Source organism: Anabas testudineus, chromosome 18, assembly GCF_900324465.2.
Source record: "Anabas testudineus chromosome 18, fAnaTes1.2, whole genome shotgun sequence".
NCBI lineage: Eukaryota > Metazoa > Chordata > Actinopteri > Anabantiformes > Anabantidae > Anabas > Anabas testudineus.
The window spans coordinates 17,867,249-18,123,311 of NC_046627.1; the positions used below are offsets into that span (position 1 = coordinate 17,867,249).

The 256,063-nt window shown below is 41.7% G+C and overlaps 16 protein-coding genes and 1 pseudogene across 24 annotated transcripts; 10 read left to right on the plus strand and 7 right to left on the minus strand.

Moving 5' to 3' along the window:
* The first annotated feature begins 204 nt into the window (after nucleotides 1-204).
* LOC113157904 (cornifelin-like) lies at nucleotides 205-2,142 on the plus strand. Its single transcript, XM_026353562.1, has 4 exons — nucleotides 205-264; nucleotides 671-772; nucleotides 1,459-1,604; nucleotides 1,989-2,142. The coding sequence occupies exons 2-4, from the start codon at nucleotides 673-675 to the stop codon at nucleotides 2,124-2,126; spliced, it is 384 nt and encodes a 127-aa protein (XP_026209347.1). The 5' UTR covers nucleotides 205-264; nucleotides 671-672; the 3' UTR covers nucleotides 2,127-2,142.
* Nucleotides 2,143-2,178: 36 nt separating this feature from the next.
* On the plus strand, nucleotides 2,179-5,086 carry LOC113157903 (cornifelin-like). Of its 2 annotated transcripts, XM_026353560.1 has the most exons (4): nucleotides 2,179-3,076; nucleotides 4,064-4,165; nucleotides 4,258-4,403; nucleotides 4,635-5,086. In XM_026353560.1, the coding sequence occupies exons 2-4, from the start codon at nucleotides 4,066-4,068 to the stop codon at nucleotides 4,770-4,772; spliced, it is 384 nt and encodes a 127-aa protein (XP_026209345.1). In that variant the 5' UTR covers nucleotides 2,179-3,076; nucleotides 4,064-4,065; the 3' UTR covers nucleotides 4,773-5,086. The 2 variants fall into 2 exon arrangements, with proteins under 2 accessions (XP_026209345.1, XP_026209344.1); XM_026353559.1 differs by lacking the exon at nucleotides 2,179-3,076 and having other exon boundaries at nucleotides 3,088-4,165.
* A 3,125-nt stretch (nucleotides 5,087-8,211) lies between these two features.
* On the plus strand, nucleotides 8,212-19,659 carry si:dkey-33c9.6 (active breakpoint cluster region-related protein). Of its 2 annotated transcripts, none has more exons than XM_026353366.1 (22): nucleotides 8,212-8,411; nucleotides 8,748-8,854; nucleotides 10,385-10,489; nucleotides 11,775-12,008; nucleotides 13,644-13,751; nucleotides 13,857-13,911; nucleotides 14,006-14,058; nucleotides 14,402-14,539; nucleotides 14,714-14,835; nucleotides 15,097-15,256; nucleotides 15,349-15,468; nucleotides 15,560-15,635; nucleotides 15,732-15,827; nucleotides 15,936-16,010; nucleotides 16,097-16,194; nucleotides 16,501-16,602; nucleotides 16,737-16,900; nucleotides 17,138-17,277; nucleotides 18,179-18,313; nucleotides 18,559-18,664; nucleotides 18,763-18,904; nucleotides 19,475-19,659. In XM_026353366.1, exons 1-22 carry the CDS (start codon nucleotides 8,360-8,362, stop codon nucleotides 19,574-19,576), a joined length of 2,490 nt encoding a protein of 829 aa, XP_026209151.1. In that variant the 5' UTR covers nucleotides 8,212-8,359; the 3' UTR covers nucleotides 19,577-19,659. The 2 variants fall into 2 exon arrangements, with proteins under 2 accessions (XP_026209151.1, XP_026209150.1); XM_026353365.1 differs by having other exon boundaries at nucleotides 8,213-8,411; nucleotides 8,742-8,854.
* A 4,477-nt stretch (nucleotides 19,660-24,136) lies between these two features.
* On the minus strand, nucleotides 24,137-38,297 carry ntn5 (netrin 5). The gene is made up of 7 exons (XM_026352307.1): nucleotides 38,051-38,297; nucleotides 31,173-32,638; nucleotides 30,826-31,014; nucleotides 28,630-28,779; nucleotides 25,967-26,017; nucleotides 25,075-25,155; nucleotides 24,137-24,940 (listed from the first exon to the last, which is right to left on the minus strand). The coding sequence occupies exons 2-7, from the start codon at nucleotides 32,626-32,628 to the stop codon at nucleotides 24,360-24,362; spliced, it is 2,508 nt and encodes an 835-aa protein (XP_026208092.1). The 5' UTR covers nucleotides 32,629-32,638; nucleotides 38,051-38,297; the 3' UTR covers nucleotides 24,137-24,359.
* A 4,363-nt stretch (nucleotides 38,298-42,660) lies between these two features.
* LOC113157758 lies at nucleotides 42,661-44,151 on the minus strand (annotated as a pseudogene).
* Nucleotides 44,152-44,480: 329 nt separating this feature from the next.
* Nucleotides 44,481-46,718, minus strand: cnpy4 (canopy FGF signaling regulator 4). The gene is made up of 6 exons (XM_026353120.1): nucleotides 46,535-46,718; nucleotides 46,236-46,362; nucleotides 46,026-46,122; nucleotides 45,696-45,818; nucleotides 45,401-45,518; nucleotides 44,481-45,099 (listed from the first exon to the last, which is right to left on the minus strand). The coding sequence occupies exons 1-6, from the start codon at nucleotides 46,617-46,619 to the stop codon at nucleotides 44,948-44,950; spliced, it is 702 nt and encodes a 233-aa protein (XP_026208905.1). The 5' UTR covers nucleotides 46,620-46,718; the 3' UTR covers nucleotides 44,481-44,947.
* Nucleotides 46,719-47,700: 982 nt separating this feature from the next.
* LOC113157139 (calpain-5-like) lies at nucleotides 47,701-56,788 on the plus strand. Of its 2 annotated transcripts, none has more exons than XM_026352430.1 (14): nucleotides 47,701-47,860; nucleotides 48,478-48,591; nucleotides 50,254-50,439; nucleotides 53,083-53,214; nucleotides 53,318-53,529; nucleotides 53,656-53,848; nucleotides 53,934-54,127; nucleotides 54,481-54,558; nucleotides 54,664-55,078; nucleotides 55,163-55,285; nucleotides 55,363-55,559; nucleotides 55,849-55,967; nucleotides 56,121-56,257; nucleotides 56,362-56,788. In XM_026352430.1, exons 3-14 carry the CDS (start codon nucleotides 50,275-50,277, stop codon nucleotides 56,536-56,538), a joined length of 2,142 nt encoding a protein of 713 aa, XP_026208215.1. In that variant the 5' UTR covers nucleotides 47,701-47,860; nucleotides 48,478-48,591; nucleotides 50,254-50,274; the 3' UTR covers nucleotides 56,539-56,788. The 2 variants fall into 2 exon arrangements, with proteins under 2 accessions (XP_026208215.1, XP_026208217.1); XM_026352432.1 differs by having other exon boundaries at nucleotides 48,478-48,580.
* A 573-nt stretch (nucleotides 56,789-57,361) lies between these two features.
* Nucleotides 57,362-60,470, plus strand: LOC117153103 (transmembrane protein 272-like). The gene is made up of 5 exons (XM_033326717.1): nucleotides 57,362-57,470; nucleotides 58,382-58,466; nucleotides 58,582-58,632; nucleotides 58,715-58,927; nucleotides 59,568-60,470. The coding sequence occupies exons 2-5, from the start codon at nucleotides 58,406-58,408 to the stop codon at nucleotides 59,774-59,776; spliced, it is 534 nt and encodes a 177-aa protein (XP_033182608.1). The 5' UTR covers nucleotides 57,362-57,470; nucleotides 58,382-58,405; the 3' UTR covers nucleotides 59,777-60,470.
* Nucleotides 60,471-60,568: 98 nt separating this feature from the next.
* Nucleotides 60,569-64,603, plus strand: lrfn4b (leucine rich repeat and fibronectin type III domain containing 4b). The gene is given in 5 exon segments (XM_033326716.1): nucleotides 60,569-62,216; nucleotides 62,299-62,349; nucleotides 62,524-63,834; nucleotides 63,837-64,404; nucleotides 64,406-64,603. Coding segments are annotated over 3 exon segments (1,806 nt in total). The 5' UTR covers nucleotides 60,569-62,216; nucleotides 62,299-62,349; nucleotides 62,524-62,765; the 3' UTR covers nucleotides 64,575-64,603.
* Nucleotides 64,604-66,104: 1,501 nt separating this feature from the next.
* LOC113157439 (transmembrane protein 272-like) lies at nucleotides 66,105-69,265 on the plus strand. Its single transcript, XM_026352912.1, has 6 exons — nucleotides 66,105-66,188; nucleotides 66,417-66,572; nucleotides 67,399-67,483; nucleotides 67,595-67,645; nucleotides 67,728-67,913; nucleotides 68,486-69,265. Exons 2-6 carry the CDS (start codon nucleotides 66,423-66,425, stop codon nucleotides 68,686-68,688), a joined length of 675 nt encoding a protein of 224 aa, XP_026208697.1. The 5' UTR covers nucleotides 66,105-66,188; nucleotides 66,417-66,422; the 3' UTR covers nucleotides 68,689-69,265.
* A 2,717-nt stretch (nucleotides 69,266-71,982) lies between these two features.
* On the plus strand, nucleotides 71,983-74,926 carry LOC113157762. The gene is made up of 5 exons (XM_026353387.1): nucleotides 71,983-72,378; nucleotides 73,201-73,285; nucleotides 73,403-73,453; nucleotides 73,536-73,748; nucleotides 74,297-74,926. The coding sequence occupies exons 1-5, from the start codon at nucleotides 71,983-71,985 to the stop codon at nucleotides 74,503-74,505; spliced, it is 954 nt and encodes a 317-aa protein (XP_026209172.1). The 3' UTR covers nucleotides 74,506-74,926.
* A 521-nt stretch (nucleotides 74,927-75,447) lies between these two features.
* On the plus strand, nucleotides 75,448-77,644 carry LOC117152989 (transmembrane protein 272-like). Its single transcript, XM_033326505.1, has 5 exons — nucleotides 75,448-76,538; nucleotides 76,778-76,854; nucleotides 76,933-76,983; nucleotides 77,150-77,305; nucleotides 77,413-77,644. The coding sequence occupies exons 2-5, from the start codon at nucleotides 76,800-76,802 to the stop codon at nucleotides 77,616-77,618; spliced, it is 468 nt and encodes a 155-aa protein (XP_033182396.1). The 5' UTR covers nucleotides 75,448-76,538; nucleotides 76,778-76,799; the 3' UTR covers nucleotides 77,619-77,644.
* A 70-nt stretch (nucleotides 77,645-77,714) lies between these two features.
* pcolceb (procollagen C-endopeptidase enhancer b) lies at nucleotides 77,715-83,432 on the minus strand. The gene is made up of 9 exons (XM_026353574.1): nucleotides 83,308-83,432; nucleotides 81,971-82,079; nucleotides 81,033-81,291; nucleotides 80,740-80,864; nucleotides 80,111-80,247; nucleotides 79,383-79,972; nucleotides 79,204-79,284; nucleotides 78,898-79,068; nucleotides 77,715-78,084 (listed from the first exon to the last, which is right to left on the minus strand). The coding sequence occupies exons 1-9, from the start codon at nucleotides 83,391-83,393 to the stop codon at nucleotides 77,954-77,956; spliced, it is 1,689 nt and encodes a 562-aa protein (XP_026209359.1). The 5' UTR covers nucleotides 83,394-83,432; the 3' UTR covers nucleotides 77,715-77,953.
* A 1,783-nt stretch (nucleotides 83,433-85,215) lies between these two features.
* Nucleotides 85,216-102,821, minus strand: per1b (period circadian clock 1b). Of its 5 annotated transcripts, none has more exons than XM_026353481.2 (20): nucleotides 102,649-102,821; nucleotides 95,371-95,925; nucleotides 94,496-94,749; nucleotides 94,212-94,333; nucleotides 93,356-93,557; nucleotides 92,962-93,156; nucleotides 92,664-92,742; nucleotides 92,258-92,364; nucleotides 91,918-92,071; nucleotides 91,537-91,810; nucleotides 91,134-91,242; nucleotides 90,576-90,735; nucleotides 90,369-90,484; nucleotides 89,857-90,003; nucleotides 89,069-89,458; nucleotides 87,960-88,744; nucleotides 87,673-87,859; nucleotides 87,136-87,349; nucleotides 86,738-86,888; nucleotides 85,216-86,656 (listed from the first exon to the last, which is right to left on the minus strand). In XM_026353481.2, exons 2-20 carry the CDS (start codon nucleotides 95,781-95,783, stop codon nucleotides 86,354-86,356), a joined length of 4,362 nt encoding a protein of 1,453 aa, XP_026209266.1. In that variant the 5' UTR covers nucleotides 95,784-95,925; nucleotides 102,649-102,821; the 3' UTR covers nucleotides 85,216-86,353. The 5 variants fall into 5 exon arrangements, with proteins under 5 accessions (XP_026209266.1, XP_026209263.1, XP_026209265.1 ...); XM_026353478.2 differs by having other exon boundaries at nucleotides 95,371-96,267; XM_026353480.2 differs by having other exon boundaries at nucleotides 95,371-99,305.
* A 4,767-nt stretch (nucleotides 102,822-107,588) lies between these two features.
* On the plus strand, nucleotides 107,589-132,489 carry rell1 (RELT like 1). 2 transcript variants are annotated; one of them, XM_026353060.1, is made up of 8 exons: nucleotides 107,589-107,746; nucleotides 115,758-115,961; nucleotides 119,107-119,178; nucleotides 122,702-122,756; nucleotides 125,821-126,072; nucleotides 128,077-128,209; nucleotides 129,535-129,578; nucleotides 129,667-132,489. In XM_026353060.1, exons 1-7 carry the CDS (start codon nucleotides 107,722-107,724, stop codon nucleotides 129,568-129,570), a joined length of 777 nt encoding a protein of 258 aa, XP_026208845.1. In that variant the 5' UTR covers nucleotides 107,589-107,721; the 3' UTR covers nucleotides 129,571-129,578; nucleotides 129,667-132,489. The 2 variants fall into 2 exon arrangements, with proteins under 2 accessions (XP_026208845.1, XP_026208844.1); XM_026353059.1 differs by having other exon boundaries at nucleotides 107,590-107,746; nucleotides 115,755-115,961.
* Nucleotides 132,490-137,421: 4,932 nt separating this feature from the next.
* zgc:194930 (uncharacterized protein LOC557813 homolog) lies at nucleotides 137,422-155,684 on the minus strand. Its single transcript, XM_026352758.1, has 3 exons — nucleotides 155,420-155,684; nucleotides 144,179-144,231; nucleotides 137,422-138,485 (listed from the first exon to the last, which is right to left on the minus strand). The coding sequence occupies exons 2-3, from the start codon at nucleotides 144,208-144,210 to the stop codon at nucleotides 137,726-137,728; spliced, it is 792 nt and encodes a 263-aa protein (XP_026208543.1). The 5' UTR covers nucleotides 144,211-144,231; nucleotides 155,420-155,684; the 3' UTR covers nucleotides 137,422-137,725.
* A 3,894-nt stretch (nucleotides 155,685-159,578) lies between these two features.
* Nucleotides 159,579-198,619, minus strand: LOC113157911 (NACHT and WD repeat domain-containing protein 2). Its single transcript, XM_026353569.1, has 8 exons — nucleotides 198,463-198,619; nucleotides 197,291-197,462; nucleotides 189,819-189,907; nucleotides 181,748-181,864; nucleotides 172,394-172,597; nucleotides 171,836-171,986; nucleotides 169,644-170,233; nucleotides 159,579-166,795 (listed from the first exon to the last, which is right to left on the minus strand). The coding sequence occupies exons 1-8, from the start codon at nucleotides 198,475-198,477 to the stop codon at nucleotides 162,911-162,913; spliced, it is 5,223 nt and encodes a 1,740-aa protein (XP_026209354.1). The 5' UTR covers nucleotides 198,478-198,619; the 3' UTR covers nucleotides 159,579-162,910.
* Nucleotides 198,620-256,063: the final 57,444 nt, after the last annotated feature.

The window sequence follows — 256,063 nt, forward strand, 5'->3', positions numbered from 1 at the left end:
TGTGTCCCCTGGACTCTTCTTGCATAACCACAACATTTGCCATGAAAAATTTGAGAAATTAATCATTTTCCTGTAACTTTCATGTAGAATTAGCAGCAGAATTCATGTTAGCTTCAGAGACATGTTGGTATGTGGGTTAACCAAAGGGCTGGGTTTCCAGTGTGGCGTTATAAATTCACGTATTGGTGCCACAGTACCTGCTCACACCTTTCTGCACTTCTGCTGTGTTGAAGGAACGCGACTGCATTTTATCGTGAGTAAGAGGTAAGAAAAATGTGTTTGTTTGCTTAAATGGCAGATGATTAGTTTCAGTCGTTGGCAGATGTTGAGCTGAAAGTGATCTTATAATAAGGTCATATTTGGTATTTATTACTTCAGCCAGCAATACAGATTAATTAACTAACCATGCCCTACCCCCTGCTAATTACATAAATCAGGTGTGTTCAGACAATCAGAGATGTGAAGATGATTGATTAGAGATGTTAATAATTGATTATAATAAACACTAAGGTAAAACTTCAAAACTTGTTCACTAGACAACAGCACTTTACTGTGTTACATTAGCAGGCAGAGAGGTCAAAGAAACCGACAGCCGCTGCAATAAAGGATTTTTTCAACATTAGTATTAATAACTCACAGCTAATTTCATTTGTGTCTTAATGTCTTTCAGACATGGCCGTCCATCATCAGCCAGCCCAGGTGGTGACAGTGAGCATTGCCAACAGAGACTGGAGCACTGGTCTCTTCGATTGCTGCTCTGATATGGAGACCTGTAAGTCAACAACCCCCTACCATCAAATACTCAAAATACAAACAGGACAACAACAACAAAAAAACACCTGTAAAGTTCTTCAGCAAGTTGTTTCCTCCAACACGACAAACTTTGTTTTCTAATGTTTCCCCACTAATTAAAAAACCTTTTGACATTTGACTATTTAATATTTGATGGCTTCCTTTTTCTGCCACATCCAGTACGTACAGTACCTCTGTCTCGACATGCGCTTGAGTTGACAGTGCAGTCGGCACTAAAAGATGCATTTTGTGTTGAAATTGGAGAAACCACTTGATGTGTCCATTACAGACACATGAAAGCCAATAGATTTAATTTGTGTAGAGGGCTGGTTATGAACCTCTGCATGACTGTTGGACAAGGTTTTGTCCTTTAGTTTAATAATGTCCTTCTATAAAGTTGACGAACTTACAGGGGACAGATGTTAAAACCTAAGCAACAAAGTCAGGGATTTTATAGCTTCAAGTCTTGATGGGTTCTTTCCTCCAAGTTGAAAAATGAGGATAATTTTTTTATTTCCTGTTGTGGTTGTTTTTATGAACCTTTCTGCTCGTGCTCTAAAACAAACAAGTGTGAGACATACTGTATTTTTCTTTCCTTCTTTCTAAACTAGTAATGTCCTTTCCAGTTCATCTGTTCTTTTTGCTCTTCTCTTCTTACCCGGAAAGTTTGCTGTGGATTTTGGTGTTTCCCCTGCATGCAGTGTGAGACAGCCCATACGTTTGGCTGGTGCTGCTGCGTCCCAATGGCGGATGAATGCTGTGTGGTGTCCTACTTACTCCGCACCTCTATTAGAGAGCGCTACAACATTCCTGTAAGGCTGGCTTTACTATACTGAAGCCGTTTGATGGCAATTTTGGTGCAATAAAATGGCAGCAAAACTATTTATTAATGTATATTATATTAAAGAGTTGTTGGGGAGCATAGATTACTGGAGAAAAATGCACCTGTGGTCATTTATGGTGACAAAACCACAGAGAAGTACTAATCAGCTCTGCAGAGCAGTTTAGCACTATGGTAATATGGTTCTGTTCATACTGCATTAACTCAAGTACAGCCAGACTAGATGTCACTGAATTTAATTTATATTTACTACCTGAATTTCAGAAGGGTACTGAACAATATTAATGAGTCTCTGAACGCCGTAGTTCAGTGCATTAGTTTATTTGAACCCTTCTCTCTGTTCTTCCCCCTGCAGGGCTCGTGTTGTGGCGACTACTGTACAGTCATTTGGTGCAATGAGTGTGCTTGGTGCCAGATGCGTCGTGAACTGAGAATCAGGGCCAACCAGACGACCACCATGCAAGTGGTCACCTCACAGTTACTCAATACATAGGCAGCTACAGTTTTTGTACAGTAGTTGGCTACGAACAGTTAGGGGGTTACTGCTTTTATCGCCTTGATTTAGCTTGACAACCACCTGTCTTTCTACCTGACTTACAGCCCTTTACCTGGTTTGCTTCTCTTCATGATGCACTTTGGCACTTATAGGATCTATGATGAGACAGGATTTTCCCCACTGTGTACTTGTCTTTTATATATATCTTATACTAAAAAGTTTCTGATGTTGAAATGAGAACAAGACACCCAGACATAAGCACAGCAGTGAAGGAGACATAGATTTGTACACTGGAAAAGCAAAACAACCACTTCTACAAATACTTGGCACAACACAGACGAACCGGCTCAACAGGCAGTAGATATACGTAGGGTCACTCCTTCGTTTCAGACTGTTCTGTTGGGGCTACTAAACAGTGGTAATCATCTAAAATAATAGGATATATAAATTACTTATGGCAATAAATACAATGCTTATTAACTCTTAAACTGTGTGTACCAAAGCCTTAACTCCTGTCCTTTTTGTGCACAGTAATATTTCAGACTACTTGTCTCGACTAGCTTATATATTTCAATATATGCACTGAATCGTGTTCACAGCTGCACTTTCTCAAATCATATGTAGCTGCTGCTTGTTCATTGGCATTAATAGTCAGGATGTGGTATTTCACCACAACATTTACCATTAAAATCAAGACTTTCACATCTCCCTCAGGACTTTTGTGTTTCTGTAACTTTCATCTAGAATTAGCAGCAGAATTTATGTTATTCTCAGAGACATGTTGGTGTGTGGGTAAACCAGAGGGCTGGCTTTCCAATTGTGGCGTTATAAATTCGGCATGTTGGTGCCATAGTACCTGCTCACATCTTTACGCAGTTCTGCTGTGTTAAAGGAACGCAACCGCATTTTATCTTGAGTTTTCCAGAACTCACAGAACCAACAAAGAGGTAAGAAAAAATGTGTTTATTTGTTTAAATTGCAAATGATCAGTTATCAGTCGTTGGCAGATGTTGAGCTGGACATGATCTTATAATAACGTCATATTAGGAATTTACTACTTCAACCAGCAACACAGATTAATTTTATTGCAAATTAATTTGAGGTGATTAAACAGAAAAGTAGACCAGAGTCAAATCCTGGTCTTCAAACTATGCCTCCCCTACCTCCTGCTAAATACCTCAATCAGGTGTGTCCAGCCAATCAGAAGCTGTAGGTGCACTTACATATATGAATTAGAGATGTTATTAATGAATCAAATTTGCTTTATTTGACTACTTTTAGCTTTGCATTTCACCTGTTCTCCTTTATTTCCACCAATACAGTAAGTTACATTTGGATACATAGGAATAAATCTCAATAATGAAAGTGAATATGTGAACAGCTCACTAGCTAATAAATAATTTTAGCCTAGTAAGCTGTGCAGAGTGGAGGATGATTTTTGTAACATCATTTAGCTCACTGCATTTTATGTGAAAGTCCTTAATTATAGAAAGGTAACTAAACGTGATGACAGAGGATTTTCTGACAATATTAATATAATCTCTGCACCATAAAATAAAATAAAAAATAAATAAAATAAATGCTTTTCTGGATTCAGATAATGAATTACACACAAAATGTAGAGTTTAAAAGTTCATATTCAAAAACCTGTGAGCAAAGCAACTGCTGCACTTGTTTTTTTTATGTACAGCATATGAATATGCAAAGTACAACATCCTGTGTGTGTGTGTGTGTGTGTGTGTGAGAGAGAGAGAGATGTAAGATGTATGGTATAAGGTGAAAGCATACACAATACAATGGTAGCAAAACTTGTTTACTAGACAATGGTACTGAAGTTTAGCTGAGAGACAGAAAGTTAAATGCTTAAATGCTTAAAAAGAAGGAGGTGTGAGAGGATTTTCTAATTTCTTCATGTTTGTGTTTTGGTCTTCCAGAGATGGCCATCCAACAACAGCCACTCCAGATCCTGTCAGTGAGCAGGGGCCACGGGGAATGGAGCACTGGTCTCCTCGATTGCTGCTCCGATGTGGACACCTGTAAGTCAATGGGGGCAGGTAATGAAGCTCTGCGTGACTGTTGGACATTACAGTTCATCTGCTCTTCTTCCTCTTCTCTTCTGCCCCGAAAGGTTGTCGTGCTTGTTGGTTTTTCCCCTGCATGCAGTGTGAGACAGCTGATAAGTTTGGCTGGTGCTGCTGCGTCCCGATGCTGGATGAATGCTGTGTGGTGTCCTACTTACTTCGCACCTCCATTAGACAGCGCTACAACATTCCTGTAAGGCTGACACACACTTATTGCTGGTCAATGCTAACATGTTTCTGTATCTGTGAAAGCAGTAATAATATGAGTTCATACTGCATTAACTCAAGTACAGCCAGGATATTTACTACCTGAATTTCAGAAGGATACTAAACAATCTTAATGAGTCTCTGAACACTTCAGTGCATGAGTTTAGTTCAGTGCATGAGTTTAATTGAACCTTTCTCTCTCTTCTGCCTCCTGCAGGGCTCGTGTTGTGGCGACTACTGTACAGTCATTTGGTGCTATCAGTGTGCCTGGTGCCAGATGCATCGTGAGGTCAAAATCAGGACCAGTGAGCCGACCACCATACAGGTGGTTGCCTCACAGTTACGCAATGCATAGGCCGTCATTGTTTAGATTGAGGGGTCAGAGAATATGAAATGTTTAAATACACAACCAATTCAAAAAGGGTTGTTTGGTTTTGGATTGTATTGCACATTACATGTACACCAAGTGTTCACAGTTAACACTGAGCATACGTACTATACTGCTTTACTGCTTTTAATAACTTAATGTAGCTGTCGTGTAGAATTAATCCTTAGTTTCATCGTTAAAGTGAATGTTTTAAATTTGAATGATACAGTGAAATGACAAATCAGTCACTTCTCTGATGTGTTTGATGCACACTTGCCAATAAAATAATGCTGATGCCTCAATCTAGGATTAACCTGTGCAGAAATAAAAAAAAAAAAAAAAAACACACACTGTGCACACAAGTGATAAGTAATCTTAATGGACAAATGACTAAATCAGTCATAGAGTCAGTCATTGATTTTCTGTCAGGATGAAGGGACAGGGACAAACTGGAGAAGGACAAACTCCCTACCTGACTTACAGTACCTCCACATGACTGAATCCTGTACAGTGACGATCCTAGACTCTCTGCCATGTGGTAGCTAGAAGGAGAGTGTTGATGTGTCTTCATGCAAGGTTTAAGGGTGTTTATAGTTGTTATTGCGGCAATATACCAAAATGTTTGCAATGGTCCTTGGTACCATGGTACTTGGTAAGAGCTATGGCTGTATAAAAAATGGATTTAGCCCACTCCATACTTCCCTGTCTTTGTATATACAGTATGTTACACCAAAGCGTTTCTGATTTTCAAAGGAGCAGAAGACACCCAGATATAAGCAGAACACTGTAGTATAAGAATAAATAGATGTGGACACTGGAGAAACAAAACAGTCACTTCACAAATACTTGGCACAACGCAGAAGAACCGGCTCAACAGGCAGGAGATATACGTAGACAAGAGTCACTCCTTTGACGACTGCGCTCTTCACATTCTGGACAGAGAAGATTGCATCAAACTGGAAAGGCCCTCTCTCAACAGAGGAGGTCGTCTACTGTACAGTACGTTTCACCTACTTACAGTAGAGGGATTCCATCGCTACAAAGGCAGGTTTCACCATAGTTCACACTCTGGCTCAGTTGTAACGACCCACACAAAGAGAAACAGTAGTCCAGAGGTGACCAAAACTGCTACTCCACCAAGTTAGACATTAGTAAAACTGTCACCACAACCAACACAGTAAAGGGAGAAGTGCGAAACATGGTGAAAGACCACATCCTGATCAGAAACAGAAAACGGCTACAGGTGCATGTAGATTACAGGAAGTGGCACTGTGGACATGTGTCACTGCATGCGAGTGTTGAAGCTGAAATCCTCAGCTTCAGACACAGAAAAGATCAAACGACTGTAAAAAGAGGGCAACTACCTCCACCACCAGACCTCCCTTTAACACACTGAATCTGATGGTGAGTGTATAAATGCACATATGAACAGTCTGGTTTGTCATTTGTGTGCACCTAAGCTATGATGTGTTCATGTCCTGGGCTTCCCCTGTGGGCATCTGTGCATTCGTTTAGCCTTTGAGTCTTGTGGTGCCTTGTCCAGGTTGGCATGTATGTATGTATGTATGTATTAAAGTATGTAGCAAAGTGGAGAGATAAGAATCTCAATACAGCAGAAAAAACCCATTTGGCATTTGTAACCTGGGTTCTCTGAGTGAATAGACTCTCTGCAGCTCAGAGAGTGTTTCCAATCAAATTATCACTCATCACACACCTCTAGAGATGATTTCCCATTGTTGGGTATATTAGTCATTTTGCTCTGACACATTAGTGACAGTACTTGTACGTATTGTACGTACCACATTTTGATAAAAACTGTATCCTATAGATCCTGCGTGTCAAACACTTCCTCGTTACTGCAGCGTAAAATGCCATACATAAAGTCATTATTGTATTTATATTATATTATATTGCCATGTATTGGCCACAAGTGTCATAAATAGTTTACTATTCACTAGAGAAATTAATATTAAGTTAACAATAGATCACACGACTATTACACATGCAGTGATGAACCCACAGACAGAGTCTTTGTACTGCTTTGTTTTTATTTTTGGCATTCTTTAAAATTCACTCAAATTGTTTTTTAGGCCACGTGCTTAGTAGCAAACCACAGACAACCCCACAGCCGAATACCAGCTGAAGATGGTAGCAGTGCTAAATCTCACATGAATGAATTACAGTGCTGCTCTGTAAAATACATCCTATCAGCCTGAATTCAATACGTCAAATTTAGCTGCAGTATGAAAAAAAATGTATGAAAAGTTGATCCTCAATTCACCAATGCATCAAAGATAAACTAAAGGCTAGTCGTACCAAACCTGTCTGAACACCAGACAGCTGAATCTTGCTGTATTGCGGCTCCTCAGGTCTGATTACATGAGCAATGTAAAAATGTGTAAGTTTAAATATATAGATATATAAATTGTGTACTGGTGCTTTATAGAACGCTATACAAACACTTCCTATTGTCTTAAAATGTGTGACAGTACATGAAGATGGCCCCGATAACCACAAATATATGTACCATTGTTTAGAAGCTGCTGATGACGTATCTGAAAACCTCAGTGGTGCGGTTGTTGTTACATTTGGCATGTTAGCAGAGCCAGAGTGCGAAACAAGAGCTGAGAGTGAACTGTGTCAACAGAGACAAATGCAAAACGGTCGACAAGAAGAATTAATGAAGCTGTGCTAGGAGCTGTTTTCCTGCAGAGGGCAGAGTTGGACTGAGAAATATAGTCCCTCATTAATTTAGCACAAAGCTTTTTTTTGTCCAAATTAAAAGTTATTGTCTTGTTATATTTTGAGCATTAAGAAAATATTGCTTAGGCGTTGTCTCTTTCAGCAAAACTCTCCGTCGCTGTTTGAAAATGCAGATAAAGTCCATATATCTGCATAAGTGCTTGCTGTTATATATTTAGGAGAATACAAGAAGTACACCACAGTGAGACCTTATCTGCTGATGCAACAGACTAATGCAGCAACCTTTTATATTGATTATTATCATCATCTAATAAATGTGATTCATGGCAATGAAAATAAAAACTCACTTCACTTGGAACACGTCTAATTTATTAAAGAAATCAGAAATTTAATTCATTTGGGGTTTTCTGGCCTCCACACAGGATTAAAATGTGTCCTCCGACACCATCTGGTGGTGTTATTATTCCGACTAAGAGATGTATACATTTATTTTAATGACATTTACACTGATTAAGGTTTGCAAAAATCAACAAGCTAATCATAATCTAGGTTTGTGTAGAAGCAGAGCAGCCTGTTAAAGTTTCACAAAGCTCTTATATTTTCAGTAACCGATGAATGATTTTGATTATAAAAGCCAGTTGCTGCCAGCATATTGAAGCTGACACATATCCAGGAAGTGAAGCGCAACTACTTGAATGGACTAAACGTCAGATGCGGGCTCTCATCTGTATTAGCGGGTTTCACACAGACAGGAAGCTGAGTTTTCCTCTTTTGTGCATCCTTACTAGTAAGAGGAAGTTTTCTGTCAACAGCTGAGTGCGTTCACATGCTGAGCTCAGGCTGCACTGTGAGGACAGCACCTCCGAGCTCCGATGGACGTTTACCAGGAGGCTGTGCACTATCTGGAGTCACAGCACATACCAGGTGATTACATACTTACTTTGTGTGACATAAAAAGATACAAAACTATGTATTCTTATTACACAGGACACAATACAGTCTGAACAGTACAGTTGTTTATTCATTTTGTTGGTTGAAAATACACTATGATGTTTGTTGTGCTTCTTGTGCAATTAACACATTTCTGAAGAACTAAAGGAACTTAATTTAAAGAACAGCTACATATTTATTTTCTTTTATATTGTTATATTTGCTACCAACACTGATGTTAACACCTTTAATGGGGAAGCAAATAAGGGAACTTCTTTTTTTATTACCACCTACATACCAATGCACTATCATTTTGTGTGTCAGTTGTAGTAGAAACAGAGCCTGAGGTCTTGGAGGAGGATGTGTTCCCGGAGGAGGTGGTGACCAGTTTTCTCTCTCCTCTCCAAGCGGAGAGTATAGACTTTCCTGACACCCCTGTGAGTTTCATGCACATCATTAACGTTCGGCGTCACGCAGCAGGCTCTGTGCAGTTCCTCTTCTTTGCATGTGGTCAAATCAACCTTTCAGCATTTTTTATAATCATGATGCCAGTGCCAGTGGTAAAATGAATGTTGCTTCAGATACAAGAAATGAAATAAGATGTGCACAATTACCAAATTAGTGTTTGTACAGAGTAAGAAATACAAATAAGCCAGTATTATTTGTTCTGATGTGTCGTGGTATAAGATTGGGTAGGGAGGTGAGAGATTGCAGTCAAATATTAACGTTTACAAAACAACTGTGATATGTGTATTGATATTATGATGTTATGTATTATTATTTATAGGGAGGCATCAGGGGTGGTAAGTCAGACTTTAGGGATGGGTAGGGGGGTGCCACCTAATGTGCTAAGAGCCCGTTTAATGTTTATTTATATATTGTTACCATGAGTTAAGCTTGTTATCATGATAACGTTCAGGAATTCACTCAAATGCAAATCACATATTTTTGAGTGAGTAGAATTGAAATTATATTAAACTTACCATCGTATTGGCTAAAGGGTTCTATATCATGAAGTATCACTAGCCGTTGCTATTTAAAGAACCATGTCACCAGTTTGTATAAGGACGAGAAGTAGTACTGATATTAGCTTCACTTCCTTGTTGCAGTACTGCAGACTCGTGTCAGTTTTATTTATATAGCACCAATTACAAATTAAAGTGATCTCATTGGATTTTACATAGTAAGGTCAAAGAAAACACACAAAACCTCATTTAAGTAAGCCAGATGAGAGTGGAGAGGAAAAAATGTTAACTATTTCTGTTAATGGAAAGAAACCTCCTACAGAACCAGGTTTGGGGTAGGGGGGTCATCTGCCTTGGCTGGTGGCATGAGTGGAAAGTAGAGAAAGGAAAGAAAAGAAGAGCAACAACGAGCTGCAGGCAAAATACCGACCAAATTGTCAGCACACTGGAGGTGGAGGTCAATATAACCAACTAGGCTTTATGAAAGAAGAAAGTTTTTAAGACTATGGTCTGCCTCCTGATCCTGAACTAGGAGCTGGTTCCACAGCTTGATAGCTAAAGGCTCTGCCTCCCAACCTACATTTGGAAACTATAGGAACCACAAGTGAAACTGCAGCCTGAGAACGGAGAGTTCTGCTGGGAAGATATGGGAGCCAATGAGAGAAACTAACGTTGGAGAAATATGATCTCTCGTGCTAATTCCAGTCAATCACTTACTTTTTCTTGCCCATTTAGTTGGTTGAAATGCCTGAGTGAGTAAAAAAAGGTGCATGGCCCGTCAGATCTAAGACGGACATATTGACTGACAGTAAAACATGTTTGGGCTGATTGGTCTGCACCTCTTTGGGATTTAAGATGAGTTATTATATTTAACCATGACTTGTAAACATATTTGCAATCTTCAAGCACGACACTGATTACAACAATGTCAAGCATGTTAAACATGACGCTGACTGTAAACTATGTTGTATTTTGACATTTTGTTGAATGTCTGTGATCCAGACATTGTGCAGCACGGAGGAAATGTTGGAGAGGAGACTTGTGGTCCTGAAAGGCATCCTGGAGAGCGAGGAGGTCTACCTCCGAGAGCTGGAGACCCTACTAATGGTATCATTGATGTGAACACATAAAAAAAAAACTGTATGCGGAGCAACATAACTTTTCAATTCTCAGTTCTTGTTTGCTATAAATGAGCACAAACCTTGCTACAGCCACTTAGTATCGAAACATTAAATTGTCCTTAATTGCTACTGTCTGGGCTACCCTTAGTGCAAAACTAGAAAAACCCTGCTGATATGATTATGATATGATACTATTTAACTTCTTCTTTTCTCTTCCACTCTCCCCACACTTCTCATAAAAGTGAGGCACACTTGTATTATGTAGCGTAAAAGAAGAAGGAGAGGCAACAAGTGGGCCTAATTTTAGCCATTTTGTTCTGTATTTGTTTGGTTTTTGTGTACCTGTGTTTGAAAAGCGCTTCCGTCATGTGTGTGTTTACCTGAGCGGTTAGTATTGTGCATTACAGCGTTTTATTGTTCAGCTTTCTTGTTTAACCACAAATTGATTGTTCTCTATTCAAGTCAAGGTTTCCCCTTTTTTTTTTTTTTTTTTTTTTTTTTTTCTCGTCAAAGCACTGAAATCACGCTCATGCCTGCGGGACAGTTAGCAGGTAGCTTAGCATGACACACGTTGAAAAGGCTTGGCTATAGCATGCAATTTCCAGCTAACGCTTACCTCAGCAAAACCACACCCTGACATTTATTTGTTCTTTTATTGATCCAAAGATTATAAGCTTTAGAGGTGCTTGTTTCCTTTGGTTCCACAACAAATAAACCAATAACTGCAAAGTAAAGCTTCTTAGCCAGTGGACACATCAGTCCGCTCACTTAAGTCTCTGCAGGTCGGCATCGCTCCCAATAATTCTGATTGTCTTTACACGTTGTCCAGTTTGACTCGTAATCACACCAGCAGTACAGTTTATGGAGAGGAAGCGCGAGAACGAGTGATTGGGTGGTTTCTTGCTCAATTTCTTCTTTCCCTTTTCTGTGCTATTAACAGCAACAGGAACCACCCTGTTTCATTCTTAAACAATATGACTCAACGCAGACCAGAGAAATGAATCATAAAATTGATGTTGTGTCTGGTAATGCTCTATGTTGCCTGCAGCTTTTTGAGTATGCACGAGCCAGTGTGTGAAGGGTTGTATTCTTCATTAAAACATTTATTATAGCAGTGGGTTTTCAGTTCAGTTCGCACAGTTTGTTCGCACTTTTTTCTTTCTTCACTCCATTTAGTTTCTCACTCATCGCTTGATCTTCTCACCTACTTCTCAAGCTTCTGCCCGCTCAGTTAATTTAGCCTTTTAATTTCTCTCTCTCTCTCTTTTTAGCCCATGAAGGCTTTGCGGGCCTCAGCTGGGACTTCTCAGCCAGTTCTGTCCAGTCAACAGGTCCAGACTGTTTTCTACCAGGTGCCCGAGCTCAGAGACATGCACCAAAGCTTCTACTCGGGTCTGAAGGCCCGGCTGAGTGTGCACAGCCAGACGGATCCCAGCCCAGGTGAAAACAGAGAGATGGGCGACGCCAGCTTTGAACTGACAGTGGGAGACCTGTTTCTGAAAATGGTAATTCCCCTCATGTTTTGGTATTTAAAAGCCGACTTTGTTGTTCTCTTCAGCTGCACTACATGTTTTAGCATTTTTATGTTTTACCAGATGCAAACATGGCAGCTATTCAGTCCAATGAAAGTTCCTCAGTGGCGCATACAGTTCCTCATTTTTCTAAATTCCACTTATAAAAATGACCCAGATGATCCTCCATAGACTGTGTGCACTGACTCCCTACACACATCAACAGGGGATAAATTCAAATAATCCTGCTGCTCTTCTAGACTAGATCAGATAGTCACAGTACTTTGACACTAATACTGTGGTTTGGTTACTACACATAAATTATTCAGTTACCCAGAGCTGTTCCTACAACATTTGTCTTGATGGTCCGTCTTACTGCACCAGTCAGGACAAAATGGAAAAGTGATTATTGGACAAAACGCAACTCCAGATTAATGCTCTCAACTTTAATGACAAAAATGTATAAATGGTGCTGCTGTAAAATCCACTTTTCCTCTTTAATTTCACTTAAGTTACTCAAAGGTTGGACTATTGATTTGTCAGTATCACATGCACTCTGTTAGATATCTAAACAGCTGTGTGTTTACAGATATTCCCTCACATAGAAATGTTAGTTTTTTTTCTATTTTATGCATTAAGCAACTTTTCATGTTTGAGTTTTATATAGAGAATATAACATTTTCTACCCTAGGTTTCAGTTTCTGTTTTGAATGAAACAAAACCACTTTTTCCTCATCTGACCAGTATTTCTTAGCAGGGGAACCCCAGCTGTAACATATTACATTAGTATTAATGATTGCTCCAAAGTGAAGTCATCCCTAAGAGTCAGCCTGCACATTACTGTATCATTAGTTATTTAGTCCACCTGTGTTTTTCCTGCTTTGACAAAGTCAACCCACAGCCCTGATTGCTGCGCGAGTGCTCGTCAGGCCAACAGTTGTTAACTTCTCTTATCTCCTGTGTGATCAGTATGAGCTTGTGTCAAAACTTTTAAGTAAACAAATACCATAATATTAATTCAACAGTTTTCTTAACCAGGTCTTTCTCTACTGTTGTGTTGGTCTAAAAGTCACATTTAGAGATTGAATTGTCAATAAACAAAAACCCACCACCTGCGTGTATCTTTAAAGTATGAAATTCACTAACTACTACACAAACGCAAGTGAAATCATCTTATATTTAAATTTAAAATCCAGACTTTGAATATTGATTGGAGTACTCTTTAGTTGTGTCTGTGCAATGCTAATTTAATTCAAAGACTAAAGCTACAGTATGCTCTAAACATTTAAGACAAATATTTTATTTTTGCCATTTACAGCCATATATTCTCAGCTTCAAAACGTTTCAATTAGATTCTGAAACTTTAGAATTTTAATTTTTTTCACTTGACTAAAGGGGTTCTTGTTAGGATAAAATTTTAAATTAAAATCAGAAATAAGCACCGGTGGGACTAAAACCATTTACCAAGGTGCAGAGTCATTTCAGTCTACTATCTTACTCCACATTTCAATGTGCTTCCAAGGCCACTTGTCTTTTGGGAACTAGTCATATTCATTGATGGCATTATGAGTGTAAATTATTGTTTAAGCTTTGATATGACATATATTCTCCCTTCTTTTGTTCACACAGGTGAATCAGATTGGTTTGTATGGCGGTTTTATTGAAAACTACAAAGCTGCTGTTCAAGTTGTTCGCAAGTGCACACAGTCAGACCCTCGCTTCCGAACTCTGGCCGAGGTAATAAACACTGAAATTTGTACGGATACATAATTACGCGTCTAGTGCAACAAGTTGTGCACACGCTCTGCCTTACCAGCCTGACTTGGTCTCTTGCTTTTTCAGAGCATGATGTCAAACAATGGCGCAGATAGAGCTCGGACCAAATACACATTTGAAGGTGGATGTTCAGAATTAGATTAGATTTTTATAGATATAATATGTAAAATAACTTGTTGACTTTGATTGTCTGACTGCTGCATGTCTCTTCACAGCTCTACTTTACAAGCCTTTGGACAGAGTAACCAAAACCACACTAGTGCTGCGTGTGAGAAAACAGTAGTTAATCTATTTTCTTTTCCTGGCATCTATTCTATTTCAGTCTCCTACCTTTTCAGTGTGCATCATCACTTTCCGCTTTCCATTTTGACAGCCCCAGTTTTCAGTGAGCCAGATATAAATGGATTAAATATAAATATAAATACTATTCTTGTTATATGATAAAAAAAAAAAAAACACAAAATCTGGACAATTCTCAACATTTAACTTAATTCTTTCCTTTACATCCTTTAAATACTTTCAATAATATAACAGTCTAATTGTATAGTACCAGATCTTGTTGAGGTTCTGCACAAGTAAATGTTATTTTGCACCTGTCTATCATATTGTAGGACCTCCTGAAAACCACTCCGACAGAGCACAGGGATTACCCAGTTCTACAGGAAGCTCTGAGATTATCTCGCAGTTTCCTATCTGGTGTCAATGAGAGTTCACAGTGCAAACGGGAGGTCACGCTCAGTCACGGCATGGTGAGTCTTTTGAAAATGTGTTTACAGTATTGTGCCCTTTGACGCATCCTCACGCACACTCCCACCACCTACAGTATACAGTAACTGGAAGCATCAAAATGCACCTGAGAACATAGTGCACCTGTGTGTGTGTGTGTGTGTGTGTGTGTGTGTGTGTGTGTGTGTTTACTCCAGAGACGTCAGCTGATGCGTGACGGCTTTGTGGTTGATGTGAGCGAAGGGGAAGGAAGCCTGCGTCACCTTTTTCTTTATACCGACCTGCTGCTGTGCACCAGATTTAAACATGCAACCAGGGGGTGAGTGTTAGAGACAAGAATACCAGTGTTTGTGGGAAATATGCTTTAAATGAATGCATCTCACTTGTGCTTAAAGTAGCCTAAGTGTTTACAGCACACGCTTAAATTGAACATTATGAGTGATAAGTTCACATGAAATGGAAAAAGACCATTCTTTCACTGACTACTATGAATATGATGATGTTAAAATTATATTTGCAGCAGGTCCTCGATTATAAAAGTTATGCTCTACTAGCATGAGATGTTTGCATTTTTTCCCAGGAAGCAGGACCAGTACAGGTTCTGCTGGTATCTGCCTCTTGCTGGTCTCAGACTACGGTGGGTTGCAGTTGAGGAACGATCGTCGGACACACACCTCCGCACGTTACACTCCATAAGAACCAAGATGTATCTCCTCCGACAGCAGCTAAAGCAACAAGCAGTATGTGAAGCGGACACAAGTACAAAAAAAGAAAACTGGGACTGGTAATCTTTTTGCAGATAAGTGAAATATAAGTGTGTTTGTGTGTGAAGAAGGGAACCAGAGGCACAGTCTTGGCTGCTCGTAGCAGGAAGAAGCTGGAGCAGATGGAGCTGATGCTGTTCACGCATTCCCCTGTGTACAGACTGGAACTGCACAGCCCCAATGGAAAGGTACACACACACTCAAACACACACCCTAACTTACTATATTTGTAGTAATAGACATCGACAATTGGAAATTATAACTGTTCTCTCGCTACAGAGTCACTCGTTCCTCCTCTCGTCTTTGTATGAACTCGAAGAATGGAGAGAAGCCATTTTTAAACTCACCACAGAAAGTAAGTTGTAGACGTAATAACTTTAAATTAGGTAGGCACAGTTTTTAAATATTGTGCTCTAATTGGTGCCTGTGTTTTCCTCGTGTTGCTTGTCAGGCGTAGAAACTGTCCCCCCAGACCTGCTCACCCTCAGTAGTGCATGTGTGAAACTGAGAATGACCCAGCAGCCGCCGCTTCACAGCACCAACACTGGTACCAGCAGCAACTATCACAAGAGTCTGAAGTAAAGTCTTAACCTCCACTTTAGTTCAGGACGCTCAGATCCACTGAACTTCTGGATATTTTTGTCTGTACCAACAGTAGAGAACGAGAAGTCGTTGTGTGGGACGCTGAGTGTGGCCATTCATTCGGCTCATGGCCTGCAGCAACCGGCCAGTACGTTTTTAAAATGTAGTATTGATCAAAAAGAGGCATGTTTTGGATGAGCAGGTCTTCATTTGTTGCTCTCCTTTGTCTTTCAGGTGTTTATGTTTGTGTGGAAGTAGACGGCTATGAGTTTTACGACAAACAGGCCCAGACGCACTCTTCAGTCCTCAGCCTCAGCCCACACTGGGACCAGGTACATTTAAAGAATGTGTTTTTGAATAAATTATAAAGCAAATGACTGATATTTAAACGTATCTATCTTATGGTCCTATAGAGTTGACACAGTATGCTTCCTGGTTCAGGGTAGTAAACGAGTTCTGCATGTCTAGACATCATCCGACATGGTGATCAGTTTTTGCTCCAACTTGGAGGATTTAAAAAGTCTGCAGCTCTAAAAATGATCATTGGTAGTAAAAAGTGCTCGAGTGCTCTCTTCTGTTTTTGTTTATATGTTTCTGTGTCAGCCTCAGTGTTAATGGCATCTTCCTCCTTCAAACAGGAACTGTCTTTCCAGGTGGACGGGGCTCAGAACATGAGGCTGCTCTGCGTGAGTCAGTCTGACGGACAGGATGACACCGTCCTGGGGAAAGCATCTTTATGGGTAGCGAGATACTTTAAATACATCAAAATCACATGTAAAATTTAGAAATCTGATCCATTTTTATATCAACAATGGAACAAATGACTATCTTGAAGGATTTTGTGTTGACGTTTACATATTTTTGGGTTTACAAGTTGGAATCTAAGTCCCTGAGTAAGCGATGGAAGAGACAGACTCTACATCTTGGCCAGGTGGAGTTGACCCTGTCCCTCAAGTACAGTGCCCACCCACCCGACCCGCCCAGCTCCACAGCTCAACAGCAGCCTGTCTTCTGTGTCCCTATTGAAACAGTGGCTCAGTAAGTCCGTGCCAGTCTTTTGAAAGTCTTCTTTGGCTCTGAAATACTTCACTTTAGAGTTGTGTTTCTCTTCCGTGCTATCGTGCTCCGCTACTTTCAGGAAGGGAGGTGGTGCGCTTTGAGGGAGCGTGGGCTGAAGAGAAGCAGAAGTGTGGCAAGAGTGTAGACTCAAATGAAACGAAACAAGCCGGTGTATTGGACGCAGGTTTGATCTGATTACTTTCAATTCTCTGACAGACAGGAGGGAGTGCTGGTTCCCCATGTGGTGCGCTGCTGTGCGGAGGAGGTGGAGAGGAGAGGGATGGACGAGGTGGGAATCTACAGGATTTCAGGAACCACCAGTGACATCAGCACGCTCAAGGCCGCGTTCAACAGCAGTAAGGAAACATCAGTTTTCTGTCGGCGTCTTGTTTTTTCCAGGAATGTTAACTCTCTCATATGAGAGTCTGCCTGTAACAGCAGGTGTTAGAAATCTGTGTCCTGACACGAAACACTTGTTTTTACTTCATGTACGAATTTGTGGCAGGTGTGAAGCTTTATCCAAATGTTTTGCACTGGGTCTCCACAATCTGGATTGTCTAGACTATTTTCCTTTAGTTTCACATTATTCCATCTTCGTAAATAGCTGAAAACAGTCTTCACCTTAAAGAGACATGGGGCATCACCTGGTCCAAAATCATATTAAAGCACACGTGGAAAAAACAATTTTACATTTAGACATTGCACCGATATCAGACACAAAAGATCCAATTCCACTTTGGTCCCAAATAAAATAAACCAAACTAATATAGGTTTTATTTGTCTCATGTTTTGGCTTTTGAGCAGATACCTGCATCATTCCCTCACCCCACGCTGTACCATGTTTTTAGTGCCAATGAGCAAAATTAGCATGCAAACAATCAAAATTAACATTAAAGTGCGAAAAGTCGGCTTGGAAGTGAAGTCACTATGAGGATGTTAGCATGCTGCTGTCAGCATTTAGCCCAAAGAACCCCTGTACAAACTCAGATGGCTGCAGAGTCTTGTTCAGTGTTTTTGGTCGGTCAAGAAGAACCAAACCTCAAAGATTTCATCACTTGTTTTTTATTTTCAAGTTTAGACAGTAGCAGCTGTGTTTGTACACATGCAAACCAGTTGTTATATAAACCCTGTAGAAAGAACACCCATGACTCATAACCTGTATAGGTAACAAGGAAATGTTTGAAAGGAAGGAAGTATCAAAATTAAAACAATATACAGTCACACTACTTATAATCGTCCACTCTTTGCCCTACTCAGATCTGCGTGAAGCGGTAACCAGACTGAGGTGTGCAGAGGTGAACGCCGTCTCAGGTGTCCTGAAGCTGTACTTCAGAGAGCTGCCGGAGCCTCTCATTCCCCCTGAGCTGTTTCAGAGTCTGGCCAGGACCCTGGGTAACGTGGACACATCACCTGCACACGACAACATGTGTTTATAGAAGGAAAAAACGAAGAATTACACTGGTGTTAACTCAGTTGTAAACGTTAAAGTCAAGTATGTAGGTCACATTGTACATGAGAAATACATACACACACATGTTTTTTAATTTAGGGTGTTTTCATCGTGGCGAGCAGCTTGTTTCACACATCATTTCACAAACTGATCCCCTAGTTATTTACTCAGCATGTTTCCCCTTCAGACATCCAGGACTTCAACACTCGGCTGGTCTCCATGCTGTCCCTGCTGCAGTCCTGTCCTGACGCCAACCGACACACCTTCCTCTACCTCATGCACCACCTCCAACGGTCTGAATACGACAACACAGCCCGAATCTCATTCAGCATAAACACACCGAAAAAAGAAAACAGAGTTGACCCCATTTATTCCTATTTATTTTCTCCAGAGTCTCTGAGAAACAGGACACGAATAAGATGTCTCCACTCAACCTGGCCACAGTGTTTGGTCCAAGCCTCTTACGCCCTCCTAAGGCCACGCTGGGCCAAGACGGCCCCGCTATCGATATCTCCCAGGAGGTGGTGGTGCAGGTGAGGCTGAAGATAGAAAATGTATATTTGGTTTCACAACAGATCAGTCATCCTGGTGATTAGTGTCCACTTCAGCTGATCATCTGAATGAAACTGAAAAACTCTGTATCTGTTATTTTCCATGTGAAGATGATTTGTCTGTACAGCCAAATGGGTTTGGGTGTGTAGAGGGTTGTTGTCTCATTAGCCACTTCAAGTACAGTAAGCAGATAATGTTTATTTATTTTATTATTACTGAGGCTGTGTTCACAATATGGAATAGATTTCAAGTATAAAGCAAAAAAGAGCAATATTATTAGAGCTGAGACTAATATCCTCAGTTACATCTGTTTTCTAATATATGTTTAAAAAGAAAAGATAATAAAGTAATTGTGTATTTACTTGTATTGTATTATTTCTATTTAATTGTCCTTAAATTTAATAGTCAGCATATTGAATATTAAAAATACTGGTTATGTATGTAAATAAGTAAATAGAGCAGCTACTTTCCACAGATTATTCTATTATAGATACTTTTTTGTAGTGTAAAGGTTCAGCGACACTTTACACTGTGCACATGTTGTGTTTTAGGTCCAAGTGGTTTTCTGCTACCTGCAGTGCAACAACCTCCCTGAGGCCCAGATCGCTCTGCCACATGACACAGATGCTGAGGATGAGACCACCCACATGTGAGACCACCATCAGTGTCCCCACTGGCACGACTTTAAAATAGTGTATGTATGTGATAAAATATCCGCGCTGACAAGACAATAAAGGTATTTATTGATTTAAAATATGGACTTTAAGCGTGTCTTTGCTGCTTCCACAGTTTTTTTATTTCTTACGTCATATAAACATGTGAAGCATTAAAATAGTTGGTGCTGTAGCATGACACAGAAGAGGCCTTTACAAAACAAAAACAAAAAAAACACATAGGCAACCCCTCCGCCTACTGTTTCTGCTTCTTCTCCTCCTCGTACCATAGAAGAAGCTCAGTACCATAGTAGATTAATTCTCAAAAACCTGCAGACATAATATTGTTACCACTACATCATGATTAACATTGTAGTTGTCAAGGAAAGACAAAAATGATGTAGCCTTGCGTTTTTTGTACTTTTTTTGTAAAAAATTCTTAGCTATTTAATCACAAAATAAAATAACAATAAATCAATCTCCACAGAGTGAGTTCATCTCACAAAATACTTATTAAAAAACTGAGCTAAGCATTAAACAATATCCTTGTTATTAGTTATTACAAATGTAAAGTTGAAATGTGATCGAGGGAAAAATCAGGGGCACAGATGCTGTGAAAAGGTCAAAGTTCACGTGCTCGAGCCTGAAATCCAATCGGTTATGGTTCAAATCCAACTAGACAGAGTTCACCATGAAGTGTACGCCACATGTACAGCACACACACACACACACACACAGTCCCTTGCTCGACCCATCCACTGCACAGATGGAAGTCTCTTTTTCAACCACACCACCTGGGAGGATCGGGTGTGTGTTGCCTCCAACCTTTCACCCCCCTCCAACCCTTCTCAGTCTTTTGATTGCTAATCCTGGACCCCCAGTCCAGCTCTCCCAGCACTAGCACAGTGGAGACTTCTTCAGGACGCTATAACAAAATCCAGAACAAGTCTCAAAGAGTTAAAAAAAAAAAAAGTTGGGATCACCCTGCTGCCCTGTGCCTCATAAATCTCCCACCCCCTCTAACACGGTGGCTGCCAAAATAAGGTTCCACTTGACGACTACAAAGACAGAATGAGGTTCAGACTACAGACTACAAAGCTGAGGAAGGTCTGAGACATCCCAGACGCTTGTGACCAAACGCTGGATCAGACGACTGGTCGACACCTGGGGCTGGTGGGAAAGTTTTTACAGGAGTAGTCACTTCCTGGATGTGTGACAGCACCTGCTCCACAGTCTCTGATCCACTGAGTTCTTACCGTCGCGTCTGCGAACCTCATTTGTCAGGTGTTTTCCTTTTATTGCTCGGCCTTGTTTTCAGCAGCATGTTTGAGTTTCTGAAGTTCCAAGTTTATGAAGCTGAGGAGACGAAGAAGCCTTCAACCAAACAGACAACACACACAGAAAGTTATCAGAGTAGTTTGGCTCTATTGTGGTCTTCATATGGACTAATAATGCAGAATTTGCATCAGTGTTCAACATCAATATGTTCCATTTTCTGCTCATTATCTATATCAGCAACAATTTGGCAGCCGGTTCATCGAGATAGTTCAGGCATCCCTCTTCCCAGCCATGTTCTCCAGTTCCTCCTGGGCAATCCTGAGGCCCTTTCCGGACCAGATGAGCTATCAAACTTCCAATGTGCAATCTACAGCCATGTATTCAATCATGTCTTTCATCATCTTATCATAGCTGCACTTCATCCTCATCATTTCTGTCATTATATCATAATTGTTCATCGCAGACCCCCAGTTCTTTGACTCTTGTATACACAAATGTTTATAGTGGCGATATAGAGAAGATTCCTGGTTGTGGCCGTGTGTGTTGAAATGTGTAAATTAGCAGGTTTTTGAGAAATGATGACCACATATTGCTGCAAGCACCTACTCACAGCAGTGACTTTACTCTTTTTCTCCATAACTGTGGGGAATAGCAGAACACCAAAGACTGACTTGTGCACGCACGTTTATACTACAGTACGTCTGTGTTGTAGCTGTGTGTGTGTGTGTGTGTGTGAGATGGGTTTTCTGCCCGGAGCTGTGCCATGCTTGATTAGTCCTAATCTAGCTGGGAGTCGGGTTTCTGTGTCGGCGGCGTGTCTGTATGGAAGGCATGCAGGCTGGCGGATCACAGGGATTGACCCTCTGCCTCTCAGGTTAACAGAAGCCTGTGTTTGTGTGTGTGTCCTGAAAACAGTGTGATGGTGAAACTGGCGGATTGTTTTTATATTTTGTGAACTTGAGTTTAAAACAAGAAGTGGTTGAAGCGTGTGAGGATGATGTGTACAAGCTAAGAGAACTGTGTACAGTGAATTTTGAAGTGTGTGTGTGTGTGTGTGTGTGTGTGGGAGTGAAAGAGAGTGAGAAAGGAAATGAGAGGATAAAAATAAGAGTGAATGTGTGTTTGCAAGAGGTCTAGTTGAACTTTGGCTCTGGCTACGGTGCAGGAGGAGTCTCCTCTCGTAAAACGTGCCCTCAGCAGGTTGTAAACATAATACCACACACACACACACACACACACACACACACACACACACACACACACACACACACACACACTGCTGCTCCCATGCCAGAGCAGAAGAAGCTGTTCCACATTTTCCATATGGCACCAAAACAGTAGGCCCGCAGCACCTCAGCACCTCAGCACCTCAGTGTGTGTGTTGTCGGGTTTAACGTGAACAAAGCCGCAGACAACGTGCTCCCCCTGCGGCAGGGGGCGAGCCGCAGGCTTAAGTTGTCTGTTAGTGTCTGTGTAAGTGTGTGTGTTCGGGGAGTTTTAGGATCAAACCCTCATGTCGACAGAGGCTGCACCGAGGAGACAACTGCTGACAGGTGCTTCCTGCAGCAACGCAGCAGGTGCTTCGCATTCTCGCACGCACACGAGCAGATACTCGGCCTCCATAACACCACTGTAACACCACGGACACACTATTTGCCCCCCCCCCCATTCCCCTCTGACACACAACTTTGCCTTGTGGATGTACAGATGTCAGTTTTAACTTCACTTCAGTGGTTCAGTCCTCGGCCTTGGCTCCAGCTCTGAGTCTGACCGGGTTTTCTGTGGCAAAAAATTATGATGGGTGAGAAATCCTGCTTTAAATTCACATTTTTGTCCAGTTAATCAGTGTTTTGATGATTAAATGAATCAATCCTGACCTTTGTCCTCACAATATTATATTCAGTTTGCTCATTATCAGTTTGTCTCCTGCAGAATCTCTTTGGTTATTTGTTATTTTCTATATGTAGGATTTTGAAAATGGTTTCACAAAAGTGTTATAAAAATAGAAAAAACAATATATTACACGTGTAGATTTAAATATTATAATTACAACTCAACACAAAGAACACAAACAAACTTTTTCCTGTTGGTTGAATAATAAATTGTCTTACATGTTGTACTGATGATTGTATTGTCCTAATTATTTTCATTGCACAGAAAAGGCCATAAAGGGATTAAGAAGAAAATTAAACATACTGATAAACAGCAGTCTTTTCACAAGAACCTCCTTTTTGTCCTCCTGTGTTTTGTGAACTCTATGAAATAACAGGACAAGCTAAATCTCCTGCGTATGATGCTCGGCCCCCTGGAAGCTCTCAGCTCTATATTCTTCTGAGGCCGTGTGGACCTCATTAGAGTAGAAAAACGAGCTGGCCCCCCACTTCCTTGTCCTCTTTGTGCACCGAGCTGTCGTCAGTCAGCAAGTCTATTTTTCTCTTTTTATTTTGAATCACAGGCTACAAACCCAGCGCCGCGGCCAATCACTGACGCAGCCGGTGCCAAAACAACATGGCTGCTCAACAAATAGGAGCTCCTCCATCTGTCTTAAGAACCCCCACCTTAGCCAACACCATCTCCCCTGGGCTATGACGCCACATCTGCCAAATGGAAACATAAGTCATGACGACAAGTTGGACCGATGCTTTTTAGATCCATATCGAGGCCCCCGACTGTCGATGTGAGGATTCCTGCACGGTTAGAAAATGAGGCCGAGGTTAGTTTGGTCTCTGTGTCAGCTGTTCAATGACGGAGCTGATTGTAGATAAGCTTAATTTCCCCAAATATTGTACAGTGTGAATGCAAGGGGTGTGTGTGTGTGTGTGTGTGTGTGTGTGTGTGTGTGTGTGTGTGTGTGTCCTTCTATAAGTGAAACAACTGATTCTGCAAGTGAAAAGGGCAAAAACAGAAAAAGAGAGTAAATGTAAATACAGAAATAAATAGAAAAAAGCCACAAATTATATGATTTAAGACAAAACAACAACCACAGAGCAGTATAATGTCAAAAAACTCAAATTAAACAGTAATTTGCTAAACTTTTAGTAGTAGGTAAAAAATAATAATATAATATGGCCACTCTCATTTTTATTTAACAAAAAAAGAAATATCACATTTTTGAATAGGCTTTGGTTACATTTGAGTGTAGGAAAGTGAGGTAGAATATTTACTGTAAATAATTGTGTTAAATCTATAGATTTTATGTCACTTTTGCTTGTGTGTGTGTGTATTTTTGACATTAAGTAGTCAAACAATAAATACAATTCAAACATTAATACAATCTGTCAGTCAGAGTTTACTTAGACTTTAATTTTCAAAGGTTTCTTTAGTAGAAAATTGTTAAATTCTCATAGCTGATATTTCACATGAGAAAACTTCAGATCAGTATTTGAAAACGTGTGTGTGTGTGTGTTGAGGAGTTTCTCGTCTCTGAGTCTTTGTGAAGGCCACAAACACGGAGGCTGAAAGTCAAATCTCAGTCTTCCTGTAATTTTGCTCCTTGTTGTTTGATTCAGTCGCGACCTTGAGTAGAACACACCAGAGCAGGTGTCGTGGACGTCTGCGTCGTCTCTGTGGATTTGACCTCACCGTCTGTGAGTGAGAGTGTGTGCGGCACCGCTGACGTTGGACGTTCATCCTCTTGCGCAGCGCGTGCGTCAGTGTCTTTCTCAGTCAGCAGGTGAGGGGGGATGTACCCAGACTGGGGCTTCGTGTGCTCCCTGTGGTGCTGGTCGTTGTGGTTGCTGGGGGATTTTGGAGGGCAGCGGCCCTTTTTGTCCTGACCCCGGAAGCCCCTGAGTTTGGGGCTCCAGTGTTCCCGCCACTGGAGGGCCAGAGTGGAGCGATCCGCCACCAGGCGACTCTCCTCCGGGGCCCAGCCCCGCTCCCCTTCCTCTGCACCAATCAGGAGGAAAGTCCGACCCACATGGAGGGCAGGGCAGCCGCAGCTGAGGTCACGGTCAGGAACCCAGAGAGATAGGGGGCCCCTGCGGACACGGGAGGTGGACCTGGCACGGAAGACAGTTTGGACTGAGATGGAGAACTGCCACCAGGGACCCGAACGCTCCATCCCTCTCACCTGCACCTTCAGCACTGAGATAAACACAGAAACTAAATATAACTACACAGTTTGTCTGCTGTTATTTTTTTATTCTAAACCGTGTTTTTTATTTCATGTTATTGTATTAACATTAAAGCAGGTCAATAAAGAAAAAACTGACACCAACCGTAGTCCTTGAGACAATAGATCTCCAAGTTCATCCTGACTTTAACCTGAGACGGCTGGCAGTATGAAACACACTCCTCCGCTAGGAGAGGGAGGGAGAGCGCATCAAATGAGAGGGTATTATTTCATAGCAAGCATATCAGCACATATCTTTTCCCCTAATTACAATACGGCTGCTTGTATTTGTCATCACTGTATCCTGTGACTAACATATGACCCTCGGCTGCAACAGCAGGTGGGACGTTCCTCGAGCCGCCACTAGGAGGGAGTGGTTAGCTACTGGATCACCATGAAGAATAAAAGCTCAGTTCAAGGAGCCCTCTGCTCAAAAACGTGTGCAGTGGCAAGACTTCAGAGGCATGACATGACTTTCATCCATGAAGTGACATCAGCAGGATTAAAAGGATAACAACAAATGATATTACATTGGAGCAGAAAGAGAAATTCACAGTGAAATACACTGTAGGTGTGATACACTCGATGTAACGTGGGCCTTATCTTCCAAGTGTCTCACTGTGGACTTCCAGAGCCTTAGAAACAGCTTTGTAGCCTTCCTCACACTGATCAGGGGATTAAATCCTGTTCCCCACATGCCTAGTTGGTATTACACCACTTTATTTGCCTCGTTTAAAAATTGTACTGTGCATTTTCTCAGGTCTCTGCTTTTGTTTTCATTTACTTTTAAGCTGAGGGCAATGCCTGTAATGCCTTCCTCCAACTCCTCTACAGCAGTATAATACAGAAGAAAGATGCTCATGAGAACAAGGTTATTTTGAGATGAGTTTTTAACAGGCTGGTGGTGACCATGATCTCATGATCAGAGGTCACAGGATTTAAAGATTGAAATATATAAAAATATTAAAACAGTATGACTCCTGACTTCCTGTACTCACCTATGCTGTACTGAGGTTGGTACACTGGGGTTGGAGCAACCTCCTGAATACCTGCAAACATAAACAGTGAGGTGACAGCACCAGACACACGGACACGCTGCTGTGCAGAACCTGCACAACCTGCTGGAGTAATGTGTGTTATGCATGTTATGCTTGAACGTCTGTCAGACGATAAGCAAGTGGACTGTGTGTGTGTGTGTGTGTGTGTGTCTACGTGGTCCTTATATGGGCTAAAAACACACGCTCTGACGCCCACTTGAACACACACAGACACAAACTTTACATTTGGTAATTTAATAAGGTCAAACCATCACTTGTTGTATGGTTCTGTCTCAAACATTAAACAGAGTCCAGTGGAGTTCACTCTCTGAATGTGTGTGTGTGTGTGTGTGTGTGTGTGTGTGTGTGTGCAGGAAGTTGTGGATGGAAAATGAACAACCTGCTCGTCTATACAAACGTTATCCAGGCCTCTTGTAAAAGTGTGTGTGACAGTGCTGTAATATATTACCAAGCTCACACTCAGCCCCCCCTCTAGCCCATGTCCTGTCCTCTCTGACACAACTGGGACAGTGACACCTTACACCCCCACCCAGCTGACTGCCCCCCACCTTTAAAAGACCTGACGGTGGTGGTGTATGATTGTGGATGTGTGTACAGTTCAGTGTCTGTGAAAGGTCAAAATGAGGCAGATGAGGACACCTGCATGAACAGAGCAGGGTGTTGGTGTTTCACGGTCCCTGCACCAACTCGAGGCCAATGGTTTAAACACTGACACCAAAACTACACTTTTGGCATCAAACGTCAATGTTTTTATATAATAAAAAGGCCAAAATGCAAAAAAATTAGCACGTACACAAAAAGATGAATTAAATCAATATAGAATATCAGTGAAAACTATTATTTAAACAAGAAAAATGTCTGAAGAATATGCAAAAAACGCAACTTAAATACAAATAGGAACCACTACAAATAATTATTATAGTATATATGCTGTTATGAAATATATTATTATATTCTCTGTTGTTGTTGTTGTTGTTACAAGCCTCTGTGTCTCTGTATGAAATTACATAATATTTTTTTATTTGAAAGTCAAAGACAGCTGTTAAAAGAGGCAAAATGACCACAGACTAATGCAAAAAGATCCCAAAGACACAAAAATGATCCTAAAATGACCAAAAAGACACACAGAGCGTCCTCAAAATTAAAACACTAAATGAAAAATGCAGACCTATAAATGCAAACAACAAGACAGTCACTTTTAGTCTCCGTCAGTGTAACCTTTAGGCATCATAGTAGACTCTGCTACACCCAGTCCTCTCCTCTCTCCCTGCTCTGCTACGCTAAGACCTTCGGGTGTGAGTCATTTGAATAGTTGGAAACTGTACTGTAGCGTTTTATTCACTCTTCTGATTTAATCTGGCTACTGCTTCATTTTACTGTGTAAAGACTGAGTGACTTCTTAGATATTAGCTAGTTTTCTTTTCTAATAAGTGGTCGATTTAGTTCTGGCTGGTCATATCTCCATGTGAGACTTAGTTCTGTGAACTTACTGAGCTGCTCCAAGTGAGTATTAAAGCTTCAGAGGGGCCTAACTTTAAGTTTACCCCAAATGCTGCATGCATTTAAGTGTGATGAGGTGCAGTGGGAGGTGGTGGTGGGGGTAAGAGATGCTATACATAGCCTGAGATGATCTGGCAGTAAAAACAAACAAGGTTTTCTTTCACTCAGTCCTTTCACTGAGAGAGTTATGACTGCGATCCCTGAGACGGGGGCATTTTGAGCCACGCAACAGGTGTGAAGCTCACCGCTGCGGGCTCCCTATGTCACCTGATTGGAGCTTACGCGGTGTCAGTGCCTGTGTAGTTGTCGGCACTTGTGCGATTAGATGGGGAAGCACATGTGGATTAGCGCTCATGGCCGAGGGTCTGTGCTGAGATACGAGTAGTAACAATCCAGTGGATCTGACGCTGATCGGCTGGAGATGAGGTTTCCCTGTAGTGGTCAGCTCATGTTAACACTGCTATGGAAACTGTCCACAGTTGATGAAAAGGGGACACACTTGGAAATTGGGCCAAATTAGTCCGAACATCAGCGGCCCCTTTTATACTGAGCTGCCATTTAATAAAGGATTACAGCTCTTGATAGGAGGTTTAATCCATTCAGGCCACAAGCAAATGAGGTTGAAGGAGAAACTAAAGAGGTCACTTTGTCGAGACCGTCTACAAACTATTAAAAGATTTAAACGAGAAGGGCAACGTGCATCCAAAGCATTTCTTAATTAAGTTAAGACTCGTAATCTATGTTGAAAAATAGCCCCTAACATAAATAACAACACAGCTTTCACTGATTTCCAAAACAAACCAAATGGCCTTTAAGTTCTGATCTCATACCTGGATCACTTTGTGCCTTCTAAGCCCCTTTTATGGAAAAGGTTTAGTTCTATTTAGAAAACTCAAATTACTTGGATAGATTATTGAGCGTTTTTCAACACACAAGCATTAAAGTTCTTCTGCCCTTATTTTTGCAAACTCAAATCCTGATCAGCGTCAGTTCGTTTGCCAGTCTGGATGTTTCTGATAGTATGGCAGGTGGATATGTTTTCCAGTTTTTTCCCCTCAGTTTTTCAGATTCTGAATTAACATTAGTCCTGCTGGTAAACTTACGTATGCAAGGCCGCAGAGGAGACTTGCCCTGTTTGTATCCCGGGGCACAGCGGTTACACCTGAGGCCCGTCACTCCTTCTCGACACAGACACTGACCTGACGTCTGGTTACACCAGCGACCCACTGCTCCCACGGGATGGCACTGACATGCTAAGAACAAAAACATAATAAAAATGTGAGACGTGTCGCATGTCTTGTGCACACATAGCTTAGAGTCTGAAGCAGGAATAGAAGCAACAAAAGATAAAGATAAAACACCATAAATCACAAAAATAGAGCTACATTATAAAGAGATATAAACTGTTGACAGGACAAACTGCACACACACATTATTATTATGAACTTCTACTTCAGCTGATCTCCTGACTGTCTTGATTGGGCACCGTAATTGAATCTGACTTCAATAATAAATCCAGCAAACACAGGTCAACATTAGCATCTGTGTTTCTGGTCTCCTGCTGGTTAGCATTGGACAGGTGTGTGTGTGTGTGCGTGTGTGTGTCTGTGTGTGTGTGTGTGCGTGTGTGCAGGGGGTTTTTGCTGAAAAACATCTGCTGTCTGCTGCTGAGGCAGAACCAATGAACCTGAAGCGTGAAAAACAAAAACAATGAAAGATGCTGAAACGCTTCACAGCTGAAGTGATGACGTCTGATCATCCTACACATGCTGAATTACTGAATCTTAAACGACCGTACAGTTTCTCATATCCTCCCATGCAACGTGTAAGGAGAAGATGCGAGAGGAGGGAAATCGAGCAAACGCGCAAAATGTCCTTCCCTCTGACCTCCATCCAGCTGAAAAAACTGCATCAGCTGTCCGTCTGCAGGTGTTAATATCTTTGTGTGCTGTGGAGTTTGTGTTGGCACCGACAACACGAATCACTGCTCAAACAATAATACTGGCAGCGCACCAGCATAGTGCACGCTGCCAAGATGACAAAAATTAATATGAAAAATCTCTGCATGTTTCCCGTTCCATAAACAGTTTGACACGCATCTGCACATTTATTAAAAATCCTCTGAACAGATCCATCAAACCATAGTTTCTAACAGACAGAGCCCTATAAATCAACTGGGCTTTGTTTATTTTTCAATTATGTGCATATGGATTCATTTATGATGTGTTTGTAGATTCATTATGTTATAAATTATCCAGGTTCTGATGAGTATACCTCCTAATTTGTACAAATGATTCTGTGACTGGAATAAATTTAGCTAACGAGCTAACTCTGATTCAATCAGCACCAAACGTTAAATCAGAGGACAAACAAAATCAAAACTGAAAATTTGAATTAAATCTGTGATATCAGATCAGTCTGTTGAATTATGCAAGGATAGTTTGGTCTTTTGAGCACAATTCAAAATATTTACTACATATCTTGAGTTACAAACATAAACTCTTTATTTCTATTGTGGTCCTGGTAAGTGAGACATTTCTTTATCCCTCCGAACTGGCTGTTGTGATGCTGTATAATGATCGCTACCTGGATTTGTACGGTTTACACTGCAAAGCTTTTTATTTACCACTTTATCACAGGCTAAGACCCAATGAAAGAAGACAGATAGAGAGAGGAAGCCACACTTCTGCAGCTCTGTTCACAGTCTAGTAGTGTTTATACAAGTCCTTACAGTGAGTCCAAACAAGCCGACTGGAGAAAATGACTGATTATATCACCACCGGCCTCTGAATGGTGAAATACTACATCAATAAATTGGAGATGAGACGTTAGACTGTGCGGTGGAGGATTCAGTTAGAAGGTGGTCGCTGGTTAATGTGTAAAAAGGGATTCATAATATCTTCAGTGAGCCTATGGAAACGGAGAACGCTCCTCATTCTCTTGTTTCGTATCATTGTGAACTTGATGTTGACATCATCTGCATGTTTCTGGGACTCCAGCTACTAATAATATTAAGATGTTTAACCTCCCTGGACGTTACTGTAAGAGGAAAATTGAGTCCAGACCGTGGGGATCAATGGTTTCCCCAGTGGGACAGTGATCTAACTTACACAACTAAAGGTGGAGTTGAAATGAAAACTGATTTGAAGTGGTCTGCAGTGAGACCTGATCCTCATCCAACGTGTCAGTTAGCGTTCAAACACATTCAGCTTCAAACAATGCACTACTTTCTTTTTTAAACCTGGTTTCAAATGCACATAAACACACACGCACACACACACACACATCTAGTGACTGACGTTGGCAGGCCTTGCGGTGGTTCAGCGCTTTGCTGTGGTTGCGGGTGTATCCGTTCTGACAGTACTGGCAGTGACGCCCGGCCGTGTGGTGCCGACACTTCTGACAAACACCTCCGCTGATTCGGCCAGAGTTCAGAAACACCTCCATGCTGAAGCGGCACTTGTTCGAGTGGCCGTTACAGTTACAGGCTGGACAAAGGAAATAAAAAGGAAGTGTCAGGTGATGTTTCACAGGTTCAGTTTATCAGTCAGCACAGCCTCTCTCTGATCTATATTTTATTTGTTAGTATCATCACACCTGTGCATCTAAATGGTTTTTCTAAACACACTGGAGCTTCAGGACTCACCGACACAGGGGTTTGGGTGTGTGGGCGTAGCTCGATGCCACGGCCTGTCGAAGTAGAAATCCTCACACACATCACAGTCTGGCCCTGCCGTGTGATGCTCACACACACATGTCGCTCGGCCTGTGTCGTCACGCCGACACTTGGAGGCGTGTCCATTACATTTACACCTGCCTCCCACCTGCAGGTCAGAGAGGGCCAGAGGAGATCGAACAGGAGCAGGGGGAGCGACCTGCAGATTCCTGGCGCTTTGTCTCGTGTTAAGATTATTGTTCCTCCTCTTCCTCAGCTCCCTCCCCTTGTTGCTCCTACTGCGCCCCTCGACTGTCCAATTACAGCCTCCGTTTGGGCAAGGCAGCCACTGATTCTCCTTTTTGCGGCCGCGCCCTCTGCCCTTCCCTCCTTTCTTCGAAGAACTAAGCGTGTCAGTGCGAACTCCATCCCCCCCTTCCTTGCTGGTCACGTTGTGTCCATCTTCGTCCTGATCTGACCCTTTATAATGAGCCCTCCTGCCAGGTTTGTCCATTTTATCCCCTTTGTTCCTCACTCTGAGCTCTGAGGTTTTTGTTTCCCTATCAAAAAATGCCAGTGTATTATCTGTGTTTATTTTGTCCATCTGAGCTCCTGTGCGGCCTTTGTAGCCTGATCTCCACCTTGGTAGAGCAGTTCTTCTGTCGTCATCTGCCGCTTCTCGCCTTTGTGCGTCCTCCTTGATATCAGAGTTTCCCACTTTAATGTTTTTGGACACCTGGTTGAAGACCACGCGGATGTCTGTAGCCGTCACCCAGTCTTGGAGGGTGGGGCTATAATCAAAATCGGGAGACGACGGTCTTCCATCCAGGGTCGAGAAGGCCAGCACCATTCCACCCCTCTGCTTTTGCAAGGGGCGGGGGTCCGAGCAGAGGGGCTCGGTTTCTTGGTGCCTGGTCTGAGCCACAGTCAGTGAGGGCAGCCCAAAGTTTCCAAGGCAGTCACTGGAGTAGTGCTGCATTGGCCTCCAGGTGCGCCCGTAGTCCATCGACTTGAAGATGGAGATGGCGATGGGTTCCGATGGCTCCCCCTGGTGGCAGAACTGCAAACTTATGTAGGTGATTTCAAAGCGACGACCCAGAGGCAGAGTGAGAGACCATTCCCCACTGTCAGGACCTCTGTGAGCCATCCAGCAGGTGAGGTTATGAGGATTGTGGAGGTCTGTCAAGCTTGTGATGTTGGTGTCATAGTCAGGTCCTTGGACTGAGTGGCTAGCATTGACCGGGACCCCATAGGCAGCATTAATGAACTCTGACATGCAGTGTCGAGGGCGTCCATCAAGGTGGTAGCAGGGGTCATGAGGGGAAGTCCAGCTCAATGGAGTGTGGGAAAAGGAAGACGAGACGCGGGACGGAGGGAGGAATAGGAGTAATAAGGCAACGGGGAAGAGAGAGGTGGAGGGGGGAGGGGAAAAGGGTAGGAACATCATGTCATCGAGCCTGTAGAAGAAAAAAAGAAGATTTTTAAGACAAATCGCTTGAAGCTCAATCATAAAAAAAACATAAACTGATTGATTTATACGATGCATTTGAAGCCAAAGAGGGAAATTTAAGATCGACCACCTGTGTCTTTAATAAAAACACGTGATACCAGCTCAATGCATCACATCAACTGCACCTTTCTGTAGATGCCAGTAAAGATCTCATCCTGTAAAAATGTAATTTTCATTCTTGACAGTACCGTCGGCCTCTAGTTTGAACCCATGACCTTGACAGCCTTTAAGAACATATTTGTCTTAAAACTCGACTGGATGAGTGCGGGTAAAGAAGGGCGCGCACCTAGCGGGTTCTGTCTGAGATGACAAAAAACATGCCCGACAGCTGGGGCTAAACCCTGAGCTGGACGACATCCATCACGTTTATGGCTCGTCTTTTCAAATCACTTTATTGTTGGTCAGCGCTGCAGGCGAGTGAGGGGGCTGAGCATGAGCGGCATGAAGTGTTGCTGAGCAGAAAAGAGGCTCTGAGAAACTGGACAGAAAGAAAAGAAGGGAGGGAAGGAGAGGATTTGGAGATTAGCGTTTGGGATGGTAGCAAATGATTTATAGAGTGAAATGTGTGTTCGACTTGAGCCCTTACGCGAACACTTCCGTGGCAAAGACAAACACGGACTTGTGTACGTCCACAGTGTGAACAAATCCCTTCACAGCTCTTACAACTGGTGATGAGAGTTATTTATTTCTCTGTCAAGATTTGCAGCATTCATTTTGGCAAATACACAATGAATCTACTTTGTCAAGAACCTGTGATTTATTGTTTTTACCACTCACATGAAGCCCAGAAGCACATTCTCTCAAAGCACTTACACTTAGAAAGAACGTTCAACAATTTCCTCTTTCGCTTTTGGGTCATTCTTGAGGCGAACTTTCATTTTTCCATCTATAACTACCTTCCTTGCATGTTTTCCGACAACTTTCCCTCGGCTCTTGAGTCCGCCTGTCCATTTATCACCTGCCCCCTTCATTCTGTTCTGGGAATATTCTTAACTGCTGCAAGATTGATGGCGTCCTAACAAGCGTTTGACACTGACAGCAAAGTCAGCAGGGCTGCATAAACCAAACCCATAGGAGAAGACGGGGCCGAGAGCCTCTTCAGCCTCGTCATCCCACTCAATTAGCCAACGACCGAAATATGAGGCTCCCCTCGGGGACCACACAGCTCCGAGGGGCCTGCGAGGAGGCCGTGGCACTCCCTCAGCTGCGTCGGACACGCTGCCCCTCTACTGACTTTCAAAAGAGAACACGTGTGAAAGAGTGGGTCAGCTCAACGTGGTTGGGGACAAAAACGGAGAATCAGGCATTTGGGATGTGGGGCGACTCTGTTTTTTTGTGGCAGTGCTACAGCGATGAGCGCTTCGACTGTGACCCTCCTGCCACAGAGCCACATTCCTGGGGTACAGAATTCCTCGGCTGTCCATTCCTGACGTGTCGAGACATGCCCCACGGGAACCTGAACGCACTGACAAAAAGCAAGACTTATAAGATAATCGAGTGATTAATTAGGTCTCTGCTTTCATTCGGCGTCTGTGTCTTGGCTGTGTGAGAAGAGAGGACGGTGTCAGAGGGGATTGTGAGCAGGGTAAAGGTTACTGGAGGATTCAGGAAACTAGTCGTTGACGCTGAACTACAGAATTCACTCTGGATGGGGAATGACGAGTGAGCGTAGGCAGGCAAGGGGGACAGGGTTGGGACGGGTGAGGCTAGAAGAGAAAGGGGGGAGGTTGTTTAACATTCCCATGACATGCACTTGCTCTTGTCTTTGTCACATTACATGACTAATTAAACACGGGCCCATTACAGCCTCTTATGATAAATGGATTCTCATCTGAGAGAGGCCCCTGAGGTTTCTACTGTGGCCCAGACGCTGTCTTCTTCCAAAACCAGATCATTTGTCTGGCACCTCCACCGTAACCCACTGGATAGACTTTCGCGTTTCTCTGCAGCTTTCCATGAATTCACACAGTCGGGGTATCGGAAGAACACGTTGGAGATGAGCAGCAGTCCTTGTAATGTGCTCAGTGAGTGAGAACATACAAAAACTGCACATTAGGAGTATTCAGTACATGTTCGAAGGACGTAATCATCCACTTTCTGGTTCTCCACAGGAAAACTAAATGACAAAACCACCCTATATATATATAAATGTGCCTATATATTATATTCTTTAAACATTACGTTTGAGAAAAGGAGTTTCGAAATAACTTGGCAGCAATGTGTGTATTTGAAAAAGCTTATACAGCCAAATAGTGGGATGATGAGATCAACAACATATCCGGCGGGTGATCTTTAGAAGCAGCTATGCTTGGCTGGCAAGGGGCTGGAAAAATACTTGCTGACAACCTGGGGGCATGTTTACAGCACAGTCGAAACAGAAGAGAGCAAGAAGACCGCCGCTCGTGTACGTGCTCAAAGACGGGGCAACGAGCGAGTATAGTGCTCCTTTATTCACTTTTCATTTTGCTGAAGTGCAATTAAAGTATAAGTAAAGGAGAAAGGAGCTCGTTTGTGGTTTGGTATAAAAACATAAAAGCTGTTGTTAGAAGATTTTCTACATTTTCCTCTTGCATCCTTTAGTATTTTACTATTAATACTAATATTTTTCGAGTTTTGAGGGATTCACAGAGGTGGATTTGTTGGGATATATATGTAAAATTGAAATAAGAGCCTGTTTAAAGAAGATGCAAATGAAAAGGGGAGATTCTATGTATATTTATAGCTTTGTTGCTCCTATTTAACCGTTTCTTATGTTTGTAATAGGTTGTGTTTACTTCTACATGTCTTCTGTTGCATTTTAATGCCACTTGCAAAGCAACAAACCTAACAAAGTGAGAGTAACAGAGCCAACACCAGCAAAGTGCTCTGAGCCATAAATTGACATTGAAAACTCATTTCTTGTGACACAGCAGGAAATGAGAACTGCAGCGGTTTATTGCAATAAAGTGGAGAGACCTCCGGAGGTTTTTTTTTTTTGTGTGTGTGGGAGGTTATGTCACTCTCGCTACCTGTTAACTTTCTTTATCCTGTTCACATTTTCGAGCCGTGGGCCTGCCTGGGTGTGAAGCTGGGTCCGGATCTGGTGAGCAGATGAGCTGGATTTGGCCTGTCTCGCACATTTTAACAAGTCTCGTCATGGACAGCAGCTCTGTGCAGCCACGAGCGGAGCGAGATAGGATTTCTTTGCTACTTTCTGATAAGTTTCAAAAGCTCAAACTGTGGTTTGTACTAATAAACACAAGGCTGTGCAGTTTACAGAGTTTTATATCAGGATGATAGTCGCTGGGAAGATTTCCCAGGGTTCTACTTTGCAGTCCTGCTCCAAGACACGGCGCCTTTAAATAAATATGATCAATTATATAAGCCCTCTCTTATAGCCTGCATGTTTGAAGCTGAACCAAGGCACCTGTTGGCGCATGTTACCCCACTGACACCTTTGTTAATTTGCAATTGTCCTCAGCCAGTCAGAAATACAACACGGGGCTCTGGGTGAGAAGAGGGGCTACGTATGCGCTCTGTATTCCCAAACTGCATTCCTGCCTGCACAGTCGAAGCCCATGTGTGTGTGTGTGTGTGTGTGTGTGTGTGTGTGTGTGTTATTCCACGCGGAGCAGATTCCAGAAGTTCTGTTTTAGGTTGTAATAATCTAATTTTAGTGGGGCACAGCACAAAATGGATTATCACTGCTTGTATCTTTAGCTAAAGGCCTCTGTCCTTCACTTTTGCACCTCCAACAAAGCCAGTCTGGTGCATGTGCAGGGCCTCCAGGGGCTATCTCTACCTCCACAAGAAGGGTGCCTCTGCCTCTGCATTGACCCAGGAGCTCCACTTACTTCATTTTTTTTTTTTTGAATAAGAAAACACATGGCACCCACTTGATATTTCAGTTTCCTGTCAAGTTCTCCCCCTTCACAGCCTCATACAAGTTGGCAAGAGGCTCCGCAGCTTCACATGTTGATATTGAAAAACAGATGGAAATGAAATCACTGTGATTCTGGGTCGCAGTGAGGCCAAAGACAACCTCAGACGTGATGGAAATAAAAGAAAATCCTCTGTTGTAATTGCTTGTCAGTGAAACCCGCACGGTGTCATACAGCAGGTTAATAATGAACCAAACGAAGACACTCAGGGGCCCATGAGTGCACATACACACACAAATAGAGGCACGCATCGTTTTTGTCAGCTCATTATTATAATAAACGGTTATGAGATTAGAAAAATAAATACACAACAACCCATCAACGACATTAAAGGCCTCGGCTGGGACTGCACACACATTTACGCCCTTGCATCCTATAAAATAAAAAGGAGCAACCTGATCCGTCCATTAACAGAAACATTTTCTATTTCCTCTCGGATGCAAGTGCAACAAGGGATTTTAGAAAAACTAATTAACCACAGACGGACCTTAAAGGACAAACAGCCTGCGGTCACACGCAGGTTGCAGGCGCTGCTTATTTTTTTAATGCAGCTGTAATGAATGATTCCCACGCCACGGTTCATTAAAGCTTTATGTTTATCATGGTTAGTTTGATTACTTTGGCAAAAGCCAACGACGAATCCCGGAGCCTGATTACAAGAAATCTGCAGCGCTAATTGCACTAGTTAAGCAGAAATAGGCTGCAGTCAATTAACTTTATCTTCCAGAGAGAAACAATAATATTTACTACTGAATTAGTACTTAATTCAGGATTTGAAAAAATATCGATGGGCTTATTACTCGCAGGTGTTTTGCAATAAAGTCCAGTTCTTCCAATTAAAATTCCGTGTTTTTATAAACATATGCTCTTTATGACTTTTATCACAACATGTGTGACATGTGTGACGACTTTTTCACAATCCACCTGTGACACAAGTTATTAAATTCAACAGCATTAAAGGGGATCTTTTTCTTTTTTAATACATATGTGAAGTTTGGGTTAATCCATCACTGTAAATAAATAATAGGGAAACTGTTAATAAAACAACAACGGTGACTACTTGCCTGCTAAATCCTAATTTAATGCAATTGAAGTAAATTTAAATATGCAAGAATATATTTGTAAATAAGATTTAACAAGTGTGACGCCGAATTTCCCAGAATAGGCTGTGGAGCAGTAACACACAAAGTGTCAGGGTCCAGCTGATTGATATTTAAAAAGAAAAACTTTTCCTTGGACTAGAAAACGTAACACATGGCAAAAACACTCCTCTAATTCACTTCAATGTCCATTTTAAACGGGGATTTCTGCCCAGTAAAAATGGCTCCTCTCTTTACGCGCGACTTGAGCAGGGGAGAAACTTCCCAAACGCCCCATCACGCAGCCCCCCCAAAAAAGCATTTTTTTTAAAAAAGCAATGAAGAATCGCAGGAGCTCACCATGTGCGTCCCAGTGAGCGTCCTTCTCCTTCCTGATCATGAGAGAGAAGCGCAGCAAGTGTCCGGACATCCAGCTCCAGCTCGTCTGCAGATGAGCGGAGCAGAAGACGAACCAACAGCAGAGAGGGGGCAACGCGGCGGGTGCCAGAGGAGGAGGAGGAGGAGGAGGAGGTGAGGAGGTGGTGGTGAGGCAAATTAATGTGATCAGCTGGGAGGTGTCTCTCCTTATAGTAACTGTGTGAACTGAGCCAAGAGCTCCCCGCTTGAGGGGAGTCACATCCTGCTTGACGCACGGCTGCGCCGCTGCCAAACTGTCTCACATGGCTCCAACTCAAGCGAGGACGTTGTTCAGTCCTCAGCCGAGTCCGATGGTAAATGTTTTATTTAATTCACATTGTAAATATTTCTAACGATTTGTTGTCCAGTGCGCCGTGTTACGCGAGCCTCATTTAATCTATTTCAGCATTTGTCCATCAGTGAGAAAATAATAGGTTACATGTGCCAGTGAGTCTTTTAACTGAATGTCTGAATGAGAGATGAAGGAATTTATTTGACGGTTTAGACATAAAGATTAAAAGTTAGTTGCATCATCATCAATTACATAAAACCTTGAGGTTTTTCTTTTTTCTTTTTTTTTTTTTTTTATTGTGGTTTAGATTTTGACTGAGCAGAAAAGAACAAGTGGTTCCTAACGTGACATGAAATTAATGCAGTTAATTACACTGTTTTTAGTTTAGCTGCTCTTCATTTGAGTAGATGCTTGTACTCAAGTTTGAGAGGTCAGCGTTACACCTGTTAATCCAGACATTTTATGACAGCTACTGTCACTTAAAATGAACCAAAAGAGTGCTCTTGTAAAACTTCTTCTACACTGTGGACTTTTAAAACTCAGTTAATACATAGTTCATGTGTAATTCTTTAATTATTACATTTCCACCCAGGTTGTAGGAGCTGGAACATTTACTATTTATATTTAATGTAATATTTACTTTGTGGTAATTTCATTTTTTACTGAAGTTTTCTTAAAATCTGATTTTGTCCACACAGTCATGTGTTAAACTACACAGCAGGATCAAACTAACTCTGTGTTGATCAGCTGCAGCTTTCATATTAATTGTCCCCTAAAAATAATAAGCACCTGTTAAGGTACTTTTAAATGTTAATACTTAAACACAGTCTGTTGATAATACTACACGGTATTTACAGTTACTTAAAGTGTCTGGCTAAAATAGCCAAATAATTTTCATTTAATAAAAACAAATAAAATAAAAAGACTTTAAGTTGCATTTATAAATAAGGATAGTGCTCTTAATTTTATACAAAATAATATGTTCATGTCCTGTCACTAATCAAAGAAGACAAGAGGAAAAAAAAGGTTTTCAGGCCTTTAAGCACAGTGAAAAGATTTTTCCATCACACACTGAGTGTAATTTGTCTAAAAAGAGATAGTTTTACTGTATTTGTTGTTTGTTGTTAAGAGAAAAAATACTAAATCTATAAATTTCCTTAAAACAGGTTGATTTGCATAAATGACAAGTGCTTTGTTTGTATTCTATTTTATTGTTTATTAGTTTTATTTCATAACTTAATGGGACTTTTATTTAATTTTTTATTTTCTACACTGTACAGTTTCTCCACCTATAGGTTTATTATCAATGGCGGGAAAATTGAGAATGGGGAGGAAAGAAGCCAGTTGCAGTAGTCTTATCTCGTATCAGCCGGGCAAAGCTCTCACCCTCCACTTTGCTCCAATTATCCCTCAGTGGAATAGGAAAAATGGTTGAAGTTAATTGGCTGCGGTCGATTGTTCTCAGATGTGAAGCAAAACCGATGCAGATGGAAATACAAGAAAGAATCGAGGTGGAGGGTAGAGGGAGGGAAGACGCTTGATTGGAGAGGAGGAAACTTTCCCAGAGAAAGCCATAAAACTGATTGATGACTTCCCTCGAGGAATGTTTCCCCAGGTGTGCTGTGCTGAGTGTATGTGTGTGTTTCAGTACGTGTGTGTGCTTCAAGTAGTTACAATGCACTTAAGAAATGCTATCCTTGGACGCAGGACAAACACAATAAAGAAAATTGAGGGGTGAAACAGCACGTTTGTGCTTCAGTGTTGCACTTTGGCATGCATAAACACAAAGACGCTAGAGGTTTTAGCCAGTTGAGACAGAGGTGGAGGTAAAATGGTACAATTTAACGAATGATTTGAAGAACACAAATACGAACTGATAACAGAAATCATCCCTAAAACGAGGCAAGAAAATGCTTAATAAAACACTTTAGGTGTTCCATGACAGGTGCTTTGCTCTGCCAAGTGTTGCACCCTGCAGCTAAAAGTCTGCTAAGAGACTAAAATCATATAAACAAAACATCACAGAGGTATAATTATAAAATTAAACTTTAAGCCACTGTGACAGAATAGGGGGTGATTTCACAATACATAAGTGTCTCATTTGATGGACTAGACTTTTCTTAACAGTTGAAATACTACAATAGGACACTGTTCTTTTGGTTATAGCAAAAAACGCCAACACATTTCCTTTTAATTGCTTGTTTTGGTGCCAAAAATGTGATAAAGTGCTATCTTAGGACATTTTTAACACATTTGCAAGTACAATTAAGTCTTTAAGATAAAGCTTTAGTGCAAAGGTCCAGAAAATGTCCAAGACTAAATGTAATGAGCACCTGTTTAATGAAAATATATGGAAAATGATGAAGAACTGAGATTGTGAGTTGAAAAAAGTTACCTTGTGTTAACCTTGTTTTTAAATGTTAAGAGCACATTTATCTAGATGTATATTAATGCCTTTTTAAAGAGAGGAGCGGCTGGTTAGTGTAGTAACATCACCGCCTCCCATTAGACAGAGTTACTGTTTATATGGTTTATTACAGCAGTGCGAGCGTATGCAGACGACACTGTTGTGTACATTAGATTAGATTCAGCTTTATCGCAATTGAGTGTGTGAGTTTAGAGTTAGATAAGCAGCTTGCAAATCTTATGTGTTTAAATGTGTTTTAAAAATAACAGCTGTAAAGCAAAAGCCAAGACCAAAGCCCAAATAATTATCTCATCACAATTCTTAAAAATTGTATCTTCTCCGGTAATTACAACAACCTGTTTTTTGTTTTCATGTAACAAGAAAAATGTCTTTTAAAATAAATTAATAATATTCACTAAGTGCTTTGGCTCTAAAACATTGTTGGCACAAATAGCAGCAGAAAATTATCCTGGTTGCCATGAATCCAAATGCAATGTTTTTGTTTTTCCACGTTTCCCTCACGCTGTCTCTGGCGTGAGTGTTGACAGGTTCTGGATGAAGATAGGGAGCAGACGAAAACTCAACAATAAATCACAACTTAACCTTCTGTGTTCAGGGATCAATTATCAAGAGAAGAGATCAGAATACAATTGTTTTAACAATGATTTGTCCTCAAAGGAGAGAAACTGCTAGAAATCCAGAAATTCCATGTGGGCTGAGATGCTCTGGGACCTTTGTAGCATGTGAACCTTTCGCTGCTTTATCTCTAATCTTGTTCTAAGTTGTATATTGAATATAGATCAAAAAAAACAAAGCACTTAGCCACAATCTAACATGTTTTTTTTTGTGACACAATACATGCAAATTCAATTCTAGTTTTAGAATGAGGATCAACCTTCTGTTTGTTTATGTTCATAATCCACCTTTACAAATGAATTAAAAGCTCAAATAATCAAAGCAGGATTTTAATGAGTCCTGAGACTAACGGTAACAGTGGCATCAAGCAAACAACAAAGATGAAGTCTCTGACTGAGGTGAACATCTGCAGAGAGACCTGAAGATGGAACCATGGATATCACTGTTTAAAATCCAGAAGTCCAAAAAATACATTAACTACTGCGTTGAGGAAACGGCGGGTGGCTGAGTTTTGTGTTTGGAGATATATATCCGGTACAAAATATTTCAAATAGTGGAGTTTCATAAAATAAAATGTAGAAAGAACATCTGCAGGTTCAAAAGCTCCAGCAACATGTAAACATCAGTACACAAGCACTCATTTAGACTTATTTCTCTTCACTGTAAGAAATCCTGAAAAAAACAGACACAAAAAAGTGAATTTAAACAACGTTTCACACTCTTGGACCTTACTTGCTTTAACTTTAAAAGTCTAATTTTGTTTGCCTCTCCAGCACCTTGATATGTTTAAATTGTGGTTACAAAGTATGTAAAACACAAATTTTTTTATTTATTATAAAGAGTAGAACCGTGTCAGGTCTCTGTACATAAAACAAGTGATGCAAAGTGGTTTCCCTGTGCAGCTCTGCAGGAGCAGAAAGGTAAAATCGATTTAATCAGAACACAAGTTTCAGTTGACTTTCATTCAGATTCATTCAACAATGCACATAAAGCAGGTGTGTTGGAGTAAATACAGTTTGGTCTGAGCTTTGTTTTGCTCCTCTGCGCTCTCTTGTGGCTCGACTTTGCAGTGCTGCAGTGCTTTGTTCCTTCAGCTCCGTCCCAAGCTTCACAGACACAGTCATCATCATCATTTAAATATATTAGTGGTGATATATTAATACCCCATGAGTTCTGGAGAATAAATAAAGGGAAAAGACATGAGCAATAAAACACGAGTTATGAGAAGCCAAACCTCCCACTCCTGGAAGAACAGGCCTTTTTCTCTGGGTCCCTGTTTGAAACTGGTTCTTCCAGCTAATATGTTATATAGATCTACATGAGACAGTACAGCATGATATGTAGACCAGTGTTTGCTAATCTTCACAAAATGTAGTTAAAAGGACAAGAAATGTGCAGCTTCAGTGCTGAAAGTGTGTCTGCGGTCCTGGTGGAACAGAAAAGGTGCGAGTTGGATGTGGAGGAGGCGAGAGCGTGAGCTGTTCAGCTTAGAGTCTGTAAAACATCTGCAAAGCACAGAGTTAACTTCTGTCCTCAGAATTATTATTACATCAGTAATGTGGGCACCTTTTATAATCATCGGACACAGGAACTGATATATTTCCGGCCAAAGTGAGTTCAAAGGAAGTAGTTTTGCTTTGGAAAATTAATTGGGGGAACTGCTGCAGACATTAAAGACACAGGACTCACCCCTGGTGGTCTATGAAAGGGTGTCTGGGGTAAGGGGCTACGTCAGAGCTCAGAGTAGCCACACAGCTGTCGACATACAGACGAAGAGGCAGATGATGATGATGATGATGACCTACAAAGGCTTCAATGTTGACCATTTCACCCAGGAAGTAAACAGATGACCTTCTCTCACTGCTCCAGTCATCTGAAAAGAATCTTTACTAATGTTTGTGAGCAATTATATGGGAAAATAACCAAAAGACTTGATTGTATTATTGTTTTAGTGGCGATAAGACAAATCTATTGTTCTTAAAGTCAAAGAAACAACTTAAACATTAAACCAGCTCACGCAAGTCGGTGAAAGTCAAGGTTGAGGGGACTGGACGGAGATCACAGGACTCCAGGTTGGCTTCAGAGCTCTGCTGCGCACTGTGTTTCTCCTGCAGAATAAAAAAATAATGAAATGAAACACGGCCCTGCTGGCTATGATTATCTGAGAATAATAAAAGCAGCCAGACTGTGTCTGCAGAGGTTACCGTCAGTACAGTCAGTATTCCAAATTCTAAACTTCGAAATGATCCATCACTATACAAAGTTTAGACCCTTGTTTATTCTTAACGTCTAAAAAAAACAGTCCTCCACCCTCTGATTACCTCACACCTCCACTATTTAAATGTCCAGCCCGCCTGTCTCTACACATCTTCTGCTGGAGCTGAACTGTACAGTGTCGCTCTTAACAAAAAGCCTAATCTTGCATCAGTTTCACTTTTTTCTCCACTAGCTCACTTTCACTTCTATGACTCGCTCTCAAATTTTGCTCTCGATTTGCAGGATGTCAATTCGTCTCTCTATAAGTGTTGTTTTTGAATACATCAGTGTGTGTAAGCTACAGCAAACATAAAAGCAAAGCACTAACAGAAAGACACACTAGATGGCAGCATGTAGTAACTGTGGTTTTCTGGCTCTCCAAACTCATTTTTTAAAAATCAACATTCGCTTGTTCTGCTCTTGACACTCGTCATCGAGAGGCTCATCAACCATCACTTGACTCCCACAGTCACTCAGAGATGCTGTGATGACGTACTCCCCGTTTGTAGACTCGATGCTGTACTCGTGGTATCTCACCACAAAGGTTTTGACTTCTCGACCGCCGGCTGCAGTTATTGTTCATTTGTAGCAATTAACTGTGACTAATTCTAACAGAATATACAAAGACAGAATAACATCTGCAGCAGACATTGTGGTGTTGCATTTAAAACTGCTCTAAGGCCACACCTGAGAGGAATCCTCCTTAATTAGAAATCTACAACATCCCTGCTCTCTACCAGTTTAAAAATAAATTATAACATTTACTACTCACAATAACAATATTGTTATAAAAAGTATTTTATTCAACATGAAAAAACTTACATATTGCAGTTTGGGATACAACAAACATTCACTTGTACCACATAATGTAAAAAAAGTAGATTTGTAACAGCGTACACACACAAAGTAACACTGGAAAAGTCTTATTCAGAGTGAAGGTATCAAACCTTGATCCAAACAGATGAGTGTTTAAAAAGGTGCAACAGTTTTTAAAAGGGTGAAACCATGTAAATAAATGTGCAACAGGATTCTAACTAAACTGTATAAAGTATCATCTTGCACCTTCTCAGGGCTTAATGCAAGTTATAGCGAAATTTGGCACCACAAGTCATGTTAACAGAAAAATGCTTTCTGCCACAAAAAAGACTGTAAACGTGTTTTTAAAATATTCTTTCTTCTGTCCACCACCACAATCTAAAAGTGAGGTTTTGTGTTGTCTTCTGCATTTCCCAGTTTGAAAACCTTATTTTCAAAGCTCTCCAGCATCGTGTGTCGTTGGCTCTTCCTCCTTCTTCTCACTGTCATTTGCTCCCTCTTGCTCTGCACCGTCGTTCCTCGCCGACTCCTCCTTATCTCCTCCTTTAGTCCCCGTGTCTCCTTTCCACACCTCCTTGAGACATTCTGAGGAAGGGAGATGGAAAAACAACATGAGGAGAGGCAGGTTTCAGCAGCACAGTTTGTTTACTGCTGAAGGACTAGAATTTACATAAAAAGGTATATTTACATTGTCTGTGGGTCACAGAGTTCATGCTATATTTGAAACACCTTTAATAACAATTACTTCAACTATAAATAATGCTTCTCACAATAACGATACTAGCGATTGATGTTAAAGCCAATCAGGACGAAACATTTCAGTCAAGCTAAGAAAGTTGTTCCAGTAAACTATGTGACATTTGAATCTAGCTACAGTGTGGGTTACCTCGATCTGAAGTCTGGAGGACGTGGTTTTCACAGAGGAAGTTCTCCAGCCGCTGGTCCTGATGATGGAAGTACCAGTCCTCCACCACGTCCTCATACTGCTCTAGCATCGTCTCACACTGAGGAAAACAAACGTTGTAGGTACATTACCACATATTTGTTTAATCCTATGTAACACAAGATTTTTACTGGATTCTAGTAGTTCTAATTAAAACACATTAAATGTTTAATATATCATTATAAATTAAAAACACAGGAAAAAATATGATTGTGTTAAAACCTTTACACAACCCTACCTGTCTTTTCATGTCAGACACCTCCACCGAGGGTTCGTCCCACAGCTCATACGGCATTCCCAGATCCACCTTAACGCCTTTGTGGACCAGGTTTTTCAGAGTGGTTAGGGTCTGACTGGCACCCTGCAGTGCGCACAGAACAATATGCTGTCAGGCCACTGCACAAATTTAAGTTATTGTTTACAAATCATTAGAAAAAGTTTCACAATTCACAGATGTTTATGTGTTTCTGGGTCAATCTCTGCTTTTAGTCTTAAGAACTTGATCAAATCTGGTCACTATTATTGTTCACACATGATCAAATAACCGGTAGTGGCAGACTAGCTGTACCTTGGCGTATCGGAGGCTGCCTGGTCTCTCTGCATGAACATTATACTGCAGGATGCGCTCACATATGTCCTCTATGGCCTCAGTCAGCCGGGTTTCCCTGAAATAAATCAAACCACAGGTTTAAAAGCACAGTCTCACAGAAACACACACACGAATGAGACACCTCAGCTGATTTTAAAGAGATATCCCGCTGGGACAGAGCTCACTTACGAGGTGTTGTACTTGATTTTCCTTCTCCTCTTCCCTGTGTCCAGCACCTCTCCGAGCTCCAGGACTTCTTTGGAGCGACTACTTTTCTCCAGAGCCTCCTGCAGCTCCATAGTCAGGAACTTACACACTGACAGACAAGGAAAACAAAACCTGTCAGAAGTATTTTCTCTTTTTTATTTATCTTTCTGCATGTCAAATATTATGACTCTAAACAAACACCATAACTTTTCTGCTCCTGTAAACTTGTCACTAGTATATTAGCATCTTCTGTAACAGCTAGCATCACTTTCTCCGCCTACCTTCGCATTTATTTGGCAGTCTATCGTCTTCGTCTGCTATCACTAAACTGCAAGCACCCAAAAAAGCCAAAATAAAAACGTTCATGGTCAAAGTTTGCTCTTGTAAACCTACAGTCGCCCTAAAGTTTGAAGTTTAATTTCACAGGAGCCACATCGACATATTTGACGGTGACGCGCGAGTACGCATGCGTGGTTTATCCCCTAGACTCGACCAGTCGATGCCCGATCTTTTCGTTTCACGAAAGATGTGTCGATAGCAGAAAACACAAACTCACTATTTCTAAAAACAGAAAGTGTTTCACTTCCATCTTTAGTTTTTTTATTAAAAGTCATCACTTTTAAAGCTGCCACTTGTTTGAAACCATGTTCATAATTCATCTTTTTTATCTCCATTTCTTTGTTGTCTTGTTTTCTTTGTATATTTTGTATAATGTATCTGATTTTTGTTAATACATAAGCATTTGTACATGTATATGCTGACAGGTATCAGAAATACTTGTTTTTAAGTATACAGTACAATACAGAGCCATATATACACTATAGAAAATGCCCATTTAATGTTTATATTTTTAGATTTGATGTTCATTCTTTAAAACACTTGTGAAACTATTGCTACGTTATATATTACTATTCATTTATATGGTATAAAAGTATCAGTTACAGCTATAATCAAGTATTCAGTTTTTAAGTATTCAAGTATTCATATTCAGTTTTAGTTTTGTGGGTAAATTTACTGTCACAAATCACAAATTGCTAATCATTGTTTATCAGGGGGAATGAAATAAAAAGCATACAAAAGTGTTCTTTTACATGAACATCTTAATTTGATTTTAAAAAAAAAATTATTGCATTATCAGATACATGTGTAGCAACTCGTAGGAGCAGAAGAAAAAAGTCCAGCAACATGAAAATATGGCCATTGTTGCTACTGACACATACTTTATATTTTACATATATATGATGGTCACATTGCTTTTTACTTTCATTACATGTCAACATATTTTACGTGTTGCATCTTTCCCTCTATATGAGTTCCTGACTTCATATTTGGCAGTGAAGTAGTTAAAATAGAAGGTGCTGGCCTCTTGGTTTCTCAGGTGTCAGGGGAGACACATTCAACAGCAACAGATACTCCAGGAGTCTGTGAGGGAGAAGATAGAGAGGAGAAGAGGAGAAGACACAGAAAACACAAGACAGAGAAAAGGTGACGAGAGGGAGTCGTAGGCCATGCTAAAATGAGGAGAGAAGACAAAAGTGTTGAGGTACGAGGAAGAGGAAGAGAAGACAGAATGCACACAGTCACTAAACAGATGAGCAGAAGCACCAGTAAGTGATATGTACAGATATACACACACACTTCTAGAAAACACATATTTTCATGTTCTCCAGCAACAGTTTACTGCACAGAAGATGATCTTAAGTGTCTGAAGCGCAGCAATAAATGCAGTAAATGTAATATTTAACTGTTGTGAGGATGTTCAGAGCTATAACTGTGTTATGTCATTTGGTGCGAGTGTCTGTCTATTGTCTATATGGAGGGAGATAGAGTTACACAGGCACTCAGCTCTATTAGTGTCACCCTTCCCCATGTCACAGCTCTATGGACACACACAACAACTCTAGAGGCTACTACACACACACACACACAGACACATAAGGGATGTTGTCGGGAAGCTTGAGGCTCTCACAGCCAGAGCTGCCAGAATAGCTCTTATTGTCATTATTATAGGCTTACGTTTTTATTTTTGCGTTTTATTTGTTACAGTGTCATTAGTTTTCTCTTCTAACTCTATCAAAACTAATGTTAGATGAGTATGTGATAGAAAATGGAAAAGTGCTGAGCCATTTGAATTTTAGCAGCAGACTCAGAGCCCAAGAAGAGACGGAAAAACCAGCGGTCACAGGCCACTTAACTGTCGTGATGGTTATCTCTAACAAATTAGGATTCCCTAAAGGATTTTCTAAATGACCAAAGGAGGGCATGATCCTCGATCCACTGTCTGGACTCAAGGAATCATCTGAAAAAGCCTCTGGCCTGTCTGAAAGGTAAAATACAGGTAAAAGACTTTATCTTCTCCTTTGATTTATCACTAACGTTTATCTACGACTGACGTCTTTTGCACTCATGCGGCTCAAAATAATTGAACGATGAACTGCTTTATCAAAAAATGTAAACACATGGCTCAACTTAGCCCCAGCGCTGAAAACACAACAGGCAATAAACAGAGGCACAGACTCATGACAGGCTTTTAAATACACTGGACAACAAAACCTTTCGCCTGCTGTCAAAAGGTTTTAGATCTAAAATGCTTATTAAAAGGATGATTTGAATGTGTTGCACTCACTGCTGCTGTAAACTGAGCAGGTGGAGTTGTACAAACCTGATACATACGAGCGCTGGTGACATTATGTAACCTAAATATGTTTGCTGAAATGGAACCAAACTAAACCTACTTCTCCACAAACATCAATGATAAAAAAGCAAAAACATCCGTCATCATTTTCAGGTTGAAGAGTTTAAAATACTTAAAGCAACTTTAGCAAACATTAGAGTAATGTTTATTTTGTATTAATACTGATCCACTGGAATTCAGAAGATAGTAAATGTGAATATGTGCATTAACTTAAACACTGTACTTAGAACTGCACAGTTTTGAGGTACTTTCCTAAAGCTACAATACCTGCTGCACAAAGACGTTATCGTATTTGATATGTAGTTTTGCAAAGTTAAGTACATTTAGTTTTTTTTTTTTACTTGGGAGTATTTGTACGCTGTATTTATTATTAATATATCAATACTTATTCCGTCACTGTACAATATGTTATTATTCATTAATTGGTTTTGCAGATTTAGGTTACTTATACAAAATATTGAACTAGGACAGAGGAAGAGCCTTTTTTTATTTTCCAGTTAAAATAATTAAGACCCACAGACCCAAAATGAGTGATTTTGTGTGTATATTGACTTTTGGTACTTTAAATTTGCACGTGATTCACATTTTAAATGCAGGACTTTAACTTGTAACAGAGTATTTCTATACTGAAGTATTATTTCACAGCTTTTTGTGAGTGTCTCTGCATAAAGCTGATTAGAAAAAACAAATCATAATTTGATAATTAATAATTTTGACTTGTTCGGTATCTGCAGTCTTAAACACCTCAAGGTTTCATCTCTGTGTTTCCCCTGTGCACAGCAAGGCTCTGAGACTTGACCCTGTTATAGACCCACACACACACACACACACACACACAGAGCCTTGCGTACTATCAATGACACAGAATTCGCTTCACACACCAATGCACACCAGTTCATATCACTAATGACTAAAACGGTATCATTACCTTAGCGGCCCTGACCCTTACAGCTCTGCAGGATCTGCAGCTTCTGCTGCTGTTTAAAAAATGCACAACCCAGAAGTTAACACTATATGCTCTCTATGTCTGTGTTTTTCATCTCCACCGCTTATTGCTTGATCAATATTTCCCACTGAATTTCAATAATATATTGTAAATTGTAGATGTGCTCTGAATTGAAAGTACCTTTACTTTGTACTTGAGTAATTACACATTATATTGCACCATTAACCAACTAAACTAATGAAATCATAAGAAACACAGATGTTCAGTGTTGAGGAGAGGCTGTTTTGATATTTGACTTCAACTACACTGTACATCCTCCATTTTTGATTACAAGTCATCCCTCTGTTTTCCTTCCACAGACGTCCCCTGTCAAAAGTAAAATGCTGGAGAGAGTCAGTGACTTCCAGGGTCAGAGCTTTCACAAGCTGAGGCGGTACTGCCTGCGCAGAGGCACGCTCTTCAAGGATCCCCTGTTCCCCCCATCTGCCCAGTCCCTGTTCTACAAGAGGGAGCCTCCTCCAGGACTGACCTGGAAGAGGCCGAGGGTGAGTGGATGTGGGGTGAGCGGTGCCTCAAGTGTTGATCTGAATGTGTCATGGGCAGAAAAGTCCCTGTACTGGATGAGTAGATTGTTCCTTTACACATTTATGCTCATTTAAACAGTTCAAACAACTTCTAGGACTTATTTTATAAATATATCTCCACTCCTACTACATGTAAATCGAGCTCAGTGTGCCTCACTTCCATCAGATTGGGGGGATTAAAGCACTTTCTATTATAGGAGAGTAGTCAGGGAGTGAAAAGTCCACAGGGAGCAGTCTATCGGGCCGGGCTACCGATAGACTGCTATATTAGTGTGTGTGAGTGTTTACAGCACAGTTGAGTTTAGAAAAAGCAGCAGCCAATTTAAATAGCACAAGTGTTTTTAGCTCAGTGTTGATGGCTGTAGCTGTGTGTAAGTATAGGTGTTTATGGCCTCTAATGGTGGAGTAATACACTAAAATAAAAGCAGTGAAATGAGAGGTTGAAGTCAAGATCAAATTATATAATGGACAGCAAATGTTTATAGGCAAGGACTTGTAATAGAATAGATTATCCAAACAAAGTATTATTATAACGTCAAGAATAGAAGTTTTATTTTAGAACAAATTCATGATAGATCACAAAAGAAATCAAGCTCAAGCATTTTGTTATTATTATTTATTATTTTTTTTACATATTAGTTTACGGATTGCTGTGGATTAGACCTGCACAATGTCCAGGACCATTCTTCAAAGAAATGCTTCAGCTCATGTATTTAGGAAGTCTGGTTTTAATTACTCTTACTGTCATTGGATTAAGGTCTGGGCTCTGACTCGGGTTGATGAAACTAAAGTTGAATTGTTTGCAGCACTGTGTATGTTGTAAAAAAAGAACCGTGTACACACATGAAAACATCATCCCCAAAACTCATCGTGATTTGTAGCTGCTTCGCTGCCTCTGGAGCTTATCGAGGTATCTCACAGTACAATGGCAGGGTGGCTGTCCACAAGCTGAAGCTGAGAAGAAGCTGGGCGATGCAGCATGACCCTAAACCTCAACGTGAATCTACTACAGAACCACCAGTCAGAGCTCAGGCCTCAATCCAATGGACATGCTGTTCACACTGGATGTGCTGAGAATATGTCTGAGCTGAAGCATGGTCAAAAATTCCTCCTGGACGTTGTGCAGGTCGGTTATCAAAACAGTGTTTCACTTACTTTTTCCACCATCACTCTGCATGTTTAATGTGTGTTTTTTATAAAGAGAGGAAATGTCCTGTCTGACTTTAGGAAAGATCAGATCCTGGAAAACCAGGAAGTTGAATAATAATAAAATAATTAACTTACTTTATTTAGCAACTGAAGACAAACAATACAAACAAAAACCCAATGTTCAAGTCTGTAAATTTCAAAATACTCCAGATCTTCACATCGACTGTGCAGCAGCTCTAGTCTTGTGTCCAGCGATAATGGCCAAATATTTCACTCATAAAACTGCTAAGTATCCTAATTTTTAATGCTGTTTTCCATATTTTCATTCCAAATTCATAAATATCTTTGTAGCGCGGTCATTAGTTCATGGGGGTCATTTAGCATGTGGGCCAATGTGAAACTCCATGCTGCCGTTCAACCTGCTGAGTCAGTGTGAAGAGAAAGGGTTAATGGTATTGTGTTCCTAATGCTTCATTCAGGTATTTAAAGCATGTATCACGCAGGAGTTGGATGATAGGGTGACATCTGTCACCTCACTCTGCTGACACACAACAACACCAAACTCACTTCCCATTTGCTGACATAACTGTGCCGTTCACAATCTAGTCGACCTCATCTGCTCATCTGTTATAAACATAATATCATCTTTAGACGCTTGTGTCTTTTCTAGAGTTACATCCGAAGAGGTTGTGACCACTGAATGCGTAACCGTACTGCATGTGTGTGTGTGTGTCCAGCAGCACTTCTACAGTTACCTGACTTTGTCCAAACTGAGATCAGCAGGTCCGCACGGACACGATCTGTCTCCTCAGCAGAGCCCTGACTCTCAGAACCAGCTCACAGGCCTCATAAAAACACCGTGACATCGCCAGCCACTGCAGTAATTAATCACATAGTTCATCCCACATTACTGGAATGAAAAGCTGCCATAATAATTAATAATTTAAACAAATAACAGGTCAAATTACTGTGGGAAAGTTGCTGCTAGTGATGAACCTGCTGATATTTATCAACCATCTGTGCTGCTCCCTTCAGCTCTACAGAACACTGTGTGATTTTTCAGACCCACAGCTCCCATCAGTACTGTGTAAAGGTGCAGCAGGCAGCTGTCTAGTAGCTCACTGTGCACTACCTGCTCAACACAGCTGGTTTAACTTTTAACACTCCATTCAGTGGTCATTATTTGATATCCAGGAGCAGGGCCAGGGGCAGCCAGGGGTGGCACAGCCCCCTCATGGTGCCCACCTTGCTAGACTGAGAATGTGGTAAGTACTTGGCTCACGATTATAAATGATTGTAGACCCTTCACCACAAAGATAACTGACTGAACTTGAAGGTGAAATCAATCTTACTCATTATTAGTAAGCTTGCTGTTTGTTAAAAATGAGTTCAGCTGAGGTTTGATGTGTGTTGTTATGACAAACTCAATCTCTCTTTCTCATTATTGGCCTCCAGGAGATATGTAAAGACCCTCGTTTGTTTGTTGATGGCATCAGCACTCGTGACTTACACCAAGGCAGTCTGGGCAACTGCTGGATGGTGGCCGCCATTTCCTGTTTGGCATCTGAGCCATCTCTGTGGAAGAAGGTTGTGTATTTGTGTCTGTTCCTCCTTTACTTTTTTTCCACTTTCCTACTTTCTTACCATCCTCCTTTCCTTTCGTCACGTTATCCTCTTCTCCTTCTTCCAGGTGATACCCGACCATATGGCTCAAGAGTGGAACCCAAAGCGCCCGGACCTGTACGCAGGCATCTTCCATTTCCGATTCTGGCGCCTTGGCAGATGGATGGATGTAGTTGTTGACGATCGCCTGCCTGTGAACAGGGACGGAGTGCTGCTGTTTTGTCGTTCAGCCACTCCTAGAGAGTTTTGGAGTGCCCTGTTGGAGAAGGCCTACGCCAAGTGAGTGACAAGGCAAAAACCTGGGTGATATCTGATCAAGCCTGGAAAATCGGTGCCCGATTGTCATTCATAAACTATTAAAACACATGAGTGAGCCACACTGCTGCATGTCTACCATTCTTTTAGGCTAAATGGCTGCTATGAGGCCCTGGAAGGAGGAAACACAGCAGAAGCTCTGATTGACTTCACTGGTGGGGTTTCAGAGCCTCTCACTCTGGATCGTGAGGCCCTCAGTCTGTACAGTGACCAGAGGAGGACTTTTTATCAGACTTTAGCCAAGGCCCATGAACGTAAAGCCCTCATCACCTGCTCTATACGGGTAGGACCTAGTATCTCTGTAACTTAAAGAACTATCCAAGAAATAGGGCAACTGAGATATGATACACGTCATTTGTGTTTCTCAGCCAGCGGAGGGGGAGACGGTAGAGTCGGTGCTGGACTGTGGACTGGTGCGAGGCCACGCTTATGGAATCACAGCAGTGAGGAAGATGAGGGTGGGGGAGAAGTTTCTGAAGACCGGTGGGATGCCCAGACTCTTCATGGTACGCATGAGGAACCCATGGGGGACCACAGACTGGACGGGTGCCTGGAGCCAGAGGTGAGGCCCCTTTGAGCCCTTTGTAGTGACGTCATCTGCCACATGTCTGACTGCTCAGTGCATCACGTGTTTTGCAGGTACTGTGGGAATGTGGGAAAGTCTCTGCTGACATTTAACAGTGTCTGTGTGTTTTACAACATTTTACAACTCCACTGGAACCTGGTGGGACAATATCTGACATTTTCACTAAATTACATCTGCTGTTTATATTAAGAAAAATGGCCAAAATAGACCAATAAACTTTTCCTGAAGTTTTAACACCACTTGCATTTCTCACGTCATTTCCAGTGTGTTGGAACTCACAGCTCTGCACTGCACTTTTACATCCTTACGTCCTTTTACGCCCTCTGCAGGTCACAGCAGTGGCAACAGATGACTCGCACAGATAGAGAGAAGATGGGCCTCATTGTTCGAGACGTCGGGGAGTTCTGGTAAATTGGCTGTTGTTATTTGGATTATAAAAATAGGTAACAGTTGCCCGTTGTCTGCTCTTTTTAATGCACATAACAATTTCCTGCTCATTCTTTCTTCCTCAGGATGGATTTCGAAGATTTCTGTCGCTACTTCACAGATGTGGTGGTGTGCCGCCTGGTGGAGAGAGCTCTGCTGTGGCCAGTATCTCACTGGAGAGAAGTGCGCTGCAATGGGGAGTGGGCTCCAGCTCCCAGCACTCCTGCATCTCCCTCTTCTACCCTCAAGAGTGACCATACGCTGAGCCTCGGTAAAACCAATATCAAACCTGGAGGGACCAACCAGCAAGGGAAGTGGAAGGAGGCCCAACTTGGAGAGAGTCAGCAGAAGGGACAGAGAGAAGAAACGTGTCGGAAAGACAAGACGAGAAATAAATTGACAAAGGAAGAGGAAAGTGGAAGTTGGGAGGCCCAGGAGGACAAGAGGAGTCGATGTGGAGGATGTATCAACCACAGGGACACTTTCCTGCACAATCCGCAGGTAAACCTGATGTGGACGTCTTTGGATGAGAGCAATGATTATAAACATAAGCTTGTTTTTTCTTCCTGTCTGTGTGTCGTTTAGTTTATGTTTGAGGTAAAAGGCAAACAGCAAGAGGTGCTGATCTGTCTGCAGCAGGAGGACAGAAGGATACAGAGGAAGGAAGGAGGAGGAGAGAACCTGCCTATCGGCTTTGAGGTGCTAAAGGTGAGTAGTGACGTGGAAACAAGTGGCACACGATTATGATTTTAGCAACGTAAAACATCCATTCTCATCATCCACAGGTGGAGGTGAATCGCTGCAGCCGGGTGCAGCGTGTAGTGGAGCAAGCGGCCAGCTCCGTCTACATGGACTCCCGCAGTGTTACACTGAGAGGGACTCTGGATCCAGGCCGCTACGTTATACTTCCCACCACCTTTCTGCCAGGAGCCACAGGACGCTTTTTGTTAAGACTCTTCTCTCATTCCCATGTCCAACTCAGGTGTGTGACAGGTGTTCCTGTCAAATTATATATATAAATATATATATATATATATATATATATATATATATATATATATATATATAAATAAATGTACATATATGAATAAATAAAAGTGATAATACACATATCTACAAGCAGAATCTCCAAAAACTTAGTGATTGTTCATTCGTATTAGTTCATTGACACAGATTTGTTTACTTATGTTCTTAAGGCTGAAATACAAATTACTGGTTCAGTCCTTTGTTCTCTGAAATGACTTTTCATTGTTTTATTTCTTGTCATGAAGGGAACTGAGGGAGGATTTGCCACCTCCTTCTGTCTTCCAGTGTTTTCTACCTCAACCCTCCGTAGTGACCACAATCCATCTCCGTGGGGCTTCAGCACTCTGCCCTCCTAAAGAAACAGGTAACCCAGCATACCATATCACACCCTGCATCATGAGAAGAACAGTCAAAGCACCCAACAAAACTGGATTGTGTGCATTTAGATCGGTGAGAAGCTGGAGCTTGGTTGCATCTTTCTTGAGACCATCATCTTGTGTGTTCTTCTGATCCACAGCTTCAGATGTTTACGCCACAGTGCGATGTGAGAACCACACCATAAGGACCCGTGTGTTCAAGCAGGAGAGAAACCCTGAGTTCAACCTCAGAGCCATCTTCTACAGGAGGTACCCCAACGCACACATCTCTGTTGAGGTTTGTAACAATCACTTTCCCTCACCCACCCACACACACACACACATACACACATACACAATAAAGACACCCTATCAATCCTAGTTTATGTCTGTCCTGTGCAGCTATGGAGCAGAGGTCTGCTCAGGGACACGGTGCTCGGTGGGGCCCAATTCCAGACGAGACAGTCCGAGAAGACTCGGATCCATGTGTTGACCCTACGAGGTGGCAAATCACATTCAAGATACCAAGGGTACATCTACGTTGAGACATCCTCCAGCGTCTGCCTTACAGATTTGTGACAGCATCATCTGGTTGGACGCTTCTTAAAAACATAAGGGGCTGTAGTGGCATTGAGAAGGTCTGTGTTTATACAGTATGTGTACTGACAATTATAAACAAATATATGTATATAATTTCAATTTTTGCTCGTGTTGTGTGGTGACCTGCTTGTTTCTTATACAGGTGAGCGTTATTTCTTCATTAATGTATATTACTTGTAGCACATTCTTGCTGTTGTTGATGCTGATGCTTGAAAATAAATCTACAGAACTATGTTGGCATTTTAATTAGATTAAATAATTCATTGTTTAAGTCCATTTACTAAATACGTTATTTATTTTTTATTGCTGGTTCACAAATTACCACCACACAATACCTAGATTGCAGAGCAGCTACAACTGTATATGAGCAGAGCTGAGTCTGCACTGTTTCAATGCAAACGATGCAAATTTTGAGATAAAAGTTCTTTAATCTTGTTCAACAATTTGTTTATCAGCTTCCTGAGCCTGTTGTATGTGAGTGCTGCTTATGACAGAGGAGGATCACAAACCACTAAACCGAGTGTTCATATTTTATCGTGTCCTCTATTTTATTCTAGTCTGCATATTGTGCCACTTAGATAGTTTTCAAATGTGTTTTAGCTTCTTGAAAATTAAGTTTAGTTTTCATGCTACTTCCTTGAACCATCATGTGAGCGCACGGATTTATTTTCCTTCCCCTTTTTCATATTTTTATTACGACTCTACATATCCAAGATTGGAGTGATGATCAATCGCATTTTGAAGTGGACTAAACAAACAAGTCGTTCCAGCCTTTACAATCCTGCCTCAGCGTGAACGCGTCCCTCCCTGCGTGCGCGCTCCCGGGAGGTGGAGGCTCGGTACCAGTCGAGGCGCAGCTGTCAGAGACTCTGAGTCGAGATACAGGCGAGGTAGCTCGGATTTACATAAAGGTAAGTGTCGGAGGGTTCAACTTTACGCACGGCGAATTCGCGCTTTGGCACAAAATTTGCGCACACGAGTGGCGCGGACGCTCGGTGCGTCTGTGTTTAGATAGAAACCCTTTCTCCGACGGCTGAAGAGGAGTTTGTGAAACCGGGGCGGGGCGCAGGACCTGTAGCAAACTTGAGAAATACAAAGCGAGGCCGGGGTTTGTTCTGGTCAACATCTATTTTGTGACTCAGTATTTGTTAAAGTGAAACAAACCTGAGCGTTATTTGCTTTACTCTTAGAGTGGAAAGGTTATTTATCCATTCGTTATTCACCACAGAGTCAGCAATAGATCAAAAATGTCGCTGACTATGTGACGAAATAATTAAAAATGGGACAAAAGCAGTCCGTGTTTTAGTTTTCCACAACTTCTCCTATTGTTTTCCTCTTGGTCCTGTGATGCTGTCAAACTGGCTTTGCTGGGAATGTGGTCAAACCTCTTGTGAAGAAATCATAAAGGAACTTCTCCACATTCATTTGAAAGTAAAATGTAGACCCACTGTACTGTGTGTCTTAAATGAGATGAGCCCTGTTGTATTGCATTAGTTAGAAAGGCTCCATTTTGTTTGGACTCTCATAGTTAATAATAGCATGAAGTTTGAATTCAGGGATAAAGTGTGACAGCATTAACAGCCAGGATTAAATTACTGTAATGAGCAGCCATGTGCACATATCCATCAGTCTTAAACCTTTGAGAACTTTCTATGTTTCCAACTTATTTAACACAATTGTAGCTTCATGTCTTTGATTGTTATTTCGAGGTGCTGGTTTTAAAACCTTGTTGGAGTATATTCAAATTGTATAGTGCTGATGATTTTATCTATCATTATTCTCTCTGTACATTGTATAACACTCTATACATGTGCCTCTGCAGGTTGCACTCATCGTTCCTGACATCATGTCAAACACTAGTCTTATACGACGGATCCGCAGCACTCAACCATCCACCCCGACACTAGGTGAGGCCCCACAGCCCGAGTCATGTGCATTTCTGTCATACCTTGTTCAAGTTACGTACAAAGGAGAAGCTGCGGGTGTCTGTGCTTCCAGTTAAACACATTTTCTTTCTTTCAGTGTTGTCAAAGTTGATTTGCTGCGCCCTGCCCATTGCTCAGGTTGCGATTGGTGAGTCTAAACTATTTCGACACTTGAATAAGTTGCTTCCTCAGCCTGACTAACATCCCGCCGTCACCGCTTCGTCCCACAGGATCGGTGTATCTCCACGACTGTCCACGGCAATACTTAATCCCCATCTATCTGATAGTGGGGGGGGTGTTTGGCCTTGTGTTGTCGGTGCTCTCCTGCCTCCCCTGCACTCAGGAGACCAACAATGACTCCACTAACTCCAGCCCCCTCAGTAGAATCAGCGTTATCTGGAATTCATTGACTTCCTTCTTCCTCTTCTGCTGGTTCATCGCTGGTGAGTTGTCAACTGGCTTTTTTCTTTTTTAATATAATAATCCACCACAATGTCCCCTTGAATACAGAGGAATCAGCTGAGGTAGAGCTACTCTCTGCCTCCACCTTGTTATCATTTCCCTAAAGCAGACATTATCTCTGATGTAACACCCTCCCATGTGGAGATTCTCAAGGCTCCAATTTGCCTCCCTTGGTCCATTAAGATTCACCAGTTGTAGAATTAACACATCAGCTTTGTCCACAATAGATAAATAAAAACAGGATCCAGTTGGCGGTGTGTTAAAACCTCTGTAGCTTTGCTTAATTGAAAAGCAATAATAATTCCTCTCTGACCACTTTACCAGAGGAGATACCATAAAAACAAAAGGCACATGCCAAAAAACAATTAAGAGCTTCCTCCATCTTTAAAGTAGCTTTTTACACATAGCAAACTTCTGTGTCTGTGGCTGCAGGAGCTCTGTCACTATGTGTAGAAACATTTTCTTAATGCAGCTGTTCACATGAATCACTGAAATGTTTCTACTAAAATCACATGGATATTTGAATGTTTTGCTTCACTCATTGTTTATGCAGCAAATTTGTAAATGTGTCTTTAATGTGTCCTTTCCTTTCCTCTCCTTTCCTTATCCTTCTTTTTCTAGGTAACGTGTGGATCTACTCTATTTATGAGCCCAACTATAACAAGAACACAACAAATGTGGACCCCTACTGCAACAAGACGCTCTACCTGTTTGCCTTCTGGAGCACCACCCTTGTCTACATCCTCTTGGGTCTCTTCTTTTTATGCGGCTTCTGCGTCCTCTTCTGCTTCTACCTGTGTGGCCGAGCCGATCCCGACGATGACGTGTAGTTACTCCGACAGAAAAGGAGGGGGGACGCACACAAGTTTTCTGCTGAGGCTGTCAGCTGTCACTGCATGAACAGCACTTTTCTTTTGTATATCAAACAATGAGTAATATGCACTATTTATACGTGCAGCACCTTTCTCTTTCAAACATGAGAGCATGGAAAGAGAAGACAGAGAGCACTTTTTTTTTGTCATTTACCTTCAAACTCACATTATTAAAAGAAATGAGAAGTATAGAGTTAAATAAACTTGTCATAGGTGAAATGTCCAGTTAATAGTTCATACTCAACAACACAAGCTGAATATGTTTCATTTAAACGCCTCTCTTGTGTTGCAGTAGCATCCTCCTAAGGTGCCAGCAGGTACAAGTATAGGACTGGATATTTCTAATGCTGATTATAAAGAATGTCTGTAAGTGTATTCTCACCGCTCAGACTTTTCTACCTCTGCAGAAGCTGTGGTGTGTTATGTGTGTAGGAATTTTTCTCTAACTGCTTTTCCTAACGATATATGAGATATAGTGTTTACATGTTGGGCCAGGACTTTGTACAGAGTAGAGGATGCAATAATAACATGTCTTGGACTGCTTGGTAGTTATACCTGGATGCTTGAAAAGTAAATTGATAAATTTCCTGTGATATATAACATATATAACAATTTCTTTCATCATTATTCTATATAAAAAAACTTTGACATATGGTGCAGTGGTTTACGTCTACAAACAAAGAAGCTGGAACTTTCATTTATCTACAAAGCTCACTGTCACTGCATTTTATGTATAAGTCTGAACACGTGGAGCTCGACTCCTGACAAACCGTAGCAGTGCAGGAGTTCATTCATCAGTCATTCATAATGAAACACCAGCAATAGCATGTACAAGCCACTAGATGTCCTCCTTATGCCTCTACACATTCAACTTTGTGACAAACAGGTTTGCGTTTTAGTTACCTGACTAGTTATCGGCCTGATTTTTAGGCCTGAAAAGTGCATTGATTTCTGTTTTGGAGAATAATAAGCCTGCGTTGAATTAATGTTCACGATCATTAGATACAGAGCAGCATTGATGTCGAGCGACAACCATGCTTCCTACATTTTATCTGCACCGGCTGATTGAGAATGTGAATCTGTTATTTTGATTAGTTTGTCACTTCACAAACCTCCAACCAGCTCGTATTTGTAGATGCTGTCATTTACCACCTGATCCCCACATGCACCTGTACACCTGCCCCTCATTCTCTCATTAGTCACCCAGTATATGCACCAATCTCTTATCTCCTCTCACTCTTTGCGATGTTTGTGCAGCAGCCCAGCTCCCGTTTGTGGTACCTGTCTGCTGATGACACCTCCCTTCTTGTTGTTTTTGTCTCTCTGATGTTTTGTTTGCTTTTGCTGATTTCTTGATGGTTTAATGAAGCCATGACTAAGAATTTACTTAAGAAGAAAAAAAACTTGAGTCTTGGGAAGATAAAATGGGAACTGTAAAGACCAACCAGCTGTTATATCACATGACAGAGAAAATCCCATTTATAGGTGAAAGATGGGAGAATCTGAATTGATCTACAACCCATAAAATAACTCCTCTAACTCTGTGTACACCTAATTATGGAGAATTCATCTTTACTGGAGCAGTGGTGGAAAGTGAACACTTGCCCCTTTCTTATTAGACCTACTGTGGTTTCCTCAAGCAAGACCTTTAAACCCACCTTCTCCAGTGGAGCTGCTCTGTAGCCAGCAGGTCAGAGACACTACCTAGAGTAAATAAAGATAACAAAATGTTGAATGTACATTTTTATTACCGGCTCTGAAACTACAATGGTGAGTCAAAACTGAAAGTGCTGCTGGTACATGAAGTGAAAGCTGCTTTGGCTTTTTTTTTTTTTCTCAGTGAGTCATTAAGCAAAGCCTGGTACGATATTTTAGAAATATGTTGTTGTTGCAAAACAGAAGCAGAGGTCATAGATCAACAAACCACTACTGTCTCTGCTTTTCTTTTTTATGACAGAGCACAGCCCCCAGCTGGTTAGCTTAGCTTAGCTTAGCTTAGCTGGAACCACTAGTTGTCACTGCTCAATAGTTAAAAACGTCTAGAGATGGAGGCGCTTAAGCAGTTTATAAACAAACATGAGACAATTAAAAAGCTAAATCACAAGCTGTAGTGTTACAATCACAGATAAATCCAGAAATCTGGACGTCTCTATTCCTCATTTCCTTCAGAAAGACCTCAAAACAAGAAGTTAACACACACACCACAAGAGGAGGCCAAATATCTGAGAGGTACTGTAACGCCTGCAGGAGATTTTAAAGGTGACTCAGCTTTAGTTCAATGTACCCAACAAATAATATCAACAGCTGTCTGTTTCTGCATCTATATGTAGTGAAGGTTTATGATGCTAACAATGCCAAAGATCCCGACTCACTAATTTACTTCCAACACTAATTATAGGTAAGTGAGAAGCAAAATCATAGTTATATTGAGCTGAAGACATCTACAGCTGACTTACGGTGTCACTTGTGTCATCCCTCAGCATTCAGTGTGGTGATTGTCTTCTTCATAATCGCTGCTCAGGTGATTGTTGGTAAGTGGCAAATGTAGTTGCCTTCAAGTAGATGTGTTCAGGTTGTATTCTTATGGATTTATTTTCTGTGCCAAAAACACACCAGACAACCAGAATTGTGAAATCTAATCAGTATGTAAAATAATTTCTTTTCAGGTGAAGTGATCCTCTTTATCTTTGTCCTCATACCCACAGGAATCACCTTTGAGAATGACTGGCAATTCCCGCGCCGGAAGGACAGCGGCTGTTTCCGCTGTGGTGAACTGGGACATTTTGCTTGTGATTAAGAAAGCTAAGGCCGGGTCACCGCAGGGAAACGGCAGCGGAGTGAGGGGACTCACACTCCATTCAGACACACCCCTCTCCGGGAACTTTCACACAGTGGGCTGTGGGTTTATTAAAGGACTGTATGTGGACTGCGTTATAGAGAACCAGCAATGTTGGGCCCTAGTGGATACGGGGTCCACCATCTGCTTGCTGCGACGGGGGTTTCTCCCGGGGACAACCGGTCCACTCTCGGAGGGGTGGACCCCCACTGCAACAGAATTAATGACTGTTACTGGGGAAAAAACTGTGAAGCCAAGGAAACGACGCTGCAGGTCACTGTGGGGGAGCAAGAGGTGAGCCATGAGTTTTGGCTTCAGGACATCCGCGACAACTGCATCATCGGCCTGGACCTGCTCACCCGCTGGGGTGCGCTTGTTGACGTGTCGGGGCTCGTGCCACTTCAGTCGGGCCAGGGAGAGAGCATCAAACCCCGGGGACGCCGGGCTCGTCGGCGCGCTGAGACCAACGCACTCAAGCCTTCACCTCCCTCAGCCAGCATCCCGACAACGGAGACCGCCGACGCTGTGAGGGAGCTGGATCAGCGGAGCGGCGCACATCTGGGAGAACAGCAGAGAGAGCAGCTACAGCAGTTGTTAGCGGAGTTTGTGGACATTTTTGCTGCAAGTGATGAAGATTGCACCAGAACAGGGCTGGTGCAACACCGCATCAACACAGGTGAGGCCCAGCCCATCCGCCTGCGACCCCACCGCCTGCCTCTCTCCAGGCGCCAAGCGGCAGCGGAGCTGATCACCGCCATGACCGCGAACGGCATCATCGAGCCGTCGGACAGCCCCTGGGCGGCCCCGGTGGTGATGGTGAGGAAGAAAGGGGGTGGCTGGCGGCTCTGTGTGGACGACAGAGGCCTTAACGCTGTCACTCTAAAAGACTCTTATCCACTACCCCGCATCGATGACGCTCTGGATTACGTGGCGGGGTCGTGTTGGTTCAGCTCCCTGGACCTGAGGAGCGGCTACTGGCAAGTGGAGCTGGCGCCAGAGGCTCGAGCCAAAACGGCTTTCACCATCGGCCAGGGACTGTGGCAGTTCTGGATGAAGCCCTTTGGACTGTATAACGCCCCCACCACCTTTGAGCGCCTCATGGAGCGGGTGCTGAAAGACATTCCCCAGAGCCGCTGTGTGGTGTATCTGGATGATCTACTAGTGCACGCCAGAGACTTTGAGAGTTGCGGGAGGTTTTCACTGTCACCCGTCAGGCTGGGCTTCGGCTGAACCCGGCAAAGTGCAATCTGCTGGCCAGAGAAACGGCGTTCCTGGTGCACGTGGTCAGCACACACGGGGTGTCCACAGATCCGGCCAAGGTATCTGCAGTCCGGGACTGGCCGACGGCCACCACCGCCAGCGAGCTGAGGAGTTTCCTGGGGCTAGCCTCCTATTACCGGAGGTTTGTCCGGGGCTTCGCCACTATCGCCAGCCCACTGCATCGGCTGACAGAGAAGGGCAAGCGGTTCGAGTGGTCCATCGCCTGCACTACTGCCTTCCAGCAGCTGAAGGCAGCCTTGGTCGACGCTCCGGTCCTGGCCCTCCCCGATCAGCAGCCCTTCATCCTCGACACCGATGCCAGCAATGTGGGGGTCGGAGCCGTCCTCTCCCAGGGGGGTGAGGCAGGTGAGAGAGCGGTGGCTTTCTACAGCTGCAGTCTGAACCGAGCAGAGCGCAATTACTGCGTGACCAGGCGGGAGTTGCTGGCCGTGGTACTGGCTATGCGGCACTACAGACCCTACCTGCTTGGCAAAGGTTCACTCTGCCACTGACCATGCGTCTCTCACTTGGCTGCTCAACTTCCGGCAGCCTGAGGGTCAGGTGGCGAGGAAGCAGCTGTTCACTGGGGAACAGTTACGCCATCACCAGGGAGCCGATCCTGTGCCGATCCTGTGCAAACCTTATTTGCTTTACTCTTAGAGTGGAAAGGTTATTTATCCATTTCGTTATTCACCACAGAGTCAGCAATAGATCAAAATGTCGCTGACGTTGTGACGAAATAATTAAAAATGGGACTAAACCAGTCCGTGTTTTAGTTTTCCACAACTTCTCTTCTTGTTTTCCTCTTTATCGTGTGATGCTGCAGGTCTCTTCTTGTCGTTGCTACTGTTAAACTGGCTTCGCTGGAAATGTGGTCAAACCTCTTGTGAAGAAATCATAAAGGAACTTCTCTATTGGTTTGGACTCTCATAGTTAAAAATAGCATGACATTGAATTCAGGGATAAAGTGTGACAGCATTAACAGCCAGGATTAAATTACTGTAATGAGCAGCCATGTGCACATATCCATCAGTCTTAAACCTTTGAGAACTTTCTATGTTTCCAACTTATTTAACACAATTGTAGCTTCATGTCTTTGATTGTTATTTCGAGGTGCTGGTTTTAAAACCTTGTTGGAGTATATTCAAATTGTCGTCACTGCCAGCGTCGGGAGGAGCGGGAGCGGGGACCGGAGGCATCCACCGCCCGCCTAGGAGTCGACAGTGCAGAGGCAGAGCAGCTGTTCACTGGGGAACAGTTACGCCATCACCAGGGGGCCGATCCTGTGCTGTAAATGATGAGAGGCTGGATGGAAGCTCAGCAGCGTCCAGACTGGCCAGCAGTGTCTGCAGAGGAGCCTGAGGTGAAGGTCCTCCACTGCCAGTGGGGCAACTTGGAGCTTCACGACGGCATGTTGTACTGACGTTGGCCAGCGCCAGACCAGGGGTCAGACAGGCTGCAGCTTCTGGTTCCTCGCGCCCTGCAGCCCGAGGCCCTCCAACTGGTCCATGGAACAGCGGGGGGCTGGTGGATGGACCTTTAGCAGAGATGTACTATTACAGGCGCCTGAGAGAGAGAGACTCAGACTAGTGCATGATTTGACCCGAAGCGCACAGAAGGACGCTGGGGTCAAACAGAGCGTATGATGCTCGCTGCCAGGGGCGGAGACAAAGTGTGGGTGTACTGGCGGGTGAGAAAGAGAGGGATCTCACCGAAGCTCTGCAACCATTGGCAGCGGCGGGGGGAGGTGGTGGAACGGCTCTCGGAGGTGGTCTTTCGGGTTCAGATGTGTGGTCGGGGTCGGAGTCGGAGGGTGGTGCTGCACCGGGACCGGCTTCCACCCTACCACCCGCTTGCCCCGACCGGGGATGATGAAGAAGGCGAGGACAACCCTTCACCTGTCATCACCGGTGACAGTGACAGAGACACTACAGGACTTGGGACATTTTCAGACACTGGAGGTGGGGAGCAGGAGAGCCCGGCGCGTCAACGGCGCCGGCCTGATCATTTAAGGGACTTTGTTGCATGGACTGAGGTTAGTGGGGACACTTAAACCTTTTAGCGGGGGGCTGTGTAGCGAACCAGAGGTGGGGCACATTGTTCTTGTGGTGTTTGATGCTGCTGTTCCAGTTGTTGCTGTTATGTGTTATGTGGTTCTTTTGATTGGTGCTTTTATATTGTTGTGTACATAGTTGAGTGACGTTAGGTGTACTTCCGGGGGGAGGGGGATGAGGGGACCCGGGATAAAGAGGCGCGAGATTCAGTGATTCCGGGGTGAGTGAAAACTGCAATAAGACCTGCTGACACTGTCTGTTCAATTATTATAAAAATAAAAGATGTTCACTCTGAGGCTCGTCACAATATGTTTTCCCATGCTGCCCTTCTTCTGGAACAAGTGCAGTAAAACCGGTCAAATCCTGAGTCTAAGCTTCTACTTTATCTGGTTCCTTGTCGGATAGCACCAAAAGCCACCCAGATTTTTTTTTTTTTTTTTTTTTTCAGATGTAGATGTTTGAGCCTTTACAATCCTGCCTCAGCGTGAACACCTCCCTCCCTGCGTGGGCGCTCCCGGGAGGTGGAGGCTCGGTACCAGTCGAGGCGCAACTGTATGAGAGTCTGAGTCGAGAGACAGGCGAGGTAGCTCGGATTTACATAAAGGTAAGTGTCGGAGGGTTAAACTTTACGCACGGCGAATTCGCGCTTTGGCACAAATTTGCGCACACGAGTGCGCGGACGCTCGGTGCGTCTGTGTTTAGATAGAAACCCTTTCTCAGACGGCTGAAGAGGAGTTTGTGTCGGTGGAGCTTTAGCAAACTTCAGAAATACAAAGCGAGGCCGGGGTTTGTTCTGGTCAACATCTATTTTGTGACTCAGTATTTGTTAAAGTGAAACAAACCTTATTTGCTTTACTCTTAGAGGGGAAAGGTTATTTATCCATTTCGTTATTCACCACAGAGTCAGCAATAGATCAAAAATGTCGCTGACTATGTGACGAAATAATTAAAAATGGGACTAAACCAGTCCGTGTTTTAGTTTTCCACAACTTCTCTTCTTGTTTTCCTCTTGATCGTGTGATGCTGCAGGTCTCTTCTTGTCGTTGCTGCTGTTAAACTGGCTTCGCTGGAAATGTGGTCAAACCTCTTGTGAACAAATCATGAAGGAACTTCTCTATTGGTTTGGACTCTCGTAGTTAAAATAGCATGAAGTTTGAATTCAGGGATAAAGTGTGACAGCATTAACAGCCAGGATTAAATTACTGTAATGAGCAGCCATGTGCACATATCCATCAGTCTTAAACCTTTGAGAACTTTCTATGTTTCCAACTTATTAAACACAATTGTAGCTTCATGTCTTTGATTGTTATTTCGAGGTGCTGGTTTTAAAACCTTGTTGGAGTATATTCAAATTGTATAGTGGCTGATGATTTTATCTATCACTGTTCTCTCTGTACATTGTATAACACTCTATACATGTGCCTCTGAAGGTTGCACTCATCGTTCCTGACATCATGTCAAACACTAGTCTTATTCAACGTATCTGCAGCACTCAACTATCCACCCCGGCACAAGGTGAGGCCCCACAGTCCGATAGTCATGTGTATTTGTGTCATACTTTGTTCAGATTACGTACGAAGGAGAAGCTGCGGGTGTCTGTGCTTAAACACATTTTCTTTCTTTCAGTTTTGTCAAAGTTGCTTGGCTGCGCCCTCCCCATTGCTCAGGTTGCGATTGGTGAGTCTAAACTATTTAGACACTTGAATAAGTTGCTTCCTCAGCCTGACTAACATCCCGCTGTCAACGCTTCGTCCCACAGGATCGGTGTATCTCCACGACTGTCCACGGCAATACTTAATCCCCATCTATCTGATAGTGGGGGGGGTGTTTGGCTTTGTGTTGTCGATGCTCCCCTGCACTCAGGATGACTCCACCAACTCCAGCAGAATCTGCATTATCTGGAATTCATTGACTTCCTTCTTCCTCTTGGGCTGGTTCATCGCTGGTGAGTTGTCGACTGGCTTTTTCTTTTTTAATATAATAATCCACCACAATGTCCCCTTGAATACAGAGGAATCAGCTGAGGTAGAGCTACTCTCTGCCTCCACCTTGTTATCATTTCCCTAAAGCAGACATTATCTCTGATGTAACACCCTCCCATGTGGAGATTCTCAAGGCTCCAATTTGCCTCCCTTGGTCCATTAAGATTCACCAGTTGTAGAATTAACACATCAGCTTTGTCCACGATAGATAAATAAAAACATAATCCAGTTGGCGGTGTGTTAAAACCTCTGTAGCTTTGCTTAATTGAAAAGCAATAATAATTCCTCTCTGACCACTTTACCAGAGGAGATACCATAAAAACAAAAGGCACATGCCATCCAAAAAACAATTAAGAGCTTCCTCCATCTTTAAAGTAGCTTTTTACACATAGCAAACTTCTGTGTCTGTGGCTGCAGGAGCTCTGTCACTATGTGTAGAAACGTTTCCTTAATGCAGCTGTTTATGCAGCAAATTTGTAAATGTGTCTTTAATGTGTCCTTCTTTCCTTTCCTTTCCTTATCCTTCTTTTTCTAGGTAACGTGTGGATCTACTCTATTTATGAGCCCAACTACAACAAGAACACCACAAATGTGGACTCCTACTGCAACAAGACGCTCTACCTGTTTGCCTTCTGGAGCACCACGCTTGTCTACATCCTCTTGGGTGTCTCTTTTCTATGCGGCTGCCTGTACTGCTTCTACCTGTGTGGCCGAGCCGAGCCCGATGATGACGTGTAGCTACTCCCACAGAAAAGGAGATAGGATGCACACAAGTTTTCTGCTGAGGCTGTCAGCTGTCACTGCATGAGCAGCACTTTTCTTTTGTACTTCAACCAATGAGTAATATGCACTATTTATACGTGCAGCACCTTTCTCTTTCAAACATGAGAGCATGGAAAGAGAAGACGGAGAGCACTTTTTTTTTGTCATTTAACTTCAAACTCATAATATTAAAAGAAAATAGAAGCATAGAGTTAAATAAACTTGTCATAGGTGAAATGTCCAGGTAATAGTTCATACTCAACAACACAAGCTGAATATGTTTCATTTAAACGCCTCTAGTAGCATCTTCCTCAGTCCCTGCAGGTGTAAGTAAAGGACTGTGGAGATTTCTAACGCTGATTATAAAGAATGTCTGCAAGTGTTTTCTCACCGCTCAACTGCTTTTCCTAACAATATATGAGATATAGTGTTTACATGTTGGGCTGGGGCTTTGTACAGAATAGAAGATGCAATAATAACATGTCTTGGACTGCTTGGTAGTTATACCTGGATGCTTGAAAAGTAAATTTCCTGAGATGTGCGTTTATAACAATTTCTTTTTCATCATTATTCTGTATAAAAATGTTTATGACATATGGTGCCGTGGTTAACGTCTACAAACAAAGAAGCTGAAACTTTCATTTATCTACAAAGCTCACTGTCACTGCATGTTATGTATAAGTCTGAACACGTGGAGCTCGACTCCTGACAAACCGTAGCAGTGCAGGAGTTCATTCATCTGTCATTCACATGTTCAAGCCACTAGATGTCCTCCTAATGCCTCTACACATTCAACTTTGTGACACACAGGTTTGCGTTTTAGTTACCAGACTAGTTATCGGCCTGATTTATAGGCCTGAAAAATCATCCTCATAAAAATGCATTAATTCCTGTTTTGGAGAATAATAAGCCTGCGTTGAATTAATGTTCACGATCATTAGATACAGAGCAGCATTGATGTCGAGCGACAACCATGCTTCCTACATTTGATCTGCACCGGCTGATTGAGAATGTGAATCTTTTATTTTGATTAGTTGTTCACTTCACAAACCTCCAACCAGCTCATATTTGTAGATGCTGTTATTTACCACCTGATCCCCACATGCACCTGTACACCTGCCCCTCATTCTCTCATTAGTCACCCAGTATATGCACCAATCTCTTATCTCCTCTCACTCTTTGCGATGTTTGTGCAGCAGCCCAGCTCCCGTTTGTCTTACCTGTCTGCTGATGACACCTACCTTCTTGTTGTTTTTGTCTCTCTGATGTTTTGTTTGCTTTTGCTGATTTCTTGATGGTTTAATGAAGCCATGACTAAGAATTTACTTAAGAAGAAAAAAACAAGCAAACATGAGTCGTGGGAAGTTAAAAGGGGAACTGTGAAGACCAACCAGCTGTTATATCACATGACAGAGAAAATCCCATTTATAGTTGAAAGATAGGAGAATCTGAATTGATCTACAACCGGTAAAAAATAACTCATCTTACTCTGTGTACACCTAATTATGGAGAATTCATCTTTACTGGAGCAGTGGTGGAAAGTGAACACTTGCCCCTTTCTTATTAGACCTACTGTGGTTTCCTCAAGCAAGACCTTTAAACCCACCTTCTCCAGTGGAGCTGCTCTGTAGCCAGCAGGTCAGAGACACTACCTAGAGTAAATAAAGATAACAAAATGTTGAATGTACATTTTTATTACCGGCTCTGAAACTACAATGTTGAGTCAAAACTGAAAGTGCTGCTGGTACATGAAGTGAAAGCTGCTAGGGGCTTTTGTTTTTTTTCTCAGTGAGTCATCGAAGGCAAAGCCTGGTACGATATTTTAGAAATATGTTGTTTGGGGCAAAACAGGAGCAGAGGTCATAGATCAACAAACCACTACTGTCTCTGCTTTTCTTTTTTATGACAAACAGAGCACAGCCCCCAGCTGCTTAGCTTAGCTTAGCTTAGCTTAGCTGGAACCACTAGTTGTCACTGCTCAATAGTTAAAAACATCTAGAGATGGAGGCGCTTAAGCAGTTTATAGCATTAACGTTATTATTCACATTTCCTGCATAAAAATGAGACAATTAAAAAGCTAAATCACAAGCTGAAGTGTTACAATCACAGATAAATGCAGAAATCTGGATGTCTCTATTCCTCATTTCCTGCAGAAAGACCTCAAAACAAGAAGTTAAAGGTCCTGGAGAGACTGGTTCTGACTCATTTGAGACCTCACGTCGAGACATCACTAGACCCACTGCAGTTCGCCTCTGGGTTGGAGTAGATGATGCTATTGTCTACCTGCTCCAGCGAGCTCTCTCACACCTGGAGGTGGTGGAGAGGTACAAGTACCTGGGAGTTCACCTGGACAACAGACTGGACTGGAAGATCAACACAGAGGCTGTATACAGGAAGGGACAGAGTAGACTCTACTTCCTGAGGAAGCTCAGGTCCTTTAATGTGTGCAACAAGATGCTGCAGATCTTTTACCAGTCTGTTGTAGCCAGTGCAATATTCTTTGCTGTCGTCTGCTGGGGCAGCAGCATCAGAGCCAGCGACACTAAGAAACTGAATAAACTGATCAGGAAAGCTGGCTCAGTGCTGGGGGCTCCTCTGGAACCTTTAGAGCAGGTGGTGAAGAGGAGGATGCTGCACAAACTGCTGAGCATCATGGAGAACAGCTCACATCCTCCCCACAGCCTGCTTGTCAAACAGCGGAGCAGTTTTAGTCAGAGGCTTCTCCAGCTCCGCTGTGACAAGGAAAGGTTCAGGAAGTCATTTGTGCCAACAGCCATCAGCCTGTACAATGATACACTGACAGAGAGTCAGTGTCCACGCTGATGGTTCAACAATGTGTAACTAAGTCACTTTACATTCTAGGTCTACAGTGTGTTTTGTTGTTATTACTGTCTATAGTGTGTGTTATTCTTGTATTGTGTATTGTTGTGTAGATTATGTTACTCAATGTTCAAATGTTTTTGTGTGTAAAGCCTGCTGCGACACCAAAATTTCCCCTTGGGGATCAATAAAGTATCTATCTATCTATCTATCTATCTATCTATCTATCTATCTATCTATCTATCTAACACACACGCAGGAGTACAATAAACCACACGGTCCTGTGCAAAAGCCTCTTTCATTCACTGTGAGCAGGAGAGGAGGCCAAATATCTGAGAGGTACTGTAACACCTGCAGGAGCTTTTAAAGAGTTTTTCTTCATTACTGCACTTTATTGTTATTATTGGTACTATCTCTGATACTAACATCGATCAATCAATAGAGTAAGCAATGCCCAGATGTCTGTGTGTTGTGTGGATCACCTTCAGTGAGTTGTTTCCCTGGCAGGTGACTCAGCCGACAGGAATCACCTTTGAGAATGACTGTCCGAGGCAGCCTTTCATCCCCACCTATCTTATTGGATTTATGTGTTTTCCCATGCTGCCCTTCTTCTGGAACAAGTGCAGTGAAACTGGTCAAATCCTGAGTATCAGCTTTATCTGGTTCCTTGTCGGTAAGCACCGAAAGCCACCCACATTTTCTTTCTCAGATGTAGATGTTTCAGCTTTTACAATCCTGCCTCAGCGTGAACGCCTCCCGGGAGGTGGAGGCTCGGTACCAGTAGAGGCGCAGCTGTCAGCGACTCTGAGTCGAGATACAGGCGAGGTAGCTCGGATTTACATAAAGGTAAGTGTCGGAGGGTTAAACTTTACGCACGGCGAATTCGCGCTCTGGCACAAATTTGCGCACACGAGTGCGCGGATGCTCGGTGCGTCTGTGTTTAGATAGAAACCCTTTCTCAGACGGCTGAAGAGGAGTTTGTGTCGGTGGAGCTTTAGCAAACTTGAGAAATACAAAGCGAGGCCGGGGTTTGTTCTGGTCAACATCTATTTTGTGACTCAGTATTTGTTAAAGTGAAACAAACCTTATTTGCTTTACTCTTAGAGGGGAAAGGTTATTTATCCATTCGTTATTCATCACAGAGTCAGCAATAGATCAAAAATGTCGCTGACTTTGAAGAACTAAAATGGAACTAAACCAGTCCGTGTTTTAGTTTTCCACAACTTCTCTTATTATGTTCCTCTTGGTCGTGTGATGCTGCAGGTCTCTTCTCTGCTGCTGCTGCTGCTGTTAAACTGGCTTCGCTGGGAATGTGGTCAAACCTCTTGTGAACAAATCATAAAGGAACTTCTCTATTGGTTTGGACTCTCATAGTTAAAATAGCATGAAGTTTGAATTCAGGGATAAAATGTGACAGCATTAACAGCCAGGATTAAATTACTGTAATGAGCAGCCATGTGCACATATCCATCAGTCTTAAACCTTTGAGAACTTTCTATGTTTCCAACTTATTAAACACAATTGTAGCTTCATGTCTTTGATTGTTATTTCGAGGTGCTGGTTTTAAAACCTTGTTGGAGTATATTCAAATTGTATAGTGGCTGATGATTTTATCTATCACTGTTCTCTCTGTACATTGTATAACACTCTATACATGTGCCTCTGCAGGTTGCACTTATCGTTACTGACATCATGTCAAACACTAGTCTTATTCGACGTGTCCGCAGCACTCAACCATCCACCCCGACAGTAGGTGAGGCCCCACAGTCCGATAGTCATGTGTATTTGTGTCATACTTTGTTCAGGTTACGTACAAAGGAGAAGCTGCGGGTGTCTGTGCTTCCAGTTAAACACATTTTCTTTCTTTCAGTTTTATCAAAGTTGCTTGGCTGCGCCCTCCCCATTGCTCAGGTTGCGATTGGTGAGTCTAAACTATTTCGACACTTGAATAAGTTGCTTCCTCAGTCTGACTAACATCCCGCCGTCACCCCTTCGTCCCACAGGATCGGTGTATCTCCACGACTGTCCACGGCAATACTTAATCCCCATCTTTCTGATAGTGGCGGGGGTGGTTGGCTTTGTGTTGTCGGTGCTCTCCTGCCTCCCCTGCACTCAGGAGACCAACAATGACTCCACTAACTCCAGCCCCCTCAGCAGAATCTGCATTATCTGGAATTCATTGACTTCCCTTTTCCTTTCCTGCTGGTTCATCGCTGGTGAGTTGTCGACTGGCTTTATCTTTTTTAATATAATAATCCACCACAATGTCCCCTTGAATACAGAGGAATCAGCTGAGGTAGAGCTACTTTCTGCCTCCACCTTGTTATCATTTCCCTAAAGCAGACATTATCTCTGATGTAACACCCTCCCATGTGGAGATTCTCAAGGCTCCAATTTGCCTCCCTTGGTCCATTAAGATGTACCAGTTGTAGAATTAACACATCAGCTTTGTCCATGATAGATAAATAAAAACAGGATCCAGTTGGCGGTGTGTTAAAACCTCTGTAGCTTTGCTTAATTGAAAAGCAATAATAATTCCTCTCTGACCACTTTACCAGAGGAGATACCGTAAAAACAAAAGGCACATGCCATCCAAAAAACAATTAAGAGCTTCCTCCATCTTTAAAGTAGCTTTTTACACATAGCAAACTTCTGTGTCTGTGGCTGCAGGAGCTCTGTCATTATGTGTAGAAACATTTTCTTAATGCAGCTGTTTATGCAGCAAATTTGTAAATGTGTCTTTAATGCGGTTCTTCTCTTCTAGGTAGCGTGTGGATCTACTCTATTTACGAGCCCAACTACAACAAGAACACCACAAATGTGGACCCCTACTGCAACAAGACGCTCTACCTGTTTGCCTTCTGGATCACCACCCTTGTCTACATCCTCTTGGGTCTCTCTTTGCTATGCGGTTGCTGCGGCCTGTTCTGCCTCTGCCTGTTTGGCCGAGCCGAGCCCGATGATGACGTGTAGTTACTCCGACAAAAAAAGGAGGCGGGATGCACACAAGTTTTCTGCTGAGGCTGTCAGCTGTCACTGCATGAACAGCACTTTTCTTTTGTACTTCAAACAATGAGTGATATTCACTGTTCATACTCTCTTGTGTTGCAGTAGGCCCAGCAGGTAGAAGTAAAGGACTGTGGAGATTTCTAACGCTGATTATAAAGAATGTCTGCGAGTGTTTTCTCACCGCTTTTCCTAACAATATATGAGATATAGTGTTTACATGTTGGGCCAGGACTTTGTACAGAATAGAAGATGCAATAATAACATGTCTTGGACTGCTTGGTAGTTATACCTGAATGCTTGAAAAGTAAATTGATAAATTTCCTGTGATTTGCGTTTATAACAATTTCTTTTTCATCATTATTCTGTATAAAAATACTTTATGACATATGGTGCAGTGGTTTACTTCTACAAACAAAGAAGCTGAAACTTTCATTTATCTACAAAGCTCACTGTCACTGCATGTTATGTATAAGTCTGAACACGTGGAGCTCGACTCCTGACAAACCGTAGCAGTGCAGGAGTTCATTCATCTGTCATTCACATGTTCAAGCCACTAGATGTCCTCCTAATGCCTCTACACATTCAACTTTGTGACACACAGGTTTGCGTTTTAGTTACCAGACTAGTTATCGGCCTGATTTATAGGCCTGAAAAGTCTACCTCATAAAAATGCATTAATTCCTGTTTTGGAGAATAATAAGCCTGCGTTGAATTAATGTTCACGATCATTAGATACAGAGCAGCATTGATGTCGAGTGACAACCATGCTTCCTACATTTTATCTGCACCGGCTGATTGAGAATGTGAATCTTTTATTTTGATTAGTTGTTCACTTCACAAACCTCCAACCAGCTCATATTTGTAGATGCTGTTATTTACCACCTGATCCCCACATGCACCCCCTCATTCTCTCATTAGTCACCCAGTATATGCACCAATCTCTTATCTCCTCTCACTCTTTGCGATGTTTGTGCAGCAGCCCAGCTCCCGTTTGTGTTACCTGTCTGCTGATGACACCTACCTTCTTGTCGTTTTTGTCTCGCTGATGTTTTGTTTGCTTTTGCTGATTTCTTGATGGTTTAATGAAGCCATGACGGAAAAACAAGCAAACATGAGTCGTGGGAAGTTAAAAGGAGAACTGTAAAGACCAACCAGCTGTTATATCACATGACAGAGAAAATCCCATTTATAGTTGAAAGATAGGAGAATCTGAATTGATCTACAACCGGTAAAATAACTCATCTTACTCTGTGTACACCTAATTATGGAGAATTCATCTTTACTGGAGCAGTGGTGGAAAGTGAACACTTGCCCCTTTCTTATTAGACCTACTGTGGTTTCCTCAAGCAAGACCTTTAAACCCACCTTCTCCAGTGGAGCTGCTCTGTAGCCAGCAGGTCAGAGAAACTACCCAGAGTAAATAAAGATAACAAAATGTTGAATGTACATTTTTATTACCAGCTCTGAAACTACAATGTTGAGTCAAAACTGAAAGTGCTGCTGGTACATGAAGTGAAAGCTGCTTTGGCTTTTTTTTTTTTTCTCAGTGAGTCATCGAAGGCAAAGCCTGGTACGATATTTTAGAAATATGTTGTTGTTGCAAAACAGAAGCAGAGGTCATAGATCAACAAACCACTACTGTCTCTGCATTTCTTTTTTATGACAAACAGAGCACAGCCCCCAGCTGCTTAGCTTAGCTTAGCTTAGCTTAGCTGGAACCACTAGTTGTCACTGCTCAATAGTTAAAAACGTCTAGAGATGGAGGCGCTTAAGCAGTTTATAAACAAACATGAGACAATTAAAAAGCTAAATCACAAGCTGTAGTGTTACAATCACAGATAAATCCAGAAATCTGGACGTCTCTATTCCTCATTTCCTTCAGAAAGACCTCAAAACAAGAAGTTAATTCACACGCAGGAGTACAATAAACCACACGGTCCTGTGCAAAAGCCTCTTTCATTCACTGTGAGCAGAAGAGGAGGCCAAATATCTGAGAGGTACTGTAACACCTGCAGGAGCTTTTAAAGAGTTTTTCTTCATTACTGCACTTTATTGTTATTATTGGTACTATCTCTGATACTAACATCGATCAATCAGTAGATTAAGAAATGCTCAGATGTCTGTGTGTTGTGAGGATCACCTTAAGTAAGTTGTTTCCCTGGCAGGTGACTCAGCTTTAGTTTAATGTACCCAACAAATAATATCAACAGCTGTCTGTTTCTGTGTGTATATGTAGTGAAGGTTTATGATTGCTAACAATGCCAGAGATCCAGAGACCCAGACTCACTAATGTACTTCCAACACTAATTATAGGTAAGTGAGAAGCAAAATCATAGTTATATTGAGCTGAAGACAACTACAGCTTACGGTGTCACTTGTGTCTTCCCTCAGCATTCACTGTGGTGATTTTCTTCTTCATAATCGCTGCTCAGGTGATTGTTGGTAAGTGGCAAATGTAGTTGCCTTCAAGTAGATGTGTTCAGGTTGTATTCTTATGGATTTATTTTCTGTGCCAAAAACACACCAGACAACCAGAATTGTGAAATCTAATCAGTAACAATACAGCATGTAAAATAATTTTTCTTTATCTTTGTCCTCATACGCACAGGAATCACCTTTGAGAATGACTGTCCGAGGCAGCCTTTCATCCCCACCTATCTTATTGGATTTATATGTTTTCCCATGCTGCCCTTCTTCTGGAACAAGTGCAGTGAAGCTGGTCAAATCCTGAGTATCAGCTTCTACTTTATCTGGTTCCTTGTCGGTAAGCACCGAAAGCCACCTAGATCTTTTTTTTCAGATGTAGTCCCAAATAACCCTAAAGGAACATTTAGTACTGAACTTAACAATACTTTTATTCTTCTCCACTAGGTAATGTGGCGATCTACTCCATCTATGAACCCAACTATGACGAGAAGATAACTAGTAGGGTTCTGTACTGCAACAAGACGCTCTACCTGTTCGCCTTCTGGACCACCAACTTTACCTATGTCCTGTTTGGTGTGATCCTTGTTTCCTTTTGCTGCTGTAAGAAACAAGAGCCTTATGATGAGGAACAAACGAAATTGCAAACATAAATAATTTGGATCGAATTGCTCATATTGTACCATAAAAAATAATGGGAGTGCAATTCTCAAACAATCCCATAAGCATCATGTAGATGGATTCTGAAATGACCCCAAACACTGTTTATTATATGCATATTTTAACACAGACATACAATCAATATAATATAACTTACATACAAAATATAATACTTAATGTCTGATGAAAACGTAACTATGTCAATTTTATGTAAAAAAAAAATCATGTTTGGATGAGGCTTATAATATTTTCACTTATTATGTAAAGTTACATTGCTTCAAAAAGACAGTCATGCCTGTCTGTTTGATTGGTGGTTTGGGCTGTGATGTCAGCATGGTTTGCTGGAAAGGTTGACCAGTGCTTTGGCGTGGATGGGCCTATAGATGAGTGTGAAGCTGGAGGGGCTGAGATGGCCGTTGCCCTGTTCGTCAACTGTTCCCATCAACACATAATTCAGACCTGGACAAAAGACAGATCAAGAAATATGCAAATATGTCATCATGGTCATTTTTATTTTTATTATCAGCCATCTTAAAAACTAGTTTTAAAATATTTTTTACTATATTATTTTTATACCAACATATTGGTTGTTGCCTGTAATGATTGTGAAATTTGTACCAAGAAAACATCATATCGTCTGCATAAACTCAGAGTGGATAGCAACAGTTCCTCCCCCCTCTTACTCTTGAGAGGTAAAAAAAAATAAGTAACTGATACACAGGGCCAGTTTTAGGCCCTCTTTATTTATTTCAGCCCCCCTAAAATGATCAAGTATCAAACTATCAATAATTACTGAAAGTAAAATTTTAAAATTTTTAAGTAATCTTGTTGTTTTGTGTTTACCTATCTGTGTGTTTACCTATCTAACAGAGTCTCTAGTTCAGGTTGTTTATTTTCCTACCAAATGAAAACACTGTAAAACTAAAACATACAAAAATAAAACATATATAAATCAACCAAATCTAAATTGACAGCATTTAAATATCTACAACAGTATGACATGTTTCTCATCTTAGTCAAATGACAATGCTATTAGCAAAAACAAAGATGTTAGTAGAAATAAAAGCTGATAAGAGTTTATTTACGGATGTTTTTCTTTCTTTCTTTCTGTTTTATAAACAACCATTACTCTCCATAAAAAAAGCGTTAAGTAATAGTAAGTATGTAAGAGGGCTGTTCCTAACCTTTAGAGCTCTTTCTTACTTTTATTCTGGATGTAATCTGTGTGAGATGCAGAAGGACACACTATGAATACAGAGAATTGTGAGGTACCTTTGGTTAACCCGGGGCATCTCTTGCAGGTGGAGGTCAGGGTGACCGACATGGCAGGTCCTGATTTGATGATATTAAGGCGTCCTCTTTTATAAGCCTTGATCAGGAACACCTCGACTGTTGCTGAGCCTGCTGGGCCGGCGGTCACAGATGTAACCTTACCCGTAATCACTGTAAAAGAGAGAAATGTAACTGAGCATGAGCTTGATGGTTACTGAAGCTGATAATTGTTTATCAAAATATGTATTTCTTCTACAAATTAGAAAATGATCATGACCAATAAATGATTAAATCTAAATATTTTACCAAAGTCATGAGGGCAGAAGTTGGACTGGAGGGTTCCTGTCTTCGTACAGGGTTGTGTACACACTGGGTTCAGTGGTATAGCTGAAGGAAACACACAACAAAGAATAAACTTGAATCCTAATACATGTGTGCAGAAATGAATGCAAAAAGGCCATGTTAAATTAATTTTACTCGTTTACGTTTTTTGCTCACAACAGGTTTCTTCGTCACTGTTCTGCTTGGTCCTGGTTTAGCTGTGGTGGTAGGCTTGATCCTAGGTTTCATTGTTGCTTTAGGTCCGATCTTAATGGGCTTCACTGGTTTGACACGAGGTTTTAAGGTGGGCTTAGGCTTCAGTAAAGGCTTACGTGTGGGTTTAGCCTTGGCAGTAGGTTTGAGTGTTGACTTGGGTTTGGGTGTAGGTCTAGCTTTGGGTTTAGGGGTTGGCTTTTTCACAGGTACCTTAGGTGTGGGTTTAGCTGGTTTGGGCTTAGCTGTGGACTTGACCAGAGGCTTCTGTGTCGGAGGTTTTTTCACCAGTGGTTTTTTGGTGGGTTTAGGCTGGACATCAGGTCTAGCTTTGGGGGTTGGTTTTGTGGGTTTGCTTGGCCTTGTGGCTTTTTTCTGTGGGATGGAGGTGGTCCGAGGTCCATAGATAAAGTCACCACCAGCAGTGGGCGTCCGGGACCCACGTGGCACACTGGAGTAGTGAGCCATGAAGCCATCTGAGGTCACGCTGAGGTCGGAAACAAACTGAACAAGGAGCTCGTTCCCATTGGTCACGACGGTTCTATGTAGAGAGAGAAAAAAGGAGGGAAGGAAAAGGGGAACATGAGAAAGCAGAGATCTTGTCCAATAAAAGCAACTTCCCATTTATATTTTCCTCTTTTAAATGCGTTTAAAACTCGTTTCCGATCAGTAATCTCACTCTGGTGTTCTATCTCCGCAGAACTTTCCAATCCTTCTCGAGTCGTCAGTCTCTCCCCCGTTAAACAACGCCACATAGTCGTAGCGACAGTACGTGTCAGCCTCCAAATCTATCTTCTCAAACTTCACCTCGATCACCTGGAAAAGAGGTGGCAGCACACATTTTATGACTGTAAGGATGTGAGCTGTTACATAAGTCATTTTCATGAATCCAGTACATACGTAGATGTGGTGAAGGAGAAGAAGGGCCTGACTTCTGAAATACAGAAGGGCATTTACTCCCTCTCTCGCCCTTGCTTCCTTCCCTCCTTCCTTTCGTTCAATCTCTTGGCACACGTGAACACGCCTACAGGCCCTCAATGAAGTCTTTCATTTGAACTAGGTAATGAGGCTGCTGTTACACTTACATATACACATGCACAGGCACTACATGAGGGACCTTTCCTTGATGGGCCCCATCACTTCAAATTTTATTCCTTATCCTCTTCTTCTAGGTTTGGAAAGTGGAAGCTAGTAAGAAAGACTAACAGGGTAGGTGTGTGGTCGCACAAACATTATTTGAGCGTCATCATTTTGGACATATGCTATACTTCATTTGTACAAATAAACAATATTATATGATTGGCTTACATTGCTTGGCTCTACAGAGATGTGCCAAGAGCAGCTGATGCCTGCTGGGTAATCAGAGTTGGGCCAGTTGGGCGTCTTGACTGAGCCCTGCGATTTAGTCAGCCGGCCTCCACAGAACTGGTTCTCTGGAGGGCGGAAAAAAGACCAGAGATAAAACTCTCATATCGCGTTTTGAGCTCCATAATGTAAATCTGGTGTATTCATACTGGGGTCCGGACAGATTGCAGTGATTTGTTTATCCCTCAAACCCTCATATCTTCTCGAAAAGTCCATAGAGGATTACATGTCCACACCTTCTACATGGGGCTTTCCCGCGCTGAAGGAAGCCAGAAAGCCTCTTCCTCCTGTGGACTCATCTGACACCATGTCTAACATCATGGTGTTGGATGTGGAGATAAGAGCACCGGGCCTGAACGTCCCACAGAAACGGCCGAGCTTCTGCACCAAGCGAGAGTGGCCGTTGTAGACGTCCAGGTAATCGTACCGACAGGTGGGGTCAGCCTCCATGTCGAAGAGGCGGAAAGACAGCATGACCACATGACTCTCTGGGACCTGGAGGAGGTGACAGGTGACGTTTTAGGAACGGGTGCTGTGGGATGCAGGAGTGTTTAAATGTTTGATCACTGTAAGCTTGAGGTGAAAACATGTAGCGAACACATTGACTGCACGTCGAGTGTTAAATTCTATATTTTGCTGCAGCAGATTTTGCAGTCTGCTTGTTCAAATAAGGCTGAGAAGGTAAAAGATAAGTAACTGGGGTGGAGATGTTGCAAGTTTGAGCCACTTGAGAGATTTTATATTTGTTGTGCCTGTGTTTCATTCATTCATATTTTGATAATAACTACCAATTTGAAATGGAAAGCTGATTACTGAGCAGTTACAGATCTGTTTTTAACACCTTCTTTCTTCTTTGTGCCAACTTAACGCTACTTAAAGGGAAAATGGGGAAAACTGCGTACAGCTGTTAAAGTAAAAGAGAGAGTCTTTAATCCCCTGTATAAATTTCAACATGCTCTCTAATTCAAATACAGTTAACTGAAGACATCCAAGGAATCCACAAAATAACCACCAGTCATTTAACACTGTGGGTATGAATTTTATGTGCACCTTAATAGACCTCCCTGCGCCTGTGTGGGTTCCTCCCACAATCCGAGGACATGCAGTTCGGTTAATTGGTGACTATACGTTTCCCGTAGGTGTGAATGTGATTCAGTGATTTGAAAAGACTCACGGTGATGTACCAGGTGCATTTACTGTTGGGTTTATAGTGACTGGGGAAGCCTTCACTGGCTACGATGCCTGAATCTACGACCAGGTGACCTCCACAGTGGAAGACGGGCCTGAAAGACAAAGAAGAATCTGAATTCACTTGAAGAAAATGCTGCTTGCATTGCAAGTAAAGTGAGAGTATCGAGGCTGAGCCTTCTGCACATGCACACAAACACACACACACAAATGTATACATACCCGCTACAGACCACAGCGGCACAGTCTGTCTCTGTTCTGAGTCCAGGGAGGTTCCCAGTGAACTTTATTTTTTATAAAATCTTGGCTAAACCAAGCCGGGAACACTGTCAACATACAGTATATGTCCTGAGAGCGTTCTGTACACACACTGACTGTACCACAAGAAAGTTGTCAGTAGTCATAACACATACTTGACTCCAGCAGACAGCCACTTTGAAACGCTGCAGAGCAGCCTGCTCACACATGGAGTTTGGTGACACACACCCACTCTTTCACACTCACATAAACACAGATCAAAGCAAAAGCCAGCCTCAACTTTTAATTTTGCAGCACTCACCAGCCTCAGACTTCACGTTCATTTAAACGTGACTTAACGTTACCTTGCTTTCCTCCTTAAAACTGCATTTTATCATCAGCCTTGAACAGTTTCTGGTTTTATTTTATTTTTTTATGCCAGCGCTGTGGGAAACACTAATCTAACTTAATCATTTTTACAGTGTGACAGCTGTTTCTGTGATCATCAACTATTATAGTTCTTCAGGCATGCTGTGGCCACATTTAGGCCAAAAAGCACAGCAGTGGCGGAGTCCCTCCCTTCTGACCCTCGGGAACTATACAACCCACAGGCATTTGTTTGTCTCGCATGTTCATTTTACACCGTGTATACAGTATGTGTGTGTTTTGTGCACTATGGTTCAGTGAGCATCTCACTTTATGACAGTCAAAAGTGCTGAATTGAGAAGTAAAACTGAATTTAATGCCGTGACATGCAGAGAAGCTACTGTACATGAGCCCAGTCTAATCACCACGCCAATAAAAGTATGCTGTCATTTTATGTCCGCCTGTCTGTCTGTGTTTATGGGATGCCAACCACATTTTCCTAACACTGCTTCCTTCTATTTGTGCAGTTCTTCCTGCAATCATTGAAGAGTAAAAACACAGTGGCTAATGTGGACAGATGTGGGATTGAAAACGACATGCCACATGTGCACAAAGAGAATGTGGAAAGAAAACAGATGCACGAGAGCGTCGACACTGACAGCAACATACCTGGTGGTGTAAAATCACCATCACACACACACACACACACACACAGCCTACCTGGTGAGGTTGGTCTGAGTCTGAGCTTCGGTACATCCACATATCAAAATGACAAAAAGGCACACGGTCCACACCCTGTCCTCCATCCTGGTGTCCTTCCAGATTAGGAAAGGAAGGGAGAAAGGAGGAAAAGAAGAGGCAGGAGGAAGGAGCGAGAAACAGGATGGAGGCGTGGGGAGATGTAAAGTTTGAAAGGGGAGGGGAGAGAAGGTGGTGTGTAATGGAAGGAAGCAGAAGAAAGCACAAGTCGGATGAATGAGAGAACAGAGGCGAACACTACATGAATTACACTGTACAAGAACTCATAACCAAACATAACAGATACCTGTACACCACTTGTATACAGCACGTGCTAAGCTCCAGCTCTATTTACTTGTTGCACAAGCAGTAATAGAATATATGGAAAGTGTACGTTTCTGCAGGTGTGTGTGCACTAGCAGACAGAGTGCCACTGTTGCGTGTGTGTGTGTGTGTGTGTGTGTGTGTATAATGGCCACTTCACTGCACCGCCAGCTACAAGCCAGGCTTTCGTTGGCCGCACCAGCAACAAGGCATCTATGTTTGGCAGTGTTGATCTGTTTGTCCAGACAGAAATACCTCAACAACTACTGGATGACTTACCATGGAATTTTTCTTCAGACACCCTCGGTCGGCCGATACTGAAGCCAGCTAACTTTGGAGATACATCTGATTTTCTTTCTCTCCAGTAGTGCAAACAGCAGATCAAAGTTTTCATTCGTCATAGGAAATATCTCAACATAAACTAGATGGATTGGCACATCATTTTGTGAAGACATTTGTGGCTCCCAACACAAATTCCAACACAGTAAAAATACATTTTAAAGGCTGTAAAATGGCTCACAAAGCCAGTGGTTGCAGATGTGAATTTAATCACACATTTTAACTGCAAACCTGTGTTAAAATGTACTGATACATTAATTTCTATGGAACTTCTCACAGATTCCCTGTCACCAAATACTATGAAAATATATAAATAATAAGTAAATAATATAGAAATAGATTTATAAAAAAAAAAAAAACTTTAAATCAACAAAAAGGAACATAACATTACAACAAATGGATGTATCCTTTTCATTATTCCTTATTTCAAATGATAGACACTGGCAGCTCTTATACTAACATTATGAAGCTGATAATAATAAATCATTTTTAAAATCTGGATTTAGAGACATTGTTGTTTGTGCTCACATTAGTGTTTTGTTGTTGGCTTTGTCCTTCTTTCCCAAACCTACAGAACTGTAGAAATTCAAAGCACAGCCGTTAACAAAGCTGTAGGAACCTGGAGCAAAATCTGGACTCACTTGTGCACAACTGAGAGGAGGAAAGGGTCAATTAAATAGATTAAATACCTTTCCACAGTGTTCATGACTTTGTTTGATTAACAGAAAGAATGAAAAGTGTAGTAACCAAAACAGAAATCAGGAGTCGGTATATGTGGGAATATGCTAACATCTTTGTTTTTAGCATTGAAAGACCTAGCGTTATTATAAAAATATGTTTTTAAGAAACATATTGTGACTTTAAATAAGCTTTGAAGCCAGGTTGTTAACATTAGCTCTCTCGTTTAAAGCCCCGCATACATGACAATCACTCTATTCATTGTTTTAATGTGCACTAAAGTCGGGTTTGCCGCGTTGTTTGTCTAAGCGAAGGGTATGTCTTTGTCTTTTTTAAGCTGTGGTGACCACTCTGGGTAGAAACCGCAGCTGAAGAGAAGGAGACTGTGGTGAGAGGAGCAGCTGCCCTGATCCGCTCCTTGATTCCAGTTCATTCTGGACACTTCCAGGCCAACTGCTGCAAAACACCCACCAACAAAAATAGCCTGCAAAGAGATGTAATCACACAACAAACTGTGCAGGAGGAGAGAAAACAAATCAAGACTGCACGTTTAAAGGCATTTCAAGTTGTTTAATGTCTTTTTGTTTGTACAAAGAATTTCACAAAAATATTAAGAAACTGTCGCAGACACCACTGACGCCATAAAGCATTGGATATCACATGACCAGAAGAGTGCCACAGAGAAGAGGAAAAAGATCAAGAGAGGAAAAGAGGAGATAGTAAACACTCTTTGAATTGTAAAGAGTTTCCCTCTGTCTAAATCCACTTACCACCATGAGCAAACCCTGGCAGCGTGAAAAGCTCTCCCTCGGCTTTGCAGTTTCTTTTGTTGCTGCCGGTTTGGGGAATTCTTTCCATCCGTGAGGGAATTGTTTCTTAGAGAGGCAACGTTCATTTATGACTGTGGAGCGAACGCACAAATGCCCTGATGCCAGGCTGATAAAGAAACTTTAAGGTCCAGGTCAGTCTTCTGGCGGCTAAAATGCATTCATCCACTGTCCACGTGCAGTGCAAGTATAAAAATATACACAGTATTTACAAAGTAACCTGGTTCTCACTTAGCATTATTATTCTTTTGGGTGAAAGTTTCCCTTTCTTTCACTGGGGCAAGGATTATAAAATTAAAAAAAATAAAAATTATAATAATACAATTTAAGTTGTAAAGAGGATCAGAGTTGGAGCTGGACCCCAGGCAACCTGGGAAACATTCAACAAGAAGAAAAGCCACAAACCCCATTCAATCCACAGGTGAAATGTCAGGGAGGACACTGTGGTAAAGCACATCCATCTTTATGTAAAGGCGTCTTTTATATATATATATATATATATAAACACATTCACCTTCGTCCTTCCATTATTTTACAACTTATTCAATAAATATGCTGCAAACTACAAGAAACGGCTGCAAGGAAAAAAAAAACTAACTCACTCTCTAAAACTGAGTGTACACATCCTTTCCAAGGCATTTTAAGTCATTCAACATCTCCTGTGTGCTGTCATCAAAACCCTGTCTTTTATCACATAGTAAGTGGTAATTGTCTTCGTCATCGTGCACCTTTACGTCCCAGCAGAGCCAGATTTCACACCGGTTTAATGCTTCTGAGGGCTCACAAAGTGCTGGAAGGTGCATAACTTCTGCATATCAAGAGAAAAGTCATGATAGCATTTTCTGTCTTTGGCCACCTGCTTAGTGTGTCATGTCAGACTCAGGCAGCTGAGCATCTGACTTTTCCTCCACAGTTTCTGAGGTCGCTCTCTCCTCTACTGGTATCACATCTTGTATGATGTCTTGTGTTTTTCTTCCTTTCTCTTCTACTTCTTCTTCCTCGTCTTCATCCTCCGCATGAATTTCATCCATGGGCGGCTCGGACTGATTTTTCTTGTCCTCCTCCTGAGCCTTCAGTACGCTGCACAGCTCCATCTCGTGGATCTCCACATCGAAGGGGGCAGCGGAAGGTATGGAGAGGGGAGACTTGCAGCCTGCACAGCCCTAAAAGAAAAACGTGATTTCCAGTTAACATTTTCACGTGTAATTCAAAGACTTGTTTAAGTTTTTCTACAGCGTACTTACAGAGATGTTGATGGCTCGAGGGAGACGTCCTGTGCGGATCCAGGGGTGCACCTGGCTCAGCTCCCTCTTCTGCTCCTCAGTGAAGCGTGGCTGGTGTTTCTGCATGTTCCTCAAGGCCTCACGATCCTCACGCAGCACTGTCTCCATGTCCCTGTTATAAACACACAGGAAGTTTATCAGAATATGCCTGATGTGACTGGTTCAAGGCTGAAAAAGTGCTGTTACACCATTAAAGGTTATTATTATTCAACTCAACCCAGTTTTAGTACCATGGGTACATCACTTGCTCCAAGCGGTAAAAATTCTAAGAAATAAAAGTCTAAGGTAGCTGGAAGAACCATAAATCAGGAGATCTAAGTTGCTCAGATGATGTGGCCTTACTTTGCCGTCAGTCTTACCTGACAGGCAGCTGATAGGTCATCATGACCTTGTCGTCTGTGTTGGCCATCAGCAACCAGATGGGGTCCTGCAGGACGCACTTGATGAACTGCTCCTCGCCACCATCACCACGGGCACTGCTGCTGCCCCCTGCTGGCTGTTTGCGGGAGTGGTCGTTCTCTGATGAGTCAATACTACCAAAGTACTTGCTGGTGTGGCTGCCCTGGCTGCTGCCTGAACAAACAAAGAGGTCAAAGTAAATAATTAATTGTGATTCGTTTTTTAAATGTATGCTGTAACAAACCAACTAGGGTTGCTTAGCAGAGTCAACATTGTGGTTTGGTTTCATAGAGAAAAGCTCCATGACTGTATTACAACAATGTCTTTTATGTAAAATTGCCTGTGGACATCTATTGGTGTGGAAAGACTTAATGTAAAGCAGCCAGTGTGACCTCTATCCCTGTCAGAGTGACCCTTAGCTCTTGGAAAATTAATTTTCCTGTGAAAAAACAAATCCCCCGGTGTGGTGTTACAGTTACAATAATAGGTCTACTCACTGGTGCCGCTGGTGCCAGAGGAACTGCAGCCGTTAGAGCCGGAGCCTGAACCGGAGGACCTTGTGCCTGAAGAACCTGAACCAGAAGCAGCTGAACCGGTGCCTGAGCGCGAGTCTTCCTGTAGCAACAGATCGAGCAGGTCGCTCGAGGTGGACATGTCGTCATGGTTGGACTCATTAGCTTCACCCTAATGGGAGCAAACAGGAAGGCAAAAAAGACAGTTTTTCAGGTCCTACATGAAATCAACCCTACATCTTGCATGTTTTTCTGAACATATATGTACATACATTTTCATTCTCCTTGGATGTATCATCAGAGCTCCTCTGATTGGCTGTGCTCTGTCCACTGGCTGTACCGCCCTGCACAGACGGAGTTGTTTGCTGTGATGCTGCCAGTGCCGTGGCGACCTCTAACCTGTTGCTTGGTGATTCCTCCAGTTGTAACAGGTTGAGAGGGGAGGAGCATCGGGACTGGAACAGGGGAGATTCTGCACCCTCACGGTCAGCAGGTGTCTGAATGTAGGACTGTGGGGTGCTGCTACGAGATGGGGCGCCGGTGCCTGGGATGGCCACCGGGTTGGAGATAACAGTGGGGACAGCGGCTGGTATAGCACCGGGGTAAGTGAAGTTCGGATTGTAGAACTGTCCAGGAGCGGCACCTAGCTGAGAGATGGGCGCTCCCATTTGAGGGAACATGTAATTGGGGAGAACAAGGGCCATCATGGGAGGCACCATTGGGGTTGGAGGAAACCGTGACGGATCTTGAACTGGTAAAGGCTGCGGGAGCGGCGGGTAAACTGGGTAGATTGGAAGCATACCAGGTGGGAAGGGCGCAGAGGGAATGCTAGCCTGGGAGCCGACAGATGGCCAAGAGGAGGAGGTTGTAGGAGGGCCGAGGGGCATGTTGAGGGGCATGGGAGCTGTGTTGGTTCTGGGGTCTTGGCGGCTCCCACTGAAGCCCAGAGAACTGTGCTGGTCAGACGACTCCTGGTGTTTGAGCCTCTTACCACCACGACCTCGCCTGTGACCGGTGCTGCCTCCTGCAGCTGGATAGTCACGTGAACAACGCACTCCTGGAAAAACAAGAAGAAAACAGAGGATGATTCAGTAAATCTTTAAAATCCACAGATCTGTTGGAACTGGAGAACAAGATGTTGGATCATGGTTTGACCATGTTACTTTACAGATTCATCAGATCTCAGTCTTTTATTGCTTGATATTGACCAATCATCATTAATAATTAATGTGGATTAAATGTTGCAGGCAAATTAAATCTAAAGGTCAGTTTCTTTTTTTTAGTATTATACTGTCCGGTATGACGACTCTGAATTTCTGCACTCTGTGTGTGTGTGTGTGTGTGTGTGTGTGTGTGTGTGTGTGTGTGTGTGTGCTCCCACCTCGTGACAGTGGGTTGGCAGCTGGTGTGCGGCAGTGCATAGTTGAAGACGTTGTCTGATCAAACACACGCAGCTTGCTGAGGTCCTTGAAGCGGTCAAGGAACGCCTGCTCCTCCTGCTGAGTGTGGGCTGAAAGCACCTCCTTTGTCAAACCCAGGCGGCCTCCTCCGCTGCCCCCATTCCCTCCTGCTGCTGGTGCTCCACCTCCTCCAACACTTCCACTTCTCCGGCTGTCCCTCTCTGGCTGAGGGGCTTGAGAGAGCGGAGGAGGTGGAGGTGGAAAGGTAATAGTTGTATTAGCAGGAGGGATTGGGACGCTTGTGGCAGGAGTTGTTGCGGCGGTAGGAGCAGCCAGCGTTGGAGTTGTAGGAACCTCCTCCATGACGATATCTGTGATAAGGAACAAGGAGGATGGAGTGTCAATTCAACACACTGCATGGTTTCGAGGCTACAGTTGTTCTTAGCTTTTAAGCTAACTGTGAGTAATTAAAGCAAACAAATTAAAGCAAAGTAAAGTATTAGTGTTTTAGTCTGTTGACTCTCAGATTGTTCTGTACATACAGTATTAGCACTTAACATTACCCAGTAAAAGTTAAATATTCTTGGCTTGAAAAGACAAGTTTGAGCACAGGAGGTAGGTTTCAAAGAGGACATCCAGAAACGTCTGCATTAAATTAAGATGAAAAATCTATAGATCAGATTCAACGCTATGAAAGACCTTTAGATTCAATTAAAGACATGCAACACCTTTATACAAACCAACTGAATTACACAGTGAGGATATCCACCTGACTCAGGAGGCTTCTTGTCTCCCACATGCACGATGGTGCTGCTGAAACTACACTGTGACGTGACTGACGCTACACTCTCTGCCTTTGTGGCCATGGTGAGCGGTGGCAGAGGAGGTGGTTCACCTACGAGGCTAACTGAACCACCTGTAGAAACAAAAACACAACACAGAATTAGTTATCGTAAACCCGTCCCGACACAGGAACAAGTCTGCCTGTCGGCAATCTAGGAAACTCATAGGCTGTGCAAGCCTCTGAATTCCACAGAAAAATGCAGTCATAAAAAACCTGTATTTTGGATACATATAAAACAAAACATGACACATTATGAGAAGAGAGCATCATGAAAAGTTATAGGTTGGACAACATCCCAGATACTAGTATGTCATAATCTGTACCGTTAGAGCAGTTTTTCCTGACCAGTATCACCACAATGCTACAACCTTAATTGTAATCTCATAATTATAGACACACAACAAACTGGTTTGAGATGACTGTAATGAAGAAAGTACCTTTGTTGTTGCCACTGGCCTCCTGTTTGTCATCATCAGATGTGGATGAGGCAGTGCAGGACGAGGAGCCGCACTTCCTTTTAACAGTGTTGGGAATGTTACAGCTCTCCAGGTACCTGAATAGACACATAATATCATTGTATTAGTTAAGTAAGGATAAAAAAAAAAAACGGATGATGGTGAAGTGTTTTTGGCTTGAACACGCACCTAATGATGCTGTCCAGACAGTTGATCTGCTGGTAGGAGTATCCAGTAGTGGGCTCCTTCTGCACAAGCGGTGCAGGGACCAAACTTCTGGGTGGGTTTGTCATATCTGCTATTAGACCTTTGACTGGGTCGCTGTTGATGGCTCGGACGCTTGCTGCGCCTGGATATAAAATAAGGAGGATCAGGAAATGAAAACCAGACATTAAACATTGTTTTGTTGTGGTTTGTCATTTTTGTTTACTACTCTTTCTTTCATGTTAATTTTCTGCCATTTATTCAGGATTACATTGGCAGCAGGTTCACTTGTGAAAAAGTTAACTTCACACATAGCGCAGTGTTTCATTCCCAACCTGAATGGAATCCATCAATCTCAGACTTTGAGGTGCTGACTCTGATTGAGTTACAGTAGCTTTGTCTTTGGTTCATTTAATAGAAATTCAGTTTAATTTGCTCTACATTTTGTATGAAAACAAGACAGTGCTCTAACATCACAAAAAGAATTCTCATGGATACGTTTTTGATTTACGACTGTACAATATAAACACTTAGAAAAATGACCTGCACATGTGTTTTTTCTGGGTGGCGGCCTGTTGCGGGACTCGATGAAAACCTGCTGTCCATTAGTCTTGACCATGTGAACGTCTTTGCACATCTGTTGAAACGTCATCTGGAAGAAACACAGCATCAGACTTATTAAATAGGCTCTAAATCTTCTGCCTAATTGTCATTCTGCGCAAATTGCAGCATATCTGGCAACATGCCATAAAATATATTGTAATATGACATTTGAAAAGGTTTAATGTTGCTACTTGCATTCAATGCATTTAAAGAATTATGGCTATAATTATTTTGTTTTGGACGCCACAAAATTTTCACAGAAATTAAGACGATAACAGATTGAATCTACTTGTCTACACAACATACAGGAAACTAAACCAAACCAGCAGTAGCTCAGACTCACTGGTTTGTGTAAAGTGATGGCGGCAGCAGCCTCATCCATTGCAGGGCCGTTGCTGTCGCTAGATGATGTGGCTGAGGCGCTGAGGTGCTGCTGGTGTGAACGTCGGGAGCCCCGTGAGCCGCTGGACCCAAGCGAGCTGTAGCCCTGAGAGCTGCCGCTGTGCACCGGCTGCACCAGCACCCGGTGGATCTGCTCACTCAGCTGGACAATGTCAGGCGTGGTGACCTGTCCCTCACAGCTCTGTGGCGTGAAGACGTCTTCATTCAGAGGGCTCCTAGAATCAGAGGGCTGATTAACACTGTGCTGTGCCTCAGGTCCAGATAGTACAAAGGATGAACTCTGTACAAGTACCATATACATTGATATATGACGTAAACATACGTTCTGACTTTGTGGCGCCCTACGATGAATGCCACCTTCCTGCTCCAGGGGTTGACAAAGGAAGACCAGCTGGTGTCGATGGTCAGATATTCTCCACTGCGGGCGCACATCCTCAGAGGTGAATAGTCAAACGGCTGCCCTGCAAACTGAAAAACTGAGGAGAGACAACAATGGAAATGCATGAGTATCGTCATTATGTTGTACTGGAACAACTTTTACTACAGTATATAAAGAATATTAGATATTGTGGTTTGTGTATTAAAATACTGAAACATCCAAAAGTCACAGGCAGTGAATAGTCCTGAATTAATCTCCCACAGTATGTTGAGTTCAGACTCACTCTTCTCATGTATAGCCACCATCATAGGTCTGTCCTCAGGATGGATATAAAGCAGGATGGGGGTTCCCACCAAATCCTGAGGCAGGTAGCCCAACAACGGCACTGCCCTGGAAACAAACATCACATTTACATACCATTAGACAAAAATGGTATATTTGTTGCTGCCATACAGCGGAGACAGATCAGTTTATATCTAAATATTAAGAGAGGAAAACATTACTAGAAAAAGTTGTGTTTTCACTTAAACTTTACTTAAATTTCTATATTCTAGGACTGATGCACAAAACTATGCCTACATCATTATTTATGCATTTGCTGTAGCTTTTATTGTTTGATTATTAATTCATATCATCATTTGATCTTTCCAAACACAGCAGTAAGCATCATATTAGTTGAGGCAACTGACCTCTCATCAACTTCCTGGAAGAGGCAGCTGGGAGTGTGACTGGTTGTGAAAATCCTCTTGTCTGGGGGAATTCGTGGAGCTGAAAGGTACAGACACACCGCAGACAGGAAGCATGTTTAGAAGCTGACTGATGAGATGGTACCTGCCTGTCTGCTATCTATTTTAATTTCCCTATAATCTATATGTAGAGGGTTTGTCCACATGCAGAACAAACTACTCATCAGTTTATTTATTTTCATTATAAAATTATCAAGATGCTTTTGCAACCTAGCCTACAGTACAGTATAATATCAAATACCTTCATAACCAGAGTGGACTCTCTCTGCGATGAGCAGGCAGCAGGGCTGTGGCTCGGAAACATCTGAGTCTCTGATGGTGAGCTGGTAGGGAGTGAGGCGAAACGGGTAGTAGCGCATGTCACCACCCTGCGTTCGGTCAGCACTGATCCGACAGAACATGGACTTCTCCTGTGTGCAGTCAACTGGAGGAGACACTGGAAGAACAGGAAACACTATTAATTTTCCAGATTTAATTTGTGGAGTTTTGACCAACAACAATTAATGAATTAACAGACACTGAACACTATATTTTCTATAATAATTATTTGAATTTGCTGGCATCCTTGCTATTCAATAGCTCACATGCTCCTGGAATATTTTACTGCCAATAAAAAAAAAACAAATTCAGCTCACCAGATCCAATGCAGGAGGCCCAAGAGGGCAGGCGACAGGGTGCTGTGCTGCTGTAAAAAGTGCTGACATCCTGCGGAGCCAACAGCTCAGAAAACACCGTCCCCTGAAGACACTCGGACTTACAGCGCAGCAGGGATGAGCCCTGGGGTGATACGTACACAACCTTCCCAGATAGGAATGACACAGCCATGGAGAACGTGTCCTAGAAAAAAAAAAAAAACATTAGATGAAGGTTGAGTCATTTAGTGGGCTGCAATTGCATTCCAAGAAACTGTCACTAAAATCATTCTTGGAGCCAGGTTGTATCTGACAGCTTACTAGTGTCAATTTCTGTTACTAAATGAAGGTGTGTGAAGAAGGCTGCTTCTGAACACAGGCCAAGCAAAAGTTGTCTGAGAAAAGAAGGTTTTGAAAAGCTAATAATAGTAGGAAATCCCATTCTTCATTCACTCTAAAAGTGCTTTTCCATCAGTGAGCTGTTAATGTATTCCATTATTTTGAAAGGCGTACCAGGAAGCTATTAGTACTTTAGTTCGTTAGTACTGAACTATAAGTTAAGTCAAAATAAAATGTGGGCATTACAGTAAAAAAGCATGATTCAAATGGATTAATAAATAAAACTTGAATAAAATATCTTTTTGTCACAGTTCAATTGGTGTGTAGCCTGCAGGAAAAACAGATGCAGCACAAGTGAATCAGGATCAATAGGTTCTGAGCTTCTTGTAAATCTTGGTGACATTCAAAGCCACGTGACTGACTGTTACATTTAATACCTGGGGCTAGAGGAAGTAATATAATGAATATGTCCACAGCTCATTAAACACAGGAAAAAAATTTAAACTTTACTTGGACTTACAGTGTTTTTGAGGGTGTATTCTGAGGTGATATTGTCAAGCTCCTCAATAGTGAAGGTCGACAAGTCCAGGCTGCAGCCGTGACACTCCTCCACACTCCACTGGTGGTAGTACTCCTTGTTGGCTGCAAACATTAAAAATATATCAGTTGGCATTTGGACATAGATAAAGACAGATTTACGTATTGCAGTTTACAGGCAAGAAATATATAATAAAATAGTACTCCTCATCACTTCTCAGAGTAAATTTAATAATCAGGTTTTGTTTTTCAAAAACAGAACCTCACCTCCGACTTGTCTGACGCACTGAAGTGCATATTTGAGTGCATTAAGAGTGCTGGAGTGGCCCTTGGTCTTGCGCTCAACTGGCAGACGGAGCTTCAGCTCTTTGATTGCCTTCATTAGCTCCTTCTGGGTCTGGACCCTCGCAGATTGGTCACTGCTGCAGCCAGAGGTGGAGGGGTGGTCATGCTCCGAGCTGGTCGACAGCAGGCTGTAGGCCAGGGAGCTGCTGGGAGGTGAAAGGCTCTGCGAGTTGGAGCTGGGAACGAGAGAAATGAGAATTTATACAGAGATGAAGTACTGGCCATGTGTATGTTGTTGCTGTACTGTCACATGTACTGTACCACATGGAGGGCACGAACATAATTGTCTGATTAGAGCTACAAACTTAAAATGATTTCAGCTTCTCCAATGTGAGAATCTAATGCTTTTCTGAGTGATTTGCAATACTAACCTGCCTATCATTGGGTCTTGTTCAGACAAACAGGCCATCTGAGGACATAACCTTTGATTCTGCTAAACTTCCATGGCTTTTTCAAATGTTTTCTGCTATTATCTAAACCAAACGATTGCTCTAGTGAACTGAGGAAATAATTGGCACTAACATTTAGATGCAGCCATAGACGCGTTAGGACTTGAATACTTGCTGTGCCAATTTAAAAACAATGTTTAAACTTTGTTCCTACTGGCCTAATTACACTCTGACTGTGAAACAACAACATGAAGCAGAACAATTTTGTTCTGGCTCAGCAACGTGTAATTTTGTTGATAATCTCAGCTACCTGAGGATTAACATTAGAATATAAGTTTCAGAAAGACATTACATGCATTAACTAAATCCATTTAATTCACTGTGGCTCTTCTGTCCTTCTTCTCTTACCTCTTGTTGCTCTCTGTGGTTTCCAGCATCATGCCAGAGTCTTTTCCATTTGACGAGCTGTGGGAGCTGCGTGTGGACTGGCGCCCACGCGAACTGTTCTCCCTCTCCATCCCACCTTCGCTCTCCCTCTCCCCAGAGTCGTTCCCACTAGAGAGCCCGTCCATATCATCTGAATTGGGGTCCCTTCTGCCGCCAGAGGAACCTCCAGATCCCGATCCTCCACTGGGAGATGATTCTCCCCTGGCTCCATTTCCTGGCTGAGTGGTGATGCTGGCATTGAGTTGACCACTGCCGTTTTTCGGAGACTTTAACCCTTCTGAGTCTCCTTCCTGGTCATTGTCTTTGTCACCTGCCCTTGCCACTCGCCCCTGACCACTGCTGCTGGCCGTTGATTTAGAGTTGTCATAACTCATACTAGAGTAGGATGAGGTGTTTAAGGTGTCAGCCAAGACCAAAAAAAACTTTACTTTAAGTGGGACTACTGTGTATCCACAGGTGAATCATGGCTGTTAGCTGATAGGTAAAGAAACTAAGGAGAGAATTGCACGGTTTCACCTGCAAAAACAACAAAAAAAAGTTAAATATCAAGGATTTTGGGCTGTGAGCCTGTCTTTGAGGGTGCAGAAAGCGCTGATTTCCAAATGCCGGTAGAATCTTCCAATTCACCAAAAAGTAAATGATGCCTTTCCAAAGCAAATCATCTTTAACTATCCTGTCACTCAAAGTAGTGCAGACGAGTGATGAATTTCTGGTTATGAAACAGCTTTGGCAATAGGGCTCCAACAGATGGGATGAGAGGTTTGTGAGGGAGAGTGAGAAAATCAGCTCTTGGTGAGAGCAAAAAACATTCTCTTCACTCTGTATCAGAGACGTGTTGATCTAGATGCTAAAGGCCACCTGAGGTGACAGGAAAAAAAAGAGAGAAATGGACAGGAAAAGAGAATTATTAATGTTAGCTACAGGATTACAAAACACTTCTCGTGGTCTCACCAGTGTCTCCTGAGGCCAAGTTAAAAAAACAAAAATAAATGTTTATCACCAGTTTACTGTTTTGGTCTCCGGGGAACATTTAAATATGGCCATGAAATGTTTTCATTGCCTTGTGGAGCAGACTGTGAGCCTTTTACCCAGATTATCACCTCATTTTAAGAACAGAAGGACGATAATCCCATGCTCCTAGTGCATATACAGTACATGCATCTGAATACAGAGCAGGTGAACATTACCAAAATTACACAGGACATTTGTTAGTCGTCAAAGCTTAGTCCACTTTTACGTCAGAGTCAAAACAAACAGGATGGCAGGAGGTGAGAACAAAGCGCAACGTCAGCGGGCTGTTGTAAATTTAGGTTTGTTTCTAAATAGTAACTTCAAGCAGATACCTTTATGGCCACCACCTACGCAAGTAAAAGTCCAGAGCTATTTATTCTTTAGGAAAGGGAGAGACCTATAATCCTTTAAACCCTGTGGACGCAACCGAAGACAACGCAGGTAGGTCATCAGTCTTTAATCCAGTCAATTTTATACTCCAAGCTGTCCCACAACCCTCTTTACCTGCCTCACACAGGTGCGTGCTGATGCTTTGATGTAGAATTTGTTCAGGACAGATTTAACTACGCTCCTGCGCTGACAGCTCAGACATACCTGAGCTTCATGTTCTGACGCAAAAACCCAATACGGCTGAGTGGACAGGTTCACAGGGGCCACGAGCTGGAGACTAGATTACATTAGGTTTGCGCAGCTAAAGACAAATGTAGTGCATTACACAGAAATAACTAATACAAATGTAATGACTTGGGCATGGCAAGAGGTGAACTGCAGGTATTTGAGTAAAACAAATGGATGTGATGCTAGATCAACGCGACTAAGCTACCTTCTTAAAATCCAAGAAATGCTAATCAGCATTATGTTTGGTCAGATGGACGATGCACATGACAGACTGCCACAGTCAAACTGGGTGGGGGGGGAAGAAACTACGATCTGGAAATATGTAAGCAGGTCATGAGTAGGCGTCAAGACAGGCTGGCATCCATGCATACTTCCACATATAAGGCAAAGACACTTGGCGGTGAGCCGAGGTGAATTTGGACTCTGTTCAGGCTACCAGGATACCTGGATGTGACATGGTGGGGCGTTTGCTTGCATCCCAAAATTCAGACATTTCTGCAGGAGGTCACAGTAAATGATCTAAAGTCAGGTGACCTGAAGTGTTCAGACTTTGAAAGAACACCACAGCAACAGATAGAAACGCGCAGAGATGCCAAAGGGGTTCACTCAAACTCTACACTTCAGTTCCGGTCAATTTTGAACCCATGACCATGACTTAGCAATCGAAACCACAGATCCACTATGCTGCTAGATCCTGGGAATGAACATGGAAAATGGCTAATTGCTTGATGTTAGATGCTTAATTAAATCTTTTTCCCGTTGTGTGGATCTTACTACAGACTCTGTGCCATCAGGTTAAAAGTTGCCGAAAACTTCATATGCTTTCGAGAAGTCACATGGTAGCTGACACACCATCTCCAGACTAAACGTGGGTGTTGGCAGCAATATGCACCACAGTATACAGAGAACTGTATGTAGTCAGCAACACATTTCTCATGTGTGATAGCCCTATGTGTTGGAGCTAAATATCATGTGTTTACCTGAGTGACACATTTAAATCAACATGGTTTGAGAAGACGCAGGAGACGCCATAGCACTAAATTTAGCAAAGTCATACAATGTTGTTATCAGTGAAGCAGCAGTTCTCCACTTGACTTCATCTGGGCTCTGCTCCAACAGTTGGCCACAAATCTGCTCACTGTGATGGTAATGAGACGCAAGTGTTCATCTGATATGAGTACAGTATCTGTAAGACTTCAAACTATCTCACTGAGTTTAAGCATAGCAGCTATGATTACAGTGTAATAACTGCTCAAGTTTAACCAAGCATACAGCAGAGTTAACTGTAACCGTAACTTGACCGACAGCCATGATGAAGACTACGTTGTATAAAAAAGATGTGTGAAGCTATATCTTGCAGTAATGGCTCCTGAAACATCTTTACACTGAAGCTTGATGCTTACACAATTAGCTTGAGATCTCAGTAAACCAACTACGTCTGTGTTGATGACATGCACAGAATAAACCTGGAGGATGCAATTACACCTCAATTGGATAAAAAAAAAAAAAAGAGACAAGTGAAGTCAAAAATGCACACAACTCACTGGATGCACCTCCTCACGTGTCAACTTGACAGTTTTCTTGAACTTCCTTGGTGGTAAAATGACAATTTGGAGCAATTAATTATATTCTGTCATTGTTTTCTGACCGAGAATTAATGAGATAATTATCAGCTATTGATCACAATCACATATTACCAACACAAACTGTTCAGAAAATAATAATTTCTTTTATTGATGAGAGAAGCTCTAACTTGATTGTAAATCCCAAGCAGCAACATAAAGTGTGCTGGTCTGCGCAGGTCACTGTTTCACACTACAGGCTACACTGACATGTTATCACATCAATAGATGCTGCCTGCACAAAACAACAATCACCTGGAACGAACTCAGTGTAACATGACACGCTTCCCTACTGCTACGTACGGACCGAGGCTGCAGGAAGCTGTGGGCCGGCCCAGTGCGGGAACATGTGTGAACTTCTCCGTCAAGCCGCTCCGCCACAGCTCCGCGCATCACGACTTGTCTTTATTATCCGTGCATATTAATGTAGGAGCAGCTTCCCGCACTCGCACATTGCCTTCCTGTGCAGGTCGGTGCAGACACAGCAGCTCTCCGCTCCGCTTTGTGTACATAACACGTGTCCGATGCGGTGACCGCCCCCCCCCCCCATCACCGGAAAGCCTCCCCGGCGGCTGATTGGTTGGCTGGGTCGAGGGCTGGGCTCCGTGCGGAGCGATGTCGGCCAGGATGTGAGGGAGGGACCGGCTAAATCACGGCACATTAATGAGACGAGAGAGGTTTGAATGAGTGGGCTGAGGACTGATCAACGTAGTAGGAGTTAAATTACGGAACACTAAAGGACAGATTCGCAGTTTAGTCTCATAAAGGTCCATAAAGAGAGCCGAAAACTAGCTAAGACTGTTGTTAGTCCAATATTTAGGTTCCGTATGATGATATAAGAACACACTCTGCCACACCTGTGGTTTTATTTTTATGGCAGCTATAGTTTTACAGCTAGAAACTAAATCATTGATCTTGTAAGAGAGGTTAAAGAGTGTCGGATGCTGTGGAAAAACCTATATTCACAGTAACACAGCTGAAGGATTATGAATGTACAATAAAGTGGTTCAGCAACCATGGAGCAAAGGTATGCAAAGTCCTGCCCAATTATTTCTATTTCCTGGATTTACTGGATTCTTATGTTTTCTAGGAAAACATGTTTTCATGTCGGCACTGGGCAACATGATTATGTCAATCTGCCCGCTTTTTCTCTGCCTCTGTAACTAACTGGGTGTGCAGCTTTATTCTATTGCCATTGTTTTGGCTGAAACTACCCAACCACAAAAAAAAAATTCAAATGATGTGTCACAGCAGTATCACACAGTACCCATTATGTTTGCATGTTTGTAAAGCAAGTCAGAACTTTCCCTGAGTTATTAGTACGTGCATATTTGAAGCTGAAATGAAAAGAAAGAAACCTATCATGGTGACAACCAGGAAGAGATACATTTGCATGTGACTACACCAACGTAGATTTGTTATGATTACATCAAAGGTACAGTTCAAATTGTGCACCGTTTTTGCACTCTAAAATTAGGGAAACAAATCAAGCTGTCTCTTACAGGGAAATGTCCCGTGCACTCTATCCACAACAGTAAGTGCGCATTTGCTAGCATGCCGATGTATCCAGGCTGTTATACATAGCCGTGGTATGGAAAGCGCACAAAAGCAGACATTATAACCATCTCTAAGCCATAACAATGGTATGAGGAAGCATGTCCATTCTAACAAGTCAAATTATCTCTCTTTTTAAAAGAACCTAGCATTTATTCTGAATTTTAAGCTTTTGTGTGAACATTTCTGTGAATTTAGACCCCAAAAAAATAGGGAGTCAAGACATTGTCGGGACAATGTTTGTGAATAACACAAAGAGATAATTGTAACGGCCTCAAACCACATTCCAGTCTTGCTTAACATAATATCTATATTAAATATCACATTTCCACTGTAAACAACATGAAAATGACACATTCCTAGTTCCTGGTTACTAGCCTGCCAGCAAAACCATGTTCTAAATTATATGGACCTCTGAAACAACAAATATGCAATACACTGTATAAACATGCAATTGCACACATATCTTTGTTGAACAACCCATGTACAGTACTATAGAAACTGTTGATATATACAATAAAACGAATAATAGAATGTTTAGACCAACTTTAACACAGCTTTGTGTTAAAGTAAAAAAACAAACCCAAGATTAATAATTTAACATTTAAGACAAGCATAACTAGCAGGAACATGGAGACCCAACCATCTGAGGCAAGCTTAAGAGCCACAAGTGGGCTGTTTCCTGACAGCCCATTGTAAAACAGTTAGCCCTGATTGTTTTATTGTTGTCTAAGAACATGGAGGACCCACACTGTCTCTCTACTACCAAAGTATTCTCCCCTGTGTACATTTTTGCAGAGAGTAAGGCACAGCCAAAGGTCTTGTAGCCAAAATTAGAGGAAAACTGCGCGGTGGCTGTTCTGCTGCACCTATCAGAGTTCAGATTTGGCAATGTTGGTGAATCCCTGATTCTGCGAAGGAAACTATAGACTGTTTACTTGCCCTGTGTGTTGAGCCAGTCTGAAACTTTAAATGTAGTTCACACCACTTCTGCCATTTCACCTCCTCTTAAAATTAGTGCTGCTCACTGGTGTCAAGTTGATTTGCTTATGCATAAGCTGTAAGTCATCTTCTCTCTGTAACTTGTGATTGGGGCTAACAGTAGTTGAATGAAGGTTAGTTTGAATGTTTTTTAACTCCTGTTTGGTCCTTTCCACTGCAAACTTTTTGGATCTTTACGTGCACCTGCTGCGCGCAGTCATGCACCAGAGATATCGGCAAGAACCTGCAGGGTTGCATCTGTGCTGATACATGTGCATCTCTCAAGCTTCTATGGTCTCACGTACACAGTGCTGTCTGTGGAACACATACTGTAAAGCAGAAATCATGTCACACTCCACAGCGCATCTATAGTGAATGATGAGGACTTTGCATCCTCAACACTACATCACATCTAATATGTCACAGGGGATGTTCGAAGCAAATTTTGCTGGAGTTGGGCGATATTTTCCAGTTTATGATGAAATAACAACACATGTACTGTAGGTACTGTGCTTGTACTGCATTAATGTATTGCTTTAGCTGTCAATCGCTGGGCATCATGTCATTGGCTACAAGCCACTTGTATTCACAAATGAAATAGCACTGCACGTACGCCAACCCATAACAACACTTTTGGTCACAAGAACAATATTCACATACCAGAATAGAAATTTATCCAAATGAAGTAAATTGTATGCACATTAACAGCATAGTGGATCAAAACTAGAAGTCCGTTTAAATTAGATAACCAGTTTAAACATAAACCACAAAACATTTACTAATGCTTCATTAGATCAGCCACAGTTAATAGAATAATAACAGTCCGTAATATTGAAAAAAAAAAACACTTCAGATAATATATTTAATTTCTGTGTGTGAGTGGTAGTAGAACAACCAAAATAATGGAGTGTGAATCAGCTCCACACCCAGGATCACGTTTGCACTCATAGAATAACTAATAGCTAACCTAATGGACAGTCACAACCATCTATAAAATACAACAACCACAACTTAAATACAACTTAGCATGAACAACACTGTGGCGCATTTTGAAGCCATTGTACTATTGTGCAACACATAATGTCACCGGTCCACTACACTGGCACAGAAAATGTCAGTTTCGTTTCAACTTGAGGAGAAAAGGGGATTGAAATATAGATGAATAACATTTTCATTAGCAAGTGGTGCTGGCTTTTCTTCTGCATTACAGACGTTATAATCACAAACTTGTATATATGTCTGGTTAGATGAAGCAACGCAGATTCAAGTGAAACACAGGTTTCGGCTGTACATTGTAATAACTTTGAATACTTAGTAATAAGCTATATATTAAAAGTATAGTTAATAAAAGCCCGCTACATGAAGCCACATCTGTAGCTTCTACACCAACAGCTAGCATGCTAGCTACAAAGCAGCCAAAGACACGACAACAACACAAACCCCACTTGCTTACCTTAGATATGCTTCAAAACGATAACGAAAGGTTTGATATGCCACGATGAGACACCGGAGAGTCCAAAAGAACCAGCATTAATCCTGGGAGCATCGATTGTCTTTGCATAGCAGTCTGTATTTGCTCTCCAGACATTTTTGGTCGCCCCCCCCTCAACACTAGTTTACACGCAGGGACACACGTGCCGGTGCATGGTCTAGCAAGTGATGCTGAACCCGTCGCCGTGATTGGTCAGCGAGAGCCCGCGTCCCCGCCCACACACGCCCCCGGCGCGCTGTGATTGGCCGACGGGGGGCGTGGCCAGGCGCACGGGGCCCGGCGGTCACGTTGCAGAGTGACTGTGCCTCTTCGCTTCTAAACATACTGGAACACGAGAGGGCGTGGCCCTGCAGCCTACCGTAAGACCGGCAGCAGCGGCGCAACGACATTATACTGGTCAGACAGTATCTCAGCATCTCTCCTTACATTATTACTTTTACTGTAAGGCAGTTGTACAAAGTAGTGTGTTTGATGACTATAGTCACTCGTTCTTTTGCAGAGTCTGATTAATAATACAAAATACTGTAGCCTCTAACAAAGATACTTGCAGTTTTTGAGTGTGAGGTGCAGAAGATGTGCACTTACCATCATGATTTGATGTTTCCCAAATGTCTTTCACTGCTAATGGGATGTGTAGGTTTATCATTTTCATGCACAGGTGTAGTAAAACATGGGCATCCTAGCAGGAGTACGAATGAAAAGTATTTATATTGTCAAAGACATATTGACACAGGCTACTAGTCGTAATACTGTAGTAGTAGTAGCAGATGTAAGTACAGCTATGATAAGAAAGACTACTTTATTTTTATTAACTTAAAGTTTTTAATAATCTGAATAGAACTGTCATGAAAGATCAATGCAATGCACAATGTTGTTTATGTATGTATATATTTTTTTCAATCTCAGATCCTTAAAATGATTATGTCATAGCTCTGTGTTGTTTAATTTGACCTTACTTTCTAAATTCACATTTAAAACAGCTATAGCAAAGCAACAGGCTATGTGTCTCCATTGTTCCCAATTTATCTATAAATGAATTTTAAATTGCTGATATACAACAGTGAATAGTAATAAAGGCCACTACACTGCATATTAAACACAGAATAAACACATTATGAGGTGCAGCTGTAATTGAGCAGTTACAATGTAGCTGTACTATAAAGTTAAGTTATTAATTAACTTAAGCTGAGTTTCAAAGTGACTTATGGTTCGGAGCAGGATACTAAAGCAGATAATACTGTGGTCTGTGCAGGGCAGGTGCATTGCGTCTGAGTCACACACAGGGCTGTTTGTGCTGCGCGTTTGTCTCGTATTTACGGCTTCCGCCAGACAGCCGCATGCACAGCTCAACGTGCTTTTGGCTTGATGACGTCATTTGTTCTTCTAACCCTCTCCGAAGGCACGCGGCCGACGGGGTGGTTGGTGAGTGTCTGTAAACAGAGCAGATGTAGGGCACTTCTGCCACCGTGTAAATAAGAATTACTACACGATTACAACAACAAGGTCCTTTGCAAAATAACGATGATCTGCTTAATATCTGATCAAGATGAAAAACTACGTTTATACGTACGAGAGCCCCCCACCTCACCCGCGTCTGCAAAGCTTTGTCTGAGTCCAATAGGAGACCCTAATGAAATCTATTATATTTCCACAATGACACTGATCTTTCATCTCTGCACACGTTCAAGATACTTGATGCTGGTCTTTGTAAGTCCAGCTAAACCAGCAGGGGGCTGCAGACTCAGAGGCCTCTGATTCAGCCTCACTGGAGTCTGAGTGAGTGCCAAAACGTTATCAATAAATCATTGCTTTTACATGTTATTGCAGTGAAGTCTGGTCTAGTTGGAGTAAGATTGCTTTTGAAGAATATGGAACAAGAAAGAATGAAACTTCACTTATTTGATCAAACTCAGACTGCTGATGCGTCCTGTTGCTTCACATTAGAGGTCATAGCGCTAATGTTGCACAGACAAAGACTATCATTTACCCATCCCGTGTGTATTAAGTGATGGGCTTACTAATCTCTGACATAAAGTATATGCACAATCATAAATCTACTGCACTGCCTGCACTAATATAAATCACTGGTCCCTCTCTGCCACCACTTCTACTTTCCTCACCCATCAGCTTGTCGGAGCTTGTTTGTTGGAGATGGTGGAACCTGAAACTTGATTGTGTTTGTGCAGGCTACAAATCCAGCGATGAACTAGAAAGCTGTACAGAGCTGCAGAATTTGCCGTTTACCAGTTGATCTTGTTTTCACAAAAACATGGACCTCAACTGATTCTGAAGAAAAGGGGGAGTGCGAACAAAAGCTGATTCCTACTTTTATTTCACTGAAATGTTTTCATTTTTTGAGATGCTGTTTGATGATGACATAGTGACAGATCAACATCACAACAACTTTAAAATGTGTTTCACCACATGTCACATGTCACCAAAACTGAAACTAATATGTACTAACAGGTCATTTCATTTGCAGCTGCGACAGAAAGTACTTGAGAGACACAGAGTGATTGTGTCCAACAGAGGGCAGCATTGCATAACATTGGTGCCATGTTAGGGAAACCGGTGATATGCAAAACTGAGCTCATGATAAAGTCAAAAGTCATATTTGCAGAACAAACTGTGCATTTTCTCTACTGTTTGATGCTGCTTGATACTTGATACACACACACACACACAACACACACACACACCACACACACACACACACACACACATATATATATATATATATATATATATATATATATATATATATATATATATATATATATATATTGGAGTAATTTTGTTAGGATGGCCTCTCTTTTACATGTTAGTTTCTTATCTGTTCTTGAATTTCTTTAGATCGCGGCATGATGTGTTGCTTTTTGATTCCCTTTGACAGACAGCTTCTATTTAGTGGTTTTCTTGATTCAACAGGCCTGGCAGTAACAGGCCTGGGTGTGGCAAGTGAAATTTTACTTTCCAAAAAATTAATTAATAAATGGTTATTCACAGTTCTTTCATGATTTAATAAAGTACATCAACATATAAAACAGCATTTTGTATTTATCTTTGTGTAATATTAATCCTTTCACGAGTAGTGGTCACTACAGTGGACAGCTATACAAAAGCTTTTCTCTTGTATATCCCTGGGCTAGGGTTAGTAGAGCCATAGACATTATTGTCTATGTCTTTTTGTAGAAAATCCTACAAATAGAACATATGACAGAACAACCTGACGCCACCAGGAAACCTCAAAAACCAAGTATTTTAAGTCTCAAAAATTGAGACTGTGGTGGAAGGCGTGATAAATGATACTGATGGGGATAAATTAGAATGAAGGAATTTAGCATATAAGACAAAACACAGATATAGTTATACATAATAACAACTTCGCTGATTTGTTTGTGGCAAACATTGGATGTATTGATTTCATAATTCAAAAGGAGTTCATAGATTACATCAAAAACAATACCTGAAAACCAGAGGTGCAGAGAAAGCAATTGTATTTCTTCAAGTACTGTACTTAAGAATCAGTTTAGAGGTTTTTGCACTTTACTTTAGTGTTTCCATTTTACGTCATCTCTACTTTTTTGCAACTGCATTTATTTGGCAGATTTAGTTACTGATTAAGTAGATTGATTATTGATTATAATGCATTACTGTGAATGAATCCCCTCTCAGCACATAATGTGGATGAAAGGCAACTCCACCTTTACCATCTGCTGAAACTTTGCTTTATTTCTCTCCTTTAACAGCACAAATATAATAAACATTTCTTTTCTGTAGTTTTTGTTTCACTGTTGCATTACCTTACAAATATCTTGTATGTGGCAGTTCTCCTACCTGCCATGTTCATGCTGAAAGTTTTGTTCTTGTCTACAGCAGACACTGATAAAACAAGAACATCTGTTACTTGTCAACAGTGTGGAATCCAAGCCTTCTTCAAAAGTACAGTAAGTCTTAGAGAATCTCATTAAGTAGTACAACATCCAGGTCTGGAGAAGTAATTTGTCAGTGCAACTCAAGTCTAAGCTCCCTTGTCTTGTACAGGCTGCAGGATGATGGTTATTGAGAGTAAAGAACACCACTCTCCAGTCTCTACACTCAGATGTCTGTCTCAGAGAGACACAGAAAACAACAAACACGCCACCTGTCACTCTGAATATATATGAGCAATTACCCTCTGCCCAGCAGTTTAGATCCACAAACAGAACTCGTTTGTTCCATTATTCGTGGTCAGATGATGACAGAGCAGATACAGGATCACTGAGCAGTAAGTTCATAGCAGGGTCTAGATGGGTATGTGCAATATTTTGATTGTTGGTTCAACATGCACAATTTGAATACAAATCACTAGTAATACAACCTCTATATTATTTTATTAGTTGTTATGACCAATTACTACTGTGTGTGTGTGTGTGTGTGTTACTTATCATCCCTGAGATGAACATACATTTGGCCATGCTAATATCCAACTATGTCTAAACATGGGTGTAATTCCTACAGAGTATCCCATAAAATGAAGTTTACAATTAAAGCCTTGATCAATATCTAAATTGTGTCCAGATTGATGGTTCTGACCCTACTTCCTGTGTTGGGAATGGGACAGCTACACCACAAGCTATAAGAAAAGAAAAATCAGTCCTATTATGATTAAGTCTGCGGACGTTTAGGGTGTTTACATCAGTGATGCAATTAAGAAGTTATACTTTTTGTTTAATCGGTGCTTGTTTGATGTAAATCAGTGAAGAAGAAAGTATTTCAAAGTGAAAACGGCGTTGTTAGCAATAACAAACGAATGCGGAAGTAGTAGTCGGGGAGTCCTCTTGCTTCTTCTGCGGGGTGTTCCTCGGTGATGGAGGCAGTACCGCTTTAAGTACAGGGTGGATCCGCAGTTTGTGAGGCAGGAAATTCGCTCATGTTTGTCCCTCCTTCATTCAGTTTGACCGCGGTGGCTGGTGTCTGTCCCCCAGACGGTTAACGTCCTCTTGTTGAAGACATCACCACCGGTCAACCGGCTAGCTGCGGTCCTGTCTGGGAATGACTAACTCATCCGCCCCCGACCGTAAGTTCACACGCTTCTTGTTCTTGTGTCTGTGTGGAAAAAAATAAAACAGTGTAGTCGTTCATCAATATTCAACACTTCCCTTCTCTCCTGCTGTGGAAAGTTTGCTGTCTTTACCGAGGTTAACGATACAATGGCGCCAGGATATGGCTGTAAACCGAACTGGAAAACGCAGCTACTAGCTAACCTAGTTAAACTGTGGGTAAAGTTAATTTAGCAGTAAACAAACTTCAGCATACTGTGTGGCCTACAGTATGTACAGGAGTGGCAAAGAAGTAGAAGCACAAAGGTACACTAACCCCTGCTGTACTGAAATAAAAGTGCCTGTAAAGTACTCAGCTACAAGTCAGGTTATTTACTGAAGTTGAAGTAAGTTACTAACTTAGCTACTGTTAAAAACATTAGTGCACTTTGACTTGTACTCCTCCTGAGTACTTGTACTCCTCTGTGATGTACTAGTACTTCCCTAAGAAGCTGGGGTACTCTAGGCATTAATCTGGCACTAGAAGAAGTATTAGTAGTATTTTAAACACTGTTGAACCTGATACTGTTGTGAATACACATTACTATTCTAATCCACATTTGTTCCACTTATAAATAATGTTTCTGCAGAAACGCTCAGGTCTTGTTAAAGTTAATTCATGGACTGATTCAATGAGAGAACGACTTAAACAACTTTATTTATCTGATCACAATGTTCGTTTAATTTCTTGCATTTGGAAAAATGCAAGAACTAAATTTCTTCTTTGAGTTAGCAGCAAAAAAATAAATGCTATGGGATACATGCTTGTGAAAGTAAACTATTAAAAAAAGATCGAATTTGTTGCTTTAAATTGCAAACAAACTGTCAAAGCTAAAGAATATAACATGGAAAGGTTTCTAGTAATGAAATGATAAGGGCCAGACATATCTGTTGCTATACTTAATGTGGGAACTAATACAGGCAAATGTTGAGCTAAATTTAACCACTTTAAATACTGACAGGTGGTTCATCTATGATAAATACATCAGCTGTAGTGAAAATCTGAATCTGCAAAGTAACTGCTAACTGTGGAGAAATGCAGTGGAATAAAATTTATTTTCCTCTGAAATACTTTGGTGAATACAGATAAAAGCAAGACAACATGGAAATACTCAAGTAAGTACAAGTACAGTACTGTAAAATTTTATTTAACTACTGTATTTGGGGCGGCAGTAGCTCAGGTGGTAGAGCAGTCGTCTACGTACCCCAGAGTTAGTGGTTCGGTTCCTGGTTCCTTGTATCTGCCTATCTACCTATCTACCCATCCTAACAGAGCTAAAGGCCGCAGGAAGTGTTGCCTTGAGGTTATACTGTTCTCATAGGTTTGTGTTAAATGATCTAATTACTGTCTTTTCAACATTCAGTGTTATGAGCCATTATAAAATCTTTCATACATCCTTAAGTTGTATATCTCTTTGGATAAAAGCACCAGCCAAATAACAAATTGTAACTGTAATGTAAATGTTAATTCACCATCATCAGGGAGTATATTTTTCATTTTATTATATTTTTCTATTCCTTTTTATTAACCACAACTAATTTGTATTCCTCTTTATTAACTATTCCTTTCTATTAACCATGAATGTGTCTGGGTTTACAGACACATTCAGTTTCTAATTTGGGAGGTTCTAGGTATAATATCAAAGCCTAGAAAAGTGAGTTTTATGTTTGTATTGTCAACACAATGTATGTGTTAAGTCTGATGTGTGTTTGGACCAGGATCCATGTACAGTATTTGTAGTAAGCTGCACATTTTGTTTTTTGTCTCATGTGCCAGGTGAGCAACTTTAATTCAAGTGAGTCTGTTTCAGCATCTCTTTCCTAATACACCAATGCTTGGCAAGCCTGTGTTTCTGGACACCCTTGTCAGATCTAGAGGCATCTCTGAGAAAAGTGTTTGGCTGTAGTTTATTATGAATATCACCAACAGAAGTGCCTCTAAACCAAAAACTAAATGGCCGCACTTGTTGAGAGTAGACATTGATCTGAAATTGTGAAGAAATTGGCAACCTTGACAGTCAAGACTACAGCTTTCACTGACCTTTGCCTCAGGTAAATACCGCTATTTATATAGTACTTTCACATCTTGTTGGGTTACTATATACTTAACATTTAGCTATACTCATACCACCGTAAACATTCACAGTCAAGTCTTTGTTGTGTCGACATACAGTCATATCGTGCTAGCAGTAATTATACATTTCCTAAAACAGTATGTGATGTAAACACTTCATCATAATTTTGTTTGACTGTGGGAGTAGAAAGTCATCTAACTGTAGAATATTTGAAACATTAGTGAAGTATTCGAACCTTGACTTTTGTGATCCATTATCCCCTAATTACTGAAACTAAAAAGTAATCTTCACGAAAAGATGCTTAGTAACGAAAGTAACTTAATCTTTTTACCAGATATATATATCTTATTTATCCTTCACTGTGTTTGTCATAGATTTAGATTATTTGTGTGATGCCCTTTCAAAATAATGGATAGAATATTTTAAACATTGTGACACTGTAGTAACATTAAGCTGTCATTCATAAGTACTGCTGCTTATGTTTTTCACACACTCTGTTTGCTGCTAGTTGTCACTACTAAATCCAGTAGCAAGTTTAAAAATAATACAAGCTTTCATAAAAATAAAGCACTTTATTCATAGCAAATAAAATATAAATCTTGTGCATACAGTGCCTATAAAAAGTATTTACCATCAGGTCTAGTCACATGTTTTTCAGTATTCCTGGCTACCATTACACCATGAAGGCAAAGAACACTCAACAGGTAACAGGTAATTGAAAAGCACGTCAGGGGATGGATACAAAAAAATACAAGGCACTAAACATCCCCCGGAGTTCAGTGAAATCGATCATCAAGAAATGATAGGAATATGGCAAATGTCTAATACAGGCCGTCCACACAAACTGAGTGACCGTGCAAGAAGGAGACTAATGAGAGAGACCCCTAACACACTGATGACTACTCTGAGGGAGTTAAAAGCTTCATCAACTGAGATAGGAGAGACTGTACATACAACAACTGTTGCCTGGTTTCTTCACCAGTCAAAGCCTTATGGGAGAGCGGTAAGGAGAAAGCCACTGCTGAAGAAAACTCATGTTAAATCATCACGAATTGAGTTCGCCAATAGACATGTGAAGGACTCCATGGTCAAGTGGAAGAGGGTTCTTTGGTCTGATGAGACCAAAATGAACATCACCACAAACACATCATCCCCACCGTGAAACACAGTGGTGGCAGCATCATGCTGTGGGTATACTTCTCGGCAGCCGGCCCTGGAAAGCTTGTTAAGCTCGTTAAGCTTGAGCAGTTTTGCAAAGAAGAATGGCATAAAATTCCAGTGGCCAGATGTGCAAACCTAATTGAGCCCTATCCACACAGACTCCATGCTGTGATTGCAGCCAAAAGTGCATCTATTAAATACTGACCTGAATATTAACGCACACACTCATTTCACCTTATATATTTTAATTTAATTGACCTTACTTTGTAGAAACCTGTTTTCACTTTGACATTAATAAAAGATGGAGGCTTCACCTTGCTTTGGTTAGATGCAAAGTCCTGACAACGTTGCTGTATGAGGCCTACGAAAATATTACTGATATCCACCGGTGTCTGATGTTGCATTCCTTCCACTGCAGTAACTACAGGAAGAGCGAGTTTCTGTTGTCTGTGGTGTTGCAGTCTCTGCAGCTCATAGTTCATGGCCATGCTCTGATGCTGGAGCAGCTGGGTCTCTTCAACAGGCATCCTCAATCATCATAGTGTTAGAAAACTTGGAACAAAGTACTCGCAGCAGACTGAAACCCGGTGACTTCTTATGGGATAGGGATTTGAACATGCTCACATCAAGCTTTAGAAGCTATGTTAGACATCAATGTCCAACAGTATATTCATGAGAAATGTCACAAATGTCAAAACACAATAGTATGTGTCCTTTAAGATGCCATATTTGAGCACTTTCATATAAATAATAATAATAAGGATAATAAGAATAAATGTCTAATGAACAGGGACAAATGTTTTACACTCTCAGTTGAATCTTTTGAAATGGTTATGTACTAAGATGAATACTGTACGTCTTACTGCATTAAGAAATATTTAAAGTATTCTTCGTTGCTGTGCTTGCTGGTTTACTTCATAACCTTTTACATTTTGAGCCTTTTTCCATTTTCCATGGAGAGTCTGTGGTTTGCAAAAGGCCAAGGCTGAATCCTCAGGCTCATTCAAATAATCCTAGTCATCTGTTTGGATATAAAAATACGTGTGCGTGCGTGCACAGTACAAGCCTGTTGGACGTCTTGGGTACCATACTTTTAGCCATTTGAGGTATATGGGGGTACATTTATTCCAGAACATATTTACAGTTAAGGCGCCAGTGAACACTTTGGTGCCATTTTTCATATCAAGCTGCATTTTTGAAGCTGCCAGTGTCGGATCATCCCCTGCTGCTGTTTGATTAAGGAGCTATTCTTGTTTCACATGTGACTTGAGCTGAAACAGTTTGACTTAAATCATTCAATAGGCAACAGTGCTGTAATTTGATAAGGTTATTACATTAATCAAGTGTTCAACAAAATGACCAAACATCCTCTAGTTCCAGCTTCTCAGGTGCAATGATTTTTCTTATTTGAACTGACTCTTTGCATCCAAAAAAAAGATGCAATCATTGCCTTGTACATTGAGCTCGGTTAGATTTTCCTGTTCACTGATCAGTATGCGAAAGCAGGTTTTTTTTTCCCACCAGTACAAGTACATACTTGTACACGTGCAGGGTTGTACTGTGTAAACACAGACACTATTAGAAAGCTTTATCATTGCAAGAGCTTGCCGTTTTGTATCAGTGTTATCAGCCTTCACATTACCAGGAGCCGCGACTTCCAATGAAGTGATTGAGTAACGTCTCATCCCTGCCAATGGTTGAGTGCACTGACTAAATGGAGAAAGGGTTGGTCAGGACACTTTCATGTAATCTGAAATAAAATGTGGTGATTATATTATTATGTGGAGGCCACACAGCCTTTTCGCCCGTTAATATTCATTGCATAGTTGGAGGCCATCAAATCATCTAATGTGTTGTTGTGGTCAATTGAAAACATTTTCTACTGTGTGTTTACTTTTAACGGCTCTCAAGCTATGATGTGGCGCCATTTAGACAAGAAAAGAGAAACTGGTCTGCAGTTGGTGTTGGATCTCTCTGCGGTTTTTATACTCTCCAGCAGTGGTTTTCTCTCTTTGAACACTCTTAGAAGAGATTGAAGGTGCATTAAGACTCTGTGTTTAATGTGGAGATGGCACAACTAGGAAGTCACTTGTAAGAATGATTTAGACTGCCCTCACTTAAACAAGTGCTATTTATAGCTCATTTTCCAAAGAAGCTCACAAAGTTGGCGATGATCTAAAAACTAAAATAAAACAGAATCTAATTTAGATGAGTAAACATGCAATGTGCTTCATTGTGTAATGAGGTTTTCTAGTGGCTACAGTGGAAGGAAACATGAACATCCTCTTTTCTGAGCAGCCCTTTGGCTTTGTGCTGTTGTCTCGTGGTCATCAATGTGAACTGATGGCTAATGGGTAATTTCCTAATGTACAAACATGGGAACAAGAAGACGACTAATAGAAATGTTTCAGCAGTTAAAATTAACATTGTCCTTATTAGTGGCTAATATAGGTTCCTCTTTGTGCATATGATGTTCAAGAAAATGCACTACTCTCACACATACACTGCCGAGTCTGTCTCGAATCAGTTTTTCATGTAATTTTCTGAACGTTTTCTGAACACAAGTAATTTCCCTTTGTCTATTTTTGCTGGCATTGATTTTACATCATTTCGAAAAAGCGGCTGTAGCAGGAAAGACGTCGATAACCTTCAGACAGACAATTTCTCACAAGCTGAATTCTCATAAACTGCAGGAAATTAAACCAGCAGAACAGTAATGCTGACCCATTCAGCTTGCACTTGAAAGGATGTTTTTGCTTATAGATTTAATACCATTAATAGAAATACTGTACTTTGCCTGCCATGAATTGGAAAGAGTAAAACATTTCATCACAGTAGAATTTATTGACCGTTTCAGTCAGTTTGGCCGGAAGCCACCCATCATTTTTTAGAAGTCCAGAGGTTAATGGTTAATTTTACCTCCTCACTACACCTGCTGCTCAACATGGGATCTGGTCATTTACACATTTTATATCAGTTAATTCTTTTAATCTTCTATCTTAAACATATTAGGTTTTAGACTATTACAAATTTCATCTTAAGCTCCGGAAAGCTTCATGTTTATTGACCAGACAAATTAGATGAACTGATTACAAAATTAGTTCATTCTAAGCTAAGAAACTTCAAAGTAGTTTTAGCTACAGAATCATTTAGGTACAATACTTACTTAAATGATAGAAAATAAATACCTTAATTATTAATGTGCTAAAACAGGATCACAGTCCTAACTCTACATTACCCAAGCTCGACATTTGCTGTAAATCTTCCTAGGAAAATAATGTTGAAATTGTCAGCCAGCCCATTTCTTTTTCTTTTCCATTACACAACAGTGATGTGAATATGGTTTAGATGGGTCTGTGTTTGTGGCTCATCTTGACACTAGCTGTGGTTGCTAAGAGAGTCATGACTGAACTCAAAATCCTCCTCGAGGACTCTGTTCAACCTGTTTGTCAGTCTCTTGTCTTGTCTTTTGCTCATAATACGGTGCTTTAGTTGACCCATGATCACCTGTGAGTCATTTGAGAAGAGGGGCGTGGGATAATGCCCAGGCAGTGTATTAGTGTTGTTGACACTAGGTTTAACACATAAACATGCTGCAGCTGGTTAGTGAGGTTTATAAGAGTGTTCAGTATGATACACCAGGGAGCTTGACAGCAAAAGCACACGAATGCCTGTGGATTAGAAGACAACAGACAAAATATACATAACAAAATCAGAATTTACTGAAGGTTTGATATGACTGGGATTCTGTCCTATGTCTGTCTGCGTATCTCTTGCAGTCTCGCTCTGCTCTTCTTTGTCTCAAACACACTGATGTGAACAGGAAAACAGACAAAAGACCTGTTGTGTGTTGTGCTGGAATGGCTCACGTGGTGCAGCAGCAGGATCTAGGGGAGCTTTCGCCTATAGCTGACCACAGGTCACGGTCTAGCCTCTGACATATGACCCGATCATTTAGAGGTTATATCACTGGAAATCCTACAATTAAAAGTTATGTGTTTTTGTTTGTCAGACAAAAGAAGGAAGACGTTGCTCTGGGCTCTGGGAAGTTGTGATGTGTTCAAAAGTATTATGAATTGAAGTATGTTGAGCTACGTCACCCCACCCTTGGTGTGGTGTTTAGGTGGGTGGGCAGATGGGAGTGGGTGCAGAAAAAGCTTTAGCTAGAATGTTAAAGTTTACCGTCCTTATGCGGCATCCTGTATGAAAAGCCAGGAGTTGTGGACAGATAAAAATACAACAGAAATGTCACAGCTCAACAGTCTGTAGCTCAGAGCTGTGAAGAGACAGCAAAGCTTGCCTCATATTGAACAGAAAAGGCTAACTTACACTTTATTATATGTGTAGAGTGTGAGCCACATCTTATGCATAGTAGCACATAGAGAAGACCTGTTCCTTTGTTTGTTGCATCCGATATGTGACTGAACAATGTGGAAAAAGTGAAATAAAATATCATTATGTGTAACAGCTTCAAGTGAGCAGCGTCAGGGACGCTGAAATAAAAAACAAATACCTTTTGATTTATGTCACGGATACAGGATTGGAGTATGGATTGTAATTTAGAGGGCAGAGACGGCAGCAGAGTCTCAGGGTTTAAATTCCCTCATCATCTCAGTTGAGGCTTCAGGTGTAGCCTGACACTCACTGTGGATATCAGGTTGCCATTTGTACTAACAATGCATCCTTTTGCTCTCTCTGTCTTGTTGTAACAGTAATTAAAAACACTCATTTGTCCGTCTTTATTCTCCAGCAGCTCCACCTATAGGTACTGGAGATGGAGGAGGGGCGACCAACCCAGACTATACTGTCTTAGCCATTGTGCCTGTTTTCCTCCTCTTGGGCCTGATTGGGGTGGTGATCTGCCACGTGTTGAATAAGAAAGGCTACCGGTGCACCACTGAGGCCCAGGGCAGTGACGAGGTTTTTGAAGAAGAAAAGGATCCTGAACTGGGTGGAGGTAAGAATCAGAGCAAGGAGGGAGCTGGAGAAATTGAACAAACTCTGAGGTGTGAAAATAAAAATGAGTAAAAATGTGTCACTGACGACAAAGGGACATGTGACATCATGATGGTGTTCGTTACATCTGTGTACTCGTTGTATTTAAGGCGTTCATACTTGGTGTACCGCACACACCCGAAGTGATTGTTCAGCCAACCTCGTTTCAATCCAGTTTTGCGGAGAAGACATTAGTGAGTGGTAAGGGAGGGACTTTCTGCGAACCAAACAAAAGTAAACCAGTTAATTCGTGTTGTAAATATGTGATGTAGTAAAGTTAATGTTGTTGTTGTTTTTGTTGTTGATGATTTATTTAACAGATTTTTCTGTCAAAAAATTGCAAAGGGGTCATTTGTCTGGTTTCGTTGTGACATTTTGATGGACAGTCCCAGTCAGTGTAATCTGTGCTGACAAATGCACAATGTGCATTTCCTGTGGTTGCTACTAACTGTGAATCAGTGGTAGCGGGAGGAAGTGCCCTCTCTGCATTATTAGTAGCTTGATACGTAACCTAGATAGAGCTGTAGGAGACCGAGCAGTAAGCACTGACACTGCTATAAATTATATGTTCAGTTTCTTTATTTTTATGCATTATTACAAAAAATATATATTTTTAGCAACAGCTAATATAAAATAATATCAAGTTAAGCATTCAGATCTTCATGTTTGAGCCTAATTCTCTCTGTTAGACACTTTTGCAGAAGAGGCGGTTTCTTCTGTGTTGGTTTCCCCATTTACACATTGGCATGCACGAGGGTTTTCTCACCATGTGATACTGAGAATCCAGTGCAATAAAATGAGTTTGATGCTCTCACCTCTGCTCTCTACTGACAGGCTCGTACTACATTCCTGACAATAATGAGTTTGTTGTGTGCCAGGTACTGTTAAGTATGTGTGAACAGATGATAAGAATAGACCTGTGTGACGTCAATGGCACCTTTCTTTGCCAAAAAGTAGAAGCTGTCACTGTTTCACTGCATCTAATTAAGTGCTCCAAGTAATAATAATAATAAAAAAAGTGTTTTCCTCTTAGTAGCACTTAATAATACTATTTGGAAGTCTTCTTGATGTAAATCGGTGCCTCCCAGACACACCTGAGTGTCATTTCAGTGGTTGAAATGCCCTCACTCTAACTTCCTCTTCAGATGAACTGATAATCCTAGAGGTTCACATACTTAACTAAACAAATATGTAAGAAGGGATAATTATTTCAAACCTCATTTGTCTAAGGTGAAAATGTCTGATCATGTTTAAGGTGATATTTGTGCAGAGAAAAGAAAAGGGTTTAGGGTTTAAAAGGTTTACAAACTTTTAAGCACAAGAGACAGACTTGTCCATCTGTCAATTTTTGTAAACTTACCACCATTTATTTCTCCCCTTCTTCATCTAACACGACACTCTCTGCTGATACAATACAAGGCACACACACACAATAATTTGAGGTCATATCTCCCCTTCTAGCAATTGTCATTTGCAGATGTCTTTTGCTCGGGGGCATGTAAAGGCTTGGCAAAAGGAAAGAATTCACTGTTTACATTATGTTGGAGAGATCAGCGAGGGTGCATGTGTGTGTGCTGTCTGCCTTTCTCACTTATCTGTCTGCTTATCCGTCAAAGTACCGAACTACAGACCGTTTTCTATTAGCATATAGCATATTTAGCATATCCACTATTTCCCAGCTTGATTCCTCCTCTGAATCCTATTAACTATTGATGCTTTTTTTGTGTGTGTGAAGTGAGTGACGTACGGAGTGTAAAGACAGATATTTTAAAAGTGCATAAGGGTTTTCCCCTGCTGTCCCTTATTCTTTTGCTCTTACACAGCCCAACCCAGTATCTGTCATACATCGAAACAAAAGAGTAACGCAGAAAAAAAATGTGTGTTTTGTCCTCACTCATTCACTCAATCAATCCAGTCTTCTCTCGTTTCACAAGTTTCACATGTTTCACATGTTTTGTTTTTCGATCTCATTCTGCTTTTGTCTCCTTTATTTCTCACACTGACTGGGACTTGTGTTTGTCAGTAGCAGCTCTCGTCACATTGTGCAGGTAGCTTTGAAATGATACTCCAGAGGATTCTTATAAAATGCTGAATCAGTATAATGTTTATGAGAAATTAGGAAAAAATGCAGAAAGCAGTCATCAGGAAATCCTAGGAAGTGCTTCACAAGGGTGTGTGCTGAGGGGAAAGGCGGATATTCCAGATTTTTGTAGAATGTAGGAAACATTTACATATATAAAGATTCATGCAAACATGAGGGCCACAAATAAGGCAGAGCAGTGTTCAAATAAACCTTCACACTATTGCTCATAAAATACATTGATTAGGATATTTTGACAGTGTTTTAGAATAAAAAGTGATGAATGAACTACAGATATACACATAAATGATTGATGAGAACAGCCTCATATTAGGCTTCATATCATATTACACTTCTGGCAGCTTTACTAGAACCTTTAAAGCTCTTATTATTTTTTATACTAAGAAGGGATTCAATGACTAAAATGTGACACAAATCCACAGCTTTGCAGTTTTCCTCAGAGATTTATAACATCTGACAGCTCTTTGTTTTAGTTTTAGAGCCCACGACGTGACTGTTTTGATTTACTCTCATATCTCTTTTGACAACTAAAAAGACAGACTTTATATTGAGGAGCTAAAAGTAGAGTAAATATTGCATTTGCATTTACTATTTGACAAGTGATATGACTCAAAATGAAAGCTAATGTTGCTCCATGTCTTCTGGAAGTGATGGATACAACAGGAGTGATTAAATCCAGTAGCGCTTTTAATTTCGCAACTTTCTTGTCACCAATTCCAGCCAGATAGTGATTAATAAAAAATTCTCCCAAACTTGAACCTGATTGTCCACTCACTTTCTAAAACGCCTGACTCTAATTACCCCTTCAAAGGGACTGAAAATCCTATAGGTTCACATACTTTTACCACACACAAATATGTCCAATTTGCTCAGTTTATGTAATAAATAAATGAACAAGTGTAATTTTTTTTGTTCTTGTTTTATGGTTTTAGGTCAAAAATGTTTAAGCATATAGTTGTTATCAATGCTTTGAAAAACTGTTTCTGTTTGTGTGTGTTTCTTCCAGAGCTCAATGACACGTTCAGTGACAACAATGACACAGTCGGGCAGATTGTCCATTTCATCATGAATAATGAAGGTATGTGTGCGACACCTTTATAAACCTAACGGCGCAGTCAGACCAAAATCCGGTTCATATAAAATGCGTCAATATTGCGTTTCCACCTCCTTTTGCTTTGCTCAAAATGTGTGAATGTTGAGCTATGAAATCACAGTGCTCTCCAGTGTCCAGATGGTTGGGGAGTGACGATGGGACTGAGACCAGAGGATTGAGGAAATACCGCATTTAATTTCTTGTATCACTTCCAAGCGAAGCAATAGAGCAGCTTCACTGTAGACAAGGGGAGATGCTGTCTGGCTGCAGGGAGTGAGGGGACAATTGATGACAGAGAGAAATGTTCAAGCAGCTATTGTTAGCTTGTTAGCATTGGCAACTCCTGCTGGTTATGTTTACAACCCACTCAGCCGTTTGTTTTCTCCGCCTGCTTTTGGCCACACCGCGATTACATTTTGACAGGTGGATTCTGGTCTGTGTCCTAACTTTTGATTACACACTGTACTTGTGCTGCTTGCCCTCTGTTTTGCCTCCCTCATTTAAAGCGCTGATCATTTTAAGTCTATCCAGAGGTGGTGGATACCACTGAATTTCGACACACCTCAGTTTCTCACATTTCATAAAGAAGCCTTTGGACAAGTCATTGCAAAGGGATTGGACTTTATCAAGTCCAGCTTTTTTTCTACCCTCTTCCGTGAAGCTGTTCACTCCATTATTGTTTTGGCATGTCCAGCCAGTTTAGGAAGGAAGTGTGTGTAATTGTCGGCGTAGTGGTAGTGACATACTTCTCAGAAAGGTTTGGCTCAGGATTAAGGATCTGCAGGTTAAATTGGCCACTGTAGACAATTTCTAAAAGGAAATGTTTGATGACTGTAGTTTCCACAGACATGTTGGTCACATCACTGATTCCAAGCTGAATAATATCATTGTTCAACTCTTGTTTGGCTGCCTGTGAAATATTTGCCCTGGATTCATGGCAGAGTCTACCAAGTACATCACATTTTACTGTTTGGACTGAGATCACAAGTGGCAACAGGGGAACGTAGGTTATTTATATTTTCTTCTCCAGCTTGACTAATATGAACAAACATGCACCACTCATAGCAGTGTAGTACTATTAAATACTGCAGAAGTTGTTGGTAGTGGAGGAGTAATGTCAAAATAACGCCCAGATATTTTAGGGATGTGAGGTAAGTGATGTTTCCTCACAGAGTTACTGAATATAAATAAATTTTATTTGGCACTTGGTTAGTTCCAGTTTGGATTAGTTTTAACTGGAAGATGTCCAAAACAAATTATAGATAAAAACTTTTCTCATGACACAAGAACACAAGCATTTATTGACTCACTCTGTTTGAATGAAGAGTTCGACAAACTGGAAGTAGGATTTGTGCAAAATCAAAGAGGAGGAGGAGAAAGGCTGGATGTTTTGCAGCAGGAGGTCTTTTACTGGCTGCAGCATTTTAGAGCAAATATGTGTTTTAAACGATTTTGACTAACAAAAAAATCAACCTGAGACAGTGGAAGAGGCAGAAGGAGGCAAGGCGATCAAAAAAAAGTAACTCAACACTTGCAAAATGTACCTCTACCTCCCATTTGTTTTAAGATCTATAAGGTCAGACAGTTATGGCTCAAAGGTCAGAGTTTCTGTAAATGATGCCCGAAGTTTATTAAGATTTATTTAAGGAGAAAAGAAAAGAAATACAGTTGACTTGACTTAATAGCACTAATCTCTAATTAAACATGTACTGAGTAGTTTATGGCATAGTAGATCTTACCACTATTTATTTATAACCAGAGACAGTGGCACAAAAAACATCTCATTGTTTCATCGACATGTTGACCCTGAACAATAGATAACGTACAGCAGTTATTTTTCCAACTCAGTCAGGCACAATCAATGTTTTAAAGTCCACTGTGACAGATGTTAAGCTTGGAAAATCTACTCCTACAGCTGTTTTTTTTTTTTCCCAGATGACTAACATATGACATGAAGGCAGCATTGTCTTGTCTTAATGCTCAGCTATTGTTGTGCTGTTATGATAATTTTTCAGCTTCTGTCCTCTTTTCAGAAACAAGCTCCGAGTTGACTCATCGCTGCTTTCGTAGAAACAGAGTTCGATTCTGTTAAGTGTGACTCACCCTCACAGTTTAGAAAAGTCTGCTTCAGGATTCCTACCATGGAATTATTGTGTACCGGGCAGAAGTTGCAGCGCCACTTCCAAGATTATTGTCTGAACCTGTCGACCTTTCAACCTTCACCCTTCATATATTTAATGAAAGATTTGTTGCTGGCTACACCAAAACCTTTCTTGGAAACAAGTCACTTGAACACGAGAAGTAAATAGGTATTTAGTGAGAAAAATGAACAGAAGAACGCTTTAGTGAGCATGAAGAGCAGTGGCAAAGACTGCCATCTACAGATAATCTGTATGCACCATGTGGTAAACTTCAAAATAAGCTCCACCTAGACGATAAAAAATCATGCAGATACATTTAACTCTTGACTTTTCTGTGCTCTTGTATTTTATGATTTGGAAAAATACATTAAAGAAGGCCTTAAGCATCACTCCCATAGGGTGAAAGTACCTGAAATGATGTATTTAAGTATCTGAAGGAATAAAATAACAAATCATAACCTTTTCTCCACGATAAATGTTTCTTACTTAATAAGCATAATTGAGTTGAGTTAAACACATAGCTAATCTTCTTGGCTCAAAACCTTTTGCTGATATTCTTGTAGTTATTCACTCTGTGCTGCCGGCTTCAAACGGACAATATGTGCAAAAGAATCACTGAAGTAAAAGGAAGTGATACTTTTGTAATACTTGAAGACTAAATATAGCTAGCAGTCACCAAGAAGGTCCTTTTAAAACCCTCCATTGCAGCGTGTGATGATGATGACGGAGTGATGAGGGGTCAGATGTCCGTCTCCCCGTGTTTACACAGATCCAAAGCATGATACTCCTACGTTCACCTACACGAGTCATCTCTGTGTCTCAGTCCAGATTGGTATATCTCCGCCTTTTTTTTTTATAAGCCGAGTTCCTTTATATGTGTGTGCGCAGCTTGTTCATGGTGAAGTCAGTGAACACGTCAGGCCCAGACCTCAGGGAAATCTCTGGGAGCACATTATGTAAATCTATATGTGAGCTGTTGGCTCTGTGGTAACTCTACCTTCTCTGCAAGACAAAGCTAGTTGTGAAATTCAAACACTTGTTTCCCAGAGCTAGATACCTGGTCATTATAGAGATTTGTAACTTTTCATATTCTGGAGCTAGTTTGACAACTTCTTTTCCAGGTGGGTCATTCCCCTGAGATGTACAGTAATTATTGTGTTTACTAACTGTATGGGATGTGTTATTTAATTGTGCTAAGGAGTTAATCTGTTCTAGCCATCCTTCAGTAAGCGCTCTGCTTTTGAAGTCACTGGAGTGTTCCCCTCGCTAATTCCCAGCACTACTTTTATCTCTGCTCCCTCTCTTTCTTTCTTCTCTCTGTACAAGTAACTTACTCTCTCTCTCTCTCTCTCTCTCTCAATCGCCAGCAAACTCAGATGCCCTGAAAGCCATGATTAATGAAAACAGCATTGATTCTGAAGGGTAAGTGTCCTCTCACATTGCTCTGAAAAGAGTTCCTCCAAATCCATCTGTTATTAAAAAGCCTTTTTGTCCTTTTTCATTGTATTTCAAACTAATTGGGAAGTGGCCAAATGTATTTTCCCTCTCAACCACTAGATGGCAGCATAAGCTTCTGTTGATGTTGGTGGCCGAGCTGAGTAGTCACAGCAGGACGTGACCAGCCAAGGCAATCAGGCCACATTTCTCTTGTGATACCAGATTGGCATGGTCTGATTGAGGTCAAGCAGTTGGGGACCATTCCTGAAATGCCACTGTGCCCTATATCACTGTACTGTGGTATTATTAAAGCACATTGAGGATAGTTGATGGCATGATTTCTTATCAGATAAGCGTATTTGTGTGACTTTATTTAAAACAAGCAAAGAGAGTGCATCCTTTAATTGATCACTGGAAGGTCAACAAATATTTTGTTACCTGGCAAAACACCAATAATTTGTTGTCTCCAGCTGCTCAAATGTAAAGATTTACTGCTTTCACTAGTTCATAGTAGTAAGTTTATTCATTCTTAATTGTCAGGCGTCTTATAGATTAGGAATGACATGAAGACATAACTGTTTAACAATTGTGTTATTTTAAAACTTATTGACATTGACTAAAGCTGATGAAATCTGCAACAAAATGTTCAGCTGCCATCTAGAAAAAGCTTGAGAAGCCTTTCTGCCTCTGTGTGAAATCAAATACCCATTGTTTGAAGAAACACTAAGATGTTGAGTGGAAGGGAGATCTCGACAGGACTGAAAACAGTAATGCTCAGTTGGTCTAGCCTGCATCTGATGGCCTAATAGCATCAAATCGATTGGCCTTGAAATGGATTTCAGTGGGTCGTTCACATTTTGACATTCGCCTCTCAAATCAAAGGCTGCCTGTGTGTCACTTTGAAATGACCCTTCACTGTTCATCCCACCGTTCATCCGTAGAGAGCAGCCAGCAGAGTAAATGAGCAAGTGTAGTGCTGCTTTGCCGCTGAGATAAGGGGGAGAGGAACTCGGACAGATTGGAGGCGGAGATGCTTGTGACAGCAGAGAAGTCTAAGTAAATCGAGTTAGTGGAGTATGTTTCCCCTCGCTCTCCTCCTGTCATCTTTCTTGTCCTGCTACATATTGTTCTGGTAGGAAAAGCAGTGAGGAAAAAGAGGGCAGAGCTGTTCTCTTTTGTTGGGAAGACTCTGTGTGGATAAATAGGAGCTCTGCCAAGGATTAGGTACTGAGGTATTCTGCTCAATCACACTGGGTGTTCTGAAAAAATAAAAAGTCAAAAGAATAAAAAAAATCTGCACACGCACACATTTCCCCAGTGTCACTTTCATGTGATTTGCTTTTTCTTCAGTTCTCTCTCCAATTCTCTCCTTCCACCACTTGTTTCTCTCTCATTTCCCCTCACTTTTTTGTTCAAATTGCTCTCTGTGGTACTCCCTCTCTTTCTCCTGCGATTACTCTTCATATCTTTCTCTCAGCCAGATTGGGCAGCCTGCCAGTGGATCACTTAGAGATGGAGGAATAGGGGGGAAGAGGGGTGTCGGTAGGGGTAATTTATGGGACACTTACGTGGGGAGGGATACAGATGGATGGACAGGAAGAGGAAAAAGGAGAGAGGGATGGAGAGAGGCTTTAAGGAGGAGGGTGACTGTAGTGTGGCCAGGGCTCGCTATCTGCTTCTCCAGATTTGGTACTTAACTTCCCCTCTCTGCTCACCGCTGCTCTCTCCCCATCAGTTCTCCACCTCTCCTGTACCATCCCTCAATCCCTGTACCGTTTCCTCTCTCTATAACATTCAGGTGATGTCCCCTTGTCATGATCCTCACTCTGGACATGTGCAGAATAAATGTTTTCGTATATTTGTTAAAAAAGACACACATTGGGCCTTTTCATATTCGGGTCTTACGCTCTTTACCTCTGTGAGGTTTATTTGTGCCGGTGCAACACTGAATAGCACAAAAACAACTGCACAAATGAATGGTAAATCACTTGTTTCAAAGTGATTTGTGTCTGATATCACCTGTTCATCTGGAGGTCTCTGACATTTTATTATTCATTATTATTAAGATAAGATAAGATAAGATAAGATAAGAAAACCTTTATTAGTCCCACAATGGGGAAATTGCATTTTTACAACAGCTTAAATACTAGAGTGTCAGAAAGACATTCTGACCAAAGGAGACGAAAGACTAAACTGGCACAGTCCGAGATAAATAGGCTATGAAACCTGACAGTATAAACAGTTCAGTAATAAATAAAATATATACATGTAAGTACAGTATATGTAGCATTATTCGGAATCCCTAAAAGTATTAATACTGTCAGGTGATAATCCTGCATGATGAAAAACGGAGACAGTGAAAGGAGTTTCCCTGCTTTCCAACATATTTTAAAATATATAAACTGATATCACACAAAATAACCACCTCTCAATTCAAATGAAGAGCCATCATGATTATGAGTTTTTGTGAATTGTGCATCAACCTTGAGTTTCAGAGTCAACAACACTTGGTGTGAAGTGAGAAAATCCCTGTTGCTAGAAACCAGAGTGGAGACTGCTTTAGGTTCACAGTAAAACTCTTGTCTGCGGCTCGACATGTTCGGCTAATAAATAGGAATGAAGCGTTTGGGTGTCCACTTACTTTTTGGGCATATAATCACATCCCTCTCTCTCCAGAGACATAAAAAAATTAACAACACAACTCATTACTATGCTGCCCGTCTCCTGACACACATTCATATGAATACATGCTGCAGATAATATGTTCATGTCAGTAGAAGTAGAGACACTGTTTATTCTGCCTTTGTGTGTAAACAATGTGAAGAGCTGCTCTCCAGGGTCATTAAACATGCACACACACAGCTCCTCTATAAAAGAAAAGATGTGAGAGCAAACAGACAAGTGATCTGGCCTCAGTTAGTGTCTGTTAACACTGTAACACTATGAAGAGAGACCCTAAGGTTTGTGATACCAGTCCCTATTACTCTCTGTGTTACTCTGCAAGCCGTAAAAATAAAACAGTCACTAAAGTTGACTTCTTCTTCCTCAGTCCTCCACTGACGCCCATCTCCCCCAACACCCCAAGCCCTCCAATGACTCCCATATCACCGGGGGCACCTGCAGGAGCAGCCAAGCACACCTGCAACCACCTGCACACTATCGGTGGTGCGAGTGGCCACAAGAACATCTGCATCCGCTGCAACCAGAAGAAATGGCCGCTGATGAGGAAACCGTCAGCACGAAAGGCGGAGCACCAGAGGCGCGCCCACCATGGGGAGGTCACAGTCCTAGCTGTTGGCAGGTGAGCATCATCTTGGGGTCACTGTAAATGTGAGATAAAGAACATCTCGCTCAGCCAAAGAAACAAAAAGATGATCTTTCTCCACACTGACACTTTTCATAATTATTTATGATAATGGAACTGTGGAATAGGAAATAATGGATAAAATGCAGGTCAACACACCTACACTGAGGCTGACATGAAGCAACAACAGATCATGAGAACACACCATAATATAAGCTGGTGTGAATGTGAGAAGTCTCACATGCAAAAATACATAAAATAATAATAATAACAAAACACAGAAGCAGGTTTAAAAAAAATCCAGTCCAGTCCAGAAATCCTGGGCTCTACTAATACTCCAGTAAAATCATCTGCAAAGTACAAATTTGCTTACATAATAAGTTCATTTTGATCAACTTGAGAAATTAAAGCTAACAAGCCAACTCGCAACTGCTGGAGGATCCTGCAGGAAAGAAAGGAACTAGTGTCATAGGAAACACTCCACTACTGGTGTAAATAACTCTGCATATTTACACAGAACTAAAAAAAGTGTTCACTTCATACAGCTATCAGCACCCTGGTGCTGGCAGCGTGACATTTAATGTGACGTCCAGTGTTGTTATATTTAACAAACACTTTGAGCATACACCGATTTTAAAAACAAAACAAACACAAAACCCACTAATGCTGGGTGAACCGTGATATTTTGTACATTTAAGACGCGATCTGGACTCAAACAAAGTTGATGCGTGTTGAGTGCAACATGGTCATAAATGATCACGGCCCTTTGTGACGCTCCCCACTTCTCAAAGACGTCACTCAAAGGAAGCTGTAATTATTATTATTATTATTATTAACACAACAACTCCACCAGAGTCCGAATCATGTTGTAAAGGCCGTAAATGTGTGGATGTCAAGGTTGGAAAGAACAACGAGAAGAGCTTGTTGCTTTAGAAAGTTTTATTCTTTTTTTTAAATCTCCTGAGTTTCTTAGAATCATACCACACAAGGTGATTCAATTAGTAGAGGAAAATTAAAATTTACTCAGTTTCACCCAGAGGCCTATTAGACAACAACACACACACAACATTAACAATCAAACATTAACTGCTATAGAAAGAAAATCACGCTTAATTAAACAGGTTTGGTCGACTGTGCACTTTGACACCGGGCAAGTGACCTGGAAATTACACAGGTAGATGGTCAGGGTGAAAACAGCAGCTGCAGAGTTCAGAGTGTGTCGAGGTTTAATGTGAAGCTTCAGTGGTTAACCTGTGTTGTGGCTGCTGCTGCAACTCCTGTTTAAAACACACCAAACGGCGGTTCTCACTAAACTCAATGTGACCAAACTGTGTAATTTTGTCTCATCACAGGGTTTTAAGGACACAACCACCATAAATCTGTAAGAGTTCATGTAGTCTAGAGGTTTAAAGTAAAGAAAATATTATTTTCAGTCCACTAATGAACCCAGGAAAGTGTGCAGCCTCATCCCTGTCATGCTGCGAGCTGATTGGGATGCAGAAAGGTTGCTTTTCATTTGCTCCGCCAGATAAATGGCCACATACTGTACACAAAGGGTCAACATGACCTGGATACGAATATATTCATTTTCTAATTTAATTCAAGCTTCTCAGTGTGTGCGCACAAACGCCTTCGAGTGGATGGGTAGATGAGAGAGGTGTGAACTGGCAGTGTGTGTTAACGGTGAGAAGAGGTCGAGGCAGATGCCAGCTGTGGCACAAATGAGAAGAGCTAATACCTGCTGAGTTTATGTTCAGCAATATGAACTTTAGCCATGACATTTTCAGCACAAGCGTCATTTATGTGGCTTATAATATAAATACAGCGTGGGCAAAATGGGGGGAATAAATAGCACATATGGACCTGACCTAGAAACATAATTTACACTGCGGCCCTTTCTAGAGCTTTTCTTTAAAGGGTTGTACAGTTTGATGAGCTCACTCTGCAGAAATACACTCTGGAGCTTTGTTTTTTAATTCACGCGTTATCGTCCCTTCTCAGGTTTCGAGTGACCAAGTGTGAAAAACCAGCCAGGGAGAGGCGAACTCTGCTCATAACAGACTTCAACAAGGCTGGCCCTACATCACCCACAGAGGTGGAGCCCAAAAGCCGGACGACATCTGAGTCACAGCAGGTCTGTGTCCTGGAAACTTCTTCATGTGACTCTGCTTTGTCTCCCTCTGGTCTATTTACCCGCTGCTTACGTATGTGCGTTTAGCTCCACAGCTGGTCTGTGCTCTTTTAATAAGTTAATGTGTACATTTTCTGACATTTGATATCCTTAACTGAGACGTGGTCCGTACAGCTGAGAGATTCTGGTTTTGCTGAAATGAAAATTGTGTTCTGGCTTCTTGCAGGATAGATTGGAACATGAACACAACATAACATGACATAAAACACTGGAAGAACAGAAAAAGATCTAAAATAGGAAATATACAAAGACTAACTGTTTCTAATAAGACATATAAATACATATACATTCATGTTTCTCAGTAGGTGAACTGTTTTAGTGATGTGATGTAATTCCAAGAAGAAAGAGTCCAACTGCAGCAGCTGTTTTCTCTTTGCATCACAGGAACTCTGATGAAATCCTTGTCATCACAATCAGCCTCCACACAGTTTAAATTATTGTTCAAGATTGCACACTGAAATTGACGCCTTGTTGATGCTGCTGTTGAACAGAAATCTCCTCAGTTGGTTGCTTTTGAGATTGTGAGGAAAATATTCGGAAACATTAAACGTGACAGTAAACGTGTAGAAAAAAGAACTAGAGAAGGCTTCACTGTGCAAAGACGTCTGTGTAAACTGAGACGACAGCCAGGAGCACACAGAAGTAGACGACTCAGCATTAATGTGCCTTCCTTAGAGCTCTTCTGCTTCTTTGGAAGTACTTCTCTAACCTGTTGTTCTTGCTGTTGGTAGAAATACAGTATGCCACGAGGTAGGCAATGACCAACGCAGCATGCTTTGGTATTTGTTCGTTCAGTATTTTCTTCTCTTAAAAAGAGTTTGAAACTCTTGAATTTTCTTTAGGAGATTTCTTTTCTTTTGCTGTTTTTTTATAAGGAATCACCCCGGCTTCCGTCAGAGTCTGTTACTGTTTTTGAGCAGATCCCGAAATTTCATGCTTCAGAATATGAGAGATTAGAGAGAGTTGGCTACAGACTTCCAGACGAGTCTGTTTAAATTCATGAGACGTGACTGAGTCAATGTGAATTAAATTTTGTTTTAGGGTGGAGAGACGTTGCACTCTTGTTACAATCTTTAGAACATATGTAACATCTGTTTGTTGACTTTTAGCTTTCTTGTATTGACTGTGTGAACAAGAAAAATGTCTTTAGCCTAAAAAGAAAAAAACAAAAGTAATCCTGACAGTCCAGTTTTAATCGAGCCGTAAAATGGTCAGTTCATTTCTGTATTTTTAGATTAAATTAAGATTATTTCTTTGTTCCTCACCAGGTGCAGACAGACGGCCTGAACAAGGAGAATCGATAGAAATCCAGGTAACATGTTGTGTTTTTATCGGCTACATGTCTCCTTTTCCCATAAAAAAAATCTGTGTGTAACTACATTGATTCTCTCACTTTACAGCTTTCCTGAAGGGACGACAGAAGCAACATCTGGACACTTTTTAAACCCAAACGAGAACATCACAACATCACCACGGGAAGAACAAGAAGCGGCAGAATCGATACGGGAGTCGTCCCACCACGCGGTCGCTCCACAGGGAGTGTTGCTGATGAAGACGGCGGTGGTTATTTTACAAGTAGTGAGGAGTGAGGTGTGTCTAGTAGGGATACACTCTATTTCCTCCTCTTATACACAATAGGGCAACTGCCCAATGTCAAGGAAAGGACCAGGGCTCTCGCAGTGAACTAAGGTTTTATTACTCAAATGCTGATTTTGGTCCTCGATGTGTACAAAGTTTTTCTGTCAGTCAGATAAATTATTAAACGACAGCCCCCCAAACAGCTGCAGCCAGTCTGACATAAAGTTATACGTAGTCTTTCCCAAACTGGAAGAAACAAGCTGATGCAGCAGTCACAGAGCCAGGAAGTAGACGGCAGCACTAGTAGATGTGATAAAAGAAAAGTGACTCTAATCATGTCCTGTGAAGGTGTGAACATGATGTCAAAATGTTCCCTGTCGTCAGCGCCATTACGCGCAGCAGTGCATGTTGTAAGGTCAGTGTGTCTGCTTTTCAAAATTGATAATCATGGTTATTTGCGTTGAAAAACATATCATACTGTGGGTCGAAAAACAAATTAGCTCTCATTGTCAGACACAGGCTGCTTGCTGAATGTCGCCTTGTAAGTGAAATCTTGACATGAAAAGCCAAATTTTAAAGCTGCGTTAATTGTTTTGGTTATGTTTTGGCCACATGGGGTCAGCGTAACAATATGTAAACACAACTTGGACTATTATTATTATTATTATTATTATTATTATTATTATTATTAAGAAAGAAATTGCCTATTCAAGCGTTCAGCAGACACAGAGCATTGAGATTTATTGTGTGTTTAGCGTTTGTTTGTGTCCAGTACTCTTTTTAGCTCTGCAATGGTCTAGTTGCAAAATGCTCCACTACCTTCAGCAGCTAATGCTAACGTTGTGTGTCTGCTGCTTCATATTACTCAGTTACGAGCACTTGTTTTTAAGCAGGCAGCAAAACCAAAACAACGAGATATAGGACTCTGGAGCTGAAGGAAACAATTGACCTATTGTTTATATACGAAATTCTGACTGATGCAGCTTTAATTATTGATGCTAATGGCAAAAATTTAGAGTGTATGTATTTTAAGACTTTGCTAAAATGGACCCATAATACCAAAAATATAATTGAAAAAAGTATTGCATTATGTAATTAGATGTAGGATGTGTTAAACTATATTTTGGTTAAAGATTATTAAAGGAAAAAAGGAAACTATTTATATTTAATCAACTTCTATGCAAGTTGCTTTTACTTGTTCCTCTTAAACCAATCTTGTCCATGTGTGTAAAAGGAAAACCCACCTGAAGCTACTTATTTTAACTGGATTTATCCTATTTTACCACCAGCTGCCTTTATCAGCGTCCTACAAATGACTTAATCAGAGGATTTTCAGTCGGTCGTTCCTGCAGGATGTAAGCCTTAACGTTTTCTAATGAAGTGTGCCTTTCATTTCTAAGAATGTGCATGGCCCGTGGTTGAAGTGAAGGGCAGGCGACGTGTGCTGTGATTCAACAAGTGTTTACAACAAGTGGTTTTGAATGTTGCCTCCACAAACACGGTAACACTGTGGCCTGACTCTGTGAGAGTGAGTGAGGGCAAATCTGCCACAACCCAATGCAAACCTGTTTTTGTAATCCCTCCTCCATTACGGGCCACGTCATTTCTTTTTAAAGGCAAATTCCAACCTTTTTCAGCCTTTTGTGATTTGTGGCTGTTCAGACTGTGAATCATGCAAATTTTGAACTTGATGCCTGTTTGCTGAGATTTTTTCGGAGCTAAATCATTCCATACTAAATCTTGATTTTCATATAGAGCCTCTTAATCACCACTCCAATATAAAGCATCACCCCAGGGATCATCGCCCATGATGATGGCAGCTAAAGTTACATGTACTTTAGATCAAATTCTCTTTTTCATTACAGGATTATGAGAATTTCATCGACATTCATCTGCCTCCCGATCGTTTATCAATGAATGATCTGATTGGGGGGGGGGAAGAAATCACGATGAAAGATTCTCTCTTGTTACACGTTGGCGCAGAAATCTGTTGTTCACGTTTCCTGAATCACTGCAGTGGAGGTGTCGAGTGCAAAGTTTGCGTGAACCACAATGATAAAATACTGGAAAATCTCTTTTGATAAATTGAAATGAACATTTTTTGCACCAGTTACTGCTCAAATGAATGCAGAGAAAAAGACAGTTTTGTCCCACTCTCTTGAACAGTTAATATTTATTTTTTATGCCAGCACTCTTGACGATACTACCTCTTTTGTGCCAAGTAGGAAAGAAAAAAACAAACACCAGTGACATCAAGGCAGGATGAAGCAGTAGAGGGATTGGAAAGGTTTAGGAAATGAAGAGTTTTTGGAGCTTGACCCATATTAGAGACTAAAATATCCTCCGCTTCCCCTGCTTTGATATTTGACTGATTGTTAAAATCAGCTTTACGTGAGTTTGATCCCTTAGAGAAGGTGAGGTGACATAAATCAGCCATGAGATTTTCCTGGATCATTGAGATCAAAACGTGTACAGTTAAAACGTTTTGTGTCCTGTTGGTTTTTGTGGATGTCACTTCCTTTATAATTATTTTTTTTTAAACACACTTGTTGTTCATATTTTGGGACATTGTGCTGTGTTTTTATTATAGTATAAGGAAAAAAAATAAAGTCAATAAAGATGTCTAATACATATCAAACCATCAATCATTCACTTTCTTGTTATTCAGTCGTCGACATCAGTATGTTGCAGTGATACAGACAGGTGTCCACTGACCTGCAGGCTCACGTCTCCCTCTCCTCCCTCATCCTGCACCATCAGTCTTTCTAATCTTTTCTCTCCCTGCTGTAATGAAAAGATGATTTGTCTTTTTCACCTCAACTAGGTCGTCCGACGACCCCCGGGCTCCGTATCGTATTATTTCCTAGATAATGGAGATGAGATGGGGATTGAAACGTGTTTGAATGAGGATTAACAGTTCTTGACTCTGCTCAGGTTCACTCATGCAAAGACAGGTTTCCCAGTTTCAAGTTTCTGACCTTTCAAAATAAAAAAAAAAAAAAAACACAAGCAGAGGAAGAATCTGAATCATGAATCTGTTATTTTAGCTTGTAAATTATTAACGGGCCACACTTCTCTGAACAACAGCCAGGACGTGATGAGACGAGGCTTCTGGGAGACTGTGGTGGTGTTGCTGGTGTCACCTGACGGCGCTGGAGGGAGGATTGACTTTCAAGGTGTTGACATGCACCCGGCGTTTACATGCAGCGCCGCCCACGGCTGCAGGCTCAAAGCAAACCTACCTGTTCTGAACAGAGAGATGTAGTTGACGGTGCAGGACATGACTCAGCACAACAAGGACCTGGTGCAAATATTGACTCCTGCTGCGTGAATGTGTGTTGATTCTGGCTCCCACAGAGGGTGTCGCCCGTTTTCTGACACGTTTCTCACACTAGATTGAAAAAACACCCCTACGAGGAAATTAGGTATGCATATAAAAATGGTATCGATAATAATGAAGCCCCATTCCGTCTCGTCTGTCAGAAGCAGTACATTTATCTTGGGCGCTGAATAATTCAGGCCTACAGGCGACAGGGTTCCCATGCCGATGCCAGGCTAAGTGCCCTACATACGGTGTTATCTTTGTCTCTGGATATCAGCCAGGAGGATGGAGCTCTGGCTCGGAGGGAGGGGGAGAAAATTAGGGAAACATTTGGGAGCAGAGGGAGGAAGTCTAGTCAATGTTTAACACCTTTTTCACTGCATCAGGGCTGTAAAAGCTGTGACCTTCTGAAATGGCTCGCCTCCCACCTTCCTTTAGCTCCAACAGTGGGACTCCTCCGTCCTAAAATGTGGCCTAGGAGAAGGCAGCAAGGCCGCTGAAACCAAACCTAACAAAGCAGCGTCCCCTGACTGTCAAAGCTTCATTATCCCCATTCGCTGCTAACGTGACACTAGTGTTGTTTTAACATTCACCACAGGCAGAAGTTTCCTACAGGTGAAGAATCCCGTTCATTTTCCTGCTAGGGCATTTAATATTTAACCAGAGTGAAACATTAGCTCGTTTCCAGGCACGGTGGGCGAGTTGCAACAAGAGGAACAAGAGGAGGGCTATTTTAGGGTTCTTTCTCAGATATTTAAAGGTGAACGACGCCGTTCAAAGGCAAATGTTTAATGGCTTTCAATGCTTTTCAGGACACCGAGAGGTAAAGTCAACAAACGCTTGAAGCCTGTGCGGTGGGGAACAAGGAAATGAACTCACAGAAAAGCTCCACGTCTTGGTGGGGGCTGTGGGTTTGGAGGTAGGTCTACACTTGTTAGACCTGCCTGAAGACACTTGTCAGCTTAACACTGCACAATCTGGGAGCTGATCCCATTTTAAGTGGATCTTTCCTTTCTTTCCTTAAACGTGTCCCTACCCAGTCCTTCGAGACAAAGAAGTGTGTGTGTGTGTGTGTGTGTGTGTGTACTACAATTAAGGGTGACATCATTAACTCCAACAAAGCCCTGAGAAAAACAAACATGTTAAGCGAGCACACACACACACACACACACGAACCTCTCGGGGACTGTGCACAGCCAGCTGCCTAATGGACCTAATAAAAACAACATGAAGGAATCTGACACACAAGTGCACTTTATTTGCCCGCAAACACTCAGTCACAACACGCGGCGCAGGTTGTGGCACAAATGAGCTTGTAGCCAAACTCCATGGGCGACGTTTTCATCTCGAGGCCGAGGCCATTTAATCACGGTGAGTCAGCAGGGTGACAGGAACAGGAAGTGAGGGCCGCTCGACGTGGAGGTGAACTGCACCTCACACAGTGACGTATTTCAAGCTGATGTCTTGCTCAGAACAGGGACCTTTATTTTGAAAGAACTTGCAAACCGCCCTGGTCCTGGGCTGTAACAGAGTATTCATATGTCACATTTACCACGTTTCTTTCCAACTTTTCTATTGGTACCAAAATAAAGCCCCAGCTGTTTTGTACACATTCAAACAATCCACCTTTCTGTGTATTCTCGAGCTGATTGAAAAGATCAAAGTAATCTGGTGACGCACAGGCCGAGAGCGGCCGTGTTGTTTTAATGTGTAGTGTTGCACTGATGAAAAGATGAGTCACTGTTTTGATTAAGCAGGGAGATCCTGTTGTCAGCCCGCTCCGTGGATGTGTGGTAATGTTGTCTTGATCTTATATGGTGAGATAATTACATTGAATAACACCTGTGACTTCTTTCTAAACACTGGCTGCAAGATTAGGCTTTACATTCAGAACTCCATTGGGAAAAGTGCTGTTTTTGAAAAACCGTATTGATGGGTTTTTGGAGCACGGACCAACTTTACAAATCGTGTGAGCTGATGTCAGTAAGACCTTGAAACTGACAGATTTCACTTCAGTGGTTGGAAAATTAAGCAATTACTTGTTTTGTTTTTTGTTTTTTTTTATGTGGTTCTGCTCTTTTGGAAGACATCTGTGCTTGTTTGTTCTTCAGCTTGTGATTGCCCCCCACCCTCCGTACAAGCTGCTGATTTAACATCCACCCACTACATCCACAACTTATCTTGTCCATCATGAGGGAAAAGTAAAAATACAGACACAACAGCCTCTTTGAGAGAGACACACACCTACTTGTTCACTTGCTCAGAGTCATGGTGGATCAAAGCTTCTGCTAAACTGGGATTGCATTGACACACACACACACACACACACGCGTAGGCCTCAGCACAGGCTGGAGGCTGCTCGTCTCTCCCAGTGTGTGACAGTGTGCTGCAAGTGATACGAAACTGCCTCACGCGGTGTTGCTGTGATGTTTGAATCTATGTTCAAAACGCTAACGGGGTTAGAAAGTGAGCACTATAATTGAGATGGCGAACAATTACAGTGAGGAGGAAGAGGAGACAGAAAGGGGTGGGTGAGATGAACAGATAAGCGTCCAAGGGAAGGGCTATTTTGGTATCGTCAGGCCTCTGATCCACCTCCTTCGCTGAGAGACACGGGGACAGACATGCTAACGACCTCTCCGGTCGTGAGGAGCCTAAATCAGTCAAATGATTTTTTCAGTCACTCCTGTTTCCAAGGCTCATGCTGTGTGTGTGTGTGTGTGTGTGTGTGTCTCTGAGGTGTTCATTAGCCGGGGCCCTGGGACCCTGAACGCCTCCTGCTGAGGCTCTAAGTGCTGCGATGGTGAGTTTTAAACACCTGAATCCCACAGTGAGGACGAACTAGTAAACAAGCGATTGATGGGCTGAAGAAACGCCAACGTCGTTTCTAAGAACGTCCGTTTGCAACTGATCCCAACACTGTTTAAACCTCGTCACAACATTTAAAACATACTTTTTGCTTCTTAATTTGCACGATTCTTATATTAGCTTTATTACTTTTCTGTGCTGTTCTATGTGCGTATGTGAAAAGAAATATTACTGACACTAAACTCTAAGCTGTCACATCATCGGCTACTGTTTCTGTTCAGAAGAGACGGATGACGGATACTGGACGTCTGTGGTGTAAAGAGCTGACACCACTGACTGGCTAACTGTTAGCTCACTGTGCTAACAACACTGTTACTGCAATATTCAAACAATTTCTCAAGAAATATAAAGTCATGAACATCTATCAGACTTTTTGTCTATTCCGCCTGAACTCATGCACTAATACCCACAAAGGAATAAACAATTAAACACAAAGTATCTCACAGTGTACAGTTTTTTAAAGCCCATTTCTTTATTTTACAATATAAATATAAGTAGAAATGATTTGGCAGGCAACAAAATGAAAAGTGGAGCTGCAGTGAAACAAATTGAGAAAACAGCTTATTTAGCAACTCTTGAATTAACACACTGTTTAAAGCAGATCTGTCATTTCTTCTGCACCATCGAGCCTCAATTAGTTCATTATTATAGGCACATAAGCTTTTTTTCATTTATTTATTTGAACCAATGTCACAGGCCAGACTCTATGAAACAAAAATCCTGATCAGTAAAATAACGTAGAATAATAGAGTGAGAGTGAATTGTTTGGAAAAAAATTAAAAACGTAAATGCACACTTGGCTGGTTAATATTTTATCCTTTGGTATTAAACGTGCATAGTTTTTCTGATGTTCCACCACATGATATGGTCTCACATTGAAATGACATTAACTGCCAAAATAAATCAGTGTATATGTGTGATAATGTAAGAAGAGTGTGTAAGCTAATTTTGAAATGTACAAGTCCATATAATATTCATTCGGATTCATTTGGATTAAATCAATGCTGACACTCATGTGGATAAGTCATAAATACGCACTGCTTCCTCCATCGCGCTCTTCTGCTCCAGTGTTTTTCAACGTCCGCTTTCTTCTTGCCGTAAATCAAACGCGATGTGAGCAAAGCAAAATCATAAATAACATAAGAACACAAATATGCGTGGCCTATAACGAGTATGCAGTGACCTTTCTTCTATCGCCTGCTCGGCGCAACGAGGGGCGAGATTCCTGAAGAGACAGCAAGATATGGCAGGCACGGTGCATCCATAAATAAGATACTGACTCCAAAATGGGTATGAGCAGTGTAGTGTCCTACTAATACCTGTACAAGGCCAGTACGGACATGGCAAAGCAGTGAATGAACACATAGTGGCTTTTTAGGATTGTGGAGTGTTAAATAGAAGATGTTCACAAAGGGCCAACAGGCTGATATGGCTGCAACAGTCTACACACTGAAGTCTCTTCATTTGTTGCTTTATGCAAACCTTCCAGCAACGGTGGGAAAAAAAACCTTCAAATATGAATCTGTTCTTTGTGTAAACAGTTTTCCTTCATTTGTTACATCATAAGAAACAAATGGAGTCTTGTTCAGAACATGGCAATAGGTTCGTGGGGAACGCTCTCACGTGTCACGCCAAGTTCGCGTCTGAGTCAGTGTTTTCCGTGATAAGTGAGGGGAACGCGCAGACGTCCGTCAGTCACTGTCCTCCCCGGCGGTGGCAGCCTCCAGAGCGGCGAGTGCCTCCGCTACCATGGAGTCTGTGACGCTCTGCACCTCCTCGTCTGTGTTCCTAGCGTCTTCATCCTCGCTCTTCGTCACCGAGATCCCGCTCTCAATGGTGGAAATGTCCAGAGTCTTTGGGAGTCTAAGATTGGTCTCGGCTGAGGACAGGCTGGTGGTGCTTGTGTGGATGTCCACCGACAGGACACTGCCCTCGTCCCCTGTGTCACAAGGGTACTCTGGCGTCCCTCCTACGCCCTCGTCTATCTCATCTGCGGACAGACTTTCGCTGCCAATCCTGCACTCGGTGGAGCTGTCCCACCCGTCCCTCGGTGCATGATGTCCCTGCTCGCCGTGGCTCCCCTGGTTCTCATAGTCCTGGATGTTGGGGTAAACCGGCACCTGGCTCGGCGTTCTCTGCTGAATCACCCATCCTTCCGGCTGGATGATGTATGGACCGTCTGCAAGTGGCGCGCTCCCCTGCCGGAGCAGCTCCTTCCCGGGCGCTGCATGCAGCCTGTGGTTGATGTGGTTGTTGTCCACCTCAAGCTTCAACGTGCTTTCGTTGGACTTACTGTAGCCCAGATTGTGGAAGCCCTGCTTCTGCTTGTTGTGGTTGCTGAGCGGGTCGCTGCCAGGGGGACCACCGGGGTGGTGGTGGGGATGGTAGAGCGAGTTGCCGGCAGAGTCGGTCTTCCTCACATCCACTGCCACAGAGGGGTCGTAGATGTAGCTGAGAAAGAGACAGACACTCATATAAAAGCTGGTATTCAACAGTAGTGGTCAACACAAACACACGTTATAAAGACGGGTGGAAAATAAAGACTCAGCACTCTTCCACACTAAGTTATTCTTTTTAAAGATTTGATTTCCTGCCGACAGACAGAGAGGCCTATTTCTGTCTGTGTGACTGGGCTCCAGGAGTCTGATCCTTCTGTGACAATCGATAAGAACCCCCCCTCACATACTGTACACAACAAGGATACTTCAGTGTGCAGTCGATTCACCTTTCTAAATGCCACTGCTGCACACAAACACCAAGCATGTACTTGATGTCGGCGCAGCTCGTGTGAATGTTATATAATATGCAAAGTGTTGTGTTGGGTAACTGGGGGAAAAGGGGACAAGGAACTGTACACGGATGTTTTAGGTTTGTTTTTTTTTTTAAATTTCCATGTAAGCGAAGGAACCACAGGACAAAAAAGGGAAGAGGAAAAGCATGAAACGAAAACTGACATGCAACACACAGAAAGACAAATGTGACAGATGTGAGGTTATATGTACCAAAAGAAATACCAGCAAACAGAAGAGAGATCACAGCAAACAAGGTCGGGTCAAGAACAGAGCCGAAGCCAGGAGTTATTAGCCTAGTTTAAGATAGAAGCAGCTACTGAGGTTTTACCCTGTACACAGTCTGAGGTCCAGTGTGTGATGTAGATTTTAGGGCTGAGACTGGTCAAGCTATTGCACTGTGATTATCAGTTGTTGTCACGTCTAAAAGTGACCTACCACCACATGTTTGTGTAACAGCAAGCTCTGCAGAGGGAAGATGTCCGGGCAGATGAGAGAGCAACAAAAAAACCACAGAACTTTAGGCAAAAGTTTGCTTCCCATTTCAAAATGTTAAGTTACGTTACAAACACAATCCTTCCCTGAACCCAAGCACGTTGTTGCTCAGTCTTTGTTGTTGTGTGTATGATATTCCATGCTAACAGCCTGGTAGCAGATGAAGCAGGGACCTCTTAGGCCAAACTAATCCAAAACTTTTTACATCGCCATGTCAGACCAGTCTAATTACTGTACATAAGAACCATTTCACAAATCCAAAGTTGGTTAAATACCCTTTTTCATTTATGCTGCTTAAACTGATCTTAAACCCATATGTCTAATGCTGATGATCAATTACAGCAAACCTCTCTAGACAGGAACTGATTTACAGTGTGAAGCAAAGGAAAAACAGAGAGGAAATACAAATGAGATGCTGATTATGTGCAGGAGTCCCTGTCAGTCAGTAAAATAACTAAATAAATAAATGATAATCACTTTTTTTTTTGTTGTTTTTAATGAAACACAGAAAATAATGAGCCCTAGTTATTCCACAAGGGTTCCTTTAATCAACTCATTAAAATGAGTGATAAATGCAGAATATGAAAAGGACGTTTTCACCTTTAACCAACATAATAAGAGTTTCCATTTGCAGTCAAATAAAGTAAGACAAGCAGCCCTGATGCATTCATTAGTCTGTTTTTCCTGTTGTTCCCTTCACCACACATTGATGTTGAACCTCACCTGCTTCCTTCTGTCTGCTGTCAAATGAGTCTTATATAGAGGAAATTACGGCCCACCATATGTTCTGCCACAGATCTGTCGATGTCCCAATTCCTCGTCGCATAGCGGAGGTCGATATAGACTTATCAATACTCATTTACGCTCTGCGCCTTAAACAGCCCCTTGTAGCCCCTTATATCACCATTTTGTAGCATTTTCTAACAACATTGCTTGATCTCTCACAGACCTCGGCAGGTTATTAGGAGCGGTGGCAGGGAGCTTTATTTTGAGGATAGTGTAACAGGCTGTCAGACATCACCTGCTGCGAGAGCCTCATGTTGTTCACGCCTATCTTCTCTTCCTTTCATTGGTTTTCTCCTCCACCCTGCGATCCTCATATGGGGCGGCAGTGCTCCCTCCATCTCCCACCAAAACAACCTCCTTGTCTCTCGTTCAGTGTCACTGTTATGTAGCTGCAGCTCACTAATCTACCATCCCTCTCTGCACTTGACATCTCCTTCATTTGAGCACCTCCCCCCCAGCTTTTTCTATCGTCTCACTCGCTCCCTCCTAGGGCGTCCTCCGTGCTTTTGTTTTCCAGTGCTCTATGTTTATGTCACCCCCACCCCCTCATGAGTTTACTTCACCCTATTGAGTATTCACGTACTTAACAATACCACACGTCGTGCCCAGGACCGAGGAGACGACTTTCAGACATATCGACTGATTCAATAACAGGTTTTTTTCTCGCCTCCTGGTAGGCACACACACAAGAACTCCACCCGCCCACACATTTATAGTCACACACACACATGCTCACCCTCTGACTTAAGCACCTCTCTCTCTCACCCTGCATCCTTCCCTCCGTCTCCCAACACAGTGGAAAGCTGAGAAAATGAATGTTTTCCATTTTTCTCGCTCCTGGGCAGCGCCGCTGCGGTGTCCTGGCTGCCAAGGTGAAATCTGAGGCTCGCTTTTAGAGAAGCGAGAGACACACACAGTGTTTTATTAGCAAAAAAAATATTATAAAGCTGGACAAAAGCTGTGTGAGAAAATGAAACTGCATTTTCAACAAGGACAGGGGGCCACCCCCCCACCCCGTTCTGTCTCCAAGCTGTTTTCAAGGAGCAGGTCCAAATAAATAGAAAACCTGTTGCTGTGATCCTCTGTTATTGTTTTTAGGGAAGTGGAAAAACACAAAAACAGACTAAATGTCTGTTCTGAGATACAGTGATTAAACCGAAGAGAGCATCTTGTGTGTGTTTATCTGGTCACCGGACCCAAATCAAACAACTGATGCAAATCTCCTTCAGCATTTTAAGTCACAGTGAAAGAGAGCAGCAGCATCTCCTCAGTGTTAGGTTTGAATTTTAATAGCAAAAGAGGATTTTTGCATGTAAGTTGTCGCAGAAGGCTTTGGGGATTTCCTACTTTCCCTTTCTCAGTTGGGATTCCCTATCTGTCGGGTTTTGTTTATGTTAAATGGGTTTTTTTTAGCAGACAAATCCATCCTGGAAAAAGCTGGTCTTTGCATACTGTATGTTTTAATTTTGAAGATAAGATATGTTTACTGCTCCAGGTGGATTAAGGTACTGGTAACGTTCCTCCAGAGGCTTTTTGAGTTAAAATAAAGATTAGTGACATCTGAGGATTGCAAAGATAAGTATCTGTTCTAAAATATAATGCAGTGCTGTACAGTGGTGTCTACAGATGTTATGTCACCAGCACTTGTGATCAACACTGTAATGTTTTTACTTTTTACACAAGTCACATTATCATATTAAGCTGATAGAAACTTCCAGCAAAAAAAGGTATAAAGCTACAGTAATAAATGTCAGTTATAATCTAAAAACATGAATTATCGTGAAGAGAGCCTCATGGTGTTATTATTACTCGAACTGGAGGTCGCTGTTTTTAGCAGACACTGTTAGCTACTAGTGGAGCATTCAGCAGCAACGTATGAAGTCAGAAAATGTCCTCAGAACTTGGTAGAGACCAAATACAGAGCTCAAACTAGAGCAGATATTAGGTTGACTTTCAAGAATTGTCCAAAAATGCAATTGTAAATGCCATGTTACCATGCTATGCATAATCTTTATGTTGTTGTTGTTGTTATGTATATGCTTTGGTGAACATGTTCACTAAAGAGGTAAAAGTTGTTGTAGATTTATTTACATGTAATTAATTAAAACGTATAAATGTCAATTAGAGGATTCATTTTTTAACATAGTATATCATAAAGATGTGCTAACATTAAAATATAATAATAATTAAATAATAATAATATTTTTTGATTTCCACACATGAATCTTCCAACTAAATACACATTGTTTGTTAGTTTTGTTCAGCTGAATCTTCTGGCACCTCCCAAATTATGATGAGACAAACATGATTTCAGGAACTATTACATATATTATGACAACCATACCATTTGTTCACTGAGAAGCTCACAGCACTTTTATGTTAAGTTGATTTAAAACTGTCCATTAGTGACTAATGTCTCTAAATTGCCCGTTTAAATTACCCACAGTCGTTTCTACCATCACCACTCTCCAGACCTGTTGCTCTGTCTGTGTCTGTGTCATGTAACTAAATTGAATTCGGGTTAAAGTGTCTACGATCAAACAAGCGAAAGCTTTAAACAACAATCTCAAAAACTCTCTTGGGATTCCAGTTTCCCCCTTTTCACGTGGATAAATCTGCCATTCCTGAATACATCACTACAGTGACCGGTTTTCTGAAGGCTTGTTGGGAACGTGTGAGACTGAGGCCGTACTGTTGACCCAGTAACCCACAGGCCCAATCACGCTAAGCCCAGAAATGTGACACTCCAGACAATCACTGAGGTATGTGTGTGTCTGTCACAAGCATTCACACGTGTCTTTGACATGGGAAAGAAAAAAAACAGAGTGGAGTGGGATTATGACTGTGGTATGTGAATTACAGTGTCATTAATCCACAATCCTAGGTTTCCTAGTCCTGTTCTGTTCTGTCCTCCTTCACCTCAGTGATGTGAAGCCCCCAACAACAATGTCTTGTAGGCTTTTAATGAATAGACAGCCCTGCACAGAAATACAGTAACCAAGGGTGATGGCTATTGGCATATTGACTCTCTGTTTGCACAAAGAGCCCACGTGAGGCTGAGAGTGCAGACGTATTATAAATGAACCTCTCACTATCTGCATGAAACAAGACAAGAAATCATTATGTGGCCAAGGAGACATTTGAATTGGCACTGTGGACCTGCAGATAAGGAAATCCACAGTGAGAGGTTGTTACTGAGGAAGTGGACGGCAGTTTCATGTTTCAACGGTTAAAGCTGTAACTGATAAGGCAAACAAATGTGATGTTTCTAAAATTAATACAAGAATACGGAGGGGCAGGTCAACTACACAGTCATGATACATTAAAAATACAGCTGGAAGGTTAAACAAGCTCATTGTGGCAATATTAGACTGCGAGTTATGTCTTAACTGTCTACAGTGAGGCAAGTTTTACATTGGCAGCCATTCAAGAAAGACACTGCTGGTGCAAAATAGACATCCTCAGGCTCTAACAAAAGTTACGTGGACACAGAAAAAGGCTTCTGGAGGAAGGTTTTATGGTCAGCTGAGACAAAGATTGAGTTGTTTAGCCACAGTGACCACAAGCGTGTTTGGAGGAGTAAAGGCATTTGTTTACGGAGGAAAAATTGATATTATAAAAAAATAAAATTGGCTTGACTTTTAAACAACTTAACAACCAGCTAAATTTGATTGATAAAATGAATCTGCAGGTTATTTATTGTTATTGTGACTTCTTTTTATTGTTAGACTATTGTCTAACTTCACAATACAGTTTTGCTGCACACTCTCTTTAATAATTAGTTGTAGCACTAAAATGAGGCTTAACAGTGTGAACCTTTCAACTGTGATTTATTTTTAGTAGAAGTAAATCTATGAACACCATTAAGAGGGAGGTCTTTGGAGTTTCCAGTGACACAGACACGATTTCTGGACAGTACGTTATCAGATTGATTCACCCTATGTGTTGAACGAATGACCCTTAAGTGACTAGAACACCTTTAAATCACTAACAACCAGTGACTTTCAGACAGGACAGAGAAGCAGCACGAGGAGCAAACAAACAAGCAGAAGCACAGTGACAACTGAGTCTCACCTTTTTATCATCCTGCAGCATTGGCACCCCATTTGGCCAGCTGTGTCGCGGAGCTGTGGAGGGACATTAACACACCAATTAAACTTTAATCTTACCGACATTCTTTAAAGAAATAAATAAAAACACAGCACAGACTAAATTTGAGGAGAGAAACGTTTGTCTTGAGCAGGTGACGTCTGAGCTCGCTCCTCAAGGGAAGATTACAGCCACCGCTCTGAACAATGACACGCACTTTGACAGAGTGTGAGGCGGCTTATTGATCAGACAGTTCACCACCTCTGACATGTGAGTGGTTTTTAAATGAGGGTCCGGGGTTCTCCTGAAGATTTCACCTCATCAGTCAAGTTTTTGCTTTGCCCTTGGTCTCGACGGTATTTGGACACGAGGATGAAAGCTCTGTCTGCCTGAAGCTCTGATAAAGATGTTATTGCCATCCATCACTGTTGTGTGTTGAGTGTGTATCGAAGAGTGTGTATCTATGCGCAGGACTGGAGTGACCTTTTCTCTCCTGGTGGTGTGTTTCTCTAGGCTTTGGCATTTCATTGCCTGGGTAAATAATTAATCACGGAGTCTTGAATGGGTTTGTCTGCAAGCGAAGGAGAAAAAGATCGACAGAGGTAGAGGACACAATGTCTCTTTGTGGACTAAAAGGACGGATGTGTCCCCAAGACAAAACAGTTTCTAGACTTAACCTGAACTTTTTGAAGGCCTTACAGGAACCCTGAAATGCATTTTGAATGAGGGCTGTGCATTTTAGCTCCGATCTTACGGTGTATGCAGCTGAAATCTGATGTGCAACAAAAAGAGGCAGATGTAGCATGTATACACCTTATAGTCATATTACGACCAGCTTTAGAAAACCTGAACTCTTTCTTTTACTTTACCTTTGGTAGAATGTGAGTAAAATCAGCTGTAAATTAGTATATGTGAAAGAAATGTGGGTGAAAGCTGCTCATACAACTTGTTGACAGATGATTAATTATAGCCAAGAGAGCGAGCACAAACTCTTGTTCACTAATGTAAAAATAATTATATTGTTTCTATATTTTCTATTTATAAATCCCATGAAAACAGCTAAATCAACAGTGTGTTAGTACATCTCTTAAAACCTGCTTACACAAGCCCATTTGTTCCTAGTGAAGATCTTAAAAAACAAGTCAGATATTTATTTCTTTACTTAAAAAAGGTTGAGTAATTGCTTTACACACCTGGGTAATGTAGATTTCTTTTACCAAATACTACAGAAACAAGAGTAAAAAAATTTGAATTTTGATGGAGACTCCTTTTTGTAGTGGACTAAAACACATTTTGTAGGTGTATGTATGTATTGCTGAACGTTTTGCTCTCTTTATAAATTGTTTATTATTTATTGTCCCTCCTTCATTTCCAGGGATTTCTCGTTATAAATGAACATGACGACAAATGACGTGATTTTATTTGTTTGAGGCAGTTTTAGTTGGACATTTCTACAATAACAAATGTTTTATGTTTGTGTGCCTTTAAGGGAGTGTCCAACCATCTTTATAACATCTTTATTATGCTGAACTAAAGTTACTGTTGCTATCGAGAAAGAAATGTTTTAGCAGATACTTCTGTGTTTAACTACTTACTTACTTGTAGGGCACCTGTGTGCACACTTGTTCTAATCTAATCACTTATCACCACATATAACCGACTGCAACACTGTGGCTCATTTATGTTTTTTAATCATGACGAATAAGCTTCTGTCTGGTTTTGGCAACAAAGGAAATCTTAGGTGATTTTGGCCTTTCAGTGGGGTTTGTTGATAATGAATGAAAAGAATAATATCTCCAGCCCTAAATGCGCCTGAACTCCCGCAGTCATCAGTTGTTATCTTCATGAATTTCTCTCCATAAACCACGTAAATGTTCATGATGCAATAAGGCAACCGTGTTGTGAGAAGTTAGGGGACTGCTTGCATCTTTGGGCAAAGCCCCTGAGGGAACACGCTAGGAGTTGGTGCACGTGGGGTATAATTTGCTCGGGGGATTTGTTTGAAAAATGCATATAGAACCAATACAAATGCTCTTGATGTACTAGACACGAGAGCATCGAATAAAAAAGCAGATGTGGATTTGTGAGTTATACAATTTATATACAACAGGCTGCCTTTCACTCAAGGCCATCAATCATCAAGGCCAGGAACATGACCACAACAGGTCGTAGTCTTTGTGCAAAAGCAACAGAGCATGACTTAGTTATCCCAAGACATCTAATTATCCCTCAACAGGTCTGCAGCTTTGCCCCTGGATATAAAAAGAGTCCAGAGCCAGATGTGGGCGCATTCACTGACACTCCAAAGTCAGTATGAACACAGAAAAAAATATGAGAAGCATCCACTTGTGTTTGAGTATCCTGTGCAACAATCCTCTCAACTCCTGTTTCACTGGGACCAACACATCCACAGCTACTTATGGAAAAACCAAGTGGGTATAACAACACATGGTGCAATCCAGGGGGGCAAAGAGGCCCAGAGGTTCGATAGAGCACCCTGATTCACACATCACTGCACCAGCAGGCACCCACTCGGCTGACGGGTCCCTTATCTTCAGAGAGAGAAGCCAGAGAGGAGGTAATTTCCCAGCGGGCATCAGGAACTATCACGTTAATGGAGCGTTGTATTAGACGCTGAAGTCACTATCAGCTGAATTTTACAATTACTAGTCACATTCACGCAGGTCAATAATAAGCTCCAACCATCAGTGATCTAAACACTCACGCTGCAGCTGGTTTCTCGTGCCTCTTGTTGTGTGGTGGCATTTCTTGTCTTGTGCATTATGTCTCTTCCACATCCCAGGGATACGTGTGTGTGCTGCGTTCTGCTCTCTATACCCCTGGGTGTTTTAATGTGCTTGCCTCAGAGCCTAGGAGCCTGCTCAGATTAGTTTGGGAAGCATCCTCAAGCTCAGAGTCTCTAATCAGTTTGTTTCAAGAAACGCTCCTAAATCCTTTGACATATCCGTCTCTGGCTGGATTGTTATTATAAGTTTAAATAAGTTTTAAACTACAGATAAAACAATGTCACAGTACATGGATCATTAAGTATTAATCATTGTTCAACTTAAATGACTCACTCTGTATTTTTTAATAACATAACCAAATGGGAACGTAATACAAAGATTTCAGACACATTTCAATTACTATTTTCATATGAACGTCACATGACTATGTTCAGGTTGTAGTAATGCACCCACAGGGTTGGCTCTACAGGCCATTTTAGTGTCTTTCAGCTTTTTTGGTTTTGACATCTAGTAAATTCACTCACTAATCTTTTCACAAACTAAAGACCTGCATATCTACATTATACATGAATATGGTCATGAGATAAAGCACGTTACATACAATTTGGAACTTAGTATTTCCTCTTTCTCCTTTGAGGTTATTGGAATTACCTGTCTGATAACACTAAAAATGTCTATATTGTTTAAACCACTACAAAAACAACAGGATAAGAGATAAGAGAATAATAACAATAATTATAAGAGTATAAAGTGAGAGTCAAAGAGATGACTCTTTAAGAATATTTCGCCCTGAGGTCAGTCTCATGACTTTCCCTCTTGTGTAGTATCATGAGAAATATTCAAAGCTAGAAAACAAGGTTGTTTTCAATAATACAAAACGTAGCAACAAAGAGCGTAATTTGTGGCAATACTGTGAATACTAAACCAGACAAAATGAAATAGACAAAATGTCTGTATTGTTTGCAGTGTTTGTTTTAGGTACATATGCATTTTGTGTGTGTGTGTGTTTGTCAGACATCTAACATCCAATGAGGACGTTAGACAGAATAGTTGGCTGACTAGTCGGAAAAAGCTGGTTTGCATCCGAATGGAGTTAGATTGCAAATTTGCAAGGCAAAAACTGGCTCTGGGTTGACTGGGTGCTGACAATGTGATTGTAGTGTTACCTGCCTCGGGCTAATCATTCTGCTGCTGGTCAGCAGAAACAGCGCACAGTCAGAGGGGAACTAGTCCTGCAGGCCAGACATGACACAAAGCCACCTTAGCTAAAAACGCTCCTTCGAGCAACAAGAGTCCCATGAGTAACTACCAACTTCATTAAAAGTCAAAGATAACTCTCAAGAACTCTGGTTAAAGACAACGACAAGACAATCATGGCTAACAGAGCGGGCTGATGTATGGCTCCAGTGCGTCTAGATGCAGCTATCACGTTTGTGTTTGCACAGTAAATAGCTATAGATACACACTGAGAAGTGGAAAGACCAGGAAGCTACATACTAGTGTGGTGAACACCCATGAATTCCCATCACTACTACTACGTGTGTTAAGACTAGTACATTTACCCATTCTGCATGGTGCTAACACTGAGCCTGTACCCAACCTCACACCCACTGGTTTCGGGTCAGAGAGCAGAACTCTTTGTTTAATGATGTACAATCAGTGACGTACTGCATCCAAGTACAATTATGAGGTATTTAATTTACTGAAGTCATGCTTAGTTATTCTATTTGATAACTCCAGATGGGCGATAGGGTAGATCACAGGACTATGAACAGTAATATCCCTGATTCACCTCCACTCTGGGTCCTTCTCAACAACCCCTCACTAGTTTCCTGTCATCTTTCTTTACTATCTTTGTATTTATTAAAGGCAAAAGTGCAAAAATATATGAAATGCATGTATTGTTATTGCAAAACTATAATGTCATTATCATTTTTATGTAACTTACTTATTGTGGCCATTCTCCTGATTACACAGGTGGCTAAACGCATAATGTAAAACTAAGTAGAGTATTAAAGAAGCTCAGGAGATTGATGACAAACTGAGAAACCTGTCAGTAATCAGCATTTTCTCTCCACCTCTGCACAGTCTAACCAGCAGCATCAGCCTGAGATTCACATCAGAGCACCCAATTGACCGATCGTGTCATTCCCCTGGAGACTTGCAAAAGTCACAATGAGATCAAAGATTCAATCTGTGCATCAAATGACTATCACTCATTCAGATATTGGCCATTGTTGGATGGCAATAATAGGGCTTTATCTGCTCCCTCTGCCATTCAATGTATTATATGTTGCTCCTGTTTTTATGATCGTACGGCGATTACTGAAGGGGAGAGATATTTCAGCGCTGGCAGCTTGGCCCGGTTCCCATTTTTCCACTTTCTGAGTTTTCTTCAGAGCAAATTGAAACATTTCATCTTGGAGAAACAGGTGCAATAAAAGGGAGATGGCTGTAGAGTGTCACCTAAATGTGGACTGGATTGAAATCCACAGGATACACATGGAAGTGGCAGTCGGGGCCATTTCAAGATAGCCGTGGGTGGAAAATTTGATCCGGAAAGATATGTTTTAGAAATGATTCCTGCTCTGGAAACAGGCCAGTTGAAAAAGGTTTGACCTTTAAAAGGTTTGGGCTGTAAACAGGATTTTTGGTATGTGTATGTTTTTTTTTTGAACACTAAATGGGCGATTGGACAAACACAGAGAAAAGGAAAACAGGATGTATCTATTTTATTTTGAAGGTTAGTAGGTACTCTAAGGATTATTACTACAGTGTCTTTTAAAGAATAGATGATGTGTATTTTAGTAGAGCAGTTTGTTGAATAGATACACAGTTAAGTGCAGAATTAGTGTTTGATGGCATTTTAGCAAATTGGATTAATTTAAAGCCCCTAATTAAACAATGGCGTCACTCATATTGAAATAAATTTTTCTCTGTCTTGTAAGGTCACTGCTAGAAGCTCAGAAAGTCTAACTGTGTATTTCATTATAAGCCTGGCTGCCTCGAAACTATAGGACATCTGTAATCACGTCATGTTAAATGATAACAGCCAGTCTGAACGGCAGTTTAATTAAGTTCACAATCTGAAAAAGCGATGAGCAGCCTAGGATGAAAAACTGATGTTGATTAAATGCATGTGACACATTGAAACAATGAGTGTAGCCTGTTTACTGTTACGAGCTGTAAGTATCAGGTACAAAGGGTTCAGATGTAGAACAATGAAGTTGATGAGAAAGTCAGAAAATTGAGTTGAAGATTGTTGAGAGGTTCTTGCTTCAAGCCTCAGATTGCTTCTCTCTTGGTCTTTTGACATCTCAGAAACACACTCTTTTCCAACATTTAACTCAACTTGCAAAGAGCAGATTAATCACGCTTTGCCTACTTAAAGCTACAATATGCAACTTAAGCTAGCATGAGGCTCAAAATCAATTTGGGTCCGGCCAGTTCTCCGTCTCCATGCTCTGCCATGACTGTCGGTCACACTACGCCGTGTCGCTCAGTGCAGCTCACTAGTCAAACAGAAACTCTCTGAGTGGTTAGGAGCCTCGCTCGAAAACCTGTTTCTGAGTTTGACTTCACAGCAGACACACAACCAACTTAAAAACACAAAATACAACTTGTTTTGTTTTAGTATTTTTATGCAAAAGAAGCTACAAACTGTTTCAGCTTGGGAGGTGCTGGTAGATAGATTTTATTACCTTCAGACAATTAATTTTGACTGAACATGAAACATGTAAACAGTGGTAGTCACTGCAGTGATCTGATCTCTGAAAACACACTCCTCCTTGAGACTGTCTTCCCTCAGTCCGGCATATTTGATACCAGTTGCTTGTGTTGTGCCCTTGGATGACTGAAATCTATCCACAACCTTTTCTGTATAACTGTGGGTTTGAGTTGCTGGTCTAAACAGTGCACATATCAACAATACAAAACCAAATACAGGTAAATGAGACAAAAGCAGGGAGCTTGAATAACACCAGGAGCTTGTTAACAGATCTTTAAATCCTCTTTCTGCTATCAACCGACTGTAACTAAACGCACATTTGCAGAGTTGCTGCCTGAGGTGTAGATATGAAAGCCTCGCTGGAGGCGCTCTAGTGAACTTTTCAACAAAGACGTCGAGTCTTTTGCAGACAAGACCTTGCTGTTGTTACACGGCTCAGTCACCCGATAGATCTCAGAAAAGGTTGGCTTATGTAAGCTGCGTGTTACATTATGTAGTTTAACACCCGGTTGGAGCGCATGTGTTGTGTTTTTTGTGTGTGCAGAGGGACAGCGAGACGGAAGATCATGTTCATGTGGGTGACAGGAAGAGTGTGGTGATGGAAAAGCGGGATAACTGGTCTGACATCCAACTTACTCTGTCTGTTGTTTCAGTGTTTTGTTCTTTAGCTTTTTCTCCATCTGCGGTGACAAAACACTACCAACAGAAAGACGGGGGTGGCTTTGTTTGTGTGGTTTGTTAAAACTAAAACTAAAGAGAAAAATCATCAGTCATTTTGAATCAAACTAAAATACTGAGCAACTTCTTAAATTCCCATCCCCCCATTCATCACACATCACTCATGTTTCACATTATCTCAGCTGGCACTAATCTGATCGGCTACAACTAGAACTTTGGTTTTAAAAAGGCAGCGAAAACCAATTAAGATTACTTATTCAGTGCCCTCAAGGGCCAATCTAGGCCTGAAAGTTAATCATCAACAATTTTGATATTCATTTTAAACATCTGAAGCTACTTATGAGGCAAAAGCGCCAAAGCATCACCAGATACAGCTTCTCACTTGTGAGGAGTCACGTGTTTTGGACTGCTCAATTTTTGGACTCTATACATACCACACATTATTCATAAATGATCCATAATAAAAATAACCTGCGCTTTACTACTGTGAAAATCAGGACTTCTTTGTAGGACTCACATGCAACTCCTAGAACAGATTAAACTGTAGACACAGACTGTTATGACTTGCATCTTGCATGCCACCTGCACTTTACATGTTCAGCCATGACTATTTTTTATACAACCGTGTGCTGGACTCTAAGTGCTGCCAAGATGCAATATGCAACTTGAACGCATCCTGTGCAGACACTGACAGAAGATTAAATAAAACTACTGCTGCTCTGCTAAAGTGCTGCTTTTGCTACGTGTCCTAAGTAGACACTGTGTCACCAAATCCAAACATTTGAGCACACTTTTTTTTTTTTTTACTCCCCCCATTTTGCAAACACTAAAGCAGCATCACACACAGACTGGCTGACACAACCATGACTGTGACGCTGACTCATGTTTGGCGTTTATTAGCAGGTGTGTGAAAGAGACAAACAGCTATTTTAACTCCTGATCTATTAATACAGTAATTGTAACATACTGTACTGTTTATAGCAACATTTCATTAAATTAAACAATAGCAGAATATTTATTTGCCAATATTTAGTCCATATTTCTAATAATAAACCAGAACATATTTACTGTTAATGAAAAATACAGCAGATTGATAGACCAAAAAGAACAACAGATGATGGAGAGGAACAGCTGTTACACAGGACAGCTGACGCAGATCCAAATAAAATAAAAATACTAAACAAACCTTTCATCATCACCATCACAGAGAAATTCTAATCTGCACAACAAGTAAGAGCTTCAGTTTTAAGTTTTGTCCATGTCCATTAACATGAAGCCCAGATCCTAAGTACGACTCAGGAGCAACAAAGCAATTACTGAGAGGATTTCCGTGTACTCCTTGATGGCCGCTGTGACCCTGTGCATTTCTCTGCTGAAAGGGAACTCTAGCATTCGATAACGTGGTCAATTTAGGCCTCTTATCGGCTCTGAGGCTTTTCAAATCCAGCTGAAATGTCAATACACTGCTTTAAAGTCAACGTAGTGACAGAAAAATGATGCCGTCTCACCCACTGCTTTATCCAGCTTTTAATGACCTGCATATACTGTAAATGCGATAACCTTCCACAACCTGATAACGTTTCCCGTGAAAAGCGCCCGAGCCATTCATCGGAGTGATGTCATTGTGTAACTTTTAAACTGCAGCTCGCACAAAGAGAAGTGAAATACTGAAAAATACGCTCTCCTTTAAAATAAAACTTTTGATTGGAGTGTTTGACATGCGCCGACCTCAACCTGGCTGATTTCAATAGGCCAGGTGTGAAAGGCAAGTGTGTCCATGGCGGGTTGTCATAGTGACCAATTTATAAAAAGTCAGCCCTCGTTAAGGAACAATCTGCAGCAGTTTTTAAAAATATGTTTTTGACGCATTATTTCAAGTGTCAGAAACCCCTCATGTGATTTCAGATTGTATCGTGTGTGTGTGTGTTCATGTCTGTGTTATATGATTATTATTAAATAAGTCCTCGCTCCTCCCCAGCAGATCCCACTTATCAATAGCACCCTGCCCCCACCCCCTTGCTCTCTCACACTGCAAACAAACCTGCTGCTGTTTTCCTCCCGTGGAGCCTCCTGACCCAGGAGCTCTGAACTGTACTTTAACAAGTAAACAAGCCTACGAAGGAAGAGTGGAGTTTTAAAAGATATCAGGCCTGTAACGTAGCACTAAAGTAGAATGACTGCACTGCCGAGTGTACTGAAATTCCCTCAAGGATGTTATGGGACAGAGGTGAGGTCACAGTGACCTTGACATTTGAACGGAGTTTGCCCTTGACTCCCATTTGTGCGTAATCTAAAGAAATTCTCTTAAGATATACACTATGATTTCACAAAAATGAAGAATGAGATGGACGGGCGGACAATCTGGAAACAGACCACGACTGTTGCATAATAATCAGAGCTGATTTGAATAAAACTTGAGTGAAAACTCATTTTGTTTGACTTGTAACACCAGAAAAAATGCTAATCCACTCTGATTTGCCATCAGACTGATGGTTCCTGTTGGGTTTACAGGGAGTGGTGTTGTGTTTTTCCACCGTGCAGCAAGCGCACACTGATGAGCTCCGGCTAAAAACAGGAAGCTGCCAGCGAAAGGTTTTTAGCCTGAGTACATTTTGTTTCAACGACTCTATGTCATGAATATGGAAATGAAAATAAACCTAAAATAGAAAAATGCTTTTTCTACTGTTTCAGTTGACTGATCTTTTTCAACCTGAAGGTCAAAACGGCTCCGGCCCAAAAAAATCTGTGTGTTATTTTAAAAATGGAGACAAGCAAGCAACCTTTGGTTCATTATTCCCTCTTGTCTGAAGTCATTTCAGCGCTTAAGTAAAATTAAATAGCTTTTAATCTAAAAGGATGACCTCCCTGCTATTACATAACAACCCACCCTTTACTAATAAACGACTCCATCTCTATCTGAACGATCTCTTTTCCACGGCAAACTCTACAAACACCACACAGAGCTCTGTCCTCGTGTGTAGATCCTGTTTCAGGTGTAGTCCTCCTCTAAGCGGCAGCCGCCGCCGCCGCCGCTGTGCAAAGCAAACTACAGCTTTGGCAAACATGTATTTGCATCCACTTTAAATGTCTTGTTTTCTCTAACAAGCCACCACACAGGTGGAGTCGGCCACTAAAGGCAAGCAATGGACTTAGTAAACCTCGCTAAGGTGAAGGTGTCACCCCCACCTGGAGTATAAGGTACCTTTAAGAAGGTACGGCAAACAACACCACTGAGCTCCCATAGCGTTTGTGCCTCCGTTTAACCAGTTTAACTCAATTAACCAGGGTGCTGTGGAGCTACGTGTTAGATGTGCAAACAAAGCCCAAGGCCGCCAGTGTGTTTGAGTCCACACCACTCCTCCGCCTCCTCCTCTACCTGTTTGTAAGGCCTCTCCGCTCACTCATTAACTGTCCCCTGCACATGCGTAACGTGCTGGATGTGTAACTTTTAGCCCCGGGGTCCCACGCAGTTTGTCATGTTCACGGCCCTGAGGAAGTTCAGCTCTCGGTTTAGTTCTTGAATACCGTACACAATGGTCACTTTGTGTGGTGTTTAAGTTGGAACAATTGGTCAGTTCGCTGTTAAGTTGACTGAAGCTCACATTATAGAGTGTTACATTAGGTTATGTTCAGCTCCACTAACAGTGAACACAGTAGAAAAAAGCACCTAGAGAATAACTGAATATACAACAAGCCAAGAGAATAAGACACTTGTCAGCTATTAGATGCCAGTTTTGCATCTATAGCACCCAGAATATCTTTTATCTAAACTATTGATTCCCATTTAAAGTGCAGCACAGGCCTCCACCTGCCTCCACCTGCCTCCACCTGCACTCATTCAGTTAGTTACTGTATGTGTTAATAGACTTTAAGCATTCAAAGCAACAGGTGTGCTCACTCAGTCTAACACTGTTATTACACTTCAACCACATATTGTGTGATGTTATTGAAGTTATTGGAGCACTGTGCGGTTTCTGACTCACCGTCGTGTTAAAATAAATAAAATAAAAAAACACCTCTCACCACCTTTAAAAGTTATTTAAAGAGTTAAACGACCACCTGGTCTCGACTTACCTGTAGCGCTAAACCAAGGTGTGTCACTTCGCCCCTCAGGTGTCGGAGAAAGCCCGGAGAGCCGGAGCTGTCATTGAAGTCGCTTCTCTTCCGCTCAGAAACAAAAACAGAAGCACAGGTGAGCAGCAGAGAAGAGGCTCCAGTCTACATCTTCAGCTGGAAATGGCTTCCTCGCGTTGAGCTGGAGAAGAGTGGCCCCCTCCCTCGGTGGCTCCGCAGCCCCATGTCTGCTGTTGTGTGCTGCTGGTTAGTTAGTTAGTTAGTTAGTTAAGGAGGGAGGAGAGGAGAGGAGCTGCTGCTTCCTGTCGGCCCCTCCACAATAAAACACCACCCCTCTGATTACTCACCTGCACTTCAAAGTTATGAGAAAGTTTGCAAACATATCTGTTTTATCATAAAAAAGGTGGAAAAACACGAATATATATGTATAAAAGAAATGTGACAAAGCAGGTTCTAGTTTAGGTTTGGGATGTTTTAATGTTCCACCTCACGCACATCACAGTGTGTGTCTATATTTGTGTTTTCATACTCTTAAAGCTGTAAATTCACATTAGCACAGTTATCCATCAGCAGGATCCCAACATAAATCTAACGGCTCACTTATTATGATTATTGTGTCGATTATTTACAAAACAGTGTTTTATTTTTGTTTTTTTTTTAAGCTGTTGCGTTATTGAAATGCTGATTTTTTTTTTTTAAATCCTTCAAATAAAACAATATGAGAAGAGGTCACAAAATATGTTCGCTTGTATATAGTGAAGAGGGCCTGCTTCAGTGTAAGAGATCACAAACTATTTCAGTTTGCAGAGACTAAACTAAAAACATGATACAGTATGGAAGTGGTTATGTTTCCCAACCAGCAGAAAGCCTCTGGTTTTCATTTAGATGATCCACATCCCCAAAGCTAAATCCAGCTTTAATAAACCAGACTTCCTGCCCCGACCTGGCTGATTATGTCCAGCTTGACAGGGCTTAACCTGACCTGCCCTCTCACAGTTACCATGGTTGATCATATGACTTGGATGCAAATCGCCCCTTTACATTTGCTCACCACTTCACCGCGGCACAGAAACACAAACAGGAGGAGAAAGCCTCGTGCTGAGCCAGAGTCTCACAACATTTAAACAGCAGGATGTAAAATAAATGTTGTTTAAATAGTGGCATGGTTTGACGAACAAATTCTGTAATCCAACTGTCATTTTTGTCCTTTTTTTCAGGAGTTATGCATCAGAAGTGTTGCAGGAAGGGAGTGTTTTGGATGACTTGGTAGACACAAAACTTCCCCAATGATGTCAGACAACAGAAAAACTGGTTTGTGTGTTTACAGTAAGTAAGTTTATCCTTGTGGGGGTCAGAAACAGAAATCATATCCTGTCTAACAAAGATGTTGTAAAACTATAACAAAGACGTGTGAGGTAATGAGTAAAAAAAGCATCGGCGTGGACTGTTTTTGTGTCACACCGCTTTAAAAACAGGCTAAATTGACCTTTTAGTGCAATAAAAAGATGATTAACTCTTCTGACAGTCCAGCTGAAATGAGCTAAAAATGAACATGTAAGTGTAAATGCATGCATGTGTATGTGCGTGGGGTTGTTTTCATGTCCACACATTTACTCGTGACTATGTGTCTGTGAATGTGAAGGTATGAGGGTTTTCACACACACACACACACACACACACACACACACACACAGGCTGCTGGATAGGAAAATACTCCGAACATCATTGGAAAACACTGGATGTGCTTTTTCGCTCTGGCTGCCACTGACAGGATGGTAGCAAACATTCTGGCAAAGGCACCAAACATGACAACAATGTGACACGTCAGATGAAAAAATAGAGCCCTTTTTTAGACGTTTTCAAAGATACGGTCAGTGGCGCCGCATAAATTCCTCCCATCGCTGTTTTTACTCCACTGCCTCCTCTGTTTTACATTTTTCTTTTTGAGACAAAAGTTCTGTGAGAGACCAGAAGGAAACTTTGGCACCGAGGAGGGAGCGTAACCAAATGTTCGAATAAATGACTATATAAATAAATGTGTTTATTCACAGTGGGAAAGTGATACTACTGTCGCACATGTCTGTAAAGTAGGATACGTTAGCTTAGCTTAAAGATGGTCAACATAATTGTAATGTAATTTAGACTTTGGTTTTTCTACAGATCAACATGTTAAATATTGAGTTTTAAAGACATTGGTAGGTTGTTTGTCTTTCTGCTAAGCTAAGCTAACCAACAACTGGCTGTACAGTAGCCTTATTTATAAAAGATTAACAATTATGTGGGTGGTATCAATTATTTTATCTAACTTTAAGTAAGACGTGAATAATAATAATAATAATAATAATAATAATAATAATATTTTGAATAACTTTATACTGAAGGTAGTACCTTTGATCATTTTTATTGAAAACTAAATGGACTTCGGCAGATAGCTGAACGGGAGTTTGCCTTCAAACCCTTTTTTTTTGTTTTTGATTTTTATTTAAATATTTTATTTATAACGTGTCCTGTCCGCCAGCATTGACACAAGTTTTAATTTACAGTAATAATAAACTATAACTAGAGATTATGGATGTATTAAACATTTTACACAGCACACATTTAATCTCCTCTGTGCATATGGATCTGAAATTCCCTAAATGTAGCAGCGCAGAGTGTGGAGGCTCTAATCTCATTAACCTATCACAGGAACACGGCATTTCTAACATCTCTCATTTCCCACTGTTCACCTGAAACAGCACTCGAGTCGGAGAGGAGAGCTTCAGAAGAATTAGGTCACGCCATCCTGGTGGTTATCTTCCCCAACTGGGGTTTATCATAGAGGCGATGAATGAGAATGACAGCTCTTTAAAAATTGCTGTGATTTCCCCGTGCCACGTTTGGTCCAAGGTTTTTTAGTTCGTCAAGAGAATTTGGAGTATTTTTTGTCCTAATGCCGTGCAGGGACTTCCTTCTACATCAGTTTCAGCTGCCAGTGAGGTTAAAGTGTTTAGTCGTGGCTGGTTTATCTGGCTTGGCAGAGAGTGGAAAGAGGGAGAGAGAAAAATACGGGCTTCCCCCGCCGCTGAAAACACAGGTTGAAGATGAAAAAAACAGAAAAATGATAAAAGGCAGGCTGTGGCTTTAGAGTAGATGCTGCTGACAATGAAGTGGCTATATTAAGCTCAGTAAACAGGAGCAATGTCATACTGTACCTACTGTAGGACACACACACACACACACACACACACACACACTGTTTGGCCTGTAGAGACCTCCTGCTCCACAAACAAGTGGTGTAATTGCACGCCTGTGTGCGGCTGCAGGTGGAATGTGCTAGCGATAGCCGAGCCCTTTTTGTCATAAGGACTGGAGGCAGCCCCGGTAGCCAACAGACATGAGCTCACCATCATTACAATGAGAGGCGTGGTGGAGTCCGTCACCGCTGTCGACCTGATGTTGCCGTGGAGACAGGACACACACACACACACACACACATTCGCACACGTACAGAGATTGGCTTAGAGTGACACCGCTGGGAAATTAAAATGGTAGCCCAAAGCAACAGGATTTTATTGGCCAATCACAGCTAGAATCTTGGATGTGTTTACTTTGCAGGTTTGTGTGCCTCAATGTGTGTGTGTGTGTGTGTGTGTGTGTGTGTTTGGTGTAGGGCACTGTACAGGTGCACTACCCATGCACTGGCTAATTAAAATGACAGCGTCAGCCAGTGTTGGAGAAATATTCACCACACTTGTCTGGTGTTCGGCATCAAGCGCAGAAGAGCAATTACTGGCCTATCAAATCAATTTCAATCTGTTCTGCAAGGGAGTGTGTTTGAGGCTGTCAGCGCTGTCAGGGTTTTTTCCGACTTTCCGACAAAAAAACAAACAAACAAATAAACAAAAATAAATCACCTCTGAGCATGCTCTGCAAGTCAACTTCCTGCTACAAGTAGTTTGGTGCTGGGTAATTGCAGCCAATTAGACCATAGCTTATTTGCGTCAGTCATCGTCTGGTCTGAAATCTGCTGTAAATAAAAACATTTTTAGGTCTAAATGCAGAAACATGATCACAGAGACTTGTAGCAGCCTCTAATTAGAGGGAAAAAGCCCGAGGCAGTGAAGTGGAGGCAAAAAGTGAACCGTTTTTATTACATTAAAATGTTTCATACAAACAATGCATACACACCAGTTTCATATTGCTTCAGACATAAGTTTCTTTTCCGTTTGAATTCCAGTTAAACAACTCTGTAACAAAATGTAAGTACAACATTTATGAAAATATAAATCTCTAAACAGGTAAGTCAGTCCTGACAATACAAAGAATACCATAGAAACATTCATTACCAGTATGTCAACTATGAGTTGCAAACATGTAAGTTATTAAAAGTCATTCAAGTTACTTAACATACAATAATACCATGTACTGGCTTTCATAAGGACACATTCAAATATACTCTTAAACTGGCATTCCAATATATTTTTTAATTTAACTTTTTAAACTTTTTAGCAAAGATAGCACATTTTCTCTATCATAAACATAATCACAGTAGAACACTGAAACAATTTTCGTAACAATATCATTACAGTACAAGCCTCAAAAACAAATGAGACAACAAACTGAAACACAAACTAGAATTGGGACTTTGGCAATTACATGATATAATATCTTTCTTTTTTTTTAATTTAGAAACTCTTCAGATGTAGGGAAATAAAGTATTTTAAAGCTTGATGCTGCTACCTGGTTTGAAATCATCCAAGGGCTGTTATCTCAACAGTTCAAACCTAGTAAACGTACAATAAGATGGAATAGCCCTTGAAAAGTATATATCAAAGTGTAAGTGTGTGGTTGTTGTTTCGGTGAAGCCTGGCATATGGTTAGCCTCGGAGCTCAAAATTGCAGAACACAAATTAAGTTCAGGATTATTACTGACTTTGAAAAACGCTCTCACGGCACCTGCAAGCTGATTCTTCGTAAAGTGCCGGTAAACCAGATCTTAAGGAAGGATAAATGCGATTTATTTCCCATGTATTTCCCACAAATGTGGCTACTGTGACTCTACTATGGGCTTTTGCCACCTTTGATTGAAGATTTGAGGAAACGAGGACATGATGTGTATGGGACCAACCAGCATACGCCTCTTGCAGCAGTCCAAATAACCGGGCTGTCCCAAACACGATTTCTGGGCTCCAGAGCTTCCACATCCAACATCGCTTACATCTCCCCTTTCGGCTGAGATAGACGCCACAGCTAGAGATTATTTCTCATTCCTAAATAATTAGTGTTCTGCATTAAATTAAGTGCAAATAGTAAATATCAAAACTGAAAACAAAGAACAAATATCAGAATAATCAAGTATTTGGCTCCTGCCCTAAAAAATAAAAGATAATTTTTAAGTGATTTTCACATGAACTATTTGCTAATTTGATCTGAGCTGATCTGATCACCCTATATTCAGCTGCTCACACTAGTTTGTTAACAGGTCATTCGGAGATCTGGATGTAGACCTTATATAAATCAGTATAATGACTGTTTGGCCGCTGAGGATGCCACTTTTCTGTGTGTAGTTTTAGTCAGAGACAGTCTGGAATTACTGTAATATATTTTTTTAGGAAACTGAAGGAGCCAGCGTGTGTTTTGAGAGTCCCCATTTCCTGAAATTAAGTGGTCACATTTATGGGAAATACAAGAGGTTGAAATAAACCAGAAATAATCTTAACAGCCTTTATTTCATACTTAAGCTTATATAACGGTCAGAAAGAATTAGAGTTTGTGAAATATTAAACAATTTCAAAACCTGTGGTTGTATAACAACATTTTGGAGCCTGCCACAAAACTGATTGTGTGGGAAAGATTTGTATTTGTAGAGAAAAAGAGAGAATGTTTAAATAGTATTTATACAAACCTATCGTCAACAGTGACATGCACTGAGTACAAATGCTTACGTGAACATCGGAGTACAGATTTCAACATACTGTATTGTATTTTTTAAAGAGTTTGTTTGGATTTTCTTTCTTGATAGTAAAGAGGCAACTTTCTGCTTTGAATCTGCTATTACTCGTTACACTAAAGCTGTTTTTTCTGAGCATTTTCTTATGTACAAATGCTGATATACAAACAAATATTTTGAAATAGTTTTTGAACAACAACAACTCAGACGCCCAAAGTCTCTCTGAACTTGATATGATCGAATTGCTTGTCTCTGATGTCAGTTGTTAGGATGATGACATCTCTTTTGTACGGGTACAAAAAGGTTTTTTTTAACGATACCAGACATAAAGAGAGACTATCATGTCAGCAGTAGCCTGTAAGTACCTGGATGGCCTTGTGTATTCTTGTAGGCAAATCCAAAACCTGTTTTAAGACAACTCTAAATCACTTTGAACAAGTTATACAATTCATGTTTCATATGAATAAATCTAATAATTTTGCACAAACCACTCAAAGTGCTTCCACCTACAGTTTAAACCTCTAAATATATTCACACGGCCAAGTCGTTTCAGTGAAACACTGGTCTAACTATGTCCTTTTCTACTGGAACATTTGAACAAACTCCACTAAACCTAAAGCAAGTACACTGGTTAAGGCGCGAACGTGTATGGTGCTATGCTACACTGTATGTTCAATAGTGGTGTTTCCCTTAAGACGAGCAGCACACAAATTGATGGAACTGCAGGTAAATTCACATCAGATTTACGAAAACTGTTCCAAGAAATTTCTGCCATTACAAGGAGCAATGCTATCCGTCTCTTGTGTTGTTGACTGATCTCGACCGAGCGTTCAGATTTAACGTCAATGCAAGTATTATGTAACGGTGTGTATACTGTGTTTACAAATTCCCTGCATTTTCATAAATCTTGTAATCTGCACATAAAGAACATTTTAAGTTCCAGGCACTCACTTTGATTGCATTAAGCACAACTTAACATTTTAAGGAGTTGCACAAATTGCAGCAGCCAAAAAGAGATATGTACATATGTTCATAGTTCTTCCTGTTTGTACAGTACCGACTGATGTAATTACAAACATAAATATACTCTTAAGAACAACATTATGGCTTAATGTGTACAATGTAAATAAAGATGTATACAATGTGTACAATGAAAGTAGCTAAAATTAGTGGAATGGCTTTGAAAATGTTTGACCAAGACATCTCAATAATAACTTTGTTCTTCAAATGCAAAAGGACACATAATGGCAACTAATACCTCACATAATTTACATTTTTCTTCTTTTCAAAAAAAGAAATAGAAAAAAAAAAGAAAAATATCTTTCTAACAGTCTTGATGTGTAAAACAAACCAAAACTGTATCATAAGTTGGAAGTAAGTAATACATAATTTGAGTGCAGCGTTAAAATGGTCGGCCCATTAACTACCCAGAGGGCTGACATCTGCAGCTGAATCACGTGGCTGTAAACAAGAATCAACTGCAACCCCAGAGAGTCTAATCGTCATTACCTTTCTCCACCCCTTGTTCTAACTAGTTATCCATCTATCTCTGTAGCATTTCAATCTTTTTTTGTAGGCGTGATCGACTCACCTTCCCCGGAGTCTGACACGTTGATGGGGCTGTCCCTGGAGAACACCTCCGTTGACTCCCTCCAAATGCAGTCGGCAACACTCTTAAAGGAATGGTTACCGCACTTAGGCCGTACCTTCTGTGAGGCATTGTTGACAATCTGTCGGCTGTTGGACGTGGCTATCTTTATCTTGAGTGCGGCGTCTACTCTGTCCACTACTGTGTAAGTGCCGATGCTGCCATCCTCGAAGCCAATGATGATGTTTAGTGCTCGCTGGGACAGAGACAGAAAGGTTGGCGTCTTGTACAGCGAGCATGTGCCGATGCTCTTACCATCAGCAAGGCGCATCACAATCAGGTTGGACACAACACCGGCATCGTCATCTTCATCACAGTTCCGGAAACAGACGTATACTAGATAACGTCCATCTCTCGATAATTTCTGTCGCCAGATTATACCAGCAGCATGGACAAGCCTTAGTTTCCCACTGTGAAGGTCCAGGACATTGATATTCTCGTCCCCTTTGGATACAATTCCTAGTTTTCCATTGGGAGAAATCTGGAAGTCCTCCAGATTTTTGAGGAAGTTGGTTGGCAACTGGACTCGCCTGCAAACGGACTCATCTGCCACACTCCAGATGAACACGGTTTCTGTGGATGTGATGAACACTACGCAGTCAGGGCAGTCGGGTATGAGCTTGAAGTTGACAATGGTAATACCATCATCACAGACAAACTTCTTGGATACGCTGCCTGACCACAGGCTAACCGCGAGGAGCTTGTTTTTGGAGGTTCCCACTAAGAAAGTGTTTGCTGTGGTGATCACTGCATTCTGCAGGGTGACTAAAATGTTGCACACTTTGTGACCAGTCGCAAGCCTCCAGACTCTGGAAGCATTCTGCTCACAGAGAGACACAACAAACTGGTCGTTGTGCGTAATTAGCAGTTGTGATATTCTTTGTCCATTGATGCGGAAAATATTTTCTCCCGTGTTGGTTTGCCAAATGTACTGACTGGACTTGTCATCTGAAGTCACCATCAGATCCCCTGAGGAGGTAAGAACACAATTCTCCACTACGCCTTCGTGCTTGAAGACTGTCTCAATAAAGCCGGTGCTGAAGTTCCACTTGTGGACAGCCTCTGAACCGTCCATTGTAAACACGTAATCCTCTCTGCCAGACAGTTGCAAGGTCTGGATCTTCTTGCCTGTTTTGTCGATATTGGACATGGCGGTGATTATATCAATGTCCCAAACAGACAGTACTCCACTGCTTGCAACAGAAAGCAGCAAGTTATGATGGACTGATTTAATGAGTTTGACGATAGCCCCTGAGATCTCAATCAGGCTGGCCATGCACTGTCCACTGTCACGCCTCCAGACAAAGATGGAAGAGGTGTTCTCCATGGAGGCCACAATGCTTTGTCCATTTTTGGAGAGAACAGCAGCTACAAATCGTTCACTACGTTTGGCTTTAAACTTCTCCACCATTTTCCATACTTTTGTATCCAGAACTTCAATACTTCTGGCCTTGCAAATGAGAATGGAGCGCTGGTCTTCAGATAGCTCAATGCCCACCACTTCACTCTCATCCCCTCTACAGTCATAATCCTCCATCAGCCTTGGGTTAGTGATCTCTTTGGTGTTCCATACTGACAAACTGCCTTCATTGTCAACCATCACCATTTGGAATAGGGTGTCTAGAACCAGAATGGACTTTACAAACCCCCCAGAAAACTCAGAGGTGACAGTTGCTAGCTTGTCCCCGTTTCCCAGATGAAAGATGGATGCAGTGTTGAGGTACTGGCCACAGAAGGCATACATTCCATCTGGAGAGCACTGGACACAAGTCACTTCGTACCAGCAATGGAACTGGTAGAGAGGCCAACCATAGAGTAGGTCAATGACGTTGACGTCTTTACTAGCTTCAAGCCAAGCCAAAGCATGATGGGTTGACAAAGTGAAACCATTGATGAAGGCCACCCCGCCAGTAATGCCACCATGCTTTGACCCCTTGATTTCAACCTCAGATAAAAGGCAGGACTTGTGATTATCATATATGAGCAGCGTGTTTTTGGTTGTGGCCACAACCAGATATTTTTCATCAGTAGTTAGCCTGATTCCCAGCACAACAGATTTGGCTGTGTCGATCTGTCTTAGAAGTTGCCTGCTCTCTACATCCCAGGTACTGACAGACCCGTCTTCCAAGGCTACGAGGACTATATTTGGAGCTAATGTGGGCAAAATCTCCACAATCTGCATGTAGCTAGAGCACAGAGGAAGCCTCTCTGGACTGTAAGTGACATCCATAGAGGAGTGGAGAGGCACAATGGAGCAGTACTTCGGCCCATCTTTGTCACACTCCAGGAGGAGATGTCTGAGCTTTGGGAGGGAGGTGACAACTGGCAGAAGCCTTTGCTGCAATTCTGCAGACAATGATGCTGGGTTCTTTAGCACTTTTACCTTGATGCTACGCAGAGTGGTGGCCAAGAACTTCAGTTCTTTTTCTTGAGTATAGCTGTAAGCTAGGTCAATGTCTGTTAAAGCCTTTTCAAACTGACCAATCTTGATCATTGTATAGAGCCAGCTGAAGTTCATTATAACACCGAACATGAGGTCATCAGTGCGCCCACTCCTGGAAAGATGGTACACGAGCTCTGTCATCTTTCTATGGTTGACAAAGAAAATGTCAGGCTCCAAGAGGTTACACTGGAACACCCAAGGCTGCTCTGGAGTCTGCCTGTCATAGGAATACTTGTCAGAACATGTTTTTTCATGGGACTGTTGATGGTGAGGGTTTTTGTGGTGAGATATGTTCAGGGACGTGAAGTGGTTGTTATCGTAAGTAAAGATCTTCTTCCTGCCTCCTGACCATGCACCTAGGAAGTACTCCGCAAGAAGGCTGTGCATTTGATGCACATCCTCCTCATTGCTAAGATACAGTTTCTGGGCAATAAGATGAAGGTGTCTGTTGGCCCAGACCATCAGGGTGACGTTACGCACTTGGCGTTCGACCAGATAACCCTCAAGCTCCTCTTTGAGCCTCGCAACCAAGTCATATGAGATCCTCAAAGGGTTTCTAAGGTAAGTTGCGACGATGACATCACCTAAGACAATGTTATCAAGAGATAGAATATCTTCCAGCTCGACCTCCGTTAGTCCAGCCTTGGCCATGGTGATGTACCCTAATGCTCTGAAGACAAATCTTTGGCCCAATTTGTTCTCCACGGAGTAGAATAGATGCTCTATGCTTTCATGCACTGTGGAGCACAGAGACTTGTCATCCACATCTTTGTGGGACCTCCAGTGAACTACTTCTCTGTAGATGAGGTTCACAAACATGGGTAACGTACACTTAGCAAGTGCTTCATTTACATATATCTGCTGGCCTGAGGTGACTTTCCGCTTCACCCCCAGCAACTGCTGTTTTAATGTCTGGCTGCAGACCTTACGGTCTCTCTGAATTAATTCCACATAATATCCTTCATCATGGATGAGGTGTCGCAGTTTCTGCAGGATGCCATGTTTATTGGGCAATGTTGACACTACAATGCGGACAGTCCTAGGCAGGTGAATTGGTAGCCACCACAACTTGCGAGCTTCGTCAGCATCTGAAAGCTGCTCCAGGGCATCCAGGATGATGACCAAGGGCCTGTGGAATGAAGATTCCCCTAGAAGGTTGATCAGGAGCTCCCTCATCTCCTGGATCTTGTTAGGCAAAAAGTGAATCAGGCAGCGGTAGTTTGTTGCAATCTGTTCACAGATGCTCTGGAGGAATGTGCGTAGGTCTGTTGAGAGCTGGGTTGAGCCAATAAAACGAACGATGACCACCGGGTCGGTTTCGGGACCCATCTCTTTCTGCAGCCATGCGTAGGCCTAAAAAATAGAAAAGAAAAAAAAAAAAACAGAACAAAAAGATTTTTAAAATAAATATGCAGTGGAACATATTTTTTATGATTGGGTTCTGTAAATATTCATTCTTAATAACAGAGATACTTATATTAGACAGAAAAATAGATAAACCTCAATTAAATTTTAATAGCTTTAGTCATTCTAAAAGTCATTAATATGTAGATTGTAATTCATATATTAATATTCTTTTTTATCAGAAGAATTGTGAATGAACACAACTCCACTTTTGAGGTCTCATTGATATTATAATTTCATTCATGAATTCATTAAACGGTTCAGCTGGGATTTTGGGAGACATGAAGAGGTTATTTGACACTTCTAGGGCAACAGGGATGACGCCTACTCCACATTTGGCTATTCTATATATCTTAAAGCTATTTGTATTTTGCACACATTTAGTTAAGTATTTGCAGTACACAAACACGCATTTGATACACAAACACGTACAACAGAGACATATTCAAATTGTAAATAAATGTTTAATGCAAAAACTAAACCTCCACTAAACATGTTATTTTTAAATCTTGATACTTCAGTAGATTCAGCTTCAGTAGCCCAATTCTCACTATTACAAACATGTATAAATGAAAGTCTGCACAACTTCAATTAACCTGACTGACCGACTTACATACAGTAAATACCAGCCATTATCCTGAGAGCGGTAATCAGCAGATTCTCTTAAGACTCATTCCTGAATTGGCAATATTCTCTAACTGTGCCAAAGCAGTAACTGCACTATTAGGAAGCCATTAAATACTCCTGTATATTATGCTGTAATAGTCTATTTAGCAACTAGTGTCATTTATCATCTGGCACATATTACACTTATTGTGCTAATTTAAGTTGTGATACAAACACAAACATTTCCATGTTCTTGTACTGTGTATCCGTTGTAGAGATCCAGCTCGGACTCAGATATGTAACTATGATATGTACACAAAGTCAAAAAGCACTGACTCATCTGGAAAACAATAACACATATTATTATAATATTGTTTTGAATTGCCATTAAGTATTAATTGTATTTATTATTTACTTAATTTAGCATATCATGTTGAAAACTGATTTAAAATCAAGTCAAGTCAAATTTGACTTATTTGAGCGAATATAACAAATGATAATTTAGCTTTAAAGGGAGCAGTGATCCCACTTCTCCCACAACCAACTACTATGTTCACAAATTATAGACCTACATTTGTGCACTTTGCTTTATGCTGACACTTATTCTTTATACATTACACAACCGACTTTAACATCCTGTGATACTAAGGACGGATATGGCCACTCTAATCACAAGATTAATAAAGATAAATTCATCATTTTCTGCTGACACTACACATACCTGTATTTTCTAGTGCACCGGTTGTGGACTAAGCTCATAAATGCTCCAGGGTTCAGATGAATCAAACCAAATCAAACAGGTTAGGTGTGAATCACACCCCGTGGACTTGAGTACAGAGTAGCCTCAGATCAATTCTGCTCTTTTTTACTCTGCCTTAAATCTAATTACACACTTTCCCCTTCACACAGCAGTGCCACACAGATTTCAAACTATTATTTTTTTTATTTAACTTGATGCATGTGCTGAAGATACAGAGATTAAAACAGTGGACACCCACTCTTATGGACAATATGGTTGTGAGAAGCAAGTTCAAACAATTACACCAAAAACAAATACGCAAATTGGTCTTGTTCGCTCCCATTCCACTAATAATGAGGTGCACGGTTTAAAAACAGATAAAACACAGCCCACTCACAATACGGCTGAGTGATAAATCTGTCGGTCTGTTAGTCAGTCTTCTCTGTGTGGGCAAAACTTATTTAAAAAATACTGTATTATGTGATAAGTGACAAGTTAGACACGGTGATCTGAACATATATAAATTTGGAGCTGTTGCACTGCATTAAAAGCTAATTGTACAAATATCTACTTAAATAACTGGTTAGAGGACATATTTCCACATTATCCATCGTTGTTGAAAGACAATGAAGAAAGACGTGCTTTGACCTCTTCCACCCTTGGACATGTGCGTGTGTGTAAACACCTGAAGTTATAAACCATTCTGCTGCCACCTTCTTCACTTCATTTAACTTCTTTAATTAAATATCTTGTCTAACTTCTCCTGTAACTTTAACTCTGAGGTTTGAGAGTTATTTATTCATGATTATCATCTTTTGTGTTGCCTTGTTTTCTTGGTGTTATTGTACCTTGTAACATTTGTTACCCCTAAAGTAAACTGAACTTGGATGATACTGTATGAACAGTGGTTAATAAATTAGCTTATTAATACGACATTTATTGCAAAGGTTGGACACCGGGAGCAGATATGTGGACACCTGCTGTGAGATCTTGGCTATGGTGTGATCCTAATGGAGCCGGGCAGCCAGATGGCACATACAAAGACGCGGAGTGAAAAGGGAATGTGTTACATTAGCACAGATACAAGCTTTAACACGCACATGTACCCAGTAAGAAACAAATACTATAGATTATAGATGTTCACACACAGATGTTGAAAATGAGGAAACCCACATACACCGAGTCAAGTGCAGGTGTGGACAGACGTGCACACGGACACAAACGCAGCTTGATGGATGTTACACACACGTACGTGAACTGTCTCTAGGTGGACACACAGATGGTCAAGCAAGCGTTTGATGGAAGAGATGAACGTTTGCACGCCCCCTGTTGTACAAAAATGGACACATGCTCAGATCTGACAGCGAGACAGACGAGTGCAACCAAGAAGATGGTCGGGGATCACATGAAATAAAAAAACATAGTTTGTGAATGTCCTCTCTCATGTCTCACCTGTTTGGCAACCTCAGATAGCAGCAGCGTCTTCCCAGTGCACGGACCTCCATACACCACCAGAGGGCTCATTCTGCTCCCCTTGGATGGCATAAGATACTCCTGCACATAATCCAACGACTCAGTCTTGTACTCGTAGAGGGCTGCATAGCTTTTACAGAGAGAGAGGTGCTGCAGGATCTCATCGTACAGTGGGTCCGTCTCTGTGTCAAAGTTCTGCTGGACTGTGGCTTGGATGATATCCACCATGTCCTCATAGAACTGTTTACACAGACCTTCCACATAGTGGCTCTCCACTTCTTGGGAGTAGCCCAGCTTCATGTCACAGTGGGTGACGGAGGAATAGACGCGGAGGTTGGAGGCAGCAACAACTGTCGGGATGAACTCATCTCGTACCTTCAGAAGGCGTTCGTAGGCTTCCTGGTTGCGCATGACGCGATCACCGCTGACCACGATGTCCATGTATCGGGCCATCTCGGGAAGCTTGGCAAACCGGTCAAAGTTGGAGATCTTGCGAATGTAGCAGACACATTTCCTGAGAAAGGCAGGAGTTTGTTTCCCAAGGGCAAAGTCTAATTCATCCTCCAAGGCTGGAATGAGAGAAAATACATAGTTGTTAAATTAGTAGGTAGAAAACCTACTACACTGTGTTTGGAGGATTGAAAAATGGCCTAATTCTATCATCTTGTTTCCGAGAAGCTAGAAAAACAAAGTACAGCTTGCAAAGGATTTATATTTTTTCAAGAGCAAAGTTAAACAGATTTTGGAAGCATTTATCCTCTGATTAGATACATTTCACATGAGGCTCATTTAAGAAGAAAAAAGTTGATAGCATTACATAAGCCAGCACTGCTGAACTGTATCATGGGCTCTCCCACAAAGAGCCAGCTGACTGAACTTCTGCCAGCATCTCCTGTTGTAGCCTGACGTTGTAGCCTGATAATTAGGTGGGAGAGAGAAAAAAAGTGTGAAAGGAAAGTTGTGAGTTCCAGGAGACGGCGCAACTTCCTCTCTATAGCACAATTGAGCACCGCTTAAAGCCCAGTGTGCTCATTAAGGTGCATAACAAATGCAGTTTCCTTTCCTGACACCAAAGAGAAGCTTCCTTTTAATATGAACTAGTAAAACTTGAAATCGCCTAACTAGCTTTGTATTATTCATTTCAGTGATGTGTCTAGACTCCAAAACCAGGACAGGCACAGGTCAATGAAGCTTGTGATCAGATTCAAACAACATATTGCTTAGATCATCTTTCACAACGACAGCTTGAGGAAATAACAAGATACGCAGTATCCAGTAATAACTGGGTGATTCCCACCAATTATTTAGAGACAGGAACTGATGAAGAGCATGATACAGGGTGAAAATAAGCTGTGGGAGAAATTGTCAGATGCATAAAAAAAACTGAGAATAACTGTTTAGAAGTGAAAATGACGAGTGATGTTAACAGCCACACTGAAGGCCAACATGCAGCAGGGTTTCTCAACATTTAGTCTGCTAATCACCAAAACATTAGCATCATGATATTAAAACGTACAGTGGAAAAAAAAGGTTGTTTTTTGAAAAGTTACTAAGGAAAACTCTTCAGAAACGTTTTCTTTTTCAGTCTGACACTGCAACGTGCTGGTTGGATTAATTACCGTGAGCTGAACATACGATATGATCGATCAGTCACTGTCATCTGCTGAGCCGAGGCTGACAGGCTCTGATTGTATCTCATCTCATGTTATCAATTTCATAAATAGGTGACACTGAAAACAACAGCATCATTCATGTAATACACAGCCATGTGATTATTCTACCTAAAGGTTAATGTTATATTAAAAACCAGTGTCTTTTTTTAGGGTACATTAGATCCATTGTCCAGCAAGGGATGCTTATTTCTGGATTGTTTTCTTAATTATTTAACACTTAATTAATCTGCTGACTAAATGATCTACACATTGAACAGATCACATGAACAGAAAAGGCTACATTGGACATTTTACCTATCATATGTGTCTACATTTTGAAATCAAACGATAGGTCAAAAAATGTAATACAGGATGGAAAAAAAAAAAAAAACTCAGACAGGTCGGAGCGTGCTAGCTATCACACAGTGAGAGTGAGACATCATCCAACTTGAAAAGAACATATCAAAAGATGTGACGTGAAAAGATGAAAAAGAAAGACAAAGTCGACCTGAAACTAACCAGAGCAAAGAAATTTCTTGGCCTGAGCGCTCTTCATGGTCCCCTTCTCTTGAAGCTGCAGCACCGCTGTTCGGAAGATCCTCTTGATCTCCTCCGACACGTTCCTCCAGGCCTTGTCATTCTTGGTCTTGGTTGCGCTGCTAGATTCCATCTACGCGGGACAGGGGGCAGTCAGAGGACAGTGAGAGTTTACGGTTTAGATGCAGGACTCTCATCGTGTACAGAGGAAAAGTTGTTTTTCTCTGTGCAGAAGCTGTTCAATAACAGTGGGAACATGTTCTGTTTTATATTAGCAACATTAACTTTTTAATCTCTATAAAGTTCAAAAGGTTTGAGGACTGCCTGAGATAAAAAAAAAACATTTGCTCACAAAGTCAAACTCAAGTTGTTTTTCTTTTCAGTTTGTGAGTATGAAATGTTCCCACAGAGCTCAAGGACAGGAAGAATTATCAGCACTCTAAAAGCCTGGTGGAAGTCAAGTTAGGACATTCATGTGGGTAAAATAAGACACAAAGAAGCTCAATAACATTTCAGAGTGGCTGCTTAGTTGGGACTTACAGAGTTCTGGTAGTTCTTAAGCATTTGGGCTTTGGGTTTGAGGTAGTATGCGGGTGGCACCGAGTTTTCATCCCTGCAGTACCACTCTTCCAAGATGTGTGTGTCCAGCCCTGCCTCCACAGCTGCATCCAAGATCATCTCAAACTCGGCCGATTCCACCTCCCCCGGCACTCGGATGCTGCCGTACTTTTCTCCCACCAGACCCTTGTGGGGAAGGAAGCAAAAGAAAGTCATAGGGCAGGGAAGGTGAAGAGAAATAGGCACGAAATATGTATCACCGTCCTTCAAACTATTTTAGGGCTCTATTTTGTGAATCACTGGCGCAGGGTGAATGGCGGAGTCAATGATGCACACAGTGCAATTTCAGAGCCACAGGGGCAACTGCGGTGCAGCTGGGAAATCGAGCAGCCAGTTTGTGACAGCAGGGATGTAGTCGCCACCGCAATCCCCACTCTGTGTGCACTGTGGTGCATACTGGCAGCTGTATCATGGATGGAAATAGATTTACGCCGCAGTCACATGGTAGTTGTACAGTGTACATATAAGCGAATGTAGACGCTCTGTTCCCATACACAGCAGAAAGTGTTTCTTGTTGGAGTAAAACCGTTTAAAACTGAGCATGATTCTGATTCTGGTAAAATCTGAACACTCGGCGCAGCTTTCAGTACTCGTCTGATGCGACAGAGACATTTTGGCTGGTATCACAAAAGCACAGGGATTCAACATCAATCCCTCTCCATGATTCATTCATTCATTTTCAGTAGGAAAAGGCAGATTTGTTCTGCTGCTGCACAGCTAATGTTTGAATGACATACTGTTATGTAAAATACACACAGCCTTGGCCAAATTCCCTAAATGCTCAGTAATCAGTGGTATTAAGAAAATGAGCAGATTTGCTTTATATATAGAACAGATGGGACTGTTTTAAATGAAAAGAAGTTAACCCATTAATTAAAATGAGAAATGTGGATTTGGGAGAATAATGTCTAAGACTGTGAAATGCAATTTAAGTGTGCTTAAACGTTATCATCACAAGCCGCAGCCTCCATCATCATCATTCACACACAATAAAGCCAGTATCAATAATCTTTGCACACGATTTTTTAAAGTCAGAAACCAGAACACTCAACACAGCAGCTGCAGAAGTAGGCACCGTGAGATTAAACGGTTTCATCCCACTATTATCACCCACTCCACACACATGCTTTCTGAGTGACAGCTGATTATGGGCCAGTGGATGGATCAGTGCATGGTTCGTGGTGCATTCAAGGGCAATGGGCAACAAATGGCCGAACCCTCCACTACATGACCAACTGATCTTTACTCCATGTGTCGTAACTCGCTGCAGCTGAAGCCTCGGGCCGAAGATGCAGAGCGAGTGAGGTACAAGCCAAATGACTGTGAGCTCCGATGAGCAGGAAAGCCACGGTGGTGCGCTCACGGCATCGACGCTTCAAAACCATTCCATGTTGGACTCCTCGTTCCCTTGGCATTCGCAGTGGGAACAGATGCAGAGAACAAGCAGAATCAGATGAAGGCATGTGGCATGGTCCGTAGGAAGGCCTACTCTGTGGTGGATTCATTAACATTCACACAGTTTTGTGCCCATGTTGCACAAATTTGGTATCAAAGGTTCATTTTACAGCATCTTTTGGATGGAAGAAGATGAGCTACCATGTACCGCATCAGTTGTTTTGGAGGAGGAGGTGTCACTTGCAGGGCTGGGTATTTAATTTTGGATCCAAGCTCATAATTTGCATTATATAAGCATTTAGCAAACACTGATTGCTGTGCAACAGTAGAGTCGAATAAATATATGTATCTAAATACAACACTTTGAGGCAAAAACAGTAGAAAAGATACAAAATGAAATAAATCAATAAACTTAAAAATAAAAATATGCCAAATAATGAATGAACTCTCCTGTGTCCAGGATACAAGAAGCCTAATAAGAAAATAATGCTAATGTGTGAGCAAAATAAGAGACAGATATATTTAAAGCCAGAACTAATACAATAGAGGGAGAAGGTGAATTCCCCTGTTTGTAATTCTTTGTGCTCTCTTTCTGTCAAAGTAAATAGTTTTGTAGATAAGTAGGGCAAGCTGCTCGCTAGCTTCGACTGTGACGGGAAAAGCTTTGGTATTGGATTCAACCTCAAAGCGTTGCCAAGGACAAGTGGCTATTTCAGTTCAGGATCCTTTTCAGCTAAGTAAGTGGTTCGATTTGTGACTTGTTGATTGTATTTTAGTTTTTTTTTTCCACATCGGGAGTAACTTGCAAACATACAGTAATGTTATCTAGGTTAACACCGTCTGGGGTTGCCACAGTTTAGCACCGTGCCCAAATCAAACAATGAGCTAATGTTAACCTTTGCTGTGACACATATATCATCATCCAGGAGTCACTATGCAGTGAATGTGCTATTGTGAACTGAGCTTTCAGTAATGTAACCTGAAACCCCATCAAATAATGCAGAGTGACATGCCCCTGGCTTTTTGATGTGATGTTAGTTTGGGTTGCTGCTGTAGGCAGTAAAAACAGTAACATTAGCAGCTTACATTACAGCCAGCAAAGACACAATATGCTGTATTTCTTACATCTTTCCTCTTGTGTTCTTGGCTTTAGAGATGTTTATATATAGTATCTTCCAGTACTGATGTGCAGGCTAAAGTGTCGTACTGTAAACATCCATTAATGCACCGGTTTTCGTCATGGATCGTGTAGTAGGACATTAACACCTTGATGCTGCAAAATTGTTCTTACATTACATCAAATAATCCTACTTTAGCAACAACAGCCTCCAAACCAGAGCTACTTGCCTCAGAGGGACACCTTAGATCTTCTAAGAATCTGTGACGGGCCCTACAGGTCACCTGATCCAGCCTCTTTGGGTGGATCTGTATGAGTCATGGTGCTGCAGTGATGTGTCAGTGGAGGATGGAGGCTCTAGGCTGAACTACATCACAGTAATCCTGAGAGAGAAAGTCCAACAGTGCGTGTGTAGCTGGGGATCAGGGAAAACAGTCACTCTCCAAGTTGCTGACAAAGTCTCTGTCAGCTCGCCTCGTGGTGACGTAGCCGGATGAACGGAGTGGGTGGGTGTGGAGACTGTGATTAGTATAAAACGAAATAACAAAATGAGGCGCAGCACATACACAACACACACTCCCTCCCATCGCTCTACCCTTGTGTGTGATCTAATGTCACTTCTGTCACCCACTTGACTTCTCCAAAACCCAAACTATAAAAAAATGTCCAAATATTTGTCGGCTGGTTTTAACAGCCCCCGTCTAAGCCAGGGAGCAGGGCTGGAACGAGTCTGTCTAAAGTGGATTACAGCACAGCAGCTGACAAGCTAGAACTTCACTAGTCTGTGTGTGTGTGTGTGTGTGTGTGTGTGTGTGTGTTCAGTATTTGTGTGTCCCTCTTTTGAGAGAGGACTAAGGGGCTGCAGTAGTTCTTATTTCACTTTACCAGCCGCAGGTGGAAGAAACACAGGAAGCTAAAGTGACAATAGCAAAGCAGATAGGGGCCAAATGCAATTCCAGTTTTAGCTCCACTCCTCCACTCCCACCCCCTCCTCCTTCCTCTGGCTTTTCATCCCTGGTAGGGGGTTTTATACTCTGGCTAAGTGCACTTTATCTGATGAGCCAGTTGGGAGAGACGACATAGATATTGTACACAGCTGCAGTATGAATCAAGAAATCAATCACTCACGTGGTCAATCAATCAATGAAAACTACAGTCTACTGCTCGGATGCTTGCTGCATACGCTCTGGCACTGCAGAGGGAAAGTGGCTCAAAAAGGAAACGTGATCTGATCAGAGAAATTCTCATTCTGAGTTTGGCACGAATACTGTCACAGAGCAGGGCTTAGCTAAGATTTATTCTATTCTGATATAATACAGTATGCTCTAGCCTAGTCTGCTAATTTATTTTTTCTTATTGTTTAAAAAAAAACACAAAAAAAAAAAACAACAAACCAACAATGAATTTGTTCTGGCCAATTATTAGTATATCAAAACCCTAATGTAGCTTTTCCTTTCTACAAAATCTATTAAAAACATCTATGAGTAACATCTTCTAAAAGCTACACCACCCATCTGCTTCCCTTAGTGAGTCTTCAATAGAAATCTGTGTGTTTACATGCACCTACTGTACAGAAACTAACCAGGTCACAGTGGGCTTGTTGTAAATTTATTTACACTTATTAAGTGTCATGTAAACAAGAAACCTGGTTTCATTTTCAGGAAAGCAGATTTCTACAGGTGGATTTCTTGATTGATTCTTCATTAATGGAAAATACACATTTCCCTGCCATGTTTATGTAAGTCAGGAAGCTGCGTTTTCTGTTTTCTGTGTGTTTTTTCTTTTCTTTATTAAGAAACAAATTGGTTTTGAGTTGAAAGGGCTGCAAGGAATTTAAGATTGACTGACATAATGTTGATTTTGGCCTATCAGGAGGTCTCCTGACAACAAGAATAATAAAGAACCAGCCTTATCCTTTATGATAAAGATAAACAAAATAGAACCAGCTTTAATATACATGTTGACTTTTGATTTTACTTTGCACAAGAGCAGATTCATCACCCTACATCAAACTGGTACTGCTAATCTTTTGTTCGATCCTTCGAAGTTTGCTTCTTTGCTGAAATTTAGACCAATTATTCTGTATGCATATCAAATTCTACTCAAATTGAGAGGTAAACCAGCGGGTCCAGGCTATCTCATTGCAGTTACATCATGTGAGTTGAATGGAGGAGAAGCAAAAGCTACAGTATCCTCAACTATCTACCTACATACAGTAAACCCACTATATGGCCAGGAAGTAGAAAGAACCAGCCAACACGCTGGATGAGCGGCTGCACCTTTAAGGCATTTATCAAGTTTTAGTGCTTTTTACATGAGGGAATTTGAGATTGTTGGAGAGCAGAAGAGTGAAGAGGGAAGAAGAAGAAGAAGGAAAAAAAAAACCAGTCAAGGCTCATTGTCATGCTTAATCTCCAGGTCAATGACACCATCACCATGCCAACCCCTGCGATCGCCATGGAAACCAGCTTTATTGCATCGACAGGTTAGAGAAAAGCCCCCCTCACCCAGGTACGGTGTGCTGTGTGTGCATTTTTTACGTGCATGTGTGTGTGTTTAACAACCCTCCACTGCCACCTGTCTTGTAGTCAGCCATGCCCTTTGAAAGACACTTGCTGCAATTGTTTCTTACTTATATAAAAGAAACTGACATATGCAGTAAGAAGCCGGTTATATAACAGCTGACGCTCCATCTTGTGAAGTGAGACCACTTTAAGTCTTCGTGGTCACACATGCCTCCTATGAAAAAACTATAAAATCGAAAATTATAATTCATAATTTCAATCAAGAAACAGATATCAAGTTCCTCGTTATCACATGCATTTCAATATTTTCCCTAATTTCCAGCAACAAAGTTGAGATGAAGAGTCTCAGAAATGCATAAAAGAAACATAGATGAGACTAGATATCAAAGCTTTTTGTGATACAGAAGAACAGGAGGGACTTCACAGCCCTGAATGAGTATTAAGAGGTTTCCTGCTGTTGATCAGATCCTCTGGGGCAACAAGAAACACACCTACAGTACGCATGTCAATTCAGTTTCTCTGATTTTTCTGTAGTGTTTCTAAAGAGCTTGTTATTCCCATCCTGTCCTTGTCTCCCCACATCCCCCTCTCTTTATCTATTTTTCTCAGCTATAGAAGCACATCACACCCCCTCTATTTCCTTTGACATCAATAATCAGTGCAGACGTAATTTATTATTATTTTCTTCCTCTGTTTACCCCTTTTTTGATCCATGCTTTGGGCTCAGTGGCAGTTGTTGTGAGCTGCAGACCCCCAGAGCGGCTTTTCTCCCCCCCCCCCCCCCCCCACCTACTCCTACAGTACAGTAGATGTGTGCACATGTACGTGTGTGTTTAGTTGGGGGGACACTGCAGCAGCATTTGAGATGTTCTGCTGAGCATGAGACGCCAACGATTCCTGTGTGTATGAACTAGCATCAGCGGCGTGTCAACAAATTGGTTTAAAAGAGACAAAAAAAAAAAACAAAAAAGAAAAAAAAAAAACAAAGAGCAAAAATGAAAATGAGGGGAGTAACAGCACAGGAGAGACTGTGATTAGTCTAAACAGAAACACACACACACACACACTGGAACGCCTGGATTGAAATCCACTCTGTTGCTGCAGAAACAACAAGACCCTAAATTCTGCTGACGTTTTCCTGATCTTCACATATATTTATCTAGGTCTGGCACCATGTTAAAATAAACAACAGTACTCCAGAGACGGCCCAGACAACCCAGAACTGTCATAAACAACGATCCAAGTCTCTGATCAAAGGACTTGTCACCACCACTGCAGCTCGGCGCTCTCCAGTCCTGGAAACGGGGCTGTGGTGAGGACGAGTAGCCGGGCTGCAGGGGCCGCAGCAGCTGGCTCTGACATGTCTGAATGGGACTTAATTCTGTGTAGCTCTTGTAGGCTCCTCAGCATAAACTCCTCTTCGAGCGGACCACTAGAATATGCCATTAAAGATTTAACCAGCCAGATGGGGAGGCTGTGCACTATAGCTGCATGTGTGTACGTCTCTTTAGTGTGTGGGGGTGTAGAAGGGTGTAAAGAGTCTGTATCACGCAGCGTTAAGAGTAAACCCCACTTAATTCTCAGTCTTGTGACAGAGAAAACACCTTGGGTCGAGTTTGTATGTGCCCATGTGGATGTGTGTTTGAAAGCAGGGGTGAGGAATAAAAACCAATCATAGGGGAGAGAGAACAACGAGCTGTGTGTGCACGTACCTGAGTTTATGTGTGTCTGCTTTCTCTTAGTGTGTTAGTGTGGTATTGCTCGGGGTCAGTCAGGGTTAAGATGGTGAAATTGCAGCGGGGACAGAGGGTGATGAGGCTGATGGGAATGAATGAAATCAGTGCGGCATGTACAACACAACAACCAAACACCAAACCTGCAGCACAACAGAGGAGGCTGTGTCATTTCTGTCGACCTCAGATCTGATCAGCCCAGTTTAGCCTGACTGACCTCATACTGTGCAGCCCAGTAACACATACACACACAAAAATATATCAATAGGCTTTAGAGGCCCTCACATCGTATTTCATGATACAATCTGAAACTTTAACACACATGAACAGAAAGTCATGAACCCCTACACATTAATGCCAACATTAGTGGCGAGGCGCAGGGACCACTAGAGCAAGGAAACGATCGTAACACAGGAAACGACATGGGAAGACGGAGTGGTAACATGTAATACAAAACCGCGACTATGTGAATCACCAGCTGGTGGCGATGTTGGTCTTAGTGGTACAAAGTTACTGACAGAAGAAGAAAAAAATCAAAAGCTAACTTTATTGGAAACACTCCTGCTGCTAATATAGCATTTGATAAAGAAAACAAAGGGATCACATGTTGGTTAAGTGGCTTTAAAGCAGCTTTTAAAGAAAATGACTTTGTGCACCACACTAGCCGTGCTTCTGTTTGCGTTTCTTCACTGTGTTTGATTCTTTGTCATTCCCACTCTGGCCTGGAGACATAATTACAAACCACACTGAAATAACTCTGCTTGGGAAGGTGCTTCACTCCAATAAGGTAAGTTACGACACTTCCTGCTTCTACTAACATGTGTGAGCTGATGTCTTGGATGTGTTGTACCACTAGTTTCTGGTTTATTGCTTTTTTGCATATGCTTTGTGCGCTAAGTGCGCACACTTTGTTCAGAACTTTCAAACACATGTCACATGTTATATTGCTCTGAGGTCCCAGTAACCTTTGTTTATTGTTACAAAATCTTCACAGGAGATGATGTGTTTATTGTTTACCTCCAAATTTATAAAATATTTCACATCAAATGTGTTAAAATTATAATGAAATGCAGTCATCATGTCAGTTTGCTGAAACTGTAAATGGAAACCATTAAGCAGTCAATACAAACCCAATTGGCACATTGATTATTGATCTGTCAGATATTTAGACTGACTTGTTTTAGTAATATGTAAGAATTATGTTAATAGTCTGGTTTTAGGCTAAAATCAGCTTTTTCGATGAGTGGTATTGGATCAGGTTTCCCATCATGCTCTGAGGGTCTTGGTGGAGAGCAACTGCAGCGGCATGGCTCCAAAATCTATAACCGCCTTGTTGTCTCGAGATTATCGTTGCTTACGTATGCATGATGTCGGAGCAAGTTGAAAAAAAAAACCTCTGCAAAAACATCTGAACAGAACTGGCTCATCTTGAACGAATCAGTTAGCATGATATGTGATATGATCATAGGTGATCCACCACATTTGAGTCCAGTGAAAATACATGTATGCTTGTTAATGTGATAAAGAAAGAGAACAACAATATCTTAATCAGAGAAGTAGAAGGAAGCAGTGCATGTAGGAGAAAGAAATACAAAACTGAGTCCGAGGAAGGGGATTATGCTACCTGGAGACCAATGGTTCCTGTCCTACCCATGATGCATTATCCTTCCCTGTGATCTCTTACCTCAGTTTCAACCTGTAGAAGAGGATCTGTTCCATTTGAATAATTCACCCTGCATTTCTCTTCCTCTTGTCTTCCTCCCTTTGCTCCTATTTTCATCCCTTCCTTTCCTCACCTTGGACTTTTAATGTGGTCTAAAGTTATCTATAAAAGATCAATGAAATGTCATCTGTAATTAAGTGTCACGCCAGTCTCTCTCTTCCTGCAGAAGCCTTCACATAACTCATTCATACCAGCGTCATTTTAGATTTGAATGGATTGTCGGCTCTTACAATATGTTTGCCCAGTAGAGCTTCTTCCTGTTTGCACTCCAGGAAAGATGGAAAACGAGGATGTTCTCTCTTTTGTACTGTATGTTTGTTCGTATTTGTGTTTGTACAAAAGAGATAAAAGAGGATTTTAAATAATCCACTTGTCCACAATCAAGCAGAATAGATACACATGCATTGCTTGGCCACACATCCTGCATGCAGAAGCTGCAACAAAGGATTTGATGTTTCATAGTCGCTTTTTCAAATTCAACCAAGCCGGGTCTGCAATAAAAATGTGATTTCACTCTTTTCAGGTAGTTTTACACATCTGTTAAATCTTCAAAAGCATGTAGCCTGGGAACGATTCAGTCTTAATGCCACATCGCAGCCATGTAATGAGATGCAGATGGACGGTGGAAAAAGCCACAGCACTGTTTTGACTGAACAGATTTTCTCCTTATTATGTAAAGTGTGCACGCACAGTAATGTGAACTCCCATAACGCCCCAAACAGACCCGCAACATCCACTACACTTCAGACTGGAACTGTAACCTATGCAGCATGTAACACTCACAACAAAACACGGCCCCGCTGAGGTCTTCAGACATTCCTCCAGGAGCTTCATTCGAAGTCGCTGCAGCTCTGGACTGTCCCACTCCTCTGGATCTACGCCCCAGTACAGGTCCACCACCTGAAAACACAAACAAATGTAAGCCATGTGTTGTGGCGCTGTATTTTATGAGAACAGAATATCAAAATAGACGCTGCACATAGTGTCTGTTTGTAAAGTATTCCTGCTTTAGAGGAGGATAAAGAGCACAACCAGCTTCCACAGTACACAAAAGAACAAGCAATGGATGAATTTTTTGCGGTACTGAGTTCAACACTGTAAAAATGAGTTGGCTCACACACGATTTACACAAACAGGTAAATAAAAGAGCTGACTTTTTTTTTTTTTAAGCTAGAAATATTAATGTGTGGCATTAATGCACATTTATCTAAACACACACACACACACACACACACACACACACACAACAGAAGCAGCGAAAGAGCCTGAGTTGGAGAAACGAGTCAATAAATTAACACAGCTAGGTTTTAGTCAGCACAGTCGCAGACTTCAATTTTCTTAATGGGTGATAAAACTGTAGCCTAAACCTACTGCAGCTATGTTGCATTAAATTTTAAAATACTTTTTTTTTTTTTTTGCAGTAACCCGATCGGGACTAAGTGCTTATTGGCAACAGAGGATGAAATTCGACAGATGAAGACATGTGTTTATTTGTAGACCTCACAGTCAGTAATAGCCTGTTGAGTGGATACATTTAGTCTCCACCATGTGTAATATTTGAGTTTTTTTAAACATCTCCAGGTGATCAGCGATCTCTGTTACGGCAAATAAAGACTCACGAAAAACATTTCTCCTGACTCAGGCTTAACAAACTCACGACAGTTTTCCCTGAACCCACTTTCTAGAATACCCCCCGCTCCGTGTGACTGAAAAGCACTGTATCACTTTGAGAGCAGCAGGGAGGAGTGAACGAACACACACACAAACACAAACCCGGCTACAGAGGGGGGTCTCCCTCAACACATTTGTCACAGTTTTTGGCAGCTGAGACAATTCCAACTGTAAACACGCCACAGGGGGAATCTCCCACTGGAGGACAGCGGGGTGAGGAAACGCCTGTAAATGTGTTTGTGGCCCACACTGTGCTGCTGCTGCTGACTGCAACACGTCTAAGAGGACAACAAACCCTTGTATCAGCTCAGATAGCTTTTAGCACGCTAGCCTGATGCATAGCTTATGTTAAAATGTACATTGTTACCGATCCTGGCCCTAAAATGCAGAATATACATGATCCCATTAGTTTTCTCTTGTGTGTCCTTCCTGTAGTTATCGATTTTTGCTGCTCTGTCTATGTGAGGCAGTGTTCACGGGGGTATAAAGTCGAAGGTTTGGCATGGGGGAAGAGGTGAAAAGCAGTGATTCAGCAGCGAGGACTGCTGTCTTCCTTCATGCTCTGCTGCTCACCAGACTAGCTACCTCAAAATGACTGTAGCCTGGCACAATGACTGCCACATCCGCAGTGTGGCAGTGAAAAGCAGTGACTGGCACCCCTGTACAACTGGATGCCACTGAAAGTGAGAGTGTGGGACTTTATGTTGACAGACTGGGAAACATTCGCCTCCCACGTTATTGGTGGGAGCAGCAGAAGAGCTGAAGCTACGCCAATCTATCGCGTTTGTCTCGTTAACACCTTAATACAAAGGTATGTGTAGCTGTGCTATTCACAGTTTGCACGCACGCTGACACATTTGTGTGCACATAAACATATTTCACGTTGGCCCGTTGTGGAAAAGCTCATTGTTTGGCTCATCAGTCACTGTGTATCAGTGTCACTAATCTATTTCCAACTTTCAACGTGTGCGTGGGAGACTGCAATTGGCCTTGTGTTGACAAGGACCAGAGGGAGGGGGGGAATGAAGTGAGATGACTGCCCTCGATTACCGTAGGTTTTCTACTGTGTTTCAGCAGGTGACTGGGAGGATGCACAGTAATTAAAAGCTAAATGAAGATATTAGTCATGTCTGCATGTGTGTGGGGAGGATATGCTGATTAAATTTGCCCCATCACCCGCTGTGCTTCGCTGGAGGATGAAGGGATGAAGGAGAAAAGACGAGGAAAGTCAGAAGACACCAACGGTTGAAGAATGTTTATCCAGAATAACCAAGGACACAGAAATTGAGTTAAGAAGGAAAGTGTTTGGACAGGGGATTAGGTAAGGAGGGTTTTAAATGAACGAGTCACAGTTAGATGAAGACAGAGTCCTGTGGGACTGGATTTGGCTGGAACTGTTTCACAGCTTCCTTGTGTCTTTTCACCCTCCTCCTCTTTTTTTCTGTCAGCCTACTTCATCTTTGCTGTTCCTCTCTCTCTCTGATTACTTTGACTCTCCCCCACTCTTCCCCTTAACTACGGTAGCGGGTGCCGTTGCTTACGCAAGAGCTGAAGCCGCTTCCGCTAAGCAGCTTTCTAATGCCTTTGGAAGGCGTTTGCCCGTGGCGGGTCAAGTGCAGGGGATGCCTTTTTTATTTATTGAATGTTAGACTATTAGACTTTGGGATTATGCCCAAGATGCCCAGGAAGAAAGGGCATGAAATGAGGCGGGATTAAGGCGGAAAAACCCACCGACAGAAAGACTCACAGCCAAAAAAACAACGGCAAAAATAGATATGGCACCAACATAAACACATCTTAAGCTTCCTACTGGAGGCAATTTTATTTAGAACGTGTAGTAAATCTCTAAGAGTGTCCGAGGAGCACAGTTTTCTTAGCCCGCGAGGAAAGTGCAGGTTTTAGTAGCAAATCTGTGGCCAAATATGACATTTTTGCAGTGATAAGAAAAAGCAACACAGTTTGAAAAAAACAGGCAGAGCTGGATCACACAGATGGCGGTTAAGTAGATTTGAGCCTTAACGTCAGATGTTTGACTTACTTCAATAGTCACTTTTAACGTCATAAAGATGATTTAGCTTGTCAATATGGGCACTGAGGGATTTTTTTTTCACACTGACACTGGGGTATTTATTGCAATGTTTCAGAAGTTGAAGCTCAACTGCTGCAGAGTAAAGATAAAAGCTGTGAGATGATGAGATCATGTGACAAAGGGAGGAAACGGGTATGTAGTAAAATATATATAGCAAAATGTTCTTACAATATGAGTTGAGGTTTGGTAAACAGCGTACATGTCAAATAGAGGTCCTCAAGAACTAAATGGGAGCAGGAGCAACTTGGAAGCTCCATTAAATAAACCAGTAACTACACATGCAAGGAAAAACTAAACACAGCACGGCTGACTAAAGAGTTGTGAAGTAATAAAGCATCTATTTTAAGAACCAGCTTGTTTACTCTGCAGAGATTAACAATAGTTTAGCTTTTGCTTGAAGGAACTGAAAGAATCAACATAGCTTCTTCTCACTCTGTAGCTCAGTCAATGTGAACATTACTACAGTTGCGGTAAACCGTTAAAATACAGCGTCTTTTACAAACTGTCTATCTTGGGGCACACAGGCTGTTTTGCATTTTAACCAAGCACAAACCCGACAGCGTATAGTTTACAGGTTTACTCTAATGGTGTAAACACACACACACTGCTTGCACTTGGGGAACCAGTTGCTGTGAGTCCATTCATTTCTCTAATCAGAGAAACGTTGCCTGCAGTGTATCATTTAGGGCAACATCTCTCTTTTTCAGGCGGAGAGTTAACTGCAGATGGTGTCTCTTAGTCAGTCTGGCCATCGGGTGAAAGAAGGCTGAAGTGAGCTAAGCTTACTTAAGGGCTAAGAGAGAAAGTGTAGGTGTTACTAGATGGTACTCGGAAAACAAATGCGAGCTGTTCTGCAGTTTAATTACGCTCAGTGATCATTAAGGTTACTTTGGTGTATTTTGGGATGTTTCATTTATATCTTAAACCTCTCTCAAGATATAGAATCAGGTCTCTGTCAGTTACATTTATGAATAAAAACATGTTATTGAGATTTCAACCAACCCAGCTTTTCCATCAACCTTTGCAGAAATGAGCTCACACACTCTGAGGTGTCCCGCTGACAACAGCTTAACTGATGGAGCTGAAAATCCAACCTTCATGGTGACAGTAATAAGACATCCTCTTTACAGAACGAAAAGTTTGTCCAGGGGTTATAGGAGTACAGAGTAACTACAACCTGAGATGTCTTTCCTATTTGATTTTTGATTATCTTTGCTGATTGTTGGTATCGTTTCTCTGGAGGCAGTTGGCATGTTGATATGTTTCTGTAGAGCGTAAATAGAGAAAACTACAGGACAGTGAATGGAGATGGTGGCCTGCTGCCAAGGAGTGAAAGAAACCGACTGAGAGACGAATGAGGGACGCGAAATGAGAAAAATGGCGGCCAGGTAAGCAGATGGAAGAGTGATGAATCAAGAGGGCTCATGCCAAACGTCGTGCTTTGAATTGTTTCTCAAGTGACTGCAAAACATATATGGTCACGCTGGAGATGTCAAAATGAAAAAACAAGTTGTTAGTAAAAACTATCCAAGAGGTTGTGAACAAATTAAATATCTTTAAATGTAAGTAAGCCCTGTCTTTTCTCATGAAGCCACATTGACCAGTGTATCCACTCTCTTTCGACACTAATGGGCATCTGTTAAATCCTCATGAAACGTCGTCTCACCCCTCATCTCACCTCCCATCTTCCTGCTTGTCTTGTGAGTTGTAAAAGACGTCTGAATGACAACCGCTGAAAAGATTCGTACAGCGGTGGTCAGGAAACGTTTATTATAATTGGACTGTGTGTGTATGTGTGTGATGACCAGTGAGTTTGGCAACCATAGATAGGTCTGGCCATATTATTAACAGAGCTGCTTCCAGTAGATTCTATTTAACTCCTGCATGTGGGAGGAGGCGATTGTATTGTAACAACATGATTTATGAGTCTAAGAAATGCAAGATGGGTAAAGATAATAGGAACTGGGTTTTAGGAGCCACACTAGATAATAAATTGACATTTCTATAACAAACACTGGCTAATCTGTTCTCCACCAAAACTGCTGTGGCATCTCCAGAAAGTTCCACTGCAATAAGTTTACTTTTACACTTACAATTTTTTAAAAGTTTACTTTTTTGTTTTTATACGGGACAATGTCTACAGAATCAGTTCCAGACATCGACCAGAGTTGCTCTTTCACACATTCAGCACACAGCTGGAGATGTTCCTGTGAAATGCATTCTTACATGGGAAAATAGTTTAGTTTTAGGATGGTAGCTGGGTAGAACATGCAGCAAATTGTACATGAAAACACAGCAGAAATCAGTGTTTTGTTAATGGCGCATCAAAGCAGGACTGTTTACATGATTAGAAATTATGCATCATGTATATAAATACTGAAGAAGAGAAGTGTGATGCACCTGCACTTCACATCGCGTGATGTGTATTCTCTGGACAATTACCAGCAATGTCCGGGTCGACTGACTTGGACATTCGCTTTGTCACATACAGCTTCTCTTGAGAAATTCAGGCTTAGAGTAGAGTGCATGCCTGAAAACAGCTTCAGTCTATCCTTATCAATAGAAACAGTGTGGACAATGCAATATAATTAATTGGCAGCACAAACTACAATCTCTGAAATTGCCAATAAAAATACAATAAAAATATGAACTGAGTTGCAGTGCGTAAATATTTATTGTATCTAATAAACTAGATATGTGAACCAACAATATATATGCTCAGGCAAGATATGGTTTCCCAATTATAAGTGTCTACAGGAAAACTAGTTTGAGCAGTAGTAAATTAAAAAAGAGACACAACTCAGACAGGTCACAACAGACAACATACAAAGGATATACTGCTATAATAGTAACAATGAAAAGCAACCTATGGAGGACAATGATGTTGCTCTAGAGGCTGCCAAATAAAGAATGAAGACAGTTGACTGATTTCATGGATCTGTTGCTGTACACTTTACAAACCAAAACTGAAAATCCTGACTATGTGACAGCCCTAGTGTTTACAAATGCTGAAATATATTCTATGTGTATCATCCTTCAGTTACCTCTAAGCATCTTTATGTGTGTCTAGTTTTCTGTAATTTATTTTAAATGAGCATTCAAATGAGTGATGAAAGAGAAAGAGCAGGAAGCACAGGGAGAGAAATGATACAAAGGGATGCCAGAGTCAAACCGCTGCTGTGTGCTGACTGAATGAGGACGCAGTCCTCGGCCCCTGGGCTGGATTTCCGTGCCCTCTTCCTCCCTGTATTCCCCTCTCCATCTCCCACAATCCCTCTCCCTCCTCTTAAGGGAGGGTTCAGGATGGAAACTGAGTCAAGTGATGAGGGACCGGGGAGAATTGGGTTTCATCAGCTTGGCATGTGTGTCAGTGTGCGGCAGCAGATGTGTGTGAGAAACGGAGCGCGTGTGTGTGTGTTTGACAGAAGATTGCATCGTACATATATTTCACATCAAAGCAAAACATGAATGCAACTAGAAAAATGAATGTACTCCTGGCACGAGTTATACTACTTAGAAATCGCAAATGATTTGACACGTAAAGTGATTCAGAACCAAAACGTTAACTCACATGTACAAAGTACTATCAAGCTCGGGTAAACTGTGGTTTTAGCTAAGGTGCCAGTTCTCAATGGTGTGGGCGACAATGAAGAGTGGTGGGGCCGGCTAGAGGAGGAGGAGGAGGAGGCAGAGAAGAGTAAGTGAGTCATAGTATTAACTCCCAGGCCTTCTGCATAATCATTTCAGCTCACGCTTCGTCACAGTGAGCTGAATCACCAGACGGACACGTGGCCGCAGAGACTGGAGCCAAAATGTCTTTGCTTGGATTTTCTTGCTTTTCCTTGCACTTCTCCATCACACGCAGGCATGTGCGAGCTGCAGAAATGTTTGTTACGTACTGTTTGGCAGTTTCGACCCTTTGACCTCACGTAAATGATGCTTGTAATGTTAACTATTGATGTTAAACCACAGAGTTCCTTAACAGGCTGCACAGGTGCAATACAAATAGTATGTGAGAAGGGTTTGGTTGAACATTGTTCGGGCACCGAATCCATGGTAATCTGCGGTAATCACTATAATTTAACCATTTTTAAAACCTAAGTAAAATATAAAACGACTTTCATCACGCAGGAGCCTTTTCTCTCCCTTTAGAACTCATTACAAGTCCTCCAACCAGGAAACCATTATAACAACCCTGTGGCCAAGACAAATAGATTCAAAAAGTGATTTTTAATGTGGCTGCTTTTAGAGCTTAAGACTCTAACACATGTACATATCTGCACTATTTCCTGTACAGTCACACTCCTAACGCGTGGTTTTACTTTATTGCGCCACAAGGCACATTTTAATTGCCCCGTGGGTTTTTCTTACACCAAAATAACAAATCATTAATTCATAACAATGTATGTTGTGAATATATATATTTTAAACAAAGTTGAAAATCTAATCCTTATGCACATAGAGGAGGTATTCTAACAACACCACTGTCTTATTATAACACCTTCTGATTTATGTGCTTGGAGCTGTTTTTGATCCAAACATTGTTGGCGTGAAATGAGAATTAGCTGCTGATATCCTGCTGACTACAGCTTACAAAACAATTCAGGGGTCACAAGTCCCTGCACTGGAAACAAATCCTTCCTCCTCGAATCCTTACAGGAACGATCTATAGTAGAAATCTCCCCCTGACTTGGGGGCTCTCGTGGATTTGTTAAACAAACAAACCTCTGATAGCCATCATTCCGTGTACACTGATTTGCAATGCAAATTATATCTCGATCAGCGAACTCCACAGGGAGAGAGCGGAACTTCTCCCACAACAACAAAGGGAAAGCCCTCGCATCATGCTGCCTTATCCACAGCGAGGTTTGTGCCAGCCCTCACCGACAGAAGCCTTATCTCTGCTGCCCTTCTGTTTGCTTAAAGGGACAGAAACCTCTGCATGCAGCTCTGGGGCCCCTCCAGGCACTGATGGCTGTGTAAGTCATAATGTAGATTTCAGGCACTTAACATTCAGTACTGGCAAACTACAGTTCAGGAAGTTTCAGGTCTGTGAGCCATCAGAAGGATGAAGACAGGAAGAGAGCCAGTTACCTGGAATTCAATCCCATAGTTCTCCCTGCAGAAGTCCCGTAGCTTGGGGTAGACGTGCTCTTTCAGTGCGTTCCTCTCCGCTTCTGTGTCTGCAAGGAAAATAAAGTAGGAATCTTTAATTATGTCAGCATGTGTGAAAAGCAAATTTTAAAACATTTATGTAGAGGAGCAGAAGTTTCAACGCTGTAATTATTAAATTACTAAGGGGAGATGATTAAAGGAATAGCTCAACAATTGGGGAAATATTCAGTTGTTCTCTGTAAGAAAACCGATGCTGCGCTTTCACACCCAGACGTTATGCATGAGTGATGCACCGTAGATCCTTCTTTATGCTAGGCTAGGCTAATTGGCTTCTGGCTCCAACTCTGTACTCACCGACACAGACACAATACACAAAAGTGGTATTGATCGTCTCAGAGAGAAAGCAAGAGAAGATAAATGACCTCCGCCTGACCTTTGCATACATTCATTTCAAAAGAGCCATGTCCTTGCTTCCTTGTTTTTGCTTTTGATTCTGGACCGTGACTAAGTTATTGTCTATGATCTGTTGATCTGCAGATTATTTTCTTTCTCTGAGACAGTAAATAACATAGAATGAGCCAATGTTGTCCATTGTTGCGATTGCAATTAATTGATCATCAAAATAACTAATAAGTGAATATTAAATGCAGCACCGTGTCTCGTATTTGTAGAATTTCCAAATTAAAATATGACTACTTAGAAGAGCCAGTGCTGACACACACTGTTGAAGAATGTGAGATTATGCAGCATTACAAAGGCAGCGATCATATTGGAAAGTCAGAGTGTCACAGAGCGAGTGCCCACGGCTTGTTGTTGTGTCCCGCTTTCTTTCCTCCTCTCCTCTCTTTCTCACTGTCTTCCAAATGGGTACTGTAATTTATTTGGACAGGCCCAGTCTCTTCCTCGCTCTCTTTTACTGAGGGGTGTGGATGGATAGTTAAAAACAGAACATGCCCGACTGAGAGGCCCTGTGTGACCAAGTAGCCGGCTTGGTCGCACATACACGAACACGCACGGAGAACACACATACGTGGACGACGCACGCACGCCCCACAGCCGCTCACTGTGTCATACGCAGCGTGAGTAGAAGAGCCCACAAATTTAGTCTGACGTATCTTTCTCCCGTCTATCTTTAGCAAGGCTTTTGGGCCGTGACCGCACATGTATCCGCCCACAGCTACCCGAGCAAAATGTCAAATCAAAACCAAACTGCTGTAATAGTATGCAAATGAAATAAATGGCAGTTGCTGCATCACTGGAGTCCTCATCTCATCTCATCAGAGATGCATTACAGTACAATAAATGTATAATATCTTATGGTGGTGCAGGTGACATAATAACCGCATAAATGGCAGCATTGATAGAATTTAGATTAAACCTGTTTGTGTGCGCAGGAAGTGTTCAAAGTGCAAACTGAATCTGCATCTTGCTCTGCTGTGTCTCGATGTGACCTGACAGACTAAATTGTGCTGTTTGTATTGTGCTGATAACGGAAAGCACCCCCCCACCACCCTTTTTTTTTTTTTGTGGGATGATGATGAGTTGTGGCAGCCTGACGTGCATGTGTGTGTTGTATACACACCCACATGCAAAGCAACAAAGACTGGATGTTACATTCACCCTCTTCCTCGCTGCGTGTGTCCCTCCCCTCAATTTTCCAATCTGTTTATTTCAATAGAGACGACCAATCTGTCTTTTTTTTTTTTTTCCAGATATGTCCTGTCAGCGCTCCTTTTCTTTTCTCTCTTCCTCCCTCGTTCTTTAGGGAACTCATGGGCAGCCAATTGAACACAGAAATAGTCTTCTTTACTTTAAATCCTCCAACTTCCTTTCAAATCTTGCAATTATAAAGACTTCAACTAGTTTGGTTTGGACTATATGGCTGTTTTTGTCTTGATAATATCCCATCCAAGTGCTGCTCAGTATTAACAGTGTCTGTAATTCTGACATGGCTTCAGCTGGTCCTTCATTCCTGCAGACAGCAGTCACTCTTCAGCTGCCCTTCCCGAGGCTCATCAAAGAGCCAGTGACAAGCAATCACTCTGCTCTCATCAACCCACACCCAGTGACACTCCAGAGACATTTGGTATGCACAACTGCTTAGAGATCTCTAATTAAAAGAGAGAGAGAGAGAGTGTGTTAGCAAATAGAACAATGCTGTGACACTGTGGTCATCCATTTGGACATGGATTCAAGTGTGCCTGTTTGTGCGAAGGGAGTGCCACCCAGAAAGGGTTACTGAACCAGGTTTTTGGATGTATGCCTTCAGGATTTGTGCATCCACCCTAAAATACGTAACTTCCAATGTATGAGCTGGGGAACGTATGTTTTCCCTCTCTTCTTACTCATACCTAATATCTGGATGTTTACATGAGCTATCCTCTTGTAGACGAGACAGGAAGCACTGGCACTCAACGCAATCAATATCATTTTTCCGCCTCTGGGTATTGTCCGTCCTTCAGATGGTTTCTTCTTTTCAATTCAAAAAACTGTCAGATATTAAATGTGAAATAAAGGTAATTCTGCAGCCTGGAAATAGGAACTCTGCAATAAGAAACTACAGAAACATCAATTTGTGGGTCACAATTAATTCGAGACCCCTACACTAGATATGAGTGGAATCTTTTTTTTTTTATTTGTGTGAACTGGCCCTTTACTCACTCAACATCTTCCAGGCAGAGACATCTATTCATCAGTTTTTTTGGTTCAGTGGTCTGTTTATTTTCAAGAATGTCAAACGTTCCTGGTTTCACTTAGTGCTGAAATAAAAATCAATCAATTTGTCTTAAAAATACCAGTTTTTACTGATTATAAATAATAAAAATAAGCGTCCTCTTGTTCCAACGTCTCATATGTGAGGATTGGCTTCAAATATTTAGATAATTAAAAATTAAATTTAGCACATAAACTTGGAAACTGAGACGGGTATTTTTCACAAGTTTCTGGCATTTTTTTAGACTAAAGCATTAATTAATTAAGAAAAATTAATTAATGCCAAGCTTGATGCACTTGTCAAATCTAATATCTTGTCGTTGGAAGCCAAACATTTCTTCTTTCTCTCTCAGTGTACAAAGCAGTGGGACTGGAAAAAGTTTGTGCCGTACAGCGGCAGCACCGCACCGACTCTTTAAACGTGCACATCTGAACCTGCATCGCAATGATGCAAACGCGCAGTGAGTGAGCAAATCAATACCGAATGACCTGGAACATGATGAAGGCAAATTGTGGCTGTGTAAATCAGCCATCCATAAAGGCCAGATGTTCCTGCATTTCCTGAGTGTGGGGGGGGGGGGACCTGGAGGTTGAGCTGATTTAGGATGAAGGGAATCCACTGGACTTTGTTGTGCCTCCACCCACGCTTTATGTTAACACTGGGGGGGGGGAAACAAGGCACAGTAAAAGATGGTAATAACGAAGTGGATGGAAGAGACGATGATACTACTGTGTGTGACAGAGACTAGGGAAGCCACCCCCACCCCACCCGCTCCACTTCTGTGCCAGTAAGGTAATTTGTGTTTGATTAAATAACCATAAGAGTGGCTGCACACGGAACAAGTGTTAGTCTACCCACCATAAAAATGTACTGTAACAAGTTCACTGGGCAACATCTGTGCCAGCAGCTGTCTTTTCAAAATGTCTGAAAGTTGAACACAGTCTGATTATGCGCATAGCTGAGTTGTTTTAGAAGTCCACATCCACAAAGACGCTGGTGATCTCCTGAACGTTTTTTGCTCAATTTATAAAATAAGCAGTTTTGAATAATGTTGAGGCTGTTTAATTATGTAATCAGATACGAAACAGTTTTAGTTTATAAATTTCATACAATTCTGTTTTTTTAAGAATCTCACAGCTAGATTACTATATTTTATTTTATGATCCTCAATATCGCTTTTTAATCTTGGAAACTTGAAAGATTTATGTTGTTTTTAAAAGTGAAGTAGCTACGTCTCAGCTTGGAACATTTAGAAAGATATATTTCTCCTTCCAGTAGTGCGTAAATATGTTTTTAGATGATAAACAAATAGAGACTAACATTTAGATGCTCCAAACTAAAGAACACACTGAAGAGATGGTGTTCAATGTTAAATGTAGCAGAAAAAAGTGAGAGAGGGTCTCAAAATTATATAACTTTCAAAGAGACATTCCATGAAACATTCATTGGAAGTTCCTGGTTTGTTCATTTTCAGCCTCAGTTATCAGTGTAAGTCCTGAAACCCTCCCTCAGCCAATAAAACAGCCCTTGAAGTGCACATAAAATAAAATGCCCATTAGTTATAAAGTGCTTGCAGACCACACTAGTTTTCTAGAGGTTAATCACTGTGTAATTTTACTCAGGTGTATCTAGGGGGCTGCTTGCTATCATCAGCATCATTCCCTGATGAAATGTTTTAGTGTGTTCCCTGAAATGGCTTGAACACCCAGGGAGTTATATGAGTGTGCGAGGGCAGCTGCTGAATTTGTCAGAACTGTGTCCTGGTGGTGCAGAATTGCTCCACGGGGCTCTGGAGAACTCAGAGTAAGGTCACTAAAAGCTGCTGCCAAACGAGTCAGAGTGAGCTTCCTCTCTCCCTTCAGGAGAAAAGCGGAGGTAAGGAGGCAGAGGACGACGCAGGAGGGGGAGAAATAAGCTGGCTAGCACGCATCATAAACTTCACATGCTGCCGAACGTGCAGGCCTCGTCCAAAAATCCGTCACTCACTGGCCCCGAGAAGCAATTTATTAAACAAAAGCCACCCTTGACACAGTCTGTCCACCTGCCGTCTCTCCTACCGTCCTCCCTGCTTCCTCCCACTCGCTCCTTTGTTCTCCTTCACCAGACTCAACACAAAAAAGTGGACGATTTAAAGAGAGACTGAGAGACATATTTTTAAAGGAACAAGGTTGTTAAATCTTGGAAATCTGAGGTAATAACCTTCAACACAGACTCAAAACGATCAACGGAGTAAATAGGAACTCTGGGAATAAGTGTGCGGTAAAATGTAATGTAATGTAATTAGTGGTCTCCTTGGTGACATACTATGGCCTTAATGATTGTCCGTTGAAGGTTTGGATGATTTTATGTGTCATGTCTCTGATGCTTTATGGTTTAATCAACTTTAAACAGAATACAAATAGCTGCCTATAGCATACACCTGATGCCAAAGCCCCTGAGGTGCCTATAGCGAGGTGATGGAGTTGTCTAGATATGCTTATAGCGATATTGATAAACATACACATACATCTATACGCGCATAGTGAATGTAAATGAGACAAGCTGCATAATGCACTAAGCAGCCAACACGCTAAAATAAATCACACTGAGCTTTTCTCTGCTCTGTTTGCTGCGGTCTGACTACTGGCAAGAACAGATAGCAGGGACTTTAATTGATCAGCTGTGGCCACACACACACACGCACTCATTCACCTGAGCCAAAAACTTGATTCATTAACGTCTCTGAAGAAGGGTAACTCCACTTAAGTTGGTTGTTGGGGCTTACTTTGCACACTCTGTATCCCTACACCGTGAGGCAAACTTACTAATGGAGCATCTGCATGCATCTGTGCTGATGTCGGCCCAGGCTCCACCGCCCTGCCCCTTTATGGACCGCACAGACAAACACAACAGAGACCTCAGCTGAATTCAGCAGTGCGACTGTGTTTCCGTCATCTGTGGCTTTTGATTAAAGGCATTAGGGCCCGTATATTCAGCAAAGCCAAGAGTATATGCAGACAGCACATAAAAGCCTGCGCTGTAGATCAAGGCAGAGAGGTCCCCCAGTCACACAGACACAATAAAAAATAGTGCTGTTTTACTTTTATGTTAGCATGCTCATTACTGCAGACAGTATTGTTCACCCGTCTAGCGTCTAACCATTACACATTCTTTAAACTGCACTGTTATGTGCAACATAGAGTATATATTTATATGTTAATCAAAGTTAGACTGGTCTAACTTTCATTGCTTACATTTCACTTCAATGCTTCCTTGCCAATTTAGCTTTGTAGGAAAGTGAAACACAAATGCACCACTCAGTGTCTCCTAAACATGTGGACTGAGGCAGATAGATGGTCCTTTTGTGTGACTATCATCTAAATGTAAATGCTTTCTACTTGGGACATGTCACCGTTTGCCTGCTGCTATGACCGCACTCTACTGTACATCTACTGTATAGTGAATGCTATTAAATAAGTGCATGGACAGCCCCCTCTAGTGAATATGGAGAACCAGGTTCTGCAGCAGAATTGAGAGCTGCCCTGGGTCACAGCTGAATTAACTGCGTTCTGTTTTAGTTGCATGAAGCACGGGCAGGACGGCGCTGATACTCCCAAAAAGATCAAGAGAAATGTATGCTGTGAATGTGATTTGGCCAAGACAATGATTCAGGACTTGCTTCTGTGCTGCTGTTTGTAATAAAACCGCTCCTCTGTGGAGTCGTGCTACTGGACCAGCGGCACGCCTCGCTGGGAAACGCAGTTCACAGTAAGTACAGGGTGAAATGTGTGCTTTTCCATTTGTGGCGACGGTGCTGAAAAGGAGCCACTCTGAGTGGCCATTCGCACCGTTTCTCCCACCTTTGTGTAGATGTGTGGCGATACATTTGTGCTCCAGCTCGATGGTTAAAATGACTGAGTCAGCTACAGGTGGCTTAACAATACCAGACTTTCCACTGTCGGCTGCCGTCAATAACAATGCAATAATCTGAGGTCAATTCATTCCTTTTTTTTTCCGGATCCATAGCAGTTTGCTCAGTGAGGGCCAACGCATGACAGTGATGGATGGACGAAAACAACCTTGTTAATCCTGACCTGCCCTCCTCCTCTCTCCAGCTCTCTCTTACCCTACTCTACTTCCTTTGCCTTGTTTACGCCAGTTTTACTGAGACTATTTTTACCCACTTGCCCAGAGGGCATATTCAAATACAGAGCTCCCTCCCTCTCGACCCAACTATCTTGCTCTCTGCTCACACCATGCACTCTGTGTCGAAAGCAATCTGTTGTTTCACTGTGTTATTGTAATGAATAGCCCACCGATTTGTTATCATATGGCCTAATGTAACCTGATTTAGCCCATTTCCAGTAGTTGTGAGGCAGTGCCGGTTTTTAAATGTCACAGCTCTGTGCCTGGTGCACTGACTACATCTTAATGTGGGAGCTTTAACTTTTGTGTAAAATAACTCTAATCAATACTGGAACTCATCAGATTGTATCCATGCAACTGTACGTCCTCATGCTTGAGTCTTATTCTGCTGTGTGCACCCACACACGCAGTAAAATAATCTGACTCTGCAGATTTCACTTGGGTTTCCTCCTAATAATTGCTGCATAAGTTAGATCACGCTACATTTCCAAAACGTAACAAATCCGAATGCTCGAAACTATTTGTGAAATGAGTCACAACACCAAGCCTGAATCTGGACTCACTGTGAGAGGAGACCGTGTGTAGATGAGGAGGGTGTCACGCTGACTCTTACCGTCGGGGTTGGCACAGATGAAGACCCGGACGCTGCGGCCGGTGGGGACGTGGTGCGGCGGCAGGGCGCCGATGTTGCCGCTGATGGCCGCCTTGCGCAGCGCCGACTCCCGCGGGCAGGGCTGCCTGCTCCCCACTCCCGACGGCCACATGGGGGGCGACTTCCAGCGTGGCTGTTACACACGCACACAAACACACACACACACACACACACACACACACGTTAGCGCGGCCAGGGGCGCACACGCAGGCACATGGACACACATGCATGTCTGCGCCCAGATTCCCCTGATCCATCCACACACACACGGGGCGTTAATTATGGCAATGGTACAGTACGGAGCTGTGCCTAATAGATTCTTAATTTGCAGCTAACTTTAGGCACATTTACAGGCACCGACTTGTGCCTGAACTAAATGATGCTCAGTGGGCTACTTGCAAGACACATTTAAGAAGCCATTTGATACATACATGTCATTTAGATTGAGATGGGCTTTAGAAAGGGGCTTCCGTTTGACATCTTCTCACTTCAAATTGAAGTGCAACATCTGGATTTTCAGGTGCAGGCTTAAGCATGACTGTAGTCTGCCATGCCATACTCACGACGCCCATGCTTTACACACACATACACACACCAGTCAAGTTAGGATGGATCTGCCAAATCGTCTCCAAACACAGGGATGACACTGAATGTGTTTGTTATGGCATTCATGTGGTAGGGATATAATAATAGGATATTACGCACAGCCTTCTACCGTCATGGTGCATGCGTAATTGGACGCATTCATGAATTTTCATGCCACTGTGGGACAAACAGACAAACAACGAGACGATACAAAACTTGAATAGACGAGCATGGCAAGCATCAGTCGTATTCCCACCCCCAGAGAAGATGCTTGTGAAGGCGAATAACCGCTAACAATGGTTATTCCGCCAGGAGCTGATGTCAAGTCGCTGGTTTTCCGGAGTTGGTCTATCCTGAAATCTTTGTTTCCAACACGGAAAACCTCGAAGAAAACAACCAAAAGCGGGGAAAAGTTGGATAGTCCACTACTGAACACTATATAAAATCCAGACAACTAAAAATCACTGAGGCACCGCATCCACCGAGAGGACTTGACTACTGGTGATGCTGGAGACAGGCACAACGACAGGACACTTCTTGTTGCTCACATTCATTCGCTTCATTTCGTGGCTTCCGAAAATATCCAAGCGTGGAGGACGGTAAGAGGAGGATAAAAACGCCCATCAGAGTTGCCGTGGCCGAGAGACGACGCCGGGAGACGGTATAAAGGACGCCGAGTGCCGGAGTGCTCCCCTTGGCATCCTGCTGTCTCTACGAGCCGACCGCGCTGTGAGAGCTGCTCGGTGTGAAGCTGGGCAAAATGAAGGCGCCACTACCGGCCGGCGTTTCCAAAATAAAACAGCGATCAAGGCGCATCCATTGGCGCACTCTACCAAGCAACAGCATAAAACCACACTAAACGAGAAAATACACTAAGAATAATCACTAGATTAAAACAAACAAAACCCGAGGCGCGTTTCATTTAAAGTGTGAGGCAGCTCCGTACTCACCTCTCCTGCGTCCGCAGGAGAAGAGCTTTTACGCTGAAATGGCGAGTTCCGGCGGTGCTCTGGCTCTTAATGTCCGACTTGATGGGGTTGACAGAGGAGCTCTGGATGCTGTGTCTGTCTTTGTCCACTGTCTCCCTCCTGTCCAGTGGACAGACTGGTCCTCACCCAGTCCTTCTTAAAATTGCACTGGAGTGCAGAGTCAGCAGGTCAGCACAACGATACTATCTCCAAAGTAATGTAATGTCAAGCAAAGCTACTGGTACAGATTTATGTTAATGCCTATTGTTATAATAAAGTTTGCACATTCACAGTTAAAGATCTGTTTTGTCACTTTACTGATTTAGTTTTTACCTAAATTATCACACTCTCATTTTCCAATAATGTGATCCAGCATACTCTGAGGTTAGAAATAGCAGAGAAACAGTTAGCTTAGCATAAAGTTATTATGGGCTACAAAAGCTGTAAAACTTACTGCTCATCTCTGAAGGTTTGCAACAGCATGATGCTCAAATAAGAGTTTAATATAATAATAATAATAATAATATAAAAATAACTTACTTTTAATAGTTGCAGAAGTCACACATTACTTTTTTGAGTAACGTTTACAAGAGTGTTCTTCACCGCAGGCGGGGGAGCTGCAACAGCAGCCAGAAGGAGAAATGGGGGGGGGGAGAAGAGGGTTTGAATTAATTGCTTTATCGATAAATGTACCTCTGCTCTGCAGCCTCTGGTTATTCGCGCTGGAAGTTTAAGTGCATTGGATTTGTACTAAACGGAATTGATTACTGTGCTGTTCTTGTGAGGAGGGAAACGCTGAACCATATATTTTCCCCCTCTCAGTCTCAGTGTTAGCAGGCAGCAGCAAGCATTTCACAGAATCTGATGAAGAGTGTGTCTGTCGCCTGAAGTTCAGCCTTTGCACTAATGCTTTCAAGGTATGATCACCTAGAGGATGATTCAGGTCTATATATACATAAGGGTGATGGCATATATGAGATTTTCTGCATCTTACTGATGAAAATAAAGCTTTTAGTCCCACTCTCAGCTAACACTTTTTTTTTTAAGCCACATCTCTCATCACGTTCAGAATAGACACTAAAACAAATGAAGGAAATCTGTACGAGATCAACAGCTTACCATAAACAATACAATAGTATCACAGAGACATTGACCTCTTTTGGAAAGGACCACTGAGACAATTTATCCCATTGATTCAAATCAGTAAACGTCATCATAAAAACTCAAAAGAATAAATATTTTAGGTAGAGCCATACTAAATCAAATGCACCCTACATTTTCACATTTTCAAATCTATCACAACGACAGACAAAGGATCTAACTCATTCCTACCACATTAGAAAGCCTAGAGGTCACATTTGTAGTCAAAGTAATCTGTGACTAAAAACACCAAATTTAACATGTTAAATACACAGGATAAAATAATTAGGCGCTAGATGACTTACTGTTCTGCTGCAGGTTTGGAGGACGATTAAAAGGGCTCTGCGGGCTCACGACGACCCATTTAAAACAAGCCTGCAGGGCCACCAGCCCACACCAGAACAAGAATTCAGACTCAGGAAAAGCTCAAGTGGAGCACCGGGAACCGGAGCCTTGTTCCCAACAGTGTTGTGACCTTTCTTAACTTGATTGTTCCGCTCCCTCCCATAATACCCCGTCAGTTAATCATGCGTGCACCTGCACTGGATTACTGCACCATAGTCTTACGAAAGGATGCGCTTTACTACTCAGCTTGTTGGCGTGATGTGGTGTGGCAGGTGAAAAGTGTGTTTCTGTGTGTGAGCAGGGGTGCTGCTAGAAATTCGAGGCCCATGTAAAACCACATTGTGGGGCCTTTACTGGCAGGTCCTGTTCTACTCTGCTTAAAAGTACCCAACTTGGTGCCCTCAGGGCCGGAGCATTTGCAGGCCTTCACATGTACATGTGTTTACACTAATTGCAAGTCGTTGGGGTTATCGGCATGTATGCATGTGTAAGTGCTGTAGTCTCAAACCAAACCCTAGACCACTCGGAGCAAATGTGAGTCACTGTGGTGACAAGATGTGATGTGTCACCTGGGAGACACACAGACACAAAGGACAGACACTAGCTGTTCACTTGGCGAACATCCACACACACACACACACACACCAATTTCACAAATGGCTGGTGATGGATGGTTGTTTCTGCAAAACAGCTGGAAAGAAACTGAGGGAGTAAGAGTCAGGGAAGAGAGTTGGGAATGTCTATTTCTGTGTTCTACCCACTGGCACCACTACATTAACTCCTTAATTGAAATGCCCACAGTGAACTGGATTTTTCTAGTTAGCTGACTCACAGAGCAAGGGCATTCAACTACACATAGCAAAGTACTATTGGGATTTAAGTCACTGATGGGAAATCTTAACTTGGACAAAGTCCCAGAAATGTGATTCATGCTTTCGTTTGGAGAAAGTCAGTGTATTGGTAACAAATGTGTGTATTCATGCAGCAGAAATCGTATTAGATAAAAGTTCAATTGATTAAGTTGATAAAGTAAATGACACATACTGATGCTATCTTTATGCATGGCAACTATGATGATGATGGTGCCACGTGAGCACTGTCTCCTAAAAATGTCAATATTTCAACACAACAAACCTGCAATGCTTTTCTACAAAAGGTAGAAAATTAGTATAAGGGTGTTACATGCGAATTACAAAATTTATGTATTACAAAAAACTGGACTAATAGTACAGTTTGTAAGTTGAAACAATCATATTTCAGCCTCAAATCTGATCAGTTCTGCTTAGCTGAGGGGCACAAGGAGTATGGGGAGGGGCAGTGCCACCACTGATCTCCCTGTGAGTTAGCACGTTAAAATGGTCTAATTAAACAGCTGAAAGCGATGGGAAAACGAGGGTGAAAACCTTGACGTGGTTTGGGTCAACATGGGGGCTCACTGGTGCCCAGCAGACAGCTATAAACCAGCATGGCCACTGACATTTTATGCTCAAGCTGTACTGGTCATAAGCATAAGGAATTTATAATTGGTAATAACCAAGATTCATTACAGTACTTTGTACTGTTCATTTCCAGTTGTACTTATTTCCTTTCAGGCAAAGCAGAAAGTTCCATTAAACAATCAAAAAGAAAAGAGAGCAAATTAAATCTGGGATATCAAGGAATGGTCATATTTGAACATAATGAATTGATATGAAATTATAGTTATTTCTTTCTCCTTTTATCTTCCTTCAGCATTTCCTTCAATCTACTGAATGGGCCATTTTTATAATTTCATGAATGTGTTCAGGTTTGTCAGGAGTGTTTGTATAATTGCATAATTTTCTGATTTCCCGACTTCCATTTTAAGCTTGTAGAAGGAACAGATGCTGCTTACCAATTTATTTATGCAAAGTAGATTAACTTTGGCACCTTGCAAATCACTGGGTTTATTCACGAGTGAAAAATCTACACAATCGAAAAACAAGAGCAGCTCTTCCTGCTCCTGATGTCTAAGAGTAATTCGGCCACTTTGAGCATCGGCTATTGCTCCATGAACTGTGCTCCTCCACATTTCTTCCAGACAATGTTTACATTCACACATTCGATAACACTACGCTCATAATAAAACCCGGGAGATACCCAGGCTATAACTGAATAGAAACCCGCCAGTGCAGGCTTAAGGGGGTTCAAACATAATCCGTCTATTAGCCAAGACAGGATGCCAATCGGGGCGCTGCAACAAGAGTTTCCTCCACTCTTCCCCTCTCTCACCAGCAAAATACAGGTTACTGTTAGCATGCTAACATTTGCTAATTAGCACTGAACACAAGGTAGCGCTAAGGCTAATGGGAATGTTTAATGTTTAATTGGTGGTAACACATTATAATTATAAGTACTTGCCAGCTGAAAATTTTAAAACTGACTAAAAATAGCTTTTACAATGAGAGGTACATCACTAGATTGATTCTTATCTTAAAAGCCGGACTGCATAGTGCTAGGATCATAACTTCAGGTGAGTTATGATCACTAAATGAACACATTTAGTGTCAATGTACCTGTAAACTTCACCGTGTCTCTGATCATCAGCCAAATCTCTGAAACCAAAATATGAAATATTACAGAATCGAAGCCAGACTGAAACAGACTTTTACACAACATGTACAAATTGCCTCCTACCCCTCTCGCTAACTTCCTTCAGAGTGTGAATCCTCCACAAACAAGCAGACAGCCAAGTTATATTTGGTCACTGGGAGTGTGAGCTGCATTTCAGCTCTCCTTGTGTTACCCTCGTGCCAAACCAAAAGCCGAGTTGAGGGCTCCAGTTATTTACAGCTCTTTATGGCCACGTCAACCGTGGCGCTTTTCATCGCTCAACAATTAGTGGTTGTGTTTGTGTTCCCGCTGTGGCCTTCGGGGCCTAATTGTTTTTTATGTATCCGATCCTTTTTCGTTTCAAGTGGCTGAGAATGATTGTGATCCAGTATTAAACACGCCAGTACACAGGCATGCGCAGATTCACTCTCAGATACACGAGATACACACAAATATATGTGCATGAAGAGGAACATCTACAGTGAGGTAAGATTCAACAGGTCTGTTTGGCTTTTGTGAAGTATTTATATAGAAATTATTATTCCAGTAGCATTAACGTGCAAATTTTGATCCAATGTACTAGCATTACCAGAGTTGTGAATATAGACCAATATCATGTTGTGTATTCGTATATGATTATTTCTTGTGGGAGAGGAAGCAGTCAAGTGGTCATGATACCTTCTATAAATGTTCTTCTCTTGTCTAAACACATCCCCTCATATTAAATGTACCACCGAAATCTGGCACGCACTACAGCAGATGTACATGTACTTGCATTTGAAAGTATGTGATGCTATTCATGATTCATAAAAGTCTTCCACCAGAGGCATGATTATCAAGGGATTAAAGATGGAGGTAATTAATAGAACGTGTTATTTTTATATGAATAGTGCGATTTACGTTGCACCTTTAGGCTGACTAGACTGTTTTTTATGTCAGACATTTTAACATGTCACAGTAGAAACAGGGGTAAATAATAAAATTAACCTTGGTTAAATTGCATTTAGCTGCTTCAGTTTCAGGGTCCTTGTTTATCCTGGCCCACTGTCATCATGTCATGATTCAACAGAGCAAATTATTATTAGTAACAATTGTGCTTTTCCTACTATGACAAGTAAAATGTCCACTGTGAAAAATATTTACTTTTCCTTAAATTAATTACTATTATTCTCGTAGTATTATGACTTTTTCTCCATTAAATCTATGATGCTCAGAATAGTACGACTGTTTTGCTCTAATAACTATACACCTCTAGGTCTGAGTTTCAATGTAATGTGTAAAACCACTTTACTTGCTTTTAGATATGCGCAATAATGAATTGAAAGGTTTTTCCCACCCATGTAGTTGTCATTTATTGCCTGATAAAACATCCTCTCAGTATGAAAAACATAGTTTATTATTAATAACACAATATTTCTGTATTTATATAATTGAATGTACGTGTAAAATAGCTACAATATATAGGTATACTGTGTACATCTGGTGACATAACACTAATATTAAATGATTCAAAATTGTAACATCTTACAATCATTTTGTTATATAGGAGCATACATGGGCATGACTGGGCTAATAGGACCATAAGGAGTAACAAACTTCATACCACCGATAACAGTAGATGTAGTGATCGTACTCAACAAATGATGTCACACACAGTTCAATCTTTAACTTGAAATTATATGTAGCTCTGTCTTCGCCTGCAAATTCTCTGTCGAAGCTTGTGTTTCAGTGACTGATCACGCGTAAGGACATTTCATGAAGTCACCCTCTACAGATGGTGTTCAAAGAGAAAATCACTGCTCATAAAAAAACTGCAAGAACAAACTTTGCCAGACAACATGAAAAGAAGCCTGATGAATATTGGCAGCGCAAACTTTGCTCAAATTTAACCAAAATAAAATTGTCCAGATGGGGTCCAGCATGTTTGGCATGGACCTGGCCTGAACTGCCACCGTGACTGCCCAGTGCTGACTGAAATATGGAGGTGGGGGTGTGCTGATATGGAACTGAATCAGTACAAGAGGTGTAGGGGAGATGGCATTTATAGTTGGCAGGTTTGTATACCCACATACTGAATGAAAAGACTACTCCTAGTCTTGAGAAACTTGGTGAGGACTTTTCCCAAACACAAATAAAGATTTATTTGTGCATGAAGATTTCTGGGGCATGTTTGATTGACATTTACTTGTTCCCTTTTGGATTTTTAGTACCAAGTATGTAGTAAACCAAACTCTGTTATAGCAAATAAGGCCTAAAAGAGCAAAAACTGTGGGACATGAATTAAAAACAGTTTTCTGTGTGACGTTAGGCCCATTCCTGGACTCCATTGCAAAACAACCAAAAAAAAAAAAACAAAAACCGTTTCTTGTACTCTAGAGAGAGGCCTGCTAGGCGTCTGAGGCCAGTTTAACCATTATAATGTTATTTTCTCATTGCCAAAAACTGATCGCTGTTTCCACATTTGCACTTTATGACAGTTTAATGCCAAAATAAGCAGCGAACAGTGTATAAGACTTAAAAATTAGCTTTAGATGAAGCTAATTTTTAAAAATAAAATTCCTGCATTGGCATTTGCACATAAGAAGATAGAAAGCAGATAGTTCTTCTTTTTTTTTTTTTTTGGCTCCGTAAGCTTCAAATAGCTGCAGCACATTATGCTATCAATCTTGTGTTCAGCACATGCTGAGATGGCCCTGGCACTGAAAACTCCACCTGATCCTGCTGTGGAGATGCCAAAACAAGAGCTCGGCATTAACAGTTTGCATGCTGCACTGTAGCGATGTAAAAAAACGTTTCACCTTCCCCCTACTTGCATTACATAGGAACTGAAACTCCATTGGATGTGAAGGAAATCAACAGAAGGGAAGGATAGCTCCTCATTAGATCACACTTTACCAAGGCGTTATCCAGAGTGGACATGCTGCCATCTTCGCTCTGCTCGGATCAGTCAAAATAAGCCTGTGTGTGTGTTAGGAGGGGGTCTTAGAGTGAAACATCACCTGTTGAAATGCCATAAGTGCAAACTGACTTAAACACAACAAAAGTGTGTGGTAACCGCAGGGAAATGTAGCATAAATAATGTAAAATGTGGTGGGTGTTTCTCTCTCCACAATTTAAAATGTCAGGCTGCCAACTGTGAGGATGATAGTAATGGCCACATATCCACTAGCACAGAAAAAAAACAAAAAAACAAAACAAAGCATAGCTCTCTGCTCAGTCCTTTATTAACCTTTTCTGCAGCAGAAAAATCCTCTTAATTGCTAATGTTTGTGCTGCCTATTAACCCACCTATAACAAGGAATGGATGCTAGGTTGTGTCTGCCCATAGCCAGATGACATTTCATGTCTCCCCTCATGTTATCCTCTTCTCGAGCCCTTAACAGCCCAAGGAAAATACTTTGTCGTATGTTGCATTATTTATGGGCAAAATGGCAGCAGGAACACGGCTGCTTTAACATGTCATATCCAATAAGGGCTTAGGCTTGCATACATTAGCTGTAGGAAATGCAGTCATGCAACTGCAATGTATTTTGTGCAAAGATGGCCTTAGTGAGACACATGAGGAGATGTGATGCCAAAAAAGTAGAGTAAAATGCGAGCAGCACATGGGGGGTTAAATTGTTTGCATACGGTTCAAACGGCGAAAGATAAATCATCCATAAAATACAAAGATCTTTATCTTAACAGCTTCCCAATCTTTCTGTTGTGCTGAGAGAGCAGATCCTGTCACGTGCCAATCTCGTGGAAAGCAATCCCCCCGATGCTCCAAGCATCCTACTTATAAAAAACAAAACAGGAAACAGCTTGTCGGATATCAGAAGTGAAAGAAAATGTTCCAGGAACTTTTCAGCATTCGGTTTGACTTAGATCAGCTTAGTGGAGACCTTAAAGAGCAGACGCATGACAGCAGCATAACCATAACCTATTGTCACATTAATCCACAGATGACAGGTAGCCTACTAACTCTGCGTTCTTGTCCCATGTCTCATTAATACGATGTCAGGACAGGAAATATGACCCTCCATCTGGCCACAATTAGTCATGTCAGCTGCTCTAAGTATGAGTTTAGGAAGAAAAGCGTGAACAATACTTGGAGCCAATACTTAAATCTACTGACAAAGACGTGCAAATACCATGTGGTATTCTGTTACTGTTACTGTACTGTTGTAATGATTTGTTCAAATGTTGCTGTTTGCTAATATTTTCAACCATTTTTATCTGGAGGGATCCAATTAAAAACCTCTGGTCCCTGTCTACAGAGGAGGCCAGGGTCAGGGGTGGGAGTTCATACAGTAGCTTTCAAACAATATGTAAACGTGTCTTCTTTACCGTGTCTTCAAGCTACTGAAAAAAAAAAGTAAAGCAGCGAGGGGAAGTAGAATACAGTGGTTTCCTTTCAAACCGCATGCTAGGGTCAGATTCACTTCCAGAACTTGTATATCTTAAATCAGGACTTTTAGTTTCATTGTCAACATATTCTCATTATGAAACACAATGATGGAATCTTTATTGCAATTATCGGCCATTTGCTTTATCGTCACACCATGTGAACCGGCTGGTTGCTGAATTTGTTTGTCAGCTGTTGTGTGTTCGTTACAGTAGGTCCAGAGTCCAGTGGGTTTGTAAGAGCTAGTCTGCCTTTCGTCTGGAAACCAGGTTAGTGAGCGTGAACTAAAAATAAACAAATAAAACAAAATAAATAAATGAGTTGAAGGATGCTGAAGCATAGATTTGCGAGAGATTTGTTGAAGCCTTGTCCCCGCAAACACATGGCTATTATATCTATTGGTATTAACCATCTTCACCAGTACAAAGCCCTCATTCTGCTGATTTACACACCTTTCCATCTCCCAGAGGACTAAATGCTGAACCTGGTAGTTTCCCATCCTCTGAACCTCTCTCCCCATGGACGCTCTGCCACCCTGCCTAGCTGATCTACACTATCGTTCAGCTCTGTGGATAATACTTATATATATATATGTACAGTATATGAAGGAATACCTTTGGTCTTTCTTCTTCTTAATATTTCCCAAAGTGCCACCCTGATTATCAAATAAGTCAGGCTGAGTGTGTTTTATGAGGAAACCTGGAAAAACTGTTCCTGGTTGATTCATGCTGATTGATGTTAAATGTATCTAGCGTGCTACGCCATAAATTGCAGTCATTCCTGAGTGCTGATAAAAGCAAGGAAGCTGTTCAAACAGTGGCTCATACAGCCTATCAAAGAAATCCGTGGATGCGTTTCTGCAGTGACAGGCCTCGTGTCGCCACCATATGTTTGTCCTGGCAGCGTGACGGGATGTGACAACAGAAGCCTTCAACGCTGATGTGCTTGCGGTAATACCCCCGCCCCTACCCCCCACTATTTAACTAGCCCACTTGTAAATTATTTTGTGTATGTTCTTAAAAAGTGTGTGTGTGTGTGTGTACAGGTAGCTGCAGCATTTCACAAATAAAGAGACAGAAGGCTTGAAATCGTGCTTGATTTCCGCCCCTGTCATTTCCCCTCCAGCAAACTGGATCGGCGTCACTTTCCAGTCCTTTAACTTTGTACTTAAAATACAGAGGCAGAATTTATAATTGTGATATGAACCAGTTTCCACTTGGTAGGTTTAAATAAAATAGGTCACCGTCTTGGCATAAACACCAGATGAACCAGGGTGTATGTTTCCTAAACCTTTGAATGAATGTTTATGTGTTTGGAAATAAAAACGCTCCATAATTACAGCTCCATTTAATTATTAATGTCCATATGTGTGGATACTTGGTGATAGTGCTTGGTTTATTATGAAATAGGCTGTAAGAGGCAACATGAAAACACGACTTCCACTGAAGCCCAGTCTCATGGGGTCGAATCATGGTGGTCACACATGTTGTTCTCCATCTTCTCTCATCCTTGTCGTGGTCAGTTGCTGCCCTTGTTCGTGTCAAAGATCAGCATGAACCACACTGTATATCGTTTCTCTCTGCAATCAATCATGCAAAGAGCTTGAAATTCCTGTAACTTCTGAACATAAGCAAACATTATTGGGGCTTGTTTTGTGTATAATTCTTAGTTGTTGCATTACTAACGTGTGCTGGAATGAGAGGAAATCGAATTCTTTCGCATCTCTGCAAAGGTGACTGTTAAAGTTTGGCCTTTGCCTGGAAGTGATTCCCAACACGACTCCAACAGTAGCTAGGGCAAATATTGAATATTAATAGGCTATATTTTGTAACGATTGATATTCAGCTAATATTAAAAATTCCATAGTACATTCAGGGAGCATACCTGCATTTCGTACCTTATACAGCTGTCAGTGACATTAGTGTTGTCTTGCCCACTTTAAGACTGACATTAGTGTTGTATTCTGTTTATAAGTTCATTACTCGTTCACGTAGATCATATTGGTTTGTAAAGATTTATTATTAGCTCAAAATATTTAATGATGGGAATAAATTATTGGCTGTACTTGTGTTCAGATTCTCCTTTCTCCATGATGATGTTATCCATAGTAGGAAATTGGAGATTTTTAAGACGTGTGTATGTGTTCTTGTTTTTTTTATATTTGTGCATTTGTGTTTTAGTTTTGTCACTTGAGAACAAGCGGCTCGGCCATTTCTCCGTGCTGCATGCATAGTAAACATGACTTGTTAATGGCAAATCTCTTTATTAATATTCTAGCTGCCTGCTGTAGTGCAGATGATGTGTGTGTGTGTGTGTGTGTGTGCGAGAGTAGTGCACACCGCTCATTGTAAATGATCAAAAGCTTTTCTTTGTGTCATGAGAGAGATTCAGTGACAACTTTCCTTCCTGGAACACTAAAAATTCCCCACAGTGGAGGTGTGAGGCCTTTGATCGGTTACGCTGCACTCCACGAACCGCTAAATAATGGAGATGTACATTCACAGAGCTCATAAAACTGATATTCCCGAGCACTTTAACGTCTCTCGTGTCTTCTCCTTTGCCGCGGCATCTTCTAAATGACAGGTAATCACTCAGAGGAAGTGTTTGTATCTGCTCCATTCGTGCGCATTAGCATGAGATATTATTTTGGAGCTTGGTGCTTCAGAAATAATCTATATGTCATAAAGAGCACGGAGAGTAACAGGACATCTGATTGGCTCCAGATCCACGAGTGAGGCTTGATTTCCACTGAGATTGCATACTCATTACTTATCATTAACACCACACAAGGCAATCCCGTCTTAATAACTCGCATCACACAGTTGACATCTCAGTTAAAAAGCCTCTAATTAAAGTCCATATATCAGCATCCACAGGTGGGGCTGATTCATTGCTGTCAAAGAGCACCATCGAGAGCATCATTTCCAGGCAAGACGCTGGCTTTCACCTCTCACGTCTATTAATGGGAATCCTCGACTGTTGGCTCACCTGTCTTCTGTAGGAGGGGGGGGGGTGTATCTCTGCTGCTGCATAATGGAGATAAAAATGTCTCACAAGCTGTCACAGAGAGAAAGCTAATTGCAAGGAAGAAGCAGATGGTACACAAAGGCTTTGGCAAAACGGGGAATACTCAAACCTGGGAAAACTTTTTTTTTGTTTGTTTGTTGTTGAACCGAGTTGCGATTAAAGTGAGAAATGCAAAAAAAAAAGTGGAGTGAGACAGCTTCAGTCAGAGGAGAATCTCTTTGGTGGAGGGCCAGGTTTGGAGTTTTTCAAAGGCCTGTTTGGCTCATTGACAGCCTCTTGTGAGCGGATGAATACGAAAGTAAGGTCTTGAAAGTGGCTGAAATGATGTTTCGCTGTCAGCCAGTGGATTAAAAAAAAAAAAAAAGTAAGACAGAAGACGAAGCAGAGCGGAAGGTAGAATAGGAGGGGAGGGAAAGAACAGAGAGGGCCGAGGAGTGATCTGTGGGAGGCAGCACGACGAGTGTCTGTTTTTCTGTCTTTGTGCTCCCATTCATTCGAGGCAGGACCACTGAGGCAGAATGCTAAGCTAATGAGCTCCCACAGGATTGCGCCAGTTTGGCACACTGATAGATTACCCTCTACCAACTCTTTTATTACCAGCCGGCTTAGTGCAGCCCGGCCCAGTCTAGCCTTAGCTTAGCTTAGCTTTGCCAAATCCCCCAGCAGATCACAGGCCCCTCTGAACTGTTAGCCCACCACTGTTTTCTGAATTATACATAAATGCATTTCCGCTATCATCCACTTTTTATATTAGCTCTGAATGTTAAATATTGCATAATGTCCTCATTTTGCACTGGCGCACTGTTTTAACAGCACATTACTGTGCTTCTATTGTACATTTATTTCTGCCACTTTGCAGAAAACAAAGCGCAGCTTGAATTTGTTTAATTGTCTTTTTAAATGTCATTTTATTTATTCTTTCCGTTTTATGGCATGAGTATCGAATCACACTCTGCCCGTGTGCATTCAGACAGACTCAAGCGAACCTGTTCCAATCACAGTCCGTCACGTGCTGTTATCTTTACTATAGCAGGTGGGTGGATATTAATCAGAGAGCCTTGTATAAGATTGGTTAAAGAGAATTAAAATACAAGATCTTAACTGGAAGTGAACTTTTTCCTGCCACCCATTTCAAAATGTTGAGTTTAAAGTTATAATAATCAATGTGATGCTGAACCACTGCAGCTGGATTTCCTGATTAAATATAGCTTAGCTAACTCCACCAGCATCACAAACATGTAAGGAACATGACCCAAGCAGCCCATCACAGCCCTCATGTGGCATCTCCGTCACCAGCACAACCTTGGAGCCTCCACGTGTAGCCAGTGTAGGTATAACAAAGCCCGTTAGTGTAGTAAATATAAATTATCTTCTTCTTTTCACACTTACCCGCCAACTCAGACCAGTCATATTGGGCTGATGAGCTGTATTCCCTGAGCAAGTACCTTATATCAGCAAACAGTGTCGCCTCGCCATTTTGTCATCTACTGTAAAAGGTTCCCTTATTTAATCTGCAGGGAAATAATTGAAAGTGAAGATCATGTCCTTGTGATCATTGTGGGAAATGTTGCTGCTCTTTTCAGACAGCAGTGAGGAGCATCTGGAGACAAAAAAGGCTGAGTTATGGAGGAAAGCGCAGCTGAATCTCAGGGACGCTCTCGTGCTCAGTAAATGAAGATGGATTCCAGTGGGACATGGCTCTCTGTGTGTGTGTGTGTGTGTGTGTGTGTGTGTGTGTGTGTGTGTGTCCAGCAGAGATTGAGATGTAAGTGAGATCTCCTTGTGAACCTGTCAACATGATGGAGTGTGTTTGAATGTGCAAATAAACATGCAGAGTGTACATGTGAACACGTGCACCCTAAGGGTGAAATGTGGGTTCTTAACGTTTGCTTGAAATGTATGTGTGTGTGTGTGTGTGTGTGTGTGTGTGTGTGTGTGTGTGTGTGTGTGTGTGTGTGTGTACACCCTCCTTACTTTATATTTGTATAAATCGAGCTGCGTTTGCCTGTACCATGAGTTGAACTGCTGTTGTGCCTTGGAGTCCTTTTGGTTCGTTTTATTAGTTGCTGCTTCAGCCTGCTGCCGTGTTGCCATGTTTACTGTAGAGAGGAGCACACGCCTCAGGTACCTCTTCTAATAAAAACCACTGTATGTATATGGTGCTGTGTTCCTTTTCAGAAAATGCGAGCGATCACTGATTGTGCCAGGAAACTCTCGACGAACCCAACGCAATCCGCAGCCTCGTGTGCGTTTACACTTTAGTCTCTACAGCAGCATGTGTGCATCTCCAGCAGGTCCAGTGTTTTCCAACATCTGGACCTGCCACTCGAAGCATTTCCTGGACATAGGCAACATCTGTACACGCCGCTAGCTGATTAACTGAATAAATATCTGTCTGTCCTAATGTGCTGCGTGATTGGCAGGCGGTGTGAGGCGAGGGCCCGGCTTGCATTTTAAAACCTGCGTGTCTTTTCAGTGGTTGCAGTAGGCGCTTAAAGGTCAGGGGAGCCTGTGACTGGAATGTTGCTCATTTTGCTAATGGAGAATATGTATGAAATCTGCATGGGAGGAAATGAATAAGAAACCTACTGTAAATGTGCCCTTGAGCAATGCGAGAGCAGATGCCTCCACACTGGAGCCCCGGCTGCTGATGACTGTGGAGTCTGTAACTGTATGAAAATTGTGAGGAGAGATATATTCAGCCAAACCTTGGAGAACAATGGTTAGAAAAAAAAGAACATTTTTCATTTTGAGAGCAATGCTGTAGGTGTCAGCAAACAAAGGGCCAAACTATTTGGTATCCTTGCAACTACAGATTCAGATTAAAAATATATCCGACCATGAGCGGTTTCAAGACAGTCTCCACCAACTTTTTCCTCTTTTAGTAATCACCCCTTCTCCCCCGCTCCCTCTGAGAAGAAGTCACATGATGTTAAAGGAGCCAAATGGTCGAGTTTAGACATTGATCACTCATTAATCATAGCTTCGTAATGGCGACAGGCCAACTAGTCTTCAAATGCTAAAGGATAAAGCACACACGTGTGCCCACATTACCAGCAAAGATGTGCGAGAGCAGAAAACAGCAACTAGGGTAACGTGTATAGCCCTATTACAAATACTTTAACCTACATTTGTGGACACGCACACACTCACATGAACACACACACACACACACACTCCCTCCCCATTTTCTCTTTCATGCTCTGGCAACTTCTGGAGTGCTCTCGAATTAATCAGTGTTTTACTGGAAGCTGCTTAAATATTCAAATTCAGTGGTGAGTTGCTTCTCACATCTTCCTCTGGACTCCCTCCGCTCAGCTAAAAGCTTTTGAAACACACAGGCAGCCACATCCGACGGCACGTTTCAGCATGTGTTTTCATGTCAGAGGGTGCTACCAATGGATTCGTTAAACAAGAAATATAAACTAAAATGCAGTTAACAGCTAATTCTAAAGTGCAGATTGCTTCTATATTATATATTAGCCTTTAGATACGTCTATTTAGGTCAAGTCCTTAGTTACAAGTCATTACTCCCCCTATGTTCCCCTGTGTTTATGTCCGCCTTCTACCGTCAAAATATTAAATAAAGGTCAAAATACCCTAAAAATAATCATAAAAAACACATTAGTATTGTTTTCTATGAATGTATTTATTTGCTTTTAGACATTTATGACCCAGTGCTCACTGCAGCCATAAGCAGCGATAACGGTAAAGTCAACATCCCAGGCATGAAGATACGTGACCAGCAGTTTAGAGCTCAAATGTGGCTGTGCTTGTTGTGCTAATTCCTCGTTTACACACCTCTTATTAATAGAGTCTTTATAATGTGATGCAGCGAAACTCATCTGCCTTAATTAAGACAAGTGCAACTTAAACCTGGACCTTGGGAAGGTATGAAGATTACAGCGTCTGTTCAAGGTGTGCTCATTAGTGAATCGCTGTAAACTCTTTTCCAAGGCGGACATCGCTTTTGTTGAAAGTGCCCTAATTGAAGTTCAATTTAAAGCACCTTCCATGACTTGAAACCTATTATAATGGCAGATAAAGGTATATTAGAGGGATTAGATTGCCGCCCATCACATATTATTGAATTATAAGTACTCTATTGAACGTTTGACTTCTAGTTGAGATATGTAGGAATGCTTTGACTGTAAATATAATGTTTATATTTTCCTATAAGATATTCTACTATCCGAGCTTTCTTGCTTTATTTCTACATGGTTATGTAATGTGGTCTATGCAAATGATATTTTAAACATGCCGCCTACCAATTAGTGGCTCAGCTGCCCTATGCTGCTGCTGCTGCTGCTGGAAATTGTCGGTGCTGTGCCGTGGCTTCGCTTCTGCAGCGACGTCAGCCACCGTTCCCAGCACTCAGTCATTTGACAGGGTTGTGAGCGGAACGCCTGTCAAATAAACCATGACCACTGCAACCTGTCATAAGCCCTCCCCGCTTTTCCCGTTAAACGTTGTGCTGCGTTGAGAACCCTGTCACTCACACAGACACTTCTGTAAACACAACGAAAAAATACACGCACACACAGAGGAGCCAAAGTACAGTCTCAGCTAACAGCAGTGTCTGTTCTGATTAATGGGGCTATCAGACGTCAGTACAGCACAGTCTGGCTGCATGTAGGCACTCATGCTGTTCATGATATTAGTTTGCAAACTAAAGCTAGTATACTTTTTATTTAAAGATCGTTTGCACTCGTTCCATGATTTAGTAAATAAGCTAAACTGCTTAAAAACTGTTACCAGAATTGTGCGCCACAATTATTCATGAGGGGTCAAGAAAATCATCTCTGTACAAATGGCTCCATCTTGGGCTACATCTGAGCTCTCGGCTGATGCTAAATGTGGATGTCTAAAAATAGCTTCGCAATAAATCAATAGCGTGTAAGTGTGTGTGTGTGTGTGCAGTGAGGTTTCTGGTATCTGATGAAAAGCCATTAGCCAAAGTTCAAGAGCTGTGATGTAGCTCTGCGGCGTGTTTAGGGCCTACAAATGAAATAAATATAATAAAAATGTAATACTACAGTAATTTGTTGATTGTATTACTACGGATCTAGAAAGAGCTACAACAGGTCAGCATATCCCAGCACCGTTGCTGTGTTTTTGTCTGCAGGTAGTCATGTGCGTGGGGGTAGGGGCTTGGAGTTTCTCAAGCCGTGATGACAACATTACGCATTGGTTGTTTAAAGAAAGAAAGAAGCAATAGCTAGAAAGATCAACTGCTGACAGAATGTAAACTCACTGAGGACAAAGTCCAGATTAATGTAACTCACAGTCGCCTAAAACTGTGAAGGTCAATATGCAATGATGGCGTGGGACGACACATCTCAAGATATTTATCATTCCTCATGTCGGAGAAAACTGTACACACCATCATCTTAGGTGGATGCCATGCTGTGGTTATTTTAACAGCGGTACACCCAGTCACTGTTCTCGCAAAACATCTGAAGCTTCTTTTTTTCTGTCACTGCTCCTTCGTACAATGAGTCCAGGTTTTCGTACAATATAAGAGTCCCTCACAGAAGTGACATATCTTTTTTTGTGGATCCCTTCGGCATCGTGCCGCTGTCAGACAAACAAACAGTCAGGTACTGCAGAAAAAGATATATAAGAATACAGTCGTTGAGATTAAAAGTGTGTGAGCCACATAGAAACACATTTGTACTGCTGTGACTTTACATCAGACTAATCGACCGGGGTGATAGGTAAATTTGAATTCTGCTAATAGACTTTTTCTTTCCTAGCCTGCCAAACTAAATTTCAGTCATTCTTTGCTGATGCTGGCCGTTACAAATCATTACTCTACCGAGTAATCTGTGCAAGTAATGCAGCAAAATACATGAGTTGAGAAGAAAAAGCATTAAGCTAATCAAACATCTGACTATCATCAGCCACCCAACTTACCTGAACAGTAGTTTGGCCCCAATTAATCACAGGAAGTGTTCCCGCTGGCACCATCACTATGGCAACTGGTGACAAACCATATGGTTAGTCTTTTTTACAAAGTAAACCTACAGCAATACAAACAGCTCTAATTAAAACATCAATTAAGGCTTTAAAAACAGACACTGAACATACTAGAGCCAATAAATAAATAAATAAATATGTTTATATAAGACCAACAAAATAAAATCTATCTATATATTTACTCATTTAATAATTCCTTCACAGATTACATTACTTCAAGGTCAGACTTACTAACATTATAGTCATCTACCACATGTCATAGACGTAATACGGCCCGGGGCCACAAGCACATTTATTTTGACACTGCCCAGTAATGTTCGGAGCAGTTTATTTAATTAGTGCTCCAATCAACTTCAAATAAACATTCGACCAGGTTGCCGTATGGCAGAACTTGACTGCAGAACTGGAAGTCAGCATCATCCTCCATGTTTTAAGAGATGGCTCAAAGAAACACGGGTTATTGCCAAGATAGTAGGGGTTTAGAGGTTCACCCCTCCTACCCCCTAAATAGCTAATATTTGGTATTTGTATACATGTTTGGTGTCAATGTCAAAATTCAAAAAAGTTCAAATCAACATTTGAAAACAAAACAACAACAACAAAAAAAAAGCTGTTTGAGTTTAAACTAAGTGATGTCAGCTGCCTCAAAAAGCATCTGGTTCCGCCGGGACCTGCTAGAGTGCTTTGAGTACAGACTGAACGGTGCCTGGATTTACAGATAATCATTGTTTTTGTTGTGCTCTTTGAAAATATTTGTATGAAAAACAACTGATTCACTGTTCAGCCGGCAAATCCCTGGCTCCAAGGTATTTTTTCCTGCAGTTTGTCTGAATACGCGAAACACTTCAGGCAATTATAATATCTCCTCCGTCACCTTTCGGAGACAACCGCTCAAACACTGTGCCCTTGTCATCTCTGGAGGGGGAAAAAACATCAAAAGGTTTGAAAACGCTCAGCTCAGGGTGACCGCTCAGTGTCTTGGGATTTTGTGAATGATGGAGAAAATAAGGTGGAGGGGGTCTTTTGGTGATTCAGCACCAACGTTTTGGAGAAGGGCAATGTTATTTCCCTACATATCAACCTCTTTTCCTCATGTGACAGAGCAAACTCAAAGTGGGCAACATAGTGATTAACATGATAAATTCTACTGGGGGATAATGTCCACTTTTTAAAATAAAAAGAAAACAGCCACTTTTTATTCCCTATTAATCTTGACTGTTGACTTGTCGATGGTATTGTGTGGTCCTCCTAATGACAGATATCCTAAATAGCAACAGCTATTATCACACCTATCAGCTGTCGGAGCTATTTTTGCCTCTGTTGAATCAACTGCACTCATCCACTGTATGTGTGTGTCGATGTCTTCTTCTATCAACAAGTGTGTGTATAACCTTTTATTGCCAGTTCTCAACGAGAGCCTGGCTGGAAAAATCAGGCACTATCAGGCTGCAGAGAGGGTAGTGTGGGTATGTTTTTCAAGTTTTTCTGTAATTACTAATGTTAGAATACAAATGAAGCGTTACATTTACTGTATAATATTTTTTTGTTCTTAACTATAGAATAAAATGATAGAATAAGGATTGAATTGTTATGGCTATGGGAAGCAATCGTGTTTGGCAACGGCTATAAAAAACATCAGTGACAGTATAACGTCTTAATAATCCACAGCTTCTCTGTGATCATTACATCGTTACAGGATATTACATGCTGCAATAAGGCATTTCTTGTTGATTTCATCCTTAAATTGCTCGGGCAAATGAAAACTGTAAAGCAGGAGGGTGCACGACAGGAGCATACTTGTCAATCCAGTCAGTTATCTACTCATATAAAATTTAACCTGGAGCTGCGTTAGGATTTTTTGCCCTGACATCTAATGTCAGCGGATTTTCCAGCCGCTGAAGGACAGAGTTATTTTGAAAGTCTTGAGGCTGATGGCTGTGGTCTTGCAGGGCCAGAAAGCTGTGGCTGTTTTTTGAAGGTAGAAAAGTGGGCATATTCTTTCTCTCTGTATTTGCATATAAGCTTTAAACACAACCCTCACTGTGGAATACGGTAGGCCTTCTGTTTTATTTTCCTAGTTTAGTTGTAAGAAATGATGCTTACTGAACAGCAGTGAAGGCTAAAATAACAAGAGGTTAATAATCATTGAATAAAATGGTACTTTAATTTGAATATATTAAGTAAAGTCCAGGATTAGTTGGCAGTCAACCATCTAAATCTTCCTCTAGATGTTCGCTAAAGAAGTTTAACTGTATGAATGTTATCTAAATCTCACAATTTAGCTTCTTCTCCGAAGCTAAAACCGGTGAACGGTGTTTTAATTTAAATGTGAATGAGATTCATTCTGGAAGCTGCTTTTAAAACATGGGAGGATGGGAAAAAGGCTTGAGACTCACGGGGACAACAGCATCAAAAGTGTATGTGCTCAAAATGTGTGTGTGTCTGGCCCCCCAACTCAATTTAAGTCAAGGGACCCCCCTAGGTAATTAGCCATCTATAAAAATCTCTCTCTGCCCCCCCCCAATGGACCTCAGCCTATACGCCAATATGGAGATGGACGCCATTCTCCCCAACACACATATAAACACACACAAAATGTCATTTGTGCACGTGCACATTTATTCACACACACACACACACACACACACACGCTGCATATCTTTCTGCACCAACATGCTCGCACTCTGTCAGCAATGGGCAAGAGTCCAGCTGCGAGGCGCCCCACAAATTGCCAGTGATTACAGCAGTTTCACAAAATTCAGTGAAGGAAAGAGAGAGAGAGAGAGAGAGAGAGGAAAGAGAGGGAGAGACGTAAAGGGAAGGCAATCAATGAATTCTGAGCAGAGCGTCCAAGGAGCTGACTTTCGAATCCATTTCTATTCATCCATCTGCGGTCTGTGTTCTGATTAGGCTGGGCTGTGCCGCGCATGGCTGGAATCAAAGGTATTTGTTGATGGATGAAATTTCTGAGATGCCTTTTCTTCTTTCTTTGGTGTCTTTGATCTGAGAATGTTCTCAAAGTCTGATCAATAATCGTTTAAGGGTTCATGGGTTTTTTTCTCAGAGCGGAAGCTGAAGTGAAATATTTAAATGATGACCGTCATCTACAAACCTTACAGCTGGAAGAAAGTTGGACCTTGTGGGAAGTGAATTAACTCGATTATGTGACAAGCGTTAGATGAGAAGATGATAAAAAGACGACTGGCTAGGTTGGTAACTAGGTAGATGCTAAAGTGACGATTGAAGCCTTTCAAAGCACCTCTTCAAAATAAGATACATATCTGAGCATTTTTTCTTTGCATAAAGTAGAAAAATGCTACATACAGTAGCTTTAAATAGAACACTTTGGGCGTTTAAAGGTCGGGACACACCTGAAGCACTTTCCTCAAAATGTTGAACTGCTCCTTTAATCAGAAAAGCCTCTACAGAACGAAATGCTGTCGTTTTCTTTCTCTCTCTCTCTCTCTCTCTCTCTGTTGGAAACACCGAGCCCGAGTGGGGCAAGGTTGAAGACGATGTGAAATAATGAAATGAAGCTTTTAATCAAAGTCAAATCACATTTTCATTTCAATTTACACCCTGTCAGGATGTGTGGAGCCTAGCAGGTGCCTGAAGGACTCCCTCTCTCTCCCTCTCTCTCCCTCTCTCTCTCTCGCTCTCTTTCTGGCTCTTGATCTTTCACTAACTCCCCAATTTCAGACAGTTACTAATAAAAAAAAAAAAAAAAAAAAAGCACAAATGGAGGCGAGGAAACCCGGGAACTCCTACAGCGGAGGAGACACACAAACCTTGACAATGTGAAGCGGGCTTTGCCTCAGCTGAGCTTGCATTGTATGTACAGTGTTATTTATGCTAAGGCAGGAGAAAGAACAGCAAACGCCATTAATCACGTTTTTCACCAGGGTTTTTTTTATTTTCTCCACATTCTGCATGTTTTTCTCTCTGTCTTCTCTTTGTCCTTGTCACTCTGATTTCTTATCTGTCATTTCTAATCTCTTGCTCACTGCTTCCTTCTCCCTCTCTCCATTGTTTACATGGTCACATGATTTAACTACTAGCTTCACGTTATTTCTCTTTGCACCAGAAGCCAACACAGACTCATATGTGGGGGGTTTAAAGCCTCGACTCTCAGATCTGTGGGCTTTTTTTTTTTTGCTCTTTTTTAAAATCTGTGTTTGTATAGGTGTGTGTTTTCTCTGGAGCCCAGGACCTGAGGCATGGTAGGTCTGAGCCGTCTGTAACTGGGTATCGATCTCACTCATAAAACACACACACTGTGCGCATGCTTTGGTGAAGAGAAGCCGGCTGACCCGAGAACAGATCAGATAATGAGTCAGCCTCCTTCTAAGATCGACACGCCTTTGATTTTCTGTGCACAGTGTGTGCGTGGGTCAAAGGGACGTGGACGGATAATGATGGTTGTTGGCTATGTGGCCGAGGCGGGTTGGCGTGAAGGTGTGTGCAACAAACACGATGCCCAGTCTGGACAAATATCAATCCACTGACCTTTCCTACCAAGCAAGCTAGCCCATAACGATATTGACCAAACCACCCGCCAATTCAGCCATTGACCACATGCTCGATAACCTGCCCTGATCTGATGTCTAATAATATACTTATTGTTAATCTGAGAATTTAGCTTTTAACCATTAACCTGCATTGTTCTTCTCATCTTGTTCTAAAATGTCCCTGTCTTTTTCACAAATTCACAGTTTGTCCATGCCAAGTGACATTTGCTGGTTATTATTCAAAGGTACAATAGGGATAAAGTCCATCTAAAGGCACTGTCAGATATTACGACCAAAAAGACCACATATCCAAACTGTAAAGGATTTTTGTCATCAATACATCACTATGTCCGAGCTATGACATTTGCAGAAATGTCAGTGGACTGAAGCTTATTCATAGAGGAGAGGCATGAGGAATCGGAAAGGCTTCTCAGCAAGTTCTTCTGCTGTTGTATAGAAAACAACTCAGGTCTTGTACAGCGTGAAATCCGATAGTGGCGGATGATGACAAATACAGTAGGTAGATTAATTACACGCGTTATTGAAACAAAGGCGTATGGTTGGTTGCACTGTAACCTGTTGTTATCTAATGACAGATTTCAATTTGTGAGAACCTTGCTGCAAAGATGGCGGAAAGCTAATTTTAGCAGGAACTAGACATATATAACTAACTAGTTAACTGAGCTGCATGGACATAACATTAAGTTAGGTGTGGGCATCTAAACCAGGGGACCCAAATACCCACTCCAGCCTGCTACGTATTTGATTTAGTATTTTTACAACAACTGTGACAGTGAAATAAGTCACATAGACCTTAACTTATGATCCAAACTATTTAACTGGTTTGTATTGTTATGGGCTTTCATGGCTTTTGACTCCAACAGGAATTGGGCTGTAATTGTAAAACGCACAATGGGATCTTATGAACGACCAATGAGAATAATTGCTGCTTGTTTTGTTCTTTTGTGAGCAGAATCTAATTACCTCCACAGCAAGCCTACAAATAGTACTTTTTCAGTGACCACAAGAAAAGATATATATATATATATTATGTTGGCATAATAAAATGAGGGAACTATCTGCTCATGGTTTCAAGAAATGAAGATCGTTTATCCTCCCAGGATCCGAACACACTCTTTTATTAGCTAATTATGCCGATTTCTCCATTTGTAAATGCTAAATGCGTCTGCTTAGCTTGCTCCATGTCTTTCTTCCTTTAGCCTGCTTGACCTTGGACCACACTCTTCACCACACACTTTCCACTCCACTTGCAAAACCATCATAAACAATCCTCAACTGCTAATTATGCGCTGACAACAGTGTGCCATAAATCAGCAGCAAGCTAATGAGTTCTCACAGTGTGTGTGTGTGTGTGTGTGTGTGTGTGTGTGTGTGCGTGTGTGAAAGACAGTGGGGTGGTAGAAATAGAGAAAGTAATCCTGTTTTTGAGATTCTCCCTCTGGGGACCATGAATAGAAAAGTCCATTACTTGTTATAATTCATTATACTGTATTTCAGTATTATAACCACCACAAGTAAACAACTAGCACAAATAAAAAGATGCACCTTATGTCAAATATGGTGACACTCCCCTCAGGTTTCATGATTCTCCCAAGTGCACGATGGGAAACATGACAAAAAACAAAAAACAAACATGGGTGTTGCGTGTTAATGGTTGGGGGACCCTAAAAATAGAGCTGTTAAAGTGCAAAGGCTGCTTCATACAGTATAATGATTTATTCAGATGAGATGCGAGTACATACCCTTGCAGGTCAGAGCTACATGTGAATAAAAATATCTCTCTTTAAACCAGGTGCCGTGACGCCCCCTATCAGACATAGCGTATCTGTTAGTTTACTTCGTACAGTGTGCAGGAGCTTCAGGAGGGTATTCATCAAACACACAGAGGAGCATTGTTTGTGAGTCAAACTGTGCATTGCTGCATTTTGAAGTAAACAAATGGCTCTGACAAAGGGCAGTCATCATTTGTGGTCCAAGTCCAATTCTCTGGACTTGTCCACATCAATTGAATTGCTTCCAGGTCGCATACGCCTGTGTTCTGTGTATGTGCTACCGTCGGCTGACATTTCTGCAAATGTCATACATTGGACAAAGTGATGTATTGTCAGTAGACCCGCCAATACTTTAGAGATGCTGCCTTTTGAAACACTAGTCATCATAAAAGCTGCTCACATGTCAAAGTGCCCCTGGATATAACACTAAACTTTGAACTCTAGCTGCCTTAAATGCAGCAGCCTGTCCACAAGGACGTACCCAAAGGAACTAATAAAGTATCAGTTCTTCTTATCTTCCTCTCTGCTTGTGTCTTTGTCTTTCTGGATTGTACTTCTAAGCTGTCTCCCTCTTGCACTGTTACTCTGTTTGGCTCTTACTGTTCTTTCTCTTCTTAATTCTCCCTCCTCGACAACCTTTTCCTCTCTCTCGCTGTCTCTCTCTCTTGCTGTCTCTCAGTCTTTCTCTCTCTCCCCTGCTCTTGACATGAGTGAAGAGGCCTGCTGAGATAAAACACAATGTCAGAGCATGCCTCAGCTCTCTCCGCTGAGTGGGAAAATTGACTGGGATTGTCTATGGCAGTCCCCACTCGCAGCAGTCTGTGGCCCGTGATGCTTAAAGTGCTGTGCTAATTAGTTTTCTCTCTGTCCCTCCCTCCATCCCAACACACACACACACACACACACACTTTCTTTTGTGCTGCCTTGCTCCTTTGCCATCTATTATGCAACAGTGTGTAGAAAGTGTGGACGCACCTTCCCAGGGGTTTTCTGTGCATGGCTTTTCATGTCACACAAACAAATGTCTCTTTCTATATTTGCCTAAACAGCACATTAAATCAGCAGTGGGGGCACAAAGAGATAGCATCTGACAGAGTGCAGTACTTGTTGGAAGAGGACTTAAAGCTAGAGCTAGTATAGACCTGTTAAGGCCCTCTATTTGGTGACCCATTATCTTCTTAAGTGGTTGAAATATGTAAGGTATGTACTGTAGTTTTAGAAAATGTAATACACCGTAACTGAAATGAGTCATCAAAGATTTATGTTAGCAAAAAAAAATGCCAACCATACAACAAATGCTTAGCTCAGTTTTATTATTTTATAAGAAGAAATAAGTGAGGTCTTTAGAGTTTTCTGGTTTTCTGAGTTTAAGCTGATAAAACAATAACAGTGATGACATTTCATGTCTTTATTGAGCACACCCATTAAAAATAACATTTTGACAGCTGCAAGTGGAAACGTTGCTGATAGCTGCTATTAAAAACAGATCAAGTGGCACAAAATAAACCAAAACAATCAGCTGAAAGGCACTAAAATGCTGTTTACAACTGAAGGAAACTCCTACTGCACATTGCACATTGTAATTTAATCCCTTGTTTATATAAAATTATCAGTGCATCAGTCTATTTATTTAAAAATAGATAAATTACTATAATTTAGATTTGAGAACAGAGGTCACACCTCATTTCTCACATCTTCCCACTCTCTGTTCTCTTTGTCGCCTCCTTCCTTCTCATCACAACAACCACTGGACGAACAATGAAACTGCCTCAACTCATAGAGATTTTGCCCCCATCCTGAGCATCTCTCCCTGGATTCCTGACTGCGGCGCTTCTAGCCAGGACCCTTTATCGATCCCCGTGGTGTTCACTACCTGTGGTCTTTGTGAGTGGAAAAGAAGGTTAAAGGTTGAAGGTCGTATGGCATGTATACTGCATGATGATGCACTGATAATACATTAGAGAAACTAATTTGGTCGAAGGTGTTTCACTTAAATTAGCACTTGCAGCCCTTCAGGTAGTTATCATTGTGAAATGACAATAAATGGGAATGCTCCAAAACTCTCTTATCATGCAGAAATAAATTAAATTCCCTGGTTGGTTAAAACGGGCAGCCTAGCTTGAGAAACTTTCAGAAGCGGCTCCCTCTGCTCTGCCGTCAGGAGTCGATGACACAACACAGAGCGAGAGAGTTGTAACTGTACATCCAGCTTGTTAGCAGTAATAGTATACACCAGCTACCGTGGTTCAACATCTAGCTCTGCCAGGAGCGTTGCAAAGACTCGGGAGGAATTTCTTGTAGCTTTTTTCTTGTGTTCAGGCTTAAAGCTGAATATGAGTCTATGTGTTTTTCTTTCAGTGTAGATAATTTTAGCCGTTTATAACACACAAAACCTGTGGCTTTGCTGTGCTGCGTAAATCTAGTTTTCCAACCCACCACTATATTGCTGAAAGCAACACTTCAGACCGGCTCGAGAGGGAAAGATAGCTAATAAAATCAAAACAAACCAAACAATGAGGTAAGAAAATTGGCAATACTGCAATTACATACTGTTAACCCCCCCCCGTACACATGCTGCTCTGTCCTCTGAAAGCGTTTCCCGCCTGTAATCACATGCAGACCTCTAAAGACCAAGCTGACACATTTTCCTAACACCCCCCCATCCCCTTCTCTCTTTTTGCTGCACACACACACTGTTCACGCTGCGTCAAAGCACTCTGCGTGAACAGGCAGATTGCTGCAAGAGCTAATGAATTGTGCTGTCAGGGAAGTAACAGATTTATTTACATCTAGAAGTGGATATCTCTTCCAGCCAATCCTGGAGAGCTGAGCTGGTGGAGCTTTACGCTCTAGGGCTGCTAATGGATCGGGCAAAAGAAATGAGGAAAGGGGCGGGGGTGTGGGGTTTGGGGGGTGGGTGGCGACGACATGTAGAAATAACCAAGAAACAGCATGGGGCTGGACCGAGTGCTGTTTCACTGCAATACTGGAAACTGGAGAGAAAATAAAATAGCCAGAGGGTAGGGAGAAGTAAGTTGAAGGGTATTAGTCGAAAATCCACTTTAAGAGGTGTCGTGTTGTAGACACACACTCCCATGCACACACACACACACACACACACAGAGCGGCCTCGGAGGCAGGTAGGCGGCACACACATCTGGCTTATCTGGCCTATTTAATGGTGCTGAAGGAGGAGGGATTGCACGAGGAGACACGCAACCCGTCCACTGTATCTACTATATCTACGATGTACACAGTGAGTGGGGGGACGGGATAAAACGATGAGAACCGTGATGTGATCACAGAACGGAGGAAAGGAGCGAGTAGAAGTAGCCTGGAATTGAGGCGAGAGGAAAAAATGGTGGAAAGAAGGGAGGGAGGGGGCTGACAAACGTGAGTGCAGCTGGTGCCATCATCAGTAGGCTCTGCTCAGGCCTGTCACTAGAGTTTATGTCATGGGAACAAATGCTCACAAACACAACACACACACACACCAGCAGAAAGAAAAAGAGAATGACGAGGCATCCAGCGAGCGGGAGGGAGAGAATAGGTACAAATGAGAGGCCAGTTGGAAGGGAGACGGCGTTTTTCGCCGCTCTCTCTGGAAGCTCCATCCTCTGATCTGTTTCCTACATCACCGCCTCTCTCCTGGTCTGTCTTTATCTTACGGGGTTCCTGGGCAGGACCGATGTGTGTGTGTGTGTGTGTGTGTGTGTGTGTGTGTGTGCGTGTGGAAATTAAAGAGAGAGAGCACTGAATCAGACAGAGTGCACATTTCTCACTTTTATATTTTATATTTTTATTTTATTTTGTAGTCTGAGGAAGGTGAAGCTCATTACTAATCAGTGTGCAATGTAGCATGGTGTAAAATTAAACCCTTACAACACAGCAAGAACAGTGTTGGAGAGGGCAGGAAAGGACAGGCCCGTGGCGCTGTGTGCGTCTGTTTGCTCTTGGATGTTATCAGTCATGTCGGCTTCTGGCCACAGTTGAGGTCATTGGGCCCTTTAGCAAGGCACAGTCTCTTCCCTCCTGTCCACTTTGGTTAATAAATCTTCACAGATGCTGGCATGTTATGGTCAGTTGTGTGTGCAAGCATTCAACCTTGTGTGTGTGTGTGTGTGTGTGTGTGTGTGTTCATGGCATACAGTGGTAAGAAAAAGTATGTGGAATATATTCTGCATTCATTTGTCATAAAATGTGATCTGATCTTCATCTAAGTCAAGAGTATTAACCACTATAATGTGTAATAACACGAAAGCAATACATAGTTCAATCATAGTTTCATCAGTCCACAAAACATTTTACCAATACTGCTGTGCAGTGTCAATGTGCTCTTTGGCAAACTTCAGGTCTGCAGCAATGTTCTTTTTACTAAGCACCAGCTTCCATCGTGGTGTCCTGCCATAGACATCTTGCTTGTTCAATGTTTTACCTACTGTAGACTCATGAACACAGATGTTAGCCAGTTCTAATGATGCCTTCAAATCTTTGGCTGTCACTCGGGGTTGCTTCTTTATCACATTATAAAGTATTTGTTGAGTTCTTGGGGTCATTTTGACTGACCCCGCACTTCTTGGTAGAGTAGACACAGTCCCAAAGTGTCTTCATTTGTAGATTGTTTTCCTAACTGTAGACTGGTGAAGTCTATGACATCACTTTGTAACCCTTTCCATTCGGTACTGTAGATCCTCTGAAAGCTCTTTTTGGAGAGGCATGGCTCACTTAAGCTTGTTCTTCTTGTGCACTGCAAACTAAAGTAATTTGCAAATACTATTGCAAAATAGTTTTCAAAACTTAACCTAACACCTGTTTTTAATTAGCTTTTTTGAGCTCATTATTCCAATATTTCCTATTTTTTACTATCACTATGAGGTCTTTATGGTTGTTCTTAATAAAGACATTAAAGGTCAGAATCGTCTTGTGTGTTATTACTTTAGACACATCATATGTGTTCATACTTTTGACTTAGATGAACATCAGATCATATCTTTGTGTGTTCATACAGCACGTATGTGTGTTTGAGAAGTGAGGACTTTGTCTGGTCTTATTTCGGTGATGTGGCCTAGGGATTGTGTGCAGCCAATTTTGTCAGGCTGGTATGATTTGAATGTGTGTGTGTGTGTGTGTGTGTGTGTGTGTGTGTGTGTGTGTGTGTGTGTGTGTGTGTTCTTGCGTTGTTTGCAAATGGCACAAAACACTCTGTAGGCATTTGCAGAGAGCAAATCAGAATAGATTATTTACTGCTAGCTGTGGCGCTCACATCGGCAATGTGTTGTATTTGCAACAGTTTAAGTGTTTGAAAACCAGTCTGTGTGCTGTGTGTGGCTGCTAATGTATTCATAACACAACCTACCGAGGGTAACAAATAGTCCACTTTGAACGTTTGATTCATGCACTTGTACAATACAATCTTGCATTTTAATGTCATGCATACTTGTCTTTTCATGTGTTCTCACTGATTAGAGCTCCACTCAGGTAATCAGGAAGTGCTTGATAAGGTCTGTGTGCTAATAAAAATGGTAAATGTGTGCAGCCCGGTCACGCAGCATCTAAATGGGGGAAATTCTTACAGTGAAATGAACTTTTTTCAAAAGGGATTGCTGCTGGCTAATGGTCCTTTAGCTCAGTAAGCAGTTTTTTTTTCCTCATCAGTGATTCTTTTATTAAATTAAATGAGAATGAAAATAATTAATGAGTGAATAAACGGCTGAACACGTAGAAAATGGAAATCAGCCCGGCGCTAGCGCCTGTTAGCTCTCCAGCAACAGAGATGGATGTTTGAGATGGCTACGTCAGGAGTGGCTTCAGTTTATTTTGTGTGGTACATCTGCTTCATTTTTAGTTTTAACTTTAAAAACCTGGTTATGCCGTATTCGTGTGGGTCTAACGTTTCACAGTAGCCTACTATATTTGGTGATGAATGGATATTTTATGGCTGAGCAATCACAAGTAAATATTAGCATGAGGAAATAACTTGTTACATCTACCAGGATGAAGTCGTATTTACCAAAGCTGTCAGTCCAAGTGAATGAATTCCAGTGACCTGAAACACAGGCAGGAAAACAGAGAGGGCTGGTGGTGGTGGTGTTTTCTGATAAGAGGAGGGAGAATTGAAGAATGAGATGAAATCCAACCAAGTGATCTTTTGCACCTTTTAGTTTTCATCTTTCAGACCTTTCACACGCTTCCTCCTCCCATCAATTCATCGCTTCCAATCGGTGCATCTCTTTGGTCTCATTTGCCCTCGACAACTTGTTTAGAAGAGCAGCAGCATGTGTGTGTGTGTGTGTGTGTGTGTGTGTGTACACATCTGCACGCGTTCACTAAAATAACATATGATGGTGGGACGTCTGAGTCATCCAGGAATTGAGCCATTTAATACGCACACGTTTAGACCACATTCCCCACTTCTTTTAAACGACAGGCAACAGTCAGACATCAAAGAGTCGATAATAACTGCGGATGTCAAAGAGAGGCAGGAGAGATTAATGCATTCAAGTTGGAATGAAGGGCATAAGAGGGCTGTGATAACTGCATATTCTGAAAATATTTAGCTGGAAATCTTGTTAATCTTGCTACTTTTTCCAGATATTCTGTAGTTTTAAGATGCAGTTATTCATTAATTTACTTTTAAATTGAAGATTCTTCTGAAGTTGCAGCTGAAACAGACTGAATTAGTAGAAAGTAGGAGACTGTTTCAGACTAAAGCAGGAAAAACGTTTAAAAACTGTCGAGATTAACATTTTATTGCAGTGTGGCTTCGACATGGAGTCCCCCGACGGAGGCACACAAGGAAACTGCTAACTCCAAATGACACTGTAATCCTTTCACGCACAGAGCAGGAGAGCGAGAAATACATTAATGCTCCGAGGAGAGGAGAAGAAGCAGAGACAAACTCTGACTGGCTGCATAGTGGCTCATTAACTGTGTGTGCGTTTGTGTGTTGGCGACTTCTCCTGCATCCCACTGCTTTAATCAGGTTTAGGGTAAAGAAACATGTGCTCATCTTTTTATTTAAATGCATTGTATAAGAGAGGTTTTCCGCTGTGCTGACTGCTCACGCCCATAAATAAAGTGTCTGAAATGCAGCTTGTTTTTGTCGTTCCCTGTTTAATGAGGTGTAGGTCAACATGTGTCTTGACTGTGCTCGAGTTGAGACCAAATCGGAAGAAGAGCTTTTCCTATAAGTGGCTGAGAGTTACTTTTTCACAACAAGGAGCGCGGGAGAATTCCTGGAAATTCCTCTTATTTCACATTCGCACATGCTGCTCCACTACGTACGCTTGCTTTGCATGCAAAGTGCTACTCAGACTTGCTCGCTGTGCGGCATTAATCTAGGTTGGGGCTGTCAGTGGTTTAACAGCAGATGCGGATTCAGCACCACGGACAGCGACAACCAGAGAGGAAAAAAGCAAAGAGACACGTAGTAAAGTCTCTTTTATGATGCGTTTGTGTGCACTAATAGATCTTCCACCCTGCGTTAGATTTAATACATAACAGCTAGATAGTGATTCTAAAACTCAATGAATGGCCTTGAAAGAGTCAGAATCATCAGAGTAAAAGCCACCTGTGACAATAAAAGCTAAGCCCCGTGATGCACTGACAGTGTATACACACTATTGTAGTATAGTAGATATCATAATTGAATAATTTTGGAAAGTACAAGCACATGTTGTGAAGACACGATGCTTTTGTCTCTGGCTTGGAATTCAAGGGTTCAGAGATTTGCTCATCGTCTGAATGTGACCACAGCTGTGTGCCACTGTGCGTGGACAAAAAGTAGAGGGGCAGTCCGAGGTGAGCATCTGTTTAGCCAGACTGCTCCGGCTCGCGCGCTTCTTTTGTTGCTCTGCAAAATTGTCCCTCGAGGACCTACGAAGAGCAACAAGGTGACTGCACCGCCAGCACAACCTGCACAAACTGCCAAGCATTAAGTTTGGGGTACACGCGCTCTTTCTCTCTCCATCGCTCTTGTTTCTTAAACTCGGTGATCCACTTTTGTTTGCATACAGAAACTAAAACCCCCTCAGCCCCATTGCGTCTTTTACCCTGCAGTGGTGTGCCTACGCCACGGTGAGATAAAGTGTATTGATTGTAATCCACAGTGTTGAATGGAGAAAACACAGATTAATGACCCCTCCTGAAGTTTGTCTGCAGACCGAAACAAAAAGTTTAATGTAATTGAAGAAGCTGGAGTTTGACCTGCACCTCACGTAAGATGGATAATTCACTTCAGAAACGACTGACACACTCTATAAAATCTTGATTATGATGTTGCACTGATTGACACTCTGTAAGCAGTTTTTTCCCAGAGCCTCGTCTTTCCGGCACATTGCTGCTGGTAACAGCTTCATTAAGCAGATTTCCCTGTGATAAGAAGAAGCAGGTCTGATGATATCAAATAATGACTTGTGCACTACGTTGGGATGATAATCAGTACTTCTGATTATCGAACCTTTTTTTTCCTGTCATGTTTGTAAATCTTTACCAAACCAAACCAAAATGCGAAGCACACCAACAAATCACCCACTGAGCTTTATGAAACACACCTCACAAGATGAATGGAGACAGTGATGCACGCTGCACAATGGCAGCGACGTGACCCTCGCTCCAGTCCCTTCATCCACCCGGCCACGTCCCGAATCACAAACAGTCAATTTGCAGCATATTGTCAAACTTCACAGTGGCTCACATACAAACTTTTGCCCACTGCACCAGGTCGGAGTAATGTGCAGACTCTAAGATTTTGGACAGTGATGAATTTTCTATTGATTTGGCTTTGTGCTCAAGAACAATTGGATTTTAAGTTAAACAACGACGGAGGTGAAAGTCTTGAATTTCAGCTTTAGGTGTGTTTGAGGTCATTTAAATAAATGTTTAGCTCCAGTGTTCGGAGCTGACTACAAAACCCCGGCCCCATAACCTCCCGACAGCCCTGTAATGATCACCAGGTCGAGCAGGCCTTTTAAAACCCAGTGACGCCGGCGTGAGGAGTCGATCATGCATCTGCAAACACAGCCGCTTACATTGGACATGTTGGCTAATCAGAGTTAGCTTGTTACAGAGATTAGTAACCTAGTGTTGTTCTTAAAGGTATTGTGTGATATGTCTCATAAGTAAGCATCAAAACCAGCCAAATGCTGAATTAGAATTAATATTATGAGTGTATCTCTCTTTTTTTAAAGACGCTCTGCTCCACCTGGCCACGCCCCTCCCTGCTCTGCTACTGTATGTTCTTCCACCCTCTGCTACCCATGCTTTGCACAGTCCTTCAGGTTATTAGTTATCATCTAAATTCAATAACTAAACATTTGAAAACTTGACAGGTGAAGCCAAAACAACAGGAGAGCAGGACGGTAACCTCTCTGGCATTGATGGAGGCTGCACTCTAACCTTAGAGTCACAGTACCGTCTATTGGGACTGAGTAGCCTACTGGAGGGCAGTAATCTAAGAGGTCATCAGTTCTTCAGTTTCTTGAAATTAGCCAGTGATGTCTCTCCCGAACCGCCTTAGCTTGCTTAAAATGAACGCTCATCGCCTCCCTCATTTCTTCACTCTGAGGTAAAGGTTGCACGAGTGTTATTCCCAGATTTATTTGAAAACCGCGGCATGCTCATTTTCTGTGAGGCTGGCACAAAAACATGTCACATTCAATCCTGTTTCATTGATAGACTTTTTTTTTTTTTTTTTTTTGACTGCTGGAGAGACTCTTGTCAAGATTATTTCCAATCACGACGGAGCATTTATTATCAGCAACCTCTTATCGCTCCCTCCCTGTCAGATAATGACGGTGCTGGAGAACCAACGGGTGACCTCCATCTAAACCCTCCACTGGGGACAGTCTAACCACTGCTGCGTGTGCATTCACGGCATTTCACGCTTGTGTCACAGCCAGGAGCTGGTTTGTAATGTGGAGGAAATCACAGTGTTTATCGCAAACATGGTGTTTCCCATTCTTCTTTTATTACCTCCTCTCCTTTCTCCCCTCTTTTCATCTCCAGCCTTTTGACAATTCTCAGTCAAGCCTCAGATTAACTGCTTCCATTCATTAAGAAATCCAATATTTTAAGACGAGCCCATTCCCATTATTTGTCTCCCACAGACTGAACTCTGTCGTGCATTCATTTAATTCCCCCATGTATGAAATAATATCCTGCCTAGCACAGCCAGGCCATTAAGGCTAGTTTTGCTGTGGCATGATAAGTGGTTGAATAAGGAAGAATGATTAAATGCCCTCACACACAAACACACACACACACACACACTCTCATTAAGGGTTTCCCCTCCTCCCCAATACAATCATACCAAAGACCTTTAGACTACGACAGCACACTGGGATTTTCTATTGATTGTCGTGAAACTGAGAGTGAAAAAAAGAACAGGATGGCGTTTTTAGTGAGACAGTTGGGAATTGACTAAATGAAGAAGGATTCAGCAAAGATCTTGACAGTGTGCTGGTTTTTAATTTGCTCGGAAGACCTGCGTTTGTTCTCATCCTATCCCACCCGTTCATTGTCCGTTCCGATCATTGGTCGTGGTATCATTTTTGGCTGTCGGTGGTGTCCGGAAATGATGGGATAAGGTTGGCATGATGCTCCCCTTCTGTCCTCTGGTGCCCCGGCTTCCTCGTAGATCTGTCATTAACCTTCAGCGCTATTAAAATATTCCATCATGAAAGGCTGGAGGCAAAACAAACCCCGTGATCAGATCAGCTTCACTCCTCCAGGAGCCGAACCATAGTAGGTGCTTTGTTGGAACTCCCATTGATTTTAAAGGGCCATTCAGTCCACTGACTGTGAGGATGATTTACATTATCTCCTCAATTAGCAGATGAGAGTGAAATCTGCTGCATTCCCGTCAGGAAACCCATCGTTCCCTGCCAATCGCTCGACTGAGTTAGCGCTTATGCAGCACTAGGCCAGTGTATTTTTTTTGCCCCCGTCCGTTTTATTCATTTAGTTTTTAATCACGTTCGATTAGATTTTTGACTATTAGCCTAGTTTTAGTTTCAGGGAATCAGCAGAGTGGATTTTTTTCCTCAATGAGATGCTCATACATCAGTGTCAGGCCCCGCAGCCGTTTTATCTCTGGCCTCTGAATGAAAAATAATGACTTGTCTGTTGAATCCGTTCCTGACTGAGAGGGAAAAATGTACCTATCAATAGGTCTTCCCCCACCACCAGGGAGTGAACTCAGAAAAGTGCTGCAGCTTTACCCCAAACCTTGTCTTGCTCCAGACGTCATATTTCAACTCTCTCATTTAATTTATATTCCTGCTGAAACCACTTTAGTCAACCACAAATGAATTAGCTCTGACAATATTACTTAATTAAATTATAGTTTAGTTGAAATCATTGTTGCAAAAGGAGACACGGTGGTCACTGAAGGCACAGATCCACCTATCAGTGTGTTTGTACTTAGCTAATATTAGTTGTCTGACTCTATTTATAGACACATTTATGCAGAAATGCATTTAATTCACTAGTGCATTAGTTCTCCCCAGGATCTGAAGGCAAACTCTGATGTGTAAAACCTCCCAGAGGATGTTAGTTTTACAGACTAACTAAAGTAGAACTCTCTGAATCTGTAGCTGAAATGAACAAACCTCTTTCTATTCCACAGAGAACAAAATGATAACATCGCTAGAGTGGCATAAAGCCTCCATCAAAAAATCAAAGCTTTTAATGTGTCCCTGATTTTCTCTCCACCCACCGAACACGATCAACATCCACTCTAATCCGCTCGGTCCTAAACCTGCAAAAATCCGAGCACCTCTCTCCTCTACTTTGGGGCAAGGATGGATACTTCCCCTGGAAGCCATAAGCCATTTTTATTTCATTATTTATTTTTTGCTTGAGTTGCAGTGACGTGCTCACATGTAGCGGCATATCACTGTCAGAGAGATGTGAGTCGACGGCTGCAGAGAATATGTGTGAGAGGGAGAGAAATCAGGTGTGAGGATGCCGTGGGAGGATGGGGACATCAACATGTGGTTGTTGACACACAGGAGATATATCTGCTTGTTTCTCCCTCGCAGCTGAGCTTTCGCTGGTTCTGTGGGACGTTCCTGCTTTATGAAGCTCAAATAAAACTTGCTTTGCAAAGAGTTGACTGATTTCTGAAACAACCGTAATGCTGAAACACACAGTGTGGGGAAATAATAATTCAGTCGACACGGTGGCGTTTTTTGAAATATTCATGGCTCTCCGTGGATCCTGTGGCTCTCTGCTCTGCCTGACTGGTTGAGAAATGTCTGGAATAATGCTGTGCTAGGCTCAGATTAGACATCTCTGACTTGTCAGGAAGGATAACTGGACCTGTTCACTAATGAGCAGCTGAGCCCAGCCAGCTACATTCATCTCTTCCACCAGCTGAGTGAACGTCTTCACTCGCCTGCAGCCAAGACTCCTATTATGCTCAGGTATTTATAAGAATAGCCCAGCAACCCCCAAAGAGATGTCAAGCTTTGGCTCCAGAGAACATTGGATACCTTATTAGTGCTGTAAAACTCAGCCAAGTAGAATTCAACATGAAATCGAAGGTGGCGGAATTGGATAAGAATTACAAAGCGTGTGACTGTCCATCAAAGTCTTTGTACATTTTTGTGTGCGACCAGAAATGGCTTTATTACCTGTTAGATCTGCCGTTCTCTCAGACATGTATCGGCGCCTGTGTTTGGTTTTGAAAGAAGGTTCATCGATTATGCTGCGGCTCTTGAATCACGTCATGATTCAAGCCTGTGTGGTCCGTCCATCTGTGCTTTGTCCACGTTTATCCTCAGGGACAAACTCACCTGCGTGCTCTCAGTCTCTCTGACCTGTCGCTATTGATCTGGCGGTTATAGCTCCTCACCTGCTTTGAGCTTCATTTCAATGCGTGATTTCACATTTCCAAAGCCCATTCACAGAGGACTCAGGGGAAAACAAACAAGTACTGAAGCAATATTAGCAAGAAAATACAACATGGCACCAACGCTGAGCTGCCGTGTGGTCTTGAGAAAGTAATAAAACACTGCATTGTGTTTTTGGCTAAGTGCTAATGAGCAAATCTAAACTAATAATAAACTGAGTTCAACATTTTGGCAGAATATGACCTAATCTAATACTTTCATAATAATATGAAAGTTTTTCCAGAAACTTTGTGAACATGAGGCCACCACCAGAAGCTGTTTAGGAAGGGAAGAAAATATTTTGCCTGGTAATTATCATTATTTATCTGCACAAAAACAAATGTCTTAAAACAAGAGTTTAATATTTAAACATATGTTTTTTTTATATTAACAATTAGCATGAGCAGCCTATGTGATGTATGACGCACTCCAAGCAAGCTAAAATGATGTTTGGCTTGTCTGTTGATACGTCTACAGGTGCAGTAAATCAGGGAGCTGTAGTTGTATTATAGAGACTGTTACTGTATATAGTTTGAGTATGTGGCATGGGACACTAGAGACAGTAGGCTTCACCTTGTTCAAACATTGCTTTAGGTATATATTTAAAAACACCCTTCATGCACCATTTAAAACACACTCACGTGCCCAATGTAGCAGATGCACATGTGTCCACCCCACCGTGCTGTCACCACCGGTGCCATCACTCATGTCTGTATGGTCCAAGTCGCCGCAGAATAGACGTAGGAGTGATTCATGCTGCGTCCTTTTTGCCCCGTCCCCCCTATGTCTGACAGGGATGACTAAGACCATTCAATTCTTCGGATGTCAGAGTCTGTGACGCACACACACACACTCTGAGCTGTGAGGAAAACCCCACGACAAGAAGCAGGTTACGCTTGATTCTTGACAGTTGGATAAATAACTCCTTTCATTTCATGTTTCTATTTTTAAGCTTTCATCCCGAATTCGATGAGCATAATTGATATATAAGAAGAAGGGAAATTGGAATGTGGAAAAAGGTGGGTGCAATAAATTCTTAAGAGGAACCACGATTAAAAATGCATTTAGCTCAATCTGCCCATCAGCAGTGCTGCTTTCAGATAAAATAATATTAATGGATTGATCATAAAGCCATATATAGACGTCCTTATCTATTCCATTCACTGAGGCCATTGTCTTTGTTTGTGTGTGTGTGTGTGTGTGTGTGTGTGTGTGTGAGAGAGAGAGAGAGAGAGAGAAAGCAGCAGCATCCAGTTTATAGCAGGAAAATCCTAATTGTATTTCAACAAGATTGATTTAATCTGGCCTTTAGTTCGTGACTTAACATTTAAATGGAACATTTAACTCCCCCTCTTCATGGTCTCTCATTGCTGCCTGCACACACACACACACACACACACACACACACACACACACACACACACACACACACACACTCACAAACCCCATGAGCAGCAGCTTCAACTTGTTAATTGCGAGCGCTAAATTCAAACGCTGTCGTTATCTTAGTTGGCAGGGGCATAAATATTAATATATAATAAAAAGCCATAATAAAAGCTCACACAGCCTCATTTGGATCCATATATATGCAGCTGTTTGTGTCTGCAGGGGGACGAAGGGACCGAGGGAGCAAAAGCTGTTTGCCACAAAAAGGAAGCTACAGCAAAGATGGCAGGAAATGACTTGCTCTCCAAACACGTGAGAGCAAAGGGATGAGAGCCGTGTGAAGGAGGAGGAAGCTAGATAAGAGAGAGCGAGAGCCGGCCCCATCGTCCAAAGGCTAAAAGAACCCAAATGCCTGATTGAGACTGGAGTGTGAAGACTGGAAAAACATCTGGTGTTCAGGAAAAGTTTCTCAGTTGATGCACTGACACACTCCTCTCCTTGATTTGCCCTTTCTTCTATAAAGACCACACACACACACACACACACACCTAACAGCACACTTGACCTGTCCTTGGTAGTGAGCTGTCCAGGGTGCAGCAGACGGTGGAAGTGCTGTTGCACTGCGCCGCTGTGCTTGCTGTTCCTCTCTCTGCCCGGGTGCCTGCCTGCATCTGCTGAGAGCAGAGCAGAGATGGCAGGTGTTGACAGAGTTCCACCTGAAGGGATTTTATCACTCCCGAACGCTGCCGCTCCCCAGCTGCTCGCCGTGCCACTTAATCAATGCAGGCATGACAAAGTAAAGACAAAAAAAAAAAAAAAAAAAGAAAAAGGGGGTAAAACAATAGCTTGTGTGTCTGCGTGCGCATGAAAAAAAAAACAAAAAGAGGTGGAAAGAGGTTTCTGTGATGAAAGACAACACTGCCCCCCCCCCCCCCACCCCCCCACTAAAAATAAACACAAATGTAATTAACCATCAGCGGGCTCATTAGCTCGTACAGAGATTGTAAACAACATGTCGGGCAAATTCACAAACTAGTACATCAGGCTAAAAACCACAAGACTAGGGCAGAAATAAAGAGTTATGTTAACTGCTAAGGAACAAGTGAAATTCTCATCACAGCCCTGCACCAGGAGAGTTTGCAACAAATCTAATTAGCCGAGCGGCTCAGTTAATTGGCAGCAGGTGAGTGGGAGGGCTGGATTTGTTTTATATTTATAAAAGTGGTGAAGGTGGTTTGAGACAGGAGCCGGTTTCTTTGACATGTGAATAGGCTGTGGGAACTGGAGACCAATTACTGCAGCATTATTGACTGGCTGACCAAATTAAATGGAAGGGCAGCGAGAGAGAGAAAGAAAGAAGAGTGGGATTGAACTACAGGTAAGAAGAGCAAAGAGAGAAGAGGAGGAGCAAGGACAAGAAGGTGAACACACAGAGCGACTGGGAGCTCTACTGTGTCAGCACGAGCGGCTCTAAAGCGACATCAGAGCTCAGAGTTTCCCATCTTCTGTGTGGCACCATGGTATACACAGCCGAAAAGTTGTCATCTTGAATGTGAGGCCCAACTTAAAAACGCCCTGCTAGATTGGAGTCAAATTGACTGACGTGCCTCTCGAAATGAACCTGACGTGACACAGTCCCAGTGATGGTTTCACTGCAGAAGTCGAACAACAGCAAAGCTGATATGAAACATGTTATAGTATAAAACTATGAAGTTAAATAAAAAATTAAATTAGCCTCTGGGATTAGTGTATTTTACACTGTTGGCACCAGCTGGACCTAGCGTCTGAGTTGTGCCTATGTGGGATTTACTCAAGATGAACTTAACATCTAAGGATTCTCTTTTATTTGCTGTGTTTTGTTTTTTTGGCAGCAGTGATTGGCAGCAGTCGCGTGACCTGACTGTGACTTTTCCTCCTGTCCCCTGCTGGATGAGCAGTATGTCACACCTGCCAAGACGCAGGACTGCTGGGTTTTTGTATGTACATTTAAAAGACATAGAGCATACTTGCATGCGTGCGATTGATGCTGGGTCCATGTAGCGTGAGTAGATTGAAAAAAAGGCCCAATCACTACACTTGATTATGAAACATGTACAAAGTGTCTGCTTTAGCGTAACGTAATGTGATAAACACACCCACAATATCATTAATCACCATGAGCATCATTTAATTCAGTCTAAACCAAAGTGCCTCATCAACCAGACTCAAAAAAATAATTTAATTATTCACAAATCTTCACCACCTAACAAACAGTTTGCTTTAATGACCTCAGTGTGCCTGCGCGCACGCAGCACGTGCAACCTGTGACACCCACGAGCTTCAAATGCAGCATTTGAAACTTCAGATCAGCCTTTAAATGTGTACAACACATTAGTTTAATTGATTTCTCTGGCACGCAGAGCTGTGTTGTTCCCTGAGTGAGACTTCTTTATCTTACTCCTCTGCTTCTCTGTCTCTTCGCCGCCGTGATTTATTTATACCTGGGTTAGAGGTGTCACTGCCTTCAGAGTCGTACACACTCCCAATCAGTCACGGCAAGGTCCAAGGCTCTCAGCTGTCTGCCAAGCTTTCTCTTAAGAAGAAGGCCTTGTGTGTGTGTGTGGGGGTGTGTACGTCGGCGTCCGTGTGTACGTGTAAATGAGAGCAGAAGATAAAGAGTGATTATGAAGCGTGGCCAGCGTGAGCGTGTGTGGACTGTGGGCTCGCTTGTGTTAAAAGTAACAGCGCGTCATTTGTGACTTGCTTTATTATTGAAGCAGTTTTTCTCTGCTTCTCCGTGCAGGCAGCTTGTTACAGCTAATGTGTTTATCTCATAGCACCGCTGTCAGAGGAACTACATCACGCAAGCCCAAATGCATGCTGGGACAAAGAGCAGACACTGGCATAACAAACGTCCAAAAAACACAAACAAAAAAAAACACTCGCACGTGGCGCTTTTATGTCGCAGGATAAAATGCGTCAGGGTGGCATTTATCTGTTAATTAGGCTTGTCGGCCCGCGTGTGTTTTAGCCCCGCTTCCTGTGCCGGCAACTCAAAAGGAAAGAGCAATAAAAGAGGCGCCTAGGGACTGTCTAATTGACAAGCTGTTTAAATTTTATCTGTCTTTATGTATATGCACGCCGCCGTCATCACCGACGCATATGCAAAAGCTAATGGCCCCCGACAGAACAGTGTTGGAATTCTGTTATAATATCTTTAGAAAACCAGATGAGTGCGGCCCTGTCATTGCTGGGCTCCGTTCACTTTGTTCTCCTTGTTATGCTCAGAGTAGGATTTGGAAATAATGACACACACACACGCACGTAGATAAATGGCAGCAAAATAATCTCGGTGCAGCCGTGACGCTGGGGCCACTCTCGTTCAGAGATGCTACGAAGCGCAAGAGACAGAGAAAATAGAACTAATTTAAATTGCCAGATGTGATTGAGTTCTATTGTGTGGTCTGCTTTGACTAATGGGTGGCAGTCAAAGGAAAAAGCAGGAGGAAGGATAAGAGAGAGAGGGAGCGAGGTGGAGAGAGAAAAAGGGAGAAAAGCCTTGATGTGCACAGCTTATTAGAGCAGGGCTGCTGAATTGGACTTGATCACTGGGGATTCTTTGGCAAAGCCAATATATCAGCAGACGCTCTGCTGAAATACTGCAGTGTGACTTTCCCCCATATACAGTAAGCAAACACACTCATGCATTCACAAAATAACGCTCTCACGAGGATATGGATTCATATGTGTACGTCTCCTACACATATTTAACACACATCATCACACACGAACCATTTCTACTCAGAAGATTGCATGGTTTTCCATTACATGTGGAACATGTAGTGAAATAATCATGCCGGGATACTGATAGGATGTGTGGGGGCGAGGGACACAACTGGGCTTTAAATTAGCCCAGCAGGGCTCTGTATTTCATCTGCGCTCACTGAGCGGAGGCTGGATATGCACTGTACAGATGTCGTTTGGTGCAATACGTTACACCGGTCATCTGTCATCCAGTCGAATGTTGTTGACTCAGTCTTTGTTTTTAAATAATAAAAATTTCATGGTTTATTTATAGTTAGCAAAGGCACTGTAAGAACTATATTGTCTATTATTCATCTGTCCATTCATTATCTATACCGCTTGTAAGGGTTGCAGGGCGTTGAAGCCATCTCCAGCTGACACTTATGCTGATTTGGATTATTACCCCTTGTTACTGACCTGCAACACCTAATTACTTACAGGACTCAAACTTACAAAAAGTAATTTATTGTGATGTCAGACAAAATAAACATGATCTTAACTACAGGATGTCTATGTAATTTAGACTGCCCATGCCCAAATGACCCCCTCGTGGCCCCACAGGCCAGTTAGTGGCCCCTTGTATATGTTTACTGTCCTACGAAAAAACCCTTTGCACAAAACTGTTATTTTATGTTATTTATAACTGTGGCTTGCTAAGTGGCCGGGGGTTACATGGAAAATTTAATCTTGGGCTTACTTTCTCTTTTCATAGATGCAATCGATTTCTGTCATTGCGGAGAGGGGGTGAAATGATCTCAGATCTCAGGTACTGGCACAAGTGTACTTTCATACATACACTTTCCCCTGGCTGGATAAAGCTAGGCCAAAGAAGCGGTTGATCAATTAGACAAATGTGTGAAAAATGTGACAACAAGGAGCAAACGGTGACACGTCCAGTGTGGAAAACGTCGAGGTGTCGTGTGACCTGACAACATCATGTGGAACACCTCTATCAGCTGAGGCTGGATTTACCATAGGAACAGGTGAGCTTTCTCACAGTCACAGTGCTAACGCGAAAAGCATGTAACACGTTGACCTTATTTATCAGCCTACTAGTTAACAAGCTAATATAAATTAGCACTAGAAGCATTTTAGTTGTTAAGGTATTTAGGTCGTTAATGCTACAATTCAGTTTAGGCAAACGTAGCACACACAGATGAGACTTTTGTAGGGAAGGTACTATGGTATCAATCCTTGTTAAAGCCTCAAGATGATACAGGCACAAATATACCATCCTTCCTGGTAGAAAAAGGCAAACCAAGAAGCTCAGGAAGTCCTCTGTACCACAATGGTGTTGCTTTAACATCCATTAGCTGGATCACCTTGATGAGCAGGACATACGGAGAAGGTTCCTCACTGTTTCCCATTGTCTCTCACTCGCTCCCTCTCCCTTTTATGTGTCCAACAAAGCATCCTTTAATCACTCTGACTTTGAACACAAGCCCCTAATGGCTCCCAGGAGTTTGCCACAGCAGCCGTGTTGACAAATTCCTTCTGTCTAGAATGAAAAGTCATACAATTTTAATAGGAATCCTGTTGCCTGGATATCTCACATGCGGTGATGGAAGAATGATGAAATGCACCGTGGGAAAAAAATTAAGAGGAACAGCACCCGTCTCACAGCTAGAACGTGTCACTAGAGCATATGTCTTTCCTTTAAAGCAGTGTGATAGTAGGATACAGATACAGAGCTACAGCGTTGGTACATTTACACACAAAAACTACAACAGGAACAAAATCTACAAGATTATGGTTCGGCCTGAAAACGACCTGGTTAGGCTGACTGAAGAGATGGTGGTTGAAGTTAAAGTACAGTGATTCAAGTTATAATGCTCTCAGTTTGACACAGAAATTTAAGTGGTGTGTCTACTTTTAAAGTGTCCAGTCCGGCCCTGTCATCAAACTGTCACCCATATAAATGTATTGATGATTATACAGTAAAACCTACTGGAATGCAGAAGGTGTCCTACTAAACCATAACTAACGTGTCTCATACAATCATTGTGAACTGTGACTAAAAATGTGTCAAACTGGAAGGTAACACTTGATAAAATGTACTCCCCCTATTTTATCCACGTACTGTGTTATTTTATTTCCAAAGCTACCAATTTATACAAACAACCTGAGATGGAAAACTAAAATAAATGATGAATCTGTTCCAAATACTAACAACACGTATTCAGGGATTTGTTTTCTCGGGCAGTTTGAATAGAAACATGTGATCTTGGGGCTTTTTCTAGCAGATACTAACAGCTTCTTTGGTCAATGACAAATTTGGTAATGTCAGCATTTTTACTGATTGTGAGCAGCCCACTTTCACGAGGTAGTTACTATTTTACGAGAGCACTGAACGCAGGTGTACACACATAAAATCCCCTTCTTTGCCACCAGCGCCACTTCACCCCTGCTTGCACTGTGGACTGCCTGACCATCTCACTCACAGGTCTGTCCTACACAAAGTCCGTCTGCTGCTATGACAAGCTATATGCTGCTGCCACCGGGATACAGTACATTTAAAAACTAACACATGTTGCATCATGTTTCCAAATTCACCTTATAATGTTATAATGACCTTTAGTACTTCGGGCAATGTGCATTTCCTTATTTACTTCCACATCACAGCACATCTTTAACATTATGTTGAATTGGTGTCTGAGGAGAATTTAAATGGTGGCGTTGAAGGGATTTTGGACAGATACATCATTATTTAGAAGCACACAACACCACAAATTCTATCTCTGAGAGAGACATCTGACTTGAATTGACGATTTCATCTTGTCAGATGACAAGAAATTACTAAGGCAATTATTTTTTTGAGAGGCTCCATCAGTGTTGGTTTTGCAGGAACGCCGGTCTGAACTAAAAATGTCTCCACATTCAGAAAAGTCACAGTGGGTGCTGTCATGCTGTCATTGGAGTTGTTCTGTTACTTACTGTCAGTGGAGCAGCTCAAGGATTTGTCATTGGGTGGCATCATCATTACAGTACAGTCTGCCTCTCTGATGTGCACATTGAAGTAAACTAAGCTGCTCGAAACTGAACAGTTAACCAGTCTGAATGGCTTTTTTAGGTTGGCCACTCTATGCCAGTAAATATCATGCAGCACTAAACCAAATGTAAATTAACAGAATACTGTTCTAGCATTAATTATAACTGTATCTCTGAATGTACAGATTTCTCTGTGTTGCTTTTGTCTTATTAAAATATGACTGTGAAAGGAAAGAAGAACACACATGAGCACCCACATATGCAAATGAATTAATCACATGTACGTATGTACACATCTGTTTGAACGCACCCTGTGCTCAGTCCCTTAATGCAGCTGCCTGCACTGCAGGGTGCTCCTTCTGACATGTGCCAATCTGACTTGTTTACACTTGTTAATTGCTTAAAGGCGCTTCCTCTAGATGCACTGAACCCATCATTGCAACAGGAGACTATGATTAGATGGTCCTTGTTTGTGCTGCTGGAGAAAGCAGAGTTCAGACAGAGAACACAGCAAAGCGGAGCTCGCTAATTATGCCCGTCTGCGAATTCAAGTAATAAGAGACGTTTGCCCCCGAACCAGACGCATGCATCCTGGAGACACGCTTGGACTGCTGGGATGTCCATGCATTTACGTCATGCCTAACAAGGCCAAGAGGTAGCCCTGACGAGTTATAATTATATTGTTGTCTCTACTTTCACAACGTTCGAGGTGTAATTTATTCAGCTGATTTACTTCAGTGTGAATTTAGTTTTAAAATCCAGTGAACAAAACACATTTTGTGGAGAATCTGTGTCATGGTGCTGGCCTGGCTTGTTAGTATTCCTGTTTCCCAGCATCCTCGGGGGAAATACTTCCACTGTGAGCCTTGAGGCCCGGCTGTCATCACAAATGTAGTCTGAAACGGCCCCTGGGTTTAGTTAAACAACTCGCATTATTTTCCCCAAATGATGCTCAGACTGTATTAAATGTCATTCACAAGCCAATGGGGAAAGGTAACGGTGTGTCATAGTCTCTGTGCTGGAATGAAGGCCAGCTCAGTCATTTTAGTCAGGCTGACTGTTTACCGAACGTCTGACGAGCTCAGTTTCAATTCAGCTAATTCAGAAACAAATTGCAGCTCGGCCGTTGTGTTAATTACTTCTTGAACTGGTTTTGTTAATTAGCGTCCTCAGCTATTCATGCTAGTGGCTAGAAGCTAAATTAGTCCAAGAATGGGAAACAATAACTTAATGCTGATGAGTTGTTTTCATTATTTCTGTATACCCAATAATACTCTGCGAGATTCCAGTAGAAGGGGGATTAACAAGCATTTGAATCTTAAGTAAAAATGTTGCTGATGTAAAATCCTTTTCACTGTCTAATTAACGAACAATGCAGCTTTCTTGGTTTCAGAATAAGGTTTGTGACAACACGGTCCCCGATGAACGTTATAAACAGAACATATTGTAAAAACATTCTCTATTTTATAGATGTACACTGTACAGGACTACCTCTAGTAAAGTAAACTCACAATTACAGCAATAAAATTAGCTGGTTCACATGGGAGCACTCTTCATGGGCAGGAATCAAATGTGTGCCTCATCATCATGACTAAAAAAATAAATAAATAAATAAAGTATGATAGCGCCTTAGGGTGTCATTAAAAATCCTAAATGATGTGCTAATCTGAGCGCTGCTGTATGTGGAGGGATCGTCCGCATTGAGATGCAAAGCTGAGTCGAAGACGAGCCCATTCGCCTCTCCGGATGACGCTGGCGCTTTCCTGCTTGACACAGGCTTAATGGCAACAAAACAGAGATTTATTTGCTTTCGAACGCTCTCTGGCTCTCCCAGGCTTTCTTTAGCGGTTTCAGCATATGACTAATTCCTGCATCCTAAGACAGCGCTTGGGCAGAAGCAAAAGATAGATAAGAAGGATGCCCTCAGTCTGAGTGCATGTTATAACCTTTTTGAAACCATTATTTCCAAAGTACTTTGATGTTGGACTGTTGTGTGGAAATAGTTTTCCCTTGAACTGCTCAGAAGAAAACCTGTCAAACATAAGTAAATGTCTCTTTGGCAGTGAATGGATTCTTATTGAGAGGCATCCTTGGACTAAAAAAACAGCACTTGGTGAAGCAGTGCTGGCTTTCTCTGAGCTTTTAAGCGCAGGCAACCATCTCTTCTGTTTTGCCCGTGCAGAACTTAATCGAATTTGTCGAAGAAAACAACAGATGAAAGCTAGTCTGAGGCATTTCCTATCTCTCTCTCTTTCTCCCTCTCTGTCTCTGTAGCTCTGCCTCCCTTTTTCTCTGCATGTGTTTGTGCGAGCGTGCATCCGTATCAATCCATCCAATCTCCGAGCCGACCAGCCTCTTGAGAAGTGCTGCGGTAGCTCAATTAGTAAAGCAGCCAGCAAATTGCAGAGCTTTTTCCATGTCCTTCTAGCTTCCATTTGTTTAGTTCTTTTCTCTTGTTCTTGACTTTTACAAAAAAACTAAAATGTGGAGTTAAATAAAACTCATGAACACATGCTTGCCCGCACACTTGCACTCGGGCATGCTTTGCAGATATGAACCGACACAGAGGCACAGAGCATATAGAGCACTATATCACCTTTTGACCCCAGCTATCCACACCACTATAGTCTGTGTCTGCCTGTACTCGATGACCTGTGAAGGTGTAAGCCAGAGGAGCCAATTAGAGCACACGAAACCATCCAGGGCTTCTTTATTTTTTCTCCATCACCCATAGTGTGTATCCACTTTTTCCGCTCTGCACGTCCAAAGTCTCAACTAGGAAAACATGCAGAAGAACCTTTTCAGCACTTTGTTGAATATTTTGACGTTGTGTCTTTTTTATTTTTATTTTTTTAATTTTAACCAATAGCTTTTCTTAAAAAAAATCTCCTAAGCTTTTGATTGGTTGCAGTCCAGGAAGCTTCACCACCTTTTGACCCAGCTACATGGGAAGACTCGTATGGTGTCAGCAGCGGCTAATCAGTTCTGTGGAGACAATTTTTGGCTGTAATTAGTCTCGAGTGCTTGCTGGGTGCTCTCGGCTGGAACTGTTGACACCTGATCCGCAGTTATTGTCCGATGCCACTCTGCTGTACAAAGCCATCAGCGGGTGTCAAAATTGACTTGAGTCTTGGTCTCTGCAATTATCTGTGTTATTGAAGGTGATCCACATCCACATATGGCACATGGTCAGTAGGTGGTTGATCGGGACGATATATGTACAGTGCAGTGCTTACTGAAAAGGGAGAATAGCTATCTAGTTCAACTTATAGGCAATAAAAAAATAAATATGCATAAACGCATGAAACTGGGGTGTGTAATGTTGTATTTTAGGGTCTGTACATATTGAACAAACGCTGTATGACTTGTAAAGAACAGCTGCCAAACTAGCTGTGTCCTCATTTCCAGTCCAGGCTAAGCTAAGCTAAATTTAGCTAGCTTTAGCTGTTTCCCAGCGATTCATATCGAGATACAGTATTTGCGGCACTGTATCTTCTCATCGGCACTATATGTATAAGAAAAGTAATCGCTGTTACAAACTTTTGGCACTGGGCGTTGTGGTAAAGCGGAGACATATTTTTTCCTGTAAGCATCAGTGTTAGCCTAGCCATGCACACCGCTAGCAGTAAGTCATCAGAAAAATTAATCACTTTTAGAAATAAAAATCGAACATACTTCTCAAAAGACACAGTGTTTATTTGATATTTTACACATCATTTCCTAGATTGTGAGGTACTGAACTGTATTTTGGCATTTTATGGCTGATTAAAAGCAAAAATCCCAATAAACATTAAATTATTCTGTTCTGACCTCTTTCCGACCTCTTCGACAGTCCAGATGAAAAACACACAAACAGAGAATTGCATATTCATTTAGGCCAATATGTAAATAATTCCCTTTTGTCCTTGGGTTATTTTGTTTGCTTATTTAATAAGTGCGTGAATTGAACCTGTTCAAAATAAAAAGGAAGCCATCTGACTTTGTCAGCATTTGTTCTTCTTGAGAAAAATAAAGAAAAATAGAAACACACCAGAAAGTCATGGTTATTGTAAGAGTATCAGAGAAGGTCACTACAGCTCTGGGTTTCATCTTGAAGAATCTTTTTTATCTACTTAGTTAAGTTGCAATTAATGGCTTTGCTCAGCATCAGTGACATAAATTAAAAGCTATGAAATTAATGAGGGTTTTCAGCTTGTACAGTGTATCTGCAGAAATTCAAAGTCAATAAACCGAATTCCTTTCATTTATTTTTGCTTAACTTGACCTTGCCTTCTTTGTCGTTTACTTAGCCTTGTCATTTAACATCCTAACTATGTACAAGGACATTTCTTTGATGTAAACTCTTCTGAAGGAGACTAGGCTGCAGATCTTTTCATCTTTTGTACTTTTTGTCTATGCTTACATTTGAAGATGCTCCTTGTTGTATGCCTGACTGTTATTTAGTGAATAATCCATTCATAAATCCCTATTCTGTGCCCTTTTTTCACAGGGAAAAACAAAATGCACTGTTGTGGATAATTTTCACATTTCAAAGTAACATTTTGAACATTTGAAAAAACTTTGCCACTCCAGTACCATGATTATCAAATGACATTTACTTATTTTTTTAGATTCTTTGAAGACACGTGATTATCAAAATAATTTTCAGCTATGCTTGGCAACTGTTCAGCTTGTATCCCGACTTTTTCTGGGCAAACGTTTGTTTCTTAATCACATTATTTAAAAGCTTAAAATACTGTTCTTAAGCCGGCAGCGTCACAATATAATGTACATGTGAATGGTGACTGGAAAGCAAGAGGTATGAGAAGGGAAGACACATTTTGACATGGGTGAGATGGTGATGCTGGGCCTGTTTTCTTTCGGTCAGTGCACTCCTCGCTCTGGGTTAGCCTATCTCTTACATGTGCACAGTTTAATGCCTGATAACATGACTCTGCAGGCGGCTGCAAGCCGTGTTTGTGTGTGTGCGTGTGTGTGTGTGTTCACAGTTTGATTAGCTTTCCCACATTTCCTCTCATAGTTGGATAAAACAAATGCCGCCCCCTCCCTCACCCCCGCTGTGCCTGGTCCGGCAATCAGCACAGGCAAAAAAAAAGAACAGCAGTCACAAATGAGAGAACCGCTTGGCATCCTCATGAGGCATCAGGTCAATCAAGTCCACTGTAGGGAAGACGTGCAAGCACCCCGAGGCCAAACGTTGTAGGACAGGGCTCAATAAATGCCCGTTGGCCTCAGGGGCAGATTACTAAATGAAAGAGGATATTGGGGAGATTGTTTAGTATTATCATCGTTCATCATCGCTCCTTGGTTGGCTGTAGCAATATGGCAATTGGTTATTGTACTCCCCACGAGGAAGACTAGCAGCTGCTTAAGATAAAGATGTATGAGCTGACAGGATGGATGGGAGAGAGACAAAAACTGTTGTTGGTAATAGAAGTGAATGACAGAGACAGATTTGTGACAAAAGAGGAGGGAACTAAGCTCCAGACAAGGAAAAAAAATGAGTTAAGAAGTGAGGAGAGAGATGAATGAGAGGAAAGATGGGTGTTATTGCATCACTATCCCCATCTCTGCGCAGCAATGTTGCTTTTAATTAGCTGTAGCTACAGGTATATACACAAACTTGTGGTGAGGGAGAAGAAATGGGCCGATTCTGCCTGGACACCCTGGAGGCAACAGCAGCAGAAGTAGAAGAGAGGATGAGGATTAAACCGACTCCATCGTAGACAGCACCACCCACCCTCTCTTTGGTGAGCTGATGCAATAACAAAACACTGCAGCCACTACCGCGTTCCTCAAAAGATGCAACCTTGTAGCAACCACAATGACAAACCTTTCGGTTTCAACGAGGCCAGTATGATAAGCTGCCATAGTCAAGATGTAATCATCAGGATAATAGCAACGTCCCCCCTCCGTGTTAACTGCTGTTAGACAGTGAAGGGTGAGAAAAAAAAGATGTGCAAAGGATGCAGAGAATGAGACAGGGTGGCATGTGGTAAAGGTCAAGAGCCACATTCAGAATTATTCCCATTTAACTCCATAATATGAAATGCACCCCAGTTAACAAATGTTAAATGTAATTTTCCCACAACAGCTGGTCATGGTTGGCACAGCCCCTCCCCACACAACAGATATTTATGCATTTTAAAAGTGATTTTAAAAAGAAGAGCTGGTATTGCCTGCAAGTCTTCAACCAGGGATCTATTACCCTTTATATGTATGTTTTAATAACAAAATAAAATAATAGAATAATATTTCCCTGGAGGAGGTGGTGAAGACCAAATTAGAGCTAAAAGCAGATGTAATTTTATTTAACCTGTGTAAATAGATAAAAATTATTTTACTCAAGTAAAACTACTCATGATCCTAGCCTCACTTCCTGTTTTGTGCTTTTATTTTCTCCCCTTCCAGTTTCTGTTGGTTCCTCCTGTCACCAGCTTCACTAATTACATCAATTAGTTTCATTTATGCACTGCCAGTTCCTATTTAAACACCACCCAGTTCTTTGTTTTCCTGTGAGATTATAAGATGTTATTCTACTCTCCACCTTCGTTGATTACTCTGCAAAACATTGCTTGTATATGCCTCTCATCTGGACCTTGCCTTTGCCTTCTCCCCCTTGAAGGACTGTGGGTTTCTTGTATTCTGTCTCCTGGACGTCAGTTTCTGTCTCTAGTTCTGTGACCTGGTAAAACCCTCTGTTACACCTTTTGCTCGGCTCTTTGACCTTGTCCCCCTCGACCTTGACATCTTGACCTTGAAAATGTTATTGAAGTGTTCATGCCCAGAAATTCACTCTCGGTATTTGGCTCTTTACTTAACTCACTCTCCTTCTCAGATCCCAGTTCCCAAACAGAATGTTTCCAGACCTCGCCACCATCTCTTATCATTATTCAGTTGTACAATAGAACCCAATCTGGCAATTTGTTTGGTCCATCGTATTAGCAATATGACAACTACTGCACTGTTGAATGTGAAATTGTAGACAAGTAAAAGTAGAATTACTTGCTAGTTTACTCAAAAGTAAAAAGCCTACACAGACGATGTTAAATGTGTTTGTTGTTTTTCAAGTTGTTTATTTAGATTAATGGCAGACAAAAGAGACACTGACAAAAACAAGGCATAGAAGCTGCAGGAGAGATTTAACATCTAGAAATGCAGAGAGATGAGATGAAACACAAGCACAGCCGAACACAGAAAGCATTACGTTGCTGAGCAACGAGGAAGCTCAGCTTGTCAACAATAAAAAAACAAAACAATTTATTAGCAAAGAGCAGCATTTAAAGGCACAGATACTAGGCATGGACAGAATAGCAGCAATCAGGGACAACAAGACTGAGAGACATTAAGCATTAAGAGAGAGAGGTAAACAGAATCAGTCACCAAGGAGTCTACAATGGCTTTAAATGTAGACTGTGATACCAGAAGACTTAATTTAATTTCCCTCTGCAGGTTGTTTCAAGAGCCTAGAGCAAAAATTCTTACCCATCTCAGTCTGCACACCAGGCACTGATAGTAGATATATGTTTTAAGATCCAAGATTATGAGAGGGGGTTGTGATGATGTAACCAATTTGCAAAGATATGTAGGGAGTTTATGCAAAATTAATTTTTAAGTAAAAAAAAAAAACAACAACAACAGATAACTCAAATGGCATGAATAATGAGAAAGCTAGCCTCTTCCGTTGCATAAGTAGCAGTGATGTGGTAATTTCCAGTTATGCAATGTCTTAAAGAAAGTTTAACTTATGAAGACATAATGTTGGTGCATTCATGTATAACAAGTCACCATAATGAAGAACCTGCAAGAAAGTGGCAGCAAGAAACACCTAAATTATTTATGCCAAACCTATAATTAAAGTGGACCAAGTACAGAACCTTGGGGCACACCATTAACAGCATTAAGACAATCAGGCATCAATTAAATTTTACACATTCTTAGACCATATCTGACAAAAGGACATTAACCTACTGCTTGCTCAGAAAATTAAGGAGCCTTTGCTTTAGCAATACAACAGTGTCAATTGCTCTAGATGGATTACAGCATGAAGACTTGCTTCGTTTTGCTGTAACATTGTATAACTTTGCGTCTTATCCAGAGCTACCAGCTACCATGACTTCAGCTTTGTACTGAAGATGCAAATTTAATAAAAAAAATATTATGGACTCTAAATGAGCTGTATAGCAAACATACTGAAACAAATTCTCAACTAATGAATCACAGAGGACCTTTAAAAAGCAACACCCAACATTTGTTTATGAAGATCTGAGGGCAGAGCTGGAGCTAAATGACATCATGATGGCGAGGCAGAAAAGCACCCTACAGTCAGTGACATCATCATGTCCCTAAGTGATGTCACCGGAGCTAGTGCACACATTCATGCTTATAGTTTTGAAGTCTTCCTTATCTCTTCTCCCTCTATCTCTCTTACTTCTTCCTTACTCATCACCTCCTCTCGTTCCCTTCTCACACATTTTTTCCCTTTACCTCCCGTCCTCCACATTTTTCCTGCACTCACTGGAACATAACAGTAGCAACTTATCTCCTTCTCTCTCTTTCTCCTCCTCTTTCACTCTCTCCCTTCCTTTTCTGCTTCTTGCCTTCGGGGTGGGGGTGGGGGGGTTGTAAAGTAGGGGTTTCAGCGCGTCCACATTCCAGGCTCTTGGCTAGATTAATTTGCGGGGGCTATGGCCTGCACTGCACTTCTTACTGTATTCAGTGAAAGTCACTCAGGGATTAACGGCAGGCAGGAAGGACAACAGCCGCCACCCACATGCTGCCTCGGCAGAAAAGACCCCCCAACACACACACGCGCACCCCTCCCTTCTCCTCTGCTCCTTCCCAAGCCTACCTCTATCTCTCTTGCTCTCTCACTCAAAACCACTTTCTCTATCTCTCATACCTCCTTCTACTCCCTCTCCTAACCCTTCTCTTTCTTTCTCTCCATCCATCAACCCCCTCTCTAGTTAATTACTGTAATGGGCTGGCTGTCCTTGGGGGGTAGTTGGAGGGCAGGGGGTGGGACCAGGGGAGATGCTGTACAGTTCAGCTCTGTCATGGTTCTATGCCTCCAGCAATGCACATGCAAAAATGGATGCACTCTAAAGGGATGTGGTCATACAGTATGTGCTGTAGTCTCCTGTGCATGCTCTCTCTCACACACACACACACACACACACACACACACACACACACACACACACACACACCCACACACACACACACACACACACACACACACACACACACACTGCATCATTCATACAGTAACAAGTGCTCATGTTGTAAATAGGCACACACACAACTTGCTGCAATAAACAAAACAATTCTCCTGTGAATTTGACCCAATTTCTTATTTGTTCTTTGGTTAATTATTTACTTGACAGAGACAACGCATAATAATTACATTTCGGCAATATCCCAGAATTAGCAAAAAGCCCCTTATAACATTGACGATCCACGTCCTGGTTGAATTGGTGACACTTGTGGTCGCTGTTGATAACTGAACACAAGAGGTGCAGTTTAACGCTACAGTAAAAACTCCTTAAGCAACTGCTTTGTCAGTAATACTACATAAGAGCAACAGGTGTATCTTTTTACAGTGAAACAAACAAACACGCTGTTAATAGGTAACTGTAACATAAGTTCCATCTTCATCATCATAACTTCTATAAGGACTATAGTTTCAGTTCTGTATATTTGATTTGGGACACCTCCTAAATCTCCACATGCTGTGCCATGGATCTGCACATGCTGATGCACGTAATTTACATAATAACACCTGTCTATTTGAATGCAAATACTCTGCTACTAACAAAGCTTGCTATATATGCCGTATATGGATGTATAATGTAAATGCATCATACTGTATGAAACAATGACCATAAATAGCGCTCAAAAAGTGTCTGATTTGAGGAAAATAAAGCACATTTTAAGTTACCCAGCACCATCACATAGAAGCTAGTAGCCTGAGAGCAAAATACAAAGTGAGAAGAGAAATGAATGTAGAACAAGAGAAAGTACTGTATATGGAATTGAGTGCACAAAAGAGAGATGGTTAGAGAGAGTAATGGATGACAGGATGGGGATTGATGTGTTGAGATTGATGCAGCAATATACCCTAAGTGTCCACACATAGGGAATGGGTTTTGTGTAGGAACTTATTGGCCCAGTTTAAGGATCAGTCAGCTGAAACACTTTGGCTGAAGCTGACAGCTGTTTGAGAAATGCCAAATGGTGCTGGCAGAATGAGACACACACACACATACACACACACACACACACACACACGGAAATACACACACTAGCTTTCTGTCCATCACCAAAATACTCGCAGAAACCACTCATCACACTCACAAATGCTCACATGTAGACACATATATTAAAGCCCGTGGGATTAAAACTGCTAAATTTGCACTGTTATGTGCACACGAGCAAACGTACTAACCCTCCATTACATGTACTGTAGACGTGCACACTCACATGTGCACACAGGATGGCAACTACTGCCAGCTACAGATGAGGGAGCATATGTGCGTGCTTATAGGAGACACTAAGCAGACATGACTTTTCTCTATCAAGCCAGCTAATTTGATCATATGTCTGGCTGATTTCGGGAAGAAATCCTTTTAACTCATTCAGTGAGTGTCTGGGCTATTTGTGGCTGCACATGTGTATGAAAGAATCCGCAGATACAGTAATAACTCGTTTAATTACTGCCAATTCTGTCTCTTTTGGTTTCATTTGTGCCCATTGCTAAAACACGTGGAAATAGGATTCTTGGAGCTGAGAGAAACAGTGAGAGAGCATTTAATGGAGAGTTTCTGGGGTTACTGAGTACACCGTTGAGCTGTAGTGGGGACGTTTTTTGAAGGGTGCTGGCACTATTCTCTAGGGAAAAAAATGAGCACTTTAAGCTACTTGGAACTGAGAGAGACACAAAGCTGTAAAGCTCGGGAGTCTCATTTGAGCTTTTATTACAATGATTTCATGATTGTAGTTTCATGTTTATGTCCTGTTTTTGTCCCTGAGGGTAGGAACCCTGGTTTAGAGAAGTAAAGAAGTATGTTGCTGTACTTTCTTTTGTGTGACAGTTTATTAAAAAATCTTTTGGATAATAATGACAACGATGAGTGATTTGGACAAAGAATGGGGCATATTTTGTTATGTTTGATTATTTTTCTGACCAAACAATCAATTCTGAAAAAGAAGAAGTCTCTGATTTAAACTGTAACTCTATCAGTTATAACGATGTATTCACCAAAACAATAGCTTGGAATTGAAAAACAAGGCAACATCAATAAAATTAAGTCTGACAGGGCAACAAACACAATGATTTATTCTGATATGGCGTAAACATCCCCTCAGTTCAGCCAGTTTCCATCCATCTATTGTATTCACTTTCTGACACTTGGGTTGTGATGACAGCAGGCTAATCAAGGTAGTCCAGACATTTCTGTCCTCTGTAACATTTCGCAGCACCTCCTGAGGAATCCTGAGGTGTTTTTAGGCCTGATTTGCTACACAATCTCTCCAGTGTGCTGGCGTCACCTATGAGTTGCCTAGAAAACCCACGTTGGAGGGCGTCTAGGAGGCAGTCTGACCAGATCGCCTCCCCTCATCTGGGTCCTTTTGACACAGAGTAACTATACCTAACCATTTTTTAAGGATTCTTGTTTTGACTACTTGCTTTTGCAATCTTGTTCTTTTGGTCAAGACCCAAAGCTCATGACAATAGATGAGGTTTTGAACAATGTAAGTCAAAAATGGAAAGCTCTGCCTTCCGGCGGAGCTTCGTCTTTACCACAACAGTCAAGGACAAAACACATTATTGCTGATACCTTTTCAGTTCATCTATCAGTCTCATGTTTAATTTATCCCTCCCTTATGAACAAGACCATGAGACACTTAAACTCCCTCACTAAAGCAGAACTCTTTGCAGGACTGTTTGATTGGTCCTGTGGTAAAACTACAAATAGGCACCCCCTGAAGGTTGGATATGATATGGAAGTAGGTTTATGGCATTTTAGATGCTTATTTCTTTTCTTCACTACTTCAGGTAACTTAGTTCGATCTAAACTCATTTAGTTTGAAAGAGAAAACCAGGTATTTTGCAGTTTTTAGTGGAAGTCTCAACTCATGTCACTGCTTGTGTTGCTTGTCTTTTCTGATTTTACAATTGATTACAATTGCAATTACTACCTGATATTGTTAACGTCTGTGGTGCACGCCACAACCAATAGTAATGAAATGCTCTCACCTGCAAAAACAATATTCAAGTTGCAGACCTGCTGAACAGTTGCAGTAGAATGACAGTTTCTACCTCATAATCTTTCTCTGTAGTTAGTGGCACTGACTGATGTATGGGCAATTCAGAGTGGA

Coding starts and splice junctions, on each gene's coding strand:
- LOC113157903 (XM_026353560.1), top strand. CDS start 4,066: ATGGCCATCCAACAACAGCCACTCCAGATCCTGTCAGTGAGCAGGGGC. Junction 4,166..4,257: donor CTGCTCCGATGTGGACACCT/GTAAGTCAATGG, acceptor CTGCCCCGAAAG/GTTGTCGTGCTTGTTGGTTT. Junction 4,404..4,634: donor GACAGCGCTACAACATTCCT/GTAAGGCTGACA, acceptor TGCCTCCTGCAG/GGCTCGTGTTGTGGCGACTA.
- pcolceb (XM_026353574.1), bottom strand. CDS start 83,393: ATGGAGGACAGGGTGTGGACCGTGTGCCTTTTTGTCATTTTGATATGT. Junction 81,292..81,970: donor AATGCACCTGGTACATCACC/GTGAGTCTTTTC, acceptor CACCTCCTCCAG/GTCCCAGAGAGTCATGTGGT. Junction 79,069..79,203: donor CTTCTGCCCTCATGACTTTG/GTAAAATATTTA, acceptor TCTCTTTTACAG/TGATTACGGGTAAGGTTACA.
- rell1 (XM_026353059.1), top strand. CDS start 107,722: ATGACTAACTCATCCGCCCCCGACC. Junction 115,962..119,106: donor GGATCCTGAACTGGGTGGAG/GTAAGAATCAGA, acceptor TGTTTCTTCCAG/AGCTCAATGACACGTTCAGT. Junction 119,179..122,701: donor TTTCATCATGAATAATGAAG/GTATGTGTGCGA, acceptor CTCAATCGCCAG/CAAACTCAGATGCCCTGAAA.
- cnpy4 (XM_026353120.1), bottom strand. CDS start 46,619: ATGAACGTTTTTATTTTGGCTTTTTTGGGTGCTTGCAGTTTAGTGATA. Junction 46,363..46,534: donor ACTGCCAAATAAATGCGAAG/GTAGGCGGAGAA, acceptor CTTGTCTGTCAG/TGTGTAAGTTCCTGACTATG. Junction 45,519..45,695: donor TGTCTGACATGAAAAGACAG/GTAGGGTTGTGT, acceptor TGTTTTCCTCAG/TGTGAGACGATGCTAGAGCA.
- LOC113157904 (XM_026353562.1), top strand. CDS start 673: ATGGCCGTCCATCATCAGCCAGCCCAGGTGGTGACAGTGAGCATTGCC. Junction 773..1,458: donor CTGCTCTGATATGGAGACCT/GTAAGTCAACAA, acceptor TTACCCGGAAAG/TTTGCTGTGGATTTTGGTGT. Junction 1,605..1,988: donor GAGAGCGCTACAACATTCCT/GTAAGGCTGGCT, acceptor TTCCCCCTGCAG/GGCTCGTGTTGTGGCGACTA.
- LOC117152989 (XM_033326505.1), top strand. CDS start 76,800: ATGCCAGAGATCCAGAGACCCAGACTCACTAATGTACTTCCAACACTA. Junction 76,855..76,932: donor ACTTCCAACACTAATTATAG/GTAAGTGAGAAG, acceptor GTCTTCCCTCAG/CATTCACTGTGGTGATTTTC. Junction 77,306..77,412: donor CTTTATCTGGTTCCTTGTCG/GTAAGCACCGAA, acceptor CTTCTCCACTAG/GTAATGTGGCGATCTACTCC.
- LOC113157139 (XM_026352430.1), top strand. CDS start 50,275: ATGCTGGAGAGAGTCAGTGACTTCCAGGGTCAGAGCTTTCACAAGCTG. Junction 53,215..53,317: donor AGCCATCTCTGTGGAAGAAG/GTTGTGTATTTG, acceptor TCCTTCTTCCAG/GTGATACCCGACCATATGGC. Junction 56,258..56,361: donor ACGCACACATCTCTGTTGAG/GTTTGTAACAAT, acceptor TGTCCTGTGCAG/CTATGGAGCAGAGGTCTGCT.
- LOC113157911 (XM_026353569.1), bottom strand. Junction 172,598..181,747: donor CAGCGGGGCCGTGTTTTGTT/GTGAGTGTTACA, acceptor CTTCCCCACAAG/GGTCTGGTGGGAGAAAAGTA. Junction 166,796..169,643: donor TATCTGAGGTTGCCAAACAG/GTGAGACATGAG, acceptor TCTATTTTTTAG/GCCTACGCATGGCTGCAGAA.
- per1b (XM_026353481.2), bottom strand. CDS start 95,783: ATGAGTTATGACAACTCTAAATCAACGGCCAGCAGCAGTGGTCAGGGG. Junction 93,157..93,355: donor GGCCTCCTGCATTGGATCTG/GTGAGCTGAATT, acceptor CTGTTCTTCCAG/TGTCTCCTCCAGTTGACTGC. Junction 90,485..90,575: donor TGTCTGGACAGCATCATTAG/GTGCGTGTTCAA, acceptor GTGTCTATTCAG/GTACCTGGAGAGCTGTAACA.
- si:dkey-33c9.6 (XM_026353365.1), top strand. CDS start 8,360: ATGGACGTTTACCAGGAGGCTGTGCACTATCTGGAGTCACAGCACATA. Junction 15,257..15,348: donor AGCAGCTAAAGCAACAAGCA/GTATGTGAAGCG, acceptor TTGTGTGTGAAG/AAGGGAACCAGAGGCACAGT. Junction 15,469..15,559: donor TGCACAGCCCCAATGGAAAG/GTACACACACAC, acceptor CTCTCGCTACAG/AGTCACTCGTTCCTCCTCTC.
- LOC113157439 (XM_026352912.1), top strand. CDS start 66,423: ATGTTTGAGCCTTTACAATCCTGCCTCAGCGTGAACACCTCCCTCCCT. Junction 67,484..67,594: donor ACTATCCACCCCGGCACAAG/GTGAGGCCCCAC, acceptor TCTTTCTTTCAG/TTTTGTCAAAGTTGCTTGGC. Junction 67,914..68,485: donor CTTGGGCTGGTTCATCGCTG/GTGAGTTGTCGA, acceptor TTCTTTTTCTAG/GTAACGTGTGGATCTACTCT.
- zgc:194930 (XM_026352758.1), bottom strand. CDS start 144,210: ATGGGGTGCCAATGCTGCAGGATGATAAAAAG. Junction 138,486..144,178: donor TGCTGCAGGATGATAAAAAG/GTGAGACTCAGT, acceptor TCTCTTTCTCAG/CTACATCTACGACCCCTCTG.
- ntn5 (XM_026352307.1), bottom strand. CDS start 32,628: ATGATGTTCCTACCCTTTTCCCCTCCCCCCTCCACCTCTCTCTTCCCC. Junction 31,015..31,172: donor ACACCCAAACCCCTGTGTCG/GTGAGTCCTGAA, acceptor TCCTTTGTCCAG/CCTGTAACTGTAACGGCCAC. Junction 28,780..30,825: donor CCACCGCAAGGCCTGCCAAC/GTCAGTCACTAG, acceptor TTTTGTTCTTAG/CATGTCAGTGCCATCCCGTG.
- LOC117153103 (XM_033326717.1), top strand. CDS start 58,406: ATGTCAAACACTAGTCTTATACGACGGATCCGCAGCACTCAACCATCC. Junction 58,633..58,714: donor CATTGCTCAGGTTGCGATTG/GTGAGTCTAAAC, acceptor TTCGTCCCACAG/GATCGGTGTATCTCCACGAC. Junction 58,928..59,567: donor CTTCTGCTGGTTCATCGCTG/GTGAGTTGTCAA, acceptor TTCTTTTTCTAG/GTAACGTGTGGATCTACTCT.
- LOC113157762 (XM_026353387.1), top strand. CDS start 71,983: ATGCCCAGATGTCTGTGTGTTGTGTGGATCACCTTCAGTGAGTTGTTT. Junction 73,454..73,535: donor CATTGCTCAGGTTGCGATTG/GTGAGTCTAAAC, acceptor TTCGTCCCACAG/GATCGGTGTATCTCCACGAC. Junction 73,749..74,296: donor TTCCTGCTGGTTCATCGCTG/GTGAGTTGTCGA, acceptor CTTCTCTTCTAG/GTAGCGTGTGGATCTACTCT.